This window comes from Diadema setosum, chromosome 2 (assembly GCF_964275005.1).
Source record: "Diadema setosum chromosome 2, eeDiaSeto1, whole genome shotgun sequence".
Classification (NCBI taxonomy): domain Eukaryota; kingdom Metazoa; phylum Echinodermata; class Echinoidea; order Diadematoida; family Diadematidae; genus Diadema; species Diadema setosum.
Window position 1 is genome coordinate 8,527,988 of NC_092686.1, and position 288,358 is coordinate 8,816,345.

A 288,358-nucleotide genomic window follows, 5' to 3' on the forward strand; every position below is an offset into this window, starting at 1 on the left:
TATAGCTGTACAGTGGTCTTTTGTAATACAGTCAACCTTGCTTAAGTCGATCTCGCATAAGTCGAATAATCGCCTAAGTCGAAGGTCTTTTCAAGTCCACTTCTCTTTATGCTACACAGATTTTAATCCCTCATTAAGTCAAATTTTAAGTGGAAGATATTTCATCAGTCCAAATGGAGTCGACTTAGGTGAGGTTGACTGTACACAGAACATCGATACAACAAATTACGAGTACCACTATCATAATGTAAGTGATTTTTATTTTCTTTTTTCTTTTAAATGAGAAAAGAAAGATGCATAAAAATATGATCGCTGTTTAGCATTGATCTTTAATGCACATCTGTTCATCACAAATTATTTACAACATCAAAGAAAAGATAAATTATGATGTGGTACAAGTACCCTAGTACAAGCTGTAGTCACAATTGGACACTTGTTACAAGAAGGGGATGATGAATCCTCCATTTTGCTTTTGTACTAACAGCCCTCATTTTGACAGCTGGGGAGTGGATATCAAAACAGAAAATAAGTCACTTCCAAATGCAAAATAATGTGAAAAAAAAAGTGCATAAATAAAAAACTAAGAACAATTTCAGGAGAAAGTTAAAATCTTCAAAACAACATGAAAATACCTTGATGCATTTGCATGAAATGCATTGTCACAATGAACAATAGAAATATTTCTCACTTACATTGTAGCTCTGCCATAGCTGGAGGTAGTTTGAGCCTATAATTTACACATTCTGTCTTTAAGACACCAAATGCTAGAATACGCAATTCGGGTCAGTGCTGGACGACATTAAAAAGATGGGAACCGTAATGCACTTGTGGTGTAGCTTTTGAAGAACAGTTATTGGTGTCCGAAATGTGTTTCTATGACCGACTATATAATATATGTACCCCACTGAATTATAAATGCAGGTCAATGTTCATGATGTGTGTACTGCTTGGTAATTTTCAAACATTTATTCTTGCACAAATCATTTCCTCTTCACAAACTTCATGTTCATTTTAAAGTCATAATCTGTGCAGATTTCACTAATTGAAGTTGTCAGCAAGCAGGCAAACAGAGCAAAAGAGCAAGCATCACAGGCAAAAATAAAAAGCGTGGGGGGGGGGGAGAAAGCAGTTAAAAAATACAAACATATATGAACAAAAAGATTGTTAAAATGAGACACAGATGTGGAGAAAAGTTAACATCTTTGCCTCAGTTGATTCAAGTGTACGAATATCAGTATGTTACATACTGATACACACAGACTATCCTGGCTGCAATAACCTCAAAAAAATTATATTTCCTCATTGATCTGTCAGCCAACAAGCAAGTATAAACAAAACACGCTGATGACAACAGTAAAAACACCACAGCTGCAAGGAAGCAAGTGAGCAAGCATAGTGACTACAAAAGCAAACCAGCAGCGCTGTTAAAAAAGAAAACAAAATAAAACAAATGCACACCAACCAAAAAATTATTGCATCAAAGCAAAGGGGAAGAGCAACAGAATTTACCATCTTTTGACATTCTGAATACATCAATGATACATTTCTTTGATCATCCACTCATTTTGGAGAAATGTTAACCAACCATAACATTTGATGTTCCAAGTCAAAAGTATGTACTTGTCTCGCAGCACACATTAACAAAGGTCAGAAGCCAACAACCTTTTGAAGGTTAAACATATATTCTTTGACAAACAATGTGTATACCTAGTTGATGCACATTCTCACTGAAGTATACATACTTCCATCCATATTCATCTCATAATTTTCAATGCAGAACTTGTCTGCCCAACACCTCATGATTAAAATGTGCTGCAAAAATCTTGCCTCATCATTGACATAAATTTCTTGCATGATACCCATTGAAAAACTGACCCATTAAATCTCCTAATATCAACCTCAAGAGAACAAATTTTGCTCTAGTGCATTGAAAGAAGAGACCTTTCAAAAACCCTGTACCATTCCTTAATCATTAAATGCACCATAGTGACGACTACCCACTTAATCCAATGCACCTCATCATCCATGTGTCTTCATCATTTGGAGGTTGACACATCTTAATACTGTTTATCTCGAGCATATGCCACGTTATCGAGCAGAAGATGGCAGATGAAATCTTCACATTCATGAATACAACCAAATTTCATTTCTTCCTCAGAGAAACCTTTCTTGGAAGAGCGTAGCTTTTATTGAATAAGGCTGCAATAGGGATACAGAAGGCCAATAGAACATCAACTTAAAATTTCTTGTCTCATGAGCTTGGCATGATGCATATATTTCGGAAGCAATTGGTCCTTTCGAACAAAGAAGTAATTTTTCTCTCAACTAAAAGATGGTCTTGCAGTTTATGTATTTAGATGAGAATAATGATCTCAGGACGGCAAGGTGACACTGAGTTTACAACAACAACAAAATTACAGGAAGAAAGATGAAAATAGCTGTTCTCACTCCTTGATCTTGAGTCAAATATCTGCAAGCAAAGTTGGAACCGTAGGCAGGCCTTTCAACAAGAGCTACGACCTTGTGTGAAGATTTCTCAACAATCATTTGATTGTTGCTCCACCACCAGTAGACATTGCAAAACCTCATTCTCCCTTGAATTTCGGCTTTCTCTTCTCCTTGAAAGCAATGAGACCCTCCATGCGATCCTTAGTCGGAATGACCTGCAGAAAGACACGAGTATTTGAGAGAGACAAAAGACAAATAAAGAGAAAACACAAAAATAATGAATTACTGTTTCCAGATTTTGGAGACATGAAAATGTGTTTTGATATGAATTTATGATAGGAATTAATGACATTTTCATTTTTAAAAAACAATATTCACACTTTATAAGCACTATGTACTTTTGAGAAAGATATTCACATATTTTAAAAGTGAAAATCGCCCACTGTAAATCTCACAACAAAAATACTGGTAACAACAGATAGTGATGATTCAGTGGATTAGCCAGGGGATGGAGGGGTGCAATAACTGAGTGAAATCAAGATATAAGACTGCAAACATTGCACACACATTACATGTGAACATAGAAGAGATGGCAGTTACACCTGTCCTGTACAAATTACAAGCTAAACCCTGGGAAATTGGCTACATTCATGAATGTATACTCACATACTATAGAATGTGTAACTTGTGCTCTGCACACCACAAAATGCCCTACTCCTGCATCCTAATTATCATCACACAATTGTTCTGAGACCTACAAATTCACAGTGCAGACTGCACAAAATACAACTACTGGGACCCTAGGTTAGTGTATTTCTACTACTCTACACTTTGGCCTCTTAACAAAGTGAGGAATTCTACTTTCTGACAATGAAAATCGGGACCCATCTTTCATTTCAACGTAGACCTGGCACTGGTGAATAACCATCACAGCACCAGCTTGCTTAATTAAATCAGAAAAGAAGAAAAAATGAAAGAAAGACCAGAGGAAAGGGAGAAAGACAAGAAGGATGGAAAAAAAAAAAGGATGACATATAGTGAAGCCCTACCTGAGCATAGTAGGCTTCTTCAAATGCCAGTCCTGTCGCCAGATCGACCTGTATATAGGGAAAAATGATGAAAACATGAACATGGTCGGGACTGACGCAGGTAATGTTTGTTAAAATATATACCCTTCTTTGTTTGTCATGATGGGAAACCAATATTAATTGGTAGTACAGCAAGTCGTATGATTATTAGCTAATCATGCCTGACTTTCACATCTGCATATGATTCCGACAAAAGTGGAAAAAACAAACAAACTTGAGGTCAGAAATCATACTCCCTGTCAGAAAAGAGATAATCATCTGAAAACAAAATTCAAAGTTGACGAAAATGGAAACTGACGTTTACTTGGTCATTTTATCGTATGGTTTTCTTTGCCATTACACAAGGACTTATTATGAAATGAAGACATTTTCTTAAACTTGTTGAAGACTACATGTAGTCCCAAGTTTACTCAGGCAGGTGTCTATGGGAAATGCATGTTGTATCAAAATCAGCTCATAAGTGATTATTCTTCACAAATCTGAAGTGCATGGTCATACATACTAATAGCATTTTTTGTCGGAAGTGTAAATATGAAGCTAGGAAGAAAACAACAGTTGAAAGTAATAGCTTTAAATGCTTCAATAAGTGAACAAATTGAATTAACTGGCCTTGTCACAATCAATATCCCCAAAGACAAGACCGATTCAAGTTTGTGAATGGCTTATCACAAATATATTTGTTCATAGATATCTTGATAGTGTAAACATTAATCATTTTTAAAACTCCTGCATGCATACTCTAGTGTTTTTAGCCATTTTGGCACAAAAAGTTTCATCACAACATGGGCCAAGCTCCATTTCTGAAAATTTAAAGCAAGTTCATCATCAAATAGAGCAAAATAAAATCTTTCAGGTGATACCTCACCTCAGTGGCAATTTTTTTTTTAGCAGCTTTAAATATCTCAACTTAACGAGAATGGAGGTAACTCATTTTGCGATACAGTTCTTCATACAGTGCACTCCCGTTATAACGAAAAGGGTTATAACGAAATTCCGGTTACAACGAAGTAAACATTAGGGCCGCAACGTTATCCACTCTATGTATTTTTATTGTTTATTTGTTCGGTCATAACAAAATTTCGATATAACGAAAGAAAACTGCCAGTCCCGTGGACTTCGTTATAACGGGAGTTCACTGTATCATTAAGTCTACAAAGGATGACAACATTATGACATGAGGCAACACTATTCCAATTAAGCTTTTTCCCCGGGTTGGACATAGAATTCTTGAATACCTCATTTCCTTTGTTTACAGCTTTCTTCACCATTCTCAAGGCAATTGGACCCTGGAAAAAGACAAAAACAAGGAGGAAAGATACAAAAAGAAATAATTTTATCTATGCAAATCTATATTTCTTTAATTCACTCTTCTGTTGGTGACATGAGGTGTGAAATACAACTTAAGTAATGACAGTCCTACTAGAGGGCCAACCTGTGACTGTTTTAACTTTACATAAAATTGCACTGGCAAGCAGTCCGTTTCCTTATTTCTGTGTAGATTAAAAGATTTGCTTCTGTATGAAACCTCTCGCAACATAGCCATGGCAGACTTGAGCATTCATTCACCGGCTTTACTCTGAATCAAGGCACATACACTTTGTATTCCGAAAGGAGAATGGCAACGAAAAATGCATGTAACACAATGGTAAAATGTGATGACGCACAAAAGTGCCACAAGAAAGCAAATCATCACTTATAGGTTATAGAGTATTGTAAAAGTGGAAATTTTCGCGGTGTTGAAATTTTCGCGCATTTCGCGCAACCAGAAACTAGCGTAAAAATAAAAGCATGCGAATATTTTTGGCTACGATATGTTCCAGTAGTTGAGGTCTTGATTCCGCGGAATTAAAAACACACGAAACTCTTCTAACCCCGCTGAGCGCGAAAAATTAGTCGCGCGAAAATATCCACTTTTACAGTATTCATACGGTTCCACAGAAACCAGACTGACAAAGAAAGATGCAAACAGCTGCAGCTCAACGTGTATGGGTGTGTTTGTGTGTATGCACGTGGGGGAGGGGTGTATGGACGTGTGCATCGTACTGTATTCTTCATAGATATCAGTCTTTGAAAGCAAATTTGTAGCTGTACCTGTGTCGCTATCTCTCGGGCCAGGGCAAGGGACCGCGTGTAGGCAGCTTCCTTGCTGTCGTCCTGGTCAACACAATGGTTGACCAGTCCAATGCGGGCTGCTTCCTGTCCGTCCACCACTCGCCCAGTGAACATGAGCTCTTTGGCTACTGATGGACCAACCAATCTAGGCAGCCGCTGCGTTCCACCTTCACAAAGATAAAACCACAAAAGATATATGAATGTATTGTCTTCTCATTTCCTTTCTCCTTTATTTTCTCTGATTCTGGATCCAAACTTCTTCTTCTTCTTTTTGAATTCAATATAGAAAGTCATTATAATGTCGCATAAGCGACACAAATTTTGTGCTCACCAAATCTGATGTATGATACACTATATACTTGAGCAGAAGTACTAAACACAAAGGCCCGAATTCACGAAGGTGGTACAAATGAAACCATGGTTTAAACCATGGTCATTTCGTCGACAAAATGACCGTTTCGTTAAGGAAATTATCATTTCATCGACGAAATGTTCTTTTAGTTACAAAATGTTGTCATTTCGTTTCAAAATAATCATTTCATCGACGAAATGACTGATTTCGTAACGAAATATTCCGTGCGACACTTGGTGCTCCATGGTTTTTGTCCATGGTTTAAACCATGGTTTCGTTTGTACCACCTTCGTGAACTCGGGCCAATGTGTACTTACACATATCTATCTCACTTTGGATATTTATCAAGACTAATGACAATGATAATAAAGGTTGTAGGTGATCTGTGTACCCCAAGTGGAGCCTGCTCCCATGTGGGATTGTACTGTTTCCAATTGAAGGCTCTGTACAATACAAATAAACCTTTCTGTGAGATATGCACTAAAGAAATTGGGGTTAATATTTGAATGCAAAATATTGGGATATTCTCAAATCTTCATATAATGTTGGCTGGTTCACTGAAACACACAGGAAATGATGAAAATCGGCAATGCCTATGTGGGTTGAAATTCCTCTGAGCTCTACAGGTCTGTGTGTCAAAACAAATCCATACTATTTGTTTGCTGTTTTGTTGACAATTATCTTATTATCATAACAAATTCATTCCTGCTTTCAAAAGATTTGGTCCTTGAAGCACTATTCACTCTACACCTAAGATGCATATATGCATTTATGTCATTTTCAGATCTAAACAATTCAGATACAACTAAGATGTACATCTGCAATCATGTCATTTTCACATCCAAACAAAGAAACGTTATTATACATTCATATTTCTTTCTTCTTCTTTTTCAACAACTTTAACCCATTGGGGACGAGTCCCGAGTATATTCGGGCAAGTGTCTATGGGAAATGCGTGTTGTAGCAAAATCAAACCGTCCTCAACGGGTTACGTAAGTGACCGTCAGAGTCACTCATAATAATCATTCACATACCTCCTCCAGGAATAATGGCCAGTTTGGCTTCTACCAATCCCATTTTGGCACTTGATGCTGCAAAGGAGAAACAACACATTTGATTCGCTTCAATTTGCTGCCAGTGAGTATAGGACATGCCAATGAATAAAGAAACTGAGAAACGGACTACACACTGCAAAGTAAGATATTGGTAAGATGCTTAGGTACAAGCCAACAAACTGTGCATTAACCAACAAACTGTGCATACATAGAGACACATAAGATAAGATGAATTTCATCCTATCAAAACACTATTGGTCAAATATCAAGTTCATTTCCTGAACCAAAGAACAAGGTATCTTTGGTATGAATACAACATATACCAAGATACTGTGTTATCTTGTATGCGTTACATGTTACTCCTGCAATGCTATCATAATAAAAAACTGTACACTAGTTCTAGCTACAATATAGATAGAAAGACAGATAGATAGATAGATAGATAGATAGATAGATAGATAGATAGTTAGACAGACAGGTAGATAGATAGAAAGATAGATATATAGATATATAGATGAATTAGTAAATAAATTAATATATCTATAGATGAATGAATAAATAAATAAAAAAATAGAGACAAACTTTCAAGGGCCTAGTTTGTGGCATTGGTCTGTATAGGTACATGCTCTAAAAGGTTTCTTGAGTAAAATGTTCTTTCAACAAGATAACATCATTTTGATGATATGAAATACCTACTGTACACATGGAATATATTGCAGTCTTGAAGTTTGTGTGTGTGTGTGTGTGTGTGTGTGTGTGTGTGTGTTTAATACTTCATGCACCATTAAATTTGTGGGACAAATGATGAAACACAGAATTGCAGGAAATATCAGAACACGTACAAGAATGCCTTCATCCTTGAAATTATTAACAAGCAAGTTCACTGAAAGTGATCCAGCATGACAAAAATTAAGCACCTAAAATTTCCACAGCACAGTACAAACATCAGGGTCATTTTACTCATTAGCAACATTAGCACAGATCACTGGTACATACAAGCATGCATTATGCTCATGATTGTGGTTTCCTTTGGATGAAATGAGTTGAGCATTTCGGACTTTGACATAAGGCTATACTGAATATCAAATATAATATTTACACAATATTCACTATGGCAACAGCAATTCAATTTATTATAAATTTCATAATTTACTCATTATTTTTTCTGATCTACAACTAACAAGGCTATTTCAGAGTGCTAAAACGTTGGCAAAGTGAGCACGTGAGCGACCAAGTATAAACAAAAAAGTAATATGCTGGCCCATATGTAAAACAGGAAGCAAGAAAGTATGATAGTACATCTCGGCTCTAAAGGAACAATACATGGATAAAAATTCTCAAATATGGTGTCGATATAAGCATGGTCATTAATTTCAATACTCTGGAGAAGAAGAAAAAAAATTTTGAAATGAAATAAGATGTAATAACAAAGTTGCAAATGTAGCTCTATTAAATCCACAATGAGCAAGAAAAAGATATGTACACATAGAGGTGGAAAGGTTGGTATTCTATAAGTGAGCACATCAGAAGACTGCAGCAGAGGACTGGAGCAATCTGAAGTCAAAGTGCTGGTTTCCTTAAAATGGATAGAATGGCAGAGAGTGGTAAAGAAAGATAAAGGTGTGCTGGGTCTACATTCTGGCAAACACAAGCACAATCAGCATAGCGAACAAAACATATCGAGGAAACAGCATGAAATCTTCAAGCCAGCAAAGGAGAAAACATGCATGTTTGTTCGTCATTGAATTATTGGACAGTCTCACCAGCTACCAACATGTCACATGACAGGGCCATCTCTAGGCCGCCGCCCACGGCAACGCCGTCCAGAGCTGCTATGGTAGGCATGGGCAGGTCACCAAACTCGAGGATGGCCTTGCGCAATCGTGCGACAAACGGACCGACTTCTTCCTGCGGCATCATTATCCGTTCCTTGAGGTCGGCTCCTGGGGGGACGTAAAAGCACAGTTGGGAGACGGAGATAACACATCAGTGCTATCAACTGAGAAAGCGAACTGCAAACAACTTACAGGCGACTCGCATGTCGCAGCTTAGTGCCATCTCCATTCCCCCGCCCATGGCGACCCCGTCAATGGCAGCTATGGTCGGCATGGGCAGGTCACCCAGATCCAGAATCAGCTGGCGCCCTCTACTGACGGCTGGGCCCACCTCGTGCTCCTTCATCGTGATACGCTCTTTCAAGTCCGCACCTAAAGTGTTGGCACATTGGATCACAATATACGTTTCTTGGCATTTCAGGACTAACTACTTCTCCAAGCAAATTTCTGCATACCTGTACTACTTTACATTGCCCTTTACAGAGCTAAATATGGGAACTAGTGACACATATAATTACAATTGTACATGCATTCAATGGTTTTAGATATCAACAATATTGATCAGATCTCTTCTTTCAGGCTGTCAAGCTCAGCAGATCAAAAATGATAATGATGGACAATTATCAAAATAATCTGAAGAACCATGATATCTAATTTTGGTCAAAAAATGGGAACATTTGCAGAAAAACATGCTGTATTATTTCAGAAAAAAACTTAAAAATATACTATCTAACTTTACATAGATAAGGACATACTGTACTAATGCACAAGTCATCAGACTCAGTTAAGGGTGAACGTCATATGGCTTTGAGATTGAGAAATATAAAATGGTATCTCAAAATGAAAGAAGACTACAATGTATTTGATGAAAGTGAAGGATGAATTTATGGATCCAAACCTGCACAGAAAATTCCAGGGACTTCACTTCTAATGATGACTGCTCTGACATTGTTATCAAACTTCACCGACATCACCGCCTCTTCCATCTAGAATGTAAAGAAAATTTCAATTTCAATTTCTTTTCATATTTGTTATGAAAATGTCATACAATACAAAATTAGTACAAATTTGGTGAAACCTTCATCTGGGTGTAAAACTGTCTAAGCAAGAAAACATTATGGTCTATTTACAATAGTACTGGGCCATAATCTTACAAAGTAGGAGAAATATGGTGGGACTGTAGCCTTTTGTTATATAGACTAGCAGACAACAAAGCTTAACAGAATTGAAATGCACAACTTCCTCTTACCACATCTAATGTTTTGAATGGGTATAGCAGGGCTCCACACTAACTTTTATTTTTGGTGGCCCAAAGGCAAACATCAGACCTTTTTTGGTGGCCCGATCAGGCCACCAAATTCTTCATTTCTGAAATTTTGGTGGCCCGATGTGCGTTTTTGGTGACCCCGGGCCACCGGGCCACCATTAGTGTCGAGCCCTGGGTATAGAATCCAAAGTTTTAGCAATGACTGAGTGTAAAAGCAATTTTCGAACCACAACCCAAATGGCATCAAGAATATCTGATTATTGCACTGACAGCTCATACGGTAAATGTTACTATCATATCATTTTTTTTGAGAGAAACTATTTCATAAATACAAATATCATCGCAGGATACTTACTAGTCTTAGAAGGTTTTTGCTGATTGCATTCTTGGCTTCAGGTCTGTTCAGTCCAAGGACGACAATTTCTGTTGTTAGAAAAAAATAATAAAAACAAAGTATAATTTTTATCAAGAAATTGCTATGGGTACATTATAAAATTCCTCACTTTTTCTCACAAATTTTGAAACAACTAATTCCAATCACAGCAATAACGTAATGTCCTGTGGTGTATTCCTGTGTTTACAAATGGCACATTCAAGGTGGGAGGATACTTGGTGATTGTGAGAAACAATATCTAGGGTCTAATTACAAGTAATGACGTACAAGGTCACTTCAGCAAATTGTTATGGTTCACTTTCCCACTCTTAGCTGATGAATATATACTTCAAATAATACAATCTGAAATGCAGTATGCCTACATCTGCATTGTGTGAAATTTTAGTGGAGGGTAAACAGAACTCTTGTCTACAAGACAAATCGATAAACACTTACAATTCTACAACCATAAAATCTTCAGTCTGAACATAGATCATTTGTGAGTGCCCGGCTAAAACCCCCACAAAAAGTCGCAGATTAGGAACCTCTGTTGCGGACCAAAGTGGCCATTTGGGTTGACAGACTCAAACTTTATAAGTTTGTCTTACATGGGAGGGTAATCTCTTCTCTACCTACATGTACTATCAAAATTTGGCGACATAAAAAAAGAGAGGAAATTTAGGTATTAGCAGTTTTTCTGGACCAATTTTTTTTTGTTGACAGGCACTGCTTCACTGTGTTTTTCACCGATACTTCTGTACAGCACGCCTAAGTGACCTAATCTTTAAATCCTCTTTTCTCCCTTTTCTATGAAACTGCATCTCCTAACTCTCTCTTATATCAATCACTTTTTTTAAATTAGTTGGGATGGCTTAATTTGAACAAGTTCATATCTATCATTTTAAACCTTGGAGATTTACTCTTTCAAACTACCGGTATGTATAAAAGTGAAAAGTCATTTCAGCCTACTTTTTGTGGGTTTTGAGAAAGGTGGTCCCATTTATTAACCTCATCTTCAAGTAATCCGATGACTATGTCAACCGATGACTATGTCAAAAGCAAATTCCACACCTGTGTGAGTTGACTTTGAAAAAGAATGACAAGTCACAGAAAGTAGGCTCACATTAAAGGTTTAATGGGAAAGTCAAGTTTCACATTTTCAGCAAAAAGATAATAAGTTGTAACCAAACATGCAAATTAGTACTAGTATATCAGATGAAACAACGCTATCATTACACTTTGTACTTCCAAACTCTCCCATTAGTTTTTTACAAGAAAAAAAAATAAACAAAAAATATTCATAAATTAATAAAAAGAATGTCCTCCATCAATGATTAAGCCACTAATATACAAAATCCCTTTTCTCCCTGAAGTAAAAGCTACCATTGCTTTGTACAAGCCACAAGACTAAAAATGATTTGGGAGGATGTAACTTATTCATTTTCATTTGATATGAGTAAAGGGGAAAAAAAGAAACTGAAAATAAATCTAGCTGCACAGGTCAGTGGGAGGTTTGCATGTGAGAACTTTATACCATCACTTCTTCTGATGTGATTTGCAAATGTGGTCATATCATTTTATCCCGTGTATGGTGAAATGGAGGGCTAATGAAAAGCAGGGCAGTCTGACTGCCCTGCTTTTCATTAGCCCCTCCATTTCCAACAACTTTTGTTTCAATACAGTTCAAAGTGTTTCCCTTTACTGCAATGATATCAGGGGCAGATCCAGGAATTCTGTAAAGGGGGGCACAACTAATGTTTCTGGAGCCACTTCTGGGTTTCATTTCATTTTTTTTAATTTCTTTTGTTTTTAACGAAAAATAAAGAGGGGGGGGGGGGTGCAATGGTTGTGCCCCCCTGTGGATCCGCCACTGGATATACACAGACAAAGCATACTATAAAATGAGGAATGTTCGCGTGCATTTTAATTTCGCAAATTTCGCGAGCACTAAAATTTGCAAAATTAAAATGCACGCGAAAATTCTTGCCTACACAAGTATCATTGTATTGCATTTGGACTTTTTAGAGTTCTACCTGTAGATCTAGTATGGTAGCCCTACTACATATCGACCACCCTTATTGAAACCGACCGCGTATAATTCGCGCACTGAACACTTAGTACGCACTTCTCTGCGCGCAAAGCACATAAAAATGGATTGGCTTTGAATGTAAATGAGGATGGTGTGGGAAAACGCGATAATTCACTGTTCATTAATGGTTTTAATCAAGGACAAAATTTCGAATGAATATTTTCACCGAATCGTAATGACAGCACCATGTAATGTCTATGGAAGTTTCTAAAAGGCTTCTAAAAAGCTTCGTACAACACGGTGTTCAATACAACTCGGTTTGCGTGCATTGTCAATGCAAAAACAGCGGTCGATCCTAATAATGCGATTTACCGCGGGGAGCTGAAACGAGGCCACGCAAGTTCGTCGGCGATATTTTTGCACTGAAACTTCGAATCAAAAAGGGAACAACGGCATTTGATAGAGCTGGATTTTCTCAATCACGTAGGTCAAGTTTTTTACGTGAATTTTAGTGTTAAATATTCTTATCAAGCAAATAAACATTAGGCGGTCGATTAGTAGTAGGTCCAACCATACATGTACCATAATTGTCCATATGTGATGTGAGTAGCCAACTTAACAAAGTTTGATTACACTTACGAGAAGTCAGTGTAAATTTATGTACCTACAGTAGATCTAAAGTAGAAATCCTAGTCTGTCTAGAGTCTAGACGAATAATAACCTATTAGACCCTTCTAGACTATATTCTTTCTAACCATGGCATGGGGGCATGATGGAGCCCTTTAAAATTACTATGCTACATACAGCCTGCACCATTTTCTACCACACTGCTTCTGTTGTTCTAGATTCTAGAAGTTGCACAGTATGCATGCATCCACTTAACTATACAAAGCTCAGCTCACTCAGTCGCTGTTGTGCTTCGCACAGCACAGCGTCTGGTTCTGGCTGGCACGTCTGTTCGGGCTACATGCTGATGCCACGCCGCCGCGTGCGTCAGGCCGGCCGCTGCACTGCGCGCTAGCTGGCGCTGCACAGCAGTGCGTGATTAGAATCAATCTGTTTAAAAACTTGAAGTAAAATGTGACAAACCTCCATCGTCGAGGTAGTTGACACGTAGGTCATCGGGGGATGAACTATATCTACAGGTTTGAGTAAGCAGATATTGTCTCCTTATGACTACTCGTGACTTTAGCAAAACAGAAGATCGCTGCAGGAGTTTCGCCATGTAAGTCGCCATCTTGAAAACCACGCCTCCTCGGCGACTGGTTTGCCAGTTGCCTCGATATATGCAGGTGGTATTAAAGAAGAAATAATAATTCCAATGCTAATTAAAAAACAAAAGAGACCTATTTTATTTTATTCAGTTAAATATTTATGACCTTTTAATAAATATTAATGTTTTGGCCAATTATCTTCAAATGGGACAAAATCATCTCACTTTCTCATGGCCATGGTCATCCATTCGAGAGTAGTGTGCGACGGCGAATCTAGGACAATCCGAATGCAGCGCAGCGCGCGCAGCATAGTGCGTTTGATATAATGATGCATGCAGTGACTGAACGTACAAGAAATGTATGTATCATCAGTACAGTGGTGGGATCCGAGGCTGTGTGTACGTGACGTGTGTGTACGGTGTGTGTGTATGCGGTATATTCTAGTGCACTAGTGGCTACGAAAAATCGCAGGGAGGATCTCTAGGAGGACAGAGACGCTCGAGAAATAGGTGACAGCCCGTGACACTTTTATGTGCTAGGAACAGAAAGAATCGGGAGAAAATTTCAAACATTTTTTTCTTCGAACAGGGGAGATGCAGAAGAAGATGTCTGCTTCCAATCCCAATGCTCCGCTGCCGTTGCCGCCGGGATACCATCGCATGGAACTGAACAAAACCGAGTGGGAAGTCCCAGATCGGTACGTGCAGTTGGAGCCTGTGGGATCAGGCGCCTACGGACAAGTATGGTGAGTACATTTCTGCTGCTGCACAGTCTACATCATGCACCACCACCAAGCACCACCCGTGCTGCATGCTGAGTGCTAGCTGGCAGAAGCACTGTACTGTGCAAGCCAGGCCAGGGGGGCATGTTTTTGTTGGATTGGTTGTTTTGGTCGTGTTGATTTAATTATTATTGTTGTCTTGATTTATCGCCTTCATGGATAGAACCTAAGCTTTCGGCTTATAACTACATTGTACATCTTTTATGTAGAGTAAAACCACCAGTTTTCGGCCGGCCTCCAGAATCCGGACACTTCCTTCACTTATCACACAAGTACTAAGTAGCTATCACAAGCCAGCAAATTCTACTGTCACAACACACGCATATCAGTCACATCATTTCACATAATTTACTGACACTCTTGTTCACAGTAGGGGCGCTGGTCCGAGAATGCGGATCGTCCGCACAAACGAGGGTATCTTCGTAAACGCGGAAAAATCGCGTCCGCGAAAATCAGGATCGGTAGCTTTTTCGCGGACGATTTTTTTCCTCGGGGCTTTGCGGGCTTAGGGGTACCGAACCGCACGCTCTAGATGCGATAAACGGATTCCTCGTGTACAAATACCCCTAGTTCACCGTCTACTTTTGTGGGTTGTCCGTCTTCCCGTGGATTTATCGCGCGAAATGTGAAAGTCGCTGTGCTGTCATTGGCAATACACGCATCATGGAGCAACACACCTACGAAGTAACCAATGCACTTTGCAGTGGAATTATGGCAAATTTGAACGGTATGAATATTTCTGATCGATAAAATATTAATTCTAATTATTGTTAATTAATATTCCGATTTCCGATTGCCTGGTTTGGCGACTGTATGCCGGTACCTAAAATCCCGTTGTGAACACCGTTGTGTTGAATATGTCCGACTGCCCGTGCATGGCAGCTGCGTTCATGCCGACGTTAGTTTCCCATGTACGGTATAATGTATGCATGCACATGGACATTTAAATGACCACAAACAAAACAGAAAGTGCTTTAATATTCAAGGACCGGTTGAATAAAACTAACAACAAAACTTTATGCAAAAAACAAAAAACAAACACGAAAAAAAAAAAGTAATTATTTTGAAACAGTGGAAACGAAATTATCAAAGATACTTCTTTCGATCGCATCTAACTTGTTAAATGATATTCCCATTTTTAAAATCCCAATAATAATTTATAAAATAAACGTGAAAATGGCTCCCATAAGTGAGTACTGTAGCAATTTTAAAGACTGGTCTCACTACAGTTATAGAGTATGCAGTGCTGATAGTTTTAACCAAACTGTGTTTGATTTATTCCTGTGAATCATTGTATCTATGAGGGTGAGATCTCACCTGTAGGTCCGGTAGCACGCCCGTCCTCGTGGAGTCAAGTGAGGGGAGAGGCCAGTATTATTATGGTAAGAAAAGTTACCGGTACCAGAACTTCTCACATGATGGCCCACACGCATGCTTCATTAATCATATCACATTTGTTTTATTGGTTATTGCATCATAAGCAGGAACAGATTATATGTACTTCTTTAGAAGTGTTATACGTGTGTCACATCTTAAATTCTGTTTGAATCTACAGTAGATGCAAGTGTACTAACCAAACTACATCTCTTAATTTCATAAAGATGACCTCCAAGAACTGATGGATGTTCACATTGAGGAAATGAAGGAGTTGCGTAATGAAGGCCAAAACGAACCAGGTAAGCAACGTTACACATAAAAGTAACATTGATATATTGCTACTAATCTGATCACATTGCATATTTATATTTCTCTCCGTGAAACCGGAACATTTCTTGACAGTTTTTGTATTTTTCTTTCCTTGTCTTATGGCACAGATCCCAACAGCACAATCGAAGTTGAGCAAGGTAAGATCATACGATGTGTAGGATAATGGCAGCTCTGAAATAGGCCCTACACTCTTCCCTGAATCATTATTATTATTGCTCAACAATGCTTAACTGCATGTTGCGTTGGCAAGAGGAGCTGATATGGTGCACTTGCGTTACTACGACACGAACGACATATTGTTACAACGTCGAAGCACATGCAAAAATTCAGATTTAAAAATAAACATCATTGAGTCGCTCAAAACTAAAACGTTTAATAGCTAGATGATTTTTGATTGAACTAAGTAACTTCCGGGCGACATTGAAAAAGAAAAACGAAATTTATTCAATTAGACCCTATAACGAAATGCGGGACGCTTACGATACACAGTATAACTTCAGCATAAGAAAAATTTAGCGAGCGTCGCTTTGTTGAAGAACGCATCACATTTTAGTGGGTTTAAATAGAAATCGCTCTGCGTTTCACGGAACTTGCATTAGGCCATATTATAAGATAATCCGAAATGCAATTACGATCGTTTTTCCGAAGGTTCGTAATTCCAAAACACACAAATTCTGTTTGCAGTGTACCTAGATGTTCGTTGCAAATCCGAAATAAACTACTGTCCGTCATTGCGACATTGTTTGTATGGCATTAGTTACTGCGAAGATTCGTTTTTCCTTGCGTTCAGTAATCCGAAAATGAAATAAGGTTCGCTATTACGAAGGTTCCTTAATCCAAAAATGTTAGGAATCTTTGTGTTTCAAGGTTCGTTAATCGGAAATAAAAATCATCGTTTTTAGATCAACAAGTCTTCGGATAATGAACCGTTTTCATTTCAGGATGAACGGTCTTTTTCTATGAACAATAAACCTTATTTCCATTTTATGATAAACGAAACGTAATAACGAACATTTTCTCATTGACGGATGAACGAACCTTCGCAAAAACGAATGATACATGTACTTCATTTCGGATTAATGGACTTTCAGAATAGCAAACCTTCAATTTCCTTTTCATATAAAAAGAACCTTTCATTATTAACGGATGAACGAACCTCCGGAAAATCGAATGATACTTCATTTCGGATTAATGGACTTTCAGAATAGCAAACCTTAAATTTCCTTTTCATATAAACAGAACCTTTCATTGACGGATGAACGAACCTCCGGAAAAATCGAATGATACTTCGTTTCGGATTAATGGACATTCAGAATAGCAAATCTTAAATTTCCTTTTCATATAAAAAGAACCTTTCATTGACGGATGAACGAACCTCCGGAAAAATCGAATGATACTTCATTTCGGATAAATGGACTTTCAAAATAGCAAACCTTAAATTTCCTTTTCATATAAAAAAAGAACCTTTGGAACAACCGTTACGAACCTTGGGAATAGCGAGCCGTAAAACCGGCGACCCGTCGAAACGACGAACCTTTTATAGTACAACGGACATTAGGAACAATGAACCTTTGGAATAGTACTCGAATCCTCAACTACTTTGATGTGATTTCAAACTAAGCATGAAGTACAAACAACTACAGTATATCTCTATTAAATGTACATTATCAACGAAATTAGAGTGATAACATTGCATTTAATATTGCTTTTTAGCGTATTATGGGTAGTCGATAATCGCATACCGGTAATATAAACGGAGCTTGAGTGTTGGGTTTTGTGTGTGTGTGTGTGTTGTTGTTGTTGTACACAAAAAATTTGATACAAGGAAACAAAACTGCCGATCCCGAAGACTTTGTTCTAACGTCAGTGCACTGTACTTCGGCAAGATATCTTTATCGTAAATGACTGTAGCTTGATTATGTCGGACATACAGTGTATTATATTTTACATCAAATAGTTTTATTTAAAAGAACAAAAATATGTCATGGAATGGGTTACCATGCATATAAAGAGAACCAGCTATGTTTAAGAGAGGTTATAGATATATAATTTGAATAATGAACAACTAATTACATAATATAAGAGCTACAATGTACGCTCCTATCGTGTTTCATGTACAATTCTGCCACTACACTCAAAACTGCCGAGTTACTTTTGTTGTACAAATTAATTACAGTATTTGTTCTTCTCTTTGATTCAGTGAATGATCTTGGAGGACAGAACACGACAGCAGTTCTAGAAGTTGATGTTGAAGGGCACATGTTCATGCAAGTTGGGCTACTCCCAATTCATGTTCGCATGTTCGGCTTGCTCCTCACGAATGTCGGCTTTCCCGGCGGCTCTCGGTACCAGTGTCACGGCGTCATGAAACATAGCTTGCACCTGTCGTCATGCAATTAACATCCAGAATTACTGCTCAACTTTCCTTCAGCTTGTTCTTGATGGAAATGACGCTGTAACCTTAATTCTCATGACTTAATTCTGTAGAAAAAGAAAATGACATTTTTATTTCGAAACGGGGAAAACTTGTGTGATATCAAAGTATGCAGATCGTAAAGTGACTGTAGGCATAATGTTACAATATTGTGTACTTGACCAACGGTGTTGTATATAATGTTAGGGACATTCCTTCCTGATATGTTGCTGTGTATGAACAGCTATGTGCTTAGCATCTACCCATTCTGTTTGTAACTGAAAAAAAAGTCACCAAACTATCCTCTCCCGAGGACAAAAGATAAAAAGTCTTGACATCAGCTCCTACAATAAAGTCATACTTTTGTTTATGCCCTCCTCGGTAACTCCTAGGCCAAGATCTGTCTGTGCCAAACTGTTTGGTAACTGTTTAATAATAATCATTAAGTGCAATTTCACGTTCAACACTCACTAATCTTTTACAATTTACTAAGTTTATTATTATGTCTGTTATACTTAAATTGTCAATTATCTATTTGTTTGTTTCTTCTTTTTTTTTTTTTTTGCTTTCCAGTTATCTTACTGCTGAATGTTTCATTATTCTAGGCATACAATGTAATTAGGCTTTTAGTCTTTTTTTTAAAGCATAACGCTTGTATCATAATTCTAGCTAGCATTAATATTATCAGCACAGAAAGGAAATGCATGCATCGTGTGCTGTGATACGTGGTACCTGTGCCTATATATTTTTTTATAGCATTGGCAATAAAAATGTGAAGATTTGGGTGTGTGTTTGTGATTAAATGGTACAAAAGTATGTACCTGATTTCTTGGCGTTTGTTTTGTTTGTTTGTTTTTTTCTTGATGTATGATAACAATTTCGTGGCATTTGGGTATACAGACTACTCTCAAACACCCAAATTGCATACACATGCATACCCACACAAGACTTCTAATACATACAGGTTTCGTCAGCGCTATTGAATGGAAAATACTAATGTGTGTCGTTTTCAACTAAAAATTGTAGTAATTGAATGATAGACGTAAACAGACTTGAAACTCATCTGCCTTTCACATACAAATCAACATGCCACAATAGGCCGCTTGCAAGAATTATTCACAATTTAGAGAATCCCGAGTGAAACATCCATGTAATCCAAGCACATCTAGAGATCTACTCAGGTATGTTATGCCGATAGTCTATACAAACATCACAATGATTAATAGTAGGACATCGATACTCACGTTTAGGTTGAAGAGCATTTTGCTAATAAAACTCGATCCATATTGCTCCTAGAAACGCAAAATTTGCATGACTTGTAAATTGATGTCGCAATGCGCAGCATGCAGCGGTACGTATATTTTTATCACGCGAAGCGAGGTAAACACAAATGTATGCATTTGTGTTTACCTCGCTTCGTGTGGTACGTTTGTATTATAGAGATAGCCCTACATGTATTACATGTATGTCAGCTTCAACTTACAACAAAACATATGCATGGGCACACAGAAAACGAGGAAAGCAGTGATCTCTGTTTATTGCACATCGTCCTCATTTACGAGGGTCAAAGCAAGAAGCAATCAACAGTCGCGCTTTTGCGTCCTTACTTTTGGGGACAATCATAGTTTTCTAAGGTTATATCGGTTTTTAAGGACGCATCCTCATTTGTCGGGACGCCGTTCGCCGAGAAGTCGGCAGCTTGCGACGTAGTCGCCGTATACGAAGACGACCCTCATATACAAATACGATCCTCATTCTCGGACCAGCGCCCCTACTGGTTCACAATAAGAAAGTGCCTGAGTCACCTCTGAAAATCCATCTAAAATCCCAAATTTTGTCGTAAAAAACAGAGAATCGGCGTAACTTTTCCAAAGCGTGCACGAATTTGGTCTCGTGTCAGTATCGCCAAAAAAGCGTTAAAAATTGAAAAACTATGTTGTTCTGTTGCAGGATTTTTTGCTTATCGGCAAGCTCAGAGTTGTATCCTCAAAAACACAAAAGAAAAACAAAATCTCTGTACGTGCAGATGCAGTGAATAAATGTACTGGGGCTGAATGCAAGTGCTGAGTCACCAAAATTCGGACACTAACTGTAAATGGGCGCCGCAACATCCCCAATGCAACCTTGCACCAACTACAACAAGTATGGCACGTGGCACATTTTTCAGCGGCCTTGTATGCGTATTGACATTGAAAGCGCAAAGTGCGTGTCTGGATTCTGGAGAGGCCAGATGGATTCTGGGGGATTATCAAGGTGTTAATATTTTGGGATTTTGTGAAATTTTATGATGTATTCAACAAAATCAACATTAAGATATAAAAAGTAGTTTGTTATATTTAACATAAGTTGTACATTGTTGTAGTATAATTTTGTATGTATCATTTGAGTTTAACAAATATTGCAGAAAAGCGTAAAAGTGTCCAAAAACTAGTGGTTTTATTCTATAGGGACAGGTGCTACACACTCCAAATTAGCAGGATAATTAGAAAAATCTGTCTGTCCGGAGCAGTTTTTCAATCATATTTTCGACATTTACATGGCTCTCCTCTGACCTGTAACTGCTATACATGTATGTAGGAGAGGATTCCGTGAAGCCAACGTAGTCTCTGCAGAACATATCACAGAAGACCAGATACACACCGATCTTTCGTTCAACTGGATAATTTCACTTTCTTAACCGAATCTCAAGATTTACATTCACAATCCTTGGCATATTTTGAGATTTTTTTTCTGTATGGACACCCCCCCCCCCCCCATAAAAAAACCCAAACAAACAAATAGTGCAATCAGCATTACAATCCAAATCCCAAGAAATGTTGCAATTATTTCAAAATTAAGGCAATACTTTGAGAAATAACTAGCACAATGATCTGCACCGCGGCAAGTGTGTGCATTATATGCGCTGTGTGTGTACAATGTACAGTATGTGTGGACGCTGGAGCGAAAAAAGTCTGGAGATTTTGTTAATCCTGTCACTCAAAACATGCATAATGATAATAGAGTACAGGTTCTATTGAACAGCATGACTGTGGAAACACAAGGACGATTCATGGCCACCATTTCGGTAGATTTCGGCATGTGCAGTTTGGTTGACAAATTATTGCGATCAGCAATTAGCGGGATATTTATGCCCGTCTGAACGTAAGCAAGAAATCTCAAGATTCAGATCACAATCATTATCCCAAATTCATGCGGCTATTGATTCTACCGTATGTCCAAAAAAAAATTACAACGGGACCCTCTGCAATGATATCTTTAAAAATAGTGAATCCTAATACAAATTCAGGGTATGAAACTATAACTCATTGCCCACATCTTATAGGAAACCCCATCCGATTTGCTTCAGTGGTCGAAGAGAAATGAGGAATTTTGTAGAGGATGTCAAAAATCTCTTCCCTCCAAGTTCTGTCTATTGTTTTCACGCACAAAAGCATCGAAGTACTAAACTTGGAAGAATCAGACTCACCACATGCTTTATAACATTCCACATTTCTCTGTGACCGCTTAACCAAATTGAATGGGGTTTTCTGCAAAATAGAGTTAAGATGTTATATTTTAAGACCCTGAAGTAGCATTTAGACAGTTTAATCTTATTGGGTGTTATCAATGCGAAAATTTGATTGTATTTTTTTGGGGGGGGGGGGGTGGGGGGGACATACTGTACATTGTAGCTAAGAGTTTGACAGTCTACAGGATCCACAAGACCTTCAAACAGTACCCAGATATTCATGTAAAATTCTATGTGTTGGGCTAAACCTCACTGGCAGGACATACATGTATGCCACTATTAAAAACGTACATTTGTACTTAAAGGGGATGGCTAGTAACTGATCAGTGGGAATCAGTGGGAATGCTGAGGAATGATTGTTCCAATCCTTGTGGGATTCATTTAAGAGTACATTATATATCTACTGTTGTGTGAACATTATTTGCTTCAGAACGGTCTCATATTCAAGTAATGTGCAGATTAATGCCCCGTCACTGACCAGGCACGCTAACCTAGAAACATTAAACTGCACATTACTTGAATATGAGACCATTCTAAAGCAAATAATTTTCACACAAGGATTAGAACAATCATCCTCCAGCATACGTTGCTACACCCAGCCGTTACCTGGCAACAGGGTGTATGCACCTGCAATAGTGTTGTATTTGCACAGTGTGTTATTGTACAGTGAACGAGGAGTCTTTCTATTTCTCTCTCTCTCTCCTGTTCTTTCTCACCATCTTTCATTATCGCTGTCCCCTTCTTCTTTGTTTTTCTTTCTTAGCATCACCTGCGTACATGTCCGTGTATGTTTTGCTGTGTAACTGTTTTTGTTGTGTAAAACTAGTTTGTCTGGTTGTAGTTAAGTAAACCGACAGTTGGTTGAAACTGTTTATTCATTTATCTGTGTATGAGGCCCCAATATCAAGCTCGGCTTACTGGGGATCCTCCTGTATGGTACCTTGACTTTTTGTTTATTATCATTATGTCTTCGCTCTTTGTCACTAAGATCTGATTACCTGTCATGTGCAAAATCAGCCATTAATTATTATGAATCATATATTTATTTCTGAAAGTGATCAGAGTTGATTATATTGTGCCATACAGAAACAATAAAATGAAAATGAAATGAAATTCCCACTGATCAGTTACTAGCCTTCCCCTTTAACCTATCCATGTCAGTATGACAATGTCAATAGTTTCTCAAATTCCGCTATCCCAAATTGCACCAAATTACAGTATTAAATAAAGTAATAGCTGATTTAGAATCACTTCCTGAAATATGAAGCAAAGTGATTATGGGGTTAATATCGACATCAATTTTCTTGTCATATGGTGTAAATCAAGTCACTCTGTGCAAACATGTCTCTAGTTTGTTATTGCAGCTAACGATAATATTCTGCTTGCACAATCTGAAACTGAAGTTAGCCTTCTACAATGTATATTATGCAACTTACATTATCTTTCAAGTCACCGGGAGCTAAACATTGATGTACAAATGATGTACAAAAGAAAAGAAGACAGTGAAGGGAAAAAGCTTTGAAGATTTTCAAATTTACAGCAATATGTACACACACACAAAAAAAAAAAAATAAATAAAAGATACACCAGGAGTGAGGTTGGCATTAGTTGACTACAGAGCATTTTCAAAATTTGACAAATTTCTCTCTAAACTGGACCAGATGGGAGAAACGCTTTCACAAAAAACTAGAAAGTGCTGAATAGAATCCTGATCCCTATTGCATAGATGATATGCCTTTAAGTGAGAATAACTTGACAAAGAAAGATGTGTTTGAATGAGAATGTTCATAGAAATGACATGCCCTTGCGTAAAGTGAGGACACTACAGCATTGTGGGTAGGACTTTCAGTAGTTATGTTCACACGCAGTTGCGAAACTTGAAGTTTAGGTCGAAAACTTAACTGTCGAGCGAGCCCCACTTGATGACCTTGTGCCCATACAAAATAGCGTTGTGAAGAGAGACGCAAGGTTCACGCTAACTTACAAGCTTGTTGATTATTGTGTCCACACGGAGCGAAACTACGAGTGGGGACTCCCCATGGCTCGTGGAGAGAGCGTAAACCCTAAGATGTCTCGTGGTTCTAATCATCGACTAAACTCTAAGATTGCTAACTTCCGAGTGCGTCCACACAGTGCTAAACTACAAGCTAATCATTGAGAGTTAAAGTTTTCGACCTAAACTCAAAGTTTAGGAACAGCGTGTGAACCTAACTATTGTGAGGTCCTGATTTCAAATCCTGTCAAGTACAGCAGAGACTCCAACTCTCCCATTTTCGACGGGAGATCTCCCGCCGAAAACCCATTTTTGCAAAATCTCCCGTTCTCCCGCTTGAGATTTAATTTCTCCCACCCTGGCTCTGTGTCTCCCGTTGGAAAGGATTTCTTACTTACTGCTATCGTATGTTGAAAAAATAAGCCTTAGATAGCACCAGAGAGCATCTACATTGTAGAACCCTATGAACTTCGCACGCATCAACTTAGAGTCTCCCGTTTGCTAGGGGTTTCGGGCGGGAGACTGTCCAGATCAGAAGGTGCTTGGGGTTGGAGTCTCTGGTACAGTACCTAGTATGTCCTTGGACAAGATGCTTTTAACCCCCATGTCTTCTCTATCCAGATGTACATAAGTGTATACCTGGCAGTGCTACAAATGGCAGTGCCCTCTGTAGAGCAAAAGCACCACTGAAGAGGTAACCCCGGATAAAGAAGACCATATTGTAAATCAAATTATCATCATAATTAAAAGCAAACCACAGAAATGTAATAAAGGGTCCTGTGGAATCGGAATATCATCAGATTTGAACCCAAAGTACCAAAATACAGTCTGTAGCTTTCAAAAATGCCCAAGTTTGTATATCCTTTATCCACTTGTCTTTGAGTGATAAGGCAGGAAATCATTATCAGCCACATGAGATACTTGTATGTGTACACTGTACATCTCATACAAGTGTATTTGATAGTGACTTGTCAAGTGAAGTTACACATTGTTCAATGCACTATTTCCTAGTCAGTGTATGAACTCTTCCCTTATGTTTTATGAAACTAGGCTACTATTAGAACATTCTTACAGAAAGTTAATATCATATGCTGAATAAAACAAACACATTTTCAAATTCCACTTTACAGTTTCTGTAGGTGCTGTGAAGCAGTGACACTAGCATATACATACAACCTCCATTCGGTCACATCAGATGGATCATATTTGCAACCTACGATGTTGATACCAGTACAATTTTTTTATTGCATTCTTACATCTCACTGTAGGTTCAAAGTGTTAGAGTTGTTTACCATCTCATTCCAATCCGTAAAATAGATCTCCAGCATCTACATGTAGCAACTTGTTTACCTTTGGGAGCAGTGATTTAAAAATGTTCAAGATATCACATTTGATGCATATGTGTAGATCTGTTGTATCACAAAACATCCTACCATATAAAATTTTTGCAATAACGCCTAAAATATAAGGAGATATCAGTATTTTTCTCATTAAACCATAACTGTAGACAGTTTAGTCTGGAAACATTTTTAACTATTGTTCATATTTTGTGTATTTAACAATACTTAACATCAGTTATACAAATTCAAATTTTTACAGTGGTTGTTTCTATCCCTACCTCACATTTTAGAACTATTTCAAAGCACTAATGCTTGGTTTTTGTTTCTTCTGCAAATGGTAAATTATGCCTTTAAGCACACAAACAGAAATGAAATATGAATAAATGTGGGAAATATTGCATTAATTTCCTCGCGTCATACTTTGTCAGCAAAACATGATTGGGCTTTATCTTTCCAAAGTGTGATATCCTTCAGATTAAGTCAATAGTTTGGGGGGGGGGGGGTAGTATCCCTGGCAGCAACAATATGCTGTGCTGTTTATTCAGGGTGTACAATGTACATGTCATGTATGTAAAAATGGGCCTCCTATTATATCAGATGAATACTATTTCAGGATACCATATTGAGAAACAAAACAAACAAACAAACAAACATGCAAACCAGAGCCTGTGGTGTGTGGTAATATTGTGAAAATAAGGATTAATAAAAGAGCAGCTGATATTACCATGCCCTAAATGCAGCATAAATGTACATGTTTGTTTTGGGACTCAGATGATGACATTCAGACTCTTAGACATTGAAACACATGTATAAGAATGTAGTAAACCATAGCATGTACAGTGTACAATGTAGTTGATTCGATTAATGTGTGACTGCAATACAGATGTTTTCAAAGTTCTCAGGATATAGTTTGTAAATAATGTAACCCTATGTATTGTCAAACATCTAATGATCAGCTTCTGAATTCATCATATTCCTGCTGTAGTTTGAATTGTATTTTTCCTACTCTTTTGCTAAGTGATGTGGTACTTAATAGGCTTGCTGGTGTGCCCCATGCAAGATCATTGAGCGTGTTTCTACTGAGCGGCGAAAATTCGAGGTGATGCCAGCCGATGTGTGGTGATACCGGCCGATGCGTGGTGCGTGGTGACACCTCAAATTTTTCCTCAGTAGAAACAGATCGGGTAGTGGCCGATGCCGGGTGATGCGAGGTGCTCCGTCGTCCACCTATTGAGGTGGTCGATGCGTGGTGACGCGAAGGACGATTGTCAGTAGAAACACCCCGGGTAGCGAAATTCGTGGTTTATCGGACGTCTAGAATTTCTCCCCGCGCTTTTCAATCGGTTCATCGCACACACTCCTTCGACACATGTGAACAAAATACGTGTGTACACACAGCGACCGTGTTCGCATCATGCTTTGTTTGTACCAACTCACTTGTGTACGTGTTATAGGCCCTATACGTTACGTTACATGTGAATTGTGGCATTCATCGTCTATTGTTCGTGTGATCAACAGCCTAACTTATTGCATTACTAAGCCCTCATCACTTACTTTGATTTTACATCGCGTAATTTCATTTTATATTGTCTCGAATCGCGGGAGTACCACATTAGTATGTCGCAGCCTTGAGAAAATCTCAACTGGACCCTCGATCTCCAAAGATTTCTCGTCAGTCAGTGGCAGGATACCAGTATGTTAGTTCGGGGTATATTGGATGGGGAGACGAAGAGAAATGGCTTATCAAAAAATAGCCGACACAGTAGCAAAGCAGGCAGGGTTCGGATCGTATTAACAGGCAGTGCGCGCGTGACCCAATCTGTGACTTAAAAATACCTGACTTTCGGAATCGCCGCATTTGCACGTCACCTTTGCATCACCTCGTATTTTATCGCTCAGTAGAAACAGCTCGAGTGGTCATAAAATACGAGGTGCTGCGTTGGACAAAATTCGTGGCGATGCCAGGGATGTGAGGTGCTCAAACACGCTCATTGATGCACCAAATTGTTGAAATCTTGTTTAGGTAATATTTACCTCAAAGTCTAAATATCCTCAGTGAAGTCAAAGCAACAGATCAGTGAGTGCCTGAGTGAAATCAAACAAAAAGACTTTGAGAGAAGAAGAGAAGTAATGACAGTTGGTGTCGGTGAGCCATCGATATTGATATTGATATACAATGTATAGTACTGCAAAGAAGATACGTTGTAGATCACATAAATTATAGTGTTGTTTGATTAGGACTTTATTCTCCTTGAAATGCTATGCCAGTTTTGAGGATCAGAAAAGGGAGCCCCTCACAAATTGCCCATAATTTACGGTTTGATACTAGTCAGAAGAAGATGCTCTAGACTATCAGTACCCTTGAACTTGTCATGGAATGTGTTAAACATCAATTAAACTGCTAGCGCATAATATCATTCTAAAGCCATTGTCCATGAATGTGGACATGAATCAGATTTAGTTGTGTCCACGAAGTTGGACTGTGTACTGAGACATTACTGTATGTACCAGATAGCTTTGTGATTGGAGGTTGAAGTGTGTAGGCCTACTTGTAGTGATGGGAGAGAGCCTATCTTGTGAGGAGTTTGTGGATCTCGCATTCTTTGTAGATATTTGACACATACACCAGCATTCCTGTGGTGCTGAAAGTGTCGTGATGGTATTTTGTGAATTACATTAGGCTGAGGAGGAGCTTGTGAAACATTGCTGCCATGTCTTGCCCTCAGCGAGAGATGATTGCTCAATAACATGCAGCGATCTACACTGGCCTCCAGGGATGGGTAAACTAGCATTCCATCAAGCCGTGCATCTTCCACACACGCAACTCACACACATACACACAATCCATTATGTCTGGCCAGAGTAGCTATCAGCATTTCTACACATCATACACCATCGGTCATACATGTACAGTACATGTACGATATAACCCTCGCAGTTATTACGCTGCATTGGGCTACGTGCTTATCTGTCAACAAGACTGTGTAAATATTTATGCAGACCAATGTTCAGAGCCCTGCCAACATTTTATGAAGGACCCCCTTTGGAACTGAAACTGCTCAGAAATTATGAATACATTATGCTGCAAAATTGCCCTTGCAGTAACAAGAGCTTACCCACAAACCTAAGGAGGAAATTTGCCAAGACATTAAATACGAGCAATGTAGATTCAGTATAAATGCAGAAAGATTATTGACGCAGTGGGCATTAGAGAAAAATCTGGCAATCTTTTAAAAAATTGTCACTTTTTATTTAAATGTTGATTTTCATAGTTCCTTACAAGTGTGAGCCTGTCTAGATGGGAACCCTACAATTTATGATATCAGAGTACTAGACAATATCAAAACAATTTTACAAGAATGTAGAATTAAAAAAAAAAAAAAAAAGATTGTATGAAGTACACACATTCCCTTTACTTTAATATAACTGAGAAATGTCAGGACAAATATGATTCTACAGGCCTTCCGGAAGAGCTACGCTTGATAGGTCATTTGCTGTTTGATCTCTTGCTGTATCTATCTCTCTCTTTTCATTTGGTTGGGACAGTTTACCATTGACCAACATACAGTAGGACTGCCACTTTAAAGGCATAATTTCCCATTTGCAGATGAAACAAAAACCCAGCATTAGTGCTTTAAGATAGTTCTGAAATGTGAGTTAGGGATAGAAACAACCACTGTAAAAATCTGAATCCGTATAATCGATGTTAAGCATTGTTAAATACACAAAATGTGAACACAAGTTATAATAAAAATGTTTCCAGACTATTTAAACCGTCTACAGTTATGGTTTATTGAGAAAAATACTGATACATGTATCTCCTTATATTTTAGGCTTTATTGCAAAAATGTTATATGGTAGGGTGTTTTGTGATTCATCAGACCTACACATACATTGTATGCATCAAATGTGATATCTTGAAAAATTTTTCAAATCACTGTAAAGGTAAACAGGACCTTTAAGTGATCAGTAAAGCGTCATACACAGATGGTAAAGACAGACTGTAAATTGTCTGCATTCACACATAGTTCATATATTTTTGGCTGCTGTCACACAACCAGCATAGTATCCTACCCTTAACTTAATAAATTCCTGGAGATAATTCAACTCGTCAAGATTGCAGAAACTTACAGTAACTACGATACATCACTTACAGTATATTTGGGTAGTGCCATAAAATAATGAAGTTGAGTGCAGTAGATTTTAAATGCATTAGGCAATTTCACCCTGTTCATGTCAGATGCAGTTTTATGTACAAGCTTTTAGTTCCCTTGTGATATAGCAGAAACCCATATATCCCTGACCTTCCGTGCACGTGATTAGAAACCAAGATGCTGGGTAATGAATAATCACCTCACAGATTGTGAATGGCATGTATCTGCCAATGTACGTGCCAATGTACAGTGTCTTGACATAATCAAGTCCAATTCAAAATCATGAGGGGAAGCAATAATGGTGCATTTGTGTTTGATTGTTTGTTTGTTTGTTTTTGGTGCAGCAGTATTTACTGCATGCATTACAGTGTTGGTACATTGCCTTCCAAGTACACATACAAATGGTGGCCATGATATGGCAAATACTTTGAGGGGCCTCTCAAAATGCCATGGACACCACATGTAAACAGATCATCAATTCTAGTGTCAAGTGTTAAAGGGGGCAGTTCTTTAATGCTGCATCTCAAAATGCTATGGACAGCACATGTAAACAGGTTGTCAATTGGAGTGTCACCCCACCCCATCTGTGCCAAAGCTTTGTGAAATTTAGGCTGGATGCAAATTGACAGTGTATCCTTACCTTCATGACAAACTGCCAGAAATATGCTCAGATGTTTATAGAAATTGAAAAGCAGCACCCGGGACAGTGCCAAAGAGATTCTCCAATTTACCTTCACCCTCACCCCCCCCCCCCCTTTGTCGACTGTGATTTATGTTCATCTACTGTTGTAAAACTCTCAAATAAATACACCAGTTAATGTTTTTCCTAAATTTGACAAAGAAGAGAGTGTAATATAGGCCCCTATAATATTTACTACATCACATCTTTTGTGCAATATTTCACCATGATACATGTTGTACCTGTGTAAACTGATGTGAGTCACAATGCTTGCACAAAACAATAGTAAGTCACAATCTTGTGTTCAAATTTGTAGGATATGCTGATGATGCCAATACCTCACAAGGCTTCCCTCTATAAAATCTTTATTAAATTTCCATTTGATAAACGAATTAGAAAAAAAAAATGTTTTTTAACGTACAATGTACATGCTTGATGTTGCAGTTTATCATACTTCAAAATTATGATTTAGTGATGATGAGTTTTGTAGGGAAAGCATTAAGTCATTGATCTGAAAAAAAAAAAGAGCAAATGTTTTCTTTTGAGGGAAGTACATATGCATGTATACTGTACCTTGCTAAATCATTGACTTGAAAAAAAAAAAGGGGGGGGGGGGCAAGATTTGTTTTTTTCATTCATGCCAACATCCAGGTATGAATGCGATCTACCAAAGATACAGCTTAACATGTTGAGTAATGTCAGTTTCACTTCACTCTTTTTTAAATCCTCAGTTGTTCCCCCACCCCCTCCCCCCAGAAAAAGTAGAGTAACTGTGGTAGGAGGCTGGCCTGATGATGAGAATATTGAGTATTGAAGTGCTGGTGCCTCCCTCGTGATGCTGAGATGTAGTGCCCGCGTCTGCTTGGGGGTGGGGCCATGCTAAGATCTTTGAGACCTGCGTATGATTCATCAATTCAGATAGTGGCCAGGGATGGGGTTTCCATTGTATCAGGTGGCACTGACGGTGGATGTTCTAGCGGGTGCAATAGAATGTACAAAAGAAATCTCTACATTATGCATGCCACAAAAGCTGCAGGTGGGATACAAAATCAAACAGAATAAGAAGAGGTGCTGTAAAATATACCAAACTCCTCTTTTTGTCAGCCTGAATTTGTCTGTACTGCTATCTTTTTGATTGCTGCATTATTGGCAGAGTTCATATCTATGCCAAATATTTCAGAGTGATTTCCATACATGTATTTGATAGCATTTTTCAAATGCGTAGCTGTATTCGTCCATCTATCCTAGCATAAATAAAGCAAACTACTGTTGTGTAACTGTAAATCTACAAGCAGGTATCTTTAATTAGGATTGAATGATAACTGATATGGTATTTATCACAAAATGTACAATCTGCTTGTAAAATCTACGTCATGTGTGATGAATGTGTCTGGTGTGTAGCAAATGTACAATGACTGCAACCGTAACAGCAACATGTGAATCACCAGTGGCAAAGTGCAGTGTAATCACGTTATCTTCAGTAGGTAGCAGTCAGTCACATGCTGTGTGTGTCTTGTTTTTTCCCTACCACACATGCTGTAAAGCCATATTCACTCTTTGAATGCTCCCATATCAAGGCTCTAGACATCGTGCCTCAATCTCATGATTCTAAATATCAATGTCTTTGCTGTGATGTCATTTTACGTGGGGAAAAAAAAAATAATCACAACAGACCAAAGCACATTATTGAGCATGGCTGAAGGCAGTGCTGTTCCATAACATTTTGTGTGAAATGTTGGACATAATCCATTATATGGATTCCTTTCTTATTTTTTGGTCTCTATTAACACTCCAGTACGTCCTTTAGAGTGCCTTTTAGCTATGAAACACAAATTTGTCTGTGATAGAAGGTTCTGAGAAGTAGCACACCAATTTTGATACACCTGCATCATTTTGTTGCAGTTATGTTTAATAGTGGTGAGTTCTTCAGTGGAGTGAATTTAATTATGATACATATACATTGTACATTGTACATTGTACAGTACATGTGTATATGTATGACATCATAATTTACTACTTGTATAATAATAATAGTGAGACTCTTATAAAGCGCACATTTCTACCTAAAAAAGATACTCAAGGCGCTATAAAACAGAGTACATATTGCAGCAAAGAGGAAAAAGATATTGTGACCGGAACATTCAACAGTCAACATCTTTCAGTTGCGGACATCTGCACAGTGCACAGATGAAAGAGAAAGGGCAAAGTTGGATTTTGTGAGGAAATGACTTCTGATGTGTACAAAACCCACTGTCTGTACAAAGAGGATGTGTGATTGTGTGTGTATGTGTTTCGTATAGTGAGTGTATATTTTTTATATATTTTTTTCCCCCACTAAGTCCCACTTCCTTTTCAAGCTGTTATCTGTGCGCTATATCCGCACCAACCTGAACTACAGTATGAAGGCAAAAACCAGCTACCACATTTGCCACTGAATTTAGTCCTGCTTTGGGCATGTGGCTGTAAGTTAAGAACAAATATGTTTCTCGGTGTGCGTTTTTTGTCTTGATTGCAAAAATATCAAAGGGGAATTTAATCTCTCCTGAAAATAATTTCAGGCGAGATCAGTAGAACAAGAAACCGAGAACAGAAAGAGAGATCAGTAGAACAAGAAACTGAGAAAAGAAACTTCATGTAAAATCCAATAATATTTAAAGGGTGTGTACAGTTCTGGTCGAGGTGAGGATTTAGCTTTTAACGTTTTGCGAGATATTCAGAAGCTATTCTATGAGATGTCAAAGAGCATGCAATTCTAAGGGGTATCAAAAGTTTATTTGATGAAAATCGGTTTTGAAATGGCCGAGATATCCAAAAACAGAGTGAAACAAAGAGATCCTAATAAAAGGCGTGGCCTGTCGCCTTTTATTATTATCACTTTTTTGGATATCTCAGCCATTTGAAAACCAATTTTCATCAAATAAATGTTGAATCCTTCTTGAAATTACATGCTCTTTCATATTTCATAAGAGGTTTCTCATTATCTCACTTAGGAATGTTCAAAACATGAATCTCCACCTCAACCAGTACTGTACAGTCCTTCAGGTTTATTTGTGAGAATGTCAGTATATTAAGTCATCTATCAACGAGCCATTTTTTTTTTACAACTTACCATACAAATTATATAAAAGCTGTCAATATGTATGTTTGTCTTTCATCAAAAATAAAATGTTAGATCGTTTTTTGATAATAAAAAACTTTTTTATGAAACATGGCACAGCATGCATAGTATACACTTTTTAGTATCCCCTTTTTCAAACAATACAATTTTGGCATTGATGATATGTTTTGTTTTATTTTTTGTTGTATATTATTATTACCATTCATCAAAATGCTTTTTAGGTCTGTAGAGGGAGGCAGTGTGGAGACTGCCATCTTGGTCATGTGACTGTGATGTCACAGTTTACAAAGCACCTCATTTTGTGACAAATTTCACATTCACATATTAAAAACAACACCATTGCTTTAATCATTCAAAGTATATGTCAAGGATGAAGTACTCGTACAAGCCTACAGCCCTGTGCATCCTGTATTGTAGAGGTAAATTAAAACCTTATTCCCAACTTTATAGGAAGAAAAACAAAAAATCATGTGTTTGGCACGGTGTCAAACCGGAAGCAAAGATTTTTACGTGTACCAAACATGTGACATCATAGGCAATGAGTGAAGATAATAAATTACCTACTATACAAAATGTACATTGTATATCTTGTCAATTTGTATAATTTCTCTTTGATTAATTAATCTTACCCAGATTTACCATAACCTTCATTTTCTAATGGCAATTCTCATGAAAGAGTCACATACAGTGTAGTATTTCTGAACTTTGTAAAGAAACAGTGATGTTAAGGCCCGGTCCCACTGCACTTACGGATGCAAAGAGGATGTAAAGCGTACAAAAAATCTTGCCATCCGTTGGAAAACGCTACGAATCCGCTGTGTACCCATCGCATACGTGTTTCATCCGCTCTATCCATCGAGCATCCGTCCACTGTGATTTCATCCGCGCAAAAAGTTTTAAGCTGCTTAAAATTTCTAGAACGGATGAACTTTCCGCTGTGTACGATGTAAATCCGCGACATACGAGCAACAAACGTTGTATGTCCGTGCGGCATCCCTTAAACGTCCGCTGCATCCTCTCTGCATCCTCTGGGCATGCTCACAACTCACATCCGCTGCAGCTAAAAACGGAAAGAGGGAGGAAAGATATGGTACGTGGAACGTCTTTACATCGTTAATAGCACGTTAATAGAAAGGATGTAAGCGTATGCATCTCGTATATAAAGCATTTCGAAAGCATCCCCTCTACATCCGCTCTGCATCCGCTCTGCATCCACTCTGCATCCGCTTTTTCTGCTATGCGTCCGTTTCGCAATTATCTCCGGTAACCCCTTCGGAGCTGTCATCCCCTTCCATCCGCTTTCATCCGCTAGGCTTCCGATGAACATCCGTTTAACATCCCCGCTACATACTACCCACGTCCGTTCTATTTCCGTTCTGTTACCGCCAATTTTCGCCAATTTTGTCAATTTCTGGAGCGGATTAAAGCGGATGAAGCCATCCTCGAAATTTTGCTCGTCCGCTGTGTCCTTTCTGCATACGCTTTGTGTCCGTCGGCCAGTGGGACCGGGCCTTTATCTCTCGTATCTCTGAAGATATTATACTTTAGATAACATGATGAAATTTTGTGAGATATTACTGTAGGTTTTTTGCTGTGACATGGCATTGGCTGCTGCAGAGAATAGCTGTAACAGAAGATTCCTTTAGACCTGGCACACGTACAACTGTACAGCAGGTATACTGTATCATAGTAGAAAAAAGAAATCCACAAAATGTAAATGATTTTTATTGTCTCGCTGATTTTCTCTTTCCCTGAGAATATTTTTAAGCGCAGTGAAGTCACTGTTTGCGGATATGTGTACACGTACCATGTATCAATTTGCAGCAAGTCAAGAGGAAACACCAAAGGAATGAGATATGAGCTACAGTAGGCTGCATTTATCATCTTTCCCCAGTTTGAAATGGTTTTCCATACCCACTATCAAAAGTCGTTTCCAAAGTCCTTTACAAACGCCTTCCAAAATAAGTTGTGTTTATCAGCTCATCACCAACACAAAAACTGGCCATGTCACTACGCAGAGGCTCTGCATTGCGCCGTTTGACCCTAGAATCCATCACGAGAAGGGGTCATATACGGCGAGCGCAGTACAAAGTCATTTCAAAACAGCTTTGCATTTATCTCGCTTCTAGAAATATCTCTGGCTGAAACCTGTTTGGAAAGCACGAATTTTCAGTTTTCAAAAAGGCTTTCTGAACCCCATAATCAAAACAGTTTTGTGTTTATCATCTGTAAAAAAAAGTCCCAGAAAGCTGTTTGGAAAACCTGTTTCTGCTGAAAAAAGGAGTTGATAAACGCATCCTAGTTATATCGGTCTAATTCTATTCCATCCCCATTTCCTGAAATTGTAATGGAAGCAGGCATACACTTATACCCCTTTCAGGTAATCGTGGATGCGGATAATAGGAGCACAAGTCGTAAAATTTCGATTACATGAACGGGAGAGGAGTAGAAAAGTGCGCATTATTTTTATGCTGCTATTGTGCGCATAATTGCAGCATGAGGAGTAGATCGAGAATACATGAATGCGTTTTACGACTTATCCGCACTAACATTCCACAGTTCGGTCAAAGGTCACTTGATTTCCCGCACAACCGCTGATTGCTGAGCTTGAGCGCGCGAGAGGTGTGCATACACGTGAGGATATTCACCGGAAACATTACGTCATTATAGAGGCGTGCGCCGTAACCATGACAAATAACTCCGTCCTATGATCCTTCGCACCATTATATGAACGGGCGCTCGTAAAAGTAGTCCGCACTTCATGGGATATATGAACGCGATTTTGACTACTTCATCCGCATTATTTGGATGCGGATAATTGAACCGCGATTACCTGAAAGGGGTATTAGACCCTGTTTACAGTGAGTGAAAAGGCTGGGCTTGGCCGCGACCAAGCCCAGCCTTCTTCATTTCAGTGTTTTACAGATTTTTATTTTTGCAAATTTCAGGAGTCGGGTGTTATTGATGAATTTATCAACGTGTAAAATTATTGCTTAAGTAACTCTGATCTCAACAGGAATGTGACATGCATGCGTACGTGTACAAGTGTACATTTCTTTGTTCATTTTTGCTCTCCATGATTGGGAGTTTGTCTGCTCACAAAATCTGAGGACCTAGTAATGTCCCTCCGACTGTCAATGGCTCTTCATGATTTAAAGGTACTAGCTCACATTTGCAAACCCACGAAAATCAAAACTGCATAAAACAGGTCCAATATGACTTCAAGTACAAGTTATAACAGTAACATACCTCACCTGTCACTCTTTGTCTATACCATTCGATAAAAGAGAGAAAATCATCGTTTTAAAATCAATTTTCAAACTGGGTCAACCCGACCCAAAATCAAATTACGAGCGCGGGCTATAGCTACGTACATTGTACATGTAACACGTACGTGGACCGGAGCTAGCGAGCGTTATACGCATGCATACGGATTACGGTGCATTTTCATTTATTTTTATGAAAGTAATGGACTAATTGGAACGAAATTTTGCACAGGTGTTACTGCAATCATACCCAAACTCCATGCTAACTATGAGACCAATTGCTGCAGGTTTACAAATGTGGGCTAATACCTTTAACCAGGTGATGGCGGTTTGATGCAGTGAATGATGACTGGTGTAATATGACTGTTTGTCACACTCATTTTGATGCACTTGAACTCTGGAGTCTCGGAACCATAAATTATCATTACTAGTTAACATCATCATGCAGATAATTTTATAACTGGATATTGAGTACTGGGTTGTGTTTATGATGTGTGCTCCTTATATAGTATTTGGTATCCTACAAATGAGGAGAGAGGTGGTTATATACACTGACCATGCAGAAATGTCACTGTAAAGTTCAAAATTAATGGTACAATGTACAGAGTCGGTGTTTAGGTAGGCAGATGCAGAGTGTGCTTGACCTGAGCCACACTCCATTCGTATGCGAGGCCTCGCAGAGAACAAATTATGCATGCAGGCCACACTAGTAATGAGTGTGACGGACAGTTGCATTGCTTTGTCAGCCTGTGCATTAAACTGCCATCACTTGATTAAATACACTCATTGTAGTATGAGGAGCTATCGGTGAAGTCCTTCCAAATACAAGTCTGTGTGGGAAAGTTGTTGTTGTTGTTGGTTTTTTTTTTGCATTACGAGAGACCTAAAACAAGTCTTAATGGCATTGTTTACCATTTGCAGATGAAACAAAAACCCAGCATTAGTGCTTCAAAGTAGTTGTAAAATGTTAGGGATAGAAAAAATAAATGTAAATACTTGAATCAGTATAATCAATAGTAGGTTTTGTTAAATGTGAACAATAGTTATAATTAAAATGTTTCTACATGTAGACAAAACCATAATATCGTACATTATTCTGTAATGTTAATGCAAATTACACCACATAATACTGTGCAAATTACCATCATATTTAGAGTGGTCATTTAAAGGGATGATATAGTTTTGGTTGAGATAGGACTTCAGGTTTCTAACCTACAATTGTATTTGTGAGATAATGAGAAACCTCTTATGAATCATGAAAGAGCATATAAGGCTAAGAGGAATTAATACTTTATTTAATGAAAATTGGTTTTGAAATGGGTGACATCCTGATAAAAGGTGGGACTCACCTTTTTGATGGGATCACTTTGTTTTACTTTGTTTTTCGATATCCCAGCCATTTCAAAACCAATTTTCATCAAAGAAGCTTTGAATTCCTCTGAGAATTGTATGCTCTTTAATATTTTGGTAGTGGTTTCCAATTACAGTACCTCACAAAGTCAAAATCTGAACCCCGCTCCCCATCGCAACCAAAACTACACGTATACCATCCCATTAAACTTGACATGAAATATGTGATTATGTATGTGAGATTTGAGTGTGAATCGTGTCATGAAAAATCACTTATTGAACAGTGATGTATTATTCAACGAACACACTTCCAGTGCTTTCCCCGAAAGGAGCTACACAATATATATGCACATATGGCCTGTGCTTTGAATACCAGAAATATCATGATTATTTCATGAATGAGAATGGCACCAAGTGAATTGCTATCTATTACTGTGGCATTTTGCCAGTGAGCATAATGCCAACAAATCACTGTGGTATTTAATGCCCCGGTTTAAATTCAAATGTTAATGCATGGACCAACAGATGATGCTTTTAATACCGACTGGACATTTCAGACAAAGTGCCCATGTTTTTATTCCAGTCACAGGTTACATAATTGAATGTGACATTCAGTAATTAGTAATAAGTATGCCACCTGTGTAAACAAACCTGACACGCCATACGTGACAGCGCCTTTGACCGCTTCATTACCTGAGCATCTGCTTTTCAGCTGACCCTTTATGAGGTGAAACTGCCTACAAGTGTAGTCCTTCAAAGAAATCATGAAAACTTGAGGAAAAATGTGGCCATGCTTTAATTTGTACCAAATTAGGCACTACAAAAATGCTCCATTGCTGATGTTGTTTATGCCAAAATGTTTAACACGAGAGAAATTATCCAGCATCGATTAAGATGATGGAGTTTCCAGGGAAAACAGAGTCATTTCTCGTGTCAGTTCCCACTGAGAGACTTTGATACCAATGCCAAAAAGTGGGGAAAAAAAACAAGAACAATGAAAATTAAAAGACATGTACTTTAAAAAGTCAGTAGCAGGGACATGTTGTGATGGGAACGGAAAAAGTGTAAGCTTACACATGAAACATTTGATAGATGCAAGTACCAAATTGATGTCAAAAAAATGAGAGGTTGACACTTTTAATGCCAGCACCAGTTGATGTAAAGAAATGGTCTTAAGGTCGTTTTAATATGTTGTTCTTTGAATAGAGTGGTAGAATAAATAATTAAACAACACCAAAGAAAAAAAAATGGGCAAACTAGTCCTAGATGGTGTCGGGATTTGTATACACCTAATTTCTGTACATCATTTCTGAAAGTGAAATGTTAATACAGTAGCACACTTACTGAAATTTTTGTGTTTAGAGACAAGTAGTAAAGCATGGACACATATTTTTAATACACACAGCTCATGCCATAGATTGCATGCATGTAAATGAACTGCATGATTTTTCATTTATTCTGAAGGCCATTCAGAAAACTATTACTGCCCCAATATGTAAACCTGTTCGGTGAATGCAGGATGTGATATCTTTGTTAACATGTGTGTTCATAACTGCAGTGTGGAAAAGTAACCCTTGCAGTATTAACTGGAAGACCCAGATCACCAGAAGTGGTCGTATGAATATTATGATTACAGATGTATATCAAATGAGATGTATCCACCTTTCAAGTACATGGATAGTAGTGGTTCTACAACATTATAGCACAAGATTTAGTGTTGTGATAAATGTGTCAATTGTAACTAATTGAAGTGAGTTACTCTAAATAAGATGATTTATGAACAAGAATTGAAATTGAATGAAGCAGAAGATGTGTAGGGATGTGTAGGGATGCTGGTTCAATGTGGGTTGGTGTCATACCTCAGACTGCCTTAAATTGTATCATGGTTACATTCATGTACACATGCAAGTTGTATGAACATCACCTGAGTCCCTGGAGGAGAGATACATACCAGGGTATTCCATGGATGCATGTGACATCATTCTGAGTCAGCCTTTCCTGGTTTTGCATTACATGATTGTACTCTGACTTCATTATTTGGACATCAAGGATGAATAACTCTTCTACCACATACCCTCCCCACCCCTTCCCCCCCCCCCCCCCCCCCCGTCCATCCCTCCCTTCCCCTCCTCTTCCATCCCTCTCTCTTCTTTTACACATAGACAAGAATAACTTGTCTGTTATACAATTGCTCCCTTCCTTTTAATATCTCTCCTTTTCTTTTACTTGATCTGTCTGTCTGTCTATCCATCAATCTATCTCTTTATCTCTCTCCCCTCCATTATCATGGCATGATTGGTTAATAACTGCTCTGCCATACTCTCTTTTCTCCTTCTTTTTTTTTTTTCAGTCCCTCTTCCTGTGTTACTTCACCCACTCCTTCTCCACACACTCCCATTCTAATGTGGTATTCCATCATCCCATATTGTTGGCTTTTCAGTTTCTATATTTTTCTGTTTCATTTCGCATGCCTTCCCCTGTACTGCTGTGCCTATATATCAACAACCCCTCTTTATAATGATCTCTCACTAGTCAGAAGAGACTTGTAATCTACCTATCCACCTATCTATCTATTTGTATCTTTTGATATGTTCATTTCTCTTTGCTGTCAATTTGTCAATGAAATCACTTTTATCTGTATCTATTCCCTACAGTGTAAGTTCAGTCAAACCATCCAAACCTTCCAAGGGAGACAAAAAAAGTGGTCATTATAGACAGGTGACCACTATAGGCAGGGGATTTATAGCTTTTTGCTTGGAGGGAGAGGGGGAATTGTTTTTAATGGCCATATACAGAAGGTGGCCACCATAAGAAGGTGGCTATGGCAGGTTTGACTATACTTGTTGGTAGCAGTTTTATGTGATTTAGTTGTCTGTATTTCCACACATTTGTATCCCGTCAAAAAAAAAAAAATAAAATAAATAATAATAATAATAATAATAATAATAATAATAATCTGTGTTATTTTTCTGTCTATGATCACAGTTCTGCTGCTGACATGAAGAATGGTGGCATGAGAGTGGCCATCAAGAAGCTTGCCAGGCCTTTTCAGACCGCCATCCATGCCAAACGGACCTACAGAGAGCTCCGCCTACTCAAGCACATGAAACATGAGAATGTAAGTTCATTTGTTTTGTGTTATTGCGAGGTCTGAGGAGATATTTGATTTCAAGTCATATCTTGATTTGTTTGAATCCTTGCAATTTTTGTCACTGTAACTGAGATGCATAGTGGAGGATTAAGTTTGTATTATGTGACACAGAGAAGATGAAATACTGATAGCTTCATGAAATATACCATGTATTCGTCCTTCAATTTTCTGAAGACACAAAATGTGCACACAATGAACACCTCCCACAGACATACACACACACAACCATACAGTGATCAACATCTATACACATACATTAACATATACCAGCAATTAAAGGTCAAGATATGTACACAGCTCACAGCTATCAGTTAAAGGGTATTATTGGTCATCAAAGTTTGAATTGCCTATTGTTTGTTATCTTCAGAAATATTGAATGCATAATTTGTGCAAAGTGCTGTATCGTACACATCAATCATTCATGTCTTTCCCTGAACGGGAGTGTTGACAAGGTGTTGATTAAAAATGCATGATCTCCACAATGTGTTGTGATATTTGACGCAAGGCAGGATCATCTTTGTCCTGTGCCCTCATCCCATCCCCATGGTGACCCATCTTTCTGTGTCTTCCTTCAACATCATCCCTTCCTCTTCTCCTTGCTTCCTCTTTTTTTTTTGTATCTTCTCATCTCTGTCCTCATTCATCTCCTTTTATCTCTCCTTGTCCTCTTCTCATATTCTTCTATTCTTCTCATGTCTCTTACCTGATTGTACTCTGCTGCTTTTATTTTCCCCCACTCCGGCCTTTCATTCTTGCATCTCCTTCCCCCTGTTATGTTTTGGCATCATTCATCCCCCCTCCCCCTCCATTCACTTTAATTTGCCTCTCTCTTTCTCCTCCTTCTTCTTCTTCTTGTTTCATTATTCTACTTCCTTCTTTCCTTCCTTACTGCATTCCTGCACACCCTACAATTGTAGGTCATCAGCCTGCTGGACTGTTTCACTCCCAGCATGTCCCGGGGGACTTTCGTGGACGTCTACTTTGTGACGCATCTCATGGGGGCGGACCTCAACAGCATCATCAAGTGTCAGACGCTAACGGACGACCACGTCCAGTTTCTCATCTACCAAGTGCTGAGAGGCCTGAAGGTGAGTGAGTCATCCCTGTCTCCGGCATCCGGCTTCTGTCTCGAGGGGGGCCGAGCAAACGTGGAGATTCGATTTGTAGATCTTCCAGTGAAGTCGGCCGCAGCGGCTTTCATGTGGTCTCTCCACTGTGTGCAAGTCGGCAGCATTTTATGCATCTACCGTTGAACAAGCACTTCTTATGAGAATGCCAAGGCTGTGTCCATCCAGCACACTACCTGACTGTGCGATGTATTTCAATCTGTTTTATCTTATGTCTTTCAATTTGTTCGTCGTCATGCAAATCATGAAGTTAATGTTGAAAATTGTTGTTATCACCCTAATCATTAGACAGCCACCCACTATAACACCTACATTATATACTGCTGTTCACCAGCATAGTTGTGAGAGATACATGTTGTCTGTATGTGCCCCTATTGTGGCTTATCTCCGAGACAGGACGAAACTGATTTGAGCAGGATAACAAGAATGTGAGAGGACATTAAAAAGTGTACAGCTGATTAGATTGATTACTTGTGCCATTAACCTAATGAGATACTTTGTACAGCATCATTTTCACCCTTTGTTGTCTCTGCCTCACCTGACTACGTGGATCTCCCGAAAGAATCATAGTCTGCTCTTTCACTTTTACTTTAAAGCACAGTATAGAATTAACGCACAAATCTGAGTGCATCAGTCGGAATTGCGTGCATAAGGTAACTATGGAATGCTTAACCTCGAGGCGAAGCCCAGTGGGTTTAGGCTGAATCCCACAATTACCACATGCACACAATACCTACGGATGCTGGAAAAGACATGTACATCATCTGTTTCGTAGAATGGGGGACATTTTTCTCACAAAAAAGAAAACAAACATTTTTTATCATGTTACCTGATGGCAAATTTACTGGATGCATTTCTTTTTGGCTTGCCATAGACAAAGCCATGCATCTATTAATTACTGGATGCATGGCAAAAGTACTGGATGCATGGTTTTCCAGCCAATTGGTGTCTCTCACTTAATGCGCAAGCGCTTGCTTTAATAGTGCGCAAACTCGTGCTACGAATGCGTGATAAAACGTTAACAGCTGGGCTGTCCTCCAAGAGGTAGCGTGCAGCCAGTAAAAATCAACACACGGCTCTCGACCAATGATATCGCATGATTTTTGCTACCCATTCTATAAAAATATTTATTCTTATTGACTTGTACTGTAAAAGTGGATATTTTCGCACGACCAATTTTTCGCACTTGGCCGGATAAGAAAAGTTTGACGTGTTTTTAATTTTGCGGAAACAAGACATCACGCACAGGAGCATATGGCAAGCAAAAATATTTGCGTGCTTTTATTTTTGCGCTAGTTTCTGGTTGCGCGAAATGCGCGAAAATTTCCACTTTTACAATATCTTGTCATATTCACAAATGTTTCACATTTTTTGTACTCTCTCTCCCTTTTTTGCCCCCTCAGTATATACATTCAGCTGGTGTTATTCATCGAGATCTGAAGCCAAGCAACATTGCCGTAAATGAGGACTGTGAACTCAGGGTAAGAGTGCAGATTGCTCTGCAGCCAGAGTATGAACTATTTTCCCTGTAGACAGATTGCCTATTAGTGTGTAGAGCAGGTTGGACTTTGGACCAATGCGTTTATGTCGCAATCCAAGGTGTATTGCTTTATGGAAATACCCGTTGATGCAATAAAGTGTACAATCTTTAGTGCCCTATTTAGTCTAGCAGCCAGAAAGGGTCCCCGTGCACCCCCCTAAAACAAAATTCTACGATATGTTCGAAGATCGTCAGAACCTGTATTTTCTGAATCCGGTTGTCGCCAGCGGAAAAAAAGGTTGCGCGCGCGTCTTATTTGCATATTTCTAAGATGGCCGCCGCCCGTTGCTAGGAGACGGATTATTTTTGAATAACTTTATTTAGGAATAACAAATTACCATAAAAATGGTATCATTTTGAAGAGAATTAAATTTCCTACAAGCTGATACCCCATTTGATGGGATAAATAGTTGTTGTCATGAAATATTAAGGAAGGAATTATGTTTTTTAGCATTTTTCTAAAAAGATCCGGAATTTGGTTATAATGTTCTTTTCCATACATCTAATATGCATTTACAAATAACATTTGAAATTTCCTAAAATTATCCCCCAAACATAGCTATTATCATGTGAAAACAGCTTTCCTATACACCAATTCCTTTAAAAGTTACACGACATTAAAGGGGATAAGGTTCAATAGGTTTTACAGCAATATTTAAGGGTTATAATGTCTCCGCGCGCAATTGCGTAGGTTCTGTATGTGGGGTTTGTTGTAGATCACTGCTATCTATTGATCAAATCTCATCGAAATCGGCGAAGAAAGAAAGAAAAATTACACTTTCTATTCCTTATATGAAATAAATTTTTTTTTTCTATTCTGTGTTACCAAACTCAATCCATTCAGCTTCCCATATGAACAGTTTCTTGTCTTTTTGGATTCCCTCCAAAATCACAACTTATCTGATATTAAAAAGTTAAAGAAAAAAATTTGACGTGACAGTTTCCTCTTATTGGAAGATTAAAGTGAAAAAAAAAGAAGAATCTTATGCTAAAAGCCCTAAGAAATAAAGAACTTGTTAAATGGCCTTTCAGAGCTTAAAATGAAACATGGCTATCTTATTTTTTCATAACAAAATGAAGGGAAGTATCTGTGTAGTTCATGTCGGCCCATACTGGGTTACTATTCTTCAGAAATGGTTCCCGTGCACCCCCCCCCCAAAAAAAAATCTACGATGTGTTCGAAGATCGTCAGAACCTGTATTTTGCGAATCTGCTTGTCGCCAGCGGAAAAAAGGGTTGCGCGTGCGTCTAATTTGCATACTTCTAAAATGGCCGCCGCCCGTTGCTAGGATATGGATTATTTTTGAATAACTTTAGTTAAGAATATCAAATTACCATAAAAATTGTATCATATTAAAGAGAATTAGATTTCCTACAAGTTAATACCCCGTTTTATGTAATAAATAGTTGTTGTTATGAAATACTAAGGAAGGAAGGATTTTTTTTATACATTTTTCCCAAGAAATACAGATTTCAGTAATGTTTTTTCCATACATTTAATTTCTGTTTACAAATAACATCGGAATTTTCCTTAAGTTAAACCCCATAAATAAGTATTATTCTGTGAAAGCGGCTATTCAATACACCAATTTCTTAAAAAGTTACATGACATTAAAGGGAAAAGGTTCAATACGGTTATACAGAAATTTAAGGGTAATGTCGACGGCCGCACTTGCGTAACGCGTGTAATACTATAATAATCATTGCAAGTATGAGACCCTATCACTTCTTACATCCAAATTATTGATTAAATATCATTAAATCTTGTGGAATATGAAAACAAATTAAATTTTTTATTCGCTATCACCTTTGATCTACTCAGCTTCACTTTTAGTTTACGTCTTTTTTCATCAAATAGAATGAAGGCCTTACGAGAGGTGTAATTTCATGACGGCCGAAACGAGCTTACCTGGATAGGGGTTTCCAACATATCGATATTAATCAAACTTCTCTTCATCAACTCTCATTCTTCTGATCATCTTCACACACATACTCACACCTCCAGTGTCGCACACAGGCATTCATGCAGGGAAATGAGCTCAGTCATGAATTTCGTGAATTTATTCAATACGCCATTAATGCATTCATGGAACATCAAACTCGAATGCTTTATTTAGATGTCGAAATAAGAGTTACATGTCTACCGCACAAGTGAAATATTTCTCACCATGCTCTAGCATGAAATCAATTTATTTTTTTAAGATAAGATCGCACATACGTGTTCTCATTCTTTGGTGGTTCGCCTGATGGTTTTTAAACATATTGCTCATACGTTTATTATTGCCAAGAAAGTAATAGATAGATTACAAATACCAAGGAATGGCATTGATAAAAACGAATAGTTGCAAGTCAAATCCAGTCGCTTTCAAATTCTGTGGGTTTTTTTTTTTTTTTATAAAAAATGATTTCATGCACTTAACTTTATTACATGGGTTGATTTAAATGCAATACAATGTAAACTTGGTTGTTAAATCCGTTAGGAGTGACTAATAATCAATATCATACAAAAATGAGAGAGAGAGAGAGAGAAAAAAAATGTTATGGTTAAGTAGACCTTATTGCATGGATCTATAAAACATGAGGGAAATGTCTGAGAGAACATTAACTATGCATGCGTGTATGTATGTATGTGTGCATGTATATACTATAACTATGTATATATAATATATCTATATCTATATATAAATATATATATATATATATATATGTATATATATCACGTTTATATTTATGCAGGTTTGTATACTTTTGTGTTGTGTGTGTTTGTGTTCAAGGATGTATGTGTATGACTAATGTGTTAAACATTAGACATATTCAGAGTGTAAATGTTTAACCACAACGAATACAATATTTTCATGTTTTCCACAGAAATTAGTTGCTAAAATGATTTGAAGTGTATCTGCTATAGGCGCATCTGACGTGCAATCCACTTTTAGAGCGCATGTAAGTTCCGCTGGAATAACATTTTAACTCCTGCATGAATTAAATACACCATCCAATGTTTTCAGATAGCCATGCCCTACTCGTCCGCCGGTCCTTTTTAGATAGAGTAACTATAAATGTGCATTATCGATACCCAAAAGATTATTGACATTGCACGTTAAACACTGTCACTAGGTTGCCATTGTCGCGAGTCTCGATATGCTAATACATGTATACTATCTACCACAAATCGATTCTTAGTCTACGAGTGACCGTGGTGATCTTATCATGGCTTATCACATCTTGAGGTCTATGGTGGTAATCGTGTTGATCGTAGAAGAATTATTGGACTGTTCGAAAAATTACTACGATCAACACAATGTCTTTGACTGACATCAAGATTTGATTATCTGATGATCAGCACGATTAGTCCCCGAGTAAGACCACGATTTCGGGCGAATCGAGAAAGTGGACCCAGCTTAGTGAATTCCACGAGAGTGGTAACGTACCATAAGGATAATCAACACGACAGTTTCAATACCGTACATATCAATATTTACATATCTTCAAAGATTACTTCACCTATGTAATCTAGATTCTTTTGTATGCCTCCGCCAAGAAGTGGTGCCGGAGGCATTATGTTTTTGGGTTGTCCGTCCTTCCGTCCGTCCTTCTCTCCGTCCGTAATGAATTTTGCGGACAGCGTAACAAAAAAAAACAAAAAAACAAAACCCTGAAATTTGGCATGTATGTGTATTGGGGGTGAAATTCTGCCTATCAACTTTTGGGTGCACATGCTCAAGGTCAAAAGGCAAAAGGTCGAGGTCAAATGCTTAAAATTTCACTATTTCCCTCATATCTCTGCAATGCCTAAAGATATTTTCTTGAAACTTAGTGTATACAGGTATTACCCAATTAAAATTCGCTGGTAAAAGTTTGGGGTGATAAGGTTAAGGTCAAATGTGAAAAGGTCAAGTGAAAATGTTAAAATTTTACTTTTTTTCTCTGTATCTTGGATATTGTTCAAGGTATCTTCATGGAACATAGTATATATTATGCATGTACTGACTGGAAGTGATTATCTAGGGAATTTGGGGTTCATGGGGTCAAAGGTCAAGGGCAACACTTCAAAATTTTACTATTTCCCTCATATTTATGCAATGCCAGCAGGACTTTTTTTTAAAACTTGGTGTATGCATGTATAACCCAAAATAGAGATTCTCTGGCAATTTCTTTTTTTTTTTTGCCAAAAAGGTCAAAGATCAAAGATCAAGAGAAAGTGCTGAACTTGCTTCTTCCTCCATGTCTCGGAAGTGGCTCATGGCTTCTTGAAACTTAGTACATATTTATGCATGTTCTGCCTGACAGTGATTCTCTTATGAATTTTAGGGTCAAAGGCTAGATGAAAATGGTAACAATTTTCTACACAATACAAAAATTGCACTTTTTCTCCATACCTTGAAAATTACTTAATGCATAAACTTATGAAAGGGCCAAAGTCAAGTTAAAGTCCTAAAATCCCCAAATACATGCTCTCCTATTCATCCAATTAGACCTAGGTCAAGGAAGGTGACCATTTTGAATTTTGAATGGAAACAATGTCATTATCGTTTTCAAATTCCCAGTAACAGGGCATTTAATCTTGTTGCTTTCGCGTGGCCTTTCTTTCTATAATATACAAGAAGTAAATTTGTTATTGATTTCAGCAATAACAAATTTGGGCCCGTTTATCTATATCATGACGAACCTCCGGAATAACGAACCTTTGGGAAAAAAAAAATGAACCTTCGGAATAATAAACTGTAACCAATATTGTTATATTGTACAAGCTTTAACGCCGACATCTATTAACCTACTATATTATTATTACTACTTTCACTCTTTGAAAGGAAACACGCCAACAACCAACGACACAACAGGAATGGAAACAATGTCATTATCGTTTTCAAATTCCCAGTAACAGGGCATTTAATCTTGTTACTTTCGCGTGGCCATTCTTTCTATAATATACAAGAAGTAAATTTGTTATTGCTTTCAGCCGGCAGCATAGCTTTCGATGGTTTGTGATATCATTAGAATTAAAACATTGAGCTCTCCATAGCTGACAATTGTAAAGTAGTAGCCCGCCAAAGTTGGATTACCTTTTTTTGATACGCACTGTATAACCTGGAAAAAAAAAAACAGATTTATTGGGTTTTTATCAATTGTACATTATAGCCACTCATATAATGATGTATTGTTTGAGTTAGTCTTCGTACACCACTTAATTACCAACTGCTAATAATAGTCGTAATCTTCGTTGTAATATTAAACTAGAAATGTCGCTATGACGACTGGTATGCCTCCGCCATAATGCATGATTCTCCTAATAGGTCTATAGTACATGTGGACAATGTGTGATTACATTTTCACAAAATTGGCAAAATATTATAATGGCATGTTTGTCACAAATGTGTTGAATGGTCACCTTCCTTGACCTAGGTTTAATTGGATGAATAGGAGAGCATGTATTTCACTTGATCTTTGACCTTTGACCTATCATAGATTTTTTTTTTTTTGGGGGGGGGGGTGCACGGGGACCATTTCTGAAGAATTTATGATGTAACCCAGTATGGGCCGACATGAACTACACAGATACTTCCCTTCATTTTGTTATGAAAAAATAAGATAGCCATGTTTCATTTTAAACTCTGAAAGGCCATTTAACAGGTTTTTTATTGTCCCCGCCGAACGAGTTCGAGCAGGGGACTATGAAACGGGCTCCGTACGTGTGTGTGTCCGTGTGTCCGTCCGTCCGTGTGTCCGTCCGTCCGTGTGTGCGTCCGTGTGTGATCAAAATGTTCAAAATGCTACTCCTTCGCCATTTCTGACCCGATTTTGATTCTGTTTGCTTTATATGATAGCACTACATGGGAGCTTTGAAACTTCTATACAGAATTTCAGTTGTGACCTTTGATCTTGACCTTTGACCTATATTGTACATTTTGGTTCAAAATGCTACTCCTTCGCCATTTCTAACCCGATTTTGATTCCGTTTGCTTTATATGATGGCACTAGGTGAGGGCTTCAAAACTTGTACACAGAGTTTTGACCTTTGACTTCTTTGACCTTTGACCTTGATTTTTGACCTATATTGTACATTGCCTACAAAATGCTACTCCTTCGCCATTTCTTACCCGATTTTGATTCCGTTTGCTTTATGTGATGGCACTAGGTGAGGGCTTCAAAACTTCTACACAGAATTTTGACCTTTGACTTCTTTGACCTTTGACCTTGATTTTTGACCTGTATTGTACATTTTGCTACCAAATGCTACTCCTTCGCCATTTCTAACCCGATTTCGATTCCGTTTGCTTTATGTGATGGCACTAGGTGAGGGCTTCAAAACTTCTACACAGAATTTTGACCTTTGACCTTGATTTTTTTACCTATATTGTACATTGGCTACAAAATGCTACTCCTTCGCCATTTCTGACCCGATTTCGATTCCGTTTGCTTTATGTGATGGCACTAGGTGAGGGCTTCAAAACTTCCACATAGAATTTTGACCTTTGACTTCTTTGACCTTTGACCTTCATCTTTTTACCTATATTGTACATTTTGCTACTAAATGCTACTTCCGGCGGGGACATATATTACGCACCGCGTAATTTCTACTTTTCCTTGTTTCTTAGGGCTTTTAGCATAAGATTCTTCTTTTTTTTCACTTTAATCTTCCAATAAGAGGAAACTGTCACGTAAATGTTTTTTCTTTAACTTTTTAATATCAGATAAGTTGTGATTAATTTCATGTTCTTGGAGGGAATCCAAAAAGACAAGAAACTGTTCATATGGGAAGCTGAATGGATTGAGTTTGGTAACACAGAATAGAAAAAAAAAAACATTTTTATTTCATATAAGGAATAGAAAGTGTAATTTTTCTTTCTTTCTTCGCCGATTTCGATGAGATTTGATCAATAGATAGCAGTGATCTACAACAAACCCCACATACAGAACCTACGCAATTGCGCGCGGAGACATTATAACCCTTAGATATTGCTGTAAAACCTATTGAACCATATCCCCTTTAATGTCGTGTAACTTTTAAAGGAATTGATGTATTGGAAAGCCGTTTTCACATGATAATAGCTATGTTTGGGGGATAATTATAGGAAAATTCAAATGTTATTTGTAAATGCATATTAAATATATGGAAAAGAACATTATAACCAAATTCTGGATCTTTTTAGAAAAATGCTAAAAAACATAATTCTTTCCTTAATATTTCATGACAACATCTATTTATCCCATCAAATGGGGTATCAGCTTGTAGGAAATTTAATTCTCTTCAAAATGATACCATTTTTATGGTAATTTGTTATTCCTAACTAAAGTTATTCAAAAATAATCCGTCTCCTAGCAACGGGTGGCGCCCATCTTAGAAATATGCAAATTAGACGCGCGCGCAACCTTTTTTTCCACTGGCGACAACCGGATTCGGAAAATACAGGTTCTGACGATCTTCGAACATATCGTAGAATTTTGTTTTAGGGGGGGTGCACGGGGACCCTTTCTGGCTGCTAGACTAATTGCAGGATACTTGGTAGTAGTAAAGTTTATTTTGTCCAGTAACATGACACCCAAACTTTTTTCGGGCAGATAAAATAATGTGCTACTTGTTTTATTATTTTTTTTTTTTTTGCATTTTTCTCCAAAGGAGGGAATACTTTGGGAATGAATATCTTATTGTTCTTGATCAAGGATTCTGCTAATTTTCTTGTTGTTAGTTGTTATCCACTTTATGTTAATATAAAAAATTAGGCAACATTACCTTGCAGAGGGTTGTATGTGGTCAGAACTACCAACAATTTAATAGGTACGTGGGACGAGCAGTTACAAATGTCTTTATAAGTGCTGTTTGTGTGGGATATTAATGAAAATGATTATGACAAAATGTATTTTGGTGAGAAAATACTCGGTGAAAGCATACACAATACAATTGCATCGAAGATTGCACTAGCTTTAATGAGTGAGAAATTATATAGAACTGCTTCACCTGCAACCTTTCCTTCCGTGCTACAAACCAGTATTTCATGAATATTTCATAGATCTTCATAGAGTCAAAATAAAGAACAATGGGTGTACAATGTAATGTGCAAGTTGAGAGTTTTTCGTTTAACCGTGATTTCAATATCTATTCCATCCCCATCTCCGCCAGATTCTCGACTTTGGGCTGGCCCGCAGCAGCGACGACGAAATGACGGGATACGTGGCCACGCGGTGGTATCGGGCACCAGAAATTATGCTAAACTGGATGCACTACACCGAAAAAGGTTGGTGTTAATTTCCACAAACCAAAATACCCTTTGATTCTCTCTTTAAAATTTGTTAGGGTTACAAGAGTACAATTTTACCGTTTTCATCATAACATTTAGTTTGCATTGCCATGGAGGAAACAGAATTTTTTTGGGGAGAATGAGAGGAAATTCTGTAGGCATTTTTATGCCTCCGCCACGAAGTGGTGCCGGAGGCATTATGTTTTCGGGTTGTCCGTCCGTCCGCTTTCGTTTACGCGATAATTTGAGTAATAACTGGAATTTTACCAAACTTGGTCCAAGTATGAAATATGATGGGGCAATTATTTGATTAGATTTTGGGTGAAATCGGCTGAAGGTCAAAGGTCAAAGGTCAAGGTCAAATCATGAAATTGTATCCGTTTACGCGATAACTCAAGACTGGATGGAGCAAATTTCACCAAACTTTGTTGGAGGATGATGTATGATGGGACAATTACTTGATTAGTTTTTCAGTGAAATGGGACAGAGGTCAAAGGTCAAAGATCAAGGTCAAATCCTAAAATTTATCTGTTTACGTGATAACTCAAAACTGGATGAAGCAGCTTTCACCAAACTTGGTCCAAGGATGATGTATGATAGGACAATTAGTTGAGTAGATTTTAGTGACATTGGCAAGAGGTCAAAGGTCAAAAGGTCGAGGTCAAATGCTACAAATGTTGCAATTTCCCCCATATCTATGCAATGCCCGAAGGTATTTTCTTGAAACTTGGTGTGGACATGTACTACTGCGTAAAGATTCTCCAGAGAGAGTTTCGTAAGGTCAAAGGTCAAAACGTCAAAGGTTAGGTGAAAATGTTGCAATATTACTTTTCTCTCAAATGCTTCAATGTATCTTCGTGGAACTTGGTACATATGCATGTACTGTCTGGCAGGGATTATCTAGGGAATTTAGGGGTCATGGGTCAATAGTCAGGGGTCAAAGGTCAAGGTCAACTCCTCAAAATTTTACTATTTCCCTCATATACTAGTATATGCAATGCTTGCATTATTAGTTTCAAAACTTAATACATGCATTACCTAATGGAGATTCTCCGGGAAATTTCCAGCCAGAAGGTCAAAGGTTAAGGGTCAAAGGCCAGGTTTCAATGCCCCCCCCCCAAAAAAAAAAAAAAAAAAAACTATTTTGTACCGTCATCACACTCTTTCTTCGTACCTTGGAAATTACTCATTGCATAAACTTTCCCAAAATTCCCCAAATATGTGTACCTGCACTCTTAGAAAATTATAGCAAACCCAGTTCAAGACATTTCTGACAAACCTGTCATTTCAATATTTTGCCAGTTATGTGAAACTGGCATGGATCACACATTGTGAAGACATTGTACTATATGCCTATTGGGAGAATCGTGCATTATGGCGGAGGCATCAGTCGCCATAGCGACATTTCTAGTTTTTTTCCTCAAATATTGTTATCTTGACAGTCAGAAAGGTTACTTGAATATATTTGATTTAGATGTAAACCACTTCCATTCAATATTTTGAAGTCCCCAAAAGTTTTGCTGATCCCGTTGGGCAATTGGTGAGAATTGCACTGGTTAATTTTGTCTTATTTGTCGTGTAGACTACCTGAGCATGCAAGAGTGGGTCTCTGCTGTCCTTCCTATTTATTTACTACCACTACTTACTACTTATTTACTATCCCGGTCTATGAAGCCATTGAACCTGCATAATACGTTATTTTTGTTACATCATTTCTGTACATAATTATGTGTGAGTTACATTTACTGGACGTCCCAGTCAAGCTTTTCAAAGCTTGTGATGATCCACACAAATGTAGATGACATATTCCATGTACAAGTTATGTGCACATTTGTGTATAATGTATGCATATATGCATTTTGTGGATAAGTCAAATCAAAATATAATAAAAAAAAAAAAAAATCACACCTGTATACATCTGAGTTGATGCATACTGAGATGATTTTACCCACATTTGATTTTTTCTCATATTCTAGTTGACATCTGGTCCGTCGGCTGCATCATGGCCGAGCTCATATCGCAGAAGACCCTCTTCCCTGGCAACGACCGTATCCTTTCAAGCTGCACCTACTCTTTGCACAAAGAGACTCGACAGTTAGCATTTTGTGTATCTGAACACAGGCAGTTGTGCTCATTGACTGAAGCGCCCAAAATTTGACAGCCTTTCATTTACTCTGCACCACTTCTGTTTCATTCATTTCGAAACAGCTCTGTTCAAATTAATGTGATGCATTACTGTAAAGCAAGATATTTTTGCGGCATGAAATTTTCACAAATTGGGGCCAACTGCCTTTTTCATGGCATAAAATTTTCACAAATTGCTACTGGCATTCAATGCATATAGTATAGACAAAAAATTTCATGTGCATTTTAATTTCTCGAATCTCAGTTCTCATAGAATTCACGAAATTAAAATGCATGCTAACATTCCTGGTTTTACAGTATAAATAAAATGCAACTGAAGCACGCTGGTATAGTTCAGTTCTGTGCACATCCTCTATAAAATGAAAAGCCTCTTAAATTGGCTACATTTTTTCGTTTATTTTGATATGCAGCAGTTGTGTCAATTACAAAGAAAAAGTGATAGTAATCAAATTTGATACAGAACAAAAACACCAAATGATACATCAATTAGATTTTATCTGAAATTAGTACATGTCACAGTACATAAGCACTTCAGGCACTGTGAAATGTGAATATCTGTGTGAGAGGCATTTGAGAGTGTTTTAACAAAACTATGGAGAAGATAGAACTTGCAATACAAATGTACTGTTCTTAACATTATATCCATCCAGATATAGACCAGCTGAACAAGATCATTGGTGTCACTGGAAAGCCAGATGATTCATTCTTGCAAAAGATTGAAAGTGAAAGTGTGAGTATTTGTTTTTGTTTCTTTGTTTTTTTCTCCCAACCCGTCCATGCAGATGATGGGCAATTATCCTGCCGAATGGATCAGATAACATTATCAGTAAATTCCTTGTTTAGCCATTTCAAATTATAATGAGGAAAGACAACAAACGCACACACACAAAGAATAAACAGTTTGTACATACAGTCTAACCTCAGTTGTTTGGCCATGGCAGAACCAGCATCCAGTGATGAGGCCAGATAAGTGAGATGTATTCAAGTTGTATTGGGGCCTCTCTACCGTGCTGTTATGCCACTAATCATTTCATTTTTCATTTCATTTCATTTTATTTCATTTACAACAATACAAAACATTTACATACACATAAAAACACAACATCATTTCACTGTGATAACGAAGAAAGATACTGTTAAACAATACTATGCTTCAACTTTCTGGTGATATTGAATTAGAATTAGATTGATGAAAATGGAAGAGATGTGCTGAAAAGCCAAGCTCGTACTTTGCAGTCTCCTCGTGGGCAATATAACTAATTACTGAACAGAACTAATAACACCAAGGAGGCAAGTTGCTTAATTAGAGAAAATACTGAGCCAACAGTGGACCACTCCCCGATGTGCTACAAAAGCGTACTGTATCATACCAGAAGTTGGCACAAGAAGAGTGCACAAAGCACGCACTGGGCCATAATACAAAGAGATGACTATATTTGTTAGGGCCACCTGCAAGTGGCGTAAGCGCACCAGGTGCATGACCCAGTTTGCTACAAAATGTGTGAGCCCTCTGACACAAGTCCAAAAATGACTCGTGAAGTATGGCTTTCTCAACAGAGTGCTCACTCAAACACTCCAAATCTGGCATGCTATGGTATTGGCATAGTATAGTTTGGTTCACTTTGGTTCACTTTTGAGCAATCGAACGCGGCCTTTAACTCTGTATGTCTGCCCTTCTCTTACTTCTTTTCGCACCCCTGTTACTGAGTATCTATCCATTGCTTTTTCTCTGTCTGTCTGTCTGTCTGTCTGTACATTATATGTTGCTTTCTCATGGATTCTCCTCTCATTTGCTCCTTTTACAGGCCAGGAACTATGTGATCAGCATGCCGCACCACCCCAAGACGAACTTCGGTTCCATTTTCATTGGGGCCAACCCCCTTGCTGTGGACCTCCTGGAGCACATGCTGCATCTGGACGAAGAGAAGAGGTAGGGAAATGTCTGGAGGAGAAGACAGGTCCTCCACGGTAGATCATCATCATCATTATTATCAACTTTAAAGGGATGGTACAGTTTTGGTTGAGATGGGGGATTCAGATTTTAACTTTTCGTGAGATAATCAGAAACCACATGACTTATGAAATGATAAAGAGCATACAATTCTTAGAGAAATTAAAAGTTTATTCGATGAAAATAGGTTATGAAATGGCTGAGATATTTAAAAACAAAGAGGTCGTAATAAAAGGTTAGACCCACCTTTTATCAGGACTACTTTGTTTTACTTTGTTTTGGATATCTCAGCCATTTCATAACCTATTTTCATCAAATAAACTTTGAATTCCTCGTAGAATTGTACGCTCTTTAATCTTTCATATGTGGTTTTCGATTATCTCACAAAAAGTTCAAATCTAAATCCCCCATCTCAACCAAAAGTAAATCATCCCTTAAGGAGCCTTGTGGACCCCATTTGTTCACTTTGATTAGCTCGCTGGTGATCTGTAATTCTACACAGTTGTGCCAATGTTGTTTTCTGTCAGTGTGATATAATGTTTAACCCTAACTAGGCCGGGGGGGGCCCTCAGAGGCCCCCCCTCGACGTTCCGCGCGATGTATCGCCAACGTGAAAAGCTATTGCCGCAACGTTTCATGACTTTTTTCTGTCGAGTCTCCCGCATCTTTTGACACCGAATTTGCGATGCCCAGGCGCGCGGTTCCTGAAGTTTCGCATAAATATGTACATGCATGTAAGACCAAAAATTGCTCAAAAACGTGAATTCGTGTACAATTTCAATGGAAACTGTGCTTACAGTCAAATTTCATAAAAGCATGATTATTTTGGGGTTTTATTGATTAAAATCAACTAATAACATATTTTCTTGTTTGGAACAATGTCGCGGACAAGTTTCATCGAAAAAACAATGAAAAACATAAAGTCGAAAAAACAAAGAAATACATAAGAAATTAAAAAAACAATAAAATACTTAAGAAATTTTTTCGGATGGCTCAATTTTTTTCTCTTATATTTGCTTAGGACACTAAAAAGAATATTTACATCAAAATATGTGCCCATTTCGAGCTTTATTTAGTGATTTATACCAAATTGTCTGATTTCATGCATCATTATGCATAAATTAGCATAATTTAGCATAAATGACAATTTTTTTTTTAAATCTAACTTCGTAGTACTTTAGATTACATCATAGGCAATGTGTGTGCCAATTTTCGTCGCAATCGTGCGGTCGACAGCCGAGATCTGGAGGGGGGGGGCCTGGGAGGCCCCCCCCCCCCCCCCCCAGGCTCTATGATCTACCTAAATAGCCCGGCCTAGTTAGGGTTAATTAAGCCATGTATTTCGCATGGTTTTTATTGGTGCAAATTTCACATGTCAGTTGCTATTCTTAAATGTAAAACCTTGTGGAAATATTAATTCTGATCCTGACATGAATGTGAAGTGCACACATTCACTGAATGTGTACTGGTATGCAGTACACTGTACATGCATAAGGTGCGTAATGATACTTTATAATATTCCACAATTGTCTGTGAAAGTTCTCAGTCATCCAGGTAAAATATCTTATGAACTGTATCAGTAAATCTAGTCAACTGGACTGAGTAGCGATGTTTCACATCCTCTCTGTGATGCTTCATCAGACCGACTGATCATTTCACACAATTACAATATATTCCACAATTGTGAATTTAACCGTGCGTGAAGGTATAGGTAACTCCTGATTGGCAAAAAAAAATTGGACTAGCTAAATATATGGCATATACAGTTTGTTTAGATGTGAAGCATTATATCAGTCCACTCTTCACTAACTACAGGAGGGAACCAAGAAGGCTCCTTTTCATATGCAGCTTTTGTGAAAGGAATCCTAACAACGAAATGCATTAACTGTGTATTTTTGAAGAGAGGGCCATGTTACCAGCCATGAAATAGTTGTAATTTGAGATCTTCCTGATTTTGTATTCAAGCCATTTCTCCATATCAGTGAAGTGAAAATAGTTACAATAAAGTTGGGTCTCCTCGCAAATTTCATTCATCTCAAGTCCAGATGCTAGGATTGACTTGTGTGTGGTTTGGAAATATTTTGCAGCAGGTCGTTTTGATGCCCATTGTTTGTATTTCCCACATTATCACTTGGTTGTTGTTTTTTTTCACTAATGCCAGATTAAGTGCAGCACAGGCTCTCACTCATCCGTACCTGGCCAAGTACCACGACCCAGATGATGAGCCGACGGCTCCGATGTTCGACGACGGCCCCGAGTACAGTGACATCACGATAGAAGAGTGGAAGGGTGAGTCGTGGATGAATCAAAGGTTGAAAGTTTTCCTCCTCCTCTTCGTTCTCCTTCTCTTCCTTCTCCTCCTTCTCATTCTCCACCTACCCTCCTACCAAATATGTCCTCTCACCTGTAAACTGCTATCATTTCCAAAAGTTGACCCCCTTTTCATGGTCATCTATCTTTTTCATCTTCTTTTCCATTAAATTTAGTGTAAAGTTTTACAAATGTACAGCTCTTTTTTTTTTTCTGTTTTTGTTTACTATTTCATGTTACCTTAGTAGGACTAACAGTGTCAATAACATCTTGAATGCAAATTGAACTTTACCAGAGCCCTTATTTTTGGAACGATTTTAATAAATCAAACCATACGTCTTTTCACTGTATGAACCTTGCCAGGCTATTGCTACGGCAGAACAACGAAAGTCTTCATCAACAACTATGTTGATGTGGCTAAATTTTGTATCAGCTAGCATCGATTTCAACATAGAACCATAACATACTGTACATTTACAATATTTACAACTACAATGTAATTGAAGTTAAACTTTCCTACTGAAATTTTAAAGGTAGGGAATCCCATTTGCATGCCTTAAATGAAGAGTTGTATAAATACAGTGGTATGTTGAAGAGAGTGTCATTTTAGAAACTCCCATAAAGTATTGAAAGTGGAAGGTAACATGTAGTACATTTTTATTGACCGTTAGATTTTGAATTGAATTTTTTTTCGGGGCTCACCGTAAATTCCAGTACATTACTAGGCTACCTTTGCAGACCCATGCACTGCATGTGTGTCCATCATGTATATTTTGTGAAGAAAGTTCATCAAAACTTACAAACATTTCTATATACATTCTTGCCACACACTCTATATGTTATTACATCAGCTCTTATACTTTTAGATTTGTGTTTATAGATAAAAAAATACAGAAGACTGCAACAAAAAGGCTTAAGTGTGGCTGACACACAGAACTACTGAGTAGTTGAGTTTTGTGCATTATTCACATTGTAGATAACTGTTGACTTCCAAATTTCTCAGCAGTGGCCTAAACAAGTCCCCTGAGGTTCATATTTAATGTTTTGCTGCATTTTGGGAGGTCTGTAAAAGGTATCCCCTACCTTTAAGGAGTTTATCCAGCCCCAAAGCAAGTATTGTTTTGCCTATGCAGGCCAAAAATACAAAAAGTTATTTTTGACATTGATGAGGTGCATTCTTATTTCAAGATTTTGATTAAGAGTTAGATTACACCATAAAGAAAAAATGAAATATGTGACAGAGTCAATTGTTCACAATTTTTAACGTACCTTGTTTTTTCAACTCATGGCCATCTCGCCCTAGTCACAGATCCCACCTTTCCAGCATCCTCTAATCTACATTCACTTATTTCTACCCATTTAACCATCCATCCATCTATCCATACATTCATTCTTTTCCATTAACATCTTTTACTATCACATATTTCTCTCCTCATATCTGTCTATCCATCCACCCTTCATTCATCCATCCATTCATCCATCCATCCATCCATCCATCCATCCATCCATCCATCATGATCCCTCTTCCAAGTCTTGCATCTTTTCCGTAGCCATTCCTCTCTTACCATCCCTCCATCCATATCTCTGTGCCCACCCCTTTCCTATCACCTGTTTCTCCTCTCATATCTGTCCATGCGTCCATCCATCCATCCATCAACTCCTTCATTCATTCATCCATCCATCCGTCCTACATGATCCATCCTCCAATTCTGGCACCCTTTCCATATCCATTCCTTTCTGACTATCCCTCCATCCCCATTGAATTTCCATGACCCCTCTCTTCATTGCTGATTCTCCGCCAAGCATGTCTGTGGGGAAAAAAAAAAGCAAAAACAAAATGTGATCATAACTTACAGATGCTATTCAAATCAATACAGTGAAAATGACCTTAATAATCTACACTTCATTACTCTCCAGACCATATGGTTCATCCTTTACGTATATGTATGTGCTTATGTGCATGTGTTGTTACATGCAACGAGTGATAGACTGTCAAAATGTAGACACGTGTAAAATCCTTGTTTTTGTTCAAGAGACCACCATCATGATCATGTGATTGTTTAAAGCAATCATCAGCAGTATTTTGTCAACATAAAAAAGTATTCAAATCGTTTATTTTTTTTATGAAGATTTTGACATAAGCATGTAAGTTTGTTCCGAAATATATATACTGTTATATGTAAGTACGTATTATTCATTTTCCAAAGTAAGTATGAGTCCATTTGATGTAAAAATGCAGAAACAAAGAAATAAAAAGGAAATGTAATGAAATCTGATTTCTGTCTTGATTTTGTGCAGACCGCGTCTACAAGGAAATCATTGATTACCAGCCAGAGCAGGCCATGAGTTCATGATTTCGGGTCTCATAGATACCAGGAAGCAAGATGGAGTTCTAACTTTATTGGAGCGACACCCTCGAAGTGATCATATCAACATAGGCCATCTTGAATCTTTGATGTATATTTGTAAGTTTTTCATTTCTTTGTGAGCGAATCATGCAGGTGAAACGTTCATTTGCAATATCTGGCTTTGTAGAGAAACACAAACATGAAGAATTACGGAAGAAAATCGATGGATTGCCATCTTGACAATGAGACGCAATTTTATGGGTATGTATAATGTATAGAGCGAAATGCTCATGAGTTGTGTGAACAGCTATGTGTGTGTCAGGTACTGCAGAAATCATAAATGTTATACTCAAAGGCAACATACACAGTTCTCTGCGGTGCAGCCTACATTATCAAGCCACATACTTACGTCCGTAAATGCACACATTCCTATGCTCACATAAAGTCAGACAAACGGCGCACAAACTCACATGTGCACGCACAGACATGCTCACACACACTCATTTGTGACTCTTAAGGCCTGTTTTGACGGGCCACAGGAATTATTTTCAAAGGATGCCAATATTGAAAAAATGGAGGGGTCCATTATTCAAAGAAGTTTTTTGCCAAATGTGTCCCAACAGTGGAGCTGTAAACCAATCGGACACCTCGGTCATGTGCTTCATATACACCCAGCAGATCAGATGTTTTTTGGTGCAGATTTACCTGTGAACATTGCAACAAAAGCTCATGAGAATGTCTCAAGGAGTGTTCTACCAGTTCTGGGAAAGATTAAGAAGTGATAGGATGGACTGCACTAATTTTGTGAGACGTGTGAGGATTTCTCTGAACTGTCAGGATTTGTTTAGAGTTTTATGAAGATTTTGTAGGCATCGCACATGTCTTGAGCAGGTTTTGTGCATAGAACAACGCTTGTAGCACATTTTTGAGACCAGATCGCAAGCATGTCATGACTTAGGATGCCGGAAATATTCCAAAGAATTTTCAAAAAATTTGTAAATTCCCGCCAAACTAAAAATGAAGCGTGCTAACAATTGTCGATGCTTCCTAACCCTCGCTCTCGTTCAGAAATCATTTGCAGCCTAAATTATGAATGTTGGACTTTGCCTTTTTTTTAGCATTCACATCCGTCACAAATCCTTCACGAGCCCCGTGAAAACAGGCCTTTAGCCCACATGTGCAAGAGAGTAATGATTAGCTCTGTCAGTGCCAGCGACATCTTGTTTGCATACAGTCTGTAGGGCATTTTGAGCTAATAGCCCTGAAAGGGTTTCATGCAAGTTTGTGCAACTTGTCATTGGTAAATGTTGAATGCTGATATGTGTCTGTGACTTGCCTGCAGTAATTTCATGTATAAAGACAACAGAGGTTTAAATGTGACCGTACACGTAATTTATACCAAGGCTTTCAGACATGCATGTGGTAATGATTGAACACTTATCAGATAGTGTGTAATTAATCATGGCAAAAACTACAAGATAAAAATAATTGGAAAGCCGAGAGAAAATAATTTGTTGAGAATCAACCATATGTGCAAACATGTTACTCCAAACATACACTGGTGTTTGCATGACACATATAAGAATCAGGTTTGTTTTCTTTTTTGATTTTATACCACTCTGTATTTGCAATAAGTGGAAATAATGTACATATGTCGATTGGTTTGGCCCACACTCCTGACTTGGGTTACATAGATACATGAGGAAACCATTGCTTCTATTATTTTGTCAATGTGTAGAGAGGTCTTTTTGTGCAAGTACTATAAAAAATAACTTGACGCTGTGTGATGTCAGTATAGATGCTGCTCCTTTTTCTTCTTCATCTTCTTCTTCTTTTTCTTCTTCTTCTTTTTCTCCTTTTTCTTTTTCTTCTTTTTCTTCTTCTTCTTTTTCTTCTTCTTTTTCTTCTTCTTCTTTTTCTTCTTCTTCTTTTTCTTCTTCTTCATTTGGCCAACTATCCAGCACAATGTAATAAAAAAAAAATCTATTGATAAGATTAATAAGAAACCCAACATCAGATATCAAAACAGGTTGGCCCGTCAGTAGTCTGACCTGAACTTTGACCTGAACTGTTCTCTGATACCAGAGTCTGTCATGTTATGAAATTTTGCCTACTGCCTACAATGGCCTGCACAAGATTAACAGGAACTGCCATCCTAACGGACAAAATTTAGTAATAATCTGTTTTGCTGAAGTCTTATATTTAACATACCAAGGAGATACTATTTACAGCTGCATTTTAAAGACCAAAGGTACAGTGTGTAGTATCTCTGAAGCTGATTGATTTAAATTGCAGACCAAGTTATTGTTACAAGGTTGTGGAGAGCCATTGCCAATGTTATACAAAGAAAGTAAGAATTAATCAGTCTTCAGTACAAAACATCACCATTGAACAAGAATGTGCCAGAATCTATTACTCAGCACAGCTCACTGGATTGTTGACCTCTTGACCTGCTTCTGCAGATCCTTGAGTTGAAGGATTAAATTCAGTGGCCTTAAAAGAATCGGGCATTTATTATGTTGTCAAGCTATTTGAGGACATGCAATATTACACCTTCTTTTTCTGCTATAAATGATGTGCTCTTTCAACCGCAAGTATTATGCAGGTGTGAAATATATTTGAAATATCTTCTTTTTGTTTGCTTTTACGCCACCTGGAAACTTCAGCTTTGTAGGATTTGTGATTCTTTTTTCTGTTGTGTTTGTTCTTTTTGCTTGGCTCTCAGTGAACAGATTAATCATTATTACAACTCCACGTACTGTTTGTTAAATCGGACATAAAGAACAGTATTGCTTGCGCTTCTGACACAGGTTATGGATTTGACTACAAAGATATACTTCATAACTTATTTCTCTTTAATCATGTCTTTGCGGTACCGTGTTTTTTTTACTGTGAAGACGGGAACTGCAAACCCTTTGAAAAGATGGTACTGTGGAAAAATGTATTTGTGAGCTTTTCTTGAATAGTTGAGTAGGTAATTGCATTGTGTCTGCAGGTCTTCGTAGAGCGCATTTGTTAAGCAGGATGTGTGAAATTGTGTTCAGCTTGAGAAAAATTTCGTTTCGCAGTGCCTTCCTTACAGCATCAACTCTGCTACCAAATGCTTGCATATTTTTTTTTTTAATTAGAATTCTTGTCATGTACATATATAAATACCTACACAATGTATATGTTAGTCCTACAATCCTCAAAGTTGTACATACAGTGGAATGTTGCATATATATACACACATGATGTTACATATTTGCTTGATGGTGGCAAGTGAATAGGCGTAGAACGAGAATGTGGTTTTGATTAGAGCTTCTTTCATGCAGTCATTAAATGAATTTGTATGCGATTTTCAGTGACTGCTTTTCCTTCTTTGGTCAAACTTTATTGTGATGGGTTGTAAAATGAAGTACAGGAAAACTGTATACTGTACGAGCTGAAATTTTCGCGGTGGTTTTATTTTCGCGAATTTCGCGAATTGCCTTTGAACCGCGAAAATAACAACACGCGAAAATAACAACGTGCAACAGATAAGCACAGTTAGACCTTGCAACCGCGAAATTAATTACACGTGAAAATGTTCTCCTAGTAGCAATTCGCGAAAATATCTGTACGCGAAAATTTCAGCTCGTACAGTATTTCTTTCTTATTGATTTTATTATTATTGGTAAAGCTAATGACATTATACAGATACTATTTTTGTCATATTGTGATCCTCCTTGATTTCAGCCAATTAATAATGTCAGATGTAATATTTATTAGCACTTCAAACTACTAAGTCTTGAAAAGTTGTACTCAGATTTGTCCAAGAGGAGAAAGATGTTGTATGTGGGTGTATGTATAAAAGTGCATGAAAACCTTGTAACTTTGGTGAAAATTCAAAATAACTTAATAAGTGCAAATGCAAATCTAAAACAAGTGTGGAAATTGATATATCAGATGTTGAGCCTGTATCTAATCTGCTGTACCATGTGAAGTATTGAAGTTCAAATTGGGTTGGGATGTCTAGGCGGCATTTTCTTGTAATCTGCAAGTCACGAGTATACCATCTGACCCACTTCAATGTATGGAAAAAGCCCAGAGAGTTGCCAGAAAGGTTCACACCTAAAAAAAAAAAAAATGTTGTTACCAGAGCAAGTATCTGAGAGGAAGATTCAATACAACATCTGGTGTAAAATGTGTTGGGCAAAACAAGAACATTGCAGTTCATATTCTTTGTGTTTACACATCCACATTGGTGGTAGATTTCTTGCAGATTGTTTTCCATGTAAGGTGGAAGCCGAAAAAGCAAAGAAGAGAGGACACAAAAAATGCTTTCATATGACTGCCTCAACACTATAGGTCTACACCAACAATATAATATATGTGTGGGACGAGAGAAAAAAGTATTACCACTGCAGACATAAATATGGCACCCCTGTTCAATGGACCTCACATAGCACGTCGTTGTGCGCACACATTTACTATATGTGTATGATGACAGGTTAATGTCAATGCGTATGTTATCTGTGGACATTTCATGGAATAATAGTAATGTAGTTAAACTGTCATTGGAAGTCTGTAATGAGAGGATATGTGGGTTTTCAGTGATTGTTCCCTTTAAAAAAAAAAGAGACGTCGAGTACTTGGGTGTCACGATCTGAGAGTACCCATGTATTGCCCTTGTTTTGTGTGTTTGGGAAATAGTATTGATACAGTTATACTGCAAAATAAATATGTGCATAGATTTATCATAAATGCTCACATTATTCATTGTTGTTATTCAGTCTTTAGTCATGTTTATACAGTATATTATATATATATATATATATATATATATATATATATATATATATATATATGTATGTATATGTATGTATATATATATATATATATATATATATATATATATGTATATATATATATATGTATATATATATATATGTATATATATATATATGTATATATATATATATATCCCTAGTTGGCACCTTAGGGAGACATATTGGGGGGAAGTGTCTTCATTAGGGAGACAACTGGTCATTAAGGAGACAATTTTCGTGTCTCCATTGCGTAAACTGCCATTGAACATGTAATAATAAATTTGCATATAAAACAAATGGAAATGTCTTCCAAATGACCCATCTAGGAGTATATATATATATATATATATATATCTATACACATACATACAGAAATATACATAGATATAGATAGATATATATATTACATTTTCCAGTTTTAAAGTACAATAAAGAGGGTCTTTTAATGATACATCACATTTTGAACAAAGTCACACCTGACATTTTTCTTTCATCCCACAGCCATGCAAAGTGTTTCCCATCATTTCTTCTTGGGCACCAAGGGAGAAAAAAAAGCAGAAAAAAAAAAAAGATTTTGAAATATTGAGCAGCTTGGGAGAATATGAACATCAAATATGATTACTGTATATGCCATATATTTAGCGAGTCTAAATTTTTGCAAATCGGGACTTCCAGATAATTTCGCGAGTGGTTAAATTTGTGATCGTGGAGTTCTGTACTGAACTGAGAAATGTATACGTGTGCATCACATTCATATTGGGATTAGAGTCATTATTTTCGCGTGTCTTTAATTTCGCGAATAGCACCTGACTCGTGGAATTGACGAAATAAAAACCTTGCGAAATATTTGGCGTATACAGTACCCTACATGGATTTGCTGTATCCAAAATGTGAAGAGAACACAAACTGGACCAGTTCATAGAATATTAACAGGTGACAAGTACGCTGTAACAAAACACATTGCGTGTCAACACTTTTAAAACACTAGCACAAGGGGCCTCCACCTGTTGTCTTACAGAGTGGCCTTTAATGACAATTTTTGCCTCAAGATGGATGGAAACACAGAAGCTTCATCACTTACCACGATTTTAAACATTTACTGTTTTCGTAACTAGCACACGCATATGCCTTTTTATGTGCCTTTTTACAGTGTACTTCAGTTTGATTGAATATACCACATGATGAAGTGCAATACACATTTCAACACATTTAGGATATACAGCTCATCTTTAATTTTAAACATAGTCATGTCTATGTATTCACATAAAGTTGCCATGTATTCCTGTTACAATATGAAACAAAGTGAGCAGTTCTTCATATGTGGCAAATCACAGTTTAAAATAATAATCCATCATAATTTGGGGGAGGAAAATATATTCTGTCCTTAGCAACCTACATGCGTACAGCGATTATTTCCAGAATTCACAGTGCATCCGCACACATAAGACAAAGTTCATTACTATTGCAGCCTGTCGCTAGGCATTTTAACTTTGGAGTGGATTTTATCTCCTAGCAAGGTATGTTAGTTATAACAGTGCTGAATTCCCAAAGGTTTGTACGTGCAGTATTTACTGAACACAAACACGTTTGATCTATTTCTGTGAAGTAATTGGTTGGCTTGTTAGGTACCATGAAGACAATGCGGTGGAGTGGGGGGGGGGGCGGAGGGTGGTGGGGGCCCTGTAGCGAGCTCATAATATACATCAAGTGAAAGTTTACACAGTTGTATGTGCCATTACAAATTGTATATCCTTGTTCCAACACAAGTGCTATCAAGTACTGCACCAGTACTTTCTTTTTTCCTTTTTTAAAACAAGCCCTGTCAGGCATGTCATCAACTAGGAAAAGGGGTGCAAAAATAAGTCACAGATACAAGCTACAAAATATATCTTGTCTGCCAAACCCCAAGGAAATACATCCCAAAAGTCGGCATGAGGCTACTTGAGCCGATGTAGGCCTACAGATTTGGCATACACTCTTGCCAACAACTCTATAACACGAGTGTGTCAGGATCATCCCCACCCCCCCCCCAAAAAAAAAAAAAGAGAGAGAGATAGATATACATATGAATTAAAAAAAAATTGACAGGCAAATAAATATACAGTTGAACCTCTCGTATCCGGACAAGTCGGGACCGGGGCTCATCCGGATAAGGGATTTGGCCGGATACGGGAGACTCAATGCTTTATACATGTACATATACATACACATGTACTGATGTAGCCCATTGTAGTACCACATGTAGTAATGTGTATACTGCAACCTTTTCATTGTTACACTCAGTAACAGACCCCAAAATAGAGGTGTATGTTAATGTTGGAAGTAATATGTAATTCATGTGTGTTTGTGTAGGAGTTCTCAAGGAGTTGGGAATCCCCCTTTCCTCCCGTAATTATCAAAAAAAAAAAAATCACGGCGAGATTGCCTCCGTATAATAGAGAGATCTGGATAAAGGGAGGCCAGATAAGAGAGGCTCAACTGTACATAAATAAATCAATGAATTAATAACAGTTGCCCTACCAAAGACATGCCATTTTGTTAGCTAGGCTGGAAGAATTGGTTGACAAATTGGATGTATATGGATATCACAGATTTACTCCTGCTTGATAAAGCCCTGACGGGCCATTGTGGCACCTCAACTGTCATACTGCCCCCATTTGCCTATATGTACAGTGTGCTGCATTATTATAGCTGCACTAGTACGTACAGATACACAGGGAAACCCTGTTAAAGTAAGGTTGCTGGGACCCCCATTTCTACCTTATAATAATTGGTACCTCGTTGTAAACATACTAAAAAAAGACATCAAGTACACATAATACTTGTAGATACAGTTCTGGAAAATTTGGACTGCTGAATTCAACCCATTAAAATGAAGAACCCCGTAACGGGGGTTCCCCTGAATTTTACCAGGGTAAATAGGACTGAGTGACAGGAAGAACTCCAGACACATACATAAAACTCTGAATTCAATTTGCTGCACTGCTGGGATGTAACGTGAAACAACTGACACTGAACATATTGAGAAGAGTTTAAGAACTTTAGTAAACAATGGACAAACTTTTTTTTTTTTAAATCAAAACGTAAAACTTAACAAGTTAAGTTGCTGCTACTAAAATTCAAAATGCTTACATATTTTTGTTTCTCTCTCAAAGAAAACTTGCAATCATATTACCCTAATATATTGTCAAAGGAATTTTGTGAAAATTCTACCACACATTACACTACTCTGAGAGACTAAATTTCATTAAAATCTTGATGAAATGGTTACCAGTTAATACATGGCAAGCTTGTAATAACAAGCTGTTTGAGACCACTAAAATATCCTCATTATATTGGGTATCTCTTTGTATCAGAGATAAAAACAAAGAATATAAAAAAAGGAATGGGACCTGAAAAATTATGTTATAGCGGGTATCTCGTTATATCTGATTCTGTTATAACGAGGTTCCACTGCACTGCAAAGAAATCATTTTGGGCATGGATAAATGAGGGAAATACCAATTAGTATCACAGGATGCAAGCAGGCCTTTCATTCTGGTTACTTCTGCATTGGCTAGTCGGCTGATGTTCATTGCAACTAAGTTTTGACTTGCTCAGAATAGAGGTTGTGTGGACAATGAATGGAGACAAATGTTTGAGCAGGAGATGTCCACAGTCAACGTCTTCCATATCTTGGTTGATGACTTGCTGAGAATTCACTTCAAAGAACACTCTTCTGTCGGTCTCCTCTCTCACAAAAGATGTGTTAAGGTCTTGTAGCACAAACGCACCGACTTCTTGATGCAACTTTGGTCTGTTGGTGGTTAATGGCCACAATGAGTCAGGTTCTCCCCATAAGATGAGGGCGACCTCAAATGAGTAAAATTGTTAAACGTCTTTTGGCGACAGGAGTTGAAAGGCCTCAGAAGAAGTCCTTCTTGAAGCTGTAACTGTCGTCATCATCACTGTCCCCTCGTCCCGACTTGAAGAAATCGAACGCCTGGTTGAGTTCATCGGACAGGTTGGTGGCCAGTTTGTCTGAGGAATGAGAGGGAAGAAAGAAAAACCAATGCTCGAATGAATGAATAAATAAATTTTCATACTATCTAATGAAATGTCATCTGTTACATTTGTATAATATTGCTATATTTACAATGTATATGTCGATTTAAACATGAAATGGAGTTTCTTCATTTTTTTCTCCCAATCAGCTACACTGAGACTCCATTTGCAGCTGAGTAGACTATAAAAACCCCTCAAGCATGGTGGTTTTACTTTGCTTCACAATCAATAGTCCATCACTTGAACCGACAAACTGTTCAGCTTCCAATGACAAGCAAATGATTGATTGCTTTCTGCCATGTTTCTACATGCTATTTTTGGAAAGGTTTCTGGAAGCTAGTGCATCAACCATCTGCCTGCAAAGCAAGCATCACCATGTCACTACGCAAGGCAGTGTTCTTTTCTCACATCAAGCTCGGGAAGGGACAGAAAATTTGTTCAAAAGTCATTATGGTGCTTGAAGAGTGATTATTGATTTTAAAGTGAGGCACGTGAGATGCATTTGAATCAGAGGTGCATTCAGAAAAGAAGGCGGCAGAGAAAGGTGGATACCTGATCGTTTCCTCTTCTTCAGCATCTTCTTGAAGGCAAGCTTGGAGACCTTGTTGAGCTGCTGGTTGCCCAGCGAGGAATTCGTGTCCACCTTGGCCAGTTTGGACCTACGCTTGCTGGGAAGGGATGCGGCCCTGCTCTTGGCCGGACTGGACTTGGACGACGGCAGGGACACTGTCACCTCCTTCAGCTGGCGGACAGAGATACAAAAGAGTAAATATTTGACATAATTTATACCAATAAGAAAAGATGAACATGAAAATATGCACATAAACAATAAGCGAATACCGGGTAAATCAATAGAGTGACAGCTAGACAAATAGGTAAAGAGATGTATATCTAGGAAACTAGATATATATAATGAAATATCACAGATGTGTTGAGGATTGATGAATCTGTGTACACACAGTTCTACTAAACTGGAGTCTAAAGCACAACTGCTTAATTACAGAATTTAGCCTTCGTTATGCCTGAACACCACCAGATTTTTCCAAGTCTAAACATGTACTCTTCCATGATACAACAGCTACATTTTGTACACATTAAATATAAAAACAGTCAATAAACTTAGTCCACTGCTTCTTGCTGTCGAACACAAACAGATCAACTTCAGGGTACTACCCAACATTTCATGCCGACTTCATCAGATTTTGCCAAAAGATTCATCTGACTGTTGCTCTATCACACTTTGACCATACATCACACCTCACGACACGACAACAAATATGTCTTGCTTCATTGCATACACACTTTCATTTCTTTTATGACATCATAATAGTCACGACAACACTATAAATACACAATGTAAGATCACACACTCAGACCTCATCCATAGCATGGTGTACATATTCAAATGGCATGTACAAAGATGTGGCTGTCAAGATCAAAATGTAGACAGCATGAAGACAGAAGGAATATTATGATGGCATGGCTCTCCTTTATGTCTCTCCTGAAAGCGAGACTCGTGTGAAAAAAACACCCAAATCTTACCTCACTCTCCTCTTCCTCCTCATCATCTTTTTCCATGTCATCTTCCTCTTCTTCATCCTCCTCCTCGTCCTCCTCATCCCCATCCATGTCCGCTTCCTCTTCATCTTGCTCCTCCTCCTCCTCCTGCTCCGCCCCCTGGCCAGACTCTAAGTCAATGTCATTCACCACTCCATCCACCTGGCCCACCGTCTCAACCTCCATTTCGGCACCGCCAGACTTTGCCTTCAATCCTGCAAAATGAGTCCATCATGAAAATTTGGAGTACACAGCTAACAGTACATCACTGCAAAACATCCATTCATTACATCTCTACATAAACACAACATGGCCCTAAGTGATGAGAAGATTAATATTTTCCATGGAAGAAATGGTGTACTCTGCACCATAACTGGCACTAGCATGTCTATCAAATACTCACAAACTAATCTATCTTCATTCTGTCCTCCAGATAAAATGCACAAAAATGATTGCATAGCTGTAAGTATCAAGCTGCATGCGAGGCTTAAATAAAATCAAACTCTGGATTTGTTCCATGGCTCTGACGGCATTCCATACACATGCAATTGTAATGCAATTGTAATGCATCTCTGATGTATTCCTGATGACTGATAATTGAACTGTCCAAAGCACTCGGTTAATACTTTTGCCTATTTCTATAGAAAAATGACAAAGAGTCGCTCGCAAAACTGCGAAATTAAGAATAACACACACACAAACAAACAAACAAACAATTACCTTTCAGCATCTTTTCATCCTCCTTGATCAGCGAGGCAACATCAAACTCCTTGCCCAGCTGAGTGACAATGGCAGCGTCTAAGTGACTTGGCAAGCTGTGCTGTTCTGGAGGATGTGTGAAGTATGTGATCTTCCCACTGCACGAAGGAACAGTGATGTCATCAAGGAAGGAACAATTGATTGATCCAGGTTGAATGTTTTGATGACATCATAGAATTCCCCTTCTCAAGTCATGAAAAACCGAAAGCACTGTCATTCTTTGGATGCTCTGTAAGAGCATAACACTCTCACCCTAATACACATTCCCCAATCCCCTAGTTGGCTCTTATGAGATCCCAGCACTAACCCCCCCCCCCCCCCCCCCATTCCCTGAGCTTGTAAGCATTCCATTTCCTGAATATTTCAGTTCATCCATATCTTATCATTAAAGCCAATATTTCAATCACAGGTTACATCCTGTCTTCAGTATGGCACATATGAACAGGCTGGTACCATTCTTTGCAACGTCACTTGTAACTATGATATAAGAAAGATGAGGTAAGGAATTGGAGACCACTAATGATTGCACTATTCATTTGCTAGTAACAATGTGTTAAAACATGTCAGGAATCAAGTCACACATGCACTTCAATGGATTAAAAACTTAACAATTTTCTTTCCATTTTGTTGATTTTGCATTTCCTAAAACATACCTCGACATCAAGTTGTATTCACATCATGTATCAATAAAGAATTCATAAAAAATAGTCTGCATAAATGTGTTTTGAGGTAATATTCAGCATAAATGTGTCTGCATAAATGTGTTTTGAGGTAATATTCAGGTAAATTGCATTACCATAATGATTCACCCCTTGGCTACATAATATAAATATCTACGTAATGGATATATATGTTCCCCAAGAGCAAATTCATGGCAGGAAAGAGCGATCCAAAATTAAGCCTTCACTCCAGCTCCACACAGTAGTCACCTGTTCCAGTCTTGTAGAACTGATCTGGCTGCGCCCTCCACATCGGCCACGCCTCCCTTCTTCAGCTTGCCGAACCGCCGCGCCAAGAGCGAGAGGAACTCTGCCGTGGTGCGGAAGTCGGCGATGGAGTAGTGGATCATGAGTGACTGCTTGTTGCACCTCTTCAAGATGGCTTCCACGGGGGTGACGGGGTCAGACACCGTCTCAATCTGTCCCACAAACAATTGAGAAATACAGGCAACTCCTGTTATAATGAAGACCTTGGGACCAGCAGTTTTCCTTTGTTATATTGAAAATTACAGTACCAGTATATAAAGAAATAGAAATGATACATTTTGGACAGGAATTTTGACTTCGTTATGACGAGAACTCTATTATAACCATGTTCATTATAGAACACTGTACCTAATCACCTCTGCAGTAAAGCTGGTGACAAAGGAATTGAAGCAAATCTGACCACTTGTTTCCTCCCTCTGAGATGGCAGCTACTGCAGCATTTGCATCAGAATTGGTTCCCTTTTGGTATACACATACACAAAAAGAACATGGTCCTCCTTCAGAATGTGCTTGACAATAATTAACCTTAAAAAGGGAATGTAGTTGCATCAGCATTAAGCAAAAGCATAATTCAGAAGGGTCTTACTTTGACACAATTTCTCAAAACCATGGCAGTTTCGCTGTTTCCAGTTGCCATGACAACACCAGGGCAGTCCAGTAGTTTGATGTTCTTGGCCAGTTGCACCTCTTGCTTGGCTCTGGAATTAGACAAGAAAACAACAACAAACACAATATGATAGGTGTCCACACAATTTCTTTGTCGATGAACTGCAAAACTATTCAACTTGTAGGTGATGATTAAAACATGCTACATCAGCTACCTCCCACTACTACCATTACCATCATCACCATCACCATCGCTGCCACCACCACCATCACCACCACTATCACTACCCCCACTTCTAACTCCCACTATTACCATTACCATCATCACCACCACCACTACCACCACTACTACCTCCCACTATTACCATCACCATCATCACCACCACCACCATCATCCCATTACTACCAACACCCAACTCTAATACCATTACTGCCGCTATCACAATAACCACCATCAGCACCGGCACAAGCATAAGCCTGACTCACAGAACTGCTCCCAATGATACATATGAAGAGAAACGATAATACCGACATACTTTGTCACTCCTGGCATGGATCCCACGGTGCACACCCTGCTCCTCTTCAGGCTGTTGATGACACTGCTCTTCCCGACGTTTGGAAAACCTGTGACAGTGGGAGAGGATCATTGTATCACCAATTCTAGGTTCCATTTCACGAGGTGTTTACAATCACTGCAGACTGCCACAATTGCAGTTACCACTGGAAAGATCTAAGCACTCACAGAATATTGTTTCTAGTATGCTGCAATAGTAATTGCAACTTTTTCACATCACAAATTATCTCAAATCTACTTTTGATATTGTCCACTTGGTCACAGCCAGCTCATCAATGTCACTTGATACTGCAGTAGATAGGTCCTACATTATTCGTACCTCCATTTGTAAACATGGATTGACATTCAAAAAAAAAAAAAAAAAAAAAAAAAAAACAGCAGAAATGTAGCTTAAATTAATGTCATGTTACAGTCAGTTGTGATCTGAAATGAAACGTGCCTGCTGTGTTGAGTTGGAAAGGAAGACATTCTTTTACACTATATTCATTGAAATCAAGGATGCAAACCTGTTTGTACATTCAAAAATTTGATTTGACTCACTTTGAATGCTAAATTGTGAGGGATTTTGGATAATGTGTACAATGCCGATGGGATTTTCTGTGCCATCGGCACTCAAAGCAAACGAAGGGTCAGAAGACGCCAGATAACTTCTACGATTTGCCCTTACCTACGATGCCCACAGTGATGGAGGTTTTGATGTCGGCGTTCCTGCAGTAGTTGCCGAGGAGCTTGAGAAGAGCATCAGCCCCAAGGCACTGACTGGACTGCAGCAGGTCTGAGGATGACACCGACACCGGAACCTTTGACTGGGACTGTGAAAGGATATACAACATAAAAGAGAAATACATCTGAGCTTTCAAACAGATTCACAGCATTCACTGTAGATCTCTGGACCTCTTCTAATATTCTTCATAAATCCCTCATGAGATCACTTATTGGCTGATGTGAACACTACATAGAATACCGTACTACATATGGTCGCATCTCCACATGCAATTCTATGTACCATCTTAAACATGTAAATACACATTGATGTATCTGACACATTTAATTATGCCACTGCAGGTAACTTGCCAGTCAGATGAACTGTGTGTTGCTTCTCTCCCCCCACCACATTACATCAGAATAGATATGTGGGACTGAGCAATGCATTCTAAAACTGTATCTGATATCTTGACGTAGTCATTGAAATGAAGTTGAAGAGCAATATTGGCTGACTCAAGAGGGTGCAGTAAATGATAAACTCAGCTTTAGAAGAGAACCAAAGTGGCTAACCATGATCACTACAATGAAACCGTATAAAAAGGGTGTGAGATTCAAACTACATACAATTTGAGCTATGCAATCACTCTGAAAATGTCTAAAATTAAGATTCTTCTTTACAAGGTAATACAATGTAGACACACACACACAGATTTTGATCTTATACAGACACTGACTTTTTGCTAGGCTTTTGGTTTTAGCGTTTTGGTTGGGCTTTGGTTTGGGCATTTGGGCAGGGCTTATGAGGAAGAAACAAGTGGCGATTACAATGGGACGCCTTTCATGAATCAATGCATCATGTATTCCATACTTAATTACAGATACTCTGCATCAGTCCGTGAACACAAACAAACACAGCAAAGGATTCATCAGAGCAAACACACATTTAAATTGACTACACGAACCATGTTCTTTCTCTTCCCACTCATCACAGCCCAGATTAAAGCTCACCAGGTTTGACTTCTGTGTCTGTGTCGTGGCCTTGAATGCTACAGCTGGGAACTCGTTTCTCAGATGTTTCAGCCACTTCTCCACAATTTGTCGAGGAACCAAATCTGAAGAGGATTTCAAGTAAACAACATCTTAAACATGCAGTGTCAAGATCATAATGCGATTACAGACAAACTGTTGAGCATCACAATTCTGAATTAAAGTCTAAAATCATAGATTTCTGCACACTTCTCATACAGACCTTGTTTCTTAGGTTCCAGATTTTAGAAATATGACAAATATTACTTTTAGAAAGGTTATTTCACTAGGTTTGATCACTTTTGAGTTACATACTTTCAGCGACACAGGGAATTTTGAGCTGCATGATGTCAACTGTAGTTGCTTCAAAATCATTAGCTGCATGCATGGTTGAAATGGGAGCATGCAGGAGCCAGTGGTATATCGCTCTATGTTACATCCATTGTATTGAGTGATGTATCGTTACAGAGCATCAACCCTACAAAATATTGTCCTGTGTAGAGTCAAAGGGAAATTTTGAGATAAATACAGTAGTTACATGGGTTCATGGACGGTGCATTTGTCATCAAGCAGACAGAAAGTCCTTGCCTGACAGTACCCATAATACCTTGTTTGCTTGCCTTGCTTACTATGGAACATGTATCTATACTGCTACTTCTACAAAATCAGTTGTACGTTTTTTTACTAGCTGAAAATATTAGATTTTAGACTCTTACACACTGCTTCTAACACAAAGGGCCCACTACTTTAGATATGAATAGCTCTGAAAGTATGCTCCCGTCACACGCATAAACTACTTCAGAAATATGCTCCACACCTATTTTGTTGAGCAGGAGAACAAGCTTCTTGTTGGTCCCCGAAGCCATTACTGCCTGCTCCAGCTGGACACACCTGGACCCGATGGGATCCCTGGCATCCAGGACCTCCACGATGACGTCCGAAGCCTCCAACACCTTCTTGAACTCCTTGTAGTAGGCCTTGCGCAAGCTCTCGACGTCCTGTGCGGGAGCACTGCCGCCCTTTGGCTTGACACCCTCACTCTGCCACAAGAAATGTTGGAATAGAGGGGTAACAGTTCTAAAGTGGTTTGAGAGATAGTCTATTTCTCCTTACTTTGTAGTCAGTGAAATAGTCTCCCACATTGAACACACTACAATCAGAAGCTTTTAATCTGACCGAAAATGTCTTACCTCTACGTCAAAACAACCACTTACAAAGATATGACATTGTAGGACTCCACTAGTGCACATTTTGCAAAGCTTTAATGGTGGTGTGGTATACACAATATACACACTTGCCACAATATGTGCAAGTCTTGTCTTTAAGCTGTAGTTGTTTTTTTTTTTTTTATTTGTTTGCCTGAACTTTTCCAGCACTTTATAAAAGATTCTCTTGTGTCCCATTAGAGCAACATGTGGCATCTTAAAAGGCATACATCCATATTTCCTGGTTGCTATCAGCTACTGAACTTGCACTGAATGAAAAGCGGAGACGAGCTAAAAAATTGATGTGTGGTACATTTTGCACGATAAAGTTTAAAGATACAATATTACTGTATATATGCCACATGAGTGACATCAAAATTACCCATTTTGAAAGCATTTGTTCACTGTAACAGAATAAGATCAAATATTGAATGGATGTACCCTCCTTCTTTTTTGTATGGCACAATGTGCCTTGTTGATATGGTTTGCTGATTATAGCTAGTCACCACGGGCAAACCATGAGTGGATGGCATCATTCGCTTGCTGTTCTTGTCTGGGTAGGTAGGTGGACCACTTCACCGGGTTAGCACCCTGCCCTTCGTGATGAATGAATGAAAAGGGATCTAATATTTCTTCATCCCAAATCCAACAAGTATTTTGTAATATATCAGGATTGAAAGAACAAAAGCAAAATTTCATTTTTGAGGTCATGGCCATTACCTTTCGCTCAAACTCCTTTTGTCTTCTCTCTGCATCCTTCTGGAGTTGACTCAACTTTCTATTTTTGAGATGTTCCTGTTGTCGCAACTCTTTCTGTCGCTTCTTCTCTTCTTCTGCCTGTGTGCAACATTAGATAATTATTCCATCATAATTAGATGATGAAGATATGAAGTTTATCAGTAGAAATGCATTTATTTTTTCACTTCTCTAGTGACCACCCTTTTTCACATCATGGTAAGTATATGAGGCTGTATGGAATTTTATCATCATTGAAGATGAAATATTTTTCTCTGCTACCTGTAAGAAAACTCCTATCAAAAATGTTTTGCATAGATCATCATTTTCAATAGTATACAATGCCCCGGAGCACTCTACAGAGTGGATTTGGTGCAATAAAAATTACATGTATTATCATAAGAAGTATTATCAAATAATGCCTCCGGCACCACTTCGTGGCGGAGGCATAAAAATAAATCGTATCCACAAATGCAACACTGAAGTCAGACTAACCAATAATACGAACATTGTGTGATTACTAAAACATTGTGTATGATTTGCAAAGATAGCCAATAAAAGTAATAATATTCATAATACACTGTATACAAATCATTAAAAGCTTGACGAGATGAGCTCCTCCTTGCTGAAATACAGGGCATTTTCATGCTATCATTACTGATTGATTGTTGTTTTTTTCACAGTGCAATATACATACCAAAACACTAAATGATGATGAAAGAAATAGAAAAAGACATTACCTTGTGTTTTCTGTCTTCTGCCTCTTTTAGGATGGCCTCTTTAAATGGAGCCAGGTTGGGGATTCCAGGGTCCTTCTTTGGGCGTGTCTTTCCCTTCTTCTTCTCCTCTCTCTTCACCTTCTTATTATGCTGTTTGACCTTGTTATCGCACAAGTAATAGAAATAGTCTGTACTGCACAAACTCTTGATATACTTGATAATGCACAGTTAAATGTAAAAACATAATACATGACTTTAAAAAAAAAAATTGCAACTGTCATCTCTCCAAATTTTCTTTCATTCAATTTCTAGCAATTCATTCAAAAATCTAATTTTCACTGAGCCAAAAAGCATAAATCATACAGCTTTATGAAAATGAAATTCAAAAGGTCAGGATAAGTTTGTGAGAATGACAAATTTCCATCCATCCTTCTTTCACACCAGAATTATGGGATTTACCACATTTAGAAAAAAAAAATAAAAAATCTGCATAATTTTATACAATGTTTGTTTGTTTTTTTAATGCATGTTGGATGTGCTTTTATACAATTCACAAAAAACTCCCTAAGCTTAAAATACAAAGAACAGCCACAAATACAATCGATTTAAGTTTAAGTCAAACACAGGTAAAGCAAAAAGTAAAAGGAAATTTTCTCTCTACAGTACTTATAAAACAAAAGACTAACCTTCTTAGCAATCTTGTACTTCAGTTTGCAAGTCATTCGCTTGCTCTTCATTTTACCTGAAATGAAAAATTGAAAGGAAATAGGCAATAAAGCATTTATGCCATATCAAAAATCTTTCATCATACATATTTTTCAGTACAATTCAAAAAGAGTGAAATCGACCTACAGGAAATTGATGAAAGTAGTGAAATAAAACAGAGAGCAGTTAAACGATAATAGAATTGAGTTTCTTCAAGAAAAATGTGACTGTTTCATATGTACATGTATATATTATGCAGTGTAAAGTCATCAGACGTCGCTTACAGCAGCCTGCGGCTCATTTGCTTCAACACAATCATAATTTTACTGAGTAGCTTTTTGAATTAAACATATTACACAACAAAATTTTGATGTGCAAACATTTCTCCACCTTCAAAAGAAACAGGACAAATACTAGACTACATGTACATCATGAAACATCTATGACTGGAAACACAGGCTAACTGTTTGACACAAACTAAAGAAAATCACTGTCACATCAGACATTCTGATTTTACATGTTACCACAGCACCTGCATGATTTGGAGTTCCCATTGGTTTATACATATCTCTATAGTTATTACAAGAACTATTCTTTGAATTCTAAGCCTTGTATTAATAGTATTAGTAACACTTGTTTGATTGTTGTTTAATTTTATGGCATTTTGCATTCATTTATGTCGATTGTAACTTATTATTATTATTAATTCTCTTTAAAACCATTTTGCCAATTTAACAAATAAAAACATTACTGTTTTTCCTATAATTTTTCCCCCCTTTTAGCTCTGAAACTTTTACAGGTGGTGAATTTGTGTTGTATTTTCTGAACAGTAAACTTAACACTTGAGTTCAGCTCCGAGTCTGTATCCAGTGACAAGTGTATGCACACAGCTGTAGCTGTATCTCCAACTGGAGTCCAAGAAATCCCTAGGAATGATTAGAAGATTAATTGGAGAGAGTTCCTTTGGGATCATGTGACAGCCATCCCAATTATGACACTGCATTTGATTTGGCACTCGCTCTACACTACCCTACCCTTAAACTTTACACCTTGGCTTTACACACACAAATGCACGCACACATGCACATTTGGCATGGCAAGTGATGGGGTAGGGTAGCGAGTCCATTTACTAATTTAGTTTTTGGTGGCTGTCCCAAGAGGAACTTGCTGGGCATACTCGTGAAATAGGCCCCACAACTGCGTGTCCATACTAATACTATGGCGGCTCACCTGTTTATACTCGTGAATTCAGCCCCACCATGTGGCGTTCATCGGTAGATAAGCATGGCGGTGGGGCTTTCTTCCACAGTATAATAATATTCGTGAATGCGGCCCCACCAAACGGCGTTTACGCGAGATTAATACAGCGGCGGGGCCGATTTCCACAGCATAGCATCTTTCCTCCTCCCTTTCTCCCGTTTTTTTCCCTTGTTCTTCAACATTTTATTCTCGGCCTCGGAAGGACTTCCTAATGTCCCTCGACTAATTTAGCGGTCAATTTTCACATAAATACAACCCTAACCTAAACCTAACCCCTAAGCCTAACCTCACCCCAAACCTAAACCTAGACAATCTACGTACATAATCTTGCTTGCTAACACACGGGTGCACGCGCACGCGCACTGCGGTGGGACCAATTTCAAGATTTTGCCACTTGCCGACTAATTTGAAGGAAAGGAAGAAAAGCATAAACTTTACCTTCCATTTTTACAGAATAACTTAAGCATCTCAAACTTTCACCAACACGCACAATACAACAAAAAGGACCAGTCTTAAACATATTTACTCATATTTTTCATATTGCCTTCGGCTTCGGTTCACATTAAAGCCTCTTGGTATAGATCTAGGGCTTTTTTCCCTTCTATAGTTAAAGACTAGATCTATACATAACATTTAGTCTATAGATTGTTCATAATACATTTATAACACGTCCACAACAACATGCCTGTCCTACAGAACAGGAAGAAGAAGACTCTACTACAGAGTCGATAGAATTGAGAACACATCACATATATGAAGGAGTGGGACTAAGACGTTACAGCATCATTCGCAAAAAAAAAAACAAAAAAAAAAACACAAACAAACATTGAGATAAGAACAAAAAACAACTTACGTGGGTGTCCTTTTTTAACCATGCTGTGTTCTTCGTAACTAACAGTCGTATACAAATCTACTATTTCTTGCACGTTGGGAAACAATCAGACATTTACTCGCTTTAGAGCAGTTTGACCAAATTAATCACACAAGATTCTTACACACTGTCTTTCGCCTATCGCCGCGTATCATACACGTGGTTTTGTACGTGTACGTGTGAGACACAAGTGGTGACACTAGTTAGTGCATAGTGGATGGGTCGTCATGCGCTGCGCCGCGCTGTAAGTTGTGTACGTGTAGCGATGCTGAGGAATTGAAGAGTTGCGCAAGTCCTTTTTTGCTCGCCGTGTAGTAATACACGGACGGTGTGATGTTGTTTGGAATTGGCAAATTTATCGTGTAGAGCAGAGCCAGCGCTTATCCGAACGTGAAAGGCTGACGATCCAGGTTGACACCGACCGTGATATCAGGTACAACTTGTCTAGAAACATTTGCAATTATCAATCAGTGTTTACCTAAGCGAATTAGTATTTTTCCCCGAGTTTGAGCTGAGAGTGAGATGGGACCGGCCGTGAGTGAGCTGAGCACGAACGTCGCCATGCTCAAGTCAAGACACACCGGTACGGTGCAGGTTCGTGCAGCTGCAGTGCAGTGCAGGTGTTGAACCCACAAACAGCAGGTCGTATTCCAAAACCACGGTATTTTGCTGCTACCTACCCGTGCTGTGGTAGCATGCATGCAGGATCTATTATATCCAGGGCAGGGAATTACTCAATTTTACCCTTCACTGTGTACCTCGCCTAAAAACACGTTGATGTATATGGGGCAGGATTACATTATTTTTGTTAACAGCGATCGCCGATGGATCAAGAGATGTTAGACCTGTCTAAGATAGACTAACTGTTAGATATCCAACACTGCACAGGCACAGACCTTGTTTGGTAAACACAGCCCAGTCGCTGTAAAGTAAGTAGCGACAGGGTTCGCACAGCGTACTAACAGCGTCTGGTCGGGTTACAATTGTTTGGTAGTAGGGTAAGACCAGGCGTCCACTAGGGCGCGGACAAGACGCGGACAAGCCCCGGAATGCAAATTTGGTATTCCGCACTCCTTCGGGAACCTGTCCGCACGTTCCTGAACGTGTCCGCTCACTGTCCTAAACATGTCCGGGCGTTTCCGCACCTTCGGGAGAGAGAAAAATTTCCGCGTCCAAATTTTGATCGAGACCAAAATTTGGACGCGGAAATGAACTTCCTGACACCTTCGGCGACTTGTCCTGATGATGTCCTGAGGATGTCCCGCTTGTCCGGAACCCTTCCGCTCCTTCCGCACACGCTCCGGAAAGAATCCCGCGGTGTGGGGAAGCTTCCCGAATGAAAGCGGAAGACACCAGGAATGTTTTAGGACAGCGCGGAGCCGATGCGGATCTATATATGCAAGTGTCCGGAACCGATGCGGAAATTTTGTGAACCGATGCGGAAATTTTGTGATCCAGACACGAAAATGTCGACACTTTCCGCGAGCGTCATGCCAATGAAACGCAAAATGAGCAAGAAGGGAGGCGAGGCCCCCATGCAAATATCCCCATCACAGGCACACCTTTCGTCTAGTGATGAAGAACAGGTAAATCTAAGGAATTTCCGGTCCCAGAAGACAAAGAAGAAGGGAGTAGAGACTATGCCAAAAGCAACCAGAAAGAAGTGAAATCAGCCCCCTAACTTCCTAATAAGTTTGTTTTGATTTGATCTTTTCAGAAATTATCTTTCATCTGAGTGACTTTCCTGGTTCCTATTACTTACTACAGCACATTTCCCTTTATGTTGTTTTCGTATTTTATTTGCAAAAACAAACTAGGTTGTCACATGTGACAGCCCAGCTGAAAAATCACAAAAGTAGGTGGAAGTACACTCAGACAAAAAAGCATAATATTTTTGGCTAAATATTAATGCAACCACATGAACAAGTTTTTATTTATACGTAAATACTTTCTAATGATACAACATAGGTCTATTAGAACAAAAGACAAATTCATCACACTAAAAAGCATGAATTCAATTGCAAAGATGTACCTGTGGTCTCATTACAATGCAATATCTTTGAAGCCCAAAATAACAATGAAAGCTAAAGATGGAGGAAAATGAAGAATTTTCTGTCACTTCAAAATTCAAGTGAAATGAGAGAAAAGGCAATAAATCATGAACTCGAAAAAGTGTTAAATTTCTGTCTTTCTTTTGTTTTATTTTTTGCTGAGTGTATATATTTGACTACACATTAAGCATCACAAATACTTTCAGAAATATTCTTTACCTGAATGATTTTCGGAGTTGTTATTACCTAATATTTTTTCTTCTCTTTTTGTTTTAGTTGCAAATAAACTCGATTGTCCAATTTGACAGCCCAGCTGAAACCCTCCCCCCCCCCCCAAAAAAAAAAGTAAATTAAAGTAGGTTACAAATATTTCCCCATTTTTACACTTCATTGACAATAGGCTAGTAAGCTCTAAGCATAAAAAAAAAAAAAATTCTCGGACTTGAAAATGTTCAAAAGTGATCAAAATAAGGGAGGGTTAGAGATGCACAAGGGTAAAAATCAGACAAAGGAAAACAAATTTAATGATTGGGATCATTTTGGCATGCTCTACAGAAGTATCAGACCAAACGTGTATATACTTCACGATGGATAAAGCACAGGTCTAAAAAAAGGGAATAAAGAATGTATATATATATATATATATATATTATATATATATATATATATATATATATATATATATATATATATATATATATATATATATATATATATATATATATATATATATATATATATATATATATATATATATATATATATATATATATATATATATATATATATATATGTAAGTAACGAAACTGCAACAAAGTTCATGCTGTATTCACCAACGGTTTATTTCTTGTGAAGAAATAAATCGTAGTGAATACAGCATGAACTTTGTTGCAGTTTTGTTACTTATCTTTTTATCTTGGCCACGCGTGGATTACCTTATCAACATGATTATATATACATTATGTATCAGTATATACATTTTCATGTATGTTATATATATATATATATATATATAGATATATATATATATATATATATATATATATTCTATATGGTTCAAAAAGTTTGTGAATATCATTCATGTGACTGTAGGCAGAGACAAAAATTGTTCTCCCAGATGAGACAAATTAAAAAAAAAAAAATGAGTAGTCGGCCGACGTGCAGACAATCCTATTCTTCGACTTTTGGGGGTCACATTTATCAAATGATATTGACCAATCATATTAATATAATATCAGCCGCTACTGCGGAAGCACAACAAGGAGCATCAATGACGGCTAGCAGTCAAATGAGGAAAAGTCAAAGTCAGCGCCAAATTTATACCTTTCCGTTTTCCTGGTATTGTCCGCAGTTTGTCCGCGTGCCTAACTTGTGTTGTCCGGAAGGCATCCTGATTGTCCGCGTTCATTCCTGGTGTAATCCTAGATGTTTCCGCGCTGCCCGGCTACGATTAGCATATTCCGAGGTATTTCGCGCTCTTCCGGAGTGATTCCTAGGAATGTCCGCAGTCAGTCCGCGGACAGTCCGCGGACAGTCCGCGGACAGTCCTAGGAATGTCACAGGACAAGCCGATTCACAAAGTTATTCCGCGTCTGTCGCGGACAGGATGCCGAAATAACAAAATTTGCTTCCGCAACCCTTCCGGAGCTTGTCCGCGCCCAAGTGGACGTCCGCCCTAAGGGCACAAGTATTCGGTCAGCCCCCGGTATTCGGTCACTTATCACTAGTCACCAGCCAGTAAGTTCAACTGTCACAACACACGCAAATCACATTAATTCACAATCACATACTTGCACACTCATTCACAACAGGAAACTCCCTTAGCCCCCTCCCAAAATCCATCCAAAATCCCAAATTTTACCGTCAAAAGTGCAGAATCGGTGCTACTTCCAAAAGCGCTCGCGGATAAGGCCCAGTTTTAAGAGTACGGGTCGCCGAAAAAGCGCTAAAAATCGAGAAATACGCCGTTCTCTCGCGGGATTTTTCGTTTATCGCAAGCTTGGAGTGTAATGGTATCCTCAAAAATGCAAAAGAAAAACAAAATTTCCGTACGTGAGGATACAGTGTCCCAATGTACAAGGGTTGAATGCAAGTGCCGAGGCCCCAGTATTCGGTCACCAACGGTCGCCGCAACGTCCCCGATGCAATTTTGCGCCAACAAGGTAGCGCACGCGCGCATTTTTCAGCTGCCTTGAACACGCATTGACTTTGAACACGCACATCGCGTGACCGAATACTGGTGCTGATGACCGTATACTGGGGAATTTTCAAGGTGAAATATTTCGGGATTTTGTGCAATTCTGTGAGATATTTAAGAAAATGAAAGTTGAGATTAAAGAAATTTGATATATTTCACATACATTGCTGTAGATATGATGTATGTATGTATTAATTTAGTTTGAAAAATATTGCAAAAAAGCGTAAGTGACCGAATACTGGGGATGTTACCCTAAATAGTATTGCAGGGCTGCCAACTCTCACGCATTGAGCGTGAGACTCATGCAATTCAACCAATTTTGATTGTCTCACTCTGATAAACGAAATCTCACGCTAAACCCCCAAAATAAATGGAATGTACATGACTACAAAAATAAATATATCTCTAAATTCTCTGATATTCCGAATATCGATATGCCCAAGCCCAAAATTTCGAGATTTTCCCGCGCGGGTGTAAAGCTTAACCGATAATAATCGTTTTCGGTTCGCGCGCGAAGACGAGCTATTGGATTACGATTGGCTTCTACCTATACCACGTGAGCATAGCTTGTACCTGTACTTTTGGCAAATTACAGTACATGTATGGCTATGACGTGTGCTTTACATCGCTTTACATACAGTTGTACACTGACTGTGTACGTAGTACGTACGGCCGCACAGCAGGCCGCCAGGCGCTAGCCAGGAGGTCGCTCCACTCCCTCGCAGTCTCTCACGCCAAACTCTCACTCAAGGTTGGCAGCCCTGGTATTGTAAAATACTGAGTCTAGCTAGACTGATTAGAGAAAACAAAGAATGATCTCTAATCTAAGAAAATTCATGTCTAGTCGCACCTTGTCGGTACATGTAATTGGGATTTGTGTGTAAATTTAATACATTGATAGTATTAATGGGTGTCTATACATCGACACTAGAATGTTTCTCTATCGATTGACACTTAAAATATCTCACATTTGCCTGAAATTTTACTCACATGTAAAGTTTAAATGAACAACAGATCTACTCTGAATTCACAAGCATGCATTAAAAATGTGATTTGAGGTAAATTTTACATGTTCCAAGATAAATGCTTTGATAACATGTGACATGTTAATTTGATTCTCTCATACGCTGTGCTTAGAAACCAACACCCCTGCCCTGTAGCTGTATTGCCAACAGGTGAGGTGTGAAGTGCACGCAATGCTTTTCCTACATGCATTTATAATCTACCTGTAAATTTTATGTGTCATTGTTTTGCTGTTGCTATTGTTTATTATCATTTTTTTTCATTGGAATTAGATACATATTTAAATCCCCAGTGAAGAGTAAAAAGCCACTGAGCATAGTCTCATGCATGCATCATTGTTCTTTACGCACAATGCTGTAGTTACATTTTGTAGAGGGGTGTCGGTTTCATTCAATGCACAGTGTCAATGTGTTAGACACCTATCAGTACCGATACCATATTATTCAAGTACCAAGTGTGTATTATAGCATTGTTTGCCTTATTTGGTGCTAGTGTACTTTCACACCCAAATAGCATGCATTCAGCTACACTGTGTACATTAGCCTACCACAGGTCATGATGTATTTTCCTTCAGACTAATTTGCTCTTTTCCTAACTACCCTACACTTTTACACAGAGTCTACACTACTTTATTAAAAAATACTTTACACTACTTTATTTAAAAATCTTGAAGAAAACAATGATAAAAATGTTTTCACTTATCTAGATTTGCAGGTATCATAAATGTCACGAGTTTTGAGTCTGATCCTTGTCATATAAATTCATGATTCAGTGTACAAATGTACAGTACATTTGTATACAGGGCTGCACTCAAACCCATTTTTTTTTCTATTGGTCAGACCTGTTTTACTGGTCCATTCCTGAAAAAGTTACTGGTCAGGCAGTGATTTTTGCTGATCAGGAACTGTCAAACCAGCGCTAGTGTGTAGCATTGCATTAGAGCTAGAAGACAGGATTTATACAGAGTGGTCTATTTTTTAGGCTGATACCAGGGTGACAGAGAACATACGCTATTGATGAAAAAATAAAATTGTTGATACTAGGAAATGCACTAATGCTAGTCCTTACTGTTGTTGCATATAGACATTTTTTTTCCATTTTTTCTTATCAGCATTTCTTTTTTTCAATGAACATTTTCTATATCATGTAGAGCAATCACTGAAAAGGATTCCATTAATGAGATACATTTTATTAAGCTGAAATATGATAGTTAAACGTCTTGAAATATTTGTGTATGCTACAAGTGCAGCAAAAAACAAACAAAAATCAAAAACAAAGCAAAACTCCTGTCCTATCCCTTTTGTTTCCTTTGTTCTGTGACCCTTGCCCCTCCAAGACTGCATGTTGTGTGTATCGTCCATATATACTGTATGTGTCTGCATACCCTGTATGTTTGTCATTTTGCCTCTGGCGAAGATTCTGCTGGGATCAAAAGCTGAGACTCCTTTTATTTGATCCATCAATATTCATGTCAAAAGTGGACATACTTCTTTATATCATCATTCTTTTCTCTGAATGTAGTGGTCTATCTTCCTTCTTATTCTTTTTTCCCTACTTGCAGATAGTGAAACTTGAGGTGAAAATCATGGGACCAAAGAGATCCCGCTCAAGAACCAGGGAAGGAGCACCCTCTTCTTCTGTAGACAGTGAGCAAGTGGAGGTGCTCGAAGTACCCCCAGCAGATCAGCGAAAGAAGTCCCCAACAAGGAGGGGGGCCAGTGAGGTCGCCCATCTAGCCAGCACTCCCCTAGGTACACCCTCTAGCAAGAGAGCCAAGATGGGTAATCATCAGATTTCGCCTTTGACTAACCTGGAGCCCAAACTCAACAGTGGTCAAGATGCAGTGGTAACAGTTGTCAGCCCAACTCCTAAAGATGCTCCAGATGACCAATCAGGAAGCAGTGATGAGTCATTTGAAATGGTCCGCAGAGATGCCGTAGTCGTGCACGAGCGCTCGCCGTCGACCGAACTGTCAGAGTCACTCGGCAGTGTGTCCCTCCAGGATTCATCCTCCTCCTTCCAGAACCAGTCTGATCTGGAGAGTGGGAATGATGTCCAAGATGGTAGCCCTGGCAACGATTCGGAAGACAACAGCGGGATCAGAGATATCTCTGACTCTTTGGGAGATGCAGGTAGTCTACCCTACAGGTGAGTAACTATGTGTTAGCAAGACATGATCCTGTGATAATGTGTTTTGCATAGTATTTAATTTTCTCAGTAATGACTGTGTTAAATTGCAAGAAGAATCAAGCATGTACAAATGTAACAGTTGTGAGCTACAATTTTCTATTTTCAGTCCACCCCAGTGCATTATGAAGCTAATGACGGAATTTGAATTACAGTTTGCCATGCAAAGGTTATCAAAGTGATGTTTATTCAGTAACTTCTATTCTCGGTCTCTTTTTTTTTTTTGCATGAGAGCAGTGTTTGACAAAGCCTCCTTCCTTGAACACTTTTCTTGAACCTGAAAAAAAAAAAAGATGAGTATATTAATGACTGGAGTGAAAGATAATGTTTTAGTTAGACAGCACCACTACTGCCATGCTCACACATCCTCAACCAGCATGTAGACATGAAGGTACATGATTTCTTTGTGGCACATGACATTATTGTATTTCATGGATCACCTACATGATGTGGGTCCAAACTGATAACATGGGGATGAGCGGAATTTCAGGTTTCCTGCTCAGTGTCCCATGTGTAGAAACTGAAATGGTCCTAAATCTGAAATCAATCCAAATGAGTACACACTTGAAACAAAACTTGTGTGCCGATATGAAATTCTTGATGATGTCACATCTATGCTGTATTACCAGTGATAGTTGCCCTGCTTGCTTGGTTCACTGAAAAAGAATATTCCAGCTAGCCACCCAATCATCCCACCCGATGTACCTACTCCTACTGCCGGGGGGAGTGAGACTACCACTACGAGGCCTCGCCCAACTCAAGTCCCTTTTTGGAAGGGTCTCTGTTCTCGGCTACGAGATTGGGCCACAGATGGAGGAACCTGTGCCTGTTTTCAGCCCGTTGAAGGTCAGTTTTCTCTGCCTCGAGACCAATGAGGATCCCCACAACAGGTGGCTTACAGACGAAGAGAGGAGTGAACTCAATGAAAAGCTCACAAGCCTCCAGATTATTGAAGACCCAGATGCTGTAACATCAGAAATGATGTCAGACTCCGTACTGCTCCTTGCCTCCAACCTACAGCACGCACCAAAGAAACATATCACCAGCTATGACGATCAGAACTTCAAACATCTATTTGCTGTTGGAAACATGAAAAAGGTAGAGATATTTTGTTGTAGTTTTTTTCTCCCATAAATCCGTAACTTTTACTATTGGTTAAACAATTGTTGATTTTGAAATTAGCATGTAGTAAGACAGCCTCTAATAGGTGAGCTTGGAACATAATGTTAGAAAAAGTCGCTCCAAGGCCATTGTAACATGTCACCAGCTATGACGATCAGAACTGTAAGCATCTGTTTACAGTTAGAAACATGAAAAAGGTAGAGATATTTTGTTGTTGTTGTTGTTATTTTTCTCCCACAAATCCATAGGTTGTACGGCTGATTAAACAATTGTTGATTTTGAAATTAGTGATTGCTCCTTAATCCTGTTTCCTGTGGGTTTCTAAAAACAAGTCGACACAAACAGCTTGACACAGCAGTATGTTTTTAAGTGCATGCTCCTATGTTCTTATCTGTGTATTCTGTACCTGAGCTCTATGACAAAAGTGTTTCAAGTATAAAAGCCAGCCAATCACGATACTCAAAATAGTGGTTTGTTTAGTTATTACAAAAGATGGAACAATTGTCAAAGAATTTTTTGAAATGGTTGCAGGAAGACCTCAGATGGCATGTCTGATACTTTGTTGTATAGTTACAAAACTCAGTGCGTGCACTAGAAATCTATTGGTGCATGTGTGAATACCTGTATGTACATATGTAGAACTGCATTCCTTTAGAACATTTTCCCTTTTTCAGTTACAAGTATTATTGCATTGAGCATTTGTTGAAATACAGGTAGAGACTGTTTTATTCATGGCCTAAACCCAGATGTCCAAATGAATACTACAAGTTGCACTATTTTTGTCCCCGCCGAACGAGTTCGAGCAGGGGACTATGAAACGGGCTCCGTACGTGTGTGTGTCCGTCCGTCTGTCCGTGTGTCCGTCCGTGTGTGCGTCCGTGTGTGATCAAAATCTTCAATTTGCTACATTATGAGCCAATTTTGATTCTGTTTGCTTTATATGATAGCACTACATGGGAGCTTTGAAACTTCTACACAGAATTTCAGTCGTGACCTTTGACCTTGACCTTTGACCTATATTGTACATTTTGCTACAAAATGCTACTCCTTCGCCATTTCTAACCCGATTTCGATTCCGTTTGCTTTATGTGATGGCACTAGGTGAGGGCTTCAAAACTTCTACACAGAATTTTGACCTTTGACTTCTTTGACCTTTGACCTTGATTTTTGACCTGTATTGTACATTTTGCTACAAAATGCTACTCCTTCGCCATTTCTTACCTGATTTCGATTCCGTTTGCTTTATGTGATGGCACTAGGTGAGGGCTTCAAAACTTGTACACAGAATTTTGACCTTTGACTTCTTTGACCTTTGACCTTGATTTTTTACCTGTTTTTTACATTTTGCTACAAAATGCTACTCCTTCGCCGTTTCTTACCCGATTTCGATTCTGTTTGCTTTATGTGATGGCACTAGGTGAGGGCTTCAAAACTTCTACACAGAATTTTGACCTTTGACTTCTTTGACCTTTGACCTTAAGTTTTGACCTACATTTTTTGTACATTTTGCTACAAAATGCTACTCCTTCGCCATTTCTTACCCGATTTTGATTCCGTTTGCTTTATGTGATGGCACTAGGTGAGCACTTCAAAACTTCTACACAGAATTTTGACCTTTGACTTCTTTGACCTTTGACCTTGATTTTAGACCTATATTGTACATTTTGCTACAAAATGCTACTTCCGGCGGGGACATATATTACGCACCGCGTAATTTCTACTTTTCCTTGTTCTTCTGTCTTTCAAGAATATTGCAAAGGAGCATTTGAACATATGCAAGCAGGTTGGATTGTTTTTGGATCCGTCAGCAAGCCATGGTCCCAGTGTTTTTCATTGCCTCAATGGGTATGAAGAAACAACTTCCCGAATACTGTTTGATTGCGGGGGAGATGACGCTAGACCATGCGTTATGTTTGCCGGGGCAAAGAATTCGGGAAAGTCGACGTGTATTCGGTACATCATCAACAACCTGCAGAATAGGTAAATTCTCATGTTCGGTGCAAACCAGAGTTCTTTATTTACTACTTAAAAAGCTATAGCCCATACGTGGAGAAAAGGTTATCAAACATTAGCCCAGCAAGATCGTGTTCTTCTGTTCACATTTGCCCAAAAATTGTGGTACACTGTAATCATGTGCCTCCAAATTTTATGATGTTTCATGCATGTGCTGTATGGGCACATATAAATCATTCCACCTACATTGTATCCCCAGCATTGCACAGCTGCATAATTACAGCCCGTAACAACTTGCAAGATGGATATGTAAACTAAAGTTGGTTTACGCATGCCTCAAATCATGCTTATAAACCATGTGCAATGCTCACTTGCCAGTTTTAAGAAATCACAAGATAACTAGAGATTTTCATTTCCACTGTGCAAATCTGTATTTCGTTTTACATTTATGTAAGCAAAAACAGCTCTAGACTCTCCAGCTGTTATGTTGGTAAATATCAATTTCAGTAACCATATAATATTATATAAATGGTGATCACTAAGTGAATGCAATGTAAATGTTGCTCTGTTGATTTCTAATACATAAGCCTCTATGTATCTGTCTCTCTCTCTGTAAGGATATGTGTCACATACTGTCTGTGTGCACATGTGAGTATTCAAAATATTTGTCGTTTTATGTGTTTATGTATTTGCGTATGTGTTTGTGCAGGGGACAAGATGTATGCTACTTGGAGTGTGATCCAGGACAGACAGAATTTACTGCACCAGCCATCTTGTCTCTGCATGAAGTAAAACAGCCTCTAATAGGTGAGTGTGGAATATGATGTTCGAAAAAGTCATTCCAAGGCCATTGTTATGGCAGAAAATGTCCTGTTTTCATCGGTCAAACCTCATCCAAAGTAATCAGTGTAATCATTGTGGGTTTTTTTTTTGTTCAAAATGAAATAATAGTAAATCATATGTGTGGACTCTGGCCCAAATCTGTTCTATTGCTTCTTGCATGAAAGCCGCAGTACTGGTAACTGTACCTGTATGTGGAATTCCATGATTTGTTTTTCCTCCCCACCAGGACCTCCTTTCACCCACCAGAATGTACCCATCAAGGCTTATTTTCTGGGGGTTGTCAACGTTGCCGACCATGCTGACCGTTTTTTGGAAATGATTTCCATCCTGTTTGCAGAGTACAAAGAGAAATTCTCACATCTGCCTCTCTTCATCAATACAATGGGATGGGTTGAAGGTTAGTTTTGGCGACTCACACTCCTTAATGTGTCACCTTTACGGTTGACAAACTTTCATATAAATGTAAGGCCAGTTTTATGCAAACCTACACACATGAAATTAATACCTGTGGGACTACTCACAACTTGTACCCAAAATCATTTTCAGTGAATGCTCTATTGTGAATGATCACATACATGTAGTCCACACAAGTGGGCTGTCATCTAAAGCTGATACTCTTTCTCTTCACTTATCTTGTCCTTCAAAATAATAGCCAGCTTTAGATCTGTGATGTGAATGCTAAGACAACACTAATCAGGCCAAAATGGTGTTCTGCACAAGAAAGCTGTTTCCACTGTTCAGCCCAGGAGGCTGCATCGTCTTAGGGTTGGCATTGCAGATCTAAAGCTCGCTATTCTGGTGACCAGGGGTAAAGCATCAAGGACCCAGGTTTTCTCTGTGAAGCACACTAAAGGGGAATTTTCCCAAAATATGTTTGTGGATTGAGTGAATGCAGCAATATTGGTAGAACACATCAGTGAAGTTTGAGGAAAATTGGAGCATCGGTTCAAAAGACGTGAATTTTTAAATTTTAAGCACCATCATCGCTAGATAAGAATACAACAGTTTGTGATGTGAACGTAGGATGGTATAAAGAAAATGTAAGGAGAATTCCACAAAGTTTTCGCTCTATCAGTAGCAACCATTCCCCCGCTGTTTTTGGTTCAAAGTGGCAACTAAATTTACATTACGTTCAAAGATGTCAAACATTGCCATGTGCAGGTTTGGGTTTGCGACTGCTGAAAGAGGTGGCCCGCATCACTCAGCCCACACACATGGTGCAGATGGACCCGCAGGAACAACCAGTGAGCTTACTTCAGAAAGATGATGGGGATAGATTCTTCCAGTTGAAGTTCCAACAGGTCAATGCACTCCGTGAACCTCAGATGTTCCTGCCCATTAAGGCCAATCCCCAGTCTGACAGGTATTGAACTTTGACCTTGAAAAATTTCTAGTCCTCAATCATATGTGACTCTTGTGACACAAGAAATGAGTACAGTGCTTTGGTCTTCTGCAGATTTGTAAAAATCAGGTGTGTTGCGGGGGGAGGGGGGGGGTTGGTCAGTTGGAAAAATGAAGTATATCAAAGATATGGGAGAAAAATAGGTAAGGATGAAAATTAGTCTCTTTGAAGTAAGGCTATAGTGATGTCTGAAATATATGCGCTGTCTCAATATTCATAATCATCTTCATAATTTGAAAGAGGGTGTTTGATAGCCAAACAATTTTATTTGATAGGTATTATGCTGTCATGAATTGCTCTCATATGGCAAACAATGACAAAATGTGATACACATTTTTTTTTTTTTTAAGGAGGTAAACTACCATTATACCCTCATCAAGTGAAGTCTAAAGGGGACATGTAGGATCAGCATGTGTTCAGTTAGTTGATCGATCAGTCAGGACAAGAGATCTTTCACATCTTGTGATGTGCGTGACTGCTGCAGGTTTGAAGTGATTAAAGAAATTAGTTGATATATATCAAGGCTCAACATTGGCTGTGGCTTGGTGGCCAGGGGCCATTAAATATTGATGCTAGGCCACCAAGTTTTCAAAATCATCTTTCGGTGACCCAATCGGGCAGCTATGATTCAAAAGAGAGTGATCTGTTTCTTTTGATTTAGTTCCACTACATTTCTTTTTCGGGCCTTCAACATTTGAAATTTCATGTTTTAATGACCAGAATTGGCCACCAGAGAAAAAAGTTAAGTGTTGAGCCCTTTATATTATGATACAAATTCGTACATGTATATACATGCTAACATGTATGTTCATACAGTATGTGTGTACTGTAAAACATGATATATTCGCGGCATGAAATTTTTGCGAATTGGAGCCGACGGCCTTTTTTGTGGCATGAAATTTTCGCCAATTGCCACTGGCGTTCAATGCATACCATGTAGACAAGAACTTTTGCATGCATTTTATTTTCGCCAGTCTTGGCGCTCGTGATATTCGCGAAATTAAAATGCATGTGAACATTCCTCGTTTTACAGTATACACAAGCGTACACTGTAAGTATGCACAATACATTTAATCTCTTGTAGTCTTCGCCTGATTTCCATTTTCCATGTTGTCCTGAATGCCAAGCCAGGAATTTATGGATAAGAATTAGGGCAACAATTTAGGGATTTGACTGTGATTTGAGTTTGAGATTGTCATGAGAGTCTTGAATTTTGATATAGGTAAACATTAATTTTCTGGAAATTCATCACCCAGGCATGATGTAAATGAAAAGAGGTAATCAAAAATAGACAAAATATCAGGATAGATCAAAGGACAGTGAACAATAAGATATGATAATGGTAATAACAAAGTTGATTATAATACTATTGATTTTATTACTGTTTCAAAATATTGCAAGTTTTTTAATGTTTTTGTCTACTTATTTTTTTTTTAATCTTTTTATTTCTATTCATAGATTCCTTTTGTGTTTTTTTCTTCTGTGTGTCCTCGATTCTCTTTCCACTAGCATCCAGTCCTCATCTCAGCGAGAACTGAACCTGTTGGCAGCTCTCACCCCCTTGCTCGACCCCGTCGCCTTGTTCAACCCGTCCATTATGGACAAAGGTTTGGTTAGTGTCCGTCCTCGTGTGGTGCCTTGGGACCAAGTGGTCGTGCACGTTTGCCATGCTGACATTCCTCCCAGGGATCTATGTCGTGTTGCCAATGCCAGCTTACTGGGACTGTGCTGCACATCTGATGATGAGGTGAGGACTTGAAAAAAGGGCTACCTCGAGGTCATGTTGCATTCAACAAGGGAGCATATAATTAGCAGTAATAGACCAAGGAAAATGAAGTCATAATGAAAAATAAAAAGATTCTTCAAAATCTGGGTGTCATCAGATTCATTGTTTGTTGAGAAACCGTGTATCATACCAGGATAGTATTAAATGTTACTGATTTGATATAAACATCAAAAGAATAATTTCTTTAGGAAATGAATATTTCAGATGGTGAAAATAATTCCCACCTGTCTGTTATATACAAGGAGGTGATGGGGGGGGGAGGGAAATGATCATTTGATTTTCTGATAGTTTTTTTAATACTTTTTATCGTCAAATGATTTTATAAACTCTGATAAAGTTTGTCTGAGGCCAGTAAGTTCTTCAGACGTTGTAGTGAATTGAGGATAGGGGTGGAGCCATTGACCTCTTCCCTCCCTACCCATCCCCCCCCCCCCCCGATGCCTTGTTAATCAACAACTGTGATTATTCTTTCAAATGTATTCTCTGTAATTTTTGTTTTTCAGAAGATGCATTCTTTTTTGTAATGCTGTGCGTCTCTTCTTCTTCTTTTGTAAATGAAATAATGTGTAGATGAAAAGAGTTGGAACCCAAGAGGTCAAAGGTTTGCGCACTTTCAGATCAACTCCAGTCAGCGAGTGCCTTGGTGTTGGTAAGTTTTTGTTGTACTCTTGTTCTGTGTTGGCCAATAACTAACACTTCCAATTCACTATGAAACATAAATACAATAGTCACAATTTAATTAGATTTCAAGATTATTGACTGTATCCAATGACTTCTATACCGGATCATTTTTGCAGTCCATGAGAATTCCCTTACAAGTTAATAGTTAGTGTGAAAAAAGAGTAAAATTTACAAGCAAAATAGTGAAAACTAATTAAAATCGGATGACAGTACCAAAGTTACCATATGTTTATGATTTGCTTATAAGTGCAAGACAGTTTTTTGACAGTTGATTTGAATATGCAAATGATTTAGCTGATGATGTCATTACCTGAACATTTTCCATAGCTTATGTACAAAGATTAAAAAAAAATGGCAAAACTTAAAATTTTTTTGCTTGATATGTGTAAACCATGATGTTGTTCCAGGCTTCAAACTTATTAGTTAGACATATTAAGATTTGAGATGGGGCATAATTTTTCATCAAAAACATTTAAAATGTTAAAGATTTTATGTACAAAGTATCCTGTTGAGGTTGTGAGGTGATAGCCATCTTCAGCTCACTATCTGCATATTTATAATGACTGTTCAAGACCTGCTTTGTGAATAGCGTAACTTTACTATGACTTCCTGCTTTTCATCCAGCTTTGATCAAATTTTCACTGCCTTGCTTTTCAGATGTTGAAGTTTCTTGTTTAGACTAATCTGTACCTGTTCCCGAATTCTCCTTTACTACAACTGAATTAGTCTGTTACATCAATAAACTGAGAATCAGATATGGCTGCAATTTCAATGAACTTGTGCTGATAATTGCAATGCTTTCAGTTAAGCAGCACGACACTGACGCTGTGTCACATATCTTGTGTACACTGGACCGGTCAAATTTACAGCCAAATTTTATTTAGATTTGCTCAAGAGGCAAATAGGTGTACTATGAGTAGAAGCAAACTTTTATAGCTTTTGGTTGTGCTGCCCTCATCTCTGACGGGGTCAAAGGTCACCCATACCAGACAAACATTTGCTGAATGGCCTATTTATCAAACAAACATGTCTTTCCCCAATAGATTTCATTCAAGCTGAGTATGAAGCTGCATGGTTAGTCATTCAAAATTATCCCCTTATATTTTTGTGATGCTGCCATCTGTATTCTAGACTTTTATAGGCTTCCATGTCATAATTCTTGTGTGTGCTCCACCAGCCACATAAGAATGTATCTTGCCACGTATCGTTCAATCTTGATGTGGATTTATATCGTTGGAAAATCTAGCCAAAGATTGTATTTTGTGACAGCACTCTCAATGTTCTGACTTTCATAACGTTGGCTTTCTCTTATATATCTGTGTTTTTGCTTCATAGCAATAGTGCCTTGCAATAATTTCAGATCAAATTGTAATTGTTATATTAGAGCTCTTTGAATGAAAAATAATTTTGAGGGCAATTCTTTTGTCACAATGTATTTGGCTTATAAATAGCATTTTTTGAATGGTGTGATTTCACATGAAGGACATACAATGTATAATGCACCCGATTCAAGGGATACTGTAACAAATGATAATATATACCTGTATATGGTATTCTTTTCTTGGTTTACGCAGTCACTGCCGGGTAACATGTCATCAAATGGGACAACAATCATTTTGAAATGTTACTCCAGGCATTGCAACCACATCATTTTCGAGTTCATCACTTTTTCTTTTTTAATGTCTCCTGTCACTATGTCATACAGAGACCATTTTTACCAGGAACTGGGGATTGCCGTATTTGATATTTCAAGATTTATTGTATCTCATCTGTGTTTTCATTGTTAATATATTTCCCCACCAAAATTATCTCTCCAATTTCTACTTATATTATGCCTTGTTTCATCTATGAGTAATGGTGGTATTAAGCTGTGAAATAATAATATAAAACTATCAAAGAAGAAACTTCTCCACCTGCTTAAGAAGAAAAAAAGGAATTCAAGAGCATGTGTCACTAGGAACTATATCATGTTTATGAATTTGAAAGTTGCACAAAAGTGGAGTGACATTTCAAAGTATTCATACAGAAGAATTTTCAGTGCCCTCGTAATGACTTCAAGTGCATCCAAGACGTAATTTTGTAATGAGTTTCATATATCTATCAATTCTCATCTCCCCCTTTTCAAAAGTGAAACTTTTATTCTTAAAAATCATGACAATGTCATGTTTGTGGAAAAATAAGAAAGACAACAACAACAAAATAACTAGACTCGGAATTTGTCAAGACTGACAAATTAGGTGATCCGATTTTTTTTAAATCAATGATTCGAGTTTTCACCTGAGATTAAGGACATTGGTCGTGTGATGTTTGGATTCTCATTTAGAAAAGGGAGTCAGACCTGCCATCTTGGGTACCGAATTCCGTATACACTATCAAAGATGCAGAATGAAGTATATTTGACCTTTGACCCCACTTTGCACCCCCATGATGGCATCTGAGCAAAAAGTGGTTATTTTGTGAAATGATTCTTGTAACATGGTCTTTGCGTGTGCAAAATATGGGAAAGATAAGACATATATTCACCAAGATACAGGATGAAACATTTATGACCTTTGACCCTAATTTACATACCCAAGATGGTGTCTGATCAAGTAGTTGTTATTTTATGAAATAATGTACGTAACATTAACTAAACATGTGCAAAATATGGGGTTGATAGGGGCTATTTTTCTTGAGTTATTACAAAGAAAATTGGAAAAAGAAAGAAATATGAAAATATATCGAAGATAACCTTTAATTTCAACCACGTTTTTGGACGTGATCCGGACACCATATGAAAAACGAAGGGAACACGTACGATAGCGCAAAGTCTCAGCTACAACATATTAAAATCTGGGAGAAATTCACCGAAGGGTAAGTGAGCTAGTGCTCGATAAAGACAATCATGTCAATTTTCACATCTAGAAAAATTCCCTCCCATAGAGATAACACGTCATAACGAAGATAAAGAAAGAAGTACATATGACCTTTGACCCCGATCTGCACAGACAAGATGGCATCTGAGATAAGAGTGGTTATTTTGTGAAATGATCCTTGTAACACGGTCTTTACGTGTGCAGAATATGGGGAAGATAGAACATGTATTCACCAAGATACAGGATGAAATATTTATGACCTTTGACCCTAATTTACATACCGAAGATGGCGTCTGATGAAGTATTTGTTATTTTATGAAATAATGTACGTGACATGAACTAAAAATGTGCAAAATATGGTGGTGATAGAGTATGTTTTTCTTGAGTTATTGCAAAGAAAGTTGGAAAATGAAAGAAATATGAAAATACATCGAAGGTAGGCTTTGATTTCAACCAAGTTTTTGGACGTGATCCCGATACCGTATGAAAAAATGAAGGGCACACTCACGATAGCCCAAAGTCTCAGCTACAACATATTAAAATCTTAGAGAAATCCACCGAAGCATAGGTGAGCTAGTGCTCGAAAAAGATAGTCATGTCAATTTTCATTTCCAGAAAAACTGCACTCCCATTAAGATAACACGTAAACTGGTCAAATTTGACAAGATTACTTTCAATCCAATATTACGAGGTGATGCCGTCATCTAATCAAAATATTGTTAACATATTACTGAAAGAGCATTCAGTAAGCTACAACATACTGAAATCTGGGTGAAAATGGGCAAAGGATAAGTGAGATACGCTCGAGTGAACTTGTAATTTGATTACGTCGTTTTGAAAATTTACTCTTTCTATTTTATTAAGAAATTTGATATCTTTTAATCATTTTTCCAGCATCGCCAACCCATGAAATGACATGTACAACTCATCAGCTTTCAGAATATGTAAAGAAAATGGGGGGTCACCGTCCATCCTGACGAGTAAAATGGGATTTAAAATTGGCGTTTTTTTGGCATTGTTCCACTGTATATCGCCATTGACGCGCGCGCGGAATTTCAACTTTGACGGGCCCGTATGACGTCATATTGAGTCGGATTGACTTGAAACTTGGTAGACATATTCCCTGACATTTCAGGCAGGCGATAAGTGTGAAAAAACGGGGAATTTCTATTGCATATGAGCTGTGCGTGCGTATATGCGCGCGCGCGTACGCGTCCGTAAATTTTTTTTCAATTTTTCAAAAAATGCTCTAAATGGTCTGAAACGTGTGCAAAAAAAAATTTGAGCTCGATTTGAGCATACAAATATTTCAACGCGCGCGTACGCGCACGTTTTAAGGTATAGATGAATTTTGAGAATATGAGTAGAATGCGCTTGACTTGAAATATATGTGACATAAATTTCATTGAAAAATTCCATTCCATTAATGAGATATGATTGAGAATGTGTTTTCATATAATGACGTCATTGTGACGTCACGGTCGACTGATCACTTTGATTTTAGTTCGATTGCCGTCTTTGGGAGACGATACATATATGGTATAAGTTTGAAATTGATAGGAAGAGGACTTTCTGAGCTAATCGATGCACAACTTTTGGGGAGAAATAAGAAAAAGAAGAAGAAGAAGAAAGAATCCGTACAAAAACAGAAGGTGATCCGAGAGGATACTCGGATCACCTAACTAGAGAAGCACTCTGAAAGCGCAGACCTCCGCCAAGCATGCAGCTCATTTCCACCACTGATCTTGTTCTTCCATAGAGGTAGCAGTGATTTCCACCCATACGTACTTTAATATAGCATGCTGAAAGTGTTTATAGTGTGCTGAAAGTCGCCCGATTTCCCAATATAGAAGCCTTTGTTACGTCATAAACCCTCAGCTGCACGGCGCGCCTCGCCCTAGCAGAAACTAGAGCACGCACTTAAGTGCGCGCATACAAACCTCAAATACGCGCAGCCTGAACTCCCAAGTTCCTTGACCCTACCTGCCAAAATATCAAAAATCCTTCATAAAATCCCCAAAAATTCTCAGATCACTATAACAAAAGTTAATTGTTTGTTACTTGTGTCATTCTGAACCTTTCCTGGAAGTTTCATCCCAATCCGTTAACTACTTTTTGAGTTATTTTGCACACAGACAAACTAACTAACTAACAAACACACAACCACACAAACCAACCATAACGAAAAACAATGACTGTACTGTGTTTAGATTCCTATTCCTAAAAACTTGTTCATTTCCAATGATGATGTATGCTGTAAATTCACCAGTTTGATTTGGCTTGTCTTTTTGCTTCAGCTGTAATCCTTAAAATTGTGATTTGCAGACAAAGAGTTGGCTAAAGTTAAAATTCATGTACAATCTTTAGTTACCACACCTTTTGTTAGGTTTAGGTTTAAACTGTGGTGTTTTTTGCATTGTTTGGTGGGTTTTTTTTTTTTTCATTTAGATGAAAATGTGAACTCTGCTGCAAGTCCCTCATTTTGATTGAAGGGTTTTTCATCAAAACAAAGCTGTTAAACTTGCTTGATTTCTCCCTTTAATTACTGTGGGGGGGGGGGAAATTCTGTTCTGTGTGTGTGTGTGTGTGTGTGTGTGTTTATGAAATATCTCAATGGATTCTCATTGTGCAAGACATCTTCATAGTTGAGATTCTTGTGTGTACATAACAAACAGTGTTGACATATAGATATAGCATGCTGGGTTGAATATTGAAGGTCAACTTCGCTCTATAGAATGAATGGCTGATTTTCGTTCTTTTTTTCTTGAGTATTTTAGGGGGTTTTTTCCCCATGACTCAGTGGTGTAAGTTGTAAAAAAAAATAAGCTTCCACAAAACTGATAATGCACTTACATATCACAAATACCTTTCTGACCCTTTTTATGATTAAATGTGTGGGTGTGTGTTCTACTTGTGTTTGAATGCATAGGTGTTATGTGAGTGCTTGTGTGGTAGTATGTTGTTGCTGTTGTTGTGTGTGAGTGTGTATGGTAGTGTGTTCTCTGTTTGTATGTGTGCATGATCATCCTTAAAGGGGGTGGCTAGTAACTGATCAGTGGGAATCAGTGGGAATGCTGGGGGATGATTGTTCCAATCCTTGTGGGATTCATTTAAGAGTACATTATATATCTATTTTTTTGATTTGATTTGATTTGATTTATTGGTTTCTGTATCATCATTGTACATATACACATTCATGTACAAACATAAATATGATAATATATATAAGTATTTTCTTGTTCATTGCCTGTGTACAATGTACAGCAAAAGTACAACAAAACATACTACAATGAATAATACAGAGGGGCTACAGCATAAGCGTAGCTTGATTTGCGTGCAGCCCCGTAGCATAACATAGTATTATAATGTGCAGTTTAATGTTTCCAGGTTAGCATGCCTGTACAGTGAAGGGGCATTAAACTGCACATTACTTGAATATGAGACCATTCTGAAGCAAATAATTTTCACACAGCAATAGATATAAATGAATCCCACAAGGATTGGAACAATCATCCCCCAGCATTCCCACTGATTCCCACTGATCAGTTACTAGCCATCCCCTTTAAATGGACAACTGAAGAGGCTATTAAAAGAAGAAAGAAACAATGTGAATGAAGAGAAAAACAACAATAAATGGAGGAAGATGGCAGCAAAAGGGAAGCGAATCAGAAGAAGGATAAAGAGAGGAAGGTGAAAGAGGAGTAAAAGGAAGCTGGAAGGAAAAAAAAGAAGAAAGAAGAGAAGCAAAATGGATGGGTGGGGGAGAAAAATCAGAAAAAAAAAAATAGGTGATAATACCAGGGACTCTGTATATGATGAATTGTGTTTGACAAATATTTGTAACAAATTGATACCAGGCTCAAAATATTATGCTCAAAAGTATTCAATTCATGCCCATGGGAATACCATATTAATGTGTGAAGTGTCATTTCAATATGTCTGTGCATCATCAAAATGAATCTTGTCCTCTCTTGTTTTTGTTTTTTCCTACAGGTATCCTTCGGCATATAAACTTTGAAAGGAGGATCTTCTACATCCTACCAGCTGTGCCTGATGGTGATTTGCCAAGGATAAACACACTTGTCATTGGTGCACTGTCCGTTCCAGATTGCATTTTCAATGAAGTACGTTGAGTCCCGTTCATAATAATCTAACATTTCTTCTGCCCTTGTGTATGAAAGGCCACCCCCCCCCCCCCAACAATCAACATGATAATTTGTGTGAGCCATAGAAGAGATTTATTGACCTTGTATCATAAGCAACAACAAAAAAAATGAATTTAAATAAAATCATTTCAATAAAGCAATTTATAAAAAGCAGACCTTTCGTATGTTATTTTAAACTCTGTGTGTTTGTGGCTAGTGAGATTTATTTAGAATGTTATGAGCATGTACATTGAAATGACAATTCTGAAATATGTGGAGTGATATTAAATCATTCACAGGTATGAGATGCTTTCACAAATTATCCTTTTTTTCAAAACTTGCTAGGCTTCAGCTAGGAAGGAAGCATGTAAAAATAGATGATGTAAAACAGATTTAAAATGAGAGCAAGGTTGTACACTCCTCAAAACCAAATAGGTATCACTTAGATGCATTCTTTTGGTCATGTTTGCAATCTTTACATACTGTAAAACCATGAAGTTCTTGGTGCATTTTGATTTTGCAAATTTGTGAGAGCCAAGATTCAAGAAATTAAATGCATGCCAAAGTTCTTGTCTCCACTATATGCATTAGATGCCTTTGGCAATTCACAGAAATTTCATGCCATGAAAATGACCGTCAGCTCCAATTCACGTAAATTTCATGGCACAAATATTTCTGGTTTTACAGTGTGACGGCACCAATTGAAAACAGTATGTGCAATGTTTTATTTGCTATGCGTGATTGTCTCTTTGCGTTGACTTTTTGTCAGGTCTCATCATCGAAGCAGCAAGCACCGTACATGTGCCCGAATTATGACAATGAGATCACCGGCTCTCGACCACTCAAGGCCAAGTCTTACCTCAAGAGATAAGTGGTAAAGACATCCGAGGGTCTGTGAAAGGTGACCTTGGGTGTTTGAGTATCCTCATCGTGGCAGTGAAAGCGATACGCAGTCCGGCTCGCGTGACTCCTCTTGAAGAACATCAGATTATTCTCTCCTTTCTAAAGGCTTGATAAGGGAAACTCCACTCCATCCCCACTCTTACACAAATAGCATTAGAGTAATATCGAACAACGCAGTTGGCTTTAACCCTATTCTAACTGGGCTATTTGAGAGCAAGTTTTTACTGGGGGGGGGCAATTTGATCCCCTCTTCAGATCTCGGCCGGCGATCGCATGATCGCCGCAAAATTTTGCCTGAAGATAGAGCCGGATGTCAACTATAAGATTACATGGTCATACAATAGAAAAATATTGGCTTTCTATTTTTAGTAGATTAATTATGCAAATTTATGCATGAAATAATATTTTCACCTATAACTCCATTAAAAAGAGTGAAGGATTGCTAAATCTTTGTGTCGGATTTCCTCAAGACACATCAAACAATTTTTCGTAAAAAAATAGCACAATCAAAATCAAATTTTTTTTTGTGCCAAAATCTGTTGCAGGCACTTTTTCAAGCTTATCTACATTAGAATTGATTAATTTCAATGGTTAAAAGTTGAAATAATCTGATTTATATCAATTTAACCAAAAAAACCCCCCACAATTTGCATTGGATTTTCTCGCGATATATCATGAATTTGAGCTGTTTTCGGGTTGACATGCATATGCAAAACATTATGTAACTTCAGAATGGTGTACCTGGACGTCGCAAATTTGGTCTCAAAATATGGGGGAGACTTCAATGAAAAAAGTCATGAAATGACACAGCAAAATCTTTGTGCATTGCGGAATCTTGGCACGAGATGTTGAGGGGGAGGTCAGACCCCCCCCCCCCCCCCACTTAGAATAGGGTTAGATTATAGAGGTTAAGGAGTCTTCAAGTTTGTCAGAATTTTATATGACATGATTTGATATTGATCAAAGTCTCATGTGCAATATGGTCGAGCTGATGATGACATCTCCTCTAAACTCTACTCTTTATGAAATATTTGCCCTTTTTTTCCAATAATTTAGCAAATGAATCAACTCTAGTGAGTATCCATTGCAAAATCATTACAACTCTTGAAGGATCAGAAGTTGTGGCTGTAATTCTTTATTCTATAGTACGTGAACGATTTGCATACAAGCCAATGGGGAGACATTGTTTTGTTTCCATGTAACTTTCACTGCTCCGTATGTACCACCCTGCTTTCTAGTAAAGTCAATTCCAACCTCAAGTGGATTTCCCCATGAAGATCTGAGGTGACCTCCTTATGGACACTTTCAACCTCTCCAATTTCAAGAGCAGCAATTTCCTCCAACCTCCTTGACAATCTCCCCTTATTGAAAACAAAACTCCCCTTCTTGTAGACAGAACTCACATAAATCCAAAGCGTGATGAAATCCAACTCTGCAGAGAGCCGGAATCTGTGTATAAAATACGACTGTGGAATGATATATGTAGTATCACAGGGATAGTGTAGGAATTCTTTGGATTAACCCCAAGACCTTTCATCACTTATTTCACTTGAGAAATGTATCGACTTCTTCCTTCTTGCCAAATTTTGTCACCACTGGGCATCAATGATCAGAAGTTATTGTGGGTCACAATTTGACATAACTTGCCTCACTGCTTACCACCGAGGCTCATTTTATTTATTTATTCATTTTTTTTTAAGTTGCTATAGTAACAACTCTTGCTGCACTGGCACAGTTCATCATAATGACAGGAATCCGGCTTTCCCGACTGGCTGTTTCTACAAGGAGTTGCCATTCTAGCAAGAATTACTACCATGATATCTCTTACAAAATGACACCTGGGGTCTTTTTGTGGTTCTTTGCAGATGACAGAGCTGGGACTTGGTGCAAAAAGTCACTTGTCCTACTTCAGGCTCTCAATCTGTGCATAGTTTGTGTGTGAAGTTATGAAAAGTAAGAACAATGTACAATTTTAGCAGACCTTGTAAATTGTTTGTTGTAGTGATGATTGAGCAATAGTGGCAGTTCTGAAAGTTCTGGGGGGCATTTCATGAAGCATTTTGTCTGACAAATTTGCCAAACAAATGTGCTGTCAGCCGATCAGATGGAATGATTTCTGTGGCTTATAACAGTTTATCAGGGAAAAAAAATGACTGACAAAACGCTTCATGAATTGCGCCCCTGAAGAACAAAAACAAAATACAATGCATAGGACCATTTGTAGTGTATAATCTTGTGATTTGGCATGGTAATGAACAGAACGTAGTTCAATGCCAAAATTCCAAATTAAAGTTTGAAATCCGTAAATTTCCTGGACTTCTAAGCATAGACCAAATTTCTGTGGTTCCATATTTTCAAAATATAGAAGTAATTACTCCCCAAATGGCTATTTGAGTGACTCTGATCAGTTTCTGATTGCACACTTGTAGAGACACAGGGAATTTCTATGCAGTATATCACAGACAGTGCCTTCATCCAAGGCAGTCTGCAAAATCAAGAAGATGGCAGGTGGTATAGCTTCCGTGCAGGGATAAATTCTTGGACAACCTTTTGTCGTACTATTGAGTTTGTAGGAGTGCCCTTCTGCTTCCAACAGTCTTCCTGGGACAGAAACATGAAAAAAGTGCCTTTACACTATATCCTATACCCCAGGGGGTCTCTTATCGTGTTCATTGCCACTTTATGATGAGAAGGTACTGTGAATACAACTCCTAATTGATTAGGATCCTTTGTTCCTGCACAATACATGTGTATTTGCAGGGGTTTGAAAGGGCATTAAGAGATATTTTCATTACTGTAAAGTATGTACCCATGTAAAATACACCTGTACATTCATGTAAACTTATGAGAAGTGTATATATATATATATATAGCTACGTATTTATTGATCAAAATCTCACATAAAATGTATCTTTTTTTCACAGAAAAAAAAAATGTTCTTCAAAGGAAAGGAGTTCTCACTGTTCATGCAAAAGGGTTAGAATTTATGTGTACTGAAAACACAGCAACAATCCCAGGTTGTGCCTTAATCTGTATTTGTAGTTTTTCACAAAAGGCCATTCATCTGTAATTTCAGACAATCATGACCACAAGCCACACCAACAGAGGTTTGGGGAGTTGATCAGTGAACATGTGAAACAAAATTGTGCATTTTCTTATTTTTTTTTTGCCAATGTTTGAGTCCATAAGCTTCTACCAAACCTAGCGTGTTGGCGATTATCTGTAAATGAAATATTTGTAACAAATTTTCCAATCACAGTAAGTTAAGGTCTTACATTTGCTGATTCTGAATTTTATTTTATGCATGCTGCAAAGTTTTCTTGCAGGAAATTGGAAAACTACCCAGTTTTGATGCATTTCTGTGAACATGAACAATGATCCTATCTTGGAGGAGGTGTGTTAATGAAAGTCCCTCATTGATTTCCAATGCAATTAACACATTCCTGAATGACAAATTAGCTGTGCATTTTTGTATTTTTCAACAAAAATTGTGTGTTTTCCTGGAGAAAGCTCAAGTCTCAAAGAGTCTGTATGTGTATACTGCCAAGCAGTAACTTCTATTACCTAATTCTGCAAATATTGTGTCTTCTTCACTCTTGAGACTGAAATCTTTGTCAATCATGGTTGTGATGATTTCCCTTCAAATTTTTGCAATGTTGAATGCAATTTCACATCATGTTCAAGTTGGCTTTTATAACCCTTTCCTTACTGCGTCAGCTGATACACGGGAACCTGGTAGGCCCTATAGATCTACCAGGTTCGCAAAATGTAGACAAGAGTGCCTGCGTTCATGGCCTAAATTCATGTTTATTTGTGTGATGCTGCCCATATTCTATCAATATCTCTTTTCTTTCTGCATGAAAATTGCATGTTTCGCAGTATTATTTGCCTTTTTTCGAATGTAGCTTGCACTTGTTTTGCTATAAGACACGTATGAAGATATACATAGCAATCAGGGCTGAGCTCAGTAGAGTCTGACTTTCGCTGACCCAAATCAGGTGCTTCTTTTCGTGTATAATATAAGTGTTTGTGAACCCATCTGCGCAAGCTCTATTCATACCTCACGCTGATTGATATTTTCATTGTAATTGACATTTAGTTGACAATGGAAAGGGCATACAGCTACCGCTTGACTGCTTTCACACAGGTGGATTACCAATCTGTCTGCTCTCTGTTGACCTGCAAAAAGTATCCTCTTTGGGGGATTGAAGGCTCTTGGAGAATTCCGGGAGGAATGGGTTAATGTGAAGATTAATTTCAAACAAATAGAATGTTTTATCTACTGAACTTTTAGAATTTCACCTTTTTATGTCAAATGATTTTTCCCATTAAGTGAGATAATGACATTACAACATCTCCCACTTTGTGTATACTGGTATTTTCTATTGCAAATGTTACCATTCAGTGAAAAAAAAAGGGTAAAAATTCCATAGCTTTCTTATTTAATTTCAAATTTTTACAAAACTGTAGCTGTTCTATGTGTCTTGTTTTACTTTGCTTGATTAGACAATTTAATCATAGTACATGTAATTAATTGCACCACAAATCATGCTTTGGTCACACTCTTGTGTGATGATAACATCCATTGATATTTGAAGAAAAAAAAAATGTGTGCGTACACATCAGGATGTGAATTTTTGCACATACAGTATTTCATGTTTTGCATCATTGTGCCAAAAGGGGCATAAAAATAGAGAGGAGTGTGAAGTTACGCAAACATTTTCACAAAACAAAACAAAAAGTCTCACCTCTTGTTATCAGTAAATCTAGACAAAACTAAAGGAATAAAACTATGCCAACCTATGCCATATCCTGAAATACTGTAAGTCACCTTGTAAGATACCAAGTACTACTTGTTGAAAACAATTTTAGTACCCTCTGATAGCACGAAGTAAATCATTATGTCTTCAGACATTCCATAAGTTATACTTTTTTTTGTTGATAAAGTAAAGTAGAAACTCAGAGAAAGTGGTCTAATGTCTCAAAAAATACCACAAAACATCATTTTATCTCTCTGTTTTCCCCCTCCCTTCTGTTTAGATCTATTGGAGAAAATACCATCATTTCGATTGTTTTATTTTCTGTGTCGATTTCAGATACTTTTTTTAACACCAGACCCCCGGTCAAGAAGACCTGTTTGTGCTGACCTTCCAGTGTACTTTGCTGTATCTGTAATTGAAAATCATCTGCAATATATGATGTACATGTATAAGAAGTACCATTACAAAGACTGTATTCCCTTGATAAAACGTGCCAAAGCCACCCTTCCCCCCCCCCCAAAAAAAAAAAAAAAAAAAAAATTGTGAGACACTGTATCGTTTTCATATAAAACTGCACACTTCTTGGTAGTAGAACATCATGTCCACTTGTCAGAGACTATTCTGTGAAGAAATGAATGTAGAGACAAATGTGTTTTTTGGGTCTTTTTAAAAGTCCCATTAATTTGATCTTAAGTGTAGGCTGTTATCAAGACAACACAGGATGTCTGTGGCCAATATTTGGCATCATTCAAAGCAGTGTGGTGTGGTGATTCATGTTTTGTAACTGTACCGTGTCCATTTCCTTGTTCAGCAAAATGAAATGGAGTAATAAAGTTTGCGGAACCTTTTTGTCAGCACGGCTGCAGTAAACGAGTTTCTCATTGACCTCCTGGAATGTTCAGTATGCATTTGTGTGTGTGTGTGTGTGTGTGTGGGTGTGTGATTAGTATGAAGAGTTCGTGACATCACGGCAAAACACTTATATAGGCCTAAACTTTAAAGAGAATTGAACATATTACCCTTCGACATTGTGTCAGTAACAAATCGAAGGAATGTGTCCTTTCTATTTAAAAAAAAAAAAAGAATGAAATTTTGTGGAATTTTCTTCATTTTTCTTCATAGCATTGTTCTGCTGTGACATCACAGACTCTTATATTCTTCTCATCCAGCGATGGTGGCACCAAGATTCATAACTTTTTAACAGACCGTCTGATTTTCCTCCAATTTTTGCCGATTGCGTTCTACTAATAATTTATTGCCACATTCACTCAATCCACACATGTACAGTATAGTTGGAGAAACTTTCCTTCTATCGCTTAAGAGCCGAGAAGTCGGATTTGTATTTGAGCCACAAGCGCGGAGAAAGCCAGTAGAGGATAAACGGGTGTGAAACGATAGTAATATTACGTAAGAAGCATGTCACTAGACCCCAGTTTCCTTCATGTACGTCCGCTATTGCTGTGATAAAAATCTGATAATTATTATTCGGTGGAAGTATTGACCATTCTGACGGGATGAAGGCAAGTACGCAGTTTTGCAAGAGTTTTCTCTCGCAGCTAGTATCTACCATTGTGAACAGAATCGCGTTGGATACTTGGAGGTTTCACTTTCTACATAATACACCACGCAAGGCCGTTTAAAGTAGTATTGTATTTGAAAGGTTTGTTCACACGTCTAATGTTTTTAAATCCATACTGTCAAGGATTCTTGACTATGGCACGCGATGTGACAGGCTCGGCTCGCTCTTGGCAGCCAAATCGGATGTTCCCGAACCCACTTTCGAAACCTTTTGACCACGTTTCTATGGCAACGATGCCTATAAAATTTGTGAAAACAATGCCGTCAAATCCCTGAGGGTATGTTTCGGAGATTCCCCGCCACACATTTGAGATCCTCTGCGGAAGACCAAGTATACCGCTGAGATCCCTTCCGATATCCGTCATAACCCGACTTGGTGCGTTACTTCCTCCAGGATCAGATCACGCTACGTTTTCTTCATGCGAAAGATTTCCACTGTTCCAGTCTTAGAACTCGCTATACATCGTTAACGGGGGAACAACTAGCAAAAATTCTATCTGAATAATGTGAACATTGCTTTCTGACTGAAAGTAGAAGAAGAAAAAGATGAAGGAAGAGAAGAAAGAGAGGAGGAAGATGATGATGAAGAAGAAGAAGAAGATGATGAAAAGAATAGTAGCAATGGGAGAAGGAGAAAATGAAGGAGGAGGATGAGGATGAGGATGACGATGATGATAAGAAGGAGGAGGAGAAGAAGAAGGATTCCATTATTGGAGTGGAAGCATGTTCAGTGTGATGCTGGAACTGGTCTTTCAAAACGACCCTTGCATCTTGTTTTGATCACCCCATCGTTGCCAGCTACCCATCGACGCGCCTTGACAAGCAGGACAATATTATGGCTCAATTCATAACCCATAAACTGTCTTTCGAGGGTTTTTTTTTTTCTTGTTGTTTTTGTTTGTTTGTTTTTAAATAAAGTCTACGACGGTAGGCACCTCCTAGAACTTGAAACATATACTTCCATTTTTCTGGTCCAGCGGGCCCCGTTTTATCAAATGATATAATCGATTATGAATTTCCTTACCACACAGGCTGCCGCATAGACTTATGATAGAAATCAACTATTATAATCAATTATAACTCTTCATAAAACAGGGCCCTGGGCCCCGTTTTATCAAAAGATTAAATCGATTTTAAATTTCCTTATCACGCGGGCTGCCATAGACTTACAGTTCAAATCAACTATATAATCAATTTTAACTCTTCATAAAACAGGGCCCTGATCATATAAGATCATAATCATATATACACGTGATTTCACTGTGTTTGGTATATCTCTGCTTCACAGAAAGGTGTAAATCATTTAGTCATAGCCCCCCTTTGACGATGCCTTCGGAAAGACTCCTGTATAGAGTCAGGTGACTTTGGAAATCGCGCCAAAACTGCCATACCAGTCGGGGTGTCGAAGAAACGTCGTATGAAACGTTCCTCCGTACTATCATACACCCTCAGCACCCTCAGCACCGTCGCGAGTAAAGTGGTATATCAGGGAGGTGGGAAGAGACTTGCCACCTCCCTGGGTATATATAGATATCTCTGTTAAACAAATTGGATCAGCCGACGCAGTCTACAAATAAGGGATAAAGCAAACGGGGGGGGGGGGGGAGGGGAGGAGGAGATAGGCCCTACTCCATTCCAGTTACAATGTATTTGCATACGCTACGACGTATAAGATGTAGGGGGCGTACATTAAGTTGAAGTACAATTCACTGTGTTATGTATTTGAACAGTCATCGATATTTTATCAGATTACGTCATTTACCTTTCCTATCACCGTATCCATTGTGATGGCTATGGATTATATCAGGCGTTTGTTTGTTTGCTTTTTCATGTAGAAGATATTGCTTTGAGGGTCAAGGGAATCTTTGCAGCATTCTTTGCCAGAAGCAAACAAGTCACTTTAATTTTGCAAGCTGTCAAGGACATATTGACCATGTTTTTGAATGTTTTTGTTTCATATGGGAGAGGCGCTATGCAAAAGAAATCTATTCTACATTCAAAGATCAAATCAAAATCTTTACACTAAACATCATCATTCACAGACTGTTAACAGAGGTGTTTCATTTTCGCTGACTTCAATGAAAGTAAAGGGATTTTCCCACAGTTTAATCCAGTGCGATCTTTTCTACCGCAATAAGAGCTTCAATAATTGCAGGAAGTGCTATCCGTGATCTTTGGTCTTTAAAAATGGAAGGAAGTTTGTTTGGTTTGTTTGTTTGTTTGTTTTTAACTGTGTAAAGTCAATGTCATAGTGTGGACAGGATCTTTCAAAGGGTGTGATCTTTTCAACCGCAAGAGGTTTTAATTACAGGAAGTGCTATCCGTGCTCTTTGGTCTTTAAAACGGAAGTTTGTTTGTCATAGGGCCTATAGTATGGACACAGGGTCTTTCAAAGGGCTACGTTTTCCTTGCCGCGACTGTGTCTACCAAAATCTGCACTCGCGAGACCAAAGCGGACCTGGTATGATGAGACACACGGGTCCCGTGAGGGAAATCCCCACCACAAGGGCTGTAACCTTGCGAAAGCTAAACCCCCAATTGTCCTCGTCTTTGTCTCGTCAGCTTTGTACGTGCTTCGTGAAGTGTGCGAAGATTGTGGAGCCAATAATGTGACCCATTCCTGCAAATTATTGCAATGTGCGTGTATACTGAGGTGACATGCACATCGCGAAAACAGCGTGTAACTTATATTTTGTCCCGTTTGGGGAACGCAATTGAACAGCTGACTTGTTACAGCGTTGATGGTCTATGGGACTTGTCTTCATGCGAGTATTATGAAGCCACTGGCCAAAATTATGTACAAGCCTACTCGCTACCGGTCCTACTGTCTTAGGGTAATATCGTGTGTTCGTAATATTTGCATATAAATCGCGCAGTAGTGAACTTTTACATCTGTCACAAAGTACAGTGTAATTAAATAAAAGGTCCAATAAATGTCTATACGTATGTTGCCATTTATAGAAAGTCAGTCATGTTCACGTTGGTATATTTATGATATATGAACATATCATTAGGCCTACATGGACATCATTACAACGTGAACACACACACACACACACGCACACGCACGCACGCACACACACACACACACACACACACACACACACACACACACACAGAGGCAAGCAAGAAACGAAATTGCTGTTTGGCGTTTGTTCCTCTCTTGTTGACAGTTGCTATCATAAAACTCGTACCAATATTGCATCTTTTTATCGGATATTACTTGAAATACATCCTGCCAACAGTGCAATAAAATAACCTATCTATCCGTAACCATCAAAAGATGTCGTCTCAAACCTAATGCGAGGTGCATGGTGGCTGTGTATACATATATTTCGATCAAAATCACTGATAATGTAAGACAAGATTTTTTTTTTTGTTGTGCGAAGTGGCGGGACCACGAAAACCCACTTGTTTGTTTATCACCTGTTTGCGCCCTTCACATGATTCACCAATCTATTGCGTCTGGCTCAATTCATTGCTTGTGCAATCGAATCGCGGTTGTCTTTTTTGAGGAAACTCTTCCCAAAAATCCTTTTTATCTCGTTTGCAGTCATCACTCTCTTTTCCTACACGTGCCAGAGAGGAAGACGAACATTTGCGCCGAAGTTCTATCGTAAAGTGTAATCCCATGCAGGCTCTGTTTCCTTCAGTTCCATGACACTTGCTCCTGCGACAATTGCTCCAATGGAATATCTGCATGCGCGTTATATATGCCAAACATGAAACCTACCCACAAACATAACCCTAACCCTAATCCTAATCCTCACGTCAAACCAAAAACCCTATCACAACCCTATAAACGTATCCCTATAAGTCCTTGGAGAATATAAGACTGAAGTAATTATTGCAGGAGCAAATGCCGTGTCACCATTTCCTTGGTGGGGGGGGGGGGGGGTGTTGTTTCACAAAGAATTTGAAGTCGATCTTAAAACATAAGATCATCTTTTTTTATTGTATGTTTTATTAAATCATATCACAAACATAATCATCAACTTAATATGGTATGCTCTGTGTATATCTTCAACGGTGTTCTATATATACATTGTACTTCACAATGAAAGTGAAAAAATGGATACTTTTTTCATGCAGCCATTGATATACAAAGTAAAAAAACTGACAAAGGAAATTTTGGTTAAATTTTGACAATTTGAAATGGATTCTGAAACGCTGATAAAACTGAACAGGAAAACCAGTGGCATACCATAATGTTAAATCGATCTTAACTTTTAAGATCAACTTAAATTCTGTGTGAAACACCCCAAGTTAACTTTAGATGAGTAAAATTAGACGGAGAAAAAGATTGAAGTCTCAGCAAAATCGAATACGATGATAATGTAAGAGAGTTATGGATATAAAGGTTTCACATGTTTTTCATCAAATGCACTGACATCATATGGAAATCAAGCGAACGTTTGTGCATAGACTCATCAGTGCATGGATTCCAGTAAGGTGATTACATCATTGCGTTTGCCAGTTTGAATTATGACGTTTTAACTGATATGACTGATAATTATCTATGTAGAAATATGGGAGAGGTCAAATGACATCGCTTCGCTACTTTAGTCGCAGTTTTGATGAAACCTCTGGTACCACTGTATTCTGTTGTATAGTCAACTCTTATTCTACCCTCATGTGGAATTGTTGTTTGAAGGAGCTATGCAAAGCAAATGCATGCCGACTTCTATTGCTTCTTGACACCCTGATCACCACAGTTGGCCAAATTAAGGAATAGCTGAACACGCACTATATATTCTATAATAATTGTTCTATTATTTTTATTCAAATTACGTGGATACGCGCGCACGCGCGCACACACACACACACACACACACACACACACACACACACAACAAACAACATCTTCCAAACAAAGATTTTGCCAGTGATCGTCTTTGTCAGTCATTACTGAAGTATGATAAGAGGCAATAGAATGCACCTTCCCCTATAATATAGACCGAGCACAACTTGCATGTTTCACTGCAATGTCTTCTCTTAATCATGATTATTAGTAACATGATTATGGAAACATGCAAGTTATGATAAAACTATAGGGAAAGGTGTGCATTCCAATGTCCTTCGATAATCATCAGTATTCCACAAGTACTTTAGCAATGATTGACAGATTATATCACTGACAATATCTTGGTTTGGAAGGGTATTTTTTGTACGCGTATCAAAGTAAGCTGAAGAAAAAATAGTATAGAAATAATTACAAAGTATATGACACGTATTTAAATATTTATTCGGCCACATACGTGATGATGAGGGTATCACGAATCAACACAAGTCCACACATGCATTTGCATTATAGTACTCTTTAAAACAAGTCTGTGACTTACACCAGAATGATGCAAACTTTAGACTTTGTTCAATATGGTTAACTTGATGTGTTGGCATTGCAACATAATTACTGCAGCACAGCGCCGTTTTGTCAATGTAACGACTTATTAGGTCAGTGAAGTCACTGCATGTAATATGATGTATTTTATGCTCATCCAATCGAGCTTTAAGTTAATGGTAAATAAATCGTTAACTTTCACACAGGAATGCGCTCTCGCACACCCACAAACAAAGAAGGGATTTTTGCTCTCCTTTTTATTTAATAAGATTTTCGGTCAAAGCCGCGAAGCTGCGGTGACGGGTGAATGACGTAGCAGGGTCTCAGGCAGTGATCCTGTCTCCGGCCAAAAAAAAAGAAAAAAAAAGTATTCAAAAAAGCAAAGGAAGTTATTCTCGCGATGTGTTATAATTATTTCTTTCCGATCGTTGCTAAGATACGCGCTTCTGAAAGTGAAGTCTGCAGCAGAAATATTATCGTCATTTCCAGACGTGCAACCCGCTGTGCGGTCGCGGGAGAAAACGAGCGCGGATAGAGTTATAACACGTGTATCACTATAGAGTAAATAGATAGAGCGCAGACAGATTATCTTTAACAAGTATTAAAGGGATCTGTGTCCCACTTAAAGGTCAATTTCAATAATCAACATGGTAACAAACACACTGAAAGAGACAGAAGATTGGAATATTACGAGAGTCCATTTTTTTGAAGCAGTGATAAAGACCACAATCACATCCGATTAAAAAAAAAAAGAAGAAAATAACAATGTCATCTCCTCACAAGTAGCTTCCACTGTTATCTTCCTAAGAAACTTCGTTTAACGTGTATGTATGTGTGTGCGTGTGTGTGTTCGTGTGATAGGAAGTTGCAGAGAAGTCAAAAAAGAAATAAAGAACGAAAGAAGTGGTGTTCTTTGCAGTCTCCACTTCAAATTATTCCATCATTTCAGCATGGTAAATAGTTAAGACAGTGTGACTTTGTGTGGGTGACGAGCCCTTGAAGTTGCTACATTATTGATATTTACCCATATAAATACTTATACATACATACAGACAGCACACACACACACACACACACACACATATATATAAATACATATATATATATATACAAGCCGCGTTTCATGCATGTAATTTGCATAATACAGAATTAAGAATAATATCACTGTGCGAAGAAAGCATGCGAAGGTTTGGAGTGTCATGCCTTTTTCGGAATTTCTGTCTAATTTAGATGAACCTTATCAAAGGGATCGTATAGTTTTGGTTGAGACCTAATTTCAGGTTTCTAACATTTTTTGGTGAGATAATGAGAAACCTCTTGTGAAATATGAAAGAGCGTGTAATTCCACGAGGAATTTAACGTTTATTTGATGAAAATTGGTTTTGAAATGACTGAGATATCCAAAACAGAGCGATTCTAGTAAAGTGTGGGACCCACACTTTATTACGATCGCTTTGCTTTACTTTGTTTTTGGATGTTTCAGTCATTCCAAACCCGATTTTCATCGAATAAACTTTGAATTCCTCCTAAAATGGTATGCACTGTACTAATTCGTAAGTGTTTTCTTGGTATCTTGGAAAAAGTTAAAAGCCCAATTTTCATCTCCACCAATACTGTGCCATCCCTTTAAAAATTTGTTGCATGTGCTTCGCTGAACTATTCTTGTTTTATTGAAATCAGTATGAACAGGAAATATATTTTCTTTTATAGATGATTTGGGGAGCGTAAAAGAATGATACTTGTCGGAAACGATACTCAAATTCCCTACCTTATTGACACGAAGAGATGACAAAAGATGAATGTGATAATGGCAGGAGAAAGGATAAAACATGTAGTTATACTAATGCAATGAAGCATGAAAACAGCACGAGATAAAAAGTTGCGAAAAAAATGACTGCATATTAAGAGATGACTAGTGGTATATAAAGATTGGATGCATGCAAAGAGCCGAATAGGAAATAACATGTGGACAAGCAAGTAAAAGGTGAATGAATAGATGAATGATTAGATCAGTAGCCTGATACATGAGCAAATACGAAGATGAAGTAGCAAGGAAGTTGATGAAGAGAATATTAATATGTCGATAGATTAAGGAACGAGAGCTGTGATGCATGATGTAAATCATTTGTAATTCAGTCTCTGGCTGTGTGTTGATAAAGAGAATATTAATATGTCGATAGATTAAGAAATGAGAGCTGTGATGCATGATGTAACTCATTTGTAATTCAGCCTCTGGTTGCGATCAATGATTTGTTGAATAAAGATATAATTTATGATAATAATAATAATAATAATATGGAATGATTGAACACAACTCTGAATAAATCACTTTCTATAATATTCAAAGAGGACTACCATTTTTCATGAGATCAATCAAGTCAACTTACAGAAATTGGAGTCATCGAAATCCTACAATACCATCGTGCTGTCCCTGCATGACTATACCTACTCGGAAAACTGAAAAAGTTTTAGTTTAGACGGACTTTCAATAATTGCACCAGTTAATATCTTATCCGATCCTTATACTGCAGATGCCAGTTCAATGAACTGACTCACTTTTTTTTTTCACGTAAAAGTGAGTCGAAGAGGCCGTTGCGGAGAAACTGTGTGTTTACTTGTGCTGATCTTCGCTCGGACGAGTGGCGTGGTTTAGTAGGTGCGAGGGAATCCCTTGACTACTGCGGTTGCGAAATGAGGAAGTGCGCGACAAACTTAAAAATTTGACTGAGCGGGGACTTTCGGGTTGGCGTCATACACGTTGTTCGCAGCCAACGAGTAGAGACGCGTAAATACTCAATGGCTGTCTCTGATATGTGAATACACCATTGTCCGTTTCGTTTCTTCTTGTCTGAAATAACAAGCTCTTTTTCGCGTGTCATTTTGGGGAAAATGGCACAGGATAAAATCATCATAAAGCAGGGATCTCTGCAGATGCAGGAGAAAGAACAGGTAATGTATGATTTATTTGTATCAGAATATGTAGCGCAGATACCTGAGTTCGGACGAATGATCGGACTCCACAGAGCTATGGACTGTGTGGATGTTGTGCTTGTATAGTAAAGTTGTAGATCTCTTATCATACTTTGAGCCGTTTTCGCGTTTCTAATATCCACGTTTTTCCTGCTGATGACTGTGGAGTGTGTGTTGATGGAGACCGCTCATATGTTGCACTCCGGCCCAGACATAAATATACTTAATAAGTATATCTATATGTACTCACAATACATCTGGTAGGCTATATGGACGTATACTACTCCCAAACAAAATGTTCCATTCTTATGCAGTATAGCCTTGACTAGTTGATCTGTAAAGGAGTATAACGTGTCCCATACAGTCGTATTCACTAAGCGTACCGTTGCTTGTATTTAGTGCATGTAGGCGGGTGTTTTCACAGTTCCTGATATCAAGAGAATCGATTTTTGTTACAGAGTTCTAGGCTGGTGAGGATATCTTGATCCAGATTCATTGCCCTCAGGTCTACAACGTAAAATAACAACAACAACAAAGCAAAACAAAACAAGCGATGCATATGCATCCAAACGCATAGGCCTATACAGTTCAGTTCAGTTTAGTTTAGTTTTATTCTCCATCCAGCCCAGAATTGAAACAAAGTATGATATAATAAAAAGCATACGTAAAACAATGTCATAGATTAATCAATTTCAATTAAGGAAAAAAAAATAAATACAAAACGAAAGATGTATCGCATGGTACATATTAAGATATGATATAAGTGGAATGATTAAGAAGATATGGCCATGTCTTTTAGAATAGCAATAAAGTAGGTATTGAAAAAAGAGTGATGGTCCACTAAAAACCTATAATAGGCTTGTAGTACATGGATCACATACTCAAAAGTCTGACAGTTGCAATTGACTCTGATATATAATGTCCCGAGGGCTCGTCAAGGAATTGATAAATATATATTTCCGTAGCTTGATGAGGGTATCGGCTGACTACTTTCAACTTTTGTTTTTGCCATGAAAGATTAATACCCCTGTATATTTGTCACTGACTCTCCTCTCCCGCAGAGGTTTCGTTTTTGGAAGATATCTATTTTGCAGAGCAAGACGGTTTGCTGTTTTACTGTAAGGTGAATAAGAGAACAAAGCACTTCAAAATCGCGTCAGCAGAATCAGAAAATGAAGTTAATGACAATTGAAATGAAACAGATCATTAGGGTCGATGATGATGTCTTCTTTTTTTCTAGTATTGTTCAGATGACTGTTCCGTTAATAAATGTATTGGCAGTTGATAAAGGAAAAGTCCCATTTATAATGTAGTTTATATATTGCTCTTATCAATCCCGACAAAAATCTTTTATATAACCCATCCATGGCCACTAAACTATTTGTCCCTTTATTCAAACACATTTAAAAGGAAAACAAAAACATCCCCCTGATAAAACTGACTTTGACAAAAGGTGAAATAAATCATTGAAGTTTAAAAAAAGAAGTAAACGTACAGATTACAAAATTTCAAAAATTACGTGTTTTCATGGTGTGGTAATATTGATTTTATTAGTACGTATCAAGTGACCAGAAGAGGAGTTAATGATACCATCACGTCACTAGTCTAATACATAAATAATTTCTAAATTTCCTTTTTAATTAGATTCTAAAGGGAAATGAATTGTGTATCATTTGTATTAAATCCTTTAATCTAACAATGACTATATAATTGTAAAGGGAGGAGTTATATTTGATACGTTATACCGATCGTGAACTATAGGTACCTATATTTGCTCTGAACGAGTCCCTAATTTCATTAGTGTATCATTATGTATGTGGTTGCGACCGATACATTATTGTTAAATCCTGTAAGCCTCTTGAAATCCGAAATTTTCTCATATTTTGCCTGAATTTGTTTCAGCTTTCACTCTTCTGCTTGTCCGACTTTACTGGTCCTTGAGCACGGAGTTGAGTTTTGATAATGATGAGATAAAAGGAGTCATAAAACTTCTCTCTCTCGAAACAAAACAGCAACAACTTTTGATTTAGTTCAGTTCCAATCTATTTCGTTTTTCACAGTGAAATAATATATAAACATAAATCTCACTTTCTTCAGTGGCAAAAAAATTATGCATTTATAACATTATACAAAGAAAACAATAATTAAAAACTTACAGTAAGGATACATTACAATGGTTGGTAAAGTAACGAAAGTGAAATAATTGTCAATATGCATTGTGTCACGTTGAGATTCATCACTTTTTTTTTTTCGTGAAAAAATAATGATCAGTGTCATAATAATTGTTACAATGATTAAATTGTAATCTCATTATTATCGTAAGATTCCCATAGTGGATGCTGTGATTTGTTTACATCTCATAGATACTCTATATCATCACTTAGTTTGCACCCCCCCCCCCCCAGAATAAAAATATGTTCTATATAATTACGTTGCTATGATCATCAAAACAAATTTTCCACTCATATTTTCCTTTACAGGATAGTTTAAAGACCATGCCTCATCCTCTGGAAATCTGGTTAGTCTGTAAGATTTTTCTGCCAAAGTTTAGTTGTGAATTACGAGGAGCTGTTTTATCCAGGCTCCAGCTCGAAGCCCCTGTCGCTTGGAGATAATTCCGCGTGAAAACTGGTCAATCCATGATGGGGGACCTATACGGATGATGTTCATAGAACTATAAGAGACCCGTGGCCAACAATACTAGAAGTCACATGCTTACTATCTCTACTATGATCACGCCCGCTTGGCGTTCCACTGATCTGACATCATAACTCCCTTAACTTTCAGCGCGAGCCTACTGTAATCCCTTTCCAGCTCACATTCCATTATTCATTTCCTGTCGATTTTGTGGGTAACATGTAGCGTTGGAGCTTTCTCTGTTTACCAAGACACGTCCTATTTTAGTCTTATCGTCGTTTAATACGGCCGCAATACGCGTATACCGAATGGTGGGTCTGGTTTATAACGGAGCCGCAAGTACAGAGCATGCAGAAATTCGTCATTGGTTCTAATTTGCTCGAAGATAAAATCTAACGAAGGCGTTATGTTCTTTTATGCCACAATGTCATGATACACATTGATTCCTGCAAAAAGCGAAAACTATATTTGCATTGTCATATCCGTAGAATACACTTGGATCAAGAGCTGATATAATCTTGTCCATGAGTTGCCGGATAACTTTCAAACTGTGAATCAGATCTTGAAGCAAATCATCGTATAGAACGTATTCTATATTTATTCAGATTGAAATATTAGAAATTCTTGGATACTTTTTCTTGCTTTCTTAAATTCTCATGAATGTGTTTTTAGTGAATTTGTCTGCATTTGCTCAATCCACGGAAACAACATGACAATAAAACACATGACTACCCAAAATTTCCACCGGGAAAACTGACCCGATAGATCCCCATCGGCCCACACCCCCCCCCCCCCCCCCGAAAAAAAAAAAAAAAAAAAAAAAGTTCGGCGTCTCCTGAATAGGTCTCGGCTTTATTCGAAAAACTGTATCATTATGCGTCTAGAAAGCCCCATTGTAAAGCTGAGAGAGAGAGGAAAAAAATGCAATTATGTCTTTGCATATTGCCTCGGGCAGAGTTATGCATACAGTTGGGTTTTTTTTTTTCAGACATTGCTGGATGCTTTTTATCTCTTGTTTTGAATTCATTTCAAAGATTCATACAAATTTATACAATATAAATATAAATACAAATATAAATTACACTGACACATAAAGGCTATTTTATTGCTCTCTGGAAATTGTTTCTTTCTTGGACAAAAACCTTTTCATGATACATGTATTTCCATTCACTTTTTTGTTCAATTCTAAGTGGGAGTTTGAGGAAAAAATAGTAGGCATGCATGCTTTTCACAAGTGTTTTTGGCGACATAGATGCAGGGGCCGCAGAACTTTTTAGAGTGGGTGGGAGAAGGGGGAGGGGCTGCGGGCCGGGGGTATCAAGGACCAATAGTAGCTCCCCCCCCCCCCCCTCCCCCACTTTCCGCGGCTGTGTTGTACCAATTCGTCCTCATGTATCTGCATCCATAATTTTTTTTTTTAAAACCGCCATGGTATCTCGACTCGAGTGCAAGCGATATTCGTGGATTTATCGTTATTTGCTTCCTCATTTTCATACAGCGCGAAAAACACGCTTCCTTTCATACTTCCGTGTTTTAAGAGTTTATTTACACAAGACGCAAAAGATTTGCGGATCTTACTTCGTAATTCATTTCTACTGTCCCAATTCCAATGTCAGTTAAGGGTCAAAGTCAAGATTTCACGTAAGATTTGGCGCTAAACCAAATTGTATTATCATGTCTTTGACAACGTAGAAAATAAATCATTATCAAGACAAGTGTTAATATTGATGGCATGTTAAGATGCATTAACAAGTGTTATCGTGCAAGAGAATGAAGGTCAAGTGTAAGAGAATGTTTCTACACTCATCATTCTAAGATATTTAGTCCTCATTATATACTTGGTAGATTGATCAAGGGATATGGTACAGTATAAACTGCAGCTCATGGCTTCCCGTATTTTTTTTTTTCAGTCGGCCAAAGATTTTTGAATTTTGAATTTTGAATTATTGAAGCTGCACTGGTCTTAGACCCGAGACACAGTGAACAGTTCCAACTGTTTATTTTCATATATTCACTTCACATCTGTTATATGTACTTTACAAAAAAGAAACAAAAACACAAATAAGCAATTAGCAAAATACAAAATATGATATGAAGTTGGTCATGACAAGAAAGTGTGTCAGCATAATATGTACATAAAGACAATTCTCTATAACAAACATGTGAAATATGAAGGAACCGCAAAAGCAAAGCTTGTGACCGCGTGTTCCAGGAAAAAAAAAAGTATCAACGTAAATTCGTTTTGCAATGGAGATAGGACACAAAGTACTAATGACGAAACTACTATGAAAGCTAAAACAACAAGGTACAAAGAGCAGAAGAAGTAAAAGAAAAGAGAAAGAAAAGGGAAAAAAGAGAGAAAAGAAAGAGAATATGTACTGATTGATTAAAAAAAAAAGCATAAAAATACTCAGGTATACGAGCATGTGTCTACGATCAGTTTCATAACGAGTTCAAAGTATGAGTATAGTGTAGTGATTATATGGGAGCATAAACACGATAAACGCAAGATTTTGATAATGTAGTATTCTTCTATATACATGTCCAGTATAGATTTAAAAAAAAAAAGCAACTGAATAGTGTAGGGAATATTGTTAATGTATCCCGGGTTGATTTTTTTTTTTTCATTTCTAATTTCAGGACATGTTAATATCTCTTGACAATTCTGGACAGAAAATTATTCTTTCATTGTATTGAAGAAAAGAAGCAATTATTTTCCGTTGTAATCTTTCCCTAAATTACATCTTCATATTTATGTGTCCATACACCTACGAACATCAGTATGCACACGTGTAATATACGAAATTAAGTATGATGCATCATGTAACAAATAGGTACTTATGAACGTATGCAGTGTTGAGGTGATTCATTGTTTACCCCTCTTCGTAAAGAGTGATAATAGGCAAACAGGAAAAATAGTATTTCGTTCAATGTATTAGGATGAGATTTGTGCTTGAATAGCCAGATTGCTGTGGAAATTTATCAACTTACAATGTCGTTACCATGGTTGCAGGAATAGTGTTACACAAGTTCTCTGACCCAATGCCAAGACGGCTTCTGTTTATAAGGGAAATTTCTAGGGATGACAGATTGAAGATTTGATGGCAAAACTGACGCCAGGAAACTGGTTACGCCGAACGGTAATCGCAGTTCTGTCAGAAGTTCTATGATCTATTGGACGGTTCGGTTGATGGTTGAGATGTTTGAGTTCACATGATAGGCCTAAAGTTTAAGCCTTTGCCATCCTTGAATCCACATACCAAACATGGAATTATAGAGCGACCAGTGGGATCAGCATGGACCTAGGTCCATGGGATCACTGATCCAGGGGCTCACTGACCTGCAGAACGATTTAAACGTGCGACGACTTTTCCCAGGACCATGGATCAGCATGTCTCATTGATTGGAACTATAAAATGCAAATACGTGTTGACTTGCGTTAATTCATTATACCCTCAGCATCACGTGTGTGTCCAAATGAATATCTAAATACTTGTCATATATGTCATAATAATTCTTCTACTATTTTTATTCAGATTACTTGCATAAGCCCACAAAAAAAAAAAAAAAAAAATCTTGCAAACCAGGATAGTGCCAGTGACATCATATGAGAATCATTACTAGTATACTAATGTGATTAATAAAAGACATGAGAATGCACCTTTCACTAGACCGGGCATAATTTAAATGATTCTATGCTGTGCATTGTACTAATAACAAAAGACACAGCATGGAAGCATGCACGTTGTCCTCGGTCTCTCATAGGGGAAGGTGCATTCCACTTTCTTTTGTTAGTCATATTAGTACTTTAGCAAATTTTGACAGATGACGTCACTGGCAGAATCCAGGTTAGGAAGGTTTTGGGGGCGTATCCAGGTATAAAATTTTAATCTGGGGAAAATAGAAATATCATTATATGGAACATAATAATTTAGGTATTCTTTTGGCCACTAAGTGATGATCAAGGTATTGTAAATCAATACAAGTCAACATGCTTTGTGCATCGCATAGTTCCTTTAAGGGGACAAACTGTGATTTCTGCAGTTGATTGATGTAAACAACACACTGAAACAACAACGCTGAAAGCAAACACTGTCTGCCAATCCCGACCAGACGTAGATGGCGTTAGCGTCGTATCAAATAAAACTATCACCTCTGCAACTTCAAACAATGTATCTCGATCTGCGGAACACATAAATTTCTCTGTCATGAACATTCCACTCTCGTTGCCTATCCAAGAATCCTAGTCTGCTTATCTGTATATTATTTATTCTTGCTTGCAGACAAAGAGGATATATAAAACATGACAGAAGAACTTGTGACACACTTAGGTTATCAATTACTGTGTCCGTGGCGATGGTTTTTCTTTCTTTCTTTTTCTCCTTCATTTTTTTTTTTCATTTTGGCAGAGGCTTCATTTCCTTTTTATGACGAGTTGGCACGCTTCCACCTAAAATTATCCACTCCCTAATCCAATCATCTGGCACTCGCCAAATCTGGCATTGCTCCCTAGACGGTTATATGTCATATGATCTTTTCCTGTATAGGGAAGGCGCAATAAGATGACGCTCAATGACCGGACTTTGTCCCCGGGAAAAATAAAAGAAGTTTGTTGCACTTGGAACATCATCACTCAAGTTCATGTCGATACAGGGTTGCTTTTATTTTTTGATATGATAATTGAGAGTTCGCAAACACTGCAATATTGTCCATTTCGCTCATCTTTTCTGTGCCAACGAAGCAAATTTGAAACTAACTAACAAACACACACACAAACATAATATGGACGAGATATTAACATGGCGCGTAGAGGGTCAATCAAACTAAATTGGTTGTGATATTTAACTAGTCTATATCAGGTCTGTCTGTGTGTGTGTGTGTGTGTGTGTGTGTGTGTGATATTTCACACCGATTACTCTCTTCATTGTTATGTAACCCTTTCATTGAATGATTCACCTTTTCAGAGGCTAGTCAGGTCTGACCACTATCAAAATTTGCAGTTGATATTTCGCTTTATTTTTGCGCTATAGTATCGCACCCTCCTCCTGTTTAGCGTGATTAGATATGAAAAGTGAAAGTAACATTCAGGTTGCAAACGTATTTTCAAGTTGTACGAGGCCTTTTATTCCTTCTGAACACAATGGGTTTTTGCATTTTTCCTCGCCATGTGACTTCTACACGTTTCTGTTACGACCTGTTGCCATTGTTCAGACTGCGGTTTTCCCCCAGCTAAGTAGAACCTGTGGGTGATTTTCATTTTGTGCTCAGATCAGAGGTCGGAAGAAGCCCATTTTCTATTTCATATTATTTTTTTAGGGTTACTATTTAAGGTGTGGAATCTTTCCAATTTGTTGTTACCTAATGGGGAATTGAATTTCCTTTGTTTTCTCACGAAAGTTCGATAGAGGTGAGGAATTGACATTTTTATGGAGTAAATGCACATGCATGATAATGATTTATTCTGAAATCAATGAGTGAATGAATATATGGGAATTATAGAAAAAGAAGAGAGTGCTAAACAGAGTTGTGGGAGGTGTACTCGCCTTCATTGTGCCTCAACAGTTGTGCCAGAGATGTCCAGTGAAGCTCCGGCCATAACGTGAAGCTTCTTGTGATTATTTCGGTGTTTATGATGCAGATACTTTCCTTATAGGCCTATTATAATGCCATGCTCATGAAGTCGGCTACCCATTCCCATGCTCTCTGGAAGTTGCCGTTTTGATATCGTAGTAACCAGGGAGGTGAAAAGAGATTTCTTTCCACCTCCCTGATATTAACTATGTCATAGCTGGTCCAGTACCTTCTCCTCTTGATGGACGTGTAACCTAAATATATACACAGAGGATTACATATCGTATGACTTGAACTGATGAAATGTTTTGCCTCGTTGATTCAAGCTGCCGAAAACATTCATTCATTTATCATCCATGTATAGAACTTGCTGTTTTAGAGGAGTCGTTTCTTTAACAATGAATGCGGATTCAGATGATGCATGCAGAAAGACTATTTATGAAACATCCAATGAAAGTTTGAGTGAGATAAAGAGACAATCCGTGCAAAATTTAATGAATCTTTGAAGTTTCGGTTATTTCGTGCGTTACACTTTCAAGATGTTTCCCCTGCAACAATAAGTGGTGCCACAGTAGTATAATGATCTCAAAAACACACTTGGGGAGATTTCACAGTATTCCTTATTTTAATGTGAAAATGTTGTATTTGTCAGAGAGATATATTACTGTAGATATTCTCAGAGCCTCCTCGGGGAGCTGATGGGTCGAACTGGGTCAAGTGTTTCTTTCTTTGTCCTAGAAAGTAATTAATTTGACAGGATTTCATCTTGAATTGATTTATCATTCATCTAATCATTCAGCTGTAAATGTTTTGTTGTATTAATATGTTTTGTTTGCTTGTGGGAGCGCTGTTGCATAGTGGATAAGACTCCCTAATCCCAAACAGAGGACCCAAGTTCGATTCCCGCCCAGTTCTTACGTCCTTGGACAATGTCCCTCTCGACCCAGGTGTGTAAATGGGTACCTGGCAACGCTAGGGTAATACTAATGACAGGGCCCTCTGGTAGAACAGTGGCAACACTGAAGAGGCTACTCTTGGTAAAGAAGATCATTTTATTATTATCAGTACTATTTTATTGTTTTTGCCCTCCCCTTCCTCCCCACAGAGCGCTCAGTCAGAGGAGTGCTACTGCACCGCCGTGAAGGATCGCTCGACATCAGGTGGCCGCGTCAAGTTGGGCATCACGCTGGAGCACACCATGCTTAGGAAGACGGTGAAAGATGTGTCCATCAGCAAACGCGGCAACATTCTCTGTGTGCGGGGAGGCGACGAGAAGATCACATTTCTCAGAGCCAGGAACAGGTTAGGCTCGACATCATGGTTTTATTTTATTCATTAAATAACAATGATGATAATAATAATAATAATAATAATAATAATAGAGAGACTCTTATAAAGCGCTCATTCTACCTAAAAAGATACTCATGGCGCTATAGAACAGAGTACATAAATGTATCACGTTACAACAGTATCACAGAAGATAATAAGAACAATAAACAAACAAACAATATACGTACACATATACATACAGGTAAATAATTGTCAATTTAAATTAAAAAGATAGGTCTAAAGGTTCTTTTTAAAACCATCAATAGAAGATGCTTGTCGAAGAGATTTTGGCAGGCTATTCCAAAGTTTTGGGCCCATGAATGAAAAAGCGCGATCCCCCCAATTATGCTTGATTCGAGGTACCTGTAATTTTCGCGAGTTTGATGAACGGAGATTTCGTGGTGATTGGTGAAGATGAAGAGTATTTTGAAAGTAGGCAGGGCATTTTGTGCAATGTACGGTAAACAAGAAGAAGAAGATAATAATGATAATAATAATAATAATAATAATAATAACTGGTTTTGATATAGCGCAGTTCAGACTTGTTAAGAATTTCACTGCACTTTACAGATGATTACATATAGAAGAAATATATTTGTGTATTCTTTTTATATCTTCTTTTTGGACTTTGTGAATGGTGGAATCTAAGAGTTGTCCTGCTTGGGAAGGGAAAGATGCGGAAAATATCCTTTTGACGGAATATTGATTGATGATTTAAGAAAAAGAAGGCGATTAGGTACAGACATACAGACAGACAGAAAGATAGTTGGATGAATAGGTAGACATGGAAAGACAGATACACAGCAGATGGAGAAAGAAAGAGATAGAGAAGGAATTTTATAGTATATATTCTTGCTAGAAAATGTTAAGAAGAACCGTAAAAAAGGGTTTCCCGCTACTTCTGCGACACCCTTTTCGTTAAACGCAGATCACTATGAAACCTGGGAAAGTTCTCACTACGTATAATAATTTCAGGGATTTTTTTTTCCGGAAAGAAACCTCACGCTATCTCTCTATATGTATAGCTGTCTCTCTATCACTACGTGCAGTTTCGCTCAGAAGTACTTTTGTCAAGAGAATAGCCATTTCCTCACCTTTCCATGCATCTATATCCACTTCAATACGACTGCCAACAGTCATTTCATTTCAAGGACTCCTATCATTATAGGTACACGAAAACAAACGCAAGACCTCCACACACGCCCACACAATCATGTCTTTGTGTAAATCATTGGTATACTCCAGAGATCTATTTACATGTCCCACGGTTTCGCACCACCGACCTCAACACACACACACACACACACACACACACACACACACACACACACACACACACACACACACACACAAACCAGCACTTCAATTTGGCAATAAAGTAGAGGAACATTTCTGGCTGTACAAAACAACAAAAGTACATATTCAATCTTGAACAAAACTGAAATTCCGTTCTGGGCTTCCGTACCCAAATATCCATCCTCAACTCGCATCCTGACGTTGCCCCCTGCGTAAGGAGTATGGACCCCACCATAAATGACAGGCCCCTGGACCCGAACTCCACCCCCCCCCCCCCACACACACACACAAGCACGCACACACATACAATTCAAATGCGTAAAGTGAATGTGTAAAGTAAATAAATTATTGATGTCTAACATTGGTCCTTGCACTGCATGCCTTTGTCTTCATTATGAGCTTATAATGTCGATGATCTCCGACAATGTCTCTAGTTCTGAAATTCACAAACGAGCCTGTGTAAGAATTCCCATTACATTCAACGTGTTACTAATAACAACACCATAAAATTGGCACGAGTTCAACAGTTAGACCTTCGGCGTAGCACTTACATTTTCTGTATTGAATCGGTATGCTGTTAAAAGTAATTCATGAACGAAACATTCTCGAAATGGTGGCAGATTTAAAGGTGTGTTGTTGTATAACACTTGTTTTCCCCTGAAACGTTTAGACAAGAATGTATGGATTGGTTCTACGCCTTGAGTGGTGAACCGGCGCCTCGACCTACTCATCGATCTTGCCCCGTGGCGCCGCCAGTCCCCACCCCGGGTGCCGAACGATCAGTCCAATCCGGCCTCGCTGTCCCTTCGGCCATCTTTCAACAACAGCTGAGCGACATTCGTGCGCGAGGAGTATGCATTGATATATATTTTGCATTCAGTCCTATTATTCGTAAGATGGTATCAACTGCTATCATAAAACTAATGGGGACATAATGTGGTATATAGTGGGTAAAGAAAATCGTGGGTTCGAATAGTACAGGGCCAATTATCCTTTGAGATGTTCTAGCCACTTGATCCTTAACGAGTAGATATAATTACCTGGCAATCATGCGGTAATGGGAATGACAAGAACCCATAAAAGACGCAATGTTTGCGCTTAAAATGCTACTAAGGGTAATTAAGATCGTATTTATACATAATATACTTTGACTCTTACTTTCCCATCGAAAATGATCCAGTCAAAATTGTGTTTAGGTTGTATTCATTTCCATAGTATTTCTTGTCCTTTGTTATGCTCCTCTTGGAAACAATGTCGTCAGCTATACTTATGTAGCATTATTATATTGCTGGTTTCTTTCAACAATGCATAATACTTGTTATGCTTTGTTACAACTCTCGCCTGAATTGACAAAAACAAGTACAAAAAGAAACCAACAAGTAAAGTATATCGCAATATTTATGTCAAATGGTGATAGGCTTCATAGTAAATGACTATTCTATACTAGTAGTATCCTTTGCCCTAACTAATTTGGAGTCGTGTAAACTCTGACTGTAAGTTTGAATGTAATTTACGTAAAGACATTTGCCTGGTACTTTCAGGAAACATTTCACGTAAATTCATGATTATCAATCTTATTTATTCATTCATTCGTTCATCCATTCATTCATTCATTTATTCATTCATTCGATGAAACATTATATCATCATTTATATCATTTATATAGGATAAGCTCCGATCTCCGGAAATTGACTCTTATGGTAAGAACCAACAAACACACCATTTGATATCATCATTTTGATGTAGTATCTGTGGACTAAAAAGATTAATATCATTTGCAACGAACATGATGGTTGTTCCTACACTGCACTTAACAACTGAGATTCGTGGACAATATTCTGAAGTATTGGAGTCAATGAAATGTGCTGTTTCATGTTTGTATGTGTGCACGAGTGTGTGGAGAGGATTATGTATGTCATAGCAGTGATGTCAGATATGTCCGTCTATCTATGTCGTGAGAATATGAACAGCAAGTCATTATGATTCATTTTGCAAAAGATAATCCTCTTTTGTCAACTTTGTTTGTGGAACTCGTTCTGCGTATAAAACATGCAAAACATGACAGAGCCTTCTCCATCATGAAGGAGGCAATGAGGATATATCCATAATTATGAAAATGATGATTGTAATGGTAGTGATGGTGAGAATATTTACGATGATGGAGATAATACTCATGATAATTATGGTGAATATGCATTTTTGTCATCGTACATAGTGGAAGTGGTGGTATCATATATAGAGATAGTTATTGTAGTGAATTTTATTCAAAGATTGATGACATTGAGAGTATTCATATATAATTAACAGGCTTATACAACCCTTTTTCCTCTTTCATCATCTCTCCACGATAGACCAAGATGGTTCCGAGGCGTATCTCAACGTCGACTTCAACATCACCCTCACGGAAACACGTGATGCTTATAAAGATCTGCACGACCTCAATGTAATTATTTTATGCTGTGTGTTTCTATCCAATAACTATGCCGGATTTGGCTATAGTCGACAGAGAAGCAAGAGAGACGTACAAACACACATCACGGAAGTATGTCCGCATGATACACAAACACACACAAACGCACATTCAAACATGCACCAGGCTGAATACAAAGAAGGTGTCTCAAAACACTTTTGCGAATGCGTGTGAAGCCTGAAGACCACTCTGATAATAGTTACGTTCAGACGGTGATCCTTAACCTTGAAGATAAGCTAACTTTGAGGATAAGCTAACTTCGACGATAAGCTTTACGGTGCGCCAAGTGTCGCACGGTCGATTTCGTTACGAAATCGACCGTGCGACGCTTGGCACCCCCATAAAGCTTATCCTCGAGGTTAAGGATCGCCGTCTGAACATACTCGTAACTATAACTTATGGTCTCTGTTAACATAATTTCCTATGAAAAGACTGCCAATGATAGTAAATGCATTATTCCACCACCCAAATAGCGAATCATAGGCGCTTTTTAACAGATTGGACCTACGTGGATATTTTAGATCAAAGATATTGACTCAATATAATCTTCTTGATTTCTACTTAAGTTTTTTTTTTTTGTGGTTACGCAGAAAAGCTTTCAAAACCCTCTTTAGATTGACACATGTCACACAAAGTACTTTAACACACAAAATACATAACAACATGCAAACCCCAAATTATGTAAGAAATAATCCTAACGATAGATATTCGCATACGAATATGGTCGTCGATATGCAAGTAAAATGGTGTAGCTAACGTTACAAACTCGTAGAATGAAAGTCAAATCCAAGGCTTTGCACCCAATGAACGTTACAGTTCATGCACACATTGCACATTAGTTGCTTCAACGAACAAAATTATTTGTTTTGCATTCAATCCTTGCACCTCAGAGCATTTAATCGACAACGTGCAATGTTATACACATATCTCTTTAAGTCTAAATAGTTCTAGGTTATTAGTAGTCGATATGGAATCATGGTCAATGTCATAAATTCTTTCACTTTCAGTTTCAGAGACCAAAAAGGAATCCTGAGGTGTAAAGGTTATCCTCACGTACAATAGTTATTTGTCTTTGTATAATCCGGGAATTAAGCGCAGCTGTCGGCTGATGAACAGTAATAATCATCGCATGAGTAAAGACTAGAATACACATTTCGCATTGTTTTTTTTTTTTTTTTTTTTTTTTTTTTGATTAGATCTTTTGGCTTAATATTTAAATGCATATATACACCGCTTTGAATACTGTATATTACGCAGTCGCGTAATCATTAATCCTAGTGTAAGGTTCAACTGTAGTATACGTGTAATCGCTCCCTGTTCATATAAGGAATTGATGCGAGCGGCTGGTAAAGGAGGCCATCCAAACGAAACGAGCAGGACCTACCAAGACGCAGAGTTGGAAGAAGACAACTATTACATGACTCCCGCCACCTCCCAAGGCGACCAGTATGGCACAGACGCGGTTGCTACGGGTGACGAGTCGCGCTCTGAAGTGGATAATCTACAAGAATCACTGCAAGAGAAACTCAAGATAGCACTGCAACAAGCCGGGCTTTTAAAATCACAGGTAAATGACCATCGAACATAGATGAAATGTAGACCATGATGCAGGCGTCACATTGTTCCGAAATTTAACAAAGATGGACACACGATAGAGGAAATGTTCCAATTCGTCTCTGATCGAATGAACACCGGCTCATTCATAAGGGCATCTTGGGCTATTGTGTGTCCCGCCTGTGGAGTTTCTCAGGCCCCAGTAGCAACGTCACAAGCAGTGGCAAAATCTTTGTGTAGCTATTGTGTTTCCTTTCGGTGTGTCTTCCGGGTAAACTTCTTGATAAAGATTCACATCTCCGTGTAGCATTCGTGTGTAGTTCGGGTGCCATTGGGTGACTTTCTGTACTTGCTTCGGCTGTTATTTGACTTTTAACCAAGTTGGGGCAATCTTCGCCCGAATTTGCAAATTCCATATCCGTATAGATCGTGGTCTAGCCAATATCGGGACAGTGTGACAGCACCTTAACAATATTGTAGGGGCCTAATTCTCTTCGTGAAGAAATAATAATTTACTTACGAAGTAGTCACAAGTTGTTAAAGCGGGGCAAAGATTTTGAAGGAAGTAAGTTATGTGTCTTGGAACTATTTCCGTTTTGTCTGCTGTTCCTGCCTCATGTTACGTCTTTTAACATTGCATAAATTGATACTGTCCGTATAACTGCCGAATAAACTTAGTGTCAAGGTTCGTTGCACACATCGGTGATTCGAAATCAATGTCTGATGGTGCGATGGTTGTGTTGCTGGTTCTCAATCGAGGTTCAAACCTCACTGGATCATCAGTCTTCCAACATTTAAACTTTGCTGATTGAAAATCCGATCGACAAACGAAAGCGAAACGAAACCTTATTGGATACGAGTTGGGAAAAAAGAGATGATTTTACGAGTTTTCATTAGGTGGTCAAAGGGCAGTCAACAGGTCCGTTTTATGGGAAAGAGCGACCGTCAATGAGAGCAGAATTCTGCATGATATATGTCAACACAGAAAACCTCCTAGGGTGTACAGGGGATACTCCTGCTGTTCCTCTCTCACATGAATAGTACAAGAATGAGTTTATACATACACGTACAAAGACACACACACACACACACACACGCACACACGTTGTGGATGCATTCTCCCGTTCCAAGAACCATGCCAGATGAGTGGTCTTTGCTTATATAGCTTCAAGTTTGTACGTTCCTGTCGAGTTGACCATATATCGATACTGTAAGTGCAATTTAAATGTTATCAATTATTAATCACGCCATTACTGTTGTATTCCTTTTGTTAGGAACCGGAGCAGCCTTTGTACGAAGAACCGACAGACAGTACTACCGAAGACTTTGGTCCTCGAAGACCAGTTCCTAAGGGCGAGGAGACTTCTGGGGAGCGGGACTGGCGAAGGGAACCAAGGTTGCCGGTGTACGACACAAAGCTAGCCACGAACCAGCAATCAGCTCGTTCGTCTGAGGGGAACTACGTAACTCGGCGTGGTTCGGCTAGGACTAGGTGGACAGGACCTAAGCCACAGGACCAGGAGGTACATCCTTAGCAGTATATAGAGGATGCATCACTTACCACTGTCCTATTGGTTCCGGTTAACTCATGTCCCTTGTTGAGCACCGACTGGTGCAAACAACAAACTGCGCAATCATATGACATGAATGACACACCTATACAACTATCAGCAGATCACAGTTTCCGTTACTTTATCTCAAGACTACCTTTATGCTACTGCTGGCATAATGATATCGTAGTTTACCTGAGTAGGCGACAAGACAAATTTCTACGATTTCAGTCCATGTCTTGTAAGAATAACTGGTTCTCTTCTCAATATTTGAAGCGGCATTTGTCTGTCAGATATTTGTGAATTGAGACACATTGTGTTCTGGAATAGATTATACTTTTGTAAATACAACGTGCCTCAGCTTGTAATTTGTTGACATAATAATTTCTTCACCGATGCCAATCCCCTATGGATACGTCATAAAGTATGTAAAGCTGTGAACAACTGATAAGATTAAACTTTAAGATCTGAATAAGTGTAAGCTTGACTCGATCACTTCATGTGATCTTTCAACGTCAGGATCTAATATGGACGATACTAATCGACATGATAAAAGAGGGTTAAGGGAGGGACGTAACATGTCACGCTGTGAGTGTTAAAAAACGTGACCCCTTTATTTGTCGTTCCCGCTTCTTTACAGAAGGTTGAGGAAGCGATCTACGGAAACATTGGCGTTCATGCCGCAGGAAACCACGTCGCGGCAACCCCATCGAACCTTGAGTCTCCGCCTCAGCTCCCGCGACCTTCAGCAAAGCCCGCCGTCAGACCGAAGCCGACGCATGCGGCTGAACCCGCTGCACCATCGGCCCCAGTCCCGCCCAAGAGGACATTGTCGGCCAGACTCACCAAACCTTCGTCTCCTGCGTCTGTTCGAAGAACGGCCACATTCCCTGGCATAAGGGCGGGAGAACCTGTCCCTGAAGTGAGTAATTGTAGTTCATTCCAATAATCGCCATGTTTGTTTGTTTGATTGCCATCTACTAGAAGATGGCTGGATACTCCAGTAGCAGTAGCCCATATTCAGCTGCAATAGCTGGTCTTCCATGGGGTCCAGTTGGATATTAGGCGTGACCACTTCACCGGGTTAAACACCGTGCTCTTTGCGATGTATACATGAACAGGCGGGATCTTTAACGTACCGGTACGTGAGTTGTGACTCTCTCACACACGGGACCTCCATAATTATGTCCTATCCGAGTGACGAAGTGTTTTACCTCTTACCAGAGTGGACGTACGGTATGAGTATACACGCAACGTTGCTCAGTGGGACCCGGGAATCGAACCTGGGTCCTTTGGATCGTGAGGGAGACGCGCTACAGCCTGATCGAATTCACAGCCCTTTGAGAGGGATTAATTAATGTAGAAACAACTATCTATAAACTATGCATGTTGATCACATATCTCCCATTTTATGATGGATCTCGTTGATTACGCTTTATAATCTTATTCAAGACCCTGATCGGTATAAGAGTCAACCGTAATTGTTTGCTAATCAGTACCTAACTTGAACACTAGCCATCCAGTAAACACTTCGTTTAGTAGGGCCTATAATATTTTCCGTGTTTTATTTTTTAAACAATATTGTAAATTTCTAATCAAGTAGTCGGGATATCAATGATAGTTGTTTCTACAATAATATCAGTCCCTCTCAATATTTCCTGGTATTGCGCACGAAAGAGTTCTAGCAATTCTAATTTCCATGGTCTGGTTTCAAGTTTCTCTTTCGGCAAATCTTCCTGTCAGAGAAAATACAATGATAGTGAAAGCATGTTTGAATCCTGAACGACATACAGCTTTCACTTTCCCGTAATCAAAGACATGTAATGAATTACTAGTACCAATGACCTGGATAATTGCGTCTTGCTTGAATTCCTGTGTTATTTGTATAGATCGATAGCGATAGAGCGATTAACGCTTCGAGAGTAATATGGCGCCAATAATTGATTATACAAAAACACATTGTGCATTAAAGTATATTAAATAGTTACCGTTTCTTTTCAAATGGTGCCTGTCCTTAAGTTTTATTGATTCCCAACTCAGGCCGGCGCTTACACAATATTAGTCGGAATTACCCTGTGCATTGTTATAAAGTCGTTACAAGTAGTTTTGTATCGGAAGAACCCACACCATACAAAAGGTTATATTATAAGTCCATAAAGTTGTGGTTTTTGTTTTTCTCTCAACTAAGTAACGATGTGATATATTCATAACGAACTTTTGCCTCTGTGCTGAAGACAAGATGAGAGTACGATGTCAATGTAGATTTCTTCTGATTTGTTGTATCATGCAGTGAAACATTGGTTCACGCATCCGTCGTCACTAATACACGGATACAGTAATTTCTTTCCCTTTTCTGATACTTTTTTTCTTAACGTTGATATTAATGAATTGAATAAGAGATAGATTATCTACGAACAGTATTATTGTAGGTGGCATACATCACACCTGGTCAAGTCGACACATGCGTATTCAAGGCAGAAAATTCTCATTTCGATTCAATTTTCAATTAAAATGAATTTATGAGGAATTTTCTACATTGAATGTATACTAGCCTACAAATGAAATACAGTAATTTCTTTTTATTTTCAAGACGCTTTACTTCAAGCATGCCTGCAGTGAAATGTTTTTAACCCGAAAAATCCACTTCCCATCTTCAGTTTATTGAAGTGACAACTAAGTTTTATTTTTTGAAAGCAATTTGACAGGATATCCTGAGAAATTTGACACTATTTCTTATCGAAAATTATGTTCAGACACATCCGGTGTTAAAGTAATTCACACACCCGCATTATATTCAGAAACAGTTAGGGAAATGAATACGTGTCTTCCTCCATCAATGCGCGGATGATAAGACATACCATGAAAACTTACCAGTTCTTATAGAAGAAAACTCACTCCAGGAGTGCATGTTCCGTTCGTTTACGACTAGTCAACAATTTGCTAAAGGTGTTTTGGTCCGTTCGCTCGGTTTTCTGTTAAGACAATATAGGAAAGGGGGTCTTCGCATAGATTACCGTCCTGTCGTCCTGTATGCCCATTCCATTACAATGAATCTCCGTTTTCGTTAACTTTACATCCAGTTGTATGAGAACGTGGACAGAAGGAGGGGGTCTACGTCTCAGAGCCGTTCGACTGGACCATGTGAGGCGCCCTCATTGTCAAGACGTCCTCCTCTCCTTCCACCCAACCTTGAACAATGTGAAGGGTCTGGACCCCCGCCCCTCCCTCCACCTAACCTCCAAAAAGTTGAAGAGTCGAGACGTCCACCCCTACCTCCTCCTAATCGCAGACAGAGTGAAGTGTCGGAACGCCCACCCCTCCCGCCACCTAATCGCGGACATGAGGTGTCGGAACGTCCACCCCTCCCACCACCTAATCGCGGACATGAGGTGTCGGAACGTCCACCCCTCCCACCACCTAATCGCGGACATGAGGTGTCGGAACGCCCACCCCTCCCTCCACCTAATTGCGGAGAAAGTGAATTACCGTCAAGACGCCCACCCCTCCCTCCACCTAACCACCGCAAAAGCGAAGCGTCGGGGCGTCCACCCGTACCTCCACCTAAGCACGCCCAAGGAGTTGTGCTGGGCGAACTTTCTGAGCGGCTAAGTGCTCAACATCAAAAGGCCAACAAGCAACCAAAACGTTCGGTCTTCAAGTGACGGGAGAAACGTGAAGAGGTGAGATCCCGTGGTCCACATTCAATCATGGTCATCCCAGTTGTTTGTTTGAACCTTTTTGACATATCAAATTTCTAAAATACATAATAGGAAGGTTGCCCCGAGGACTTCCTTTACACATGCATACACACACACACACACACACACACACACCTTCTGACAAACAAAAGATGTTCTCATACAAATGTTCTCACTTTGATTAAAGAGATGGCGATCATTTTGTTTTTTAAAATCATGTGCGTTGCTTATCCGTAGGCCGCAAAAGAGGGTGCAGGCCATGTACCTCTATCATCACAAAAATTTGATATTGTAATGTAGGTATTTCAGATCAAGGAGTCATTACATCATTGTAATAATCGTTTCTATACGAAATTCCATTTCTCCAGGTTTATCCTAACTCGAAGCAAGATTCGGAAGCCTGCATCCACAGTATATAGGCGATCTACTTGATGTTGGATGAGCATGGGCCTCCGTGTACCGAATGATGGCGCTCTGTAAAACTGTTCATAATCTGGCGCTTGAGGAGCATGCCAAGTCCAGGGTGAAGAAACATCTGTGAAGAGTTTATGGTTTAACCAAGGAGTTTCATTGGTTTGATCTTAATTGATTTATGAGGACGCGGCACTGCATTTTATTCCATCTAATGCGTAATCTCCCTCACCGATCTCATTTCACTTATTGGCGGCAATTATGAAATCAATGAACAAGGGCAACGTTCACAAACATCGAGTATTGTCTGTTTGCGTATCTGTTTGTTAATGTGCGTGTATTTGTGTGTGTGTGCGTGTGTGTGTGTATGTGTGTGTGTGTGTGTGTGTGTGTGTGTGTCTGTATGCTTGGATGCTGCTTTGTTACTGAGAGTTGCAGCGCATTCTTTTGATGTTGTGTAATCTAGTACTACACCACACACACTTAAGGTCACGTAATAGTCGTCTTGCCAAAATCAATGTTTTTATATTCACAAAATCTCGAGTCCTTATCTAGCATTTATCAATCATTTCTCAAGAAAATGTAAAACAAAAATTAATATACGATGATACAAAACAAGAATTAAAAGGTATAGATTAGATGAAACCTTCACCTGAACGTACAGCTGTCTCGATATGAAAATGAACACAAAAACGTCTGTTTACTGTAATACTGATCTATGAATTTTACAAAGTAGGAGAAATGTGATGGGGCCTATTCATAAAAGCAAGCATAATTTCATTAAGTTGTGGGTCCCGAATCTCATGCAGTTGTAACAGGACTGCATTTTTTTTGTCGAATATACTCCTTATATAATATATCAGAGATCTACCGAATGAATTGATGGTTTAGTGAGGTCTACAAAATATCATAACGGATTCTTTTGGAGTCAAATTGATATGATGTTCATGTTCGAAGTTTGCTTGCGATCAACAGCTACTCATTCCTCCTTATTCAGAAAGTGATGGGTATTTCCTTGAATACACCCACGTGAATATCAAATCATCCATGACTCTCTCTGTACATCTCTAATGCATAGCAATGATGTTTGTTTTGTTTTGTTTGTTTGTTTGTTTTTTACGTTGTCGACTTGTTCCACAAAAGTTCGGTATCTACTCCAGGCCGAAGAGAGCTCCCGTTGTGAAGAATTTCGGATAATTTCATTAATGATGTTCATTTAATTTGAACTATTTTACGCTCAGTCATGTATTTATCGATCTCGCAGTTGAGAAGAAACAAAAAAAAAAGTCCCAAACCGTATGTTTGTGGACAAAAAAAAACAAAACAAAACAAAAACAACACACCAAAACTTGCATTCAAATAATGCAATCAAATCTGTTTGAAAAAACATAAAGACCGCCCGTTTAAATCTCAGTTCAACTTATTCCATATCAACAAGAAACTTTACAGTGATGATTCCCTTCTTTTCATGAAAGACATATCGGTAATTTCTTTAACTGTGGACTTGGAACTGGAAACCGTTCTGTAGCAAGTTGTTTATCGTTTTTGACGTTTTTCGACTGTGACGCGTTTCATGTGTAATAAGTTCCATATTCGAATATATTTGCAAGCAACATTTTGAATCATAATATTATTTTGTTCATTCACCATGCAGGCCCGTATATAGTTTCTTTTTTCCTCATTTCCAATAGTCACCCATATTACGCATTGTACAATACCTACGCTGTATGTATAGGCCCTAGACGTAAAATGGTTATGTTTGTGCTGAACCAGAAAAAACCTGGTATGTGTATTCTCGGACTTGTGTTTAATATATAATGTGTTACTCACTGCTGGACATATAATTATAACATGAGCCTGCATTTTAGATGATCTTATATGCAATCTAGGCGGGAAAATTATATTGAATTGTTTGTGCAATATGTAAATATTTTTTTAGAGAGCTTAGAATTCTATCACGCTGATATTTATATGAACACTTGCGTACAGATTTCGAAAGCTTTATAATCTTTCACAGGAGAAAGGAGGAGGAGTACATGAAAAGGACAAAGATAATGAATAATTTCCTTATTTTGTACAACGAATTGTATATGCAAACTCAAGGAGAAGTCAGTTTCGCGATGATTGTAGAATTACGTGCTTCATTATTATTCATCTCATCAATCAAAGGATGCAATTATAATCTCCTCTTGCAATATTTTGACAATTAGCTACAGCTATTATATAGCACTGTATTGCCAGTGAGTTATTCTCAATTTTGTAGAAGCACGCTAAATTACTTTCTTTCATCGAGATGTTTTTTATGTACATTGCCTTTGCTTTGGATATAATGTATATTTTGAGAAATAAAAATCAGTATATGAAATACAATTTGTGTGTTCTTATATACCTCTGGACATCCTTGTTCTTCCAGTATACATTGTATATACCTCAAATATTTCCAGTCCCTGTGAAGAAGACTTTGTTAATAAATCGAGAGGGAGATAGGGAGAGAGAGAGAGAGAGGGGGGGGGGCAAGAGGTTCTGACGACTTTCTATTAGTATAAGCATTATATTACACTCACATGTTCAAGTTGCCCAGCTTGAATGAATACGAGTGGGAGCAAACAAATATAACAGTGTAACGGTTGAAGTTTCATTAAAAGTGGAAAAAAAAAATAATTGAAATCAAAAGCGTAATGTATTCTCAAGTCTCAAGGAACAATGAGAAGATGACATCATCGTGTCCCGCTGACATGCGCAGAAATCTTCCCCATATTTCGGGAAGCTCGAAATACATGTCTCGCAATAGATTAGAAAATAACGACATTGCCTGTTTATGTTTAAGTTTTAATTATGCTTCTTTTTTTTTGGAGGGGGGTTTTTCATAGTTGATGTATGTCATCATCATAAGTACATTACAAGAACCGAAACAACAGCTAGCCAGTCCATCATATCTAATGTTACTGAGGAGGTGTGAAAGTGTGAGTGCAAGTTCTAAGAATGATATTATTGTATTGGTAACCTGAAACAAATAAAACGTGTATATATTGTATACATTGATTTCCAGGAAAAAGAGTGTTTGTATACTTTACTGTACGATTCTAGACCTCTCATTGGTGTAAGGTACTGTCATCTTTTGCGCGTATACCTCTTGTGCATTGGGAAATTATACTTTATGAAGGGTCTAATTTCCCTGACCGGTAGCACGACAACCTCATATCAATAATGCCTTAACTTAACATCAATATCTTGAAGGTAATGCAGTTATTATAAAACAAATATCGACTGTTTTTTTATTCGGGTCACTGTTTTAACTATTTGTCCTCTCTGGGCAAATATGTCAACCGCGCCCCTTGAAGCAGTCTATTATGCTATATCTCAGACAGCAACATGGAAGGGACTGAAAAGGCTAAATGACTTTTCAGGAGTAAACCTTTCAGGCAATATACTGTTCCATAATTTTTTGTATTGAGCCCAGAGGGCGTCCTACTAGAGAAACCTAATCAAAACTTTGAAGAGGTTCTTTCGGCAGCAGCGAAAACTCGTGATTCGACATCCTCTCCTCTCTTTGAGGGGAAATTCCCGCCCCCCCCCCCCCCAAAAAAAAAAAGAAAGACACACACACACACACACACACACACACACACACACACACACACACATACACACAACAGACAAACAAACAAAAACTGGGTGCAATGGAGCTGATATTAGATATTTTTAAATGTATGCATACTATTCTAAACCACCTTTTTGTCTAAATGTTCTTATAGAAAACTGGAATCCAGTTTGCATGCATAATTTGTTACTATGTCAATCAAGTCTCAAATGAGCTTTTCGGTTGTCTCAAACAACAGCATGTGCTATTGCTATTAAACAATAACCATGTTAGAAGATTCGTGCACTCGTGTACTTAAAATGAAACTTATAACTATACCAGGAACGTAGTTCATGTTTTACGTTTGTGGAGTTCGAACGAAATCGAGGAAAAGAAAACCTGTCATTCTTTAGTGTCATTGCATGTCGATGATAATGTCAGTACATCATCTAACATGATATTACTGTCAAAGTTTAGGCCCTGGTATTTCCACATCATTTCACGTCATCTACTAACTGCCATCGTTCTCGTGTTATGTAAGATCAAACGTGATAAAAGTGCGTATTCTCGTCCAACACAAGGGCACCTCATTAAGTTAAAACCAAGGCACCTCAACACTTATCGTTTTGACCAAGATACCTTGTTGAGTTTCAACAAGTGGCCTTCTCGATATCAAATAAATATAGCTTCCGTAGGACTGTCTGCGTTCAGCTGTACTCAAGTCTTTTTTTGGAAAGATTGCTGCCTGGGGATAGGCAGAACTTCTTATCACCTTCTTGCTGGGGATTAGAAGGCCACTTACTCAGGTCTAGGCTGGTGAGTGGTGACGCCCGTTTAGGAGGCCTTCTGTTTAATTGCAGCTTCTGTACAAAAGGAGTGGCTTCCAGGACTTCAGTTTATAGATATTAGGTAATTTTTTGATGACGACATCGCTGTTTCCTTCTTTGTTGACGTAACCCATTTCTCCACTTTTCAAATTAGAAGCATCGAAGAGTTATAGACATTTTTTTTTTATTGACGTAGCGGTAAAGGAAGAACGATATCAGGTAAAATTATGCACAAACCGAGACAAAAACAATCTACCTTGTTTACATATCTAGACAGGAATGAAGCTCAGCTTATTCAAAGAGAAAAGTGATGACTCATAAGTCCAAAATTATTATATCAATACATCTCAAATTTAATGTAACGCACATTTTTGTAACTTTGTTTAGATTTAAAACAAACAGGCAAACAGGGAGACTTTCCTCCTTACAAGCATGGGGAAAGAAAGATTAAATCCTTTTAAATATTACTCATTTGCGCAGGGGGGGGGGGGAAGCTATATAGATAAATTTTGATAACATTATTTGGATTGGAATATTCATGATTTCGTGACGCGAGAATACCTGTCTACTATTTACAAGGTACAACGTTACTGTCACATACGAAAGTACTACAACGTAGAGGGCGTAGCCGAAAAAAAAAAATACAACGTGCCTGTCCAATCAAAGCAGGTCTGCTTTCCTTGATGAGACAAACAACACAAGAAACGTTCTGTGAGGCCTTCTATTGGGTCCTAACCAACCACTGATCTCTATACCCTCTACCAGGGTAGAGATCAGTGGCCCTAACTGAAAGGTTTATGATACTATAGGACAAAGTTCGAGTACAATGTACTAGTATTTGAAATCAAGATCCAGCATTCCCAGTTCATCAGAATTCACGTGTTTAGTTGGTATAGCATCTACAAATATGTGTCATGAAATCGAGATACAGTGTATCAGTCTACTCTATTTTCCGTTGTCATCGTTTTTAAGCATCTGTTACAAATATTGCGTAGCTGTCAAAATACTGTGATAATGTGCTCAAGTGCTTTATAACGACTTACATGAGAATATGTAAATATATATATATATATATATATATATATATATATATATATATATATATATATATATATATATATATATATATATATATATATATATATATATATATATGTGAAGCGGGCTTGGCCTCGTACGTGGTGGGTACTGCATCATTGGTATATGTGAGACGGAAGGAAAACTTGCAGTATAGACGTTGCAGTGGTGTTCAGTCTTGCCTTTATTCCCCGAGCTTTCGGCTATTTCACTAGCCTTTTTCAAGGGCTTGATGAGACATAACATAAAAGCAAAATAGCAACCAATTTGCATGCAATGCAAATTGGTTGCTATTTTGCTTTTATGTTATGTCTCATCAAGCCCTTGAAAAAGGCTAGTGAAATAGCCGAAAGCTCGGGGAATAAAGGCAAGACTGAACACCACTGCAACGTCTATACTGCAAGTTTTCCTTCCGTCTCACATATATATATATATATATATATATATATATATATATATATATATATAATATTTTTTTTGGAAGTAGCGAATGATAATTATAGCCACAGTGCTATTGTCATCAAATTAATAATATTGCCGATGAAAAGCAAGTATATAAAGTATAAGTTAAGAGTGACGATTATCAGGTAAAATAATTTCAAATACAAATCTATGTGTTGAGCAACTAACTGTCTTATAAAGGTGATCAACCTAGCATCCAGGAAGTGGCTAATGACACGCGACATGCCTTGTAAGACCACACCTGCGTACTGCCCCCATCAAACAAAATACGAGTAGTGGACAACTTCGGAGCAATCAGCAGCGGTGGTTTTAGGCAGGAGCGTGCTCGCGGGGGCCCCCGACTGACGCGCGGACAGGGATTTGAACGTTGCTATGCTATTGGATTCGGAGAGGCTATTAATAAACGGATGTGAAATCTCTGCTGTATGTCCGATCACTTCCATCTGTCGCAAGACCGTTTGATTTTGGTTAATGACCTCGAACAAACAGATTAATTGACAATGGGGATGATAACAGATAATCGATTCAGCTATGACTGACTCAAACGCACAACTGACTCAGTTGGGGGGGGGGGGGATTGCAACATTTAACAGTGTTGGAATAATACTTTTTTCGTCAAACTAACTCTGCCTCTCGAAGGTCACTTGGATAATCCACATGAGTTATTCTACAGGGGTCACAAGCTTATCATGACTAAAATGTCAGAGGGTGAACAAAGCAGAGCATTGCTTCAAAATATTAAATTTTAGCTAAAAAAAAAAAGCAACCCACGTTAGATATTAAGGTTGATTTTCTTTTGTCTGTTATCATCGTTTCATCATTACCTTTTATTCCACAAATTAACCTGATCTCCATCTGCCCTCACTTATCCGGTAAATTAGGTTAATTAACAAATATATTTCACCCGTCTGCAGAGGGCTAAAACGCTGTTAGTATGCAGTATTGAAAAGAGAGAGGAATCCTCGAGGTTGAGGGTAGCGAGCTAATAGATGGGAGATGGACACACTTTCGTTTGAAGGATGTACAATGTGTACTCGGTTTTGTATCAACTCTTGATACCTTAACACTCACAACACAACACAAGAAACAGGAAAAACATGTAAAGATGAAGAAGACAAAAAGGAAGAAGAGGAGCAAGCAAAAGAAGAAGAAGAAAAAAAAAGTTGAAGCAGAAAAGGAAAAGAATTAAAATAACGAAAAGGATGTAGTACTTGATGTTGTTTAAGAAGAAGGAGGAGGATGAAGAGAAGAAGAAAAGAAGGAGGAAGAGGAGGAGGAGAAGAAGAAGAAGAAGAAGAAGAAGAAGATGATGATGATGAGGAGGAGGAGGATGAAGAAGGGGGAAGAGGAACAGATAAGTACCTTGATTCTTAAAGTATTCTTGGATGCAGTCCTGGTAGCCTCAAACGGCAGTGACCCCTTCACGTGCTTGATTTGATGTCGTTCAAGTTGTCGTTATGAGCGTCTCTTGTATTTTTTTCGCACAAATGGTATTGTCAATATTTGATTAAAGTCGATTGAGACAAAAGTATGTATTTATCAAAATATTTTGGCGCCAAATCCCAGGGAAGGCTGCCCTGGAGACAGAAGGGGGCGAGATAGAGGTCATAAAGATGGAGAAAGATGAGAGAGGGGAGAGAGAGAGGAGTGAAAACTGGGAAACTGAGGGATATAAGTGTGCGAGGGAGGGAGAGCATAGCAGAGATACGAGATAAAAGAAGAGGGGGGGGGGGAGGGGAGTGGAGGGTGGTGGCAAGGGAGAAAGCAAGCATGAGAGATGTTAGAAATCTAGGGTAAGATTTTTTTATTTATTTATTTTTTTTTAGACAGTGCATATGTGAGTTCTTTTTTGTTTGTATTTATTTACGTGCACGAGGCTGTATTTTGATAATAATAATAATAATAATAATAATAATAATAATAATAATAATAATAATAATAATAATAATAATAATAATAATAATAATAATGATAATAATGATAATAATGATAATAATAATAATAATAATAATAATAATAATAATAATAATAATAATACAATACATTTATAAGGCGCTTAATACAGATGTTTCTAAGCGCACAATTTTGGAAAAATGATCAACAGACAGAAAAAAAGAGACATGGGTGAAAGACGTAGACGAAGGAATATATTATGGGGGAGGAGGGCTGGAATGAAACCATGTGTGCAAAATAGATGCACAAGACAGGACAATGTGGCAGCTCGAATAAGGGGGGGGGGGGTAGAGGATGGGAAAAGGAAATACAGAAATAGAAGGAAAGGATCGACCCCCAAAGTCAGAAAAGACGTACGCACACGTATCCAAAAAAAAAAAAAAAAAAAAAGGGACATGGATCTCTAGCTTCAGACAACGGGAGGACAGGCCAGGGTCTAAAAACCTAAGTACCTCAAGAAAACGAGCCTGAAAAGAAGGTAAAGGGTTGGGGCTCGAGCTCAATGAAATTGTTGTGCAGTTCTAAGGAAACCTAATATTTTAAGTTAAAGAGCAGACGCCAGGTGACAAGGTCAGGATCATGGCCAAGAAGAAAACTATGGCCTCATGGCCCCCACGTATTCTGGCAACATTTATTGAGTAAACACTTGCTTTAAAAAAAAAATATCCATATTCTGCCTTTCAGTCAATGTGTACTAAGATCCATTTTATCCCATCAAATAAAAAAAATTAAAAAAAAGAAGAAGAAACTTGGCAAAAAAGTCTGAAGTCCTAACTCTAATTTATGCCAACTTCAACCCCCTTAAATTTCTGTCGATTAAATTTTACTACTAGCATAAAAGAATATTTGTTGTTGTTGTTTTTACCGGTGCAAGGATTATTTCCAGAACCCACGTGATAATCCACATGCTGTAGGAAGGATCCCATGTGAATGCACTATTTGGAAGTGCCTTGACAGGCAAATTTAGCAAACAACAAGAGTCCAGAATTCCCGTCACCAGTGTGAGGGATTATATGGGTAGATAAATTGGTGAAAAACATCAAGGGCAAGCAGATAGAATGAAATAATATATTCACTTAATCAGAGAATATAAACTTTTTTTTTCTTCAGAATGAGACCACTGCTCTTTTTTTGTACTTTCACACCCCAAAGCCCTAAATATGGTATTGAATTCACCTGTTTCTCACACACATAATATACATCAAAAATTGGAATCTGTTTTGCATTGCATCATCTTTGTTGTTGTTGTTGTTGTTATTATTATTGTTGCTATGTTGGGCAGGTTTGGAGTTATGCTTCCTGGTCATCAGAACCAACCTTGCTATAAAGGCATGAATAGAACATGAATATATCAACAAATTTGTTTATTGTGATGTTTTGTCAGTTGGGCAGTAGTGTAGTGATTTATGATGAAGATTATTAATTTTTTGCACATAGGCCTATATCATCTTCATATTTCTATCATAATTTGATGAATCAATTTGAAATAATGATGCATGACTAACTGCATATTGCACTAATTACTTTTTTTTTGGTACTGCTATGAAGAACATAATTTTCTCACACTCAAACCTCCATAAGCTCAGAAACATCTTCATCAACTAACAGGCAGCTCATATCACACAGAATACAATCCAAGTGACACATTTTATCGATGAAGTTGATTTTATTCAGAAATCATGTATATATATCTCTCTTTGATCATATAAAATGGGTATTGCAGAAAAAATGGAACCCAAAACTTGACTGGAGTAAAGATGCAAATACAGAAAGCCTTTCTAAAATAGAATCTGTAGCATTATATACACTATATATATATTTATATATTTATATATTTGGTTTACATCTGACAGAGACTACGTGCTGGGAATTGCGAATACTCCACTCAAATAGGCATCCATGTTGACTGGAAGACAAAATCCCACAAGGAAAAGGACATACAATCACAGAGAAGAAACTGTCTATAAAATTGTTTCAAATGTACACAACTATTCACAAAAGTTCCACCAATACATACACACATGTACAGGACAACAATTATGACACATTGAATAAATCTAAACATACAATTAATATGTGTCAATAATTTTATGATATATGAAAACATAATATTTTGGCAACCACCACATGGTATCCATCTTGACTTTCCAGTACATCTCAAACTTTTGTCCTTCTCTGTGTCAAAGTTTGCTGATATTACAGCAGACTCTTACTGCAACAAACTCGCAGGGACCAGTGAAATAACTTTGTTATATCAAAATCTTGTAATATCAGGGTACAAGAAACAATGAAATAAAAGGAATCTGTGAAATTTGGTGCAAGCAAAATGACCTTGATGTAAGCTCACTCTTGGGTCGACTGAAATAACTTTGATATATAAATATTTTGTTATTTCAGGGTGTTTAAAAGTATAACATTAATTCATGTTTTTGTTTTGTTTTGCTTTTTTTCCTGGGGGGGGGGGGGGGGGAGGGGGATGTTACTTAACTGTCAAACAAGATGCAACTTTATTAGTAGTTACCAGTACTCATGTAAGCAATGAATACAACTCCTCAGCCAGAACCTAAAAGCTCATCTTCTTGACAATCACAGAGGTGAAACAACTGGGGCCATAAAATTTCAACTTTCCCCTCAACCATGAATGTGTCCTTACAGTAGGGCTGCAAGAGGTAGGAATAAGCAATTGTTTTGCATAGTGCCCCATTCCCAGGTTTTCTATCAGGCAGCTGTTCCTGGAAGGAAGATGGGGGCTGCTAAAAGTAGATTGTTTCTTTTTTCTTCTCCTGGCCTGGATGTTTTTAATATGAAGAGGTATATGACTTGAATCTAGGGCTTCAAGTGAACCCGCAAATATTTCTCGTTTCGATCATCACATGCACGGCTGCGTTTGCTCAGCCGCAATCGCAGGTGGATAAGAGCAGGCGAGATACAGTCGCATCATTGACAGATGGACAGAAGAAGGCTAAAGTACAAGCCCTTGAGGAAGCTTGATTGCGTAACACTTTGAGTCAAATCAAGTGGGTAGCATGAGACTGGAAAAAAATGGTGTCCACAGAGACCATGATGTCACAGTTACATCAAAGTTGATCATTGTGTGGTGAAACAAATACTTTGCTGCAATAATATGCTTCCCCGAGCAAATCAGGCAGAGGTACTAAATCAGAAATATGAACATTGCACATTTTAATAAGGCTGTGACAAGTGTTGCATCTCAAGACTACTCACGTTTAGGTTTATCATTTTTTACAAAGTCTGGTGATATATATGTATGTATATATATATATATATATATATATATATATATATATATATATATATATATATATATATATATACATATATATATATATTTGACATCATCACACAGGCTGCAATCACAGCATGAATACATGGTTATTGAATCAATTGCACTTCAAAAACACATAAAAGAGAAAGCTTGTCCTAGCCACTACAATGAGTCAATTGCATTACAATCAGAGTTGCACTTTTGAATATCTTGGTGTACGCCACCTATCAGTCAAATCTTTATCCAAAATGAAGTACATGTACATAGCTTTAACTACTACAAGCCAACTTTGAGGACTGCATAGATTAAAGAGAAAAAATGGGTAAGTAATTCAAACCGAATATGTCCAATAACATTACAAACTACAGACTCAAGATACTGGGATTCATGCCAATCTATATCAGAGAGTGGTCAGAGCTGGACGAGTAACCCTCCCCTCTTGTAATTCTGAAAAGCCTACTGATTCCACACAGGACCACAAGATTTCTGAGAGCGATAAATGAATGCAATCTCACAGCCAGCGGGTTGACCCCCCACATCACACACGAGGTTGACTCACACAAAAGAGTGGTAGCTGCTGGCTCAACTGGTGTTTAAGCCTTTGTGTGCTATAAGTGTCCATTGCAACAGAAAACCCCCATAGTGCTGTACACATTGTCCAAAATCCCTGGCACTAAAAGGGTTAAACCTGAATACAAGACTGGGTAAAGCGGAGAAAAAAGTGGGAGACAATAATGTGATTTACTAGAGATAGAGTGAAGGGGAGGTGGATAGCTAGGTAGATAGATAGGTAGATAGATATATAGGTAGAGACATAAAAAGATATATGGATAGATAACCAGACAATGCAATGTATGGAAAATATCTGGATAGAGAGATAGATGGAGAGACAGACAGATTAATAGATTGAGATAGAAAGACATATAAAGGCTGAGAAAGATAGGAAAACAAATATATGGAGAGATATCTAGCTCTAGAGATAGATAGATAAGAGAAATAGATGGATTGAAAGATACATAGAAATAATCACTGAGATAGTAAGAAACAGATAAATGAATGAAAAGATAAATTGATAAACAGATAGTGTAGATAGATAAATGTATATAAAGGCAGATGGAAGAATAAAGAGAGAAATAGATAGAGAGATAGATAGATAGATAGATAGATAGATAGATATATAGATAGATAGATAGATAGGTAGGTAGGTAGATAGATAGATGGAGAGAGAGAGAGAGATTGACAGACACACACAGATACGGAGCAGAAACAGATTGGAAAGAAATCCTTGAAAGCCTGTGTTTCCTGATTTCTGTGATGTCATTCCAATCTAGACGCTTGTCTATCTGTCAAACCCAACTGGTTGCACATGTCACATGACAGAGCGGCAGATTTTAATCTAATTCCTCAATTGCTCCCCGTCGGGGTATGATTCATACAGGCCCTATTGCTCCTTCACCTGGCTCCCGTTAAAACACGACCAAACTCCGCTCCTTCTAGAACCTGGACAAGAACAGAGCCAGAATGACTTATGGGGAGATTTCCCTCCGTTTTGGGTAAGAAAAGGTCCAGTCATCCCCTTTGCCTCTGGACAAACTTTTTGGGAAAAAAAACCCCCACAGCACAATACAAGAAGAGACCCTACATATTGCAAACATCATCAGAACCGGAGACAGTGCGCAGAATGCACTGATCGTGTCTTCCTATGGCTAAACTTAAAATTTGCAGCCCATTTCGTATCTAGCCGAGATTAATATCTTCTCTGGCAAATAGGCCGTATGGTACCAATTTACTGAACAAGTTGAAGCTCCTGTGGTTTATATTGGTTCACAGGAAATGGGATTATCTTGCCATAACATAGGAAAACAACCAATCTGAGACTTGCATCAAAATCCCAGTGGTAAACAATTCGTGGGCACCTGACTGGATCAAGAAGAGGCTTCTCCACCCATCAAACACAGCTTACAACACAGTATCTGATCATCTTCTGGAAGACTTCAATTATACAATATTACTCTCAGATAATAAAAGCTGAATATCACTAGAGGAAGACAAATTTTTTTGATGGTTCATTAAAAGCCACAAGGTGTACAAGACAGAAATTAGTGGAAGCTATGAGAACCAATAATTATAAACATTAATGGTAATGTCATGCTCGCAACACCATCTGTCGAAAACATCAACAAAAGTTTCAAATCATGTACAAACAACAGTTATAGGTCTGTTATGTACACATATCACATTGCATCACAGAAAAGGTGATATATCGAGAAATATATACAATTTTAATATCATATCAAATTCACTGAACATAGGTGCATCATGCTCTCACAAACAGAAAATTGTAGAATTTCTCTTTTACAGCTGATTTGAACACATCAGTGATTGCTATTAAGGGATACACACATGAATGGAAAGATACATAGAACTGTATTGCACAATCCGCTTCTGTCTCAAACATCGATTCCTAAACTATCCACATCATCACAAGAACATATAAATACATCAAAGGCATACATAAAAAAATCAGTCTAATCAAATATTTGGTCCACTTATACACAATATGTATAACATTCACAAGATAAACACTGTGGAAAGGACAGTCATCACTTTCTGATATATAGTACAATTCACAAAAATATACATGCAAAAACTGTACGTCTATGTTTACTATTTACAGTTGATATACAGAATGAATTTCTATAACTGAGGTAATACATGGGGAATCCTTAAAGGGTAGAGATTTGGTTAAAAATGATGCTACTACTGATTATATCTGGTATTTCCTAAGTATATACATACATTTGGATGGTACAATATAGAACATTGAAAAAACATCGAATGAATTTCGACAAAACTCATCTGTCTGACTAGTCTCCGTTCAAGTCTGTTTCTTCCCTCAATTCTGGGCCAATGCTCGGACGTGCAGACTAGTGCGTATCTAGTAAGCACTGTGTAATAGATTGTACCTCGACCACATTATGGACACAAGCTTGGGGAACTGGAATCAAGACTGCAGAGGCCGTTACTGATTCTTCACTGAAATCATCTAGTTTTGACATGCACAGGAACCAAAAATCTTTACCTGGGAAAATCTGACTTGTTTTTGCCACAAAAGGAAGAGTCTGTAACCTACAGTATGCCAGTAATCTAAAAAGGGGGGGGGGGGAGAGCAATACATGGTCAGAATGTCCCACAATGTTCAATAATGCCTACACAGGGGTAATGTCCATGCTTGACGGTCACTTCTGGGCGCTGCATATGCCTTAAACCAAACAGACGGCCTCCCTTGGACTTCAGTCACACAAAAACTCTGCGAGATGACTACATCTTATTTTGTAACATGGCCTACAGATTTTACAATAAAATACTGATGTACATGAAGCAGCATGTGCAATGAATGACAGGACAACTATCCCTCTGCACTGATGACAGTTTTCATCACATAAATGTTCATTACTAGCATTTCCATGGTAACAGGGTCTTTGGTTGATTTTTCTGTTGTTGTTGAAATTATACAGATGTGACTGTAGATGCCAGTGCCAACAGTAATGGGATAAGTTCCATGAAACTACAGAAACTTGCAAACTAGAATGAATCAGATGCTAACATAGGGGATGAGGAGAAACAATCTATCAAAGACAGGGTTTATAATTAGTACTCTAACTAATTTGGGTCATTAATGTTCCAAAGTAAAAAATTACGAAATGTTATTGTGCAGTTCATCAATACAGTGATGCTTTTCAATCATATATGTATTGAAACACTGCATTAGCTGCACTGCACTATAAGTGTGACTGATTATCATCCTGAAATAAGTCGAAGAAATGAAAGAATTGACAGGATTTTTGGCATGAGCAGACAGAAGGGCAAAAAAGGAGCTAAAGCATTGTGTCTCCATGGCCTGCTACACTAGCTGACTTCCTGCAAACTATTTCACATAACCAAGGAACGACTACAGGGAAAAAATGAAGACAGAAAAAACTAATGAGGTTTATCAAGAATGTCATGGATAGTTGTTTTTTTTTTCCTCTCTGTCATTAGTTCCTTGGATTATGATTACACAATTGTATCAAAAAATACACAATTGCATCTTCTTCCTATCCTCTTGCTGACATAATTTTTGTGGATGAAAATACGGTGACGTTAGTGATTTTTGTGCTGCGATGCTGTGATAGGATCATCGTGCGTGCGTATTTCCTGATATGAGGTCGACAATGACTGTACTTCAGATGATTGGATGACTCATGAAGACTGGACTTAATTGGAAGGAAATGGTCACCTTAACCCATTCCTTTTCAGATCTAAAATGTCTCCATATAGACAATGGTCAGGTCAAACCAAAACTATTGTGGTCAGTGGGTTAACTGTTCTACAAACTTTTTACAATGTTTGATTTCATCATCCTCATCATACACCACTAATACCTACTGGAACAGAACCCCATTCTCTCTATGTCCTCTTATACTGCAACTTGATCTAAAAGCTGTGTATATTCTTCCTCTCATAGTGAAAGAAAAAAGATATAGATGAGCTATTACTTGTCATGCAAAGCATAAGACTTTAAAAGAGTCTGTGTTGTAAAGGAGATGTAACCAAAGTAACACAAAAATTGGCAACACTAATTAGTGGAGTTCAATTTCAGTTCTGTTCTGTTCTGTGTCCATACTGCGGATTGGCCTAGTCTGGATTTGGGGTTTCTTTTACTCTCTTGACAATCTCCTTAGTAACACTTTAAAGATCACTCAAGAACACAGAGCCCAGGTAAACATCCAACTCAATTCTTCGCAGAAGGAGTAAATCTTGGTAGTGACTGACTAGAAGTATCTAAAATTTTCTGCTCATTACATTTCTTCCTGATTTTATTTCTTTCTTTCGATGATTTATTGGAAGGAGGAGGGGATACAGGTCACAGCGGCGACAGGGTAGGATTGTCTTCAAATTCTGGGAGTTTCAATAAGTTTGTGGTCTGGAAAGAACAAGTGCTGGTGGTGAATAGCCAGAGGGGCCCCTAGTCGATGAGTCTTGAAAAGCTGTCCAAGCTTCACTCCACCTGTGACACCCAGAGGAGGGAGGGGGTGACTGTGACCCTCTCGCGAGTTCCTTCTTCCCCCCATCTCCCTGACGTCTCTCACTTGCTGATCTCCTTGAGCGAGTACGTCTTGGTGGTGAAGGGCTTGAGGGCCTCACTCAGCGAGCACAGCAGCGAGGCGTGCAGCATGCTGTCGAGGTCGATCTCCTCGGCTTCCGTCTCCTTGCGCACCAGGTCCTTGACCCGCGTGTGCAGCTTGCCCAGCCAGTGGTAGCAGGTACGGCAGTCGTCGCGGAACTTGGTGCGGAACAGGCCTGGATGATCGGATGGATGGAGAGATGGAGAGATAGGCAAAGAATTGTACAGCAAATGAGAGAAAGAAAGAGAAAGAGAGTGAGAGATTGAGTGAAAGAAGTGAAGAGATAATACAAGATGTTAGAACGTTCCTTGTATGTTTGTTGATGACACGGAAATACTCGAATATTTGACCCATTGAGGACGGGCTGATTTTGCTACAACACACTAAGCATACTCGGGACTCGTCCTCAATGGGTTAAGACATAGGAGCCATAATGCTTTACTAAAATGTGACAATGTCTTGGAAACTGTAAAGACATTCATGTCTATACTTAAGCATTTAAAACTTGTATATATGATAGCTACTCAATTCCTTCAAGCCCAGTCTATCTCTCAACTGCAGAATTTGTTAAAACAACACACATGAGCACACACTCACTCTCTCACACACACACACACACACACACACACGAATATGGATCAATCACAAATGTACTGGTCTTCATAGTATTTAGATCTCAAAAGACTGAACACCGCTGATCTCACCTCCGTGGTGGTTCTTCTCAATCTCCCTGCCGAACTTCTTGACCAGGACGTGGACCAGTTCGATGGCGGCATCCATGATGGCTTCGTCTTTGGTGTAGAAGAGTCTGTCGATGACAGGAAGGACCTGAGATGCTAGAGCAAGACTCCATTTATCCCTGTGAACAGAGAACACGTCAGAGAGGGAAATAAGAAGCACACAGTGTGAATAAGACCATCAATATCATACTAAGGACAAAGGCACAATCTGACCTTGTGTAAAGCAATTGCTTGATGATATTCCTACACTGATTTTTGACATGAAAAAAAGCATTTTCTTTGGGTTTAGCTAGTGTTATGATGTCCATGTGATCTGCTGGCCATCATACAAGAGGAGAATTTTTCACATGTATTACAATTCAGTGTGACCGAGGACATAAATATAATTAAAATGACTATTAAATAGTGGTCATACGTATGTGACTGAGAGATTGAGTGATAGGCATGTAGGAAGTATATGAGTTGGAAAGCAAAATCTCAAAGATCAGCAGTCTTTAAACATCACCTTCATCCAGATGTAATATTTCACTGCAAGACCTGCATGCTGAAATGTAGCTTGCTCCATCTTTTTTTTTTTTTTTTTTTTGCTGGAGACCTACAAGACTTCCCCTTCTGGAAAGACCTACAATTACTGTAAATCACAATGACTGCCACTGCCAGACAGTGTCAGATAACAACCCCTTTCCAGGTGATTGGTGTTTGCCCATCCATCGCCATGGTAACGACTACTGTTGTAATTTACGCATATTGTTAACATAAATAGAACAATTAAAGGTATCATTCACAATGTTATTCTTTAGTGGCACATGATGTTACAACACAAAATTGTATCTGAGATCAACAAGAAGTGGAAAATTTCCTAGAATCCTTATTTCTTGGGTGTGTTTTGTGAGGACATTTCTACGTTGAATTAAGCATGGAAATTAATCATTTCTAATGGAAATGTTTTGGGTCTAGCCATTATTCAAACATGGCCTGAGCAACATCTAGTTTAGTAGTAGTCTCGCAGCTACAATAACCCTGATTTCCCCTTATCCCCTTAACTACCAGTCTATAAACCCATACATTACTATTAGAAGATGCTCTACAGCTGTGGCTTCTTGCAGCTAGGCACGCAGGCCATATTGCATCTAAAATGGTAACTGATCAAATATGAAAAAAAAAAAAAAATCAAAGGCATTTTACCAAATGATGGAATTTAACTTGCTTATACTTGGCAAATGGAATTTGACTTCTTTTCTTATATTGTAAAGCAAGAGAAATTTTTGCTATGCTATATGTAACAATAACCTATGCAATCTACAAACGATCAAAATGAGAGAATAAATAAGTTAGCACTGTTGGAAACAATGATGACCACTATAGCTTAATTTTAACTAGTCAGGTTCATTGCAGGATTGCTTAACCTCCATTCAAGTGCATCTGTGCCCTACCACATGACTGACTTTCTAGAGGAGAAGTAATTATACATCAGTATTAATGCCTTTTAGCACCTCACTACCCAATCAGCTGTCAGAATCTGCTGCTTACCGCAATGGCACATGACATTTATGATAGCTACTGTAAATTAGTCTCCACCCCCTGCCTCTCCCCCCCCCCCCCTCAAAATGAGGCCCTGATTGTAAGAGCTACAACAGTGTCTACCACAGAGTACCATATGACTATACTCTTGCTGAAACCCAGGTATATAGACACTGAGCTAGGGGTGCTAATACCAAGACAGCTTGCTGGCTCCTGACGTGAAACAAGTGTAACACCTGATCCCCACCCTTCCCTCATTTCCTTGAACAGGGATTCCCATGAGCCTTGACTGCCCTGCCAACCTGTGTACGCCATCCACCAAACTGAGCCATCCGCGGCACGTGTCACCGGCAATTATCCCCTGCCTTGAGCGGATGACATACACGTAAAGTACAGAAGGTGTGTTGACCTTAGTTGTCTTCCATGTAACCCCCTTTGTGATGTCATCTTTCCCATCCAGACAGAGTAACTATAAGGTAGCACCGAATCCAACCTCAATCACATACCCTCAAACCAGATACTTATAAACACAGTGGCAACACTATCAGGACCACATTGCAACAACAAAACTATCTATCATATGAATGCATAATAAGCTTAATAGAATTAGATAGAAATTGACACTTATTCTACGTGGGATCACTGGTAGTAATAAAAAAGCAACAACAGCAAAAAAAAAAAAAAGTAGTCATGTAGAAACAGTGATGGGTGATTGCAATGGTCTAACAGTGGGCATACGAACCTGCTTTTCTCAAACTAAAGCAATGCTACTACGCTCAGCCAAAAAAGTGCTGTACTGCCCTCTATTGGTGAGGCTATGACAACAAGTCATTGCAACATACACTTGTCTTCACTGAATGCTCTGGCTTTAGATTTGAATGGATGCAGTTGATTTAAAGTAATCAAACTCATATCAGGACCTTTGGGATACTTCCGTCTGCTAATATGGCCTCTCTTCTGCCCCAGGTAGGAAAACTCTTCAGCAAAATTGAGCAAATTCGAGGAGACATCTATGTTTCGCAGAGTAGCCAAACTTTCGGGTTAAGTTCTTTGAGTGCTTCAATGAAGATCCAAGAGAAGGACTTCCGAAGAGAGGTTAATCATACAAATCTGATTCTCCATTTATGAATACAGAGTTTTTCCTAGAGAGAAGGGCCTGGGAGAAGGGCAACCTTGCAGCTTCATCAAATATCTCTTTCACACTTCATCTTGTAAACTCACATGACACTAGGATGATTTTAACTGGTCTAGCTTTCATCACATAGTTTAAAAAATCCATAACACACAAACAACAATCCTCTGAAGTAAAATTTCAAAAGGAAGAGATGAAAGAAAATGTTATTCTATAAGTTTCCGTCACAACTTTACAAGCTGCTAATCTTGGAATGAAGTCTCTCCTTTCATTATATTCATAAACTAAGCAGATACCGCTGTGTTTCTTGCAGAACAGAAAATAAAGATTAAATCATCCAGACCCATATGTACTCAATTGAAAAATTCTTAAAGTGTTGAGAAGCTGCACTGTTGAGAAAAACTTCTTTGAAAGATGATTTAAAAGATATTTTCCAGTTCAGTACTAATGGAATGAAGATTCATGGAATAAGAATGTACCTGTAATTGACCTCATACTTAACTGGCATTGAAATACAGAATGTAAGATTTATGGCAAGAATATGCTGATGATATCCACTGCACTCTTTGAGAGATGTCTGAGCTTCTACAGTTTATCGAAATCAAAATTTTGGTTCGCTTCGAGGAAATCACTGGGTATGCTGAGAGAATAAAGTGTGATATATTCTGGAATTATGGATCAATGACAGCCTTTGCTAGCTGACCTACATGCAATGTACACACACACACACCCACACCATCTCTCCAGCTCATATTCATTCCGTCCCATGCTCTCGATTAATCACAACGGTGTGATTCAGGGCATCACATGTTTTGGCAGCTCATCCTAATAACATCAATGTAGCATAAAATACAATACAAAACCCAAAGAAACGACAACAAGAACGAAAATGAAACAATCACCGGAATTCCTGGGAAAGAACAGACAAGATTTTTGGTCATCTTGTCACACAGGTGACAGGTCACGTACGAGAATGAGGGCAAGTGCCGTGCCTGATACAAAGCACACGTCCTGGCAGTTGAGAAGTAGAAAGGTGACAACTTCACAAAACCTTGCACGGCATTATGACCACCTCATCACATCTGCAGGTCTGTTTTTACTTCAGCCTATAAAATGGCCTAGATTATGATGTTCGCTGTCTGCTGTCTCTATCTAGCGCAATACCTGCCCTACACATCCCATTTGGAATTTGGGCTCCAAAGTTGGGCAGAATAGCAACATCACTACGACTTATGGAATTACTGCTTTTTTTCAAAGTCATAGGAAATATCTAACAAATTTTTCATCACATTTCAATCTTAGAAAGGATTTTTTTTTTCTTTAGTCAAGGCTACCAGATGCTACTGGGTATAGGGCAATGACATGAATTTGAATTGTTTTCTTCTTTTTACGTACTATAAATGACACTAATTCGCACACTGGACTTGGTGCAACTTAAAGCTTTCACAAATGGGATGATGATCACAACAACCAATGGACCACAATCACAGAGTGCAGTTGCCCAAAGCTTTTTTCTCTACTTGGGGGGAGAGGGAGAGGAGGGTGGGGGAGGGCCGAAGGAGACACATACATGTTCCCTACAAAAATTGTCGCTCCTGATGTTTGAGCAAAAAAAAAAACAAACAAAACAAAACAAACCTCTGGGATGCGTGGGAGCTAACATCTTTCATACTCCCCCAAAGTCTCGGAAGTGGAAAGTGGTATGAAGGTTGGAGCCAGTAAGTGCACCCCCTGGCTTTTGATTTCATAAAGGAAAAAAAAAAGGGAAGGGGGGGGGGGTGGAAAGAAGACTAGAAAAGTCTTCTTGTTATCTCCATAAAACAGTTACATCGTTAGATGTCATCGCACATGAGTCACCGCGAATAAAAGAACCGCACGTCTTTCCGCGAGATTTGCGTGGCTCTTTGGGGTATTTCCTCGCCCAACTTCACTCTCCATCTGTTTCGTACTCCAGAATAAAAAAAAAAAAAAAAATTCTTGTTGCTCTAGCTAACATCCGTTATCTGCATGACTAAAATGTATCTTAATGTTAACCTAGTTGCTAGAACTTCTCGGAGGCACATAACACAGACATCACACTGGGAATTTTGAAGTGCCATTCTGCTCTGTGCTCAAGGCGGTTTTCATGATTGGACTGAAATGAGAAAAAAAAAAAGGAGAGCAGTGGGGAACTCCTGGCAAGATCAGATGTAGAATGACAGAATTCTGCAAATCTACACTTTCACACGAGGGCGCTGTTAGATGGTGATAATTATCATAGAAAGCTTCAGTCCGATGATAAACGATGTACAGCTAGCTAACTCTTAATCAAAGTAGATGACATAATTAAACTCTAGTTTCCACAGCCAGCTAGCAAGCAAATTTTGGCCTTTAAGGATCCGATGTAGAAAGTGGAACCAGCCAGGAAACAACAGCAGAATCAAGAGAGGAACTGACTCAAATCGAGATCAACATTATTTTGAATGTTTTTCAACATATTACTCACTGAATGCATCAGTTTTACTTAAATATTCAGAACCTGGCAGAAACGTAAGCATGGATCTACACAATAGTGCCCTCTTGAATCCTGGAACCATTTCCCTATAATAGTTCTACAGATTTATCATCTTATATGTGCAGATTTCTTGTATGAATATACTCTATTTAACAATGTCAACATGAATATGCGGAGGAATTGTACTTCCCCTGTGACATCACTTCTTACAAATGGAGGGAAAGAACATGGCAACTGAAGAGATGACACAACAACACATAGACACCTCTGTCCTTGTGTAGCAAAATTGTACACATGTGAACTGAACCCTAATATCTCATCATCAATCAAAAGCACCTAAAGAATAGTCCCAGTTACTATGGCAACAGCTAGGCAACCACTACCAGACTGTTGAAAATTCAATATTGTTGCTACAGTAGCTGCAATTATTGCATCTTTCAATAAATGGTACATTTTTTTTTTTTTTTAGATGGGACCCATCCAGAATCAGAACACTTCAACATTTTGCAGTGAAATTGGGTTTGCTCTTCATTTGCTATTTTTGAAAATCAAAAGACTCGGCTAAATACTGTTGGAACTGCTCATAACTATAAAGACTAAAATTATAATGGGAAACCTCTCTTTTAATCCACTCTACATAAAAAAAAATTGCAGTGCTCTTTTATTTGCTCTGTGATGAATGTCAATATTGATCCGTTGATTGGTCTGTCTATCTATCTACCTATCTACCTGTATCTATATCTCTTTCTATCTATAGATTTTTTATTTTTTTTTTTTAAAGAAGGCAGTTGCAAATTACAAAAAGAGGTTGGTAACATCAACAGTTTGAAATTTGAGCACTGCAGGCAGGCAGTCTACTTCCTCTTTGTTTCAGCAAACAACAAAAACAAAATGACACTGACTTCAGAATGACCCTGGAAGAATCCTGGATGCAGAGATCAGAAAGAAATATGAAAAGCATTGAGGAGCACCTAGAGCTCTTCCCTTCCTTCCTCTCCGCTCCATCCCATCTTGTCGCTAATTACCCCAACATCCACCCCCATTATCCCCAATAATTGGGTTACGCAGGCAGGATAATGGCGGGATTAAAAATATGCTTAGCAGATTTGGGATAACCATGTCACACCCATTGTGCAAGGGGCAAAAGAGAGATAAAGAGAGATTGAGAGTGGGGTGGGGGGGGGGGTGGGGTGGAGGATAGAAGGGAGGGGGGGGGGGTACGGGGGAGAGGGAGGGGGGGGGATTCAAATATATACCAAAGGTGAGTTATGGATCTATTCTTGGGTCCCCTCTGCCCACACCCAAAACCTTCAAGTGATGGTAACACATATTGTTATCCTGCGTAGGGACATTTCTTGCCTGTCACTTCCGCTGTCTTAAAGGTTACAGAGTGCGTCAAACTCCATCAGCGCAGGTGCTAAGCTCGCTTCCCAGTCGAGGAACTTTCTTTAAATATACCCATCAAGTTCTAGGGGAAATGTGGCACACACAAAAAAAAAATAATAAAAGTGTCTCGTCGCCAATAAATTGGTACTGGTGAATTGTACTTTATTTCTAATATTGGAGAAAATTAGATGGAATGAGTAATCTTTCTTAGATCTGAACAAAATGATAAAGAAGTTTTGCCAATTTTGAAAGGAAAACAGGAACCGTAATCATTTAAAATGTCATGCTGATTTAAGAATCAACTACTAAGGTTATACAATTAAGAGGCCTTTGAAAATTCTACCATGAAAACAAACAAATATAAATGAACAACCAAAAGGGGTCAAACAAAAGATGAGTTTGTCCTTTGCATTATGAAACACTATGAATAGTAAATATCATATCATATTAAAATCATACTAACAAGAAATGCTGCCAAATCAGAGAAATGTAGCGTCTTGGATTTGATAGTCATTGGGAATCATTTTAAAAGCAAGTAGAAATGCTCATATTTTAACGCGTAAACTGCCAGTTGAAGTAAGATATATTTGGCAATGAAATGAATTATTACTTTAGTTTGAAAACAGCTCCATCAGGAACTGTCGGTATGAAGGGAGGGTGGGGGTTTGTTCTGCCGGTAAATTATTTGACAGGAGTGTGAAAAGCATACATAATGTGTTATGAGCACTCTCGGGCTGTCTGACACCCTGCGATTACTCAGAGCTTACGGGCGAAAGGTGTGACCGCTGCGTAGCAGTAGAAAGTTCTCTAATATGATTAGTATCTCTTTGGAGAGGAAATTAAGGTTAATGAATGCACTTGGGACAGCCGAGAGAAGGAACGAAGGGTGCGTTTGCCTGCAAGGAGGGGTGGAGAAGAGGGGGGGGGGGTTGTGCTTATACTGACAAGATCGCAGTACAGATAATGCAAAAGAGAATGAAATTAGACAACAATCTGGCATATTTGGATCGAGAACATGTCAAGCTTCAAACAACTAAGCATGCACTTATGCCATGGAGAAGTTTTGATGACGATTATCAAAAGTGATTAGCAGGAAAGAGTTGGGATAGACAAGCCAATGAAAAGAAAATGGTCTTCAAAGAACATGACACAATGAGGTCCACCACATCCCTGTTTATCTTGATGTCTCTACGGATGCACTGCTACTAGCTGACATGACAAGTACACATACGACTGCAATGTTAACTGATATGCACCATAGAAGCTTATCACAATGCGTACAGCCAATACACCTGCAGCATGAAATAAGTGTTGGCTCAAATGGCACAAACACTTCCACCTAGTTTTGATTAAGTACCCCTTAAAAAGACTATTTGACTTGCAGAATTTCCCAACAATCTCTCCTTCTATGTCTGCAGTTTGATGGGCAGAAGAGAAGTCAATATCTTAAAAGTTTTGAATCATCAAATTCAGCAAGGTCAAACAAAACAACAAAAACCCGGATGTTGGCCACCACATACATGATCGATCCTGCATGCTCATCAGGCAAACGTAGAATGTTAATGTGAATCTAGGGCAGCGCATGGGAGGTGGGGTGGGGAGAAAAAGGGGGAGCCATCGGGAACAGCAGGTTGATGAACACGTTCCCTGGATGGTGAGACGTGGAATTCAAGAAAGAAACAATTTACAGAAAGAAAGATTGACAGAGAGGGAAAGCAAGGAGGGTGAAAATGGAAATCACCTTGAGATCGGAAAAAGATGGCGGTGGGATATATGGCGCTTGCACAGATCTGAGCGCGATAATCGGGCGGTAACGCAGAGCAGAAGGATGTGGACAAATGTAATGGGCATTGGAACAAGAGAAGGGTTTCCTGAACACAGAAGAGTGACATGGGGGGGGGGGGTGTGATAAGAATTTGTCACAAATTTGGGGTCACAATGACTGAAAAAGGACAAGGAAAAAGACGACTGAGAAGTAACAAATAGTCCTATACATGTTTTTATATATACATAGAACAAGTTTGGATGAGCATTGTATTTTACTGGAAGCGCATGTGTGGGAATTGATGTGGGAGATATGGTAAGAAGGAAAATTGCTAGTGCATGTAGTCACAAATTATACAAATCTGGTTAAGCTGCATTTGTATGCAAGCAAATGACCTATAGCAAATGCAGTCAACAGTGCTGACATTCTTTCAATGAAATAGTGCACAACTTTATAAAAACAAAACTAAACAGCACCCCTCCCATGGACAAGAACAAAAACTGCAAATCTTTCCATCGCGGGCCGCCCTCATCTGTTTCATCTGTCCGTTCATTTGCTGACGCATGTTGGGGTCAATCTCTCTGGGATATCAATTAAACTGCATGGCCGGATTAACCCAGATTGGGTCAAAGAGCCAAAAAATCTACATTAATCCCTCTTCAAATGATGATGGACACAACATCACAGATGTGTGTTGTCCACTTATCAGAGTTTCTGAACCATCATGGTACGGCACGAAATCCCCAATTCTATTAAATCTTGTTTTACATCAAAACAAACCAAAGGAAATACAGACACGAGTTCCTATCGTAACACCAAGTGGACCTAGTGGACATTTACTAGTAGTGGACATATCACGATATTAAACTATGGATAAAAATCTTGAATACTTTGTTGTAACTTTGCCAAGTTTTCAGGACTTTATCTCACATAATCGCTGACATATAGTGATACATAGGTACCAAACATTGCTAAAAGCACATGCTGTGGAAGAGGTTCACAGGGGCTATATGACCATGACCTTGACTCTACACTAACATAAGTAGCAATGAGTGTTGTTTTTTTTTTCTTCCAGCAAACAGCTGCCACAAGATGACATTACTGGCAAACACAACACATTTTTGTATCTGGATTCCAGCAGCTTGTCTGCCAGCTGCCTTTAATGCACCTCTGCTCCATACCTTCAAAAGGTAACAAATGTTGCACTGTTAAAGCGCAATTCAGCACCAGGAGCAAAAAATGGTTTTCATAAATTGAATAAACTCAGATGAATGGGATGGTGGAGATTTCATCCAAATTGGACGTAAAATAAGGAAGTTTTGGATATTTAAAGTTTCACTTGTTTTTAGCATTTAATACATGCAAACTGTCAGTGGCGATGATGTCATCACCTTCCATCTTTCCAATTGGTTTATACGCACATGATGATGACGATTCACAGCAATTGTATGGCACCACATATCTGTTTTGAAAATAAATGCATTACTTGAATCAATTTTTGGTGAAGGATTTAGCAACTGTGATCTCTTTTTTCCTGCATTGCCGGATTATTTATAGGTGGCTACATTGTATAATGGTTTGATGTAAACTTCATGTCAAATAGGAACTTTAATGAAGATTTTTGAAGAGTTTTAAAAGTAGAAGATTTCGGAAGGTAGTGAAAGCATCACCTCTGCCAATTTGCATTATGTGGTTACACCTAAAAGAAGTTATTTGTGAAAAACAAAATTCCACAGTTGTCTTTTTTTTTTTTTTTTTTTTTGGGGGGGGGGGGTCTAAATCTGATCAAACCTCAATCATTCTGTACATTTTATTTTTATGTTTTATCTATCAAAGCCAATTTAACCTGGACTTGGAGTGGAAAGGCACTTAAATGTGGAAAAGTTTAGATAAGATCTAAGTGTGAAGTTGGCACCAAGGAAGAAAACCTTGTGACCATGATTGCTTAACCCCTACAAGACTGGTCTCACATATCTACACATACACTTGCACACAATAACATATATTTATGAAATATGGGCTGGGGTATGGAGAATATCTGTTGCCAACAGAGATTGAATGGGTTAAATTGCAAAAGTTGCTTCACTCTCACATGGAAATCATTAGACCCGCTAACTTTCTTGGCTTGTGGAACCAGAGGGCGGGCTTGGCTGTCACTATAAATCAGGACTTTTGGTGAAAATCGACGTCGGTGTCTTTGTCTGCAACATCGAGTTTACAGAACAGCACCTTCGGTGTTCTTGTCAAACAAATTTTGTTGGGTAGTACCTCCTGTTTTCTGTTAATTTTGTGGATTCTTTATTTAAAAAAAAAGAAAGAAAAAAAAAGTCACCTTGTCCTAGATTACAGTGACAGAAGTAAGGCACTGCAAATAACTTTGGAACACACTTCATGTAGTCATCCACTCAGTAACATACACGTGTAGTACCACACTATTAAAACATTGAAGTCTCCTTTTCCCGAAAATCTACTGACAAGCAGCCTGAGATTTTGACCGACAGACTACCAGTACAGCAAGTACTTCTCAAAAAATGTTGTCAGTTTTTCTCAAACTCTCCCCAAGTCATCAAACAAAGGGGAATGATCAATCTTTTCTGGTAACTGTCAGTGTAACTGGTCATGACTTGAATCTTATGACATGGTTTCAAAAAGGTCAATGATGACAAGCCACTTTTCTTCTCCCTAGTTCTTAAATCCCCTTCAGTCCAGCAGGGCCCCCTCACTACCCGAGAAGAAAAGACCACTGCACTTACAAGGCATACCAAAGATTATGAACACACAGATAGATATATATGTATTCCCCTCCAAAATATATACACAGGGGAAAAGGTGACTGCACTCCGCTCCAAAACACCCAGGTGCTACGATGAGATGTGATGATTAAAGGAAGGAAGTGTAATTACAATTTGCCCCTTACCTGTCTATCACAATCAATATATCATTCACACACAAACAAATATACACACAAACATATACAAATATGTACAAACATACACACAAACATATGAAATATGAAGTTAACAAGAAATGAATGCAACTATCATATTTCCCTATTCAATATTATTTGCCATCCTCTACCTAATGCAAATCTTTTCAAGTTTCCAGACATGCTTTCAGACATGTCAACTTTTATTTCCCAATATCTGCACAGAAATAAAGCACATAAAAAGAAGAGAATTAGATAAGCAGATAGATAGATATGAATAGATATATACATAAATAGATGGATAGAAAGAGAGACAAATATCTAAAAATAAAGCTAGATGGATGAAATGGCATATAGACAGATGAAAATTACAAAAATTATTATCATATCATTACAGAAAGAAAGATAGATAGATGGACCAACAGATTAACCCTTTGTGTGCTTTGAGTGCTGATTGGCATTGAAAACTATAGCACTGTACACACTGTCCAAAGCCCCTGATATAGAAGGGTTAACAGATTATAGGGAAGCACTAAAGTGAAATGTGTATGAATATATAGGTACACAAATAGATGCTTGACAGGTAATTGGTGAGGTGGAAAATAAACTGAACTGACAGATATAAAAGCTGTAGAGATGGACAGGCAGGCAGATTGCCAGATAAATAGATAGATAGGTACATAGATAGATATATATATAGAGAGAGAAAGGCAAAAATATAGAGAGGAAGATATATATCTCTCTAATTTGAGTACCACCCATATGAAAGCACCATTATAGTAGAGCCCTTTCACAGATGTACAGTGGGTTTGCTCTGTAGTATTGTTGCTTCTGGTTGTCTAGCTCACTACGTCTTCCTTCACATATAATGCAACTCAATGCGTGCATTTCATCGATGTAACTTCTCTTTTCCTCTGTTTGAATTTGGTGTAAAAAAAGTTCACAGGTTTCCAATTTGACTAACTTATGGCCATTATGGGTTGTATCTGCGATGCTGCAATGTGCTGGTCACACGATGAAGCAAAGAAATCTTCACAAAATTCTCTGGATGAAAGACGAAACATGGGTTGGCTGGTTCGCATATTCTACCATGTGCAGTGCTTCTTCCCAAACTTATCCCGGTCACATATACTGATGCTGTTCACATGGTCTGGCAAGCAAGATGCAGCCCAGACCTGATCTAACTTTGCTACTGAGCCATCCTACAATGCACCTGAAGCAGAGCTGGCTGTGAGGCATTTACACATTGGCGGAATCCCGAATTAAATCTCTTCTACCCACTGTAACAGAAAATCATGTCCACAATGTTTGTATGACTATTGTAACTGACCAAGGTAAATAGCTCACAGCTTGCAACTTTACATCTGATTCCCATTACAAATATAACAGCCACAATTGCTTTATATATATCCATCATTTTCATTGCAAAGTTTGCACTAATAAGTCCCTGAAAGAACCCTTCTAAAAAAAACAAAACAAAAAAAAAACAAAAACAAAACAAAAAATACCCCCATAAGAAACCAAAACAAAACAAAAAAACAAAACAGAAAGATGGTTTCCCATTTCCAAAACATTCATTTTCAGTTCTCGCATCATCAGAGGAGTTTGTATGTTTACTGATGCACAACAAACTGTTTTGTACCTTTTTAAAGCAGACCCCCTCCCTTTCTCTCCCCTATTAACAAATTATTATTCTTGTTGTTGTTGATGGATTTCAATATACATAAACCCCGTGTGACTCAACGGAACAGAAATAGAGTGTTTATTTCTCCCTGACAAAGCAGAACATATGCTATTTTGCTTGGATAAAATTCAAGGGGGGATTTATTAATAGGCCAGTGGATGCACTGCTCGTGTCTCGAAAAAGGGGGACAGATTAAACTGCCATGAGAGAATCACTGCAAGTTTTAATACACAGATATCACTGACCTTAGGATATGGAAAGGTTTGGCAAAGTTGCAAAGTCATACTGTGGACAGAGTAGAGTGTCTATTATATTTCTAAATCCGAGTAAAAAAATCACCAGTGATATGACAATCTATTAAAAAGAGAAGTCTTGAACTCAAAAGTAGCTGCGAACATAACAATGTGAAAGAATCCAATTGTTGTCTGATGCAACAACGGTTGGTCCTGCAAACAAAATTCCGAAGCTAGCCTTAAAAAGTCACTCAGACTGTAATGGTTGTAATTTACAAAGATTGTCATGATCAATACTGTTTATCCACACCGCGTCTCTTGTTGCCATGGTGACATCTACTGATTCCTGGCGACAAGAGTTTCTGCTACAACTTCAATGAAAGCATTGAGATCTCATTTGTTTGACTTTGAGGAATATGTTGCGAGTATTACCACGAACAGAATTATGAACTTAGCAGAACTACGAAGCGTGTTAAGCGTGTTTGTTGACCCTTGCCAGACTTCAGTCGGTCATTGCTTTTACGAAGTGATGAAATACTGTACCATCACAACATTTCATGTGCAGAAACATTCACAAATTTCATGTGCAGATACTTTCACGAATTTCATGAGAAGCCAAGATTTGCGAAAGTGAATTGCAGGCTAAAGTTTTTGTGTACACAATGCATTGAATAACCAGTGGGAATACGTGAAAGTTTCATGCTGTGAAAAAGGCTGTCGGCTCCAATTTGCGAAAGTTCTGTGCTGCAAATGTTTCCGGTTTTACAGTACGCCCTTCACGAGATGCGAGAAGAACTTTGGATGCTTGACGTTTCCCCAGCAACCACGATCCTGTATGGAAGGAGAGTCATATAAAAGATGTCAATACTCACTCATCTGCAGCCAGAACATTCAGGATGCTGGTCCAGGCCGGGAAGTCGATCTCCTCCTCCTCATCCATGATGTTGCCCTGACTCTTCCGCCGTTGACCCTCAACCTCTCGCACGATGGGAATGATGGAGTACGGCGAGACCAGCTTCTTGGTCAGCCGGTCAAAGGTCGAGATCGCCTCGGCTGCCTGCTCGTTCACCCACTGCGTACAGACCTCGTAAGTCGTCTGCAGAAATGAAGGAGATTAATTATGGAATAGATATTTGCCATTACTACATGCTTGTATTTTTTCTTAATTTTGTCACAACAAACACAGTCTGATATGTGGAAATATTACTTCTGCTGATACTATTAACGCTTCAATACTACAGCACAGTATCGTTGCTACTGCCTCTAAGTATCAAAACAAGCATTTTAGAGTATTCAACCTTCCAATTCACTGCAGTCACTAGTTATCACATAAAAGCTACTTGGAAGGGGTTTGAATACACATTCTGTATCTTCAAATCGGTGATTATTGATGGCATTCTATGATTGATTGCACTCTGTCACAAGTATTGTTGTGTCATGGTTGTGTGTTGGGTATGAGGCTTGTAGGAAAGTTAGCCCTTTCTGTATCAAGGACAATTATGGTCAGTGTGTACTACAAATGTATGCTACAGAGTTTTCAGTGCCAACAATACTCAAAGCACACAAAGGGTTAGTAGGAACAAGTTCAAAACCACTTTCAACCTGTATGAAACTTGCCTTTCATATCTTAATTTTATTGAAAAACCTAGCTTTTAGCTTTTGAGATATTCCTGGGAGGAAACTACATTGCCAAGAGTTTGCACAATCTTCATCAACTGATAATGCAGCTATGGCGATAAAAATATCTGAACACATACACAATAACATCCATGAATAAATTAATGAGCAGATGAATACTGCAGATTGTAAAGGAAATGTAACAGAAATCTCACAATGAATAATCACATCTAAATTCCTATGATTTGTCAAGTACAATGCGTGCCTCATCTACAAAAAAAAAAAAAAAATCCCTTCTAGCTCAGCTGAGAAGCACAGAAAATTTTCCTCTGCTTGGGCTTGAATACTGTGCCAATTTTTTCGGCCTGCTAATTTTAACCACACCAATTGAATTAGTGCCCACAAGTTTACAAATTGGTAATTACACTCTAATTAATGAGTGAACCTATTGACTTTGAGAGCAAAAAATGAATAAAAAATGGACATGATCTATTTACCTACAGAGAGAAATTTCAATACAAACATTTCAAATACATATATTTTGTGGTATTATATGCAAATTTGAGTGAGAGCAGAAAATGACTTGCTAAAATTTTTTCCATATCAGGAACTACAGATAGATTTTTTTGTTGGTAATTGTGCTATCACAATAGTTTCAAAATAGTATTCATAGAATTGGTACTCTCATTGTCAAACTTATTATCACCAACAATTAAAAGACCATTATTTTGTCATCACAGAGTGATTTTATTCATCTGATAATAAAAAAAAGCATGTGAGACATAACAAAAACTGGAACATGTACCATGTTGGATCTATCAACTGTCATGCACATCAACACTTTATAAATTGAAATAATTAATCATATCTGCTCCCTTGCTTTCGTGTCTGATTTCTTATTGTTCAAAAGAGATTCCTGGCACTTGAATGCAATGCACAATTAACTTCTCTTGATGATTTCTACAGCTAAAGATAACCTAAAAAGGATTTATGCAATTATCAAATTGCCTCTTAGCACTACTATGGCTGATTTCACGATAAATACATTGATATTGATGCATTAATGTGTTACTGAGTTGCCTTTTTTGTTTGTGATATCTAATGTATATATCAAATTATATTTATACTGTAATGTTAAATGGATCATATAGTTTTGGTCGAGACCTAATCTCGGGTTTCTAATATTTTGGGGTGAGATTATGAGAAACCTCTTATGAAATTTGAAAGAGCATGTAATTCCAAAAGGAATTCAATGTTTATTTGATGAAAATTGGTTTTGAAATGACTGAGATAATCAGAACAGAGCAATTCTAATAAAATGTGGGACCCAGCTTTTATTACGATCGCTTTGTTTTACTTTATTTTTGGATGTCTCAGCCATTCCAAAACCGATTTTCATCAAATAAACTTTGGTATCCTCTCAGAAAGGTATGCTCTATACTATTTTACAAATGGTTTCTTGATATCTCACAAAAAGTTAAAGCCCAATTCTTACCTCTGCCAATACTGTACCATCCCTTTAAAGTGTGTCATGTAGAGGAACTATCGATACATAGTATAGGTTTTGTAGTACCTCTAGAAAATTGTTAACACTAGTAAACTTTATTAGTCTTGGCAGTCAGGTTCAAATGTCACAGTAGTTTCCATGATGCGTTAACACGTAAATCAAGACTAAATACGTGTACATTGTATCTGCATATCCCACGTGACTTGGGAGTAAGATCCACATGGACTGGTTTCTGTCCGCAGCTGTCGGAGGGCACAGGTAATTACAATTACAAGATGGAAGCCGGGGCGACAAACAGACTAAAATTAGCGAAACACTGACGGTGTGAGGGTGTGAGGGCCCCCCAGCCCCCCAGCCTCCCCCCTTTCCCATCCCACCCTTTCTTGGTCCAGATGATTCAAAACTGCTAATTACGGTAAGGCAGGAAATGGTGGGTTGAGTTGGGTTTAGCTGATGGGGGGAGGGGTTGCTTTGTTATGATATAACGTCCAAAAGAAAATAGAAATACTGCTGAAGGATCTATTACAAAAGGTTCTATTACGGGACCTATAGAAGGATCTCTTACAAAAGAAAATAGAAATATTGTGAAGGATCTATTATAAAACATCATGGGGGGGGGGGGAGGGGAGGGAGAGAGGTTTGATTCAGACATGATTGTCTTTATGTAAGAGACAATTATCAAATATATATGATTATACTCATATCATTTCTATTTCTTCTGTATTGTTTTGTACCCATCAAAAAAAAAAAAAGAATATATCATTAGCTTTCTTTGAGAAACAATACCAAGTAGTGGCAGAGTGAGTGACGTGAATCTACATACTAGAAGAATGCATTCATTAATTGTTATTTGCGTCAACGCCATGCACATCATTGAGTCATGAATTTCCATTTTTAAAAGCTTTTATGAGCTTGATGAAGGGAAGATTGCACAATGGGGACAGTTTTTAAGGGAAACCAATGCGAACAATTGTTCGTTATAAAAAAACACACACAAAAAAACTCAGAACAATTATACTGTAGTCCATTATGATTTACATTATGACTTTGGTTTTGCTTCGTTTGGCATTACAGAATATGACTTGGCATAGGATGGCAGTACAATGGACACCTTCTGAACTATTGGTAAGCTAGTAGTGTTGTGTGTGTGTGTGTGTGTGTGTGTGTGTGTGTGTGCATTTGTGTTGCAAAATAGCTATAAATTATATCTACATCAATCTGTCAGTAAATTTCTGATACAAACATGCTCACTGCAATCACTAATATATCTACATTTATGACTCTATTTGGGCAAGCAAGCTTTGCAATTTACTGAACAGACACAATTGGACACACACACAATGGGATCTAGCAAGATGACAACTCTTATTAATAACTAATTCATTCTGCTTCAGTTTCACACAGAAATGGTGCAGTCAATTTGATGGTAATACAAAAGCACAAACAAACAACTACACACATCAGATGGTAATGAAATGATTGTCATATATTTACAAGAGGTATATGTATGTATGATGGAAGCCAGAGCTGCCTGAATTCTCATAATGCCATGCTTTCCAGCAGTTTTCAATGATTCTTGTGAAATGACAATGAAGTGTTCTTATGATTTCTATTTCTAATTACAACCACTAGACACTGCATATATTCCTAAGAGGAGTGAACTTTGTTTATCCACTCATGTTCAGCCACAGCCTCTTTACAGTGTGTCACAAATGAGTATTGTAACAATTATCAAATATCCAGAATTGTGATATTTAGAGAAAACTTTGTCACAGCCAGAGTTTTTACTGAATACAGTGAAACCAATTCAAACCAGACAACAAATTATGAAAAGTCTCTGGAAAATTGGGTAGCAAATATCTTTTAAAAAAAGGAGAGAGAGAAAAAAAAGAGAGAAAAAGGTGCAGCATAAAGAACATTAAGTCATCTTACATGGTAGTATGTGGGATCTAGAGAAAGCTACTTTGGTAGGACTACAGTAACACTTAGTCTGGTTACATTCAAACTCTCATTTGTTTTGCAAGCAAATAGATCATATTGACATATTTTGCAAACTTGTATATAAGAATCAACTCTGTTCTTTTATCTTTATAAAACTTTCCTGATGCAAACATATTCCCAGTGAAGTTGTGAAGAAGAAATGCTCTTTTATTTTTTATATGATATAACATTATTGAAAAATCTTCCACAACCAAAATGAGCCAATATTGACAGGCCTCATGTGAACTCTTTTGATGCCTGGCTGTATAATAAGATGACTTAACAGCATTCAACCGATCCTTACTTTCTTATTCATGTCTGATTCTATCCAAATTTTCCTCGCTCTGTGAGTGTAATCAAATTTGTGAACAGAGTGTAAATGCTCATTTTTTCTGCTCTTTTCTTCTGTTATTGCCCATGGGAGTAATCAAATCATATGACAGTAAAACATATACACACACATACATGTAAGAATATTGGCAACAGTTTTACTATCGAAATAAGAAGAAGCTCTGTTAACACTTTCTGTGTCAAGGACTTTGGAAAGTGTTTACAACACTATGGGGTTTTCAGTGTCATTTGCCATTCAATGGATACTACGGGTTAAAGAGGTGTAACACATGGAAGAACACAGTCCTGGTATTAACTTTCTCATACTGTACTAAACAAACAGTTTAAAGTTTGTGTAATTATTACAGTTTTCTTCGCAGAAGCAGACGTTTGGCAAGGCGAGAACTGTTTTCATTTCTTTTACACATTTCCCTTCTTTGAACCTGTCACTATCCAGCATGTTGTAATGGCAGTGCCAGATATGGGACTTTGTTGAGTAAAAAGACATTTTTGAAAGAAATTTACCTTGTTTCACTACACAAGGCTGCTCCTAGCGGAAGTCAGATAGGTCCCTTCCTTCTATCGACAATACCTCTGCCTCCATTCCACACGCAGCAAAATTAATACATTTATGTCAGCAGGCTGTCTATGATCACAATCTCTTTTTCGTACACACAAAACATTCTGTAGGCAGAACCTCTCTCTCTCTTTTCTTTCATGCTAGTGTCATTTCGAGATCTCTAAAGAGTTCCTTTCGTGGAGTTGGAAGGAGAGCAGCGAAAATGAGTTTTGTCGTAAACAGGAATTGCGCAAAAAGAGGTGAACCAGTCAGGACGCTGAATGGGTCTCACGGTGTTGGAGTGGAGGTTTTGGATACTAGGGGGTCCCAGATTCTTATCACAAATTGGAGCCGACAGTCCAAAGTTTTTGTGCTTTTTGGGAGGACAATTTGCTTGCTTTTTCGTGTGTATCAAGACGATCTGTCTGACGAAAATACTTCGCTTGACATGAAATATAAACAAAAATATTCCCAACTTCTACAAAATACATTAATGAAGTGATTGATGATGGATGACAAACATGCATATTTAAATTTCATTTGGGGATTGCGCTTGATACTATGGGGCAGCTCATTAAGCCTTTTTGCAGATAGAATCGATTGAGCAACGCCATATGCCTGTTTAAGATAAATTCATGTGAGGCATGGGTTAGAATGCGGTACACCAAATCATGTGGTTTTGAGTGTATATGTGCGGTGTGTATGTGTGTGTGATTGTTTGGTTTTTATTTTAGTGCGTCTGTGTATATAAATATAGTTTTACATGGAAGTGTACACGTATATGAAATTTGTGGTCTTTATGTGGTCAGTGACATCAGTTTTCAGTTCAGCACGTCAGTGTAAGCAGTTTATTTTAAGCTCGAGCATGAGTGATCATACACTGTACTATGAAGTACGGAGGTGGAATAAGCAGGGTTCAACATCACACATTACTGGATCACACATGTATGTTATGGTATGTGAACGTGGGCAGCATGGCACGGCACAGGCAAATGTGTAGAAACACCCATGGGTGATGCTCACCTTAGAATATGCCTTAGTCCCACTTACAGGTTTTTGTGCCTGCTAATGGGCAGTGTGTGTGAAGAAATAACAAAATGAAAATATGAATAGAAAAAAAAAAACAAGACAAGAATAAAAGTCAGGAAATAATATAAAAGAGCATAACTTATAAAACAGAGAGGAAAATAAAATGCAATGTTGTAATCTTGTCAGGTCTATAAATCACAACCTTAAGTACCAAAACACACAAAGCACCAATGAAAGCAAGAAAATGGTTTGTGCAAATGTGCAATCTCGCTATACTGCTGTGCTAGAAATTTGTGCTGTGCTGGAATTTGTGCAGTACCACCCATAGTTACTGACGGAAAGAATATTTGCATGTAAACAGCATCGACTTAAACACAGGTGATCACAAGAAGATGATGCTTTCGTCACATCAGCATCCATGCATTGACTCAATATATGATGCATTTGCTTGCTAAAAAATGACCATCAAAGACAGTGCATAAAGTTTAAATACTGCATTTCATAAACCCAAATCATCCATTTAGTGAACAATTAGAGGACACAATATGCAATTTTGGGGCAGTTGGCGTGATCTTGAACAATAATTGCCTCCTTTCACTTTGATCAATATAACAATCTATCAACAGTTTATGATTACACAATTATTGGCCATATCACTATCCAGTGATAGTCTGTAGTGGAAAAAAAAAATCAAGGCATATAAACTAAAGCAGTTCCAGCATCAATTGTCATGTATAATTGTACAACTGTTTCAAGAAGAATCAAAGGTACAAACATTGCTAAGCTTTCAAAAAATTGTATATTTACCTCAGTTGTATCTTCATCCATGGTCAGAGTCTTGCGAACTTCGGGCTTGACTGGTTTGCGCTCTCCGCAGCGTGTTACTGTTGCAACCTCCTCATAGAGATTCGCCTGACTGTATATCTCAGCATCCATGTCCCTGATGGAACGACTGTCCTCGTCACCCGTCATGACTCCGGAGTCGTGGGAGGTGTTCCGTCCAACCTTTTTGCCCGAGAACTTCTCCTTGTATATGGCCTTACTGTGGCGGCTCAAGGTCAGCGGGATGCGCTTCATGGTCCTGTGCCCCGCCCCATGGTTGGAGCGGTTCGGCAGGCTACCGTGAATGACGCGGGAGCTGGGCTTGGAAACCTGCGCGTAGGTGGGGTTGTGCATGATGCTGTCCGTGTCCAGGCCAAAGCTGCGAATCAGGCTCCTGCGGACATCCGCGCTGGAGCGATAGTACCAGGTTCTCCGCGGCTTTGGGGGTATGCCTCCTCCCTCCTTCTCCTTCATCAACTGCCTGTCCCCACTGGGCAAGCAGTGTATGCTCTTTGAGATGACGTTGCGAACGCGGAGTTCCCCAAGGTTGCATAGTTCCTCCAATGAACCCATGGACTGGGTCTCCTGCTTCTCCTCTTGGACTGCATCCTCACTGCCCTCTGTGAACGCTGTAGAATTGGCACTGATGGAGCTGACAGGGCTGCTGTTGAATACATTCCTATCGACATTTTCATCGTCCATGCACACATTGTCATACACTGGGTCATCACCGAGGCCATTCGGTCCTGTACTGGAGTCACTGGCATACTCCAGGTCCACTGATTGGCCATCCTCAGCTTCTGGGGCTGGGAAGCCAAATGAATTATTCACATCACTGCAGGTAGTCTCCTTAAACTCCCCGCTGTCTTGGTAACCTAACCCTTCATCAGAGTCCAAAGAGTCCGAACGGAAGTTGACATTCTCTATCCTGATGTCCTCCCCGAACACGCTTCCCTGACGCTTCTCATGCTGCGTGTGCCTCTTCCGCAGCAAGTGTGCAGTCACGGATTGATAGTTTCCGTTAAAAGACTTTTTGTACGGCCTAGTGATTGTCTCAACCTCAGTGAGAGGGTCTTTCTTTTCCTCCTGGGAAACATCATTTTCATTCAAGTTCTCGTCAGCGTTGCTGATGTCTGATTCACTGGTCTCCATCTCGCTGGCATCCTTCATGCTGCGATCATTTTCTGACAGATTTCTCTCCAGCTTACCCTTCCCTGAAGTCCTATCTGGACAGCTTTCAGGAGTGTCCTCTGAACATTCATTGTCAATTTTATCACCAGCTGTTTCTGAAGCTGCAGCTGTCGTTTCTGAGTGACAACAAGAAATTTCAGCTTGCTCTTCCTCATCTTTACTAGCTACGGTCTCACTGTCCACATTGTCCAAAACATCGCCTTTAGGTGCATCCTTGTTCATCAGGCCTGATTTAACAAGAGCCTCCACAATATCTATCTCTGAATACTCAGTGAAACGGTTACTACTACAGTCTTCATCATCCTCCTCCTCCTCTGCATCCTCCACCTCCTCTTCATCTTCCTCTTTGACCAGAGCAAGAGTTGTCACTGACTTTCCCTCGTGATCGTGATTCCCAGCGTTTTCACATTCACCAGCTACACAACACGCCTCTTGGGCGCCGATTTCAATTTTTTCGTAACCATCATCGTCATCACCCAACTCCCCAAATAGGATGGCGAATGGCAACGTAAAGTCATCCTCATCCATGCACTCGAGAAGATACTCCATACTCCCAGTCCGACTCTTAAGAATCTCCTCCCCTGTCATTGGGACCTCGTAACCATCCGTGGGTTCAGCTGCCTCAAAAACAATATCATACTCTTTTTCCGTCTTAGCCTGGCCTTCTGAATTTTCAGAGTTGGCAATTTCTTCCAGTTCTGCCATCAATGCTTCGAGTTCTGTGTAGTCGTCTTCCTTGTTGTTTGTCTTCCCGTTGCTGTCATCAACTTCCACTTTCTCGTACGCATCAACGTCCTCATCCTCATCCTCCCCTGTCTCATCTTTATCCCCCAACTTTGGTTTCTCAGTAACCGTTTGGGAGCCATCAGCACCTTGCTCAAGACCAATGACCTTCTCATACCCATGGTCATCTTTCACATCTCCCTCCTCCTCTTCCTCCCCATCCTCCTCCTTCTCTGCTTTCCACTCATGGACATTGATTGCGGGAACCTTCCAGCGGCTTGCCTCCAGGTCACTCTCATCATACGGGGCGGACTCCTTGGGACACAGGTACCTGATGCCTGAGTCGTCCGCTGCTTTGGAAGACGCCTTCCCCATATTGTCTTTCTCCTTCTTACGCTTCTCCTGCACCTGCTTGATGTCCCCTACACAGAATGAGAACCTCCTGCCTGTACACACACTGTCATCCGCATCCTCCCCGACAGGTTCACACGCATTCACATCCAATATATTGGAGAACGTGACACGCCTCTTCTCCAAGTATGCAGCCGGAGGACCAAACTCAGATTTTGCCTTTTTGTTCTCCTTGCCCTTCGGTAGTGAAACAGACCTTTCCAGAGTCCTTGGTACACTGAAAAAAGAAGGAAAAAAAGGGCATATTCTTACTCTTGGATTAAAAAAAAAAACCCACAAAAATCTGTGATGTGAAACAGAAGTAATTAAGTTGACGTCTCAATGCATTTTGGTTAGGGGAAGCAAAGCATTACACATTCCCAGCACGGCAAACGCTATATGAAATCAGTAAAAATAAGCCGTATGAGAATTGATATCATGACATGCATGCACAGAATGTTGAGATCTAACAGATAGTGAAAATTCAACTAGCATAGGAGCACTCACACAGACTAGGATATCCAACGTGACACAGCACTAATAAATGGCGACTGAACCACGAAAAACGGCTACATGAACAAAATCCTGTGCAGCTCTTGCCGTCTTTTTAGTCACGCCGCGGACCCTCCGGCACTCCCACTTTTTATCTGTGAGCCACACCTACTGCAAAAACTGCGGGTGAAGACTGTGTGCGTGACTTTCGAACAGCTCTCTTTCTCTCTGCTCTTCAGCACTAGAGAATTACAGTATACATCCTGCCCCCTCGTTGCTAAGCCCTGAAAAAACTTAAAATGTTTCTGCGAGCGGGTTTTAACTCAAAAGATCCTTCGGCTCAAAGAACCACACGTCCACACAGCCCGCCACAAACTGACATAAAGCGCGAGGAAGAAGGGAGAGAGGCATGCACATGATGAGACAGAGTCATAGAGAGAGAGAGAGAGAGAGAGAGAGAGAGAGAAAGGTGGCAACATAAGACAAAAGCAGCGATTTTAGAAGGATAACTGAAGCACAAGGGAATGTAGCATCAGGGATTGGGAAACGAAGAGGTGCAGAAACAGGGGGAAGGATGCCACTTAAATGCATTAGCATGTCAATGAAGACAGAAAACAACAGGGAGACAGAGAGAACAGAGAAGATGAAGGGGCTTGATTGGAAAAATCCTTTACTTTCTAATTGACTTATCATTCAAGGTTGCACCCTCCTTAATTAGCACACAATACGAGTAAATGATAATGACCGTCCCGAGCCAAACGGCGTGGAAGGCGATGTGAGACACGGCTTGGCTGCCAAGTGCAAAAGACAAATTTGACCACTAAATTTGCTTTTGTTGAGGCACTATTGTCGAACATGAGGCCTTAATCCCTATGCTCAACCAGCTGCATGGCAGCTTCGCTTGGCAGATGGATGCCAAACGTTGCACATTCGGGGTAAGGGTCATGTGTTCACGAATGCTGACTGCAAGCTATCCAATTAAAATTTCCCCAAAGTTTGCAAAAAACAATAGCGGAAAACCTTGAGTCGAAGGTAGAGTATGAAATACATACATATCCCGGCAATTCTATGTCGACAATGATATTCTGTTTTAAAAAAGATATTTATTGCAGGGTAAATCTATGTTGCTATTAAAAGAAAGTTTCAATGCACCAAAGTCAGACAGAAATGCATTCCAATGCAAAGAATCCTAAACACACACATACAAAAAATAAAATAGTTATATCCCTTCCTTTTGTTTCCTTTTCATCAATTTAAGGCAGCGGTCTTAATTCTCTTGTTATGTTTTGAAATAAATATTTCTGTGAATTATATTGTACAAGCAGTTATTCGAATTGTAAAAAAAAAAGCTTTCAAAATTCTGTAAAGAGAAACCTGGATTTGAATTTTAAAGAGGCAACTTCCTGTACTGTACTCTTAACCGGTCGAAAAAGCATTCTATATGCTATTGCTATCTAAATCCCCTCATTAAATGACAACAAATCAAATGTATCACAGCTTGATACAAAGAGAAGAAAAATAAAATACCATTCTGAAAAAAGTATGGGTCAAATTCACCTCATTGAACTGAGACAATGTGATATTCTGATCTTGGATGTTGGCTTCACTGACTTCATTGTCATGACATTTCCCTTTGTTTCCCATTTTTGTAACAAATGATGTAGAGTAATATTAATTTAAAAATTACACAAATGTTAGATGAGTCCTTACTACGATAAATGTTGTGGTTACTTTGCACTTTTGGGCATGCTATGTATTGATTGATTGTCCTTTTTTCTTTCTTTTTTAAAAACCCAGATTTTTAAACTAGACTGCATAAAAGACAACAACCGCAAGCATGGTTATTAATAGCAGAGGCATTTTGTGAGACAAACAGGAGAAATGGACGGTTTAAGGGGATGCATGTGCAAGCATGTCATCACCCTCAAAGTTGGCTGTCACAGTTTGGGAGAGACAGGTTAAGAAGGGGGTACGTGAGTGTGCCTGATTCACATCCTGTGCTGGTGGATAGGGTCTCTCTCTGCACCCTACGAGGGAGTTTAAAGGGGGTCAGGACCACACATGGGTGCAATGTCTCTTTTCCTACTTTTTTGGAATGTTTTAGACCCTTGTATCAAAAAGACGAGGCCATTGAATAAAGAAGCAATGCCAGTCTCATGCATGCTATGCCATTCAGTTCATGTTTTATCAGACCCTTGCATCTACTGCAAAGATGGATTTTTTTCCTTTACAAGAGCAAACATTTGTGTGAATTTTGTGTGATTTTAATTTTGTTGTTGGAAACACATATTACTAATGATAGGTTGAATGCTCAAAGACAAATCATAGCACACAAAATGTGCCCACATTTCCATGTTTATCCAAGTATAACAATGTGCACAATGAACTAGAAGTGTCCCAGCAGCAAATATTTTGCTGCAAAAGGCAAGAGAAAGATAGGTGGACGTGTGCATCTGACAACCAAGTGAAGATGTCTTGCTTAACAAGAAAGAATTGCACAGTTGGACATTTTTACCTCCACCTCCTCCATGCGAAAATATCCACTTTTACAGTAACAGAGTTTTTCAGGGTAGGTCCATTGTAGCAATTTAAAAAGGAAACATAACAGGTGATTATTAGTTTGTTTTTTTTTGGGTGGTGATCCTGTTCCTGATCTGCATCCAGGATCTTTAACCCGTTGAGGGTGAGTCCTGAGTATACTCAGGCAAGTGTCTGTGGGAAATGCGTGTTGTAGCAAAATCAAACCGTCCTCAATGGGTTAAAGGGACCATGTATGCTTCCATGATGACAGAGATTCTATGGCCTTGGTGTAGGTTGGTGCTCTATGAGTAGTTTCTTTGGAGTTTCTCTGTGATCTGTTATTGTTGGATCTGAAGTCTGCCCCTAAGAATCTGTTACTTAACCACCTCTGTTCTGGGCAACCTGCAAGTGTTTTCATTCATGTTGTTGTTTTCTCCATGGCAACAGAATTTCAATATTCCCAGCTTGGGCATTATGGAAAGGTGATGACAGAGGAGATTGCACTCGGCAGACTAAACAAGTACCTGATGTCAACTGCAAGGACGGCCGTGCTCGGGCACGTGATGCCATCAAACAATGAGAAGAAAAGACTTTCAAGAGACTACTTGTATGTAAAGAAGGGAGAGCTGGAAGTCACTAAGAACATAAGATGTAGCAGTGCAGACCATCAATGGTTGGCTCTTAAGAACAAAGTTGCTAGCAAAATGTCAATTTGTCTACACAATCTACACAAAAGCTCAGCCATACTGGCAAAACTACGTGAAAGTTTAAGTTCTTGCAGTTTATCCAGTGTGACCACAAACTTCCTGTAAGTTTCTCATGAAATTTCTTGTGAAACTTCCCACTAAAACAAGGGAAATTTCCAAAACTCCCACAAATCTTCTAGAAGTTTTGGCAGTCTGAATACACATGCCTGAAACTTTGCAAAGTTTGCCATGTGACCAGTCCAATTCCTGTTTACAGTGCCTCCAAAGTTGCCATACGGCACATGCTTTCTTCTTTGTTGCAAATCTGTACCAGTGACCCAAACTTCAAAAACTTAGAGAGAAATGAAACTTCGAGAAGTTTGGCTGCCAGTGTGAATGGGCAAGCAAACTTTGCGGCATGTTCTCAGAGTTTGATTTTTCAAAGTTTTGCCAGTGTGACTACTGCTAAAGATGATATTGCAAAGCTTGCAAATGGGCTGTTTGCTCAAAAGGAGAAACCAGCGAGGCTTATGAAAGCAACAGACATCTATAAGAACAGTTGTAAAAGCAGTTGGTTTCTGGGGTCAAAAGGATACATTATATCTTGATTGGAGTACCTTATAAAACTTGTCAGCTGGTGCAACAAAGCAGGTTTTCTCAAAAACATGCCATAGGGCGAATTGCAATCAACTGCTTGTCACTCTGTGCATGACTATAGGGTGAGTTCGCCAAAACAAGCAACACATGTACCTAACACATGTACACTGACTTGAAGATTTCATAGACACCAGCCCTGACAAGGTCCAAAGACGATCATGACAACAGAGTCTCCATAAATTTCAATGACAACAATAACAACAAAGTCATGGTGACGACGTACAGAGAGATAAATGCTATGTGGAGTTGTGAGCTTCATTTTATGAAGAGTCGGCATATTACCATGAACAAACATAATTTCTTCTACACAATTTTTTTTAACTTTTGTGATTAGGTTTAAAAAAACGAGGTTCAAAAAAAGAGAGAAAGATATTTGTTGTCTTAATCACAAGCATGCCTGATTCATAGGTGAAGAGAGAGAGGAAGATATACATTATCAAGACTTTCACATCAGGTGTAGCTAGCCGTTCTCAAACTAGCTGAACCCTAAATCCACGCTGCCTTTGAAGATAACCACAGGGCATAAGTCATGCTAATCCCAGCGTCAGGCTGAGACACAGTTCTCTGATTGAGCCCTGAATGCATCATCTCTTTATGCTTCATGAAAAATAATGATTAATCCTTGTGGTTAAGCCTTTTTTTTTTAAGATAGCAGCCTGACCGGTGGTGAAACTGACCAATCCTGGTAGTCGGCAGGTGGTTGCAGTAAGCTCTGCATCCGGGATTAAATGATGTCACCCCTCTCTCTTCAGCGCTCACTCTATTTTTTTTTTCTCGCTCTCTTTTTATGGAACATTACTTCTGGTTATCCCATACCTTGAACTGTATACGCTGCCTAATTATTTGCAAATGTTCTCTGCGACTGACCAAAATCACCAGTTTTGTTTTGCAACTCAACAAAATTCTTCTATAGAGGCATCAAAGACACATCCCCACTGGACTCTGATCTCATAATTAGGGGTCATGATGGGGACTGGTCATAACTGTGTCAGTTAGAGTTGAGGATTACTCATGAGGAAAATATCACAGCTGCTCCAATTTCTTATATTTACAAAAATATGAGTTCTTCAGCCAAGCCCAACCATTTCAGATGTGCGGAGCACAGGTTACGAAAGCATTGACGTGTCTCGTCCAATGAGCTGCTGCAATTATGTATTAAGTTTAGAAATAGAAACATTTGATTCTGAATCTTCTGCAAGGACGTGTTCTAGTAGATGAGACTCCAAACTCCCAGTCGGAGGACCTGAGTTCAATTCCCGCTCGGTGGTTTATGTCCTTGGACAACAAGGTGTTTTTACCCACCACATCCCTTTCAACCCAAGTGTACAAATGGGTGCCTGGCAATGATAGGGCAATAATAATGGCAGGGCCCTGTGGTAGAGCAGTGGCAACACTGAAGAAGCTACCCTGGATAAAAAAAGACTTTATCATTATTTTCATTATCATTATACAATATCAAAACACTTCCTAATTGTAATCATTGTGTTGAAGCATTAGACAATGTTTTAGGTAATGTCCCGGCTGCTCCCACGATCTTACTTGAAATCACTTTAATCTTATTACCAAATATTCTATAAATGAATGAATGGATACATTTATTCATTAAGTAATTCATATTCATTAATATTTATTCATGCATTCATCTATATTCCTTTATATGTATTAAATTTATATCATTCATTCAGTTATAATCATTTATATTTATTCATTCATTTACTGATACTATCAATTTTTTTCCTCTCTCTCTTTAAACTGGTTATTTCCTGAAACTATACTATGGCTGTAATCATCATAATTCCTCAACCTTCTGAGGTTGCCTTGAAAGCTAAGACCCTGGAACAGAATTTCCCTCAATGCAGACTTGCGTCTGTATGCAGCAACTCGAGTGTGCCATGCATATGAACTCTTGGTGACATGTGTAGCAAGAACGGTATGAAAAGGGTGCAAAGAGGGGTTTTAAAGCACTCCCAGACAGATGAGGGCCTCCAAAGATTTCAGTAGGCTTAACAAACTCCTCCCTCCCTCATCCCCCTTTAAGAAAACAAACAAACAAAAATTTCCAGTGATGTGCCATTAGAAAATTCTGCCTGCTAAATGTTGCTGAAACTCAAGCAACAACTAGAGTTAACAAAAGGGAGCTTGTCATGGTCTTGCTACAAATAGAATTGAAGACACATCATGATATGAAATGGAAATCTTTAAACAGATTTTGAAGCAGGTGAACAGAGAGATGGGCTTTTATCAGAAGCCTGGGCCTTCATCAAGACTACTATAGTATGCATACCAGCAGTCTCAAATCCAAATTGAACATTCACATGCAATGAATGCACGCTCCATCTTTGCGCACGAATGCGTCTGTAACCAGTGAAATTTGCAATGACACAGAAGAACAACCTTTAATCTATGCCCAACCAGTATCAATTTAATGATGGCAGATTTGCAATTAATACTGCCAGGGTAAAGTGGATGCCGACTACCTCTTACAGGATGTTGCTTCTTCATCCTGAGGAATGTCCCCCCAGCATCTCACGTTTCCCATCCAAGCTGAGAGCAAGAGAGTGGTTCCTGCAGCCCTCGATCCTGCCTGTATCTCAAGGCCTTTCTTGCACCCCTGATAGATGCTCATGCAGCTCACAGTGGCAAGGTTGATTTTTCTCAGACGTATAAAAAATAAAAGAAGAAGAAGAAGAAGTGGCTGTCCCCTCTGTTTCCTGCTCTTTCAAATCATCGCACTGAAATCCCACTTAATGTGGAACTTCCCCCCTTACAACTCGCTGAAGCAGGGACTCGGGGCTTACGGTCGGCAAACTCCATAGTAACTGAGAACTTCCATTTCAAAAAGAGCTCAGTTGAGGTGAAGCATTTGGGGGGGGGGGGAGGGGAGGGTCTCACTACTTGCTAATGTTAATGAGGATGACAGCATAGAGTTTGTTGATTCATAACGCAAACTTAGGAGGTCCGTCACGCAACTATTCCACATCTCTCACTAAACCCCTATCCCTGGGATCACCCAAAGTTTTATCGGTCACTGTGACAAAGTTGGATATACACTGTCACTCCTATTCCCCCCCCCCCCCCCAATATTTTGGAAAGGTATGATCTGTACTGGGTGATGCATGTGTACAGTAAGTTCCTAATTTAGATATTTGTTATAATCCCTCTTCTTATCTTTCAAGCATGAGATGAATTCCTGGAGTAATATCTATCTGAAAACTACTTGTCACTCACTTGCCTATTTCTTCCTAACACTGAAGTGCAGTATATATTCTGGTTATCTTTTCAGAAGGGTAAATGCGAAATTTCTCTCTGCCTTATAACAGCACAAAGCAAAAGGAATGTAAGAACTTGCCCACAAGGGCAGACACTCGTGAAGCTATATGAATAGGCAATAAACTCTGTTTAATCTTCAGCAATTAGCCATTAAAGGAAAATGCTGCTGATAAACTTTTACTTTGGTAAAAGAGCAGACAAGAAGATACTGCTGCATTCACTTATATCGGTAAGAATAATTCTGCAGACACTTTTCAGATGCACACCAGGCAGATGTACTTCACCAGGCAAAGCAGCAAAGGCCTAAAATATGAGCAACTAAAGGTTAAAAAACAGTCGCAAACAATCAGAGAAGAGGAAAGATCAAGGAACTGGAGGCCTGTGAGAATGAGCTTGTACAAGCAAATCCAGAAACCTCAAGCACCGCATTCATTATTCAATCAATCTAATCTAATTTGGAGTTGTCTGTGAACCCTTTAAGTGACTGAAAAAAGACAAATGGGGGGGGGGGGGGGAGTAAAGAGAAAGGGGTGATTCCCAATTGTTTTTTCCACGTCTTGTCCCCAAGTCCTCCAGACCTTACAAGGGATGAGGTCAGGGGCAAGGAGACCCCATCCGCATTTCCTGCTCTGCACCTCTAGGACCAGACAATGGGAAACAGAGAGTGCATATGCTATCCTCCAGGCCAGGGATGGGCTTGCTGCTTCTCCTCGGCCCCATCAGCCTCGACACCTCAAAGTCATGACCCTCATTGAATCTGATCCCCCCATCTTTCGATAATTGCCAAAGTTCTCCCCTGGCTGCAATCTCTTAATTTGATTTTTACCCCACTCTGCTGATCACACAAAAAAAGAAGGAAAAAACAAACAAACAAAAAATGAAAACAGGGACAAAGTTTGTCTTCTGTCTTTCCATTTGTGTCATGTACATAAAAAAAAAAAGATAGAAAGAAAGATGGAAGAAATATGGCAGGGTGTCTATCTGATTCACGATCGTCATGGAAATTGGTCAGTGAATCATAACGAAAGGGTCAACCGGAGAATAATACCCTGTCAGCTCTCCCCTGCATCAAAAGTCGAAGCTGATTACCACACTGGACAGCTGGCTTAGGCTACCAGGGTGCCCTAGTGGTTGCAGGGTGTCGCACAGCTTTGTTCTCGAAGCCACTTGAAGACTTCTGACACTGACAGAAGCAATGAAATCATTTTCTTTACTTTGTAAATACCCACATCCACCAATAAATTTATATACAATGAAGATTGGATATTTGTTGTATACCTATTCAAATACAGTGTACACAAATATACATTAGTACATATATCTATCCTGAGAACAAGATCACTTCGTGTATCTGGCATATAGGAAAAAAAAAAAACTACCTCAAAGATACCCCATCAGCCTGTGAACAAATGTAGCTGTTGCCATGGTGATTTATCAGAGTTGCTATAGTGCCACTTATTCCATAAGAACGGAGGGGCCAACTCACAGTGAATGCACCTGTTTTTTCTGGGGTGTGTTGTCTCTGTAACGCAACAAATTATCGTAATGTAGAGGCTAGTTTTCCTGCCATCAAAACAAAATGGAGAATACTTTTATGATCGATGTATGTCCTCTATCTTCATTGTAAATCAAATGCATCACCCCTCCCCCCCCCCACCCCCAATTGATATGACCAACCTGGACAACCTAAACATTTCAGTTACAGGAGAGGATTTTCATTGATAACTCTTCAGTATTTCAAGAGGATTTCTTTCTGAATTTGTTTTGTATCTGAAATGAGAATTTTGAAAGCCATTATATGTAAAAGAATGCGTGGGAAAGAATCCAGTGGCAGAATGAGAGAAACTTTATGATACTAAAACATATCAAATGACATACAACAACTGATTTTCACTCAATTGCATTTCTTACAGTCAATCATAGCACAACTAGAGTGACCAATTTTATGCACTGTTTAATAAATACAGTTAACTTTTGACTCCTGGCAATTTTTATTGTTTATTTAATTCTTCCTTTTTTAACATTCTGAAACCACTTCATTTCCTCTACTTCGGTTTTACCACAGTTTATAGTAAAATCACCAGAGAGTGAGTTGTCAAGTACTGAACGTATCAAATGATTCCAAACATTTTTCTTTCGGTGATCCTGTCCAATGGAAATGTTTGGAAAACTAGCCCGGAATCTATGCAGTCCAGGGTCTCTGGAAAATGTTATTACACCATAAAACTCAACATGAAGTCGTTGAGCACTTGAGCAATATCCTGTGGTTCTGATGCACTGAAGAGCATCTTAATCTTACGTGATAAAGGGAAACAAGGTAAAAGAGAAAGAAATCACTTTCTAGATGATATTCCCTCAATGATGGCCAGGCTGTTTCCAATACTTTTCTGTCATCGAGTAACTCACAAGGCACCCCCAGATCGAGATCCTTATCCCAGACACCAGTTTCTGGAGATATCAGGCTCGGCAGAAAATTGAGAAGGCTCAGGGCATCTCAACCGCGAACCCGGGACAAAATCCTTTTTTGAGAAGTATTGATGGGAGCGTAATTGCATCATCAAAATAGACACAGAAATCATGGAGTATACGTCGGTTCTGGCGTTCAAAGGGTTGGTTAACTCTTATCTACCAAGATTTGCCACTGGGGGGCAGTGGCATTACCACAAAATTCAGGATCCCTCGGCTAAGGAAGAGATTGCAGATGATGTACTCCCTGTGCTCTGGAACCCAACTCCACGCCGTTTGCCGTGAGAATTCTCAAGCTGTCATTTCACCCCTAGCCTTGGCAGCATTCATCTTTGTTAAACCTTAATGGTTTTGGTAGTCATAAGTTCATAATTACAGGTCCTGAAATTAAATGCACATTTGGCTGAGCCCGTTCCCTTGATATATGCCTCACTTCTTCTGGCAACGGCAAGGAATTTGAGAGCACTCTTAATAATCACATGGCTCTCCTGTTTGAGGATTAGAAGTGTTTATTGTAAGTCACACTTCTTTAAAGCATCCAAATTGAGTTCTTCTTGCCTTGGAATATAGATACATTTAGCATTTAGCATGCTTTATCATGCTTTATCCTCAGTCACCTGCTGATATGACACCAGTAATTTCAGAAAACAGCGAAGAGGGCGAAGATTCCGACATCGTCACTTTCTTAAATATGCAGACTTCTGAATTGAGACTAGATTTCGACTGTAACGATGCCGCAGTCCAAAATGTATTCACTCACTATCACACAGAGGATGAACTTCTTTCACTCACTCATAATGACGTAACTCAACTTTTTATTTCACATTTTAATATCAGAAGCTTAAATAAAAACTTTGATCAATTTCTTTCTCTTGTGAGCACGTTGAAAACCGAATATAATATTATCGGGCTCAGTGAAACTTGGTTAAAGGAGACATCACCCTCTTCGCTGCTTACAATAGACGGCTTTAGACTCATAACAAATAATAGAACATGGAAGAAAGGAGGAGGAGTCGGATTTTATGTGTCACAGAATTTAGATTGTGTTTTTTTGGAAAAATATAGCGTGATGTCAGAAGTTTTTGAGAGTGTATTTATTGAGGTCAAAACCTTAAATAAAGGTAATATTATAATTGGGGAGATTTATCGACCACCCAGCTCAAACCCTGCTGAATTTTTAGAGTCATTTTGCGGCCTTATTTCAAGCAGTTATTTTGATAGTAAGACATGTTTTGTCATGGGTGACTTTAACCTCAATCTTTTTAATTACAACGATAATCTTATGTGCGCAGATTTTCTGAACCTTATGTTGTCGAAATCATTCATTCCCCTTACAAGAAAACCGACTCGAATAACCGATGATGTATCTACTCTTATTGATAACATTTTTGTAAATGACTTATTTTCTGACATCACATCTGGCATAATAGTTTCTGACGTTACTGATCATTTTCCAATCTATGCCCTTGTGTCAAATTTTATGACTGCTAATGTTTCTCACACCCACAATCCGGGTATTCGTGTAATGTCTGAATCTAACCTTAATAAACTTAGGGAGAAATTAAGTTCAGAAGATTGGTCCACTGTATACTCTCAAAGCGATACTGATTTAGCATTTGAAAATTTTATGAATATTTTGACCACTAACTATGAATCTAGTGTTCCTCTTCAAAGACCTCACCATTCAAATTATAAAAAAGTACCTCGACAACCATGGGTAACAAAATCTCTACTCAAGTCCATTAACCGCAAGAATAGTCTTTTTCATAAATATCGCAAAGATCCATGCCCTCAAAATAAATCAAGATATACTCGATATCGGAATATATTGACATCCTTAATACGTGTTGCTAAGCGGAATTATTTTTCGCGACAGTTTGTTAAATATAAACACGATGTGAAGAGTACGTGGAAGGTGATTAACGAGACACTCAAATACAAAACCAATACTGATCTTCCCAAATATATTTCGGCGGACGGCCAGCAGATTAACGATCCGGTTAGCATGGCGGAATCTTTTAATAATTATTTCGCAAGTCTTGGTCTACATCTTGCCAGTAAAATCCCGAAATCCCCAACTGAATATCATAGATATTTAGGTAATAGGAATCCTCAATCAATATTTTTTGAACCTATTGTTGAAGAAGAAATTGTTGATATCGTCAAGAATCTAAACGATAAAAAAAGTTCAGGATATGATGGAATTACAAATTTTCTTTTAAAAAATGTTTTGAATCAAATCATTTCTCCCTTAACATACATTTTTAATCAATCTCTAGTTAATGGTAAAGTCCCCAATAAAATGAAAGTTGCAAAAGTTGTCCCTATCTTTAAGAATGGACAGAAAGATTTGGTGAATAATTACGACCAATTTCTCTATTGACTTCGATCTCTAAAATCCTTGAAAGGTTAGTTTACACGCGATTATTGAAATTTCTCACAAATCATAATATTTTATCAGATTCTCAGTTTGGTTTCAGAAAACATTATAATACAACCCATGCTTTACTCACTTTTATAGACAAGGTAGCTCATGCTATAGATAATTTTGAGCATACAATTGGAGTTTTTCTTGATTTCTCTAAAGCTTTTGATACGATAGATCACGAAATTTTATTTTCTAAACTGTATCATTATGGAATTCGCGGGCCACCTCTCGAATGGTTTAAGAGTTACTTAACTGATAGAAAGCAATTTGTTAACATTAACGGCTATGATTCGCAGTTAAAACTCATTTCATGTGGAGTCCCACAGGGCTCCCTCTTGGGCCCACTTTTATTTATTTTATACATAAATGACCTTCAAAAATCATCGCCAATTTTATCATTTATTTGTTTTGCTGATGACACAAGTTTGTTTTGTTCTCATCGAGACCCTAATACATTAATTGATATGATGAATACTGAGCTTAGGTCTGTGCAATCCTGGATTTATGCCAACAAATTATCCCTGAATATAGAAAAAACTTATTATATGGTATTCAGTAATTCTTTGAATGTTGTCCCACATGAGATCAAAATAAATGATATATGTTTAACGCAGGTCAATAACGCAAAGTTTTTAGGGCTTTGGATTGACCGAGAATTATCCTGGAAAACTCATATTAATTTTGTAAGTAAAATTTTGTCCAGAAATATTGGAATTTTAAACAAGCTTAAACATTTGTTCCCTGTTTATATTTTGCAGAGTATATATTCTTCTTTAATATCTCCACACTTTAATTATGGAATTTTGGCGTGGGGAAATGCAATCAATTTACTATTAGATTCCCTTCTTCGTATTCAAAAGCGTGCAATAAGAATTATAAACCACGCCGGATATTTTGCTCATACCAACTGTTTTTTTCATCAAAACAGAATTCTGAAAATTCCAGACCTATTTCATTATAATCTTGGAATTTTCATGTATAAACTAACAACTAATGAGTTACCATCCGTTTTTATTCACATGTTCAAAAGAAATCGCTCTATTCATTGCTACCCCACTCGTCAGAGTGACGCTTATCACCTTCCCCGTACTCGCACTATTTTCGCAAAGAAAACAATTATGTTTACTGGACCCAGATACTGGAATGACCTCCCTCAAGATATTACTTCTTCCTTATCCTTATTCACCTTCAAACGCAAACTAAAACGGCTATTACTTAGTGGATACACACTACCCGGCTCTTAGCAACATTTTTTTTTTTTTTAATACCCCCAGTCTTTTGTCTTTGTCTGCAGCTCCAAGTTATTTGACGATACCGTTATAGCACTTTTTGTGTGAGTGTGTGTGTGTAAACACGGCGAAATATGTACAGTCTCGTTTAAGCGATACTAAAGTATTCATGTGGTTCGATAGTTCGTTTTTAATACTGATTTTGCACTGGTACAATTTAAGTTGGTCGAGATAAACATGTCCGTTCTCCGTATAATTTCACGCCTATAAACTCGGGAACCTACAGTTTTTACAAGCATCTTTGCTTTTATGTAGGCCCCATCATATTTCTGACATATATTTGTGATATCCTCAGATGAAAATGACCATTTATATTTGTGTGTAATGTTTGTTTGTCTTTTTTTTTTCTTCAAACATAAGATATGGTTGTATTATTATGTTTTGTACTTTTGTTTTATTGTCAATCATTTTGTAATCCCATCACTGAGAAATGGAAATATGAAATAAACTTGAAACTTGAACTTGAAACTTGAAAAATCTATGGTGCTTGCGCCCTCTAAGGTCTGTGCCTATACAGTCCACTTTGAAAGCTGGATACACAAAAATTACAATAGTGAATAACAATGGGTTGAACATGGATTGAAATGAGCTGCCTGGTGGAGGTCTGGATTCTTTGAGTACTTTTCTAGTTAAAGGCATAATTGAACTTGCAGATGAAACAAAAACCCAGCATTAGTGCACTATAATAGTTTTAAAGGTGAGTTAGGGATAGAAACAACCACTGTAAAAATTTGAATCAGTAAAATTGATGTTAAGTATTGCTAAATATACAGAATGTGAACAATAGTTATGATAAAAATGTTTCCAGACTAAACCGTTATGCTTTATTGAGAAAAATACTGATATCTCTTTATATTATAGGCTTTCTTGGGAAAAATTGTATATGGTATGGTAGGATGTTTTGTGATACAACAGATCCACACATACCGTAGGTATGCATCAAATGTGATATCTTGAGCATTTTTTAAACCACTGCTCCCAAAGGTAAACAGGACCTTTAACTTTGGTAAAATCAAGAGAGAAAGAGACAGACAGATGCAGAATATACTACAAATAAAAACATTCTGCAGTGGTTTGCTGATTGACTTTGCTATACTCCAGAAAGAGAAAGTGAGAGAGAGAGAGAAATATAGAGAATATACTTCTCACTGTCTATATAAGTCTTCTGTAGCATCTTAACCCGTAGAGGACGAGTCCCGAGCATACTCGGGCAAGCGTCTATGGGAAATGCGTGTTGTAGCAGAATCAAACCGTCCTCAATGGGTTCAAGGGATGGTACAGTTTTGGTTGAGATGGGGCTTCAGGTTTCTTATGTTTTTTGATGATGATTTTTTGAGATAATGGGAAACCTCTTACGAAAGAAAAATTCAAAGTTTATTTGATGAAAATCAGTTTTGAAATGGATGAGATATCCAAAACAAAGTGATCCTAATGAAAGGTGGGTCCCACCTTTCATTAGGATCACTTTGTTTTACTTTGTTTTTGGATATCTCGGCCATTTCAAAACCAATTTTCTTCAGACAAACTTTGAATTCCTCGCATAATTGTATGCTCTTTAACATTTCATAAAGTGGTTTTTTAAGTATCTCACAAAAAGTTAAAAGCTGAATCCTCACTTCAACCAAATAATTCCCTCCCTTTAAGACTTGCATGATAGAAGAGTGAAAATATCTTTCAAAGGCTTCTTACATGCATTTCAATGGAGTTGACCATACTCAGCCCAATGTTTCCTAGTGTTTGATCTAGGAGTCAAAACACACAGACATTACAACAGGAAGCTGCTGAGAGGTTAAGATGCCTACTGAGCCAAGCATGACTACGGTAGACCACAAGAGCTTTTGGCAGTTTCAAGAATGAAAACAAAAGTCCCGGCTCCGTTTGATGCTTCATTTCTTTTCTACTCCACAACATGACTTGGTTTGTGGCCGGTGGGTGATTCATAACTGTACTGGATATTAAGGGAGTTCCCTAAAGACGTTGTTTTGCTTCGCTTGTCTTGTTTGACCCCCACCCCCCCCCCCCATTTCTCTATCCTCTCCAACTACTCACTATTTCACAGGAAGTAGCCCCATTGCCAACGTATGAGGGAAAGGGGGCATCTGATACTTTTTTTCTCTTTTTACACTAATGGCTACGTAGCTTTGCAATCACATCACAACCTTCTGCTTGAAATCCATAAGGTAATGAATATTCCCAATATCAAATGTTTCTGTGCTTCGGCTACCTGAAGAGGTTCCAATACTTGCTCTGATGAAATATCTGCCCACAAAGCCGAATATAAATTCTACCCACAAACATAACCCTAAGCCTAATTCTAATCCTCACATCAAAGTAAACCTAAAAGCCCACACAACCCTTACCCTTGGAGTCCTTGAAGAAAGTAAGACTGCAGCAAGTGTCATGTCACCACTTCAAAATACTGTGACATTAACATGCCTTATTTGCATATACTATCCTGTTCGCTTGAAAACTACTGCTGATCAAATTATGGACAAATGTGATGAGCTTCAAAATGCTTCTCTTCATGGTCTGAGGTATAAAACACTCATAAAATAACTTCTGTAGGTTACTTGAAGACACTGACTTCTGACCGCCACTGAGACTGTTCTACATTTGACTTGAAATGCGATGTGATTTCGATGCCAAATGACTCCTACAGTTGTATGGATGCTGGACTCGCTAACGAGAACTATCACCTTTAATTGGTGACTTGAATCGAAGCCATCACCGGAGCTCAATATGCTCAAGTAATCGGTAATGACAGAGACGTGTACACGGTCTGAGAGGTGACATATCCATCCACAAATCTACCCTCAGGTGAAGGAATGGTGCGGCATCCCATGAGCCTCTGCCACGTCTTTGGGATATTAACGGTGACAGGATTTCCAATATATCGCTACAGAAATTCTGAGGGCACCTCGTGAGAGAGCCTGCGAGAGAGAGAAATCCCGGGTACTCTGCGCCAATTACGCGATCTACGGTTTGAGGATCATTAACAGGGCACCCACATTGGCCAAGTTTCTTTCAATCCTTGTGGGTTTTTTTTCCCCTTATTGGCTGGCTTTCCAGACCCTTGCCATAATGTGTGAGTGTGACTTCTGGTTCTTCCCAGTATGCAGTCGTGCACTGATATCCCATTGGTTTAGGGAAATCAATCAGAGCTGAAGTCACAAACGAGGAAACCCATAGGCCGGAATTCACAAAGGTGTTTTTAATCTAGTCCATGGGTTATGCAAAATTTTGCTCGCGTAAAATGTGCACGACACATCGGTTACATCACCAGACATCCCATAATGCATGCTGAGACACACATGGGCAAGGTACATATTTTGTGCTTGCTATAGTCTATGGATTCAATTCAATTAACATGGATTTGACTTTAACTACCTATGTCACTTGAGGGTAAGAAATCCGCTGTTATTTAAAGAGTCCACTGAAGGGACAGTTGCCAAAGTTTTGAATGAGGCATGCATGATTACGTAACCCTCTCTCCAGGTATGAATAAAAAACAACAAATTGTTTCATTTTCTTGTGAAGAATGAAGTCCTGAACTGGACATTGTGCATTAATTACATAAAGGGATCAACATCATATCTGCCTTGCCACTATGCCATTAATCAAGAAATGAGGATTACCCGCTAAGACAGGATATCAAATCATCAAGAATTCACCTTCAATCAAGCACTGGATCATCATTTTTCAGAGCAGCCATTTGAATATCTCAAGAGTCGTAAAGAGAATGAAGGTACCATGCCAAAAAATTTGATGATGCGATACAGAAAGAGGATTACTTCTATTGACTCTGGTCCAAACTGCACTCAAAATAGATCAGATGACAGTAGCTAGGACACAGGGACACTAGATTCAAAAAGCTTATTAAAGAGCGAGGACGCTGCCCCCCGCAATCCAAAGACGTGCATTGATGCCGTGCGCAAACAGAGTCACCTTTTGGCGGAGTGATATCCGAAGCAAGCCACAATCTTGCTCCCCTGCTCCTGAATCTCCTCGTTCTTGATGAAGTCGTCCATGACGAGCTGGATGAAGGGAACCGCCTCCGTCTTGATGTAGTCCAGAGTCTCGCTGGCGGAGGACATCAGCTGCTCAAGTTGCTCCTCCTCAAAATCTGCATCAAAGATTAATACCGTGTTGTAGATAAAACAATGTTAAAAGATTCCATCCGCCAATAAAAATCATTTGTACTGCTACGTGTTCAACTAAAGAAGTGGTATTATATGGTGTAAATCTGTGAGCCAGTCCCTAGAGTTAGAACCTATTGGCCAGGGATGTCGGCCGACTGGGAAATATTAATTCTCGGCCCGAGTAACAGCCCAAAATTGAAATGAATTCGAAGAGGAAAGAGGCAAGAGCAGACAGAAGTTCAGAAGGTGTCAATGATGACATCTCATCCGAAAAATGGAGTGTTTGGGCACTTCCACTGATATGCTGGCTTGATAACAGTTACACAGACTTCAGCGAGGTGTATGGGTGTGATGCATGCTACATTAGTTCTTGTGGCAGACATGACGTTGAACGAAGTCTAAAATAACATCTCCAAGATAGCATCTCAAAGCTTGTTGGTCAGTTGTAAACAAGAAATTTGATTGCATAGATCTATTTGAAATAATATTTTTCTGGCGGTCAAGAGGTCAAATCAAGTATCTCCACAAAAGACAAATGTTCCAAAATGGTTTTTATCACAAGTCAGCAGCTCTTTGCCACACAGAAAAAAAAAAAAATTGCTCGTTAATCTTTCGTGTTAAAGATGCAGGTGATCATCCACCATTCATGAACGGGTCACCCTGAATACAGGAACGTGGAAATCCTGTAGGTTATACAGTTGAGAAGTTTCTCGAGAGCGAACTGTATCAATGTGCCATAGCGAGGGCAGAGTATAGTATGCAGGGGAAAGTAGCAATACGCACTGTACGTGTACATCCTACCATCTTTGCATTTTCTGAATCACACGCTCTTTTTCTAAATTGCTAATACTATATTCGTATTTATTTTTCCACAGAAAAAAAGGCAACCAATCAGTTGTCAGCATCATGTTGTCATCAATGTTTTCTGTAGATGACACTCGCTACAGAACAAAAGTGAGTAGATGCCATTACTAATCACTGATTGATTGCTAACATGGCTATTTCTGTCCCCACAGAAGTACAGAGTCAAATGTACAAGCAAAATAACACATTTTACAGTGAGAAAAACGGCAAAGTCATGATACTCTAGCGTGCTCAACATCCCTCGAGGATGTAAACAAGATGCGATTTTGCAATTACGCTTTCCTTCCAGGAGTGGGTTAAGTCTTTTCGTACATACTGTCAACAGTTGGAAGTGGACCAAACTGGATCACATCTATCAATTTATACAGGTAAAACTGGCTCCCCTCACTCCCCCCCCCCCCTTGTATGACCTATTTCACAGAGGGTGAACAAAAAATGTATCTTTCCTCACTATTTTTGAGTGCTGGTGCACTTTATTGGAGAGTTCCCCATTTTTTCCGTCTGCTCAGCGGCAATGACTTTAAAATGAGAAACATACATGATTAGCCACTGGTAAACAACGGTCATTGTGGATCAGAAATTTGCAAACTCACGTCACATCGCTTAGGCGAATGAAAAAATGTGCTTTCCGCTTTATTTCCGCTGAAAAGCACAACCTCAAAGTGAGAAGTATTTTGCTGGTTTTTATGACCCATTGTAGTGGAGAGAGAATGTTTGGAAGAATTGTTTTGCAAAGAAAAACACACAGCCACAGAGAGAATCCATAAAAGGCACAGCGAGAGTGAAAGTTCCAGTATGGCATCAGGGAAACCATTACACAAAACAAAACAATATTTGCGTGCCTCATCATATTTTCCTGTTACAATATTACATTTTGCAAAACTACCTCGTATACATCGTGTAGGTAATAATACATTTTATTTTACAACAATAAGCAAAAATGGATTGGGAAAAGGGGGGGGGGATGAGGGGAAGGAATACATACATTCAAAAAAAAATCTAAGTCACAAGCGGGGGCAAACTCTTTCTCTACTCCTTGTGTCGCCTATACCGGGCACCTGTACCTTACCCTGGAGCTAGTCATGGTATGATCTGTCTAATCCCTCATGCAACCCCTGCACCTGGGCACATTCTACAAAGTGCGATATAAAACAACGACAACAGAAACGGTAATGTTGGGTAAGACAGGAACCGCACACTTTTGCCCCATGCTGCATGTCTTTTTTTTTTTCTTCTCCACATCCTCTTTGAAATATGCTCTTACACCCCCATTCTTGGAACCCGTAACCCCACCTATATAAAGTTTGGGGGGGGGTGCATGCTACTCGTTTCCTTAGCACAGTAAGTTTCTGAGGAATCTCTATTGCCCTTCACATGTTCATGTATGCAATATGAACCCTCTCCTCATCCCAAGTGATTTTTCCTCCCTACTGCACAAATCTAACACAGAATGTGTAAAGATGGGTGGGGTAGTGGATGGGACGAATTAGCCCCCTTCTATCATGTGCAACCTAAAGTTTTTCAGCAACCACTAGCCCTGTGATAAATCCACTTTGCCTGTTCATACACAAAGTATATAAACCCTTCCCTCATCCGTACTGAGCGATTTCTCTACTCATCAGTCTAAGAAAGAATGTGGGGGGGGGGGGGGCTGCAGGAGTGCTACCCCTTTCTTCTGTGTACTTAAAAGTTTTGTTCTGTTTTTTTTTTTCAAATTTCTACTAGTGCAGAATATCTATTTCACCTGCTCTTATACAAAGTCTTTACCCCTCCTGTAGCCAAGGGTTTGCTTTCCTTACTCCTTGAATTTAATGGGGAGCACATGAGTGGGGAAGGGGGAAAAGAGGAGGGGGGGGGGGGGAGATGGAGAAAAAGTCTACTCCTCTCCTAGCCAAATTAAACTTTTTTCCTCGTCTCCCTGCCCCCACCCCCCTCCCCACAGCATCATTGTCTCTCCTCTGGGCATGACTCCTCTATGCTATGGCAAAAACTCTGTGCGCTGATTCAATTGCGGAGCTCAGGAGTCGCGAGGAAATGAAGGGAAATGGACCGGGAAATTGCCACGGGGGTTGGCTGCCGAAACCCAATCTCGGGCAGTGCTACTGGAGTTATTTTTTACCTTGCGCTACTGTGGGGAAGAGCGGGGAGGGGGTTGGGGTGGGGCAAGCCAGTAGCCCTCATCGTCAGCACCGAACTGATGGTTTGACTTTAGACCCTTTCCCCTTCTCGAAAAATAGAAGAAATAGCTATCATTTGACGAATTTCCCAGTATCATGTGATAAATATAAGAGGCTGCTGCAACTTGCAGGCAAGCTCCATGTTTGCATGCTTGGCTTCAAATTCAAAACCCTCTCACACGCTGCATCATTTACTTTCCTAATATCAACTTCCACATAATACCCAAAGAAAAAAAACAAAACAAAGAAGATGAACTGCTTCTGCTGCATTTCGCAAGCCAAATATTCTTTGATATGAAACCTATCATACCGTTGATTTCATATATACCACTAGTATGTTCTTGCATCAAATTTAATGAAAAAAAAAAGAAATAATGTTTCCACTGCACACTTCTAGACAACAAAGTTAGTATCAGAGTTCAACTCTCTGGATCTAAGGGGATGTTGAAATTTACGAGTTTACTTTTTTCCAATTCACAGCGAAGTCGGTTAAATAAATGTAAACTCATGCAAATGTTTTGATGAGTGAAAAAAAAAATATATTTAGAAGCCTAGTAAAGAGAAGTGCATATGATAGATTAAAGGGACATATGGCTTATCAGGAGGAAAAAAAGGAGAAAAGTACATGTACATGTGATCAGCATGACTGTAATGAGCTTGTGATACTTGTGCATATTTTGAGAATCCAAGAGACACGAGTTCGGCGATCAGCAAAAACCGTATTTCCATCGGAGGGAGCAGAAGTCATTGGCTCAAAACCAATATTTCTTACTCATCACCTTCCCCAAGTTCTCCTCTCGCAGTCCACACACTCGGAGGAACGGAAATTTTGTCCCCCTGGGAAGCCCATTTTAGTATCTCTTGTGCCCACACACACACATTGTCACTCCTCAAAAACACTGTGACTTTCAGAAAAAAAGGTCCCTCTAGACAGAAATTTGTTCCAGAAAGAAGCGAAATATAACTTATGCAAGAGAAGGATGAAAACTGCACACACCACAAAACCACAACTTTCCAAAGAATCTCCCCTTGGCATTTTGTTCTTTAACCAATGCGACTTTGTAAACTTCTTGAAACCTCTTTGTAATCATTGCCATCACAGCAAAAAAAAAAGTTTTCCTGAGACCGATGTGTAACAGGAAATATTAATCTTCAACTGCATGTCGCTCCAAGAATTCTGATTTGTGTTACTTTTCAAGAAATATGCAGTGTAGACAAACAGTAATATATGCTCACAAATTTCAATGTTCCAACAGTTTGGAAAAATGGAGTATACCATATCAATATACTGTGGCAAGCTATTGATCAAATTGTACATCTTTGCAAGGTCTGGATATGCATGTATGAATTTCATATTTTGCACATCAAACTTTGTCAATACCTTGAAATATCTCATATTTGAAGTATTTGTGAAATTGATAAAGGATATTCGCAGATCAAAGAAAGGCAAACATTAAAGAAAAATGTGAATACTGTACACAGAAAAAAAAAAAAATCTACCAGAAGTCAAATAATCAACATTTTGAGCTAGAAATACTGGCCTTTTTGATTTGGAATGAAGAATTGGCAGTGGACTGCTTTAGAATCAACACAAACTTCATATCAGTCTAATCTCCAGTAACAGAGGTATTTGTCAAGGGAAAAATCAAAACAAAACAAATAAAACAAGAATACAAAACATGTTTAGTCCATCACATGTATTCTTCCTTACACCCTCTGCCAGTCCCTCAGACAATCCCATCAGCAGAAATTTGGACTATTTCATGTATGAGTGCTGGGCATTCACTGCTTTATTCTTTGGCACGATAGATGACAAAAAAATACCATGAGCAGACACAATTTTCAAAGACAATGTTTTCTTCGCCCCCCCCCCCCCCCCAAAAAAAAAAAAAAAAAAAAAAAATTTCACACCATCTTCTGAAGATGACTTTCACATTATGAGTCACTCTCACTGCCCATTCAACCACATCCTCTGTCCTCCAGAACCAAAATTCCTCTTTTATCTCTGACCTTTCCATATACATATCTTAAAGGTCAGTTCTGATGTAACACTGGTCAAATTAACTCAAACTCTGTAAAAAAAAAAGAACAAAAAACTAATTTGATTATAAAGACCATATGGTTTACAATGTCATATCCAGCTATAGAATGTACAGCTGATATTATTCATCCTGCCCCCCCCCCAAAAAAAAAGAGAGACCAAAGACTGCAAATGGAAAGAAAAGTAGATACTGAGTCACATTTTTTACTCAAGTTAGATGTGTATAATCAAGAGTTAGTTTGCTCAAGCATTATTAAAGTATCTTCTATCATCTTAGGATTGCAAATAAAACAGTGCATGCAGAGCCTCCAAAAACGTCACTATCTCTCATTCATATGATATTCAAAAGTAAGTCAAGTATCTATCTGACACACTCGTGCAGTTGTTTTTTTTTTCTTTTCAGTGTATAGTGCCACACTTTGTACTTGCAAAACTAGGATAGATGAAATAAGTAATTCAAACAACCTGTTTCAATGCAGAGAGAAACATAAAGTTCAAATGTGAGAGAGAGATGATCTAAGTAATACAGATACATCGACAGAAAGCTATCTACAGCATGCATGTATCCATTGAATAATGTAATAATCTGTACAGTATGTTTTTAGCAACTAATGTGCTCGCGTAGGCGACTTGTGTCAAAGCATTAACACATCTTCGCAAGAAATTCCCCCACAAATGTTGGAAAATATATATGTTGGGGATGTTCCTACGTTTTGTGCCACTCTTTTCCGCCTCCTTGCAGAAAACGTGAACTGACACTACGGCCACGAGGGGTAAACTTTGCCATTACGATCAATGCTAACCACACCTAATCTGGTTTGGATTTCAGCTGCTTCAGATATCATACTCATTTCGGGAGATTCATCCTTCTGCATTTGCTTCCATCACGTATGAGAATCACTTTTTTCCTCCTAACAAACCTCTAATGCCATCATTCCTACCTCCTCCTCCTCCCCCCCCCCCCATTCCAACTCCCATTTTCCCTCATCTCTGCAAATGCACAGGTCTGCAAGACTGGGACTGAAACCATTTATGCTATTAAGGTATGATTAGCGATGCAGAAATTCACATGAGGGAGGATGATTCTATGACTAGCTTCTCCAAATTCAAGACCAAAACAACATTAAATAAACATAGAACAGTCATCAACTATGTAGCTGTAAGATCACACTCTTGAAACAATAATCCCCCTTGCAAAGGAAGCCCATGACACAAGCTTGTGACCCAGATATCCTTAATCCAATTCCACCGGTCAAATTCGAGGCTACTAAATGTTGACAAACACGATGTCACAGCTGATCTGCCTGGACAGTGTGGGCCCACGACAGAAGTACCTTTCAGCGCGGCCTCTTGGTCCAAACGAGATTGAACAAATTCGCAGTCCTTATCGGCAATCTTATCGTCTAACCATTATCATCTCGTACACAATCAGACACATGATCTAGATGGTAAAGATGCCTAGTGGCTGGTACATTTCCTTTAACCGCAAGCCTGACAATTGTCCCCCACTTCAGCTCTATGAGGGATTGGATATAAGAAATTCTCTGAACCCTTTCCATAATTAACCATCACATGACTCACAGAGAAGGGGGGGGGGGGGTAAGAGAAAAAAGAGTGATAGATAGTAAGGGAAAGAGACAGACAAAAAATATGAAGGATAGTTCCAAGATATTCTGAGCCAAGCCAAAAACAAAGAACAGATACCCACCACATCACTTAGATGATAGGTGATGTAATAAATATTCAAAGCTCAGAGAGAAAGAAAAAGAGAAAGAGGTAAAGAGAAAGAGGGAGAGAGGGAGAGAGAGAGCAGAAAAGGTCAATACCAAAATAAATCATGAGGAGGAGCATAAAGTGGAACTCATCACAGTTGTTCAGCCAACAATTACCTTATCTACTTTAAAGGTCTTCCGCTCCAGACATTCATTTATTTCAATGCAATGGAATAATCAAACCACAACTCATCATACAGCCTCACCTGATTTGATACCTCGCTTTAACCCATTGAAGACGGACTTATTTTGCTACTACACGCATTTCCCATAGACACTCGCCCGAGTATACTCAGGACTCGTCCTCAATGGGTTAAAGTAATCAAGTCATTGCAGTCACCAAAGCCTCATCCCATATTGCAGCATCCCCATAAAAATGTGATGAATTCTCTTTGATATTTGTGATCAAATCACCAAACACACACGACCCATTTCTACCACGTTACCCCTCCATCCCTTGAAAGGTGCAGACGCCTAACATTAGCCAACAAACCTGCATAAAAGTTCTTTCCTTTCATTGTTTCACACAAAAACGTCCTAAACTACTCTTCCTGCCAATATGGTCCCTAAGAAGTGAGTGAAGTGCGGAATTCTCTCTACAGTTTAATCATAAATAAAGAAAACAATTTAGCAAGACCCACTGATGAAAACTTGCACATTGCATCTTTGCTACTCTTGCAATATGTGATAATGAAGAGAGGTGTAAACATGAAAGTTTCTGTAAGTCCCCCAACTGGCCTGAAAATGGGAAAATGATGCCCCTTGCTGGCCATCAAGGCTGGGTTTAAGGGAGAGTTTAAAAACAAGGAGTGGGGGGGGGGGTGGGGAACGTACGGATGTGAGGCTTGCTTCCTGAATGCTCGTGTCAAGCCATCAAAGAACCTCAGACAGATTGAGAAGGAGCCAGGGAATAGAATCGCTCTCATCAATACTCCGACCCCAGTCTGATTGAGGTTAACTGGGGCGAGTGCGAACGTGCGTTGTGACCTCGCTGCTAAATTTGCCGCAGGACCCTACATGCTCAATTCCAGGCACTATTTTCGGGCCAACGTGTGACGCGTGGTGTCAGGTTAGCTTGTGGCCACGACTCTCTGGCTACTACAGCCTGCAAGCAACAACTGCACGGGGGCTGGTTATCTGTGTCATGAAATTTTGCAGCTATGGTAACAATCAAGAATAAGGTTTCTTTTATCATCACCTACCCTTCCTTGCCTCATCTAATCTTAAACATGGAATATAATGGACACACAGAAAAAGAAATATCTACAATGCAATTTCCTTTGAACATTAAACTATTACAACAGAAAAACTTAAGTACCTCATGTCCTACCTCACAAATCATGAATGTAAGTTGCAAAGTTATATGCTGTTAGAAGAGGAAGAAAAGGATGGAGTAAATACAGAGTTGTAAAGTTTTTGTTTCTTTTTTACGATGTGTTCATACTAAGTATTTAAAAGACATACTTGTAGAATTTCTATAAATCATTCTGGTGGTGCTTTCATGATGGACCCAAGCTCCTAAAAATCTGGCATACTTTAAGGAGAAACGGATGAAACGGGGAGGCGGGCAAGAAGTTCGGCTTGATAGATGGTGACATTTATGCCTCTGGACCATGTCTGGGGACAGAGCGAGGGAGTCTCGTCCATATGCTCTCCCTCCATGTTCTTTTCCTTCTCAGTTTTTTTTTTCCCCCTCTGTGGAATACTTCAGGAAACCTAGAAAGGTGGCTTCATGATTATAACCATCCCATCAGAGACTGCTATAGCAACAAACCAACTTCCAGGGCAGTGCCATTAGTGTTTGTATATGATATGAGACATCTAGACTGTCTACCTCCCTTGTTTCCTTATCATAACTTGCTGTAGTCATAGCACTTTCCAAATTCATGTTAATGAAATCTTCAAGAAAGTTGTACCAGGTATATCATCAAACTTATATGGTTGATTCGATTCTGTTTCTGCCTTTCAAATCTGTATGCATGTAACTGGTTTGTTCGATTTTCTTTCTCTGCTCTTTTTAAATTTAGATGCAGGTGAGAAGGTAGAAAAAATCCTCCTTAGAATCAGCTGATGAAATAACCTGATTACAACAGGAAAGGAAAAATTGGTCTCCAAGTGGCTGTCACGGCAGGCGTTGACACTGCAACCTTTGCGGGCATCGCGGGGCGTAGCTTGGGGGCACCCTCCGCCCAGTGATTGCCATCCACTGTGGCGACGAATCGGCATCAGAGCGCGCACTTGTTTTCATTTCGGGTAGCTGGTGGCGTCTCTTCCTCTGATGTCTTACCACTGATTGATGCCAGCGGCTCAGAGGTGGCTAATTCAGTCTACACTCGCAGCATTTTTTCGATGTCTCGTAAGTTTGACCGAGGCACCGACTTGCTTTCCACCACGTTTCTTCCCCGAACGGGGGCACGTCAATCGGCATTCTTCAAATCGTCACGCGCAAAAAGGATTTCTGCAGTTCTGCACGCTTGACTCTTAACCACCTTCTACATTAAGGCAGGAATTAAATTGCAGTGAAGGGAACGCGTCGCATTTTAGCGGCGGGAAGTGTGATAATATTTGCAGCGCTTGAGGTCGCCACAAGACGTGCAATTCTTCACCACAAGACATATATTCTTCGAAGAACCGACATGTTCCTTTGTGAATGAATGAATATTACCTGTATGACCTTTTTCCATACAGGATGGACAAATGCCAACTGTTACCCTTCTTTCTGAAGTTACTGACAAAGCATTTATGAAATAATATCCAATTGAGGAATCATGACGATATGAAATACACTGAGAAACAAGACTGTCCTTTTGAGAGCAAATGTTTTGTTTCTTTGTACGTGAATAAGAGGTGCAGAGAAACCAAAGTTTAATTGGACTCTTATCATTCCACATGCATATACCTCTTGTATAGCAATTATTAAAAGTCTGACTTTAATTGCTTAAAAGCTCATTAACATTAAAGAGCAAATTAGAATATCAATGGTGATTTTGTTGTTTTGTTCAAGTTTTTGCTTGATTCTTCTGCAGGTACAGCTACAAAATGATACAGAATATGCAATGTGTTTCAAAACATAACAATCATTGTTAGACAGAAATATAACACACAGGAGAAATTGCGTGGCACATCACTTTGAAGTCAGACAAACCCCCCCCCCTCAAAAAAAAAAAAATACAAACAAACAAACAGCACACCCCCATAACATACAGATCTTTGAATATGATTTTGACCCATACACATGCACAATGATAAAAATGTACCTTAAAAAAAAGACAAAAAGATGCTTACATTTTCTTCAGTCACTGCAGGGGCACTATTAAATTCATGCTGAATCAAGAGGTGAAGCATGTACCTCCTCTGGAAAATTATGACAAAGACGAGGGGGAAATGGCTAAAATAGGAGTGTTTATTCTTAGAAAAGTTTGTTGTGATGATTTGGAACGAGTGCTCCGTCCTATTTTTTTCCCCTCTCTCGTCTTTCTTTCAGGTGTGATAAAGCTCCTCACGCGGCCTACCTTGTTGGATGGCCCATCCGCTGTAGCTCGACATTGTACATGTGACGTTCGCGAGGACGTGGAACGCCTTACACATCAGCATCTCGCTCTTCCTGTGCATTCCCATGGCTTTGATGATCACCTCGATTCCGCTCTCGCGAACGGGCGCCTTGGATACGCAGTGCCGTGCAAAGAGAGAAGATAAAAGCAGAGTTGATTGCCATGACAACTTTGGACGAAAAGCATCATTAGAGATGCATCACCAATACTTTAACCACTATCTCAAGTCATTCGCCACTTTCAAAAATCTATTTCCGGAAGTGCGTAATACTTAAATGCAAATGAAGCTACAGGACTTATTTCCACACATGCATACAGCAATACTGAAATACATTGCAATTTACATCTGTGTTTTAGAATATGAGAAATCCAAGGATTATTTGGTACTATGTGAAGCAAAAATTTAAGGATTATTGTTGAAGCATAAAGTATGGTTGATATGTGAGGTCTGTCCTTCACACAAAGCCAAACTTTTTACAGGGACATTTTCCTTTCAGTGGTGGCAAATATCAATATATACATACACATCAAAATCATTGCGGTGCAGTGTGGAAATGATCCAGACCACCATATTTTATTTTTAGCCACCAACAGAGTGTAACTGTGATATCAGCTGGCCATTAATTTTAAAGGATCATGAAAATATTTCATCCTCAGTGGAAACATATTATGCTCATATCTGACTAATGCAATGTGTTTCTAGCTCAGGCAGTTTATTTAGCTTAAGATTTATTGGCTAGCATATTAGTCACGCATACTCAGACATCATAGAGATTGCAGAAAATGCTACTAGCACACAGGTGACAATTTTCCATAAAATCTGAATTGGGAAAAGGTAACTTTGTCTAGTTTCTGAATTAGCTCAGTATGTGTGTTCCATCATCATCTTATTGAAATTTTCTCAATTCCATCTCATTACTAATTACCAATTCCAATTACCAAAACTTGCAAATTGAATTGACTTTGGGCTAACTTTACTAGCAGGCTGCTTTTGGGTGGATGGAGAAACAAGTTAATGATAATGGACAAATCCCGTCTTAATTCAAAATACAATTAGCAAGTTGAAGCTTCATTTGGATGAGGATGGGGTCTATTGAGAAAACGAAATGAACAGATATGAATATCCACATACCTTCATGCCAGGCACTGGGGTAAACCTTGCCAGGGGACACAGCACAGAGCAGCCAATCTCCTGTATACTGACGTGCGGCCGGTGCACCGCCATAGTACCGAGTACAGTGGCTGCCACTTTCTTCTCCACAAACAGCAACAAGTTGCTGCCATCCAGGATGAGGATGTACAACAGTTGCAGCCACAAGTAATTGTGTTCGACTGGCAGCTGTGAGAATGCCAAAAACGAAAATCAAACACTGGATTAAAAGAGTATAAAAGAACAAACATTTTGACCAAAAAAGAAATCGCCATATCACATCTAGCGAACACTATGCCAGAGTGTATAGAATGCAATCTGTAATTCCTCATAAACCAATATTCACAGGCAAGACTATTATCTATAATATGCAAGATATGCAAGACTATTTTGCATCACAGATGCACACTCATGATGATTAACACCCATATAAAGATACCACAGATGCATTTCTGGTTTTGCTAATACTTTGCCAATCTCAAGGATTGAAAATAAATATATGGCTACCTTCTGTGAAGTAGACAAATGTGTAATATGGGAAAAAAAAAAAACAACAACTGTAGATGCAGGGCATAAATACAACTGTATATAAAAACCAAGCAAATGTTGTTCGTGTTTTGTCCGATTGCAAGCATAAATATCATCTTGTCTGCAAAACTTTTGCACAAGGCAATGACGCAATAAAATTCCAGGAAAATTGAACACAATTTACTGTAAGGGGAGGAGAAGCATTCAATGACGTATGGGTATTAAAGGGGTCGTACAGTTTTGGTTGAGACCTAATTTCAGGTTTCTAACATTTTTTTTGTGGAATAATGAAAAACCTCTTAAGAAATATGAAAGAGCACGTAATTCTATGAGGAATTCAACGTTTATTTGATGAAAATTGGTTTTGAAATGGCTGAGATATCCAAACAAGAGCGATTCTAATAAAGTGTGGGACCCACACTTCATTACAATCGCTTTTTTTTTACTTTGTTTTTGGATGTTTCAGTCATTCCAAACAAGATTTTCATCAAATAAACTTTGAATTCCTCTTAAAATGGTATGCACTGTACTATATTCTTAGTGCTTTCTTGGTATCTCGCAAAAAGTTAAAAGCCCAATTCTCATCTCCACCAATACTGTACCATCCCTTTAATATGGTAGCATGCTCGTCAAGATAATGTGACACACTTGTTAATTGATAAGTCTGTGTGAAAAAAATGGAGGATGGAAAATGTGATAGAGCCATTAGTTCAACGTTACCTGCTTTACGAAGAATGGCGTGAAGAATTTCTTTTCCGAAAACACAAATATCTAGGAGGAGGCAAGCATCAAAACATGCATCATGGAGGATGGCGGGTATGGGACGCAATGCAGAGGATTTGTTATATAAAGAAATGGGGGGCTACATTCACTCTTGCTGGTTATGTGGATAAGGAATGAAAGTCTACAGAGCTTTTCGTGGATAAAGCAAGTCACACACTAGCCTGGCATTGAAAGAGATTAGTAGACGCAAGGACAAAAGTCTTTAATAAATTTCCAACTGCAGAAAAGTGACCAAACCCAACCCCCCCCCTCCATAACTAATCACTTCCGTTGCTGATGATAAAACCTTCTTGAGCTAATCACAGAAGATTTGGTTTCTAGAGATCTATAAGAAAAATCACCAGGCAGCACAAAGCTATCAAAAAATTTTCAACAGCTGCTATGGGTTCAGAGAGGCAGGGTACATTACTTGTTCTCTTTCCAACACAGAGACATTAATTGATTGAATGATTACAACCAGAACAAAGAGAACAGTGAATAGCACTGGACTGTTAGTTAGATACTAGCTAGAGCTCAAAGTTGACTGATTCTTTGTTTGGGCTATTTTTCATTTTTTTTTTGTTCATTCAAAACAAACAAACAAAATTTTTGTTTTCAAATTAATAACAATCATAAGTAGGGTAGTTCAGTGAAATTCATTTAAAAAGCAAATATATCCATTTACAGTATATCGTCGCTGGGGTGACAAGACCTCGTATCTCAAAAATGTCAAAATTTTTTTTTTTTTAGCTTAATGGTCAAATAATGGGTCAAGTGATGTCTTGGCCAAATCCTAACTCTCTTACTCCAAAAATGAAGCCACCATGACATGTCAAAGTTCCCATTCACTATAGTGCTTTGGCCGCCATGTTTTTTCGCTCTCCTGAACATTTGACAATTTTGAGATACGAGGTTTTGTCACCCCAGCGACGATATATATATATCTATCTATTTATCTACCTACCCATCTATTTATATATACACACATATATATATTTTTTTAGCCTCAGGATAATAATTAAAAAAGGTTTAGAGAACAAAGGGTCTGCTTTGTTTGTTTGTTTGTTTTTTTCGTGATATACAAGGTATAATCTTCATGGACTATATCTAACATTGTAAGTCATAAGTCCAAAAATACACATAGCATGTGTGAGACGGAAGTGTATCCTATCTTTTCTTCTTCACAAGGTAGGGGTCGGAATTGATGTGAATGACTGAAAAACTTGTCTTTACCACTTGAAGAGTTAAAAGGCAAAGTGGTAAGAGGCAACATTAAGGGTTGTGATGCTTTGAATGCTTTAGGCTGCCGGTAAATAATGTCATAAGCATGCATAATTATTCAGGTCACATGACCAAAGGGGGTGGGACTGACAGATTTGAGTGAGTGTTGTCAAGGAGGAAAGTTAATCCAGTGCCTCTCAGGTGTAATAAAGTTCCACAGATTCAATACACAATGGTTTCTGTTTCTTGTATCCAATGGGTTAAACTGCTGTATGACTGCATAGTGAATGTTGATGATCCCCTTTAGTGCAGTCCTACCTATGCAATATCAATGTTAGCAATATTTCTAAGCTCTGAAAAAAAGAGTCATGTTCCAAAAAGCTCGAAAAAGATACCTGTTAGTATGTCACATTCTTGTCAATGAATGATTAATATATCTACTCCAGATCGGGGCTTCTTAAGGCAACTTAGAGGTATAGTCATAATGTTCTCTAAAGGACCATACTGCACAAAAATTACCAATGACAAATGTTCTCTTTTTTTTTGTTTTGGTGAGGAAAAGAAAATCAATTCCAAAAGGCCCTGTATAATTTGGCCTGTTAAAGCTCGCATTCTGCCTTGCACTATTTGCAAATTTGCCGCTGATAAATTGAAGATTTAGTTTTACAAATACAACTGAGATGTACACAAAGGCAGTATGATGGAATTGTTAATACATGTATGTTGTGTTTTACCATGCTGGCAAGTTAGTCTTATGCACAATGTCTACTGTCTTTACAAGTTATTACAGGCTGGAAGGTGTTAAACTGCATTCAGGGGAGGGGAGGGGAGGGGTGGGTAGGTGGAGAGGTTATAGTGCATGAAACACACAGCAAACTTTATGACAGATGAGTTACTGGGTAGTGCTAAATGCCTTTTGATAAAAGTTTTTTTTTTACCCATTTAACTATAGTTGATCTTATTTACCAGAAAAATGCAGAAAACTGCCAAATACTTCTGCTAAAAGTCAGCTCTTGCAATTCTGGAGCAGATATATTCTATGAAAATTTCAAACTTTCTCATGTACTTGAGTGCAATAATCAACCCCTCTAAATCTTAGCAAAACTGACCTTCATACAACAGGTAGCTTCTGTTTTTTTAAAGATCCAGTTTGCAAGGGTTAGTATAACATTATAACTGGAATAATCCAAGAGAAGTGTGAACAGTGTTTGATTATCATTGTTATTGTACTAATGATACTGATCAAAAACATTGAATGCTCACTTTGAGCTCCAAGACTTTTAGAATTTACAGAAAAACATCAATTTGAAGGATTAAATCACAAGATAATGCTGTATGTTAATCAGACAAAGAGTTATAAACAGAGAGCCCAGTGTTTAATAAGAAATGCACCTATCACAGCATTGATGAATAGGTATAATATATATCACGGCAATGAATGAGAGAGAGAGATGATACGGTCGCCAACGGTGACGGCAGGCACGGCAACTCACCGGGGAGCACTGCAGGAGTTCCATGAAGAGGTTGACAAGAAGGGTGGTACCATCCGCCCTGGTCAGCTCCCCTCCCTCGGGGAGGCCATGTGACACCAGGAAGTGCTTCACGATATGTGGGTCAAGGTCAGTCACTTCCTGCACGGGGAAGAAGAAATATTAAAAATATGAAATATGATGCGGGAAAATGGTAAATCTAAACTAAACACGGCTGGAAGACTCCTGCAAAATATATGTGACATCCTATGAAAGACGTTCATTTCATTTTGTCTAATACAATGTATGAAAGATTCTGTACTTCACTCTTTGCATAAAAAAAGAAAAGTAAATATATACATTTGGTACTGACAAATATATTCATATATCATATATATATCTCTCTCTCTATATATATATATATATCTGCATACATCAAACATCTTCACAGGTAATAGCTTGCCCTTGCACAAGGACAAGCATTCCCTTTTTTGTTTTTGTTTTTTGCTGGAATTTCTTGTACGCAATTGTAGCATTTTTCAAAATGGGCTAATCAAAATGGGACATTATCCCAATACTTCTATCATACTTTATTTCATGATTCCACGAGTATTGTGAATTGTATACAAATGTTGAGTGTACTTTCAAACCTCACTTGTTATGTAACCGTCCATCAACCAATCCAAACAGGTAAGGGCATCAAAAGGCAAAAGCTCAGATGTACACAAAGCTAAAAATAAAAAAGAGAGAAATGCTCGATTTCTGCGCCAAAATCAAACTTAATGCTCATTAGAGCATAGTCTTTGTAGAGGCTCTTTAGCAGTAGTAATAGAGAGTGAAACGAGCAGAGGGTCATTATGCGAGTGAGGGTCAAGCCACCTGCAAAAGAGCTTTTAGAAACCCCTCTGATTTTCTTAACTTTTGGTCGTGAAAAAACAAATTCTGCTATCAGCATTTGGATGCACAAATCATCCAATCAGCAGAATGCGTATTTGAAGAAGTTCAGGTAGTATACACTATGTACCAACAGCCAATGGGCAAATCTAGCAACCTGATTGAAGTACCCAGTAGCTGAATATTCAGTAAGAGTAGTGCACCTACTTAAGTCTCTCCTGGCTCATATATGTAGCAATAACACTTGCAGATCTCGAGAAGCCCAAAGATTTATGCGCTCAAGATTGACAGCACTAAACAACAGTGTAGAAAGAGTCTTTGGAAGAGGCTAACCAAAGCACAACTGTGCCAGTCACACAATACTAACATGTGCCCTGCAGACAGCTTGGCCAAGAGTTTTAATTAGTTGGAAATTCTATAAATTTCTTCGTGCTGTGGCAGGTGTAATTCATCAGGCAGTAACTTGACTTCTGCTCTTTTTGCAGAGAAAAAAAAATGTTCAATTCCTTTTTGAGTTTATGTGCTGCCATCTTGAGCCATTTTTCTTAAAAAAAAATACATGCAAGGGACAAGCTAGTATCATGCATGTGTGTGTGTGTGTACGGGAGGGAAGGGAACTGTCAAAAATGAGATCAAACTGCTCCCGAGGAAGGCAGGGAGAAATGAAAACTTTCCTCTACGTTTCCTACCAGTTTCCATGACGGTGAAGGTTTCTTCCCTTGGAGGGAGAAAGTTTGTGTGATATCTCACATATCTTTCCTCATCAATGACCAGAAATAAGATAGTAGGATATGTTTGGTACAGAGCTGTCTATATACAGCCTGATTTTTCTTTTCCTTCTTGATATGCTTGAGAACTGCCATGATGAACTGAAAATGTCAAACATTCATAGGAAGTGAACTTTTCCAGTCTTCACATTTGCTACCTTAAAGTGCAAGTATGTACCGTGTGTTCAGAAAGGAATTCTGCATTTAGTTTTGCTGCATTGCTGCTTCAACAGCATGTGAACTCAACTATCAAGGGTCCAGGCTGTGTGATACGGCATGCTGATATGATATTACGATTTTATGTCCAAGGAGAGACCAATTCAATAAAAATATGAAAATAAAATAAAATGGCACAATGCTTGTATTCTAACTTGTGTGCACTGCCTGACTATGTTAACTACTGTATTGACTACAAACGAGCTAAGAATCTATAAATAGTTGACACCTTAAAACAGTCAAATATTCTCTCTGGTTTTATTTCAATGTCCTGTAAGGAGGTGAAGATTGAGAAGGGAAGGGGTGGGTGTTAGTGTACCAGCATTGGCTACTAAAAATTGTCGATGGTGGAAATTACCCCCGCAAAACTTCCCCATGATGTTTTTTTTTTGCCAAAATTTGACCTCCTGAAGTTATATATGATTCTCCAACCTCAACTGCTTACCCACTTACATGCAAAGACTTGGATGTATAGCTTGATTATCTCCATATCAAAGGAATCGGGGTGGCAATTTGGGGACAAGGTTACATAACCAGGAATTGCATAATTTCATGAAGACATAGATTTTGCACAGAAGATGCTGTACGGCCCTCTTCTTATTACATGATAGTTTCATACTTCATAATATGTTAACTCATTCGATACTGAATTCTGAAATCCCATCGACTTAAAGGGTGTGTACAGTTCTGGTTGAGGTGAGGATTTAGCTTTTAACGTTTTGCTAAATATTCAGAAACCACTCCATGAGATGTCAAAAAGCATGCAATTCTAAGGGGTATCAAAAGTTTATTTGATGAAAATCGGTTTTGAAATGGCAGAGATATCCAAAAAAAAAAAGGTGAAACAAAGATATCCTAATAAAAGGCGCGGCCTGTCGCCTTTTATTATTATCATTTTTTTTAATATTTCAGCCATTTGAAAACCGATTTTCATCAAATAAACATTGAATCCTTCTGAAAATTACATGCTCTTTCATATTTCATAAGAGGTTTTTCATTATCTCACTTATGAATGTTTAAAACATGAATCCCCACCTCAACCAGTACTGCACATTCCCTTTGATATGCAGGTCACCAAGTTCCTGTATGGAACAGGTTAAATACATGTAGGTTGACATCTTTATTAGATAAAAGTGGAATAAGTTACACCATCCATTATCTCAACAGTTATTGTTCTCTTTTTCTTCTCAGACTCGATTCTATCAAATAAGTTGATATCTTCATGAGATAAAAGAAAAATTGGCTCTACCACCCATTATTATAACATACTTGATGCTATCTCTCTCTTTCTATAACCAAACACATATTCTCTTTTCTGTTGCACATCTGTTTATCTCAGCAGTTGTTGTTTTACTTTGTTTCTCATTCTCTCTCAGACTTAACTATTGAATAAGTTAGCATCTTTGGGAGGTAAAAGAAGAATTGGTTATTACCACTTTGTATTATCATAACATGATGGAAGCTTTCTTCCCTCCCCCCCCCCCACCTCTTTCTTCTTTCTAAGAGAACATCTTAAATCTTTGTATGGGGACAAAAATATTGTGAAAGATAATGTTGTAGGCTGATAGAGTCAAGGTAAAAATCTAACACCTAAATACATCAGGATCAGCCCCTTGTTGTCTGACAAACATTACTATGCAATTCTGCTCAATAACAAATGGTGAAGTTACCCTAATATTCTTAAGCATCAGAGACAAATACAAATACAATACATAATACAATATCAATCAACCTCATTATGCATACGCTTGTAGAAAAACATAAGACAACTATTCAGTAGCATGGTGTGCAGACCTGCAAATTTTTTTGACCAGTTTTTTTCTTCTCTACCTTTAACCTACCTCATTGCTAATGTCAATCAAAGTAAAGAAAGTGTCAAAAGTCCTTTATACCAAAGCTGTTTGCAATTGCCAAGAGAAAATAGAGATAATTACCCACTCCCCTTAATCCCCATCAAGTCATTACGGCTTTCCTGTTGGACTGAGGCATACTGTTACAATATATTGTTAGAATTGGGTCAAGTTTTGAAGAATTACCAGTAACTGAATGTAACTGAGTGCTGGTGAAAAAACATGAGGGGTTATAGCTACGTGCGTGGACATGTTAGGGGCTAATGGTGGTATCATCCTATTATTATAACCTGAATTGTAACCCGCATCTATCAGCATCCCCTAAAATAAATTATAGATCACCTAGGCACAGAAGACCAAAATCTTAGCAGATTACACCTGTAACACAGACCCTGACAAGATGTACAAGTTTCTTGTGCGCATCAAATCTAGATGCTAATTGTGGCAAGTTATTCTTTCAGACTTGACTTCATCCAGCTTTAGCTTCCGTATAGAGATGTACAGGTCGACACAATTGGAGGAGTTCCACTACTTGAAAAGTCTTTTCGTGAGAAGTAAAGAACAGGTAGCACAGAGGGGGAAGTCTCAAGAATCAGATTTCGAGGAAAGCTAAATCACTCCATGTTCCTCTTTTGATGCCCAGATGTCGATGTCTTTCTCTTTCAATGTCGTGAAAAGAGGACAGGTAAAACTATAAGTGCGGTCTCAAAGAATCAAATTTCATGGAGAGCTAAGATATTTCAGGTTCCTGTTTCGATTCCCCCCAAAATAGTTTGTTTCATATCATCCGCAGCTCCCTCGGGGGGAAGGGAACCAGGTGGAAATGAGGTAATCTCGTATTAACCCGATTCTTTCATCTGGTTTTGAGCAGATACCAGACCCTGGATTCCCTGGGAAGAAGAGAACGAGGGCAGAATTATCCCCCTCTTACCCCATAATCATCCCGGATTGTGGCATCCTTTTGGTAGTTTGAGACAGGGTGGCCCAGTTAAAGCACTGGATTGGTTAATGGATGATGTGATCATCGTATGGTCCTAAACAGGTTGCCATCAATTAGTTGATATGAAAATGTGATAACTTTCCCTCCCCTCACACCCTCTGCAGAAAGAAAAGGAGAAACTCATCTTTGAAAAAGAAAACAACAACCACACACAACAAATTGACACTTTGCAGAGTGAACTGTTGGCCAGCAAAAGTTAAAGGGACGGTATAGTATTGGTGGAGATGAGTACTGGGCTTTTAAATTTTTGCGAGATACCAAGAAACCACTTAACTTATGAAATAGTACAGAGCATACCATTCTCAGAGGAATTCAAAGTTCATTTGACGAAAATTGGTTTGGAATGGCTGAGACATCCAAAAACAAAGTAAAACAAAGCGATCGTAATAAAAGGTGGGTCCCACCTTTTACTACAAATGCTCTTTTTGGATATCTCAGCCATTTCACAAAACCAATTTTCATCAAATAAACGTTGAATTCCTCTTAGAATTACATGCTCTTTATAAGAGGTTTCTCATCATCTCACCAAAAAATGTTATAAACCTGAAGTTAGGTCTCAACCAAAACTATATGATCCCTTTAAGAACTAGACAGATCACACATTAGACACTTTATCAAGTAGCAAATGCAGCCTTTTACTCTACGTAAAAGAATACCAATGCGTTAGGGCACCCCGGTACACTGTATTTGTTAGCCTCGAGAAAAGGATTGGTCACCTCTCTGGTGATTAAGAATTAGTTACCACCAGGAGAAGCTGTTTCTAATGTGCAAAGGGGCCCCTCCTTGTGAACAGGTGATTCCAGACTGGTGCTCTACCATTTATTTTTGTCTTAGTATTAAGTGCTGTCTATATCCTGACTTCATAGAAGGGTTTTGCTACCTGTTTTCCCTTTTGAGGTAGATGTCTATCCATGTTTGTACATGTGTGCAAACACGAGTAAGGGTGCAGACTGTATGTGTGCATGTATGTGTTTGCTCCTATAAACAGTATGTGTGTGTGTGTGTGTGTGTGTGTGTGCATGAAGGGGGGGGGGGGAGGAGGGGTGTGGGGTCTAGGAAAGGAGCAACAACTGTTGACGGTGACAAAATCTTTTAATAGCCAGAGTCCCTGGACTTCAGTTTGGAGGTGGAGTGAGGGTTTCCTAGGTGTGCTACCAGTCACAAACACCATATTTCCTGTACATGCAATGCCAGGCATAGGGTACACAAATTTACTAACGGGTCATAAGTTTTAAAAATTCTGTGGCTCTTCTAACATTACATAATGTTTCCACCATATCTCCTACTTAGATCAAAGTTATACAATTGTGTCTGTTGATTCTACAAATGTACTTTATCAATCAAGTCAAATTGAAGTGATGACATCCCATTCTAAATGACACCAATGTTTACACTGCATTCATTTTTGCCAAAGCAACACTGTACTTCTATCTTGCATGCAATATGAGGGCAAACTGATGAGCGACACGTTTTATTAAGCATAGAAATGTAAGAGATGTGGTGGTAGTGTAGTTTGATTCATACATTGTATTACCTAGTCACCATGCATCTACAGTATTTATGTTACTGAAGTACAGTGAATGAGAATAATAGTCCTACAATGAATAACTCTGGATTGCTCATTCCAAGTTTTGGTGCGTTTTCTATTTGGTGTAAGGTCTCCATTCTCCTATCCCACTTCTGGGTTCTAAGAGGGGATGCCTTAACAAGCCATTTGTATGGAAATTTGATGTATGAAAGCAATACAGGGCAATGATTATCTCCAGATTACTGCTAACATAATCTCCTCCCCCCCCCCCCTTCTTTGGTTCAATACTACAAACTTTTGCTATCAATGTTTCAGTTACAAGGGATCACAAATGATTTCCTGGCAAGCAAGACCATTTCACTGACACCTAATATGGCACAATTTGAATAAGTCTCTTTTCCTGTTTCGGGGGAGATTTTGATTACAACCTCATGTCGACCCAACTGTTCACTCACAAAAGTTGATATCAATTCTATTCCCAGAAATGAATTACTGTCGTAGTGTCAAAAGATCACTGGTGTGGATAGGTGAAGAATAGCAAAATCAGTAATACAGTTTTGATATTCATTTTTGTTCTAGGAACATGTGCTGACACAAACGTACTATCAACAAAATATTTTACCTGTTACTAGTAATAGTAGTCACAAGAGTAATGGTAATAATAATAATAACAATCACTGTTTGAATTACTGTAAAACATGATATATTCGCGGCATGAACATTTCACGAATTGGAGCTGACAGGCTTTCTCGCAGTATAAAATTTTCGCAAATTGCCAATGGCATCCAATGCATATTGTGTAGGGAAGAACTTTCATGTGCATTTTAATTTCACGAATTTTGGCACTTGCAAAATTCGCAAAATTAAAATGCACGCGAACATTCCTTGTTTTACAGTATCTAGTACATCATTTGAATTTACAAGGAGCTGCACATAAAAAACAGCACACATTGCAACTTTTCTGCATGAAGATTCACATTCAAGTCTTGAATCAACCAAAATAAATTTATGGAAGCACGACTCAAAGAAAACTAGTAGCAGTGAAATCTTGTCAAAGGAGGGGAAAAAATATGAATTCTGCAAATCCCCGCCTTGTGAGGAGTGTATTTAAAGAGCAAATCTGACATCATCAGTCGGCTCAATCTTACTGCAATTAATCCACGTCAAATCGTAGCGGGCAGGAGTTTTTATTAGATAATTGCGACCCCAGACAGCTTCTTCTTTATCTCCCGCACCTCTGCAGCCGAGGAAATGGGGGAACTACTCTCCAGAGGACGGCATGGGGAGAACTATATAAGCATGTAAAAAAGCCTTTTCCAGACATTTGCCACATTTTTACGGAGGAAAAAAAAACTGGATAAAGAGAAAAGCTGACAGAGAGATATTGCCTGTCTCAATGTCAAATTATGATGTCTGAAAATCGACCTGATTAGCAATCAACTTTGTGTCATATCCCTTTAACACTGCAGTAGCAAAATTCCCCTGTATCCTTTAAACTCTTTTTCGGGAGGCTCATAACTCCTGAAATCCAAATGACCCCTAGCTAAGTTTCTGTTTTTTGAAGAAAAAAAATAATCAAAATCCCTCCATAATCGAGCAATAATCTCCCACAAAATATCATGAAGGATGAAGAAATGTGTGAACAAAGTAATCTTCTCGTTCTAAACCGAAACCGATATCAAATACATGCACATTCGTACATGTAGTTTAAGGAAAAAATATCCTTAAATCATCTGCCTGTTCCCCAAAAGAGGTTATCTCAGTAATACAGCAGCAACATTTGATGTCAGGAAAGAAAAAGAAAAAAACTTTTGATGTCAAGAAAGAAAAACCTTAATGAATGAACTACTGCTGCTGCTGCTGCTGCTACTACTACTACTACTACATGTCAATATCATAGTCTACAAGATTACCAGTAATTCTAACTGTTCTTCCCATCATTCAAAGTATTGAGATGTCATTTTTTCTTACATAAATTCTGAGTCATTACTGATGAATGAATGACTTTAACGTGTTTCAGTTTGATATGATTTAAGCTGAGAAGAACTGAGAAGTTCTTGAATTATTTGGGTCACAATGGAAAAAAATGTAAACACTTCAGGCCCAAGGAAAGGCTCTTTATCTTAACAGAATGATTATAATATATATGACATCATCTCTTTCTACTTTAAGGCCAAAGTCTTCCCATACTTGGCTACATGTTTGAGCAAAATGGAGGAATACAAAACAAACACTACACAGGAAGTTAACATATTCAAGGTTGCAGAAAGAATGGGGTGAAATGAATTGTGAGGGAACGTAACAGGTGAAATAATGTAGGGACATTGTGTGATCTTCACAGAAAATGAAGCTAAACATTAATATAAAACGACCTCCAGTGAGTTAAACATCACAGACAATTCACTTGATAACATATGACATGCTTACAACAATGCATAGCTACAATGTACATGATATCAGAGCCATATGGGGCAGAAGTTGTTTTATTACATTACATTCAGTTATAACATCAAAAGCACATTGTGTAGAATGTCAACTCAATAAACTTCTGTTCCTACAGCCAGCAAATGGAAGAGAATACATGATGGTAATGATCCCTCCCCACACCAATTACCCAATGGATATTTCATAACAAATTTCCCAATTTGCCTTACAAATACATTTTCTTTTCTTGTGGAAATCATCGATCAGTATCAATCTGTAAATGCTCATGCAAAATTGCATTATGTTATGGGTTAAGAGAAGAAAAGAGCAACTTTATATCATCGATACTATTCAATTGATTGTTGATGAAAATAATGAGTGATACAAAAATGTATAAAATCAATTCTTTCTGCATTAACGCTACAGTGGAAATGGTGTGAGATAACTCAAGAAGCATATGACAGAAATAATGCCAAGTCACGGCAGTAAGTGTAGAGAAAACGGCCGAGAAATAGATTTAAGAGATATGAAAATAATTTGGAACGCGGAATCTCGTGGGAATTGGCTGGCTGGCACAGTAGATTGTCAGTAGGTAGGAGTGATATTCTTTCGAGATATAACTGGGAGGTGATATATTCTCCTCAGAGTAATCCATGAGGACGATTCGCAGTCAGTTTCACTCCCAAGTCTAAATTTGAGGTGTGGGGAGCTAATCGGCGCCGATACGCAACCCTGACTCACGTCTTTTCCCATCCCAATTCAAAGGTTGGTATTTATCCTTTAATTAATGCTGGCATGAGAAACTCCCATACTGTGTGATCGAATCACGATCGTCTGGCAATGATAATATCAACACAACTCCACTGCCTCATATACAGAACACCTCTCAATCTCTGAACATGCAGATTGTGCATTTATGCTACCTGTCATATCGCTGCAACAAATTTTACCAATGGCTAATATTTTACCCCATAGATCTACTGTATAAATAGAAGCAAAACCTATTCACATCAAAATCTCAATCTCAATTAACCCATTAGGTGGGTCTTCATCAGCTTGAGCTTGAAGAATAGCACATTTATGGGGGATCAGAGAGATAAGCCCGAAGTCAGCTGAAATGTGCAATTGCGTCTTCACCAGCTCAAGTTTCAGGCATGGTCGGGCTTATAAGCTCGATGCTGGCGCATGCGCACTTAAATGAACAGTAGCAGCGCGAACACACTCCCACCCGACTGCCTACGTTCCTGCATGGGGCGCAACGCATGCAGTGCCGATGTTTAAGCTCAAGCTGATGAAGACACGTTAAGATTGGCGCACTATTTTGCAAATTAGCTGGCTATTCTGCAAATAAGTCCAAGATTTCTATGGCTTAATTTTCCGATCAGAATAGCACGCTATTTCGGTCTTCATTGCAAAATCAGCGGGCTATTTTCTGATCGGGCTAATTCTTTGGATCAGAAATAGCGGGCTATTCTTCAAGCTCGAGCTGATGAAGACCCACCTATTGAAGACGAGTCCTGAGTATACTCAGGCAAATGTCTATTGGAAATGTGTGTTGTAGCAAAATCAGTCCATCTTTAATGGGTTAAATATCCTAAAGAGCACAGGATGTAATTATGGCAAACAATAATAACTTGAATTTGAAAATCATTGCAAGACAAATTATACACATAGCAGAAATTAAATTGCCATGACTCTAACTCACAAAATTAGTCCTCCCTTTCACATCTAAATGACTGCCGAAAACTGTTTACCCAACCTTTTCTATCATTTTTCAAACTTAAAGAAATTTGGCAGAAGATGTTTAAATACTGCAGCATGAAACTCCTTTGGCATTACAACATTTGGTTTCAGTAAGAGCAGCATCCTCTGTGAGCACACACTCACACAAAAAGAAATATAAAAGATCATGAAAACCTTTATCACCACGGCAACAAGAACTGGGGAGCTCCCAACGCTGCCACGTACAGGAAAGCGCGGGGATGCACGAGGCAAAACAGTTTAATTTTGGAAGTACGGCAGATGAAAACCTCTCACATTAAATTATCTCGCTGCAGTGCGCGACTCCCCCTTCCCCTCTGCGTACACACTAGGCAGAAACACCTCCTCGACTGCAAGGGTTTCTCTTGCCTTATAATCTAATTGTTTGCAAGTTTCTGGCAGATTGTACCCCTGGTAGACAAAGAGGGGTGAACTTATGGGTGCAGGATGGGTGATTCACTACCCGAGAGACCACAAAAGTATTACCCCTTGCAAAACGGATGTCATATAGGAAAGGGGTGGGGGCTTGTCTATGGCTAGTTTTTAAAGTGGGATTATTCAGGTGCACGCATTATATCTCTCGCGCAGGACATCTGGGAGGATAAAAAAAGAAATCAGGCTTCTTCAACCTCAACAGTTTCAGCCATGAATTCCAATATTGAAAAGCCATATTTCTGTTTCTGGGTCTTGATATGACTTTGCTCGCATCTGCAACCTACGAAGAATGGTTAGTTCTTTGAATATCACTTCATTTTCAGAGCTTCTGCAACATGTAAAGAGTGATTTTGACATAAAGGTATCAAATATTCAACTATAAAGAACAAAGACCAATTTTTTACTTATCTGAACGATTGTTTCTTTCTATTTCCAGGTGATTGTCACTTTGCATATTATTTTCCAATTGCACATACAGCTGTACATGCATGTACATACAGAAAAAAAGCCATGTTAAACACGTATATTGATGTATAAATATATGGTTCCATGACATTTGCTCCTTGAGACAATTGCTCCCATGAAATATATGCATGCTAGGCCAAACATAAATTCTACCCACAAACATAACCCTTTAGAACCATAATCCTAATCCTCACATCACACTAAACCTAAAATTCTATCACAACCCCAACTCTAACCCTAAGTCCTTGGAGAAAATAAGACTGGAGCAATTGTTGTGTCACCAAATATGTGTGTATACTCATTTGCATATAATCATACGCAGGCACACACATACATGTACTTGAGAGACAGACTACACAGACATAGCGCTCTAATGACTGTATATCTGGGAGGTCAATTACGGTCAGTGCTCTGACCGGTATATGTTATATCAAAAATTTGCTAATGAGACTTGTGGTACTCCCCCACCCCCTTCCTTGTCACTGCTCCCTCATTTATTCTTGTAATTTATCTTCCTTCATTAATTTCTTCTCAATCAACATCAATTTCCAACTGGCAACCTAGTCTGAATTTCGAGAAATATGCTGACCTCTAGACACCCTCCTGCGACTCCTCGGGGAGTCATGAACACAGATGAGGAAGTGCATGACATAAAAGTCGCCACCTCGTCCTTGTGCAAACTCTCCCCGCAACGCCGCAAGAGCGATCCGTTTCTTGGGATCAGTCACACACAGGCACAAGGTAAAAACCAAAAACCAGAAAACCAGCCTAAACACACAAGATCAAACATGAGAAGTACTGTAGAACACCGTGTGCAATTCTTCAAGTTACCTACACCTTGTCAAACTTTGTTATTTCCTGCGAGACTCCTAGGCTGTGATAAAACTCACTTTGACAGCATATGTTAAATAGTTTGACGGCATTTATTTGACGCAAAGAGGGCATAATCTGCTCACAAGGAATAACAGTCAAATCACATCCTTGTGTTTAAAACCTGTTCCCTACAAGACAATGAATTCTTGACAGATTTTGTACATCATCTATACCACATTCCTGTCATAAATGGGTTGACTATATAAAACTGTCCATATCACGCTCATAACATTTACTTCCGTTTACTTTTCAAGAAGGGATGCTGGAAGTTCTCACATTTAATTCATTAGAATGACTGATGCCAATCTGCCGCTGTTATACAATTATGTTTTTCCTTCATACTTTAATAGGTAACAATTGGCAGACATCATATGTCCATCGCAACTGACCTCAGTTAGTTAGAAGGTGGAACAAAAATATACATTCCAAAAACAAGAAGATCAAAATCCCCTTATTGGCATACATCATAAAATAATTGTATTCATTGTCAATGACTTTCTAGCTTATCAGCAATTGCTGTGTCACAGAACAGGATGTGTTAAACAGAGCACTTTGCAAAATAGCTCTGGCTAGCAACACAAAACTTATGTGTGTAAAGAATTCAACAAAGAAAGAAAAAGACAGAATGTACCAGGGAATGCATTTTACAGCAATAATGTGCTTGAATAATAGCTTTAAGTGTCTCCACTTTGTCGTGTTGGTGATGATGAGCAGGATCCAAAAATACTTAGCCTGAAGAGAAGGAAATTCTTGTGCAACATCCGTTAACTCTCTTGGGAAAATTTTCTAGCCTAGAAACTACCAAGGCATCAAAACTTCAAGGACAGCCATCTTTGTTTTAGCTCTTCTTTATCTGTAATGATTTCTGATATTAACTTCCGCCAGGGGAGAAACTCAAAATGCTCAGAGGGGCACAAATTGCTGTCAAAGAAATACAGAGGCGGAAAGCCTATACGTATCCCAAGATGCTCAGAAATGCTGCGGGTTCTGTCCGACGACCCTTGATGATTGTCCACAGGGTGCTGCCTGCTGCTGCTATGGGAAGATTTATGGTTTCCTGTCCGTCACCAAAGAGAAGCTCGGAGGGGTTGTAAAACACGAAAAGCTTATTAATGGACTGGCCCCATGTCTGCGGATACGCAAAATGACCTAAGTGATTTTGAAATGTAGTATCTGCTGTGATGACTGATTGAGAGTCACTAGCTACTGGGAGCACAACACCTGTGATTAACCTTTAAACCAAACAATCATCAAGGGTCATCCGACATAACCCTCAGCATTTCTGAGAGTCTTGGAATACATTTAGGCTTTCGGCCTCTGTATTTCTTCAGCATTTTGCACCCCTCTGAGCATTTGATAACATCACATACTTCAACGATATGTCTAAAGGATTACACGTACAAGAATATCTTTGGCTGTTCAATATACAATATATACATCATCAGTCATGGCATTTGGTATGTACACTTTTGTGTTATACATGAAAGTTAATTTTGTCATTGCCATGGCAACCATTAGCTGAAAATATGGTGACATTTCATGTGGCTTATCAATACTAACATACTGTACATTTTCATGTGAAATGTGAGAAATATTTCGAATCTATGTCAATGTAGGGCAATTTGTCAATCAGCTGCAATGAAAAATGCCAGTGCTATTCATAGTATGTGCAATACTTTTCTTCCTTTATCTTGGGAGTGTTTAAAGACACCTTCAAAGATCTTTGAGATGAAGATATTGTAGTTTCAATGTAAGTACTTTCTAAGGACCATGAGAGTGGTTAGACAGATCATCAAGAGTCCTATAGCATTTTATTTCTATTCAAGACTTTGATGGTGCACTGTCTAGGAGTGGTTCTTTGTATCATCATTTAATTTATGACTGAGTATGGGATACTCTTAGATAGGAGAGTTCTGTGCTTGAAACTTGTTGAGTCTCAATACAATCACAACAAAATTTTGGCGCAGTGCAAATCAGTGAACCATAGAAATGAAATCAAAGAAGATACTATAGATTACAACTAGAAAGGCATTCAAGTGAAAGTGAAACAGAGAAGATCAAATTGATGACTTTGTATGGGCAGAATAACACCACATTTGATCAGAGAGAAGTATAATGACCAACCAATGTCTACAATAGTCATATATACTGGCAATATCCCTATCCTAATAGTACTTGTATATGCACAATTCAGTTGTCAGAATGACTTAATCTTTTATGCTTTGCATACTTGCCGCATGGAACACTGTACTTTGTTTTGATCAAATGTCAGAATACGTGATATCAAAATCTGACACAGGAAAATATAGTGAAATGTGAAAATATCCTGTCAACAAAATCAAGATGGCTGACCACTGCACTGCTTGCTTATCAATGGTAGATTGTAGAATGTTTTTGTCTATATGTATGTACATGCATGCATACATACATGTTTTGTGTGTGTTTGAGTGTGTGCGTAAAGCACGTCACAAAGACGATTTAAACTGAGGTTATAAAGAAGGGTATATGATTCAACAAAGGGGACTTAAATAGCATCCCGAACTTGACCAAGTTTTGCTTGTCATGGGCATTGCAACCTGACAAGACCTTTTTTTTTTTTTGTGGCACCACAGGCCACTTTTGGCAAGCTTTGGATGAGAAGAGGAAGCGTACGGGAAAGAAGCAATTAATGAAGCCATAATGACAGTCTGGCAATCAACCAGAGCAAAGCTTCCACTGGAAAGTAGAAACAAAACAAAATTTAGGCAGATCGATTCGTGAAATGCAGATGACTTGTTGACATTGTCCATGAAGAAAGCTGTGATTCTGCCTGCAATTTAGGGGGACATTTGATCACATGCATCCCACATTTTGAGACATAATGAGAAGTCATCAAGGACTGAAATGTTTCAATTGTTTCTCTAATTGTTCTCAAAGAACAAAGAAAAAATATAAATTACATTCTAACCAAAAATAAACATACACACACACTAAGAAAAAAAAACAAAAAATGCTCTCTCTGGCTATGTGTAATAGTCCCAATGAGTTGCAGGCTTTGGAGGCCACATGCATGCACACTAAAACAGGAGGGAAGTGATTTTTTTGTCTGAATTGTAATGTCCAGTTTCTGGCAACATCCAAAGCAATTACTGGCAAGATTTTGAGAAAAAAAAAGGTGACTAGAATTAACAGGCAACCATCCTAGCTTTATTACCGCTGATGAAAGATTTGATTAGATTGATAAACATCGAGAGAGAAAAAAAAAATAAAAGAGAGTAATTTTTGGCTTGAACTGAATCATGATTTAATATGAGACATTCTGTAGAACATGCTGACCGTTGGTGATGTCTTTTATCACATGCAAGACTGTCACGCATCTTCTGCACCTATAGATCACTGGAAAGGATGTCTTGTCAGAGAGTTTCAAACATTTCAAAATCTAATTGGATCAATTGATGTGGCCATCCCCCCTTTCCTGAACACAAGGGGGGCATGTGTGACGCATGAAACCCCCGTTTCTTACAGTCAGGGCAGGAGATATGTCAGCTGACAAGGAATCTACTCTCAAGGTAAGACTGTGTAGACCAGAATCCTGGGGATATTGGCAACCTGCACAATAAAACTCCATTTGTATGTCGCCCTAAGTGATACTTGTTCCACTCCAAAGGAATCATATCAAATCATATTGACTCAAATTGAATTAAATTTGATAAATTCATAGCACATCCAATAAAAATCAAAATCACTTTTGTTTGATTTTCATTTATACTTAAAAATTTATAAAAATGACACAAACTGGATGCAAGTTCCTTTAAAAGCCATTTTGCCCTGGACAAAGATTAAATTGATATAGATGCAGATTCTTCTGGATCCTACCTGTAGCATCTTTGCATGGGACACAAGTGTGACCGCTTAATACTTGCCCCCCTGAGGTGAATCATTTGGGGTCAGTATTTGGAGGGCATTATAAGCCTCTGTTTTCTGGTGTCAATCATATGCCTTGCTGAAATCATCTTCTCACATTTTGGTTATCTTGGCCTTGGAATGCATCATCTATTGATGCTACTACATGACTCATATCGATCATACTGAGAAAAGGTACAACACTTGACAGGAAGTGAAACTACATGTACTCTCTCTAAAGAAGACAATAGGTCAAACCATAAAGTTTTCCCCTCCCATTCTCACTCCCCCCTCCCCCATCATCTTATTCAACCTTCTCTCCCTCTTTTATTAGATGAAATGGCAGGTCAGTTTGTAACAATGACAATGATGACAATAATAACAACAAAATGTGGCATGGATGAGAAAACAGCTTGGGTCAGTTTCTGGCTGGGAGTGGTCACCTCGCAAAGTTTCAACCAATGACCCTTCTGTTCCTCTTCTGAAAAAATCTCTTTATGAGCTAAATGTAAATTGACATCATTGCATCACATAGGGGGCAAAAGCCTGTACTTACTCTTTATGAGAATCAGTGAGAGATAGAGAGAAAGAGAGGGGGGAGAGAAGTCCATCAAGGGATAGAGAAATCCTCTGACAAAAAGTATATCTCAAGAGGTGTTGATGTATCTCACCTGTGGTTTATACATTTTGTAACCATTAATGACAGTTCTGATGTTCTAACATAACCCCTCTCCCTCAACATGAGCCTTCCACTCTCCCCCCTCCCCTTCCCACTCAACATCATCACTCCTTCCCGGACAGATTCACCTGTGAGGTGTCAACAGGGGCGATCCTACGCCAGATGAAGCGCTAATTTGGAAGGGAAGCCGGTACATGCCTCAACATCGCTGCTTGGCACAAAGAAAGACAGATAGAAGGGGAAAAAAAGAGATCTGGGCGAGCCGTGAGGTCTGCCCAGACTCGGAGGCACCCCCGGAGGAAGTTTTGCATCAGCGGCGGTGAAAAGGATGATGGGGAAGATTACGGTGACAGCCGGCTGCGGGTGGAAAAATGCACACCTCAATCAACTGGAACAAAACAATTTCGGAAAAGCACGGCACTACGTCAGAATGTTCTGCATTCACTATAGAACAAAACAAAAAGAGAAAAGAAAAAGAAAAGTAAAAGGTACTCACTGAACAGACTAAAAATATCTCATGAAAACCATTGGACTTCCTTCTCACACACAGAGAATGAAATATGAGGAACTGCAATTAGGTCAAGAAGATTCTTCATAACGACAAGATAACACGGTCGATGCAAATAGTGACAAAAGTTGTGCTAACTTTCTAGCAATATAGGAAAGCAGTTGAGGCTAACAATGTCATCCCATTCCTTTAATAGTCTTTACACTCTACTGCAGTTCTGATAATGTGAAATGTGTGTGTGGGGGGGGGGGGTCAGGGGTATTTTAAGACATACTAGTATACATTTCAGGGAAGACATTTAGACAAGCAAATCTTGTTTGAGTGATATCTGTCATTACTCAATGCTGCCTGGTTTCCAGCTGAGATGCTTTATCAACAATCCAGGACCCCCTAAAGTTTATTTGAGCACTCAATGTGTCACTTCGTTTTTCATGTCACATGGAAATGCCCATTATAAATGTCAAAGAATGAATGAGAAGAAACAGAGTGGGGGAAAAAAAAGAAAGATGATGTTGGTGTTAGTCAGAGTAAATTTCCAGTCCTGCCCCGCATCACCACTGCCTCTCGTATCATATCATCACTTGACGATTGCAAGTGAAACTAGATGCAAACAGGAAGCTGACGAATGGAATTCCCAATTACAGACACTCAAACCAGCCCATAACTGGCCTATAAATGTGAGCCCACTGTCATTTCGGTCTTTGTTGTCCCACAGTAATTGAATTTCCCCTCCTCTTCTTCTGCCATATTTGGTGGTTCTTCTCTCATCCCTGGCCTGGTAGGGAGGACTCCAAGGTTGACATCTCTCTCTCTGTCTCTGTCTCTCAAAAAGAAAACCAAACAACAAAAACAAAACAAAACAAAACAAAACAAAAACATACACACAAAGAAAAAACCCATAAGCAAACATAACCATACAAAACAACAAAAAAGAGCAAAAGTGAACAAAAAATTCAGGCTACACGGCACCAGTCAATTCATATGCATAATCTTTTAAGACCTCTCAAACAACAAGAAGACAATCATATGAGGGCATTCACTATTCAGGTCAAAATACCGCCTCTGTTGCAAATGCCCAATTAACAGCACACAAGTGAACCGTGGTGGATAGAATGTGGTTATCCGTGACCAGACGATAAATTGTAGACTGCACCCATCAGACTCAAACTTGTGCTGTTTCCTGATCATCTAATATGAACTAATCTAGTCTGTCTGGTGATTCTTTTCTCAATGCCTTCCATGGTCTGGGAAGTGCTTCGAAATGTCCACACAAGCAAGGGGCCAAATTGTTCCATCATCTCAGATCCATTCTTATAAATTTGGTTTGGATCCATCAAAGTCTCAGTTTAAAAGGAGTTGACAGTCTGCAACAAAAAAAAAATAAATAAATAAAATCTACAGTTTTTGATAATCAACTTTCAATATCAAAAACACCAAATTGTTAACAATATTAACAGCAAATTTACTCAATGTTCTGGATATATGAAGGCAGACTAACTAAGGAAGAGAATAGCATCACATCACAACTGTTTCCTCCAGAGGAATTAATTACAAGTTTATGTACACACAAAAGATTTTCCACTCAAATTTCTGATAAAGTATGAATTGCCCTTGAAAACAATTGACACAGCTGTGTTCTTTTTGTCCCATGCTGGTTTTGTTTTTGTTTTTTTTGCCAAATTAAAAAAAAGAATTAATGCTTCAACATCTAACAATGATAGGAAGACATGAACTACAGGCTTCATTCTTCAGCAAACATGTACGGGATGGTAAAACAGCAAGATTGTAAAATAAGAAAAAGAAAAATGGAAGCACATTATCATCAGAGTGTGACAGAGAGTCATGAAGAGCACATGAACCGCAACATATTTCACTTTTTTAATGGGACATTTTTTTTCCCTTGTGGTTGTCAGACACCTCGAAGATGAAAAAATAATGAGCAAAATGACAAGTGCAGGAGTTTTTGGAGCTCTGTGTCCTCTTAAATTGCTACCTTATCATTGCGGCAGACAGGGGTCACTATTCGACAGGAAGTGTGTCACTGATTGCATTGGTGGGTGACTGGGGGAAGATCCGCACTGCGAATCTTAGCCCAGGAACAAACAGAAGGGCTCCACCATCCTCAAGGACGTAGGACAATCACCCTTTGGTTTCGCATCACGGGAGCCCTGCAGAAGGCATCGACCCGCCTTTCGTGGATCTCTTCCGTGAGGGGGTCTTGCAGGAAGCAAGGTTCTTGCAGCTTGCAAATGGCAAATGACCTGCCAAACTTATTTCAAAATCTCCACCTCAATGCACCAATCACAAAACTGTTCAGATTCTTCCCCATAAAACAACAGGACAAGACTGTAAGCGTTTGAGGGAAATACAAAAAGACGCCCCCCAAAAAAAAAAAAAATAAGAAGAAGAAGAATACATTGATCACTTTCCAACCTGCCATTGCCACACATGGAGAATTTTACTGTTTTTAAATTACATTTCTAAAGGTTGGACTAGCACATTCCGGTTTGAGAACATCGTAACACTAAAAACTAATACATCATCTCGACGCATGAAGAGTCATGTGAATCTAATTACATTCACTGCTATCACTCACACTTGACATTGCTCAATGCTTACGATACACTGGATCCGCATCTCAAAATATCGACGCACGACAGTCAGGAGGAACCAAAATATGCTATTTCTGGGAACCTGACGCAAACGTACACCCTCAGCTCAACAACCTTCAGAACATGGCACAGGGGGGGGGGGGGGGGGCGGAAGAGATGGCCAAACATGACCTTGTTTTCTACAAGCGCAAAGAGTGACCAAGTAGCAGTCATGGCCAGCACATGGAGTCCGATGTCTTGTGTGTCAAAACAGATTTTTTTTTTTTAAATTGATTATGCGGCTTGACGTCACTCATGAAGTACAAGCATACGCACGCACGTGAGCAATTTAGAGCCAGCTAGATCTGGCCTCTATCAATGTCCATGATCACTTGGTCACAACAGATGTTATTTCATTAAAAGAGAGTCAGGTTACCAAGCTGTTCATGAATGCAATGACAAACACTGTATTTATGAGCAGAAGGCGGGTGAAAATTGGAGAGGAAAGAGCCAATTTCAGCAAAATTATGATGTGAATATCTACCAGTCAGCTTACATGGTGCTATATAAGCACATTTAATGTCCTTTCATTTCATTTCATCATTTACACTTCAATGTATTATGGAAAAAAAATTGCAATTCAGGTTTGAGGGGTAACATATCACTTGTTGTCACATCATGTGGTATCAATAAAAAGCTTGATAATTCTTCTTTATGATGAGTTGTCATTTGTGATGCTTGTGCAATTACGAAATGCGCAGTCCTTTCCAATAAATGCAATGAGGTAAAAATTTATGATAACAAATACCCTTAATACGGAGTGACTAAGTTAGCAGCCTGTAGCCTGAAGGCAGAATATCAATGAACTTACAGTTAAAAGCCTGACCTTTACGAGCACTAAATAACTTCAAGCAAATGGACACCCTAGAAATGTGGGCATATAGGCTGTGTACATGCATGATATGAAACACTGTTGTGAGATTTAATCACCAGTGAAACATTCAGTACCATATGCTATCTCTGATCATGCTTGTTTTGTACCCATACTGATGGCTTTGTGTTAAAGAATTGCTTCTAACTGTAAATGTGTGAGTGCTGTGCGAAAAATAGTGGTTGAAACGAGCAGAGCACACCTTCTGACTTCAATCACGAAGTGGTGCCTGTTGATAAAAGAATATGAGTCTTATCATCAATGATAAGCAACGTGTGAACAAGCCCCTGCTTAACATAGCAATTTAGCCCATTATCTATTAAAGTTATCATACAAGATAAGGTATCGTGCGAACGCAACTATTGTTTCCAAGGTACCAGTATATTGCAACCTCACATAGCAGTCCTTTCCTTGTTTCCTATGATAAGGTTAAAGAAGATTTACGGTACTTTAAATATAAATCAATATTCATGCCGTCATGCTAATATTTGAAATAATGCGCAACTTTCATTTATGATGACTCCTGATATCAAATATCGTCCTTGTTTGGGCTTCTCCTGTAACATCCCAAATTACCTAAATGTATCAATATGTTTTGTGAAACTGAAGAACTAACTCACTTTTCCACCAGGTCACTTTTGCTTCAACAAAGCTATGGCAAAAAAAAAAAATCACACACAGAACTTAGTTTTTCAGATCTTTTGATTTTTGTTTCTTGCTACAAAGTCTACATATGTATGTAGTAGTATGTATGTAGTATTTCTATCCAACATGTATTAATAACTTAAGAGTGCTGCCAAATTTTTGTTTTTCAAATCTAATTTTCAAATGCTTCTGGAGGCTGGACAACAGACTAATTTCTATTAGAGATGGACTCAACTGATGACTGACCAGTGTTCTGTGAAGTGATGGTTGGTTGCCCTCCACTTGACGAGATATTAAATCCATCAGATTTGGAAACAAAGTCTCCTACACTCATTATGTATGGTGTTGCTACATCACCAACTGTCAGGCCTGATTGTGCACTCTAAATACAATGTGTTGTATTCTTTCTTTTTCAGAACATTCATGAATTTCAATCAAGTTTAATCAGAAGAGTTTCATTACAGATTTTGGGTAATATTAAGACTGACAAAGTAATCACAACTTTTCTTTCTTTCTTTTTTTAAAAATAAATAATCATAACTGTGGATTTCAGTATACTTCAGCTGATGTTAATAAGAAAAATATGGGTACTTCATAATCATGCAAGTAATCACTGCTAATGATTTAAGCTTTGGTAAGTTTTACATTAATTAGTGTAGTTCTTTGCTCCTAATAGTAAGCAAATCTATTCCATTGATTACAGTTAATTGGAACTTGTTTTCCCAATTCGATAGCATTCAGACATGTTTTGAATTTCAAGAATATCCTCAATTTATACCACAAAGTGACCTACCAGTAGTGTGAGAAGTATGTTAGTTCCAATATTCATTGAGATGATTCAATCTGATTATTCAAGGACAAGCTCATGGAAATGATTTCTGATGAATGAGGCAAATCTTCTCCTAATTCCTTCACTGAGATAACTCTTTCACCCTGAAAGAGTTTTGAAGTTCACGTGCTTGCACTTTCTGTTCCAATCTAAATCTGACACTATTCGCAGCTGGGCATCTTCCGGTTGATCAATGTACACATGATATTTTCCCCACAAGCTGACTTCTCAATGGAGAAAGGAGCCTTGTTCTCGTTTTGGTTCAGCAGAGATTCCTATAAGAGTTTGGGAGGAAGTGGGCTTGTGGACGTCATTAGGCCACGCAAAAAATAAACCATCCCTCACAGCTTGTTTGGAACCGCTTGTCTGGTTCACCAGCAGACGAGAACTGACTGATAGACACACCCCATGGAAGACCACCTGTCATCCGGAAGATATCGCCATAGCGACACACTACTTCCGCACAGGTACGTATATCTCCATCTGAGGATTGCATCATTGGTCTACCTACGTTCTTTGGTCTTTCCCCTTCACAACTTTGATAGCAATTAGAGGCTGTCCTTTGATAAGAACCTATTTTTAGTTTGTTTTGGGGTTTTTCTCAAGATTAGTAGGATTTCTAATTACTGACTAGATGAAAATAATGTGAATGAATTTGTCTAGTAGTATACCCATATCTAAGGAGACAGATGTTTTCTTGTGGAACTTTGATTTCATTATCTAAGGCCCTGAAAATGAAATAAACAAAGGGAGGCAATTAAAACTGCTTTTTGACAATTTGTTTCTATTCAGACTACTTGCCCAAATCATCATTAATGACACCTATCAATTAACTAAAAAATAATTTCTACATTAAAAATTTATCGTTGCTGACTGGACCTTCCTCTACAGAATACTTTAGTGAAGTTACAAGTTTTTAACAAGTTGAAGAGCTACAGGTAGTTCTCCACTTACATGAATGGCCCTGAAGATCTGGTCGATGAGTTTTGAGGACACCTGAGTCTCGGCTCTCTTGAGTAAGTCTCTCGTTACCATGGAGGATGCCAGCTGAGAAATCTGCAGAGGAAAAGAAACAAATCAGGAAATAACTATGATGTCCATTTCTGATGTCACAAGTCTTTGACGTATCATGACGATTGAAGTGTAATAACACACCACAGTCAGGTTGGCTTTGATAAGGTATGTATAAACTCAAATAGAACGGTACAGATATCATCAGATTGGATATCAGATAGTGTGAGAAATTTATGACATATCAAAGTTTCATACATTTTCATGATACTGCTTTGTGAAAACATATGAAAGTAATCAAAAAAAAAAATCAGATTTTTTTGTTTTGTCCAATTTACACAAAATTAAGTCCAATTTAGAAAGAAACGTCTACCATCCTGAGCAAGTGTGACATCACGTACGGAATTTGGTTTGATAATGTGACTAGAAGGGAAGCACACAAGTCCATCGAGTCATATCAGGGTGTGTGTGAAATGTATGATTTCTAAACCCAACAAACTGCTTTGCAGGAGAGTACTTAAAACAACAGTTTCATTAAAGTAAATAACGTACTGATGTGTGAGATGAAAAGGTGTTATAAAATACATCACAATATTGAATTATGTCAGGTTTTTGTGATCATGTCTTTATAATATTAGGGCCTGATGAAAAATGGCATTCACACAAAGGAGTTATCGGTTTTTGCATCGGGTTGCAAGAAATGATTTCATTTGCAACCGTTCACACATGGCAAAAAAAACAGGCTGGAAGTGAAAAGCTTTGAATCTCCAGACTGCATATGCCTAAACAATGATCAAGTGTAACCGTGAGTGCAGACATACTAGTGTTGCAAGCTGTACTATGATATTTTTTTTTTTAATGTGTGGTTTCTTTGCATGCCATTCAAACATACCTTGCAGGGCAAATTCTCACAAGAGTTTCTAAAAGAACTTGCGCCGGACCAATATGCTTCACAATACAAATCACGAAAGTTAATCAATTTTGTGTCCACACTCAATAATAACAATTAATGGTTTTCACACTGTGATGCAAAAATATCTTTTCCAAAACAATTCGTTTCAGGTGTGTATGAATGGGACTAAAGAAGTAGACACACCAAGGTGGCATTTCGCTCTCAAAGCTAATCTGACACTGGGGTGATAGTGAATAATTTGTGGCACCTTTCTCTCTCTTACAACGGTGGTGCAAAAAGTCACTTCCCGAGATTACTCGTATAAAAATAGAATTCCTCGGCAGTTCACTTTTCAAGAGTTCATGGAAGGTGTTTGTGCAGCCGTAAGCATCACGGCTTAACAACCATCAAGACGTTGCGGTTTGAGCATGGGTATGAGGCATAAGGTGTTTTTCCTATCCTCGGAAAAAAAAGACTGCAACGTCTTCACAATGTCTACCATCTGTCTACTGTGAATGTGTATCAATTTACTGTACTTGCACTCTGAACCCGCTCTTCCTATATGTTGCAGTTCTCTCCCTTACACTTTGTTCATCTCTATGGTTTTACATCTTGCGAGTCTGCATATAATTTTTCATATCAGATAGTCTAGTTATGTAATGCATATGAGCAGGAAACATGCACTTGGATGTAGGTAATTACTTGTGTTGTGGGGGATGTGTATGATATGATGCGGGATATCATGATATGAGCCTTATTTGATTGCATGGTACATTGTACCTGTACATCAGGGGGGCGTTTCATCAACGAGTTCGTCGGAGGTTTTCACCGAGGAATTTGCTATCAGCCAATCAGACGCAAGGATTTACACTGACAACTGTTAAAAGCTAATGAAATCCTTGGTCTGATTGGCTGATAGCAAATTTGTCGGTGAAATCTCCGACGAACTCGTTGATGAAACGCCCCCCAGCTCTCTGGTTTGGGAGAGAAAATGAAAGGAATAAAGTCAAATTTTGGGGGAAAAAAAGCACACGAAAGGAACAGAGACATTCTTTAAACTTAACTGATACAACTTGACATGAAGTATTCAAACTGAGAAATGCTACAAAGAAAGTTTGTAATCTTTGCTGTGCTGACACATGGTGCATGAATTGAGCAAAAAAAAAAAAAAAAAAAAAAAAAAAAGAGAGAGGGAGAAGAGAAAAAAAAATAATGCGGTCACTCCAACATTCTCACTGTAGATTCTGACTTCTTCAGCATCACACACAAAGTCACTATACACACTCTCCTTATAAATATCTGTCCATCTCTCTATCTATTGATCGGTCAATTGATCTAACAACATATCTATCTACTATCTATTCATCTATCTATCTATCTATCTATCTATCTATCTATCTATCTATCTACTTATCTAGCTGGTATCTGTCCAACTTTCATTTACTGGTCCTCTCCTGCTTTTTTTTTTTGGTACAATTCCACAGTCTCCAAACTAATTCCTAAACTCCTGCCATCAAAGTTAATCTTCTTCCTTGTTTGTGTTTATACATGTAGTTCATGCTGTCTTGTTTACCATACCTTCAATTTGAATGATTAATTGCTCACTGGTAGGTATACTGTCTTTGGAAATCATGAGATTACATACACCTGCCAATGGCAAGCTCTACACCAGACATTCAAGTGCCAGGTACACAACCCGAGGGTCTTCTAATCATCTTGAAAGACTTCAACATTTTTTTTTCTCCTGATGTTTACTTCTTGAAACACAAAGTTTAAGTATGTACAGGGTATGCCCAGGTTACGAGTTGATACATGTAAGAACAAGTAAGGGTTAACAAAATGCTTTATGTGCAGGAAGAGGTTGCGAATAACAAAATGTAGTGGTTTCAGTTTAGAATTGATCATATTTACGAAGGCATTCTGCAAGTCTCCCCCCCCCCCCCCCCTGATTGAAACAAACTCAACAGGCTGTTATAACAGGCTGTTATAAGAAGACTAGATATCATTTGACATGAGCCATCAGGGTGATTAACGCTGATAATTAAAGACTGGACTTTGAAAGTCGCAATGTGCGCAAGTAGTTGACTTATATGTGTAGTTTGGTGTGTAAAATTGCTACTGATGTTTCATTTTTTTTCTTGCATGTTTTTGACATTTTTTCTCTTCAAACCATACTTTCATGCATAATTTTTATGCAAACTTCAAGTGACCATATACATGTTGATCATTTTAACATGAGGCTTTTGGGGGCTCTTGCAAATTTCTCTCTTTAATTAATGCTTGGTAACATGAAAGGCAATATGTAGGAAATTTGAGTAGGCAACCATTCAGATCTAAATGTAAGCAACACTTTAGAAACAAATGCTTATTGACAAAATTGCAGTCGGCTTTAAGTTGCTACGCTACTGATACTGGATGATTTGAATTCATGAAACGTGCTTAGACATGCAATAGGTCGGATCGTTACAGCAATCAGGTATTAAATGTCTGGCTTGGGGATTTTGGGACATTACTGCGCTTAATATTAATACCATGTCAACACAGGATATAGATCATTCAGCATAAATATATGCGACACTGTTCAGAAGTGGCTAGGCATCAACATGATGCCGATGGAGAAATCCCTGTAAACCTTCAGCGTGTCACGAGGCATGGTGTCACAATCGCAAATTTTAATTTCAAATCTCTCTGCCATTTACAGCTTAAACGCGATATTTCATGTGTGACAGTTTGCTATCACATTCGTAGTGCTATTTTAGACCAACAGTAATAACATGATATAACTGCACACCACAGTTTATGAGCAATATGCAGTAATTTCATAACTATGCATGAATACGTGACAAAAAGGTGTGATGATTGCTGTATCATACTTTAAAATAGCGGCAGTAGTAGTAATGATTTTAGTTTTAGAAGCAAAGTCAGTATAGTAGTTGCAGTAGTAATGCAAGTAGTATAGTATTTAATTACAATGATGAAGAAAACATTACTACTGCTACTACTGCCACCACTGTAACTGCTACCACAACTGATGATATACAGATAAAGGAACTACATTTTCTTTTTTAAATTATAACATGACACGATGGACAAAACTCACAGGGAAAATTCTTGCGCCGTACATCTTCACACAGGACTTGTTACATTGTAAGTAACAAATTGAGCCCTCACAAGGTCTGCAAAACATGCATGTACTTGACTCCATCTCCAATACCAATTTCTGCTTCATTCCAACAAAAACCAAAAAAAAAAAAAAACACCAAAAAACAAAAACAAAACAAAAGAATTTACAGATGTTAAGTAAGTTCTGGAAGCTTTTTAAAGTTGCTTTCCCCCAATCTTGGCCTCTTGTTTTTGGAGAGAATTCTAATGACGGGATCATGGACAGCGCCACGTTGCATCTCGTACACCCCCTTGGAGGGCTCCTCTCTGTTGTCGGGGGTTACTCACCCCCCGAGCTCCAAAAGTTGGGAACCTTTCGACAGAGGGAGACTTGGAACTTTTCGGGGGAGAGCAAATTACTGCGGGGATCAGGAGGGAGTGATAGTTCTTGTCAACGGAACTCTGTTCTTGCTTTAATACCGCCACATCCCAAGATGCAAGGACAGCGAGCGCTGCAATCATTAAGGCATATCGCCTCGCTCTTCTGGGACACCAGCGGTTGATGAATCTCTCATTTGCGCACAATGTACGCCAATATGCTTGCCTATAAATATCAAGAAGCCGTTGCTATGAGACAGGGCAAAGTTATCAATTTGCCCGCAACAATGACGCATAGATACAATGACTTTGATATTTTTCCTCTCTTTTTTTTTTTTTTTTCAATTACAGTGGATGAAAGGTTAGCGCAAACAGCTGTATCCTTTATAAGGCATATGTACCTATGCCTATTATGCCAGTCTTTTTTCCTTTTTTTTTAAAAACTACAACCCTGCACATTTACATCAAGTATCCCTCACTCAAGGTATACACAAACGATTTGGCTATGCATCTACCATGTTTAACACAAAGAGTAAATACCCGAGCCAGTTTGTTAATGGATCGTAAGGACCAGGTTTTCCGACAAGTTCTTCTTTGTTGAACTTTCGTACGGTCTAGGAAATGATAGGAATAATGTTTGCTGCCTTCATCAGTTCCCTATTTAAAGTAAACCAAGTGGACTCCATTTTGCACCACCATACCTCATGCGTGGGTTGCGCAGTACTGATCAACATCTACAGGTTCTCAACCGAATCCTCTTTTGCGAGAAGTGAAGCAGGACGCTCTCACGTGTACAGGCCGTGGGTCTCCCACACATAAAACATTGTCATCTAATGCTCTGGTTTTCCACGAGGGCAGCACATTCCTACACCCTCTGCATTTCTTAGTAAACAAACTACCCATCTTATACGTCCAATCATGTGGGATACTGTAAAACCACAAATTTCGTGTGCATTAAATTTTCGCAAATTTTGTGTGCTAAGTTTCGTGAATTAAAATACATGCAAAGATGCCTGTGGCTATTCACACATATTTGATGCCGCAAAAAAGGGCTGTTCTAAAAAATTTCATGTTGCGAATATTTTTGGTTTATATCGAGGCTCTTTTCAATAGGTCCATATTTTTTTTTTTTTTTAATCCAAATGACTTTATTCAAAGAGACACATCAGATAATAAAAAAGTATTCTCTTAAAACTTCTGCTTCATTTGTCTTCTTGAATGTGAACAATTTGCGACAAGATGTAAGATTCTATAACAAGCACAAAGATATCATCTTGTTTAAGTCTAATTCATTCAGTATAGAGAGTGAAAGCCAGTTTCAAATCGATTTGAATCCACAATTAGTTTAAAAAACGTACAAATGGGCTTTCAAAAGAAGGATGTGGAATTATCCCTTTTCTAAAACTGTCATACAGTTTAGTAAAACACTGACAAAATTTTCAGTGCACTAACATTTCTTTTTCCATGACCTTCCAAACTAAGTTTCATATGAATTTTAAAAGTATCAAAAGAGACATATTTCCCATTATATAGTCATGAATTCATTACGACAATTTGCATGTTTAAAAAAAAGTTAGTCAAATGTTACAGAAGAGGTGGCATGTTCATCCATTTTTTTCTAAAAGCATGATGATATTTGGAAACTTGTGTAAAGTCAGGAGAATTGTCATTTTATTGCAAACAGAAGAGCTCTCTAAAAGTGTAAGAAATTCTGACAATTTTGATATTCTCACAATGATCACAATGATTACTGTGATTGAGCTGAAACTGCCACTTCATCTATTTGTCACATTACACTTCAAATAAAAAAAAAAATGAAAGAGAAAGAAGTATCAGGTTGATGCTAAAGAATACATGTACTTCCCCTCCTACAGTCCAAAGTGCTCTCACACAGTGTCGGGCTAACGCTTTGTGTCTGCGCAAAATGGGGAAAGGTCTGCCGACTGGGCTTGCAAACGAGAATCCCTGGTCTTTCCCAAACGAGGAAATTATTCTAATTACGTGATAATGAATGACTCCGACGCTGTGACTTGACAGTTGCCTTGACTGCCGGCCTCTCCGAGGAATCGCTCCTGATTTTCGGGCGAGATATTGAATCTTTAATTTCTTTTCCCCCATCTAATATTCTTGTGAGATTACGGTCAATTCTGCAATAATTCTCCTAAACTCACATTCAGATTGATTTCCCGGTTGACACCATCTAGAGAGAGGCCAGTGAGTGCAAGTGAGAGATATAAGGAAAGGAATGTCCATTATTCCTGCAGAGATAATATTCTCGAATTGGGACATGACATACAATCAATATACGCATGTTTGAACATGTATGCATATATAGCTATCTTTTCATTTTTGAAGCAACATGAGCACTGAAAGGTGGACCTGTGCACTACATAAGTAGCCACTATTATTATCATTATTATTATTATTATCATTATTATTATTATTATTATTATTATTATTATTATTATTATTATTATTATTATTATTATTATCATTATTATTATTATTATTATTATTATTATTATTATTATTATTATCATTATTATTATTATTATTATTATTATTATTATTATTATATGTGAAAAGATGAAGTAGGCATATTGTTGCATTTTATCCAAAGATTTTTTTTTTTTTGGGGGGGGGTGGGGAATGAGGGAATAACTTCCTAATTCTTCAGTACATTATAACAGCTTTGTTTAGGACACCCACATGTTGCCCAGAAATATAATTGGCTTGGCAAAACGTATTTGTGATATGATGCATCCAACAAAATAGTCAAGAATGTTTGCTTTTCATGGACACCATATTTTACACTTATATCCTGTCTAGCATACTTAATGCATTCTGTCACCTGTTTGTGTTTTCCCTTGGTATAAATAATTTATCTTTGGCTCTGTTACATGCTCACAGCGAATAGAACATGAAGCAAACTTAGATAGACCAGCATTTATAGCAAAACCCTTTAAATAAACCATTTGTAAAACTCCAGTGACAATGAGTCACAACACAAACCGCCTTGTAATTTGGCAAGCCCCATGAGCGAATAGATTTGTTGATTTAATACTTTGCGTTTACAGTATCACCACAAACAGCATAGCTGCATAATGACTCCCTGCCATTGGATACACACACACACAAACACACACACACACACACATACACATACGAACCACTCAAGATAAGGCAGGGGATTTCATAGAACAAAGTTGGTGCATGAAAACTCCCAAGTGCATAAAGACTTAAAAACATTTCTTGCCAAATAGTTCCCAACCAAGTATGAACTTTGTTCAGCTTTGTTGTGCTTATCATCATACGCTGTTGGTCTTCAGCTTTATGTGTGACCTGATACAATAACAACAAATATGCTCCATATCTTGCACATTCATTGCACTTGAGGATAGGAGCTAACATGGCTGGCTGCATTTTTAAGAATGTACCGTATGGACTACACACACACACACACACACCATCTTGTCTAAATGAGTCCATGCTAACGTAAATGCATGTTTGTTTGTCTTTAAAGATCCCGTCAAAGGCATCATCATGACCACGCAGTAAATTGAAATGTGACTTTATACTGACTTTTCTTTTTCAAAACTGCAGTCCTTATGAACTTGAATATAACTCAATCTCTCCTTCTTACTAAAATTACACAAAGATACACAATACAGGAGTACATGCCTGTATAAAACTCAAGATAAAGGAATGTCAAAAAGATGTCAGGTACAGATTGGGTTTCGATGCGCTTTCCTTATCTGTCTGTTTGGCTGTTAGAAAAGAGATATGCCGCATTGACTTACAGATTGCATGTGAGCGTGTCGCATGTTGGCACGAAGGAAGTAGGGGCATTTACTGTCATTCTCACTGACATTCTTCACAGCTACTTCTTGTTTTTTTTTTTTAAGAAATTAGACTCTCCTCAGTGGTATCAGAAATGTAAAATGAGATTTTGCGCAGGCGAGAAATGGTGAGATGTTTTAGCTCGGCACTCTGACAAATCAGTTGAAACTTCCTGCTCCTCCCATGTTTTTTAAAGTTTTTTTTTTTTTTTTTCCCAGAACTGCATGCTACTTTAAAGCAGTAGCTCCATATATGCAGGCCCTCCAACATTTCACCCTAATTTTTAGGTGATCAGGATTAAAAATAGCCTATCTGTGATAAAAATTGAACAACAAACTTCCTCCCAGTTTGCGGGGCGAGACGAAATGGACGTGCTGCTGTTTGTCATTTGTCTTCTTTCGAGTGTGGACTGCTGCAGGACAGAAACGGCGAGCTTCCAAATCGAATGTCTTCAGCACATCTGCGACCATGAATTCAATGTTGTCGTTTACCTTTGCAATATGATTCATCATTGCAAGGTTAAGATGGAGCCTATTTCTGTTCTTAAAAAAATACAAAAAAAACATGCCTGGGTGTTCGGCAAACCGTATGCTGCTGCATATGGACGGATATGCTGCTGCTATAAAAAGGAAATGAGGGTCCGCTTTACCTTTTTATTGCCCCAATGTCATTCTTTGTTCAATTACGAAACCCTGACCATGAATAGCCCTCAGGCGTTGCACCCGTCATTGACAACCACTGACGTGATAGTTGCCCCCTCACTGTCTCCAGACATCCTGTTTGATTCTCTTCGTCACTTCCCCCAACATCCTCCACGAAGCCATCCCTCCCCCCCCCCCCACACCTCTCCTCTGCCTGGCCTCCTCCCCTCATCCTTACTCTTCCCTCTCCCCTCCCTCCCCCCCCCCCCCCCCCACCAACCTCCATGAGTCAAGTACACTTCAGGAGGGGTACGTCAAGGAAGGAACTTCTTCGGAAGAGCAAGGTAATTACTAGTCAAGCATTGTCTGACGGCTGCGACTTCTTGAAACATGTTCACAGAGATGGATATCATAGTTGCCACTGGAGGCCTCAAGAAACAAACTTCTGAACAGACCGCTAGATCTTTCTCCTAAAATTAATCTTTAAATGCACACATGTCTTGATGCCTACCATAGCCTGGTGCCACCGAGATATCTAAGCTTGATTTTTTCCTACTTTACTCATTGCTCATAGGAACATAGTGGGTCTTAACACTTTGTGTGCTCTGAGAGGTGACTGGCAAAGAAAAACCCATAGTGTTGTACACACTGCTTGAAGTCTTTGGCAGAAAAAGAGTTATTAAAATAAAAATTATGTGAGGATTTCAGAATCTTGCAGGGAATATGACACTTGATTACAAACAGGGAGTAAAAGTTAGCTAAGTCATTCCAGCACAGTGTGACATGCATCATACAAGTGATGTTGTATCCACAGAAATATAACCTGAGTTTGAATGAACAATAATTTCTTGTCATGTACACCAAAGGTCTTAAAAAAGATAAAATTAAAAACAAACAAACAAACATTAATAAGTTTGATTCATACTTCAATGCAAGTTAAACATGTTATTCACAAGTTTGTATACAGTTTGCCCAGCGTTTCCTCACCTAACAACACCATGTACAAAGATCAATTTACTTATGGCTACAAAATCACTTAAAGTAGGCTCCATTAATATCTAATCAGAAGGCAACGTGACTAGAAATATCTGAGGTTGAATATATTTTGAAAGAGGCCTGTTGTTTCTACATCAAACTAGCAGGGACAGTGTGTTAGTTCTATTTCAGTTGCTATCCACATCTTTTCTTTATTCTTTTGGAAACATTTAGGGACATTTAAAAACAGTATACTTGCTATGTAGGTTATTTTTCCTTTAAAGTCGCATTAAATCATATAATTGAAGAATAGAGTGAGGATGTTTCTCAAATAGTTTACATATACAGTATGTCACAATCATTGCTGTGAAGTCACTCTTTATTTAGGAACACTGAACATCTCAGTTTCCTGAAAATAAAGCAAATTAAAAGCTGTGAGTATTGTGTTACAGACAAAAAATAGGAATCATGATCCTTGCAGCAAATCTTCTCTCTCAACTTTTTTTTTTTTTTTTTTCAAATGGAAATTTTGGCCCATGATTACAGACTACAGTAAAGCAAAATGATACCGTAATATATTCCCTGATGATAGCATCAGAGAGATATTATTATAATTCTCTCAAATTTTTCTCTCATCTCTCCTGGCACAACGGGATATTGGCAGAGCAGCTGCTTCAAGGGGTACAAACAATAATCAAGCCAGATAGTGTGACCTTCCACTTAAAGTAGTTCAGTCTATCAGGTACCCCATACTTCAGAGACCTACAGGAAGAACAGCTGCCTCTCCTATATGTAGCACAACACATTTGTTAGGACAATATAACTATGTGGGTGCGCATGGACATATATAAATAAAAACAAATCTTGCTTGTATCTTATAATAACTGTATAATGCATATTTCAATAATCATATTTATGGGTGTGTACAGTATATGAACATTTATGTACCAGGGTATATTAATGTGTATGTGTAGTGCAGATCATGAGTATTGATGAACTGTTGTAAATTATATGTTATATTTTTTTATGCTATATTCTTAATGTTTTATATTTTTACAAGCTAACATGGGATGGAGTAATAGTTTGCTGCTGCGTCATCAGGAGGTCATTACTTTACTGGCTGCTGGGTTAAAGTACATGTTTAAACTATATTATGTGCAGCCACTTTACATTCCCATCTGTATTTGCATTGTAACGGACTGGCATTGTATAGAAAGAGAAGTGGCAATTTTATATGCATGGAGCTGATCATCTTGTACCAAGTCTCACATCACATCAAACAAATGTGTGGCTTGTTAAATACAAGCGTGTATTTCATTGCAAAAAGCTCACTGGAGGAACTATACAAATCGGGGCTCCGCAGTTAAAATTTGCACAATTTTCTAGCGTCTGTGTTGTTAGCACAATGTGCAATATGGTAACTCTCATCACACACACATTATAATCGACTCATATTGCCATGAGTATCTACACAATGCAGTTAAAGTCTGTGGCTATCGAAACCTGCTTTCTTGTAAGGGGCTATTTTATACTTTATATGCATCATTATAAGATACTAAGATCATGTCTCACACACACTGTATGTCCTAATGACATCATGGTTTTGAACAGAATTGATGAAATGGGAATAGATCTCATGATGAGTAGAAATGTTAAATTCCAAGCTAAACTCACTTCAAAGTGTCGACTGTATAGTTTGATTACTGTATAGTTCGATTTGATTTTGACTTGATTTGATTTTTAATATTTCTGCATTCCTTTTTTTCATACAAGAATGAACACAAAGTCAACTGTTTAAACACACTTATTGGGTACCAGTAATACTTGAACAGAGGAAATACATGGAAAACAGTAAATGAATGCCTTAAATGTACAGTGCTACTGCTTTGCTTGATAGTAAAGATGAGTTGGAGCTATGTCTGGATATCACACGGACAATGTGACTGCATGTACATCCAGATGCAGTCTGTGAGTGCTGACAGCCTTCTTTTTTTCTTCTCTCTCTATTACATCATGTCCACCCAAAGGCTCTCTTCAAATGTAAACTGTAGACCTATCTTCAAAGGACCTGCATACATACTGAGAGATCAATGTATTTCACGATCTGCAACCTCTCCATTGGGCTGCGTTAAAGTCATGTTAGCGCTCATGTGGCTCTGCTTCATGTCGATCCACTTCGGCGAGGGCTATTTTTGCCCGGCGAGTCCCCTCTAATCGCAGCGAAAGGAAATATCCCATTACACATTTTAATCCTGGCAGTTAAAACTACAGCACTTTGCTGCGCAGTTTGACAACACCACGAGTACGCACTGCGTGGGATGGATAGTAATAGGGTATCAAAAAGAACTACACTGTATGATGATGGTCAAATCCAATAAAAGCGGTTTCATGGCTGATCAAAACAGAGTCAGCAAGGTAGACTTGTGGTGAGTCTACGGATCAAAATTTGTGCGCCCCTTCTCCTATGCTTGTAGAAGGTCGTCTAAGAGGGTAATGGGAACTAATGCAGACCTCAAAAACAATTTGACTATCCCTTGATATTACAACAGTAGAGACAGAGATAGAGAGTAAGACTAACAGGAAAGCATATTGACAGCACATAAAATGATATATGAGGTTGTAGTTTACATAACATTTGTAACCATCAAGATATCCTGGTATTCAGAAAAATTCTAATCGTCTTGCCCTTTAAACAAAACTTGAAAACATCAATTTACCAAAGTTCATTTAACCATTTGGAAGCAGCCACTGCATAACATGCATATGTGGAGAAACAGTTTAAAGAATAAAAGATGGGTCAAACATTAAAATCTAAGCAGTGGACAAACAGAATTATAATTTCATATCTAAGTCTAAATTAGGGACTATCAAGTGAACATTGTAGCATACATATTATCAGTAATATAACAACAGATAATTAAGCTTGTTGATAGAGTACATGATGGTCTTCAGTAGGATTTTGCCTTTAGAAACTCTGTTTACTGACAGCTAATCGGTCAAATTCAAATATGTAAAATTTGCATTGGTAGTATATCTTTCAAAACAAATATCATTCCTCTGCTTTTAAAACAGCCATTTGCCAAAAACCATACTGAGGCTTCAGGGGTATTTCCACAAAATATTATTGGCACTGTATGGACATCAACCTAACGGCCAAGATTGACTTTACTCTGATGAGCTACTTTTGTACAGGTTGTCATAAATGATATATAATCTAGTGACTACCAGGTAAATATGAAATTAAAAGGGCACCTACAAATAAAAATTGTGTAACAGGTACATTTGAGAGTAAAAAAATGCAAATCTGATCAGGAATTAAGTGGATTTGATGATGGCCATGACAGGGTTTGATTTGTGGGAAATCACAGAACAGTCAGGGACACATCATTTTTTTTTTTTTTTTGCTAATTGGTTGACTTCAATATGATAATATCAAAGTATGCAAGATAAAAAATAAAAATTAACATATCGAATGTACTCATGCTGCATTAAGGGTGACCAAAGGTCAGTATTTAAATGTACGACAAGTCGGTATTGATCATAAAAGTCCAGTTCTGTCAGCAGCTGGGACATTTTATGTGCATCTAAAAACAGTCACAAAAGTATGCAACACAGGCCTGACAGTTCTTCGCATCAGTTAGGAGTGGGAAGCGCCACATGCATCTCGCATCCAGTGAGTCATGTAGAGTAAACATCGCCCAGGGCCCACTGCATGATCTACCACAGACAGCTCGCTCGCTTGCTAATGCTTCATGTATCCCGAAAATCTATCTCTCCGTCTCTGTTCTCTCCCCTGCCCTCCCCTGCGCTCCCCTTCCCCAATTCTTCCATTAGACATACTTTTCATCGCACCCTCTTATTAACAGGCTCCAGCTACTGTGAACTCGTCATCCAACCCTCCCGAATTGTCCGCATCATTAGCACCCATCCACCTGCCGTTACACTTACTTCACTTTAAATACAGGATGTGAATAACTCCTTAGCGAGAGTAAACATCTCATCAAGATGACATAATGCGCTTGCTGGCAGTATAAATGGTGCTTGGCAACGCTACCGAAGTAGTCTTTACATGATGGTTCCTTCTAACATTATAACTCTAGAGCCACATTATTGTACTGTGCCCCTTAAGAGAATGCTAGCTACTTTGAGTTCATGAGTCAACTTCAAGTGCAGGAGATAAAATTAGTATGAAACATTTAATAGACAAGGGCATGTAGTCAAGCCACGTACAGCATGGTGCTCTGTGTTATGCACCAAGACAGTGCATCAAAATGCAGCAATTGATGATGATGACACTATAACAGTGCAAAAGTATACCACCGACCAAAAATCATAAATCTTTCAGCAAGATACATACCTGATTCATTCTAACCACTTGATTTTGATGCTGTGAATTCGTACAGAAATTCCCCATCTGGTATAGAATGACTACTAATGACTACTAAAGTACATTGTGATTTGTCCTTTACTAGCTGATGTACAAGAAAAGTCACACTCGAAGCCTTTGTTGAAGCTTGTAGATTTCCTGCCGCAAATTGGATGAATCATTACAGAAAGAAAACTTATCTTTACAAGCTTTGCTTTATATACTGTGTGCTGAAGAGCTCAAACAGAGAGGTTTCTGAGTGGGATTTCGGGGGGATTGCCATTAGAAATGAAAGAGGAAACACTCTAAAACCACACAGCATTGACGTGGAGCTTCTAATTTCACACAGAAAAGAGAAACTGCATTGTAAAGTTTATCGGTTATAAGGTTATCAAAGCACATTGTTCTAGTAGAGTAATCATTGTGGAACAGGTCAAGAGGACATATTTCCTCTTCTAGTAGAACTTTATTGCATAACATGAACATGGTGTCTCAGGGACAAGCATTTTGAGAAGGAAAAGGCACTATTTTTCTTATCAAATGGATTGTCACATTTCTGAGTATCTTCACAATGTAACAAAGTCAAGAAAATGTGTTTTCTGGTTGGAAAGATTCTGATGCAATGTGAAATAGCACCTCTTTTCATGAAATCATCTACTAACACAGTATCTTAAATTTCAAGAAATTTACTTTTTTTTTTCTTCACAAATTTGTTATCTTACCGCCTCAGATGACTGCGAATTAAGGTCCACCAGAATTTCTCGGTTGACGGTCTGCTCGGACATGATACACCACTCCTCCAGTGACACACAACTGGAGGCTGTATTGACCCTATCCCTTGGGGGGCTCATGGCGTCTGTCTCTATTCCATCCTTTTCCACACCGTTCTCCTTGATTCCCTTTCCATCGCCGATGCTTGCTGGCCGCGATTTATCCGTGTCCGCTGCTCCATCTCCCTGCGCGCTGCCTCCTCCAGACGCTGGCTCGCACATGGCTGACGGTTCCGAGTCCACGGTTCCTACCATGTGCTTCTGCAGGAGAAGTCTGGAGAAGGTGACAAGAAAGACAAATGAATAAGACTGAAAAAGAGACCAACATGATAACACTTCCTTGGGAAATAGGCTGGCTTGATTTGACATACCTCTTAATATCTATGTGAAAAACATTCATAATTCTAAAGAAAGGTGTGACTGTGCAAAAGCAATGCCAGCTTTGAAAGTATCAATTTTCCTCTTTTTTTTTTCAAATCACAATTTGATTGTCCAATAAGCTCTGATAGATCCAAATGCTATCATTGCTTTTTGATTTACGAAAAAAGTTGACTAACTCTTCATGACCACCTTCAATCTTGTGTATATACATGTACGAGAGCGTTGTACATGAAGTATATCAGTTCTCTGCATGGCTCCTATTCCAGCAAGATCTTCTTTAATTTTCCAGGGAGATTAACGGCAATTAATCCAAGGCAAGTGACCAAAGACACAGAAAAGCAGTCCAATAGGAGAAAATATATGGCCAACAAAAAGAAAAAAAAAAGAAAGAAGAGAAGTGAAAACAAATATCCACTTTATCAGCACCTTGTTCAGAGCTGGAAGGAACTCCGCATTAAAAATCCACAGGACCAGACGGTAGCTGACATAGGAATAGCACCATTGGTTGAGGGACCCCTGTTCTGCCCTAGTCTCTCTTTCTCTCACATGCACCCTTTCTCTCTCTCTCGCTCTCTCTCCCTTTTCTTGTTGCCTTTACTGCAAGGCTTGTCGGTCACACGCCGCGCACACTCAAAGCCCGCACGCCCCGCTCTGCCGCACTGCCAGGCCTTGCCGGGCAAACACTGACAGTGCAAAAACTGGAAGTGAGCTAATGCTCACCCGCTGCTACATCTTATCAGCAGCTCGGCACGGCTAAACGGAGCATTCCCCAGCCACCTGTACGCCAAGGTGAGTCATGCGGTCCTGCGCTCTCCCGCGGCTTGCCTGCCTAAACCCGACGGTCCCAATAGGGGGCGCCAGGCAACGCAGTTGACAACATTGGATATAGAGGGCACATGCATTCGTACTGCCCAAAATAATTTTTACAAGGTCACTTCTATCTGACATTGGTATACAAGGAGCATAGCAAGTTCGAAGACTTTGATTTTGTTCTACAAAGTGACCCAAGTTTCATGCAAAAATAGGCAGATATAAACTGATGTGATTTTTTTTTTCTAATGAAGACTATTCTAAATTCTTTTTCAGGACTACAGTGTATTTAATTTTTAAAGTCCCAAAGCTTGCAAATTCAAGATATATATATTGGCCTGATTTTCATGAAATAATTTCTTGTCAAAACTGTATTGGAAACATAAATTTCAGCAAACCTTTTCATATTCCAACAAAAAAAAAAAATCTGCCTCCCTCACAAATGTTCTCTGCTACAGCCTATGTGCAATTTACACGGCTATCAAAAAATATATTTTCAATTAGGTTTATTGAAAAACATTTTTGTCCCATCTACAATTTAAGAAAAGTATGCTTGCTTGGTATTAAGTATGCTTACCATGACTGGCTTTTGGCAACTTTATTGATTTCAATTTCTGTAGAAATTTGGCTTTATACTGTTTGAAATGCTTACTATTTAATAATTCACAAAATTGTTTATTCATGGGGACAGACAAAACTTAAAGAAAAGTGCAATAAAATATTGAAAGCTTTTTTTTCACAACATCGCACCAAACACGTACTCGTGTTCTACCAACAATTATTGAAAACCATAAATGAGCTAGGCAAATATGATATTCCCTAACCGCAGCAACGACCCCAATGCGTACTATGTTAAAGCGCCCCGCCGTGCTGGGGTTAGGTATTCCCCAACATTTACTACCTTAGATCTCCTTTCTTTCTTCTGTTCATTAAACCTAATAACTCAATGACTGGTTCACAGACATTAGCTTCAAAATTAGATCTGAAAAAGATAAATGACATCTGTCCACATTTCATTGATTAATTGGTACTCAACAATAAGAAAAAAAAAAAGGAAACAAGGAGAATTTAAAGAAGAAGAAACAAATAATTAAATGAGGTAGAAGGATACGACATATGAATCAGTGTGAATAGAGGTAGCAAACTAAATGTCCTACTAAATTTACTAATAATGTAGCTAGTCATTAGTGTACTATTTTATAGCAATAACATTAAAATTTAATCATATACAAAATCATGATAAGACTTCCAGAGTAAAAGAAGAAGAACTGGCCGAAGAACTACAAGAATGGCAATGTTCTGTGCTGTAAAACAAAAACACAACAACAGCCGAAACCGAAACGAATGTCCCAACCTCTCTATAGTCTCAACACATAAATTAAGCCTTAATTCAGCAATCGGCATGCAAACTCTATTTCACCGCGCGATGCCAGTCAGTGCCCGCCTGCCTCCCTCCCTGGCCTTGGGCGCTGTGGAGCCGGCTCTGGCTCGACAATGATCGCCAATCCATCCAAAACCAGCCAAGTCTCAAGAAATAGTTAAGGGGGGCAAATTACGATTTATACAAAAAGATAGTCGGTGGCAACAACTGGAAACTTACACGATTTAAAGGCGCAAGTTTTCGTCCTTTAGAATTCTTGGCACTGGCCGCCTCCCACATAAATCACATCAGGAAATATTTGACAAATGGAACACCGGTCCGAGGAAGCTGCAATGTAAACTGCCGTGCCGTCGCATTGACGAACAGGAAAGGTCCACACGTGATTGTTTTGTTTACTAATAGAGCGCCATCTATCGGATTGCGGTCGTGTGGTTTTGTATGACCTTTGGCAGCTTGGGTCGTTGTCATATCAACTTTCCGGTCTTGTGCACGGTGAGCTAATTTCATCAGTAAGTAAAGTTACGATATTCTGCTCTAAAGTTACTTTGCTGTCTTATTGGATAAGAGAAATTCGATATACACTCGATGTAACGCAATTATAAGAAAGATGTGTGATAAGAAACAGCTTTTTTAAAGCGTAGGGGACCCTGCTTACTAACCCTTGCCTAACACTAAGTCTGTGTTATTAGTTTACGGTCATATGGACGTAAACTTATTACAACTCGCACTCCCATGGTCTGTATCGAGTAGGCATTGTATATCTGGTTGTGCAACCTCCAGGTTAAGGAAGGATGTATTATTGGCTGTCCAACACATCGACACCCTAGTAATGTTTTTCTATCAAGAGAAACTTAAAATATCTCACAATTTGCCTGAAATTTTGCTCACATCACATGTCAAGAAAATCCTTTGAAATCACAAGCGTGCATTATGCAATGTTCTGGGCCTAGAGCCCTAACGGGTTAGGCCTAACCACCGTTAGACCCTAGAACCTACATGCTCCCAGATAACTACTTTGCCTTCGAACGCATGTTGGGGGTGTTATTTTGATGCACTCAGTTGCGCCATAATTTTGACAAAGTATTGACAATGTGAAATGTAAATTAAGTAATGCTTTTCCAGTGTGCATCGTATATCTACAGTAGGCCTAGCTAGATCTATCATTGTTTCGCTGTTGATCTTGTTTATCATCAAGTTTTTCACTTCATATTTGGACATCTTCAAATCCCTAGTGAAGAATGCAAAACCACTGTCACTGTGTGTACTGAATGTTTGTTTTGTACACGCAACGCTACAAAGTGTATATAATTATTAGAGGGTGTCGGTTTCAATGTACAGACTCAGTGTTGATGTGTTGGACACCTACCAAGTAGTACCATGCTACTACATAGTTACTAACGTTAGACTCTACTAGAAGATGCAGTCTCGGGGCGCCGAGCAAGTAGACTCCTACAAGAACTACAACATGATAGTTAAACATGCGAAGGGACGTTGGAAATATGGTCACAGGAAATAATCATTGCATTGGATTTTAGGGGAATATTCAGAACCCCTTCAGTCACCTACAAAATTCATCCCAGAATTTGGGTCTGCAGAAATGTCCACTCTATAACTGTTAGTGTTAGTTCTGTACTGCCCCATGTTTTAAATTTTTAAACAATGTCGTGATTTGTGTAGACACTGTCATACTTTGTTGGCCTCACATAATTTACAGTTGTTCAGTTGCAATGCAAATGTATTATTCTTGGTTTTCAGTTTTAATTTACCATTCTAGCCAAGAATACAAGCCATTCTAACGTTAGAACCCATCCTCATATCAGCTGTCTGATCAGCTTTTTAGCTTTTTATTCAGATTAACATTTGTAAACATGACGTATTGAGTGAAAACAGAAAATTTTCACTGTCTCGCAATTATTTATCATATGGCTGGCCTTCTTACACTATTTTCTTTTATCATTCCAGGTAAAGGAGGCATAAGCAATGTGGTAACATAATGGAGCTTTAGGCTGAGAAGGCAAATTATGTCAGGAGAAGACAAGGAAGCAAAGCCTTCAGATGGAAGTGAAAACCCACCATCGGACTCTATTCCCTCCCTAGAAGGGGAAAGGGAAAGCATCACGGCCAGTGACAATGGCAGTCTGAAGTCTGACACTCAGCAGGTGTCCAGCGGTGAGCAGCAGTCAGGGGAAAATGGGACAGATAGCGAGAGTAAAGAGGGAACCGTCACTGGAGAGAGTAGCAACAATTCCAACAAGATGGATGGTGGAAGTCTTAATACCAATGACAATGGTAAGACTTTAGACGTGCAACTGTACAGTATGAGAATCTATCTTAAAAGGAACATATGCATGTCTGAGTACACAAGAAGGGTCAATTTTGTAGAGTTGAAATAATTTTTTTATGACACTTTTTATTTGAAGACTACTACTGTAAAAGTGGAAATTTTTGCAGTGTTAAAATTTTCACGCAACCAGAATCTAGCACGAAAATAAAAGCATGTGAATATTTTTGCTTGCTGTATGTTCCTGTACTTGGTGTCTTGATTCAGCGGAATTCAAAACATGCAGAACTCTTCTCACCCAGCCAAGCATGAAAAATTAGTCGCGTGAAAATATCCACTTTTACAGTACCGGTACCCTACAGATTACCAATACGTATGTATGCACATTTTGAGTCGTCTTCATTTACTTTTGAATATAATAACTAAAACTATAAACTAACTGTACAAATATAGCTTGACTCGTAATGTTTTGGTCTGAAAGCCACATATAGTCTTTTTAACATTCAGATATACAGTGTCATTACAATGCCCTCGTTTGCACAGGTTTCAACAAAATCAAACTAAAAGTATTGTAAAACCAGAAACTTTTGCTTGCATTCCAGTTTTACCAATTTCACGAGAGCCAAGATTTGCAAAAATATAATGCATGTGAAAGATCTTGTGTACACTATATGCACTGAATGCAAGTGGCAGATTGTGATCATTTCATGCCATGAAAAAGGCCATCGGCCCCAATTCATGCCACGAATATTTCCGGTTTGGCAGCATTTTAATGATTTTTTTCATGTTTGCCTTTTATAGAACTTGACACTGCCCATGAAAGAGATCAGATGTAATTATCATTGCTGTTATCTAACCTTTCAGTTAAAAAACAAGAAAGAAAAGAAAATGTCTCATTTCACATATACACGTACACACATGTATGTCATAATAATGTCTTCTCTCGTACGACTGCAAGAAACAGAGAATTCTTGTAATGTTTCTGGTTGCCTGTTTGCAACTCAAATCTGTCCTTGAAGGTGACCAGCTGCAGAGCAACGATAGCGTCGAGGAGACAAGAAGCGAAAAGAAAGAGGAGGAGGAAGAGGAGGATATGTCCGAGGGCACGGAGACAGCAGACTCCTTCAGTTCGACTGACATTCACACCTCGCGCAGAGGCGGTCGCGGGAAGAAGAAAAAGGACGAGCCAACCCTGGTAGTCCCCGAGGGAGCACATACTGTTACCCTGTCTGTCATCATAGCCAAAGCTATCCCAACAGGTAATGTTAGAGGTGCCAATTTAAGTACTTGCAACCTTGTTGAGGCTCTTTGCTGACTTCTATAGAACACTTGTGACTCTGGGAAAATGGTGTTGAACACATGTTGTTTTGAGTTATTTCCACCTCCCACGTTGGTCTCTTTTGTCTTAAAATGTAGAACTATATCACCATGTGGAAGAAGGTGTGACGTGACAGTCAAATTGCATGGAATGATTTTAGCACATTGGCTAGAGAACTTGATATGCTGTGCATTTATCGTAAGTGGGTAATCACAATATCTCAGACGTTGAACATGTGTTGAATACATTTTTTCCTTCAAAAAAAAAGTATCTGAACAACTGCGGCAAAAAAAAAGGCAATTTCATTTTGGGCAGAAAGTTGAAACTAGATAAATCCCTTTTCCTTTGCTTGCTCTCAGCAAGGCTAAAAGAAAAGGCAAAGGTACATAAATTTCATCTTACTGTTATCAATGTAGAAGGGATCAGAGATCAGCCGTGATTTTGACAGCTGTGCAACTATGACTGAGTACGCCAAGATTATCGCTGATATCACAACATCGGTTCATGAAAATACTCGGGTAGTAATATTCAAGAGTTCTCCCTTCTCTCTTTGATCTACCCCTCATTCAGTTATCGACCCAGACATGCCAAAGCTTGAGGATGTGCTCAAGAAAAAGAAGCAGCGCATTGTGGAGGCGCCCAAGGCCCAGGGCTACTATCACTGCGAGTACTACCTCCTGCCCGATGATGCCGAGCCTATCAAGACTGACGTGGTGACGTTCGGTATGGCGGCAAAGATCTACACGGAGCACGACTCCAAAGTGCTGAAAACCTGGCAAGAGGGCGACCTGACGTGGATTGCATGGTCACACAGGTGAGAATGGGTTGATGCTCCATGGAGAAATAGAAAGGGGGAGAAGGCGGCGGATTGGGTGAGATGTTTTGTAAACCTCAGTCTTGTTCCACCTTCTGTGATGTAGATTTGTTTTGATATGGAATAACATTTGCACAAATATTGTCACTGCAATGCCTTCTTTGCTGGGACTTACTGTAAATGGTGTCAGAGTTTGACACTGGAGGATTACAGAGGTAAAGTGGGCAAGCCCCTTGATTCTTGACAGAGGAGATCATGGGTTCAAGACCTACCTTGCATTTGCACTTTTGGACAATATGTTCTATCCACTTTATCCTTCGTGATATAGGTGTATGGATGGGTTCCCTGGTACTTTGCAAAATTGAAGCACTGATATTGGCAATACCCTCTGGAAAAATGATGCCTCATTTAAGAGGCTGCTATTAATTGTCATATTATGACCCTTTGAAATGAAAAGACTTATCCACAAGCAGCAAGATTGTTTTTTACAGCAGAGGAGACAGTATGTTTGATTTAAATTTGTTTATTTTGGTACAGTCAGTTGAGAGCAATTGTGAACATACTTGTTCTCTGAATTATTTCTTGATTTGCAGTCACAAGCTTCATGTCACCAATGAACTCCTTCTGAAGCTCTTCAACCACACCCTGGAGCTGCGCATCTGGGAGTCGCGGGAGAAGGTCTCTCCCAAGGCCAGGTTTGACCGGCCCAAGGCCTTTCGCCTCCCCCAGTGCAAGCCGGGAGAGGATGCCCAGGACATCGGGGGCGTTCGCTCGCTGGTCCTGAAGCAGTCCAGGAGCTACGAGGCCCTGCAGCCAAAGAAGTCCTTCCTGGACAGACCAGTCCCGACAAAAGGACCCCCAGAGCTTGGTGATATGAAGCAGTTCCAGCGAAGAGGTAGATATTATTCACATGTCACTGCTTCATTTCAAAGTGCTGTATCATAAAAAGTCAATTCTGTAACTTACTGTAATTATTTTGAACAGAAACAACCAGGAACTGCATCAAAGTATTTCCCCAGATATATTTCTGTAACATTGTGGGGTAAAGGTGTATGAATCAAAGCAGAAAATGTTTCACTTTGTAACCATGATGTCCATCAGAGGGGAAAGATTTTGTTCTCGTTCTCCACCATCGTCTCTTTTAACGTGATAACTTGTTTTACTGTCCTAAAGAAACTGTGTTCCCTTTTCTGTAAGTAAGAAAAATAAAACATTCTTTGCTCTCCATACACGTAATGAACATGAACAGATGAAAAAGGAAGGCCTATTGGAGACTCAAAAGCTCAGCTCTCCAAGCTTGGCCACGCTTCTGAGCACGCCATGAGGATGAGACATGCCCATGACGAGTCCCTGTCGGCAAGGAGGGTCAGCAAAGCCGAGAGCAGTGCACCGTCCAAGCACTCCGCAAAGACTCTCTCCTCGCCGTCTCCCAACCGCAAGTCTGACGGAAAGCAGCGAAAAGAGAGTGTCGATGTTAAGCAGCGAAAAGACAGTGTCGACGCGAGGCAGCGAAAAGACAGCGTTCAGACGCAGCAGGATAAAGAGGGTGGAGGAGAGGAGGATGGAGAAAGGAAAGCTACGCCCCGCCTAGGTAGAGAACAAAAGAAGTCACTGTTTGGTCTTTTTTTGTTGCTTGTGGTGAACTTGGTATTGAAATTAAAGCTGCATGGTAAATTTAAGCTTGGAGGCTGCATTGCCGTACTCTCATACAGCAGAGGGCTTATTAAAAGTTGAAATGAAGATTACATATATGAATATGTAACATTCCGATATTTGCCTATTCAGCATTCAACCAAATTCCAAAATGAATACTGTATCTTAATGGCTACCAAAAAGTGATATAAATCTGAACTGTTATACTTGCTGATTTGGAACTTTGAAAAGAAAAAGGAACAAGGCTGAAAAACAATGGCATGTAGTCAACAGCTGTTAACGTTAAAGGGACTGTACAGTACTGGTTGAGGTGGGGATTCATGTTTTGAACATTCCTAAGTGAGATAATGAAAAGCCTCTTATGAAGTATGAAAGAGCATGTAATTTTAAGAAGGATTCAATGTTTATTTGATGAAAATTGGTTTTCAAATGGCTGAGAAATCCCCCCAAAAAGTGCTTATAATAAAAGGCGACATGCCACAACTTTATTAGGATCTCTTTGTTTCACCTTGTTTTTGGATATCTGGGCCATTTCAAAACCGATTTTCATCAAATAAACTTTTGATACCCCTTAGAACTGCATGCTCTTTGACATCTCATAGAGTGGTTTCTGAATATCTCACAAAACGTTAAAAGCTAAATCCTCACCTCGACCAGAACTGTACACACCCTTTAAGTTAATGATCTTGTAACACTTGCTTCGTAGTGATGCAGATAAATAGTTACATCATGTGGTACTATGTGAATGAATGAATTCCTTGCTTTCACAAATCACAAGATTTCGATGTTCTCCCCCATCAAAACAACCAAACAGGGACCAGACGGGTATACAAGGAGTCACCCATGCAGCGAGAAGCAAGGAGAAAGTCTCACAAGGCGGAACAGGCGGCCGCCGCCCAGGCCATCCTAGTCAAGAAGTACGGCAATGCCTGCATCCCAATCAGAATGAAGCTCCTCTTTGCAGGTATTCAAATTAATTGATCTTTTCGTCTATTTTTGTTCTTTTTTTTTTTTCATGACTGGAGTGGACTATCTTATCTTAATCTTGTCAGTGCACTGGTTGCAATTCAGCAATCAATACAAATTTTATATATATGATGGCATCACAATATGATATTGATATAAATAGTGATTACAATGCACCTCTCAAATCTAGATGGGGGGTCAATTCAATTTGCAGGTAGTCAGTGTTGAATGATGGACAATTTTTTTTTTATTTTTTTTTTATTTTTTGGGGGGTTGTTTGTTTATTTGTTTGTCCTTTTTTTGAGGGGAGGGGGTCATGAATAAAGTCCTGAGCATTCCTTCTTCTTACCAGATTGCACTAGCCCCAACAAGGTAGACAACCTTTTATTCTTGCTTTCAGCCATATTTTGCTCAAAGCAGTAGATCCTATATTCTGTATCGCTGTTCCATCTACTCTCTTGTGAAGTGTGATTACACGGAGAGCTCAAAAGCTAACATGCAGCGATTTTTATCTACATTTACCCCCTGAAACATGGACAAATGATAATCCTGTGAACACAGAGATGATTGTAGAGAAGTATGCTTGCACACATGTATCATTTGACTGGTGAATAAACTGTTTAATAGCAGAGTTAAAGAGAACAGACCAAAATTCGTGTCAACTCTTACATCTACAAATTATCAAACAGGAAAAGAAAGAGACCAAGTAAAGCCTTAATGTGCTGAAGATGACAAGACATATCTAAAAAATCAAGAATTTTAGAAAAGCATCAGCAAAATAAGAATGAAATAAAATAATAAAAAATTGTTTTTTCCAACATTTTCATAAGATAATGCTGATGCTGATGGCAAATAATAAGAAATATTGTTTTTGGATAGCATTTAGAATTGGAATGTTTTAAATCACAAATCAGTATTTTTTTAATATTATATATTGAGTTAAGAGATTTTTTAATATATGCTATTTGAGATACAGAATCTTGTCACCCTAGGAACAAAATAAAGTACCAAGAAAGAGAGGAAAGTAAAGCTGTTTGAAGAACTCCATTGTGCTCCATTCATGCCAGTAGGCCAATTGTGGCAGAGCAGTTGTAAAGGAAGTAGTTCAGGAAGCAGGATATCCTTGAGGACATCCTTGAGGACATCCTCGGGAAGGAATTAGTTGTCATAAACAGTTGTGCTGTCAGCCAAACAGAGATGAAATTCAAAAGGGGGTTTTTCTTTGCAACAGCATTCATTGTGCAACAAGACCACACAAACAAAATTTACCCAAATTTCCCCACTCTGCACAGTGTGATCTCTGGAAATCCCCAGTAAACTATGTGGCTGGTTAATGTTTGACATCTATTGTGTTTTTACAGTGCACACATCCCTGTTATGGAGGATTGGGGGGGGGGGATTTTAGTCAAAATCTGAATTCCGTCCGGCCAGGTCATTTTTTTTTTTTTTTAATTCTCCGCTCTAGGAACTAATCAGATCTTAAGTTAGTCTCTTAATTCTTGAAAGAGATTTAAAGGGGGTGGAATTTATTTCATTTATTGCATCCAAGTTTTTCAAGGCTCTTGAGAGCAACCTTCCAGAGATAGTTGTCACATATGTGTTTTGAAAGTGGCAGTATTGATGACAGAGACTAGGTTTTATTTCTATACTTAAAAAAAAAACTTATATTTGCTTTATTTTAAGTTTTTTGTTGTTGTTCAATCAAGGGAATGAGTACGTTCCAGGAATAGAAATGCAACTATTTAACAGTTAGGCAAAAACTTGAAGAACATGGTAAGGCATATTGTACTGTACTGTATGATCTATGTCACTGAAGAGGACAAGAACTTTGGGCCCTTGTTAGAGTAGAGAGAGAATAGAGTACGTAGCAGTACAATTATTTCATAAGTTTACCAGTAAGTGTCATACCAACTCTGATTGAAAGATTTTATCTTACAGCATCAAATAATGATAACTGAACTTTATCCAGCTCTTGGATGCCTTCAGCTTCTATAAAATAACTGCTGCTTGTTGCTGGTATAAGATAGGTTCTCATAACTTTCTGCAGGCTAGCTAACTTGCCTTGCAAATGAGTTCCTGGTGAATTACAGTGCTCTGGAGGATAAGTTTGTCTCATTGGAAGCCAATTTTCCTTGTAGTGATACTGCTTCACTTGATGTGACACAACAGAGACATGTTTTTACCTGCTTAACCCGTTGAGGACGGGCTGATTTTGCTACAACATGCATTTCCCATAGACACTTGCCCGAGTGTACTCGGGTACTTGTCCTCGACAGGTTAAAGAAATATGTTGCCCCACCCCCCTGCAGATCTCAAGACCGTCACAAACCGCCTAGACTGCCCCGTGGTTGGCATCAAGGATGTCTTCATCACGGTCTCCCTGGACGGCCCCCTCATGGCGCCTGAGCAGCGGCAGGAGCTCAACCCCCTGGTCCTCAAGGTGTTCTCGGCGACGGGGATGCCGGACACGCCCCTCAGCTACTGCGAGCTGTCCAAGAGATGCATGCCCGTCTATACTTCCTACAAGTTCTACAAACAGCCTGAGTACAAGAGCGTGAGCAGAGATCACGCAAAGAACATCTACTGGGATGATATCAATGTGGAGCTGCTCGGTATGAAAACGGTTTATTGCCACTTGGTCTAATATCAGATGGTCTAGCTACTTCCCAGTTCGTCAAACACCACTACAGCTAAACTCATTTGGTCTACTATCAATTTCGTCTAATGCCCGTTTGGTTTAATCCTCACTTGGTCTAATGCCCAGTTTGGCTAATTATCACTTCGTCTAATGACCAGATGGTCTAATTGCAATTTTATTTTATCTCCATGGATTTTTCCCATTTTGTCTAATAAACTGTGGGTTATGTGGGATGGGTATAACCCATCTGGAAGTAGACCAGCTGGTAATGAGGCTAAGTGGCAATTGGACTAAATAGTCGTTAGACGAACTGGTTGTAGACGAAACAGGATTAGACCATGTGGGTTGAGACTAAATGGCTATTAACGAAGTAGGAGCTAGTAGACCAAGTGTTAGATCACCTATGAAAACCACCTAACTGATGTGACTTTCATCTCCATGATGCCTTTTTACCCCTCAAGTGGGATCCATTTGTAGTGTAACTTTTCACCTTTTTTTTTTTTTTTTTTTTTTTTTTTGGGGGGGGGGGGTCAATTTTTTGAATGCAAGTTAGGTAATATTTGTACTGTAAATTGTAGAACTTCAGTATCTGAAATATCTCAAGAGGTGCAAAATGTCTCAGAAACTTCAGTTTCTTGCTCAGGTTCAACTCATCAAACAAGTGAATAGAGGACATTATCATATAAATACTCTGTTAGATCATGTACATTGTAGTGACTCTAATACTGTGAAGTGATCTGTTGTTGTTAACCTTTAACAAGAACAAAACAAAGCAAAGCAAAAAACACGCACATTCATTGAGTGGAAGCCTTAGTGATGTAATAAATAAGGTGATGATGTGAGACATGTGCCATTGATTTGCTGAGTATGTATAGGTTTCTGTTCATGCCAAACATGCAGAATACACTTGACATAAGGCATACTTTTAAGGGAAGAGATAGCACTTGACACAAAGAGATGTTTCACCACAACACCTAGATTTTTATTTATTTGTTGTTGTTTTTGTTTTTGTTTTAAAATCAAGACAACCAGTCCTAGTCTAAAATGTCACTATATATGTAATAGATCAAGAAATATATCTTGGCTGATTATGGTAAAGGTTAAGCTCATGTGGTCTCTTCAAGTTGTTAAATCTTACACTCCCCATGTCTTCCTCTCTCTGTTCCCTATCTTCAAGGCATCATTCCCAAGGGAGAGTTGCTGGAATACCTCAGAGGTGCACCCTTGGAGATACAGGTACACGACAGAGACCGGCGACCTGAGGACATCAAACAGAAGCCTGCCCTCTTTGGTGAAGACACGGAGGACGATAAGATCAGCAACGTTGGCATGATAGCAAGTGAGTATTTTCCCTCTTTGCTATTCGGTATTATTCACTCTGCTTCAGATGTTTGTACCAGCTTGGAATTTCAAAAAACATTTAAAATAAACAAGTGATTGAAAAGAATAAAGAAGCATACAACTGACTTTGGCTATGCATTAAAAGCATTATTTACCATTTGCAGATGAAATCACTGCTCCCATTGGTTTACAGTACTTTTAGATAACTTCAGAGAACTATGAGCTATATTGACATCAAAGTAAGACATAAAAGCAGTCCTGTGAGCAGAAGGAAAGATACTAAATTTTTTAGCCATATGCCAACTATTGAGAGAAAAGTGAAAAGAAATCAGAGAGTATAATACTGTGCTTAGTCTACTGTAGTATTGATAATGTCTCCATCATTGCAAGGAGCATACATAATCCTAATCTCCAAGTACTGAATTCATGCACCATATACTTTTTTTAACATATGGGTACTCCATTTTCTTTCAGGCAAGAGGACCACGCATAACCCCTTCAAGGGGCGCATCAAGCCCTGGGATCCCTACGGCATCGCCAAGATTGACCTTTCTGGCCTCCTCCTGGGGGAGAAGATCATCTACCAGACCGCCCCGATCCACAACTGCCCCCTACCCGACCTGCTGGGGCGGGGAGTCGAGGACAACCGCTTGGTGGGCGTGTCCAATGCTGCGGATGGGCCCAGTAAGTGCCTTTCAGTAGGCATGTCATGCATTTAACTGACAAATGATGAGATATTGTCATGTGTGTTGCAGACCCCAAGATATCCTCGCTTTCATTTCATTGAGGGGGAAGTTGAAATAAACTACTGCTTATGGTAGAAGGATGCTCTGTGGGATTCTAGTGAAATGCTGACAAAATTCTCGCATGCATATGCTATATAACTTTGGTTCACTCAAGTGTTGGGCATACGAAGGTTTTACTTGCACTTCATTAGACTTGCATCATTTTGTGTGGAACATGTTCACAGAACTTGCAGTGGTCCATCATGCACATGCAAAAATTGTGAAAACAATCCATGATGCAGGAAAAAAAAATGACAGAATGGTTCACAGATATATTCAGACCAGGAATGATTAAGATAGAAATTTTGACTGACATTTACTTTGGCTGTAATAAAGATCATATGTTCCCTAGTACCTTTAAATATTTTTTTTTTCTCTCTCTCTTCTTCCCCATTACATCTAGCCATCAAAATAGAGGAGAGATTGAGAAATCTAAAACTAAACTCAAGATTTTGTGTAACTGACTTTTTTTCATTCATACTTCTTTCATTCTGCAGAAGATGAGCCCTTACCTGTGGGTCACTACATTGACTCTGGTGCAAGGTTAAAGGTCAGAGTTGAAGTCGCTCACGCCATCACGACACCAGAAGAAGTGCGCTCCAAGCCAGAGTTGGAAACGCCTTCAGAGGTAGGGAAATGGGGTAGTGGGAATGTGAGACTACATCAAGAGACCTTAATACATCAAGAGTATTTATAGTTCCATCAACTCATACTCTTGTTAAAGAATTTACTTTAACACTCAGTGTGCTAATTGCTGTGTCTTTATCCAGAAGAAAATTGAGCAAATCTTTCCTTACAATTCATCTCTCATATATGAAGCCAAATGAATCCATAGCTGGCATAAACTGAATTAAGGGGGAAAATGATAAATGAAAAGAATGTGAATGTTTTGAATCCCTGAAAGTTTATAATTATAATTTTGAAATTATGGAAAGATATACAGTAGATATGCTGAATTCCCATTGAAAATTGCAGTTGTGGATCTCACAAGATGAATAAAATCACAAAGTTCAACAGACATACAAGTGCATATTACCTCTGTTTGAATGAAATTTTTCTTATTGTGGCTCTTGTTTATTTTGGCATCATAATTGTGTTATCCAGTGCCCGTTTTCCCGCATCGTGTACATCTTTGACTACAAGAACACCAAGTTCCTGCACAAGCTCCTGGGTCTGGTGACTAACATTAACGCCAGGGCACTTGAACTGGATCACCTCCCGGCCCACATCATTGAGGCCGCCCTGTCCACCTACAAACTGTCCCCGTAAGTCCCTCTCATGGGGAGTGAATAGGGAGCTTTAGATTTTGACGCGCGGACGTTTGAGACGACAAGTGCGCTGGACGTTCTCTTCTCCCCCGCGTCGTGTTGAAAAATAGCTTTAGATTAAGCTGAGACGCAACGTATAAAAAATAAAATCGCGCCCCCATATGATTGGTGCATGAAGTAGCTCTCTACGTTGCAAACTGTGCGGATGTAAAAATAGCCCAGTACACGTTGTGAAAAACTCAGGCGACGCAAGCTAAAAATAGATTGACTTGACTCGCGTTTCTGCGCACGCTCAGAACATGTTTTTTCCCTCTGAATGTCCACGCGTCTAAAATCTAAAGCTCCCTAATGAGCAAGCATGTCTGTGCGCGCACGTGCACGCACACGGATGCATTATTTTGGTGTGTCTGTAATTGCAGTTTGCACTGTGGGGGTGTCTTTGTAACTGCGAGTGCATTGTTTGAGTGTGTCTGTAAAGGATCTATCTATAATTACATTCACATGAATGTGTTTGTATGTAACTGCAGGCTGCTCTGCATAGGGGTGTCTTTAATCACTGGTGCATTATATGAGCATGTCTATAAGCCCAGAGGAATAACTTAAGTGTGTCTGTATAAACACAGGTGAGTTATTTGAGACTGTCTGTAAACACTGAAACATTCTTGGAGTTTGACAGACAAATTGTGCACAGAGGTGTTGAGGATATGAAATAGAAATAAATGCAAATACAGATGGCTGGCTATCATGAGCATTAATTAGCAATGGTATGAGATCACAGTAACATGTAATATTTTTTTAGATTATTCCCCTTTTTCTCAAAGTCAGTTCATTGCAGGGAATGGAGCATGCCTATCTCAGTAACAAGGGAATACCAATATCTGAACTCTAAACCGTACATGGACTGTCTGGATGCCTCGTGTCACATGCAGATGACAGCTTGTAAAATTTGAAAGGGTGAACCAAAGGGGGCTATGGCTGTTTGAATTTGTAATTCCCACAAAGTTTCCTCTCTTGATGAAGTTTAGCAACTGGGATGGATTTTTTTCAAATATCCATCAATATACATGTTGGTTTTACAGTGAAAAATGAAAACATACTGGTACCTTGAACTCTCCCTTAACATTTTAATATTATAATTAAAATTATTGATTATATTAAAAAATATTAAAATTTTATTACCTCTAATGTCATTCGCCAATGCCAAAATAAAGAACATTATACATCTGCCATGTTTGATGCAATGTAATAACCACAAGTGGGAAATTTGCGATATGAGGTGACTTGTAAAAAGTTTGAAAACACCCATCAAAATGTGCAAATGCAGAGTTTTGCTTAGCCGTAGGGTTTTAAAGGCCTGTAACATAAACATGCAACACATGACCAAGTTTCCTATATTTTTTAAGAGAAAAAAAGCATTGTAATTGACCTGACTTGCAACAATGGACATCCAGTCACTCATTGGCAGTGGACTTTCCCAGGCTATTGCAAAATAAGCCGACCGTGTCCATAGCAAAGCAGCAAACGGTATCGGTATTGTGTTAAGTAATAAGGGTGTTGCAAAACTTCTCATGACTGACATTTTCTGGAACTTTCACTTTTTGTTATCAGAGTACTTTAGAATGTTTGTTAATTGATTATCTTGTGCTTTCACTTTAGTTTTAAATTTCAAGGACCTTGTTTGCATAATGGTGCTTCAGATATATAGATACATTTTGTCCAGAGAGTTACAGAGTGAGGGGCCTTGATTTTTTCAGTACCGCTCTCTAATGTACATCAAATAAAGTGTACCGTCATCATGTATAGTTTTAACTGATCCAAATTTTTTGTGACGGTCAGGTCCAAAAATAGATAGCTTTACCATATATCTCATGCTAAAGATTCACCTTCTCATTATCATTGTATACATATAGTTAGGGATGTTGATCATATAGAATGGTTCTGTTCTTTTTTTTTGTTTTTTTGTTCAGTTATGTCAGAATTTCAGTACAGTGATATTGTGTAGGGTGTGGGAGATAAATGTGTGTGAATTGACATGTGATGTGTTGGCAAATGTACGAGTAGTTTTGTTGTTGATCCTGCAATGGTTTACCCAGATCATTCAACTGTGTTTAGGGATCTTAATCCTAAAGACTGATTTGTCCTACTTTCTGTATTTGTTTATTTATTTATTTGCCTATTAAGTATTCACTTAATCAATCCGTTAATCAGTTGTATCTATTTATTCATCCTTTCATTTGTCTGTTTATTTATTCATTCATTCATTCTTTAGTCATTTGTTGGGTCTTTTTAAATGACTGAGTGTTGCATTTTACAGGATGTAATTGAGGATACAGGACTCTCATGTTGAAGATGACCACTCCTGTGTTTAATGTCCTAAAAAAAACTTCAAAATATGCCGTCAACAAACTTGCTACCATATGCATATTTGGATGCACACTCTTGAATTTTTACATACCACATTTGTTTCTGACAGGTATGCTCTACATTGGCTGTACTGAATCAGAGACAGCAATATTGTGATAGCCTGATGTCACTCTTTCTGTGATGATTTATTGATTTTGTAGGCGTTATGAAAATAATAACTGTACAAAATGAAAAGAAGTGATGTAGGACAGAAACAAACAAACAAACAAACAAACAAACTGATCTATCTTAACCATGGGATGCCTCCTCCCCGTATCTCTCCAGGGCTCAGCAGAAGAGTCCAGACTTGGATATTGTGACTGGCTTCCAAATCTTGGATGGTGAGAAGCACATCTTTGTATTGGAGGGACTGAGGGACAGCGCTATCAGCCAGCTGTGGCACAACCTTCCCAGACCACAGAAAGAGAGTAAGTTGTGGACAGCATTATTAACGCTGAATCTTTACACAAAGAACAATATGATATTTTGATTTATTCTTGAATTGATAAAACGATAAACACCTAAAATTATGCTGCATTTGTTTTGTGTGGAGGCCAGTAATTTGGGTGAAATAAAGAGTATGTGATATACTATTATGTGCGTGATTATGACTGTGTACCCTTACAAATTGTGTATATTTTTGTACGTGAAAGTCACTTTAACTGATTTACCTTAAGCGTATAGAAAAAATCTTACCATAGAGTGGTGTTATGCCTTTTTCTTTCTTGAGTAGTCATGTTATAGTGTTGTTTGTGTTTGACATTTGACACAAAGCCAATGCATAATAATGTTTTGACATATAAAGTGTTGCCTGTACTTACATACTGAATGAAATAACAGCTTTCGTGAATCATTATGCAGTGAGTATAATTCTCATGCAGTTATATATCAATCCTTTCTACACCTGTTCTTTTTGTGTTGCTTTGTTTTTTTTTTTACAGATGGAGTGATTTATGAGGCGCTCTACAACTCGGACATGATGTTCAGTGAGAGAACATATGCTGCCCTCGATGTTGACCTCTGCCGCATCAAGCTGCACGAGCCCCTCTCTGTCATAGTCAGGCAGCCGCTGCTGTATGTCCGAGACATGGTTCCCAGGCCGTGCTTTGAGGCGCTCATAAAATTAGATCAGGTACAAGACATATTCACATTTATATCATATAAAGCACACAAGCTTCTAAAGGAAAGAAAATAAAAGATGGTACAGATTTTAAAGGAATCATTGATGGGGATGTTTTTATGCCTCCGCCACGAAGTGGTGCCGGAGGCATTATGTTTTCGGGTTGTCCGTCCGTCCGTACGTCCGTACGTCCGTACGTCCGTCCGTCCGCTTTCGTTTACGCGATAACTTTGGTAATATTTACTGGAATTTTACCAAACTTGGTCCAAGTATGAAGTATGATGGGGCAATTATTTGATTAGATTTTGGGTGAAATTGGCTAAAGGTCAAAGGTCAAAGGTCAAGGTCAAATCATGAAATTGTATCCGTTTACACGATAACTCAAGACTGGATGGAGCAAATTTCACCAAACTTTGTTGGAGGATGATGTATGATGGGACAATTACTTGATTAGTTTTTCAGTGAAATCGGACAGAGGTCAAAGGTCAAAGATCAAGGTCAAATCCTAAAATTTATCTGTTTACGTGATAACTCAAAACTGGATGAAGCAGCTTTCACCAAACTTGGTCCAAGGATGATGTATGATGGGACAATTAGTTGAGTAGATTTTAGTGACATTGGCAAGAGGTCAAAGGTCAAAAGGTCAAGGTCAAATGCTACAAATGTTGCAATTTCCCCCATATCTATGCAATGCCCAAAGGTATTTTCTTGAAACTTGGTGTGGACATGTACTACTGCGTAAAGATTCTCTAGAGAGAGTTTCACGTCATAAGGTCAAAGGTCAAAAGGTCAAAGGTTAGGTGAAAATGTTGCAATATTACTTTTCTCGCAAATGGTTCAATGTATCTTCGTGGAACTTGGTACATATGCATGTACTGTCTGGCAGGGATTATCTAGGGAATTTAGGGGTCATGGGTCAATAGTCAGGGGTCAAAGGTCAAGGTCAACTCCTCAAAATTTTACTATTTCCCTCATATACTAGTATATGCAATGCTTGCATTATTAGTTTCAATACTTAATACATGCATTACCTAGTGGAGATTCTCCGGGAAATTTCCAGCCAGAAGGTCAAAGGTCAAAGGTTAAGGGTCAAAGGCCAGGTTTCAATGCCCCCCCCCCAAAAAAAAAAAAAAAAAATTAAATAAAAAATCTATTTTGTACCGTCATCACACTCTTTCTTCGTACCTTGGAAATTACTCAATGCATAAACTTCCCCAAAATTCCCCAAATATGTGTACCTGCACTCTTAGAAAATTATAGCAAACCCAGTTCAAGACATTTCTGACAAACCTGTCATTTCAATGATTTGCCAGTTATGTGAAACTGTCATGGATCACACATTGTGAAGACATTGTACTATATGCCTATTGGGAGAATCATGCATTATGGCGGAGGCATCAGTCGCCATAGCGACATTTCTAGTTCCTTCATGTAATCTGTTTAACATAGAAATGATGTAACAATTAGTTTCATTTGCTTTTTCCATGCTCTTAGGTATATAAAAATTAGATGAATGAACTGGAGTCATTTTTTTTTTCTTTTGTAAAAAAGAACTAAAAATAAAAGAGAGCAATCTATGATGGCAAAGATTTTAAATGAGAAACATGTCTTCCTGCATTCCATAAAACAGCATGAAACTTGAGACAACAGGTTAAACTTAATGTTCTTTCAGCAACTACCACAATGATGAACACCTTCCATACTATTGCATAAAACTTAGAAATGTGTTCTTGGTCTGATTCTGTGTCATAGTTGTATCAATTGTTGTGTTCATGGACTAACTTGTAGAGGAGCTCATGCCAGTAATGCATTGGTTTCATGAGATATGCGAAAGTTCCATATCCAATGTAACTTGATTGAAACATAGGATGCACATTTTTCTGCGGTCATCTTACTTTAGGAGAGAAGACTTTTCAGTGTTAGTCATGTGGTATTCAGTGAAGATTTGGAAGACTCAAAATGAGACATAATGCTAACAATGTCCCATCTACAGAACAGATGATTCTAATGTGATATACATGTTGTCATGGACATTCTCTTGACTGTGATTGGATGTTTCTTGGTTGCATTTACAGCTGGTTGGGCAGGACAAGCTGAGGAACATCACCAAGAATGACCTCTTCCCTTCAGCCGAGTCCATAATCTCACTCAGCAGGGAGTTTGGCGTACCACTCACCACAGCCGACTTTGAAGGTGAGATGAAGTTCAGTGTCATCACCCACATACATACGTTTAATAGAAATACACGTCATGTAAAGAGAGAAGAGAGAGAAATGTGTGCACACACACATACACACTGAAACAAACTCATGATGTAGAGAATCTACCAATTTCCACCACATATGCCACATGTCTTGTACTGGCACGATCTACAATATCTTTTTGATAAAGTCCAAATGGATTATGTATGAAATCTGTCACATGCACACTATCATCATCATCTCAACTCATCTTTCTCCTCCCCTCCTCTGCCCCCTTCACGTCCCCTCCCTTCCCCATCTCCTCCAATCAGATCTCAAGGAACGGGATGGGGAGGTACACATGGGTGAGGATGCGGTCCGCTCCCACTCCGCCTCCCAGACCCTGCCCCGCCTCCGGCCGCGCAGGATCTGGACTCCGCTGGAGCTCTACAACCCAGACTACATGGCCTACAAGGACCAGATGGAGATGATGGGCCCCATGCATGACTACATCAAGGAGAACATTGTGAGTAACATCTACTGTAAACGTCAATATTTTCGCGCAATTAATTTTTCGCGCTGAGTGGCTCGAAAACATATTCGCGGGTTCTTAAATTCGCGCTCCGCAGCGGGTTAATACACAGGCGCTGTTTTCATCCAGCGATGCCAGCGTACGATAAGCGACGTAGCGAGCGGGGCGAGTGCGAGTACAAGCGCTCAACTACATACTGTAGTGCATGTACAATGTATTTTACTCGATACATGTACTGTAGGACTAGTACTGTAGTCGCGGGGATGTAGCACTTGACACCAATCGGTCGTGGGCTCGGTGCGTGCGGTGCGTGCGATGATACTGCTATATGCGTAGACATGTCTGTACTACGTAGCAGTATCATCGACGAAGCGCACCAGGCCGTTCAAAATGTGCATAGAAAATTGCGAAGATATATTCGCGCGTTTTTGAATTCGCGCTAGCGGAACGTAGCGCGAAATCCGCGAAAATTAATGTACCGCGAAAATTTCCACGTTTACAGTATTTTATTTATTGTGCACTACAGCAGAGCACCATATATCAAAAGTATGTAGGGATTTATAGAGGGAAGGATTACGAGAAGAGATTAATATGCCATTTATACACAAAGTTAGGCCCGGGAGTGCTTCTGAAGAGCTTTCTACTTATGCCCCTCTGAGTCTGTTCATGCAGAGAATTGCGGCTCACTGAGATCACAGGCGTGGTGGATATGAGAAGGGCATAACTGTTGTGGTGACCTTCGAGTGTATGAAAACTTCTAGCATGCAAACTGTATGCACAGTGCGCACTGCATTCCACTTCCAGAGTGCTCTATTCGTTGGCAACCATTTATACAGAGTTTAGAGCGCTTCCGGAGCACTCCTTAGCCTAGCCTCAAGAGGGGCATAACTTGAGAGCAATTCAGAATGTGATTGTCTTGTTTTTATGGAGTTCAAACAGGTTCAGAGTGCTCCTGGAGTGCTCTAAATGCCCGGTATGAATGGGGCATAAGACAACTATACAGTTTGAGGATAGACTGAAGAGGGAAAAGGTGAAAGGGTTTCAGAAATGCATGTATTGGACTTTGATAATTAATACTGCTGAAATCATGTGAAACTTTCAACAGAATTTGAATCACACGTATGCTGTGCCTAAAATTAACTGGTATCTACGTAGCCACTACATCTTACCCACTTCCACATTGGCCTATGAGCATCACCTTTTGCTAAAGTTGCGCAAATATGTCACCATGAGATAGTGTAAATCCTTTTTTTTTCTAATTTCTCTGACACTTTCTCTGTGGCATCCTCAGGACCACGTACAGAAGATCAGCGAGGAGAACACAGCAAGGAAGGTCAAGCCACGAACAGTCCGCTACGAACCCCCCAACGGTGTGGCCCACAACTACAGCTCTCAGACCCTCAACACCACAGAGATGGCTAAGGAAGTTCTCAGGCAGGAATTGGCCAAGGTAACGTAGTTCAAACTGTCCTCTTAGTTTCATTTTTAGATTCCATTTATTTCTATACCTGTCATTGCTGGTGGGGGGGGGGGGGGTGTTTATTTAGCTTTGTTTCCGACAACTTTAGGTTATTCACCTTTCATATTAATGTTCGCAGTACACTTCAAATGTTTATGTTCCAAGCACAGGATCTGTTATAAAAGCAGACAACTTCTTCGTTGGATAGGATTTCAAAACCAATGTTTTCTTCATGGCAGATACAGTGACTGAAGCAGAACTTCAAGAAGGAACTCATCCTTGGGATGTATTGCTCTTTTGCAAATGCAACAACTTGAACAGTAGCCTTATAAGTACTAATTACAGGACACTTGATGGAATGGTTGATCAACTATAGATTATAAACCCAAGTGCATGTAGCTCATCAAACATGGTATCTGGTATGCGACACAAAATATCTGGCCAAACCATTTGTCACTACAGTGTGCATTGCTTGAATAATACATTTTTTATTAGAATAAAACAAGAGCAAAGAGTGATTTTTCTCTAATTTGCTGGTAAGAGTTGTGCTCCTCCACCATGTAAAGTACATGAAGTAACATGTTCTTGGCCCATCTTGGGCAAATGATGAGGAAAACTATTATTTCTTGAAAATGTAAAATGAGGTGCAGGTCAATTAAAACACACACGACAGGTTAAACCAAGCAACATTAAGCCAGAGATAATATAGATGATTTTTAAGTATGGCTATACTCCATACAAGGTATGCATAGCCAGTAGCTGTTAATGAAAAAAAGGCTGTGTAATGTGTTGAATCTGATTTTTATGTGGTACACATGTCTTGTCGTATTAGTACTATAGCAAAACTGAATCCAATATCTACATGCTTTTGATGTACTTATCCAAATACAATGGGATGTGCTGAAAGTAGAGGACATCAATAAGAAGAAAATTATTCTTCCTGCAGTTTTTCAATAGAATATCTGATTTCACTTTGGAAGATTTGGCTAATCTACTCTGAATATGCACAAAGTCTGATGAGTATAAAGGGGTATTTGTTCTCAACTTTTTCAAGTAGCACCTCTCCAATTCACACTTGCAGGAACCGGACAGGAGGTTCACATACTGCGCCGACTACAACTCCGCCTCCGTAGTCCCCGTCAACGTGGAGGCGGTGAAGAGGGCGGAGGAGGAGACCTCCAGGGCACAGTGGCAGACAGATAATGGGTTTGTCTATCCGGGCATCCCGTCATCCATGGAGAGTAACGTCCACGCCAAGAGACCGGACCCTGCTCGCCGGGATGAGTTGAAGGAGGTGAGGTTATTTGGGGAAAAAGCCTGTCACACTGGCCATCATAGTTGAGAGTTTATATTCCCAAGTGAAAACTGTATAATGGTACCAATGATGTTGATGATGATGATGATAGTAATAATGATGATACTACTACTACTACTACTGATACAATGTACTGCTACGAATGCGTATCAGGGCAATCACCCCCGGAGGGCAAGTACCCCTTGGCTAAATACTGGTTAGTGATAAAGGTTAGAGTAAAGATTGGGGTTAGGGTTAGGTTTAGGGTTAGAGTTTAGGTTAGGGTTAGGATTAGGGTTAGGGGAAGGGGAAGGGTCTGGGGTAATTGCCCTAGACCCCTCTAATGATAATGGTCATGATGAAAAAAAAATATGATTGTTTTTGCACTAGCAAACCCCAATAACTGTGGATTAGTAGCATTAATTTCTTCTAAAATGACAACTTAATGCACTAATTGCTTTTTTTTTGTATCTTAGCAATAAAAGTAGAAATAGGATGTAAGCAAATCACAGTGACTTACTGGGATTCACATTTACTAAGAGGAAATGTAATTTTGTCTAAAGATACTGCGATATTGGAAATTAAACCTGATCTCATTTTTACTCTCTTCACAGCCCTGGATAGAGAATACGCTGCATGCCAATGTGCTGAAACCCACACTGGAATATCGTGACAGATACACATGGATGGATCGGGACCAGGACATGAACCTGTGGAGGAAACCCCTCCCCAAGGGATTCCAGCCCATCCCGCCCATCACCATCCACCTGGCCGGCGACACGCTCAAGGCCGAGAAGCAAGCCGTCAAGGACGCCAACCGGGAGCTCTGGAGGTCGAAGGTCAAGGTGTACGACACGCAGATGCACTTCCACCGCGTGGCGCCCGAGACGGAGCTCATGGCCGCGGGATTCAAGTCCAGCAACCAGATCGACCGCCTGCGGGGACTGCTGAAGGACGAGGCAGAGAAGCTGGCCCTGCGCCGGGCCGACTTCCAGGACATGCCCGCCCTCTCCGTGGTGATGAACCCATCCGTGGACACGGCCGCCAGGGAGGCGGGGCTTCCGATCGTCCCCAACGACGACGTGGACAGGCTCCTCCCCGTCGGAGAGAAGCCCCACTTCATGCCCGGCCCCTTCGCCAACGCCAGCCTCTCGGTGAACAACAACCGCATCCCCATCAAGGACATGGAGCATGCAAAGTTTGAAGAACTCAAGGGATATGACTTCAGGTGAAGGATATTTACAACTTCTCTCTGCCTTTTGTTACATGCATATTGAAACTCTGCCTCAAACACAGTGCATGCATCAAAATATGAAAGATGAGTTCTTATCCCACTCTACTCAATGTGTGTTGGCAATGTAGAATTAACTATTTTTTTGGTGAATTTTCATTGATTTTCTTGAGTTCTTTTAAAAACTTATATCTCAGAGTTGAAAATGATTGGGATTGATGATTGATTGACTCGTTCATCTTACATTATGTTCAGAGTAACACAATTGAATAAATCATTTGACTTTGTGAGAATTAGCGACATATCACGCACACACATTGAAGTATTATCGCTAAAGCGACATCAAGGGCACATGACCTAGACCTTTGTGTTTGTCACGTCCGTTGAATACAATGTTTGGTAACATCACAAAGGGCAGAATTTTGTCTCTTTCAACCCAACAATTTCTTCATTATGTTGTTGTTGAAAGCATTTCATCTCATGTTAATTCCTGATATTGAATTCTAACCTTTCAACTTTGTGGTTCCATTACAGATTATACCACAAGGAGCGCGGACCTGTCTACAAACGGCAGGTAAAGCCACTGTCCGCCATCGACCGCGACAGCCACCTGTTCCGGAACCTCCCGCCGCAGTCCTACGCCGAGCCCAACAAGCTGAGGCCCGGGAACGAGTGCTACCACAAGCCCCCGCCGAGCATACGCCCCGCCCCGATCCACACGGAGTTCTATTACCCCGACAGGGAGGCGTTCCTCTCCATGGGGCAGAAGCAGAAAACGGAAGCAGGGAAGAAGAAGGTGCTGGAGTCTGCCTCGTGAGCAGCTAGCAATGGACAACTGCATATCACTCTATCTATAATGAGATATTCATACCACTTTCTGTTCACAGTCTCTTGAAGGACAAAGAGTCTAATCAATTTGGAATGACATTTTTCAGATCGACCAAAGATGTTTCTAATGCAATTGCCACATTTTCGCAGCAGATAATGTTTTGTTCAACTACCAAGGCGATGACTTTAGCTCAAACGTGATATATTTTGTGAATGCCCTTCCCTTCGGTGCTCAAGGTTTCTTCCACGTGTGGGACAATTTTATGTCTCTGTGTGCAACAGGTCTGCGACACTGTCCCTCGATTCATTTGACAGTGATCATTTTAAACCACCTGGGTATTGACTATAGCTTTAGCACTGCTGTTCACGTGAATGCCTTCCCTTTGATGCACCAGACATATATTATACCAGGAAAATAGTTTATCCTCTGTGCTACAAGTCTACTCGATACCCTACACGTGGTATACTAGTGAATCGGATTTATGATGTAAAATGTGCCTAATCTTCAACACAAAAATGGAACATTAGTTGCTGAGAATAAGAGGAGTATTAACTCTGGATTTTTTTCTTATTTTGACTGTTCAAACCCACTGCCTTGGGCGAACATGATCATGTTCAGCTTATGATACTGCATGAAGTTGATGAGGTATACAATATAAAAGATAGGTGATTTCTTTCACAAGTAAATTCAGCTCATCCAATAAATCTATGAATATTATTGTATTGGTGTACAGCTTTATACATATACATATTCCAGTGTACAGATCTATTTATAAAGCTATAATGCTTAGAAAAAAACAGAATGCTCTTACTTGTAACTTCCCGAACTTCCACACTTTCATGTGAAATGACATTGGTATCTGTATGACAATTGTCATCAAGCTTTAAGAAAAGGAATAATGTCTCTTGAATAGCTTTATGCTTCACTGAAAAAGGTGTTGATAGTGCTACTTAGAGTTTCTTCCACTGTACTTGGCCATATCTTGTTCTGCCACAAACAAGCTTCATTCCAAATTCACTCGTAATAGTACTATGAATGCACAACCCACCTCCGAGCACGATGCATGCCTCTTCTTCCTTGATCCATATCAAAGAATCACCGTCCAAGGTGTACATATGTATCATACATGAATTTGTATATATATATTTGATGTAAATGCAGAAATATTGGTACTGACATAAATATTTGTTTAGTGCACACAAGATTAACGTCTTTCATGTACTGTAAAAACTTCAAAGCATAGCCATGTTCCTTTGTTTCTGACAATTGCAAATTAATGATGTGTAACGTGAGATTTTGCAGACCTTTTCACCTGCTAGGAGCAAGTCTTCTGGAGTGTTTTATCCATTCAGGAGCCACATTGAAGAGTTCTGGAGGCATCATCCTACAGGGCATTGGAAAACTTCCAACAAATACTTGCATCATCTATGTACATCTGTGCTTCTATCTATTCTCAGAAATTAAATGACAAATTGTCATGGTCATTACTTTTCTGTCCTGGCCATCACTGGTTAAATCATGTTAGGTCAGCATTAATGAGTATAGTAATAATGCACAAGGGTCATGCAAAAATTCTGAAACCACTCCCCCCCCCCCCCCCCCCCACCACACACACACACACACACACACACACACACACACACACACACAAAGTTAAAAAATCTTTGATGGATACGTAAACTTGGCTAAACAGAGAAATACTAATGGTTTGTTCAAGCAGGTCAAGGCATTATTTACATGTCTTCCGGAACATGAATTGTGAATGTAGTGAATGCCTAAGTTACATCCATCACTCTTCTATCCTGAAGGAATACTTTTACTGTTGAAACTTTGTGGCTGCTAGTCATAAAATTGAAAAGTCACATTTGTCTTTGCATTTTCCAAAAGATTTGCACATTTGTGTGCGGTATTTTTGTTGCTATCTCCTACCCCCAACACTAATGCAGACATTTGTGTGTGTGTGTTTGTGTCGAATCTAGCATTTTTCTGCTTTTCAGTGAAAAACGGCCATAACGTATGGCATGTAAAACACATCATTAAAAGCTTCTACAGTTAAGGTGCATAGATGGCATGGTTGTGATTAACTTGAAGATTACTCCCGTGTTTTAAACATAATTACCTGTGGCTGTCATGCTCTTTTTGTGCTAACTTTGAAAAAAAAAAAAAAGGTTTCTTTTTCAATGGACTTTCATGTTTAAGTATACTTCCGATGATGTGGTGCAATACTTTTACACTTTCTCGTACTCGATTTCATTTTTTCTTTATACATTTGTATTGTATCTTACTGGTAATGACCATGAATTTGTCGAATGTGTAAATCAGAATTTATCATTCTCATAACTTTTCTTCCATCACTCAACAATGAATAATTTCCTCAGCTTCCATCCTGACTTCTCCACTTTCTGCAGAATCTCACAGTTTGGTATCAGATACGAATAAATGGATGTATCAAACAACCCCCTTGGTGTATCATTGATCACATGACTTTATTCTCAAAGTAATATACATTGTAAACTAAGATTACAATCACGTGTATACTCTCGATAGAAATTATATGTATATATGTATATTCATAAATATAATCACTCTCATGTTCCCCAATCAAGGCTGCCATCCCTAGCAAAAGAAATACGACACCATGCATTTGCGTCACACCGCACATGGCGTCGACATGGCGCAAAATACATGCAGGAATCAAGGAATATCACACTGTAGCGAGAACTCGACAGTGTTTGTGCACGTCGTGTCCTCGCACTAGAAAAACTGGAATGTCCTCAGTCTAGTAGAGGGAATTTCACAAACTGTGGAATTTCCATCATCAACACTGATGAGCGGACAAAACCACAAAAAGAAAGAAGAAAGCAAAACACTTGATAGACACTGGGTGTAAAAATAAGGTTTGTACTAGAAAATGATACATTGTGTCAAAGTGCTAAGTGTCTGCAGAGCAAGTATTGGTACATTGTGATTCAAGACATGCTACCAGGGCCCCGTTTCATAAAACTTGTTACCAATAAAAAGTTATGATACTTGTTACCAATAAAAAGTTATGATACTTGTTACCAATAAAAAGTTATGATACTTGTTATAAGCTTCTGAAATCCTTGCATCTGATTGGCTGAGAGCAAATTTGTCAGAGAAATATGGCAGTTGTTACTGATAACAAGTTTTATGAAAAGGCACCTGATCATAGAGATTCTTTATATGCAATGAAACAAAATCTTTTTCAAACATAATTGGTCAATCTTTCCAGTACATGCTTATTTGAATCTCTGATTTACAATGGAGTTGGATTAGAATGGCAGCAAAACAATGACGCCGACTTCTAAAATGAAGTGGAGGAGATACGAAACAAAGTTCTAAAATATCTTGAATTATATGTGAATATAAATGGACAACTGCCTGTAATTTTTGCAAGTGCCCTTACGAAAGAATTGACACAGAAGTTCAAACTCGACCTACACAATTAGTGATGACACAAGCACAACTGAATATTGAGAATTTTTACATTCAAAACACGAAGAAAACCTTCAAGCTGGGCATTGCCTGTTGAGTCACAACAGAATGTGTTTTGGAACACAAGTTTTAGAAAGGCAAGATTAAGACTTACGAGTCTGGTGGTAGAAGCTTGTGATTTTCCTGAAAGGATGGACAGTATTCTTGCAGAACATATTCTCTCACTGCATTTGCAGTGAAACATTCAACATATGAATGTGCACGGGGCATAAATGGAGCAATCTTAATTCCTACAAAGTTACCATTAAAAATAAACCTTTGATGTTATTGCTTCACTTACATCTACAAAAAGCAGTAACAAAGCACAATAATTCTAAACTTTACCCCATTAGTTCATCATTCAAACTCAAGTTGAATTTTATCTAGTGTTAAAAATGTGTTAAAGAAACACACAGACCTGAAAGTGTTTCTTCATATTCCACAAGTCACAAATCTAAATGAATGACCCTTTGGCATTTTGATTTGATTTAAAACAACTGGCATTTAATGCTGAAGTTGTTGCTAACATTTTTCCCCTCAAGCAGGCCTGTAAGATTTTGAGTTCATTGAAAAAAATTTGAATAAATGAATTTCAGGCCGCATTTGACAACTGAGCATTATCACATGACTACTAGTTTAAGAAAAAGATTAAAAAAATAATCTCGCATTTGCACATTGTATCCAACATGATCTGCATCCATTCCAATCATTATCCCCACAATTGCTTTTGCAACAGCAAAAAAAAAAGAAGGAACACAAGTTAAAGAGTTTTTCCACTATCATTTCAAAGATGGATGGTTCTGCCTGGTGAAATAATGAGAATACTGAGAGATAAAAACAGGGGCCCTCTTTCCATGCAGTCTACTTCATGCAATATTAACATCCAAATGCAAAAGCTGATTGGAAAACATTTGCATGTACATACTGGGGATAATTTTTTAAGCTTCATAATCTATGTACACGGTTACCATGGAAATGTATTTAATTTACTTACATGTAGACTGATGAGTATCGATACATGGTAATACAACCAGAACTTCACCACACTTTCTCTGAATGTTGCTCTCACACACGTAAAGACGTGATCTTTGTCAAAAAAAAAATATCTCATTCAGTTGGTTACCTCACTGGGGGAATACCTCCCGTGAACGAAGGAAGTCATCAAACCCTCATTAACTGACCACACACACACACACACATATTCCAGGAATGACTGTCGTATTAAAGACAACTGCTTCAGTCTCCGAAGAAATCGCCAGTGTACGATGTAATGCCAACATAGACATCACCGGAACAACTGCACTGCATGATGAATTAATTACCGGTACATAATTCAAACGGAAGGGGGGGGGGGGAACAAGAAAAAATATTGCCAGTATTTCATCACAATAACCAAAAACACCTGTAACCGATTTGACACTAATTAACGGCTCATGAGGTATTACGAACAAAAAAGTCGCACTTGCTGATTCAAAGGCATGTGTTGTGTTTGGACATCCACTTTTTGGTTCCAAAGATTAAAGCTACATTTCAATCAAATCATACTCGAGATATGCAAGCAAGGATGCTGCATTTACGCACTAACTTTATTGCTGTGTCATTCAAACAACTTAACGTCTATATATGCTCCGTATCTCTGACTTCTGAGTTCTTTACTTTTCAATGTCATTCAAGTGCAAGAACTGCCAAATTAATAATCTCATTTCTTTTGGCATTTTTCAGTCAGCGTATTTACTGTTCATCAGCAAGTGAAAATGATTTACCGTTTTTCACTCTGAGGTGATACTAGGCAGGACACAAATTAGATTTGCTCTCATGATCAACCTCTACCAATTGCGCCCAATAGCATAAAGTTTCAGTCAGGATACGAAAGGAGTCATTCAGCACGTCTTTGATCTGATAGCCTCGACTGAAAGTCTGTCTGAGATATGCTACTGAAGAACCAGTAATGATGGCAAAAGGGTACAGGTCCTCGTGTATGTTGCCGGCGATGTTGTTGCATAGAAGACTCGGTGGTGCTGTGGTTCGACATCCGATTCAGGCCGGATTTCCTCTAGTTGGCCATGATGGCAGGCAGCGTGGATGAGGGTGCAGCTTGTATGGCTGTAAGAAGATGAAACATAGCAACTGTGAGAATCGGCAAACTCTAATACCAAAACCCATAGAGTTGCCTTAATTTTGCAAAGCTGTACTGCCCTTCAGTTTACCCCCATACTGGTCTGTCTTCCAACTTACTAGAAGTACGAAATATTTTGTAGTATAGAAATTTTGCAAAACTTTGGGCTCTACTGAACCAACCCAAAAGTAATAACACACTTCTATTTTTTTTTTTTAATTGCGCAAAAGTTCCCACTTTGATAGAATACATCTCGTAGGATAACTGGGAGTATACCAGGTACCTGTTCATGATTACCATACATACAGCATGGCTTACGATTAAACTGATAAGTTGGACATGAGTTAGGGTTTAGACAATGAATATGGGTCATTGTAAGGTTGGGAAGGTGAAGTGGCAAACTGTTCTTTGCTAAAACTCCTCTCTATCTCTCATTTCCTCTAAAAGGCACAATGTAATATGTTTACTGGAAATGCTACTTCAATGAAAATGCAATGTTACGGTTCAGTATTGATTAACTAGCAAAGTCAAATGGAAAGAATGCAATTATGGTCATATAAATGTTGCATCACATCATGATAAAACAAATTGTGTTCAGTCCTAAGAAAATGTATCCCCTTTTACATGATATGATGCCAAACACCTTAGGCTACAGAGGGGTGATTATTCCCCTATAGAAATCTCTTTACCTCCCCTGCCAGTTTCCAATTTGAAGACATCATCACACAAGTATCTATGATCTCTTTCACACATTGACAAATCTCTTTTGTTATCATCTTTATGAATCGTGATTGTGATCTTTATTTGAATAACGGAATGTTCACACACTCAAATGTAGAAAGTAAAGCTCTAAGATAGAAAAATCTCTCTTGGAATCATGTTTATGAATTCTGATTGTAATCTTGACTAGAATTTTGGAGGTCCGCGCTTCCCGATCTGTCAATCAAACTTAGAAAGTTTGCGCAAGCTAGTGCAACACAGGCAGATCACATTTACATTTTTTGCGGTCTGTGGGCGGAAGTAAATGTAGGGCCGAACCAAGCTCCACCTCCTCAATCATGTTTTGGAGGTCGAGTCTTTCAGAAGAGAAGTGCGTACCATGAAACATGCAAATCACGACTGGAAAACATCTCTGGACCCTGATTTGCAAATCAAGATTCTTGAATCATGATTACAATTTGCTTTCAGACACAAGAAATATCGTGATTACAATCACAATTTTGTCTAATAGAGATTACAGTCATGATTACAAGAGAGATTTTCTACCATCTGAAAAAGAGGTTATGACCTCACCTGGGGTGCTGGGAGCCTCTGGGGCAGGCAGGGCTGGCCTTTCCGGTGGAGCACTCTCAATGGCCTCTGTTGAATGGGAAACCACAGGGAGGATGGGAAGGGGGGGGGGGGGGAGAGTAATAACAGTGATTAATCTCTTGCAAAGTTGCAACAACATTTGCCACATCTAAATGAAAATCAATTTCAGCTAATGCTCACTCACAGAGCATTTGCAAACAATAAGGACAACTTCTCATTTCCCCATCACTACCAACGCATCAATGCACGATATATCTAGAATGTTTATGGACTGATAAATTAAGATCCTTTTTTTTTAGGGGGCAAGCTATCTTGAAAGCAAAACAAAACACATTTACTGAGTACATTCAATGTCATCAGATTAGATCTATCTCCTGTTGAAAAAGAGTGGCACTGTAAAAGTGGAAAATTTGGCTCGAGTAATTTTTTTGCCCTTTGTCAGGTAAGATGAATTTTGAATGTTTTCAATTCAGAATCCCCTTGAAATCATGCTACCTATAACAAGCTAATAATTTGCGTGCTCTTATTTTCGCACTAGCTTCATGTCATGCAAAATGTACAAAAAATTCTACTTTTGAAGAAATATTCCCCTCTTCTTACTGTTCTCTCGTTCCTCCTTCTCCGTCTTCTCCTCCTGTTCCTCTGCAGCGGTCTTGTCCGCCCGGAAGAAAATCCTGGCGCTGCTAAGACTGTAGTACAGCAGATCAAACTCCTGTATTGAGGTTAAAAAAAGGGCAATAGTTGTCAGCTAGATCCTCAAAATACTGATACATGGATCACAATAGCATACTGTATACGCCAAATATTTTGTGAGGTTTTTATTTTCGCGAATTTCGCGAGTTGGGTGCTATTCGCGAAATTAAAGACACGCGAAAATATTGACTCTGACCCCGATGTGAATGTTACGTATGCGTGTACATTTTTCCGTTCAGTACAGGACTCCACACTCGCGAATTTAACCACTCGCGAAATCGTCGGGAATTCCCGATTCGCGAAAATTTAGACTCGCGAAATATATGGCGTATACAGTACTTGCACCAGTTTGGAGTGATCTTCACGTTCTCTACGGACATTTTACGCAGAATTGCCACTCCTTTGTCAGTGAGTATTAACACATGTCCTTACACACAAATGATGTACATTACACAGGGCGGTAGTGAGAATTATCCACCCAATAATGACTGTGGAACAGTCAAAAAGTTATGGAGGGTGGAAGACCGAGTAATGCACATTATTTGTTTTGTAAACTGGTTACATGTTTCAATTCTGCAGCAGCCATTTTTGCAAAATTTGTTCATGCCAGCGCCAGCATCAGTGAATAATCATATACGAGTATCATTTCACGCGGCAATATACTTTTCACATACAGAGTATGAGGTGTATGAATATTTTCTACAATAACTGTACACAGAAATTAGATAAATTGGGTGTGGCTGGGCCCAAATGTTCTCACCCTCTGGTACGTGTCCAGTCTCTTGATGGTGAGCGTTGCGGTGTTCTGGAGTTTCTCATCCCCTCCCATCTGTTTCCTCACCATCTCCTGTTGCAAAGCAAACACCAAAGAACAGACACGGGACTATGGTCAGGATGACTCGTCATAAATGAGGTGATCAGGTTAAGTCCTGAATAGAATTCTAAGCAGGGAAATTATCTACTTCTAGACAGATGCATCCCAGATCGAGTTCACAGTGCTAAATATCTGTGTCGATCATCAGTATTTGCATGTCAGCTATTTTATGCCAAATATCTTGTGCAATGCAATCAATATAGATGTGAGGATTTCTTCCTCTGTATGGGCAGGTTAGTCACATGGAAATTACATCAGGGCCCCCGTTTTATCAAAAGATATAATGGATTATAAATTTCCTTACCACACAGGCTGCCATACACTTATGATAGAAATCAACTATATAATCAATTATAACTCTTCATAAAACAGGACCCAGATATGATGTGTTCCTTGGCAGGCAAACAGTGACCAGCAAATTGTATTCTATGACAAACTACAAAAGATGAAGTGGATGAAAAATGGTTATAGATCTCCTCTTTGGTTTTGTGCTCTTTCCAACTGATATTTTGAATTCTTGTAACAAGCCGGGTGTATGCGCCATCAAGCCAGTCCTGCAGGCCTTTTGCATGGTCCATGTCACGGATCCATATAAGATTAGCTTTCGACACAAGCTCTGAAAAAAAGGCAAGTTTTGCAGTACTCCCCACCCCCATTTGGCAACCAAATAGCACAGTACTATCACTTGAGTCATACTTTCATCAACATCCTACAAACTGCAGAATTAAATGTGAAATTCAGAGAAGATTTAATGTAGAACAGCAAGTACAGACCAGTAGAATACCATTTTGTAGGTAGGTACTGTAGGTAGCAGGGGGCCTTGCAATGTTTTCAGTGGGTGGGGGGGGGGGGGGGAGAGTGATCAGCTGGAGGGGGAGAAGCAAGGGTAGTGCTCTTGGTCGGGTCAAGGGTCAAGCACCAATGGGCAGAACCCTACGAAATCACAGATGTTCTTGTGTTTTGTATTATTATTTTTTTAATTGCTTTTATTGTATGAGCCAAAAATGTGGTGGGACTGTAGCCCAGCCCCCCCCCCCCCCCCCTGTTCTGTGGCCCCTTGGAATAATCTGACTGAGAAAAAGGGGGAATTCAACCCTTGACTGCAATTGGTGGAGTCTACTAAGCAAAGAAAAACAAATCTCTCTTTCTCTGACCTTGTCCCTGTTGTACTTGAACTTGACGGAGTGGAACCAGTGGAGTGAGTCAAACTGCTGGTACTGGTCCAGGAGCTTCAGGATGTAAGCCAGTCCTGCAGATTGTTTGAATGGAAGATCAAAATTTAAAATGTTACACTCAATGTCTTTCCATTTGTTTGTTTATTT

The 288,358-nt window shown here is 38.7% G+C and overlaps 8 protein-coding genes across 9 annotated transcripts in view; 4 read left to right on the forward strand and 4 right to left on the reverse strand.

The window, feature by feature from the left end:
* Positions 1-316: 316 nt before the first annotated feature.
* On the reverse strand, positions 317-13,803 carry LOC140239502 (methylglutaconyl-CoA hydratase, mitochondrial-like). Of its 2 annotated transcripts, none has more exons than XM_072319336.1 (9): positions 13,649-13,803; positions 10,513-10,580; positions 9,789-9,876; positions 8,819-8,998; positions 7,035-7,091; positions 5,628-5,815; positions 4,772-4,822; positions 3,498-3,545; positions 317-2,663 (listed from the first exon to the last, which is right to left on the reverse strand). In XM_072319336.1, the coding sequence occupies exons 1-9, from the start codon at positions 13,794-13,796 to the stop codon at positions 2,586-2,588; spliced, it is 906 nt and encodes a 301-aa protein (XP_072175437.1). In that variant the 5' UTR covers positions 13,797-13,803; the 3' UTR covers positions 317-2,585. The 2 variants fall into 2 exon arrangements, with proteins under 2 accessions (XP_072175437.1, XP_072175444.1); XM_072319343.1 differs by lacking the exon at positions 8,819-8,998 and adding an exon at positions 9,083-9,262.
* Positions 13,804-14,257: 454 nt separating this feature from the next.
* LOC140239518 (mitogen-activated protein kinase 14B-like) lies at positions 14,258-62,629 on the forward strand. The gene is made up of 10 exons (XM_072319354.1): positions 14,258-14,518; positions 41,068-41,200; positions 42,151-42,321; positions 43,764-43,841; positions 52,020-52,134; positions 54,114-54,185; positions 54,933-55,012; positions 56,088-56,212; positions 58,395-58,522; positions 60,842-62,629. The coding sequence occupies exons 1-10, from the start codon at positions 14,367-14,369 to the stop codon at positions 60,895-60,897; spliced, it is 1,110 nt and encodes a 369-aa protein (XP_072175455.1). The 5' UTR covers positions 14,258-14,366; the 3' UTR covers positions 60,898-62,629.
* Positions 62,630-68,799: 6,170 nt separating this feature from the next.
* Positions 68,800-81,500, reverse strand: LOC140239536 (guanine nucleotide-binding protein-like 3 homolog). Its single transcript, XM_072319374.1, has 14 exons — positions 81,416-81,500; positions 79,284-79,339; positions 78,619-78,756; positions 77,864-77,980; positions 76,756-76,978; positions 75,921-76,024; positions 74,875-75,019; positions 74,170-74,257; positions 73,614-73,725; positions 72,971-73,179; positions 72,003-72,139; positions 71,268-71,497; positions 70,278-70,467; positions 68,800-69,701 (listed from the first exon to the last, which is right to left on the reverse strand). The coding sequence occupies exons 1-14, from the start codon at positions 81,435-81,437 to the stop codon at positions 69,586-69,588; spliced, it is 1,887 nt and encodes a 628-aa protein (XP_072175475.1). The 5' UTR covers positions 81,438-81,500; the 3' UTR covers positions 68,800-69,585.
* A 1,441-nt stretch (positions 81,501-82,941) lies between these two features.
* Positions 82,942-104,549, forward strand: LOC140238137 (polynucleotide 5'-hydroxyl-kinase NOL9-like). The gene is made up of 12 exons (XM_072318076.1): positions 82,942-83,019; positions 86,322-86,432; positions 88,266-88,852; positions 89,557-89,989; positions 91,761-91,993; positions 92,676-92,773; positions 93,036-93,206; positions 93,971-94,172; positions 95,721-95,958; positions 96,568-96,646; positions 103,527-103,657; positions 104,448-104,549. The coding sequence occupies exons 1-12, from the start codon at positions 82,942-82,944 to the stop codon at positions 104,547-104,549; spliced, it is 2,463 nt and encodes an 820-aa protein (XP_072174177.1).
* A 14,567-nt stretch (positions 104,550-119,116) lies between these two features.
* Positions 119,117-139,926, forward strand: LOC140239548 (uncharacterized). The gene is made up of 11 exons (XM_072319384.1): positions 119,117-119,209; positions 128,544-128,740; positions 130,734-130,914; positions 131,730-131,763; positions 132,415-132,506; positions 133,861-134,100; positions 135,362-135,610; positions 136,278-136,559; positions 138,718-138,936; positions 139,027-139,317; positions 139,704-139,926. Exons 1-10 carry the CDS (start codon positions 119,150-119,152, stop codon positions 139,297-139,299), a joined length of 1,827 nt encoding a protein of 608 aa, XP_072175485.1. The 5' UTR covers positions 119,117-119,149; the 3' UTR covers positions 139,300-139,317; positions 139,704-139,926.
* A 15,846-nt stretch (positions 139,927-155,772) lies between these two features.
* On the reverse strand, positions 155,773-252,102 carry LOC140239558 (uncharacterized). Its single transcript, XM_072319394.1, has 12 exons — positions 251,829-252,102; positions 246,781-246,787; positions 236,843-236,944; positions 213,635-213,772; positions 209,613-209,819; positions 208,442-208,589; positions 197,882-198,059; positions 177,810-180,366; positions 176,997-177,038; positions 170,853-171,076; positions 156,804-156,958; positions 155,773-156,274 (listed from the first exon to the last, which is right to left on the reverse strand). The coding sequence occupies exons 1-12, from the start codon at positions 252,083-252,085 to the stop codon at positions 156,060-156,062; spliced, it is 4,230 nt and encodes a 1,409-aa protein (XP_072175495.1). The 5' UTR covers positions 252,086-252,102; the 3' UTR covers positions 155,773-156,059.
* A 4,552-nt stretch (positions 252,103-256,654) lies between these two features.
* LOC140239571 (uncharacterized) lies at positions 256,655-279,237 on the forward strand. The gene is made up of 19 exons (XM_072319405.1): positions 256,655-256,724; positions 257,736-257,975; positions 258,605-258,848; positions 259,442-259,743; positions 260,098-260,439; positions 261,316-261,465; positions 263,777-264,079; positions 265,283-265,444; positions 265,921-266,130; positions 266,729-266,859; positions 267,336-267,496; positions 270,188-270,330; positions 270,844-271,034; positions 273,098-273,215; positions 273,535-273,728; positions 275,026-275,184; positions 276,275-276,487; positions 277,102-277,715; positions 278,253-279,237. The coding sequence occupies exons 1-19, from the start codon at positions 256,691-256,693 to the stop codon at positions 278,533-278,535; spliced, it is 4,194 nt and encodes a 1,397-aa protein (XP_072175506.1). The 5' UTR covers positions 256,655-256,690; the 3' UTR covers positions 278,536-279,237.
* A 4,100-nt stretch (positions 279,238-283,337) lies between these two features.
* Positions 283,338-288,358, reverse strand: part of LOC140246148 (WASH complex subunit 4-like) — a 48,846-nt gene continuing 43,825 nt past the window's right edge. The window contains exons 32-36 of the mRNA XM_072325587.1: positions 288,191-288,285; positions 286,923-287,009; positions 286,070-286,181; positions 285,452-285,517; positions 283,338-284,145 (exon numbers count right to left, since the gene is read on the reverse strand). Of these exons, the coding sequence (XP_072181688.1) occupies positions 284,096-284,145; positions 285,452-285,517; positions 286,070-286,181; positions 286,923-287,009; positions 288,191-288,285 (410 nt within the window). The 3' untranslated portion in view covers positions 283,338-284,095. The remainder of the gene's footprint in view (positions 284,146-285,451; positions 285,518-286,069; positions 286,182-286,922; positions 287,010-288,190; positions 288,286-288,358) is intronic.

Excerpts from the sequence above, each read along its gene's own strand:
- LOC140239502 (XM_072319336.1), bottom strand. The coding sequence starts at position 13,796 with ATGGCGACTTACATGGCGAAACTCCTGCAGCGATCTTCTGTTTTGCTA. Across the intron at positions 10,581-13,648 it reads CAACTACCTCGACGATGGAG|AAATTGTCGTCCTTGGACTG; the intron begins GTTTGTCACATT and ends TTCTAACAACAG. Across the intron at positions 9,877-10,512 it reads GCAAAAACCTTCTAAGACTA|ATGGAAGAGGCGGTGATGTC; the intron begins GTAAGTATCCTG and ends TTTACATTCTAG.
- LOC140239518 (XM_072319354.1), top strand. The coding sequence starts at position 14,367 with ATGCAGAAGAAGATGTCTGCTTCCAATCCCAATGCTCCGCTGCCGTTG. Across the intron at positions 41,201-42,150 it reads AGCACATGAAACATGAGAAT|GTCATCAGCCTGCTGGACTG; the intron begins GTAAGTTCATTT and ends CTACAATTGTAG. Across the intron at positions 54,186-54,932 it reads CCTCTTCCCTGGCAACGACC|ATATAGACCAGCTGAACAAG; the intron begins GTATCCTTTCAA and ends ATATCCATCCAG.
- LOC140239536 (XM_072319374.1), bottom strand. The coding sequence starts at position 81,437 with ATGGTTAAAAAAGGACACCCAC. Across the intron at positions 74,258-74,874 it reads CATCACTGTGGGCATCGTAG|GTTTTCCAAACGTCGGGAAG; the intron begins GTAAGGGCAAAT and ends CCACTGTCACAG. Across the intron at positions 73,726-74,169 it reads TCCATGCCAGGAGTGACAAA|AGCCAAGCAAGAGGTGCAAC; the intron begins GTATGTCGGTAT and ends GTCTAATTCCAG.
- LOC140238137 (XM_072318076.1), top strand. The coding sequence starts at position 82,942 with ATGAGCAAGAAGGGAGGCGAGGCCCCCATGCAAATATCCCCATCACAG. Across the intron at positions 95,959-96,567 it reads GCTGCACATCTGATGATGAG|ATGAAAAGAGTTGGAACCCA; the intron begins GTGAGGACTTGA and ends AATAATGTGTAG. Across the intron at positions 103,658-104,447 it reads CAGATTGCATTTTCAATGAA|GTCTCATCATCGAAGCAGCA; the intron begins GTACGTTGAGTC and ends ACTTTTTGTCAG.
- LOC140239548 (XM_072319384.1), top strand. The coding sequence starts at position 119,150 with ATGGCACAGGATAAAATCATCATAAAGCAGGGATCTCTGCAGATGCAG. Across the intron at positions 131,764-132,414 it reads TCCGGAAATTGACTCTTATG|ACCAAGATGGTTCCGAGGCG; the intron begins GTAAGAACCAAC and ends TCTCCACGATAG. Across the intron at positions 138,937-139,026 it reads CTAATCGCAGACAGAGTGAA|GTGTCGGAACGTCCACCCCT; the intron begins GTGTCGGAACGC and ends CGCGGACATGAG.
- LOC140239558 (XM_072319394.1), bottom strand. The coding sequence starts at position 252,085 with ATGTGCGAGCCAGCGTCTGGAGGAGGCAGCGCGCAGGGAGATGGAGCA. Across the intron at positions 209,820-213,634 it reads AACTCCTGCAGTGCTCCCCG|CTGCCAGTCGAACACAATTA; the intron begins GTGAGTTGCCGT and ends GCATTCTCACAG. Across the intron at positions 171,077-176,996 it reads GGACTAAGGCATATTCTAAG|ACGACTTACGAGGTCTGTAC; the intron begins GTGAGCATCACC and ends TCATTTCTGCAG.
- LOC140239571 (XM_072319405.1), top strand. The coding sequence starts at position 256,691 with ATGGATGGTGGAAGTCTTAATACCAATGACAATG. Across the intron at positions 273,216-273,534 it reads CACCACAGCCGACTTTGAAG|ATCTCAAGGAACGGGATGGG; the intron begins GTGAGATGAAGT and ends TCCTCCAATCAG. Across the intron at positions 276,488-277,101 it reads GCCGGGATGAGTTGAAGGAG|CCCTGGATAGAGAATACGCT; the intron begins GTGAGGTTATTT and ends CTCTCTTCACAG.